The sequence below is a fragment of the Misgurnus anguillicaudatus genome, chromosome 18 (assembly GCF_027580225.2).
Source record: "Misgurnus anguillicaudatus chromosome 18, ASM2758022v2, whole genome shotgun sequence".
NCBI lineage: Eukaryota > Metazoa > Chordata > Actinopteri > Cypriniformes > Cobitidae > Misgurnus > Misgurnus anguillicaudatus.
In genome coordinates, this window is record NC_073354.2 from 6440452 (window position 1) to 6728809 (window position 288358).

Below are 288358 nucleotides of genomic sequence, written 5' to 3' on the forward strand. Positions count from 1 at the left end.
TATTTAAGACGAGTAGTTATACGAGCAAGTTTAGTGGTACAAAATAAAACGTAGCGCTTTTCTAAGCGGATTTAAAAGAGGAACTATATTTTATGGCGTAATAGCACTTTTGGGAGTACTTGGACTCGCCTGAAAAGTCCGCTCCCCTTCTCACTCTCATAATGGGAGAGGGAGGGTGTTACTGCGCAGAGTCGAAGTACTCCCAAAAGTGCTATTGCGCCATGGAATATAGTTCCTCTTTTAAATCCGCTTAGAAAAGCGCTATGTTTTATTTTGTACCACTAAACTTGCTCGTATAACTACTCGTCTTAAATAGGAAAAACGTTGATGTGTTTGGTCACTTCTAACTTTATCTCTAAATGGTACCATTGAATGAATGGGGCTAAGCTAAATGCTATCGTAGCGTCGCAGCGCGCTCCAGCACTTACGTGCACGCACGCAGGTGGTGGAGGGATGATTCAACGATTGTTGGTTGAGGTGATAACATATTTTGGTGTTGAAAATGAGTAGACTATTCCTTTAAGGTTTGTTCGTAAAATCTATTTAAATATACTAATATAACGAAGGCTATTAGTAGTGGTGGGCAGAGCGAGGCTTCGTGAAACACTGAAACAGTTGAATCAATTGTGCCGTATGTTTGTCGATAATTGTCGATAACTATAGGCTATTCGGGTCTATTTAATAAAAAAAAAAATGGAATAGAGATATACCAAATAAATAATAAGAGATTCATAAAATATATCAAGCCATAATATGCCACATTGTTTACATATAAAGATCTTTATTCAAATATATAAATTGTTCTGTGTTGATAAACTCAACCAGCTTCTTTTTTACATGTAATTTCTCCAGCCTTTGAAAATATTCTCACACAAGGGACACTTTTGCTGGCATGCATTTTTTCAAGTGTTACATACATATGAGGAAAAATGACTTTTCAGTAAATTATAGTATTTGATCTAGCCAAAAACGCATCTATGAGGTATTGTCAGATTTGTTTCCTACCCTGTCAGTTTAAGATTCGACGCAGATTCAACAGGTACGCCACCTTTCGAAATACTTGTGAAATGCACGACTTGGTGTTTCGAATCACTTCATCACGTGACATGGGTGTTTCGAATCACATTTCGGAGCAGTGTTTCGAAACATTTACGCTTCGGGATCTCGACACAGTGTCGAAACGTCAGTTTCGCGGGAGCCATCCCTAGCTATTAGTCCCGTATTAATCAAAAAGGTTGTCTGGAAAATCGCCCTCATATTGCATTAAGCCTTGAGTGACGTTTTTGGCATACGCAATGCTCAGAGATTTCCGCTCTGGAGAATCCGCGCGTCATAGATTCGCGCTTCCGGTGAGATGCGAAAGCGAAAGTTGTGAGTGAACGCCGTCTTTGACTGGAAAAACTTCTGAAATCACCTAATTAAATTCCAGGTTAGTTTTCCTTAATGTTGTTTTGATTAACTTTTTAATAATATATGTCAAAGGGCGTCTTTAAAAAGACACGGCTACTTTACGTAAAAAACTATCGCTGTTAGATGTTTACAGACACGGTTGTTCAAACTGTAACGTTATCGTGTTTCTGATGACTCGCGTTATGAATGTTTACATTGTAGCTACACACTTTTTTACATCAGAAACACACTTTGAACTGAATGTTTTTGTTTCATTCAAGCATTCTCTTCACAGACTCTTAATCTTTTGGTGAGCTTTAATACATGAAAGTACGATTTACATTATATATTTAACGTTACGTTCTTTCATTTGGTATTTACTGAAGCACCTCCCAAGCCATGCAGCCCTGATCTCTGACCTGAACGACAGTTTGTTATACAAAATACTAAACATTTTTAGATTGACAATTTAAAGCTTTTGCCACTTTTTGTTAAATCGAGTTAATACCACAGTACTTAAGTAACATCACAGCATGAAGTAGCTGATACCACCCCACTAAGACATGTAGTTTAACTAATAACTTAATGTTTTGTAGTGACACTACTTTTCAACGCTGCTGATGAGAGCCAATGCAGAAACATGGATGCACACATGCACCATACCAGTGGATCTGAAGACTCTGACTGTCCTCTATGAAGAAAGAGATCAAGAACAGACCTACATCCACACAAAGTCATGAGAGGATCCAGACCCGACGGTGCTGCTGCTGAAGATGTAATGTGTGATGTTTGCTGTAAAAAAGCTGTAAAGTCCTGTGTGACATGCAGTAGCTCCTACTGTCAGACTCACATCACTCAACACTACACTGATGCAGCTCTGCAGAAACACACACTGATGGATCTGAACCAACAACCTGATGATGATGTTCTGCAGAGAGTCAAAGACATTCACAAAACCAGCATGAGGAACAAGTATGAAAGTTTACAACAGGGCATTAAAGCCCTCTCGGGCAGTATTTATACACAGCTGTACGTCATAGAGGGAGAGAGTGAAGGAGTGAATGAAGAACATGAGGTGTTACAGATTGACAAGGAACTGAAGACGCAGAAACAATGTCAATTGATCCACTGCAGAGATATATTTAATTTCTTACCTGAATCAGGATGTGAAAAAGGCAGAGAAGAAAAAATCAAATGCGTTCTTACTAAAGGCATTGCTGGAATCGGAAAAACCGTCTCTGTGCAGAGGTTCATTCTGGATTGGGCCGAGGGAACAGCCAATCAGGATGTAGATTTCATGTTTGTGCTTCCTTTTCGAGCGCTGAACTTGATAAAAGATGATCAGTACAGTCTTCACAAACTTTTGATTGACTTTAATCCTGAACTTCAAGATCTGCACCCTAAGATTTATGAGGAGCGTAAAGTTGTGTTCATCTTCGATGGTTTGGATGAAAGCAGAATCGAGCTGAAGTTTTTAGAGTCTGTGGATATTTTTAGTGTTACTCAGACATCATCAGTGGCTGTTTTGATAGCAAACCTCATGAAAGGAAATCTGCTTCCCTCCGCTCATATCTGGATCACCTCCAGACCAGCAGCAGCCAATCAGATTCCTCCTGAATATATAAACCGTGTGACAGAAATCCAGGGATTCAATGATTCTCAGAAGAAGGAATATTTCAAGAAGAGAATCAGTGATGAACATCAAGCCAGCAGAATCATCTCCCACATTAAAACATCAAGAAGCCTCCACATCATGTGTCACATACCGGTCTTCTGTTGGATCTCAGCCACTGTCCTTCAAAAAATCCTGAAAGAAAATGACAAATCAGAAATCCCTAAAACTCTGACTGAAATGTACATACATTTCCTAAACATCCAGCAGTCCAACAGAGAAGTGCTTTTGAAACTATCTGAACTGGCTTTCAAACAGCTGATGAAGGGCAATGTGATGTTTTATGAAGAGGACCTGAGAGATTGTGGCATTGATGCCACTGAGGCAGTGAGATATTCTGGGATTTGCACAGAGATCTTTAAACAGGAATCTGTTTTTTATCAGAGGAAAGTTTACTGCTTCATACATCTGAGCTTTCAGGAGTTTCTCGCAGCTTTTTACGTGTTTCACACCCATGTAATAAACACAACCGAGACACTGAAGATGTTTGATTCACTTTATTTTTTGCTTAAAGGAGCTGTAGAGAAAGCCCTGGATTGTGAGAATGGACACCTGGATCTTTTCCTCAGATTTCTGCTTGGTATTTCCCTTGAGTCCAATCAAAGATTGTTGCAGGGTTTACTGCCACACATGGAGGAAAGCACAAAGATCATCCAGAAAACTACGGCTTACATCAAAAACAAAATCAAAGATGGATATGGTCTCTCAGCTGACAGATCCATCAATCTGTTTCTTTGTCTGTTTGAAATGAATGACCAGACTCTGTACAGAGAGATTCGAGAGTTTCTAAAGTCTGAGAGAAATTCAAGAAATCAAATCTCTGCTGCACATTGCTCGGCCATAGCCTATATACTTCAGATGTCAGAGGAGGTGATGGATGAGCTGGATCTCAAAAAATACAACACTTCTGAAGAAGGTCGAAGAAACCTGTTACCAGCTCTGAGAAACTGCAGGAAAGCACTGTGAGTGTTAAAGACTAATGCTGCGTACACACCAAACATTAAGCATTGCGTTCCTCGCTCTAGATTACTTGCGGGATTTAATCACACCGCCCAATTCACGCTATTCACATAGCCCTGTGTCAATTCACGTTTTTGCATTGACTTTGTATGTAACCTACTCACGCAAATCGCATTTGGTGTAAGCCCTATAATGCTGCGTTCAGACCAGCTGCTGTAGACGCGTCAAGCGCGAATGATATTAATGTTAAGTCAATGTAAAGACGCATTGATGCGCGAATGAGGCGTTTAGTGCAGCGCGGTAGACGCGATTCCGCCTCATTCACGTGTCTAGTTCGCGTGAATGGCACGAATTGAGCATTGCCACAGCAAACGTCCAAGTTGAAAAATGCGAACTTTGGCGGAAAACGCACTGCGTTAACCTATCAGGAGCTTAGTAGTGACGTAATTACAGAAAGCGAGCGGAGTCACAGAAGCCCCTCTCATGACGCGAATTTCTGCGTGAATGTCTCGATGACTAGAATTTCATGCGCGGCTTTAACGCGCGAATGAAGCGAGTAAGCTCAAAATGTTCAAGTGGCAAACTAGATGCGATTTTGACGCCTCAAACGCAGCTGGTATGAACCCACGGTAAGAGCAAAATTATCTCTGCCTTATGCTGCGTACACACCAAACGCTCTACATAACTTGTGGGATTTAACTTGATGTCATGCAAATTTGTCGCTTGTTAAATATTTTCAGGTTGCCCAATTCGTGCCATTCACATCAACCCGCGCAAGTTTGCGTCTATTCGCATTGACTTTGTATGCAAAAAATATGCTGTGTACTGTACCTTTAAATATTTTAAAATAATGTAGATCAGTGGATCTCATTTTATACATTTTGACATTTGGCATTTTATACATTTATCATTTTGAAATTTTATATACAGGTAATACATTTTACGTCAGAAAAAGATTAAACGTCAGAAAAAAGCTACTAACCAACAGCACTACGTTGTATTAATTAATATGTTTTGTTTAATTCCAATTTTAAGTTTTGGAATGTTTTATGTCATAATTTTTTTGGGGGGGCTATGAAGGGATGCACCGTACACAAGTAGGGCCGCACGCTGATAAAGTTTGAGAACTATGAAATCGCATATGACAACTGACAAGTTGCATAAAATGTTTACATTGTCATTAAGAGTGAAAACCAAAAGCTTTGCTTTCTTTCAGACTGGCTAACTGTCATCTTACGGACCAGTCCTGTGAAATTGTGGCTTCAGCTTTACGTTCATCACTGAGAGAACTGGACCTGACTAATAATGACCTGCAGGATTCAGGAGTGAAGATCCTCTGTACTGGACTGAAGAGTCCACAGTGTAAACTGGAGATACTGAGGTACCCAACAACTGAACTATCAAAATATTTCATTGTAAATCTCTTAAAACGTTCAGACATTTTTGACCTCTCAAGACTCCAGACAGACAAATAGTTGCATTTGCGACCTAAAATAATAGTAAAATAAGTAAAGGGACAGTTTTCCTGGGAGCTGGTGCTGTATAAACATTTCTGTATCATGCTGCATGCATTCACAGTTTCTTTCAAAACACCACTCAATACAGATCTTCTGATCTACGGCATCTGCAGAGGAATAAAGTATTTGTTTGTTTGTAGATTGTCTGGCTGTTTAGTGACAGAAGAAGGCTGTTGTTTTTTGGCCTCAGCTCTGAGATCAAACCCATCTCATCTGATCGAGTTGGATCTGAGCTACAATCATCCTGGAGACTCAGGAGTCCAGATGCTGTCTGCTTTACTGAGAGATCCACACTGCAGACTGGACAAACTCAAGTATGTGCACTTGAAATGGTTGAAAATTATAAAATGATTATCGCTGCTACTACTACTAAAAGTACTATAATGATAATTACACAATTGATAATATTAATATTATAGTGTTACAATAATATGCAACTAAACTAAATAAGTGAAAGTCTAATTTACACTCCCTGACAAAAGTCTTGTCGCTTATCTATTTTGTAGAAACACCTGGTATTAACCTGACTTTTAATTAATCAATTGGTGTTAGAAACAGCTCATATGAAAAGCTAAAACCCTCCCAGATGATGTTTAATGCACTGAAATAAATGAGTTTCACTGATAAAAAATGTATAATTTAATCAAGACAGAAAGGTCAAATTTTGACAAGACAAAAGTTTTGTCGCCTATACAGAAATTGAACAAATTTACTGCAAATACAAAAATGTCAGTAAATTAGGTAGTGGTGCTGTGAGATCCAAATTTAATATCTTGTATGACTTCCATGAGCTTGAAGGACTGCATCCATGTGGTTTGGCAAGGATTCATACAATGTATTGATGAAGTCATCAGGAATAGCAAAGAAAGCAGTCTTGCATGCCTCCCAGAATCATCAATATTCTTTGGTTTCGTCTTCCATGCTTCCTCTTTCATCCTACCCCACATATGCTTAATGATGTTTGTGACTGGGCTGGCCATTCCTGGAGCATCTTGATCTTCTTCGCCTTGAGGAACTTTGATGTGGAGATGGAAGTATGTGATGGAGCATCATCCTGCTGCAGAATTTGGTATCTTTTATGGTTGGGAATATAAGAGGTAGCTAAGATTTCTTGGTATTTTAGACTATTGATGTTGCCTTCCACCCTTCAAATCTCTCGCACACCCCCATACTGGATGTAACCAGACCATGATTTTTCTGCCACCAAACTTCACTGTTTTCTGGGTGAATCTCGGATCCATGCAAGCTCCAGTAGGTTTCCTGCAATATTTGCGGTGACTGGTGTAATTCAACAGAAGATTCATCTGAAAAATCAACCTTCTGCTTTTCCAGCGTCCATCCTTTTCGCAGGCTGTGGGCCTTGGCAAATGCCACTCGGTTTTTTAGTTCTCTTTTGTTTAGTGCTGGCTTCTGGGCACTGATTTGACCATGGAGGCCATTTTGAGACAAAATCTGACATATTGTTCTGGTTGACACAGGGACGGGTGACCAGGTCTCGTGGAGCTCTGCTGCAGTGGAAAATGGGCTGACCTTGGATTTTCAAGCCAACAAATGGTCCTCTCGAGCCGTTGTCTTGCAGGGTCTGCCTGACCTGGGCTTGTCAAAAACATCTCCAGTCTCTTCAAACCTTTTTTTTATCCTCTGTAGTTGACTCTGAGATGCATTGAAGGTGTCTGCCACATCAGCAGTGAATCTGGTCTTCAGCCTCTTGATAATCAAAACTTTTAGTCTCAGGCTGAATCTTAGGCATGTTTGCAGAGGTCTAGTTGCAGTTGATGTGAAGGGCTAGTGTATATGCACACCTTTATACACACCTGGGACATAATTGATCCATTATTAGTCCCAGATGAAGCTCATATGACAAGGCGACAACACTTATGTCTTTGCAAAAATTGACTCAATGGGCTTTACCAAGCTGTGAATATTGGAATACTTTTTGACAGTTTCGTTTTGCACTGTGACTGAAACATTATTACAAAAGCGTTGGGATTAAAATGAGACATTTCTTGAAAACGAATCTTAATTAGAAATATATTTTAGCGGCACTTCAGGTAAATTTGTACACAAGCGACAAGATTTTTGTCAGGGAGTGTATACTTCTGTGTCAATTGCACGCTGTAGCCTACGCATAGATGCGAACTGTACGCAACGGTAAAAACAAAGATAGACCAAGTTACAGTAAGGAGCTATATTTAACAACTCAAGCTACAACAACAAAGGTGCTGTCTGTTTACCTCCATCAACGCTGATGTTTCTTTAGTTTTTGAAACTGTAACATGCCTGTGTGTGGACATTGCCTAATGGCGATCTGCACGTGTAATTGTACATCGACGTGACAGTGACACAGAAGTATGAATGAAGACTGGGGCGTATAGAACTATAAATCCAATTTCCTACAATAGTTTTGGTACAATGTGAATGCATACAGTGGTGTTTATTTCCATGTAACCAACTACACAAGGCCTATTAAACATCATTTTGTCTGCATGTTTGTCTTTGTTTAGTTTGGACTTTGGAGGACCCTGTAGAATCACACCAGGATTACAAAAATGTAGGTCTTCCTTACTATCCGTCTGTATATAAAAATCACAGAAGCCAGCAAACATACAGACATCTAGTGATTGTATTAATATTTTACTCTCTGGTTTTGTTTACAGACCCATGTGATCTTTCCCTGGACCCAAACACAGCACACAATCTCCTTGTTCTGTCTGAAGGGAACAAAAAGGTGACCTGTGTTGAAGAGGAGCAGTCGTACCCCGATCATCCCGAGAGATTTTGGCTCTTCGAGCAGGTTCTGTGTAAGGAGAGTCTGTCTGAACGCTGTTATTGGGAAGTGGAGTGGGATGGCTGGAGTCACATATCGGTATCATATAAAGGAATCAGAAGGAACGGCGGCACTTTCTGTAGGTTTGGATTGAATGAGATATCCTGGAATCTTTACTGCTGTGATAGCCTTTACTCCGCCTGGCACAATTATGAGACCACTGATATACCGGCCCTTTCACCACCCTGCAACAAAGTAGGAGTGTATGTGGATTGGCAGGCCGGGACTCTGTCCTTCTACGCCGTCTCTGACACGCACGCACTCACACACTTACACACATTTCACTCCAAATTCACTGAGCCCCTCTATGCTGGATTTGGACTATATGATGGCTCCACGGTGTCTCTGTGTTAATTACCCAATTCTGGGAATGTGTCAGTAAAAAAGTTAACTATAAAACCTTTAACTGTCTGTGTGGAAGAGGATCAGATGTTACGATCTGTGGCAGAGAGTAGATGAAGTTTGACCTATAGCTGCGTTTCAATTACTTTTCAAACTGTGCAAATTGAAAATCACATAAACTCCCATTAACTCCCATTTGTCGCAAAACATTTTTACACTCGGGTAAGGTGATTTTCCAGGCAGTTCGAAAAACGAATACATTGCAAAACTGCAACGAAAAACAGTTTTTTTCCGCATTTACAGGTCACCTGACGTGTGTAGAAGTCACATGATTATTCTTTAAATTAGGGCTGTGTATCAAAAATCTCACTGTACGATACATATTACGATACAGTGAGTTGCTGCAATATGTTGCAATACATTGCGGTACTGTATAGCTAGGTGATATATTGGGATACAGGGTTTCCCGCAGAAAATTTGTTAGTTAAGGTGGTAGGATTGGATAGATGGCAGGGCCTGTGGCCGTGGCAATCAAAGGGTATGCATCATGATAAAAATGAAAATATTTTTATTAAAAACACTTAAATAAAACTTCATTTTGAAGAAACTATGACATAAACCGAACACATACTAGATTATTAATGAATTAAATGTTTTTAAAAGATGCCTCTAACGGGAATATCTGCGTGATGAAGTGAAACTAAAGGGTTAATAAACACAAACTGAAGCAGATGTTGTAGAACGTCTGGCGAACGATGATAGATAGCGCAAAGATTGTAAAAACTGATTATTTCCCACTATTAATTACATTATCTTAAAAGAGTGTAACTACTGTAGCATGTAAATAATGCACATAAATAACGTGAGCGAGAGCGCTCCACAATTATATTGAATCAACAGGCATGTGCAACCTAGCTAGCAGGTTGCTCAAACAACAAAGTCACCAGCTAACTTACTTTAAATTTGCAAGAACTATAGACTAATACAATAACAGGCTTAAATAAAATAAACCCAAAACATAAGTTCATTTACAGTTCTCACAAACACATGTTTTATCAACATGTCGGACGAACCACATCTTTATCTTATTTCAGCCGTGTGGTGCGCGTGCACGCTCGCGGTGTGAAGTGCTATTCTCTGAGATGTTTTATCAACTGGCTAGTTATCCTCCAGACAGTAATGGACCACGTCATTTCAGCCGTGTGGCGATCGTGCTCGCTCTCGTTGTGAAGCGTGTCCGCGCTATTTTCCGAGATGCACTTGACGGCCTTTTGTGAAGCTAATTTTTTTTTGGACGACTTAGTTAAGGCGGTAGGGTTTCCCAGCTTAGGCGGGCCGCCCGAACTGCAAAGTGCTGCGGGAAACCCTGGGATATTTCCTGTTTTTGGAATATAATAGGATGTAATTTTAGGAAAGCTTCTATTAAGAACACACCACCATGTGCAAAAAAGTTGTGGCACGCCCCTATCCTAGTACTTCCTGTCACTGTTTAAGTTCAGAGATAAGAAGAATGCTATGTAAACTTTAAACAAAACATCTGTCATGAATCTTGTATGGTTATTCTTTTTAAAATACTGTTATTGCATTTTTGAGAGGCGATACAGCGTTGCCAAACACAATGTCATGATACTCACTTGTATTAATATTTTCTTACACCCCTACTTTAAATATGACATGGTATGTTTGGTTGGAGGACAAGACAGAAGAGGTGGGTTCAAATTCATGCGGTGTCACAAGAACCTACAAGTGCTGCAGTGCATGACATCAAATTACTGCTTCGTATGCTTTCGAGTGGCTCTCGTGTTATTTTGATGTCATCTGCATGTCGTTCTGCGTTGCACCATATGAAGTCGAACATGCAAGACAACAAAATCACAACACTTTAGTCGCATAACATCGGTTAACGGAAACGCCGTAATTTCTCTATAGTTTTTTTCGACATTTATAAAATAATGCCAAAGTTTTGTGCAAAATAGAAACACAACTTGTGAAAGAGAAATGCTACTCTGAGACTTGAGCTGTATCAGACTCATTTATTTCTCTTTATATAATGTGATAGAAGTGTAGTGTTTGGAAGATGAAAGTTAATCCAGAAAATCTTTAGTATAATGAATCTATCATGTTACGTTTATATAATTAATCCTCAATATCCATTACACAGTTCTCAGATGTCAAACAACTAAAATGTATCTGTGCTAACAATCCAACAACTGTATGCCAACTGAACTACACTTAAAGGGAACATTTCACAATACTTTTTTTAAGATGTCTGGTGTTCCCAGAGTATGTATGTGAAGTTATAGTTCAAAATACCATATAGATAATTTATTATAACACTTTGTAGGTGTGAACAAAAATTCCCCTATTTGGGTGTGTCCTTGAAAATACAATGAGCTGATATCTGCACTGAATGGCAGTGGTGTGCAGTGTTTCCCACAGGATTTTGAGAGACTGTGGTGGTGATGACGTCACCCGCTAATTAGCATATATTTGACGTCATCGTGTCGTGTTTGCGTTTGATCTAGTGTTGGCACCTGAAATATGTTTCACTTCTACTCTTTGATCTGTATCTGTATTTGATCTGTATTATATATCAAATTACATGGAAATCATGAAAATTCTATTTGTGGGGGCCAGTGTTGATTCTGTGGTGGGCCACCACAAATAAATCAATGTATGGGAAACACTGGGTGTGTGCAGATTAAGGGGTGGTATTATCCCCTTCTGACATCACAAGGAGAGACAAATTTCTATTTTTTCACATGCTTGCAGAGAATACCAAAACTAAGTCACTGGGTTAATCTTTTTCACAGTTTCCAGGCTGATTGAAGCACCGGGGACCTAACTGTAGCACATTGAAAAAGTCAGATTTTCATGATATGTCCCATGTAAAGTCAGGTGCACAGATTTTTATTACGTCAAACAGGGAACCAAATCTTGTTGTCCACTTGTGAGAAGTTTGCTTCGTTTTAAATTTTCATTCTACATAAACATACACCTAGCCTGGTCTAGAACGGCATGTTTGAACTTTCAAAGAGAAATCATAAAGAGAAACCAATAAATGACAGGGCTAGCGTGCTTAAAACAACTTCACTACTTCTATGGAGTTATTTTAACTTCAAAACGAATGATCATGCATTACTGCACAGTTTTTAGGAGAAGCATTATCTCGTGGTTTACAGATGGAAGAGTTGGATATTGATGACTACTGTAGTTACTAATACTGCTTACCAACCAAAATGCACAAAATAATTTCTATCATTTCTATTAAATATGAAATCAGGTTATTAAAATGAACCTACAGTAGTTAAATGATGTTTTTATATTGTGTATGCACAACACTGGAATAAGAAGAATTGTAAAGAAACAGTAGTGATATATTGCACAGGTATTTTAGTTGCACTTGAGAAAGCAGCCCTCATAGATGAATATATGGATCATATTCATTGAATTATAACCTCTTGCTTTCGTTCAGTGCCATGTTCACGTTAACAGTTTCCTTCTGGAAAAAGAAAAAGCACTAAACAGTTACAATTGAAACATTTCAAACTGAAATGTTTTGGTTATTTGCAGAAAGCTCATTTTTACATTCATTAAATATATTTATATAAATACATGTTTTATGTGATTTGACAACTTTATTGGGGTTTTCTTTGGTGTGTGCTGTCTTTTGTATGATTTGTAAATGGTTTGTCTTATAGCAGACTAATAATTATGCATTGTGATATACAGATTAGAAAGAACATTAATAACAAATAACTTAAGTGATTACACCTGCCTGAAAGACATTGATCACTGAGATTTTGTTCAAAAACACAGAACAGAGGATAAAATGCAAAATGTAGTGACCGCTCTTTAATTCTTTTAATATAACAGAATGAAGATTATGACAGATGACATAAAACCATCACCAATATATATTTCATGTCTGAATTCATAATGATTATGTTCTGTGAAACTGGGATAAAACGGATAATCATTATTTAATAAATGCAAATTGTGGAGGACAAAACTTCTGATAATTGAGTACTTTTTGCCACATAAACTGTCAAGTGTGTTAAAACTTTTATCTGGTAGTGTATTTGATTTATTACATAATCTACCTGTTTTTTCTCAACTTTAATACAAATAAATGATTTATGATTTACTTAATAGTTTTACATTAAGGGGCGGTTTCCCAGACAGGGCTTAAGGTAGTCTCAGGTTAAAGCCGCATGTTTGAGCAGTCCTAATTAAAAACAGCTTGCACTCACATATCTCATATTTTGTCTAAAGATGCACACCAGTAATATTTTTATAAGGTAAGTTTGTAAAATCTCCTTAAAACGATAATTCACTTTAAAATGAAAATTCTGTCATCATTTACTCATCCTCATGTTGTTCCCAACCTGTATAATTAATGAACACAGAAAAATTTTGAGAAATGATGGTAAACGCACAGCAGTAAGTGATCATTGACTTCCGTAGTAGGAAAAAAATATTTTGGAAGTATTGTGATAAATGACTAAGAAAATATTTTGATAAAGGATGGTAAGCACAAAGTTGACGGTACCCATTAAATTCCATCATATTTTTTTATACTTACTATGGAAGTCTATGGTCACATACTGCCCATCAGTTCTCAAAATATCTTCTTTTGTGTTCATCAGAAAAAGAAATTCATTCAGGTTTAGAACAACATGAGAATGAGTAAATGATGACAGAACTTTCATTTTAAAGTGAACTATCCCTTTAAATGTCCTAATATGACTAAAGCCAAGTGCTGGCTTAATCTAAACCCTGCCTGGGAAACAGCCCCATATGTTTAAATTAAGATGCATTAATATAATGCAAATTGGTTGCCAACGTGTTTTAGGTCCTGTCTTATTGTGCATTACTTAAATGGCAAAACTCTAAGGCCGTGTGTAGATGCTTTTAAATCTGTTCAGTCATCTTCTGGCCATTGGTCTGTATCCCATCTCTCCTTCCAGTTGTTCTGCTGTTAAAGTTCCCAGGATGGGCTGACAGTCTGGGTTAAACACAGAATACGCGCTCAGTTCTCCTGGCTGTCGTGCCTTTGGGCTCCTAAAGCCTTCATAGAGCCAGTAGAAGAGGGATATGAGGAAAAATGGCAGACCAAACTCCAGTTCAATGAAGAGTCCCAGCAACACCAACCACAGCAGCACCTTTAACAGGGTCACATGGGTGAAAAGCCAGTGACTAGAACCAGAGTTCAGCACACCATTTCCACCAGCCTAGGAGAAAAGATGACAAAGAATTAAAAGTAAAAAATACACAGGCAAGTTGCGCCTATGTTTGTTCTGCTGAAGCGCAATATGACCGAAACAATGCTGAAGGATAAAGTGTCTCCTCTCACCTCAGTATGTGGAGTGCTGGTGGTGGGTTTTAGCTCTGGTATAGCAGAAGAAATTCTGGAGGATTCAAGATCTTTCATCTGAAGCTCAGCGTCTTTCACTTTCATCTCAGGCTGAATTTCGGAATCAGCAGGTTTCTTCGCTTCGGTCTGGACTTTCTTTCGGGCTCTGAATTCTGCCAGCTTGCGCTCCATATGTTATGTCAGCAAAGCTTTAATGAGAGCGAAAATATAGTAACTTGCTGAATTAATCGCCACGCATACTCTCTGGTCCATATGTACCAGACTTCCGTATTGATATCACGTGGTCGTGTTAAACTTCACGCCGCGCAGACATATCGACGTATGAGATCAAAGTACCGCGAGAGCGATTTGACAGCACAGCTCTAAACAGATTTCGCGTTAATCTCGCGGTATTTTGACAAGTCTGCGCAGCGTTGTACAGTCGATTACTGAGGCCCGTCGGTTATCGTATGTAGCTAAATTAGCTGGATTTGATTGTTGAGAATTTGGCTTGATCTTGGATTATTTGCTTCTTCAAAGCTCATCCTTGAGTTGTTGTCATAGCAACAAGCCCGTAAGATTCAACCTGCTCGGAAGCAGGCTTATTTCTTGTAAACAAGATTAGATCGCACTTTTTTAAGCGGATGTGATACGGAAAGTCCGTAGCAGTCACTTGTCCTCGAGCGCAACCTGTGGATGCTTAGGAACACTACGTTCAAAGTTTATTTGAATTTTTGCTTTGTAATTTGTATCTTTTATTTCTTTGAAACTGTTTACAATAATGTTACCCGGTCCATTTTCTGCATCAATAAATTCACAGTAGGTTCACGTGAACAAGTTTTTCCCCAAATAATAGGCTTGTTTGACTTCATGCGGCGCCGCAAGAATCGACAGCCGGATGACGTCAAAGTATCGCGAGAGCGAGACGAAATATGAATTCTTGAATCATTCTCGCGGTACTTTGACGTCATCCGGCTGTCGGTTCTTGCGACTCCGCGTATTTTCTACATTTCTAATTTTTTACTACACTTTTCTGTAGTGATGGTCGTTTTCGAAGCACTGCTTCATGAGGCTTCGAAACATTTACGAATCTTTTGTTTCGAATCAGTGGTTCGGAGCGTGTTTCAAACTGGCCCAAGTCACGTGATTTTAGCAAACGAGGCTTCATTACGTCATAACTGTTTCGAAACGTTTCGAAAATCCGATGGTTCACCACTAGGGGGAGTTGATCACATGACCGGTGTCTAATATGTTTCGGTGAACTCGGGTCAGTTTTATTATAAAAGTTCATAAAACATTTATCCTTCTGACTAATAACGCTGCCATTTTGTCTATTTATTGTTTATAGACAGATTTAATGACAAAAATGTGCATAATTAAAAGGGTAGTTAGTTTTAATGATTTGTTTGCCCTAAATAAAACTAAAAACACATAATACACTTTTAACTATGTCTTAATTAAGTTAAATAATATTTTTAACATATTTTAATAAAAATCTTGCTATTATTTTGTAAAAAAAAAAAGTGTAAAATGTTTGGCCATATCTGCTTTACACTATTTTGACCAGCAGGGGTCGCCAGCATGTGTGGTGTTTCGAACTGCTTCGAAAAACTGAATCAATTTACGAAGCAATTGGTTCAATTGATTCGAAGCTTCGAAAAGCTTCGTTTCTCCCATCACTACTTTTCTGTGACTTTCATTTAAAGTGGACTCCTGTAAATATTATTGCAGTCAGAAATAAGTTATAGCATAATGCAATTGAAGTAGGCACTGTCATCGAGAGGATTTCTTGAACATAAATGGCTATCAAAAAGAGTTGCATTTTTGATGTAAAATTAACAAAAATAAATAAATAAAAAATACTTACTGCACATGCTTAATTTTTTTCACATGCTTGGGAACTGCTAAAAGTGTTGGTGTATTATTTGAAATAGCACAAAGGAGAAACACAATCTCATAATAAACTACAAACAAGAATTAAAAGTTCACTTTTCTGCTTTGGCTGTGGGTTTGCTCCACATCTTTACAATCAATCAAAAAAAAAAAAAAAAAAAAAAAACAATCAATCAGTTTATATTAGGGAGCTGCATCGCGCTAAAAAAAAATTAACAAAGAGTTTCAATATTTTTCCTATTCAAAACTTGACTCTTCTGTAGTTACATTGTGTACTATTTTTTAGCGTGATTCTAATGATCTAATCAGATTCAATGGATTGTGCTAAGCTATGCTAAAAGTGTTAGCACCAGACCCAGAGATCAGCTGAATGGATTTCAAAAGGGCAACAAACAAATGTTTAACTCTAGGGGAGCTGGAAAATTAGCATATTTTCAAAAAAAGTGGAATGTCCCTTTACGCATTTGCTATAACACAACTGCCTGTTGTGGAGATGGAGCCTGATGATGACCTCCAGACAGTGCACAAAAAACAAGACAAATATAGTTTTCATAAGATTTATTTGGTTTTCTAAAAAAAAAAGACAGCTATTGGTCATCTTTTGCCTGCAAAAATATAAATACATATTGTGATGCAAGGTCAACAATAGTGTTCTGTGACTATTGTTGTGTATTAGTACTTACTCTCAACTTCCTTTTGAAGCAACTCAATCTCTAGTGTAACCTTTTTCTTCATTAAATCTTGAAGTTCAATTTCTCCAATCATTTTTTTCTTTTTTAGCTCGTAGTACTCAACCTTGTGTTGTAGACTTCTTTTATAGAGGGACTGGACGTCACCCTCTGTCATCTGTGCAGAAGACACTGAACTCTCAATACATCCCTCATACAACTAAAATAAAGAGGAAAAGACAACACTGCCCACCTCTGGATCCGTTCTCTCTGCAGATGTGGATTCCTGCAAATCATACTGTAGTCAGAATAGAAAGTAGCCTACACGAGTACATAAAATTTAGGTTAGAGGTTACTGATGCACTTACAGGTTCTTCCTTCAAGGGACAGTCATCAGAGAGAGTTGCTTCACTGTCCTATACAATGGAAACAAAATGGTATGAATGGATGTCTGAATCATTATATGTGGGTGGAACAAGACCCACCCACTTTTTAAGACCAATGATATTGGACCCACTCACTTTTTCTCTAATTTAGCACATGTTTGTTCAGTTGTCAGAGCGGCGTAAATGAAATCAATTTCACTTGAGGAATGCCCTAATAAATTAACTCAGTTTCGCATTTCCCTACAGGATTGACTTTTCATCAAATCCATTCCACTAATTTAGAGCTCCATATAACTTAAACTCAATTTGTGTTTTCAAAAAGTTTCACTACTTGACGTTCACGTACACATCAACGTTTTTCCTATTTAAGACGAGTAGTTATACGAGCAAGTTTGGTGGTACAAAATAAAACGTAGCGCTTTTCTAAGCGGATTTAAAAGAGGAACTATATTTTATGGCGTAATAGCACTTTTGGGAGTACTTTGACTCGCCTGAAAAGTCCGCTCCCCTTCTCACTCTCATAATGGGAGAGGGAGGGTGTTACTGCGCCGAGTCGAAGTACTCCCAAAAGTGCTATTACGCCATAAAATGTAGCTCCTCTTTTAAATCGGCTTAGAAAAGCGCTACGTTTTTTTTGTACCACCAAACTTGCTCGTATAACTACTCGTCTTAAATAGGAAAAACGTTGATGTGTTTGGTCACTTCTAACTTTATCTCTGATTGGTACCATTGAATAAATAGGGCTAAGCTAAATGCTATCGAAGTAGACTATTCCTTTAAGACAAATGTTTTGTAGAGATTTACTGCGTTTTTATCATCTATTAAGGCAACCCCTAACTGCACAAATTATGCCGGTCTTCCTGGATTTCATAATAAGCATTAAAATTCCAGTCAAAACGGCAGACTCGTATCCCTCGCAATAGGACTACCAATTGCTGTAGTGGCTTACCGGAAATTATACCCATCGAGCTCAAAGATGGCGTCGCCCGCATTTACATCAAGAATAGTGTGGAAAAGTCCATACATACCTTTCTCATGTCTGTGCGTGCTGTAACTCTGTCTGACACAGCCCCCGCTAGCTTAGCTTAGCACAAAGACTGCAAGTGAATATCTCCAGCTAGCATACTGCTCCCAATAAGTGACAAAATAACGTGAACATTTTCCTATTTATGTGTTGTGATTTGTATGGAAACACCGTGGACAAATAACAAGGTCATATGAGACGCAGCCATCTTTTAACTGTATACATACCAGAAACTATATTCTCAGAAGACGAAGCACTGCTACTTGGGTGGAGTGATTTGCACAACTCTGACCGAACTCTCTGCTCCTCACCAGGGGGCTTCTCGTGTGCTGCGAGCAGATCACTCCGCCCATGCGGCAGTGCTTCGTCGTCAGAGAATATAGTTCTCAGTATATATACTGTTAAAAGATGGCTGTGTCTCATATCACCTTGTTATTTGTACACGGTGTGAGAGTATACAAATTACAACACTTAAATAGGAAAATGTTCGTGTTATTTTGTCACTTATTGGGAGCAGTATGCTAGCTGGAGCCATTTACTTCCAGTCTTTGTGCTAAGCTAAGCTAGCGGCGGCTGCGTCAGACAGAGTTACAGCACGCACAGACATGAGAAAGGTATGTATGAACTTATCTAACTCTGGGGGATACGGTGAATAAGCTAAATTCCCAAAATGTGCGAGTGTTCCTTTAAGATTGCATACATTACATAGTACACATTTTACACAGAAACATAGCTCAGTGTAGTTTTTGAAACGCTTTAGCTATGAATTGAACTAAGGTAATCTACGTGTTGTTTATTTAGCAGAAATAAACTACTTTAAAAGGACTTTGTTGTTATTGATTCTTAGCTGAGTTTTTCAGAAGTTACGTGTGTTCCACAAAAGCCATTTGTTTATGTTGTTACTGCCGAAACGTCTATTAAAGTATGAAGATGTGTCATACAGTTCCGGGTGTCCACACACATCGACAATGATTTTGACCTCTATTGTCGTTTTGTATTTCTGCCTCAGCTCGCTACTTCGTAATCACGTCACTACTAGAGCAAGCTCCTGATTGGTTTATACGCCAAGTTCAAGTTAAGTTCAGATTTTTCAACGCAAATCCTGCGTTATGTGCGTCAATTTCCGAAACGCTCAATTTGCGTCACTTGTAAATCAATTGTGCTTAACGCATCATTCGCATCAGGTGTGAACGCACCATTAGACCACCCAGATTTTTTTGTTACTGACACCCATGTATTAAAGTGATGTGTTGTCATCATTAAGGATGTAAAAAGAAATCCACTTACTGCACATGCTTCAGCCACCACTTGCATGGGAACAGGTAAAAGTGTTGGTGTATTGTGTGAAACTGCACAATAGGAAAAAAACACATGTCACTATAATGAAGTACACAGTAAAATATCATGGCAATGCTTTCACATGAAATAGGTTTAGGAGTTCATGTGGATCAATGCAATTCATCACCACTCAAGATTTAACACAGTTAAACAGACATTTGGATTCCACTTAATGTAAGGCAGCAAATAATTATTGTACAGTGTACAAAATAAATTAAAAGCTCATTTACCAGTAATGAAAGTGCTGCTGCTGGTCCCCGGCTGCGTGTCTAAGGAAGAGATGCCCTCCGGGATGCCACTAACAATGGGCCAGTCGACATTCAACCCAAGGGCCAGCTCTTCAGCCGCAGTATAACATGGGGGTGCAGGACCATCACCTGTTTTTATTTGCTCAGCCCTTTTCTTAGTGGCTGTTAACAGTCAAATATTATTTTACAGTCTATTTTTGAAAGAGACTAAACGGTAGTAAAGAAATAAAGATTACCATTTTGTAAAATATTTTTGTATTTTATTTTTACTTGTTCCAATGTTCTAAGGGGTCCTCCTGTGGTGGCTCTAATATCAGAGATGATAAATTTAGGTTACTATGTACATACTTTAATGAGTGATAAAACATGTAATATGGCCCGTACTTACGCATTTAATTTGTCTGCAACTTTTTGCCAGCCCTCTCTCCTGGTTTTTGCAGCTTTTGAGGTGTTCCCTTGCGTTTTAATTAAGGTTTGGAATTCTGCATAGCCTTCCAGTAAAAGTTCTTGCTCTGCTGCAGAGAAAAACTGAGCGCGCTCTTTTGCCATTGTGCTGGTCAGTTATTGTGCTATCGATACATAGCCCCCTTTAAATCAACCCATGAACGCGCAATTATCTCAAGATCACCAAATCCAGACATACTAATCGTCAACAATAATTGCGTTCGATTAACCGAATTAGCCAGATCATATTTAGCGAGATAATATCATCTTGGATATGCATGTTGATCTCAGATGTACAAAGAACGGGATTGTGGCTAGAAGGGATACATTGAATATCGTGAAATCTCGCCGGATGCTCGCTGTTTTTCATTCTAATCCTAACCCTAAACCTAACATCTCGCGAGATTTGGCCGTAGCTGTATCCCCTTTAGCAACAACCCCCCAGTGTTGTGAAAAGTAACAATCATTACGTCATCACTCGTTACTTCCACAACGAAACATAACTTTTACTGTTGTAATGAGATAGTCCAAACATTTAAAGTTATTGGATTGAAAACACGATTTAAAACGAATTATTAACTGCTAAGCCACGCCCATTTTGTTATCTTGATTCACTGCACGCACGGTTTTTGTTCCACACGGACACTTTTACGGATGCACCAGTCGGAAGTGCGTTCACATCACAGGAGAGTCTGCGATTTGGAACTGGAAATAAAAATGTAAGTACTTTTGAAATCATCTGCATATTATTTAGATTATAAGAAATAATGTATTTGCTTTTGATGATGGAGATAACTTAAATACTATTGGCGCGTATAGCGGAAGTAACGTTGCCTGGATAGATCAGCAATAGTTTCCATTCTGCATATCAACAACATATCAATAAATCTATGTATTGAGATTTATACAGTAATCATTATTTATCGCAATCAGACAATAAGAAATTAATGATTTTACGTGTCTATATAATTAAATGAATGTCTAAAGGTTTACCAGCATTTTGTAGTGACACCAGTAACATGAAAGCAGTCGAAATACTTATCTGACTAAGATCAGATTTACCTGTTGACTGTAGTAAAAAACAACAACTGCTAGCAGTAGTTCATGTTGTTGATCATAAGAATATATTCTGTCGTGAGAGTGAAGATAGTCAGCATTGATCATAATTCATCATATAGAAATTGTAAAACATTTACTCTTACAGCATTCGCAGAGATCTGTAGTTAATCTCCACCGTGGCGTAAGCCAGCATGGCCTCTGCCCCAGCACAGCAGCCCACACTCACTGTAGAGCAAGCCAGAGGTGAGAAGAATTCCCTGCGTTACAGTACCACACATCTATGGACTGCAGCACATCTCATCCAGACTGTTCTCTCATATGTTCCAGTTGTTCTGAGTGAGGTGATCCAGGCCTTTTCTGTGCCTGAGAATGCAGCCCGCATGGAGGAAGCCAGAGAGAGCGCCTGCAATGACATGGGCAAGATGCTGCAACTCGTGCTGCCTGTGGCCACCCAAATCCAGCAGGAGGTCATTAAAGCATATGGCTTTAATAATGAAGGAGAGGGTGAGAGTATAAATGCAACCCACTACTGCAAAAAATCATTTAAAGATATAACAGGGTTTAGGTTAATCCACAACTAGGATTTATTTATATTTGGTCATTTAAGAAGTTAAACAAGTCTTGTACAGCCCTACACTACACATGACATAAACAAACAAAGTATGTTGATGGGCGTGCTTTCGGTCTGGTGGTTGATGTGTGTGCGTGCTATTCCAGGAGAGGTGCCCATACAAGGAATTCCACCCTTTATGACATCATACCCAAAAAAACTTTCTGAAACTTATTCAAACTTTGACAGATTCTGTATTTGGCACAGAAAATCTTGTGATACGTCCGACAAGTTTTTTGAAACTGCACCCATGTTAAGCATGAGAATCCAATTCTTTTAACATTGTACATGCATGAATTAGCATTAGACACCCATCTCCTTTAACTTTAAACTGATTGCTTTGTTTTCCCTTGCAGGTGTACTCAAATTCGCTCGGCTAGTGAAGATGTATGAAACTCAGGACCCAGAGATCGCAGCTATGTCAGTAAAACTCAAGAGCATTTTACTGCCTCCTCTCTCTACTCCTCCCATCGGCAGTGGAATTCCAACATCATAGACACGGCACAAACTCCCAGTCAGACTTAAAGAGATAGTTTAGCCAAAAATAAAAATTCTGTCATCATTTACTCACCCTCGTGTTGTTTTAAACCTGAGGTATTCAGTTAACGGTATCCACTGACTTTCATAGTAGGAAATAAATACTATGGAAGTTGATGATGGATACTGTCAACTGTGTGCTTACTATCATTTATTAAAATAGTTTATTTTGTGTTTAACAGAAGAAAGAAACTCATACAGGTTTAAAACGACATTTTTGGGTCAAGTATCTCTTTAAACTGAGGAGGATGTGTTTCAATTCAAAAACACCAGTAGTTATGTGCTACATTCCCATTTGCTTTCAACAAAATGAATAGGATTTAAACAAATCTGTATTTTCTTCATCATATTTATTCATTTTCTTATCTTCTGTTTTTCCAGTGTTGAATGTGCTTATATTTATCAAATGTGACACTAATGTGTGATTTCCATTTGGAGGTCTTGCTTGTTTTAAAGTTGTTGTTTTTTTAATGTGGCATGGTTCCTATGCCCTGAGCAAAACTGACAATTCAAAGTCAAATATTCAGTGTTTGTCCAATAAAATATTTTTTTTTTACTGAAAGTAGAGATTTGCTTTTCATTATGAAACAACCACATTTTTGTTAATACAAGTACTGAATAATAAGCAGTCTCTTTCGTTATTTCACTTTATAGTAACCACAACAGTGGAGTAAATTGTATCACCATCACTTTGTACTTGATCCTAATTTATGATGTTTAAACATTTTAAAAAAATTCAGTAGATTTTCTATTATTATAAAAGCTTTACTGGGTGCACAGCATTAATCCAATTCACGATAAAATAATACAATTAAGATGAATCTTGACATAATTTAATCAGTGTTGGGTTCTGTGCCCAAATGTTTCATTTTGCTGAATATTTTGGCTCAGGCATTATTGTCCGACGGCACGTTAGGGGCAATAAATAATCTGCGGATCTAACCGATTTCTGTTTAAATCATTCTACCTCCAGCAACACGATGGATTGAGTCAAAATTTTATTTTAACAATGCAGCAGTAATTCTTGGAAATAATTTTTTTTGTGATAAAGTAGAGGGAAAAAAACAATATAAAAATGGTTAAAGCTCACATAACACATGCTGTTTCTGCCTATCTCATGTTAATCTTGAGTATGTACACTCTTAGAAAAGAGGTACAAGAAGGTACAGAAGTTGTCACTGGGACCTAAAAGGTGCATATTGCTACTTCAAAGGTACATATCTGTACCAAAATGGTACATATAAGGACCTCTTTAAAAGGTACTGTCCCAGTGACAATTTTTGTACCTTTTTTTCTGAGAGTATATTACATCCTTCATATATCCAAAGAGTCTTTAATTGCGATTAATCTATTGCAGTATAAAGGTTTTTGTTTACATCATATATTTGTGTGAACTGTGAATAATAAATATGCACACATGCAAGTATAATTTTAAGAAAAAAAAAAGAATTATATATTAAGTATTTATATTTATATATCTAATATAAATTATACATAAATATACACATGTAAACGTTTCTTAAATATATACATGCATGTGCGTGTATTTATTTATACAAAGTTATTATACACAGCTCACACATATACTGTAATATGATGTAAACAAAAAACTTTACTCTGCAAAAGATTAATTGCGATTAATCGTTATGCAACCCTAGTTAGAATGCATGAAATAGCTTTAAATCCCTCCCCCCAAAGAGCTTTTAAGAAGAAAATTAATATAAGAGATGCAATGAAACAGAACTCTTTACCTTTAATGTTATCAGTAATGTAATAAATAATTGAAATTTCATGTATATTGTATGTGAATGAAGTTTGTTCTTAACATTTGCAGTTTAGTTGCCAAGAAGCCTGAACAACTAAACTTCACACTATGACAATGACATCAGAACAATTGCATATTTGCACATAAATTCACATATATTTAAATACATCTTAAATTGAACACATGCAAATAACATAATAAATATTGGACACTCATAAAATACATCTTTATAGTTACAGAATTGCTTTTTACGGGTTATGTCATATATTTAAATTTAAACCCTTTAATTGCCTGATATGACATGGTGACATCACACTTATTATGATTTTCATGTCATGGGCATGTCAAAGATTAGTAAAAACATTGGCTTTGATGCATTTTTAGTTTTTGTGCAGCATCAGATTTTATTTTTTCTCCCTCATTTGTTTAGTTACCAAAAATCATTCCATTTGCTGAAACACAGAGAAAGTTGTGGCCAAATTAAGACAAAAAAACCCATAGTGGATGAAATCATCCCCAACAACACATAAGGGTTAATAAAACTCTTTTTGATTCTAGAGAATTGGAAAATATGTAATCATTATTTATCTTAAAATCACCCTGAAATAAGAATTTATTGATTTTATACAATTATATATTTTTTGAAGATGGGTTGCATGCACTGTAAAAATGATGTCAATAAATCATATCAACATGTTTTTAGGTTACTTAATTCAAACTAAGCTGAGCAATTTAAACTCGTCTTTATAAGTTATATTAGGGCTGCGCCGATTATGCTTCTCAATGAATTACGGTGAAATGTCGCTACATCCAAAAGCCAGGGGGCGCGCTCGTGCAGAAATTTAACAGACGAAGAACCATACACAAGCAGCTGTGACACGCAGCTCCACAAAACGTCTTAAGTATATATTTATATATTGCTTCAAACCGTTTCAGGTATGTTCATGATAATAAAGAATATGTATAATGATTATGTTTGACGAGTGTTGCTTTTTTAAATGCATGTTATAAACTACTCTAATAGTGATTTCAGATTGATAAGGACTTATACTGATCAAAAGCCGTAGTACATAAAATAGCTGTGAATAAGATCGGCTGTGTGATTCAAAATAGTTATCGGCCACGTATTATTAGTGTATCTGCATTTATCTTACACCCCTAGAAGTTTTTATAAGTTATCTAGTTACATTTTAAATTAGTAGGTTAAAATGATTTGCCAATTTATTTTGATGATATAATTCAAGCAGAAAGAAAAATGCTTTTAAATAACAATAAAACTTGCCCTTGCCTCAGTCTGTCTACTGGCGCCCCTAGTGGACAAAACGCTTTAAAAGTTGTCAAGTTATGTATTGCAGCGTCGCTTTGTTAGCACGTGCCAAGGTCACTTTCTTTAACGGTGACTTTCGCGGCTTTATTCACATGTAGTGATGAATTACGAGCTGTTATTTGTCTGTACTGCATGTGTGTTATAAAGCGATGGTGTGTCAGATGATGCTCCTGCGGTTGATGTTCCTGCTGATGCTGCAGCGCTGAGCGCATCTCTCTGTACATTAAAAGCATGGACTGCTGATACACACCTGCCCGATCCCGCGTGCGCTTACAAGCATCACATCATTCAGATGATGAAGGACTGAAGCGATGCTGGCAGCCGCTGGAGAATGTCAGCTCTGAAAAAGGTACTGCAGCTGCTGTTCATGATGAACATGATATATACTGTAGTGTTATGATCGATAAAACCCGGCCAGACGCGTTAAACTTACACGATAGAAAGATTCACGTGCGACTCCAGACGTCTCTGCAGATGAATCCTTGCTAGATTATTAACCCACCTGCTGTTGCCAATACTAAAACATTGATGACATCATCATCTGCATCTCTTACGTAGAGCTCAGTTCTCTATGAGGCTGCACCTTCTGTGATGTTTTAGGATCAGGTGCAGAACATAATGTACTGTATGCTGTGTGTTTGAGAAGTTTGGGATTGCAGGGATTAAGTAGTGATGTGATGTGGTTGGCACATGCAGATGGTTGATTAACTGTAACAGTAAAACAGCTGATCTCATCTCTTCATCTCCCTTCATGCACTCACCGATTGTCTTGTTCTGTGTGTGATATTTACTCCATTGTACTATTTCCATCTTCATCTCTCCATCTGCCACAGGTGTTACCATGGATACTGCAGACACATTGCTGCCTTTTCCTTGACAAGAGTTCAGGTAAGAAATGGGATGAGATGTTAAAGGCATTCTCATTCATCTCAAATTCAGGCTTCGAGAGATGATTTGTGGATTGCAGGTTCACACCACCCTGCGAAAAGTCTGTGTTCGTTGTTATCTCCACGCCATTTCCCTCAGTTATTCATTGTAAAGTTAAATTGCGATAATAGTCCTGTGTTTGGTTGTTGGCATCTTTACACAATGAGTGTGTTTGGTTTTGTGATATATGTTCTTCTAGAATAGAGAATCTGTGTTGTTTTGGTTTAGCTGTGCCGGTGATTTGGGGATAATGGATTCGAATTCTAGGGAAAACAAATGTTTATCATGAATTCACTGTATATTGCTTTGGATTAAAGTGTCTGCAGAATGAACTAAATACAGATCATTTAAAAAGTGTTTCGGAGGACCGAGACCTTAACAACAATATTTGAAAATGCATATTCATATTCTGCGCTAGCTGTTTTTTTATTCAGGAGGATCTCTTGACAGAAATGTAATATATTATACACTCACCTAAAGGACTATTAGGAACACCATACTGTGTATGACCCCCTTTCGCCTTCAGAACTGCCTTAATTCTACGTGGCATTGATTCAACAAGGTGCTGAAAGCATTCTTTAGAAATGTTGGCCCATATTGATAGGATAGCATCTTGCAGTTGATGGAGATTTGTGGGATGCACATCCAGAGCATAAAGCTTCCGTTCCACCACATCCCAAAGATGCTCTATTGGGTTGAGATCTGGTGACTGTGGGGGCCATTTTAGTACAGTGAACTCATTGTTATGTTCAAGAAACCAATTTGAAATGATTCGAGCTTTGTGACATGGTGCATTATCCTGCTGGAAGTAGCCATCAGAGGATGAGTACATGGTGGTCATAAAGGGATATACATGGTCAGAAACAATGCTCAGGTTGGCAGTGGCATTTAAACGATGCCTAATTGGCACTAAAGTGTGCCAAGAAAACATCCTCCACACCATTACACCACCACCAACAGCCTGCACAGTGGTAACAAGGCATGATGGATCCATGTTCTCATTCTGTTTACGCCAAATTCTGACTCTACCATCTGAATGTCTCAACAGAAATCAAGACTCATCAGACCAGGCAATTTTTTTGTTTTGGTCCATTTTTGGTTAGCTCGTGCAAATTGTAGCCTCTTTTTCCTATTTGTAGTGGAGATGAGTGGTACCCGGTGGGGTCTTCTGCTGTTGTAGCCCATCCGCCTCAAGGTTGTGCGTGTTGTGGCTTCACATATGCTTTGCTGCATACCTCGGTAGTAACAAGTGCTTATTTCAGCCAAAGTTGTTCTTCTATCAGCTTGAATCAGTCGACCCATTCTCTTCTGACCTCTAGAATCAACAAGGCATTTTCGCCCACAGGACTGCCGCATACTGGATGTTTTTCCCTCTTCACACCATTCTTTGTAAACCCTAGAAATGGTTGTGCGGGAAAATCCCAGCAACTGAGCAGATTGTGAAATACTCTGGCACCAACAACCATGCCACACTCAAAATCTTTCTTTCCCATTCTGACATTCAGTTTGGAGTTCAGGAGATTGTCTTGACCAGAACCACACCCCTAAATGCATTGAAGCAACTGCCATGTGATTGGTTGATTAGATAATTGCATTAATAAGAAATTGAACAGGTGTTTCTAATAATCCTTTAGGTGAGTGTAATAATACTCTGTAATAAAATGCTGGTAAAAATAAGATGACTACAGTGAATAGCCAAACATTTTAAATAGGTTATCCTAACCCATAATTCTGTTGATTTTAAAGTATCACCTCTAATCTCAGTGTTTGATCACGAGAGTGCAGATATGTCACAAAGTCCCTTTTAAAAAGACACATATAGTCGATGGCCTTCTGTACTGTGGTCCACGTATCGGCCCTCTATGTCTCAAATGGCTGTAGTTTACTTCAATATACCAGTGAATATTTTGAGAGAGCCTGCTGCTGTTTCTATGGAGACGAGGGAGGCTGATGTCATTGGAGGTTATCCTGAACACGCTCAGATCTGTTTGTCTGAGCCGGTATCTGATGCCGATTATGTATTCAGCAGTGTAATCCAACAATATTCATTAGCTACATCTCAAAACTGTCTTGATGTCAAAAGTGCTTTCATTTTTAAACAGTTCAGTCATTTCCACTTACAGAGGATGCGGAGAGGAAATCTCTGAATGGTATTCAACCTTTGTCGTCCGTTTAACCGAGCTCAGCGTTTTTCAGAGGTCGCGATAGAGAGCGCATAATAATGACGTTTTGTCTCTGAGGAGATTTCAGATCAACAGCTGCATCAATGACTCATTAAATGACCACGCTTTAATATGGATCAGGTCGAGCAATGCAGAAGAACATAAAGCTACATCATCATTTTGCTCTGATCACTTCAATAGCATCTTTGATGTATGTTTTAATTCATGTCATTTATTTATTTCTGCTGTTTGGATATGGTTTATAACCAAGCCTGTTTTAGTTATGCACAATTTTTGATTGTCCCACAAGATGGCACCATTTTCACCTATAGAGCGTGACGGTGTATTCTGCATGTCAGGGTCCTTGGAGGTTAAAGTGTCATGTGTCAAACCTTTCTCAAGTAGACTTCACCTGCAGAGGGAGACATAGGAAATGTTTTTTCTCAAGGTTTGCATTTCTTACCAATAATGTAAAAAAATCAAATCAATATTTTGTGTAGTCTATATATATTTACTTATGTGGCAAGTAGACGTGTGTTAAACACGCATGCGTGCGCACGCACACACAGTATCTGAGTACTAGACAGAACAGCTTTCACAGCAGATGATAAAGTCTTTGATGGGATTATTAGGGAATCCATGTATTATTCGTTCATTCATTATTCCAATTGAAACCAAAGGTGAAAAACCGAACAAATTACTTGTTTATTCAATATTTGCTTCCATAATGGGAAACGACTTGTTTTTCCAAATGTAGTTTTTATACTCAAATCAAAAAAGGAAAAAACTGATAACAAGCAGAAAGCACTCACATTTCATTTTTTTCTATATATGCCCAATGGTTTGGGATGCCAGTGATGTGACCCTTTCTAGAGGTCTGCATTCCTGTGGCTCCAATAAGATTCTTGCGACACAGTATTCAATAAATAAAAACACGGTAACGGTCGAAACTCTAGTGTAATTTAGACGTGAGCGGGCAATCTGACAATCCGCTTGTTAAAGTGCCAGTCAGGTGCAATTTCTAAGCTTCCTAATATTGTTAGGGAGTCCCCAACAACAAGTTTAAATGCATGCAAGGTCAAAAAACACTGTCATTGTCTCAAAATATAAATATAATATTACCCCATTTCTCAGAGGTCTCCAAACGATTCATGTAAAGCCTCGACGACTCAGTCTGCCTAAACCCCACCTTTCGGTAGCCTACTCTGTTCTGATTGGTCAACTGACAACTGACCATCTCCACACAATCCAACAATAGTGCAACATGTATTGACCTAATCTAACATGACACTAACATTTTTACACTCATTTAAGCATTTATGTAAGCTAATCGGACCATAGCAAATCCGTAAGCAATAGTGCAACATGCGCTAGCCGCTTGCTAATGTGACTCACTGACAATATATTAAGAGTTTGAACACTGACATCAATGCACATCATTCATCATTAGTCCAAGTTATAAAAATGACGACAGACACTAACATTCAGAGTTGTATAGTAAAGTATTTTTACTTTCTACATAAAAGTAAATTTTCAATTATTCGTATTTTATTAGTGTTTATCTTTGTAAAACAAACAAAACATATTATTATAATTTTTACTCCACTACATTTCATAATTTAAAGTTTTTGGTTTATATTTAATATTTAAGTACATTAAACATCTAGTAATTTTTTGTACTTTTACTTAAGTAAAAAATGTTTTTGTACTTTTACTCAAGAAAGTAAAAGTACACAATTTTTATGTAATTATAATTTAATATGCAGTATATAATGCAATATATAATGAATACACAGTTTGATTCTATGCTTTAGAATGTAGTGAACATTTTTTAGTAAAGAAAAGTAAATTTTTTCCGAAGACAAAAACTCTGATAAAGCATAGATGCTTGGAAAATGTAACTAAAATACTTAAGTATTATACACCTCTGCTAACATTTTTACACTCATTTAAGCAGGAATGTAAGCTAACTGTGCCATATCTAAACAGTATTTTAACTGCAACATGCATTGCTAACGTGGTTTACTGATAAGACATTACAGTAAACTTGACATTTTAGAATACTCGAGGGAAAATAAACACGTAATGTAATAATCATAGTAATAATCACAACCACGGTTGTAGTTAGGAGCCGCCAAATAAAGTGGGTACTGAACCATCTTTCATTGCCAACCGTTTAGTAAATCCTTCCCTGAAAAAGTAATTTTAACCACAGATTCTTCATCTTTTGTAGTGAAAACAACACAAACTTGCCTTTATAGCTGAAAACACAGCGCCTTCTCAACATGATGTTTACACACTAACTAGCTGAAGTGTCTGTGGGCAGGTCAGTTTTCGTTTCTCCCGGGCAAGACTGTATAGGCGGGAGATTATTCTGCAAAGGGTTGGTATTACATGGATAAACCGCTGATCTACTGGCTGTCCTTCAACGTGATGCCCAGCCGATGCGTGACCAACGACCACCGGCTGAACCAGTTTAATCCGCTTACCCACTTCGTATCCCTACCGTGTATATATATATATATATATATATATATATATATATATATATATATATATATATATATATATATATATATATATATATATATATATATATATTAATCTCTCCCAAGGGTTTTTGTCCTTCTAGGAGTTTTTCCCGCCGGGTTTTCTCCTAGGGTTTTTTTTTGTCCCCGGGAGAGTCAGCCAACTTTTGCCCAACTTACTGTGCACTTTACTGTATACGTTACATTATTACTACGCTCGCTTGTACGGTTTATCCTTAGCCGCTATATTCTACTTCTTATATTATCTATTGATTTTCTGTGTTCTCATCTACATCTACTCACGTAAAGCTGCTTTGAAACAATTAATAATTGTGAAAAGCGCTATATAAATAAAATTGAATTGAATTGAATAAAGACAGGCAGAAGATTCAAACTATATGATATTTCAGCGATTTAGAGTCGACTCCCTCCTTTAGAAACCAATAACTTTATTAATCGTGCACTTTTTGGTTTAACTATTTTGCACATTGTTTAAATTGATGTGCAGCTACATGATACATTGCAATACAGGTCATTTTCGATTTTGGATCTGTCTGGCACTTTAAGTTATGAAGGAAAGAATACTGTTTCCAAGTCCAAGCCCCACTAATTTCAATAAAGGGTTTTATATAAACAGCTGTTTATGAGCACTGTTTATTCATGCTACACGTTTATGCAAAAATAAACTCACAGTGTACGCTGCCGTCTCCAGGCTTACGGAATCACAGACAGCAATATATTAATAATTCGTAAAAAATCTATGTCCATGAATTCATCCTCTGATCATTTCGAATTTTGTTATGGAGATAAAAAATAGGATCAGTTGTTTTTGGTAGTGCATTATAATGGGAGTGCATAATAGCGGGATTTTCTTGTTATTTCTGTATAGGGGTTATTCGATCTACGTCATCAATGTTCGCGGTGGCCATATTGTTGACATAAAACTGTCAGTCTGTCAATTGACAAGCGAGGCAGCGTGGGTATTATGCATGGTATATCGGTGTAATTTTTTTTTTAAACCGCGCGATGGTGTGTGGTGTAATACACGGATGTTCTAACAACAGCAAAAAGAACCCCGCAATTAGTTTTTATGCAATACCGACTGTCAGAAAACATGAAAGGAAGGAGACAGAGGAGTTGAACCAGCGAAGGAGAGACTCCCAACAGCAAAGTCTGTCCCCATCATTTTACCACAGGTAACGTTAGGGATATATGCCTCACAGCCAAGTCTGTCCCCATAATTTGATCACATATGGTTAGCTGTAAGCAGTGGCTGAAACTGCTCTTTCAAATAAGCTGCCATAAATTGAGACAGTTATTAAATTAGTATTAATAACTATATGAACATAATAATAGGTCTGGCATTGATACTAGGTAGGGAATTAAGGGCTGTTCACTTTATAACTATAAAAAATATAGTTTTGAAAATCGTTTTATATTAAACAGAATAGCGGAGCTCACACCAAAACTATAACAATACAGATACAATGAACGACATCATTGGGATCACTTTCTGAGCGATTTTTCCCACCTGATGAAGGGTAAACCATTGATAGCATTAAAATCTATTTGAACTTCAAGTGCACGAGCACTTAAAATGACAGTGAAGCTCATTGCTGAGGTCTATAACATAAGATTACCTCCAGTTGCTGTGAAAATTGTCTACGTAATGCTTTTCAATCTATTACATTAACTAACTGTTGTGCCAAAAGGTAAGAGATTACACAAACTAGATTCACTGTTTAGAGTAACGCAAAACGCAGCGTGTTGAGGACATCTGCAAAAGTTTTTATTACAAGCAATATTAAAGGCAAGTGATTTGCGCGAGTGCCGTGAGCGAATTAGCATAAACGTATTGTTTGGTGATGTGGACGATGATATAGTAATCGTTATAGTTATAATGTGAACGGCCCTTCAGTGCTTGTATGATGAATGCGGATACTGTATGAACGATATAGTTATAAATATCCGGATAAGTTACGGCTGGCAATAAGGACGGATCTTTACTTAAGGCTATTGGGTCTATTTGATATTGTTCCACAATAATCAAGCTCATCTTCTCTTAATACAGACGAGATTAAGCCATTAGGCTACTGCTCCCCTCGACTCAAATCTACGTGCGGCTAGGGGCAGGACAGATCTCATGTCAACAAGATGGCCGCGGCTAGCGACTTCCGGTGTTTGCGAATAAGCCCTATAGAAATAATTCTTGTAAAGCCTACAGTATATTTGTTTTACCTCTCTCTTTCAGTTAGATGAATTTAAATTTGAGATTCTGGAGACGAGATCCATCGGGTTGGAAAGAAAATTATTCTAGAAAGCGAGTGAACATAGAGTGAATTTTAAGCGGAAGATGGAGTGTGCGGAACCTTGTGGGCCAAACGGGATGCGCAGAGCTCTTACTCGGTGTAGGCTACCGGACATAAGGGCACACAGACCCAGTTTACCAATACAAAATTATAGATTTATAGACATGGCCATGAAACAGTTTTCATGACTATACACTTTCTAAAAATCTCTGGAAACGCGCTGCTTTAATGATCTGCAACACAAAACCTACAAAAAATGTTCAAAAGTGTAAAGCAAACAAGCTAAAAAAGTGTATTTAAAGGTAATTCTACACAAGTGCATTGTTGTCAAATCTGTAATTATTCTTTGAGGAAACAAAGACCTGTATACGGCAGTGCATCTATGCTAAAAAATGAAAATGAAATATAAGTGCTTAGTGTTTTTTTTTTTTTTTTTGGAAAAACAAGTTGCTTTCCGCTTTTTCGTTTTGGTTTTGGATAAACAAGTAATTTTTTCATTTTTTCATTTTTGGTTTCAGTTGGACAAATGAATAAAAGAATAATACACAGATTTCAGGGCATGGTGCTGATCACTACATAATGAAATCCACTGTTAGTTATCTCATCAACTACAAGCGGTGAACACAGACTTGGGAAAGTGAGCCCACAACTAAATACTACATCAACATTTAGCCAACAGGCGGGGTTTATGCAAATGTAAAACATGTCCACATCAAGACTGTAAGACTGATTTATACTTCTGCGTCAGACCTACACCATAGCCTCTAATGGCTTTGTGTCACTTTTCATTTATACTTCTGCGTCGTTGTTTGTGTTGATGTGCAATTACACATGCAGACCACTAGTATGCAGTGTCCTCTAGGGCAGTGGTTCTCAAACTTTTTCAGCGTGCGGCCCCCTTTGTGTATGGTGCATTCCTTCGCGGCCCCTCCAAAGAAAATTTATGACAAAAAACAGTTCTAAAACTTCACATTTTAATTAAACAAAACATTAAATTATACAAAGTAGTGCTGCCTTATTTTTTTTTAGGTTTAATTTCACAGAATTCATGATAATCATGATGTATTTTATAAAATGTCGTAAAACTGGGGCCCCCTGGCACCATCTCGCGGACCCCCTGGGCGCCCCGGACCCCAGTTTGAGAACCACTGCTCTAGGGACATTACTGGTGTAATTGACAGTATCAAAGCAAGAGTCAAAGAAGCAGCAGCTTGTTCTGTATGTTGATAAGCATTAGCACTGATGGCGGCAAATAGACTTTATCAGAAATAGCGACTTTTGTTGCAGCTTGAATTTTTAAAGGGACAGTATAAATTGGGATTTACACACTAAAGGAGAGGTAAAATAATGAAAAGAATAATTGGAATTTTAATACTGTAGTAATCTTTTCTCAAAGGTGACTCTGTCAAAATAATGTCCATGTGGCAGGAATGCACAGTGCTTGCTAGCATCACGTATTCATTTAAGCGGAAACAATGAGCACGGTAGAGCAATGATTTCATGTTGTGATCATACCGAGTACAATATATGTAAAAATTTGGCAGTTTTGTATGTTGTTTCAGAGTCATCTGTTGTCCTCGCAGGGGTTGGCATTATCTCTTTGCAGGTGTTGGGTTGTCTGAAATCTTAGTAAGATGTTGGATCCAAACTAGAGCTGGCATAATCTCTAGGGCATCCCGACGTGGACACAAAAAGCTAATGGAGAATAATTAGCGTAGCTGCTGTTCATAGACATTTAAAGCTAAATATAGAATTGGACTTACATAACTGGAATACAATTTTGTATGTTATGTGAATGCTTCTGAACTGTACCTTATTTATCAAGGATGCAGAAAAACCACTAGCGCAGTACAATAATCCAGTCTAGAAGTCACAAATGCATGAGGTAGCATTTCAGCACTTGAAATGAATAATACAATCCATAAATTGGGGTGTTTCTGAAATGGAAGAAGGCTGTTTTTGTGACATGTGAAACATGTGAAGCTGCTTTCTATTATAAGACCCAGGTCTTAAACTATAACAGTGCATCCTTCCAAATGCATCTTGTTATCTAAGAGCTTCTGTGTACAGGTTTTTGGCCCAGTAAATAATATCTCTGTCTTATCCAAATTTAATAGGAGAAAATTTCTGGTCATCCATTATTATATAGAGGGGCAAGAAAAAGTATGTGAACCCCTAGGAATTAACTGGTTTTCTACTGTGATTTGCCATAAAATGTGATCCTCATCAACAATAGACAAACACAATGTGCATAAGCTGACAACACACAAATAATTCTAGTTTCTTTAAACATTCACATTTAATAGCTTGTTGAACCTCCTTTGGCAGCAATTACTTCAAGCAAGCGCTTTCAGTAGTTCTGAATCAGACCTGCACATCATTAAGAAAGAAATTTTGCCCATTCCCCTTAACAAAACCGCTTCAACTCAAACACATTTGTAGGATGTCTGGTGTGAACCGCTCTCCTGAGGTAATTTCTATGAGGTTAAGGTTAGGACTTTAAAGTCCCCATATTATGAAAAACTCACTTTTCCTGTGTTTTGGGGTGTTATTTTGTGTCTCTGATGCTCCCACATGCATACAAACTCGGAAAAAAATCCATCCATGCTGTTTTGAGTGAGATACAGGTTTTTGAATGTCCTCTGCCTTGAGTCTCAGATTGCGCGAGTTCAAACTCAGCTCCGTTGTTACGTAACTAGCTGTTTCGTCACATTCAGTTTGAATTTTCCTGCCCACCACCCCACTCGCAGGTCTCCACCCACCAGGGAGCTAGAGAGAGCACAGAGAGAGCAGTCACTCCTCTATGCTGTTATCATGTCTCACTGAAATAACAGCGCTATTTGGATATTATGAATTATACTCCCGCCTACTTTTAAAAACATAGTTTTAACGCGTGGTTATTAGAACCCGGAGTAAACTTATATACAGTGTTACGACGCAAATAGTCATCAGATTGTAGGCGATAAGACCTTCATGCGAAATCTGATGTAAACAACAGACTATGTATCTATATTTCACGGATTATACGCATTTGTGGACAAAAATGGTCGTTGGATGTATTTTATTGGACTTTCATGGATCATTCACACATCTGAAATAGACTGGATTCGATTCGCGATCGTTGTATCAACACAAAAGGTAAGAAGTCACGTTATATTTTGCATGTTGTCATCTTCTGTCATAAAATACTACATTTATGATGCTAGAGCATCTGTATCTCAAAACAGAGATCATACATTGATGCTAATCCCGTAAATTATACCTTTTAAATGTATAGTGATGTTAAAATTGTTTGTAAACAGTAGGCTATATAGATATTTTTGCAGGCTAGATAGTTTACAGTGTGGTTTTGAAAGTTAAAAAAATATTTAACGGCTTTATTTTACAATTCTACAAGAACTAAGTAATAGTGCTTTGTCAAACTAAAAAGTTTTTTGCCAAACTAACCGAGACCGGGCCTTACCGCCCCGGCTTTTCTGAAGAGGCTAACCCCCGAGCCTCTTATAACTTTACGGTTCGGACCTCCCGCTAGCTTCTAGCAATTAGCACGCGGTCCACAAGCAGTATACATCCCCCGCCGGGTCTTAATTTCTGTAATTTGCGAAAATAATGCGTTTGAAAATGTTTTATAACGGGAATATGTTAGTATTGTCCAGGGAAAACGAGTTTATTGTTGTGACCTAGATGAGGATTAGATCACATTTTATGGCAAATCACTGTAGAAAACCAGTTCATTTCTAGGGGTTCACATACATTTTCTTGCCACTGTATATTTAACACATTCTGGCAGTTTAGATGATTTATGGGGCGTGCACACCAAAGCTTTTACGCCCGCGGCCGGCGCATGTTTTCAATTGATTCCAATGGAAACTCTGCGTTTTTCAAATAAGCCGGCACTCTGCGTTTTTTCCACGATTGCCGCTGACCGTCGAGAGTTGAAAGAGATTTAACTTTGGGTGAAAAGCTCCGCTCACCACATGTCAGTTCTCACACAGGCGTCCAATCACAATGGAGGAGGGGCGGGACAAGTATCACAACAACCAACCGGCTCACAGCTGAAGTATTACAGCTACAAAGCTCTCAGCTGAAAAAACAGCTGGCATTTGGCGTCCTCCAGGCTTTTTCAGCCACGTTTAAAAGTTTTGATGTTTTCTAATAGGTGTGTAACAATACGCCAATGCCACGGTTCGGTTCATCTGACTGTTTTCATAGCAACGCTAAAGAACACTAGATTAACTTTTAACTTAATAGAAATTATAATAACTTTAACATGTTAATTAACTTATTAATTTCAACTATACTAACTTTAAACAAAACATTAGTACAGTCAGCCTAAGTGAATTAAAATATAATTCCTCTAGTGTAAACTATTAAGAAATTAACGTTTTATTTTTTGTTTTCTAATCTTTGTGTGTTTCCTAATCTTTGTAAGTCGCTTTGGATAAAAGCGTCTGCTAAATGCCTAAATGTAAATGTAAGTGCAGTCTGCTTACTTGAGTAAACCAAAAATGTTAAGTTTTTATAAGTTGTTATTAGTTCAATGTGACTTTAATTTCAATTTAATAAAACGTCAATGAAATAAAAATAGTTTTGTGACATTAAAGTGTAATTTATAGAAGTGCGTAGGTTCTATGGCGTAGGTTGTGTGTAGCCTGACGCGCACCTTGCCAAAATTTTAACAACGCGTCTGTTCTGTGCGGACCACAAGTGCTGTGATTGGTCCACTAGAACCCCTCCCGTCAGCTAATCTGTACGTTGTGATTGGCCTGAATACCTCTGACGTCAGCCGGACATGTGACGCTCCTTACCATGTTTGAAAGATTCGCTCACAATGCAATGCTAACAGGAGTTAACTTACAGGCTGTGAGCGGGTTGGAATTATGATAATGTCGGCCTTGTCTACGTCAACAATCCCAGGAAGTAAACTGTTGCCTACAATCCGTGTATTTGTTGTAGTCCAAGAAAAGAGATTTACATTGGAAATGATAACTCGCATCATTATTTACTTTGGGGGGTTTGTACCTTTTGCGTATTGTTAACATGTACTAATACATTAGTGATGCAACAATACACTTAGTTCACGGTTCAATACAATTTTCGGTTCTCCATGGTTTTCGGTTCGGTTTCGGTTCTGATGTCTTGACCTATTAAAGTGTTTTTTTATTATTCTATGCTTAGGTAACAGGAACAGTGAGATGTTAAGAAGCAAAAATACTGGTTTTAATTGCAGTTCTCTTTTATTTTATCTAAATGCAAAAATCATCTTACACATTTCTAGTGTATTGATACAATAATATAAGATATAATTAAATAAAGATACTGTATATAAAAATGATATCCTATTCAAACTGGGGAACATGTAAATTCATTACATTACATAATTTGGGCATTTTATATACCTGTACTTAGTAAATTAAACTTTTTACTAACCTTACTGCACTACTGTTAAAGGAATAGTCTACTCATTTTCAATATTAAAATATGTTATTACCTTAACTAAGAATTGTTGATACATCCCTCTATCATCTGTGTGCGTGCATGTAAGCGCTGGAGCGCGCTGCGACGCTTCGATAGCATTTAGCTTAGCCCCATTCATTCAATGGTACCATTTAGAGATAAAGTTAGAAGTGACCAAACACATCAACGTTTTTCCTATTTAAGACGAATAGTTATACGAGCAAGTTTGGTGGTACAAAATAAAACGTAGCGCTTTTCTAAGCGGATTTAAAAGAGGAACTATATTTTATGGCGTAATAGCACTTTTGGGAGTACTTGGACTCGCCTGAAAAGTCCGCTCCCCTTTTCACTCTCATAATGGGAGAGGGAGGGTGTTACTGCGCCGAGTCAAAGTACTCCCAAAAGTGCTATTACGCCATAAAATATAGTTCCTCTTTTAAATCCGCTTAGAAAAGCGCTACGTTTTATTTTGTACCACCAAACTTGCTCGTATAAATACTCGTCTTAAATAGGAAATCAAGACAAATACATTATTTGAGCTGTATAATGTTAATAATAATGACATTGAATGCATGAATACGAAGATAATTTAAATGGTATTTGTACTGTTAAATGAATGATGGAAATGGAGAGACAGACTCCGTTATTGCAGCAGGTGCTGGTCATGACATCACTGTTGGTGGGAGGGGTCCCATCTCATGCTTTGCAGGGGGGCCTCACAGATGTGTTCTACGCGACTGGTCTTGGGACATGACCTAGACATACAGAGGAATTTATAATATTACTTCTGCTATAGTAACTAAGTAAATATATTACTAAACTAAATTACAGGTAAAAATTTAGTGGGTATGGGATCTAGTAAACATGTTGGTTTAGATGCAAAGGTCATTTTATTTAGCCTTTTCTGTCCTATAGCTGTAAAACACTGTATTAAAATAAAACTTTGGATTGTTTTGGTTCTTTTCTATGAGTTTGCGGAGATGCCAGACTATTTCAGAGCCTTTTTATTTACATTAGCTCCCACAGAGAGAATGTTGTTTTCGGACTATATATTCTACAATAGCGACATAAAGACAGATAGAGAATAGAAGCAAACATTGGGCTTCCCCTTAAGTAAATAAATGTAGTTGCTTAGTGTGAATCTCAGATCTCAGAAGGGTTCATGTCAGGTGTTTCAAGAGATTCAATTGGCTGGACTAAATGGTTTCAGGGAAGAAGAAACTGTAGAGAATCTCTCAGCTGTTCCTATGGCGACTGGAAGACAGTTTCAGGTGTTTCTGAGGGGGATTCCTGGACCCCCAGAGCTACTATCTTATTTTCCTCCAGGGCTGCTGAATTCATGAGCATCAGAGGACAAACGTTGTCTTTGATCATCTTGAAAACTTTATAATTGTGTGATGTTATCAGTGGTCATCTAATTTTGAAAAAGACTGGATTTATAAACAGACCAACCATGGCTCTATGTGCTGTTTAAGGGCAGGTTTATCTAAAATACATTATTCCACATTACATTAAAGTATACTACAGTTTTAAAAAAGTTCATCAATTTATATTTATTTTATAAATCTATATTTATTTTATATTTAAACAACAGTTTACCGCTTGTACATATATATCTAGCATGCTTGATATATTGTAATTGATATATTCCTCAAATACAACTGCACATCCAAGTATTAGTTTTTTTTAGTGCAAATTGTTAATTATATCAACCCGGTACCTTGTACCATTGTTCACAAATATTGCACAGCATTAGCCAATCAAATTGTAGCTGGTGATTTCAGTCAGCGCAGTATACAGATGGTCAGTAAGGATTCAGTAGACTGTGAGCGTATAGATGCCATAAGGACACTCACAGAATTTATGGTATTTATTGCCGCAATTATTTCTTGTAGGTCTTATATAAACAGTAGTACACTCTAAAAAAAGGGCTGGGTTATTTTTAACCCAGCGTTGGGTCAAAAAGGGAGGACCCCAACTTGTTGGGTTGTAATTTAACCTTTGCTGGACTGTTGTAACCTAAAATGCCAGGTTCTGTATTGTTGGGTCAAATATAAACATTTTCTGGGTTAATTTAACCCAGCAGTGATGGGTTGAAAAATAAACAGCATTTTCGAGAATGTATGTGTAGCCAGTTTGTGTGAATCATGTGATTCCTCCTTTGGGCTAAAAATAAACTGGTCATGTATTAGTGTCTCTCCTTATGTTTCTCTCTTGCCTTTTATCCAGAGGTCGCTCAAGTCCCTATGTCACAGTATTTGTGCATTTATTATTTTTATAAATAGCTCAATATGGTGAGTTTTTTCATTTGGACAAAATCATTAATTTAACTAAACAAGCTTTGTATCCAGGAATATTCATAATGTTTTAAAGGGGTAATATGATGCGATTTCATTTTTTTTTTGTCTTTGGAGTATTAAAAGCTGTTTGTGCAATATAGAAGATCTGTAAAGTCGCAAAGATTAAAGTCTCAAACCCAAAGGCTCATCCACTTCTTAAAGCCCCTAATTCAAACACGCCTCCACATATCTACATCACTGTGTGCGAAGATTTGCATAACACCACCTAAATGTATATGCACAGAAAGAAGGCGTAACTTTTATTCTCACTTTGGAAGTTGATATTCCAAATATGGTAAGGGCCGTTACATTTCCGTCACACGCTTGAGGTATTCGGCCAATCACAATGCACTGGATATCTGGCCAATCAGAGCTTTGTAAAAATTGGCGCGTTTTAGAAAGGCAGAGCAACAATAATGTATGGTATGTGGAAAATAATGTGTTTTTGAACCTTAAACTGCATAAACACATTGCATTATACCAAATATAAAAAATATATATTTTTTCAAAATTATGTTTTTTTTAGCAACGTCATATGACTCCTTTCAGATAAGATAAGGGATGTGTTTCATAGTTTTTAAGTAAATTTGTTACATCTGTTACGTTTTCCTAAGAGCCTCCTTGCTAGCAATGCCATGCTGTCTGTACTGTTTGGATAGCTTTAGATGTTTTACTGAAACTGTGGAACATATAGTTATATTTCGAACAGCAGCTTTATTTTCTCAACATTCACACCTAAATCTCTCTATTAACTTAAATGTAAAGAAAAACAAACACCATTAATTGAATGTGCATCTATTTGATCTGTATTAGGGATGGGCATTCGATTAAGTTTTCTTTGTCGATCGTCGGGAGAATTAACGATCGACTATCGATTAATCATTAATATTTTTATAATAAAATTTGTTATTTAACTTTTATACTTAAAAAATGCAATGAATACAAATATACAGCGTGTTTTTCCTCGATGAGACTTTTATTACAAGATCAACTTGTGGCAGACAGTTAAACTATGTTTCAAACATATGTGCGTGCATGTGCAGTGCTCAAAGCAGCGGAACCTGCAGCTGCGAGCCAGCCTTCTAAAATAGAGACCTCATTATTAGTTCCAAAATAAAAAACAGATTCATGTTTAACATTAAATTAAACAAAAAACATAATACTTAGATCTGAAAGGTTTTGTCAAAATGTAACTCAAAATTATTCAAGCCAGAAGAAAGTGCAAGATATTAGCCTTCCTAACATTAGGCTATAACAAATTAGGCTACTTAAAGCCTCGTGAAAATAACTAACTTTAGTAACTCGCATAAAACTTCTGCACCAGTCTACTGATTTTTTTTTGAGAAATAAAAGCATGTTTTGGGGTCAGACGCGACCGCAACCCATGGTGACCGTCAGTCCAGCCGCCGCCGAAAACAGCCGCTCCGAGGAGACTGACTGGGATGCGCAGGTACCTCAGCGCTAACTTATTCCGCATACAGAGTATGTGTGAAACAGCGTGCGTTTTGTGAGCCCCATTTACCATTCTTTAATTATACTAACATAGTCTTTTAGTTTTTATTTGTTGTAAAACAACAGTAGACATTTACTATGGTCTCCAACTCCACAATATACCATAACCATGGTATTTGTAGTAAAATTGCGGAAATACAAATCGTTTTTAATCTGCAAAAAAAAAAACATTTTCACAATGATAAAATCATGGCTAATTTTCCTAAGGTAGTAATTACAAAATTATATATGTTTGAAAGACGGAGATGCGCACCTGTCAATCTATTACATAACAGAGCAAGGCCAGAGACAAACGTGCTCATAAACGGGAGTAATATGGAATAATGTGTGCATCTTTGAATAACTGTAATTTTAAATATATTTTTGTCATATAAAGTTTTGAGACATGGCCTAATAATGCTTTTTTTCACTTTTATTGCTCATTTAGACTTATTGTGTGGGTAACAGCGTTTTTGACGCATTTACCTCAGAGATTATTTTAGCAATATTGCTTTTTCTGGTAATAATAATACAATTTATATTTCAATCCTGTTTCATTGTCTGTTTATTCATTTCATTATGCTGTTATGTTAATGTGAGGATATTTATTTGCCATATAAAACGTGCCGTTATATGAATACTTTTGTATAATATTCAAATGATATGCGGAATAATGTGTGCATCTTTGAATAACTGTAGGAATACAGTTGCTTATTTTTGTCATAAAGTTTTGAGAAATAATAATATTGTGAGGATTTATTTCCATATGAGACGCTTTTTGTCGTTGAATACTCTCGTTTATTATTTGGAAATCATATACATACATAGTAGGAAATATATAATGTGGAAGGGTAGACTTGCAAAGTTACTCTGCTTATTTTTATTTATGATATATGTGGAGATAAATAAAGCATTGCAAAACTGCTGATTTGATCCATTCAGATCCTGACCACCAGGCTAGAGATTTTAAACATCCTTAATACACACTTACTAGTCTGTCAAATAATATCTAAAATATATTGTTTTGTAAAAAAAAATTATGCTTTGTTCTATTGTTTATGCGGAAAAGTGTTCACAGAAAGTGTCAATCACATGAACGTTTTATATGCAGAATAAGCGGTCAGCAGCACACTGCAACAAGTGCTTGAGGAATTCGCCGCACACATACGCAAACGCACTGCATACGGAGTATTTGTGAAACAGGAGTTAGATAAAAAAAATGCATTTGATTAATTGATAACAAATTACGAAATCGACGAAATTCTTAACAATCAATTATCGATCGTCGATTAATTATGCCCATCCCTAATCTGTATCTTTCTAAAGTAGCATTAGATATTTCTTTTGTTTAAGTAAACGTTTTTGCAGTCTGTCATTTTTACAAAATAAACCCAGACAGGATGATCAGATCCCATTGTGAAATAAAGGGATTTATTCATAACAGGCTGATTGTAATGTTTATTACACAGCTACTTACCCACTAAAATAAATAAATAGACACGAGCAGAGAACAGTGATATAAAATCAATTCAACTGTTACATTGATTATAACAGTAAACTATACTCCATTAAAAAGAAAGTTGCGGCCAGTGACTACTTTTTCGAAGGCGCATGATGCGAAGCTCGTCACAACATGTATGTAGTTCGTCATGTGTGTGGCTCGTCATTTCAAAATATGTGTTTGGCACGTCATGTAAACTTATGTGCATCACGTGTGATGTCAAAATAAGTGCCTGCTGCAGACGCCTCTAAAGGGTTTATGATAAAAGAGGCGCTCGCGTTTGCCAGATCTCATGTGTTATCAGAGTAGTTTAGGGTTAAGTTAGTGTCTTGCGTGTATTTTGTGAACACGATTGTCTCTTTTATCATGAACTCTTTCCACGCATGTGCAGCAGGCTCGTATTTTGACAAGAGGCATGATGCACATGGTTCACATGACGCAACAAACACATATTTTGAAATGACGAGCAACACACATGACACTGTGAACACATATTTAAAATTTGCCCCCCTCGGAAGAGAAGTCACCGGCTCCCACTGTTAAAAAGTAACTTAGATTTGAGATAAATACTATATAATTGTATATGATTAATATTAGTGTATTTGTGTTCATCTGCACTGTAAACATTTTTGTTGTTTTACGGTACATTCACACGGGGCGAAAGCGTTAACGCTTAACGGAAGGCTTGTCTGAACTGTGGCCAAAGGCCAATCACAATGGTTACAACATATGTTCCGGTCTTCCGTAAACGTAATTGGCTGGCTCGCACTAGGTTATTTGCATAAGGCGATCTGATTGACGCACGCGTTGGCGCTTGAAAAGTTGAAAAAATGTCCAACTTCTGCCGCGAGCAACGGCAGTGACGCGACGTTGACGGATCCACAGTTCAGTTCGGCAACGCTTAATGTCACCCATTAAAAGTGAATGAGAAGCGTTATCGCTTTCGCCCCGCGTGAAAATTTACCGTTATTGTAAAAAACTGCAGCAAATGATTGCCGAAAAACTTCCGTACAAAATACATGTAACATTGCAGTTAAAAACTAAAGTCACACACGTGACGTTAAAAAATGCTGTAATAAAATAACATAAAATGTACATAACTGGTAAAAAACTAAACACTGTTTTATGGTGACTTGTATTTTGCACCTACAAAAACCATCATTTTAACGATATTTTACAGTTATTTTATAGCTATCCCTTGAACAGTTTTTTACTGTAGCATTTTTTGAAATTATAAAAATGTTTTTCACTGTAGTTGTTTGCCCGAGTGTTTACTATGTTATGTAAGATAATAAAATTTTTTATCCCAATTCCACATTTTAAATGAATGTAAAAAGTTTGTAGTGGGCTCCTCATCGCCCTCTCTGGGTTTATTTTGTAAACCGTCTGGTTGGATGTTGGCTCTTAGAGATTTGATTGCAGCATTACTTATATGACCAATCAGATTTAAAGCTGCAACCAGAGAGTTTTATTAGCATCTAGTGGTGAGACTGTGAATTTAAACCAGTGGCCCAGTTCAAAGGTCACTCGTCCTGTTCGAAATGCAGAGTAAAGCTATGGTAGCTGGCACAGGACAAACACGTAGTAACATGGCTACTAGTGTTGTACACTCTAAGAAAGGATGTGTTAATTTTAACACATTGTTTTGTGTTAAACTATTTAACACATTATGTGTTATTTTAACACATTGTGTGTCATTTCGTGTAGAATGTGAGCTTAAATAAATGAAATGGGCAACACAAGATGTGTTAAAACAACACAAAGTGTGTTATTCCAAAAATAACACAGAGATGTGTTAAGTTAAGGACAACACACTAGATGTGTTGTCCTTAACTAGACACAAGATGTGTTAATTTAACACATTCGTTTTAAGAGTGTAGTTAAGACAGGCCGAGACCGAGACAAGACCAAGACTTTAAAGAGTCGAGACCAAGTCAAGACCAAAACAGGCCGAGACCAAGTCAAGACCAGGACCAGTGCAAGTTACTGCATTAAAACACTTATGATAAAATGTGGAATATGCATATGATTAGGCACTTCTTGTCTGTGCGCGCGCGTGTGTATGCCATTAGAGAAGTTGATAAAATAATCAAAGGCATTGCAGATATGTGGGAATTTGTCTTTGTCTATAAGCAAATAAAAGTGAACAAACACTAAAGAGCTGAAATCAACTTAAGCATTTATTCTGAACTGTCTTTCCATGCCATCCACTTAACACAATGCAGGTGTTTTTAGTAATAAAATTAGAAAAATTGTCAATGGGAGAAACTTAAACAATGCTTAAACAATGCCAACATCATATCCCAAATCTGAATAAATGGCATAAAAATTACTGATAAAAAATAAATTTGTGATGTGCCATCAGTTGTGGTCTTGACCGGTCTTGAAATAAAATTCCGAGTCCTCTTTGTCTGAGACCGAGATGAGACCGAGTAAAAATACGGTCGATTCCAAGACGAGACCAAGACCTTTAAAAAGTGGTCTTGAGACCGAGATCGGTCTCGAGAACTACAACACTAATGGCTACTGTAGTAACATGACGGCGACTTTCATGTAAGGCAGTGCTTCTCAATTATTTTCTGTCACGCCCCCCTAGGAAGAAGTAAACATTTCGCGCCCCCCCCCAACTTTCTGCCGCGACTGTAAATAGTATTTGTCTATAAAATTACACATCTGCAAAACATTGTATCCTTATTAACATTAAAGAAAACACAAAAAAGAAATATCGATCAACTTACAACAAAGAATAACTTAATTAACATTGTTTTTTAATCTGTAACAGAAAAGACTTAAAATGCATCAATTTGCCTGAAATAAAAAAAATCAATTTCTTATTTAAAGTATAATATTTTTTGACCATTTGATACTGAAAAATTAAATTAAATATAATAAATAAATAATAATAAAACTCAAGCGGCTTATCAGCGTGATTGGGGTGTAATGTCTTTAAGTGACGGTGCAAAAAAAATCACTTCCTGAAAAAGTATTTTCCCCGGGGTCTCGCGCCCCCCCTGGTGTCGCTTCGAGACCCCCCTGGGGGTCCCGCCCCACTTTTTGAGAAGCACTGTAAGGGAACCCGCAGTAAATGGAGATAAAAACGGCTTATCCTAAGGTAATAAATACATATCTTTTTATTATATAAAGTCTTTACACCCACTGAAAACATAGTTATGTATATTATATTGCATTTTCTGCAATAGATCCTCCTAAATTTTACACATTGAACCTTTAAGTATAATTTTTATATAATTATTTTTTTAAATGGTTAATGGTCTATTAAAAGTCACTGTAGATCTGTTCAATAATGTTTTGTTTATGTACAGTATGGAAACTTGAAACCATTACAAGGCTGTCTCAATAATATTAAATAGAAACAAAGGAAAACTGCAGCCTGATAAATTCTGCCGTATAGTTAATGAGAGATGTTTCACCTGTTTATTCGTTCTATATAGTAAAGAAATGAAAATGTCACATCAAGTAAAATCATTATAAGATTTATCATGAACCTTTTTTCTGTCTGTGTTTCTGAACTTTACTTCAGAAGTGTTAATGATGTATTTGTCACAGTGGGAGTGTAAATATGCTAATGATGCTAATGAGTCTGAACCTTATGTTCAGTGTTACCACAGTTTTCACTCTCAGTTCAAGCTTGCGGCTTTTGTTCCTTAAAAATAAACAGCCGATTTTTTTTTGCAGAGTTATTCAACTGTTCACATCGACAGCAACAGTCCACAAAATTATTCAGAGAACATATACAGAAGAATGAACACAGGACATGACAATCAGTTGACAGGCAGTCGATTCTGTGTAGCATTTGGCTGAAGTGGGCTTTCAAAGACCAACACTGCCCTGGGCATAAAGACTTAACTTTGTTAGCTTAACTTACATTCAGTAAACACATAGGTTGTAATTTTTAAGGGTCCCAAAATCCACTTTTACAAGGTGGTTGGACATAAATGTGTTTTTTACCCTACAATGAAAAAATCCACCCTTTCCTTTTTTAATCCCTATTAACCCAATGCAGTCTCTCTTTAGACATGCTGTTTTGATTCTCTTGTTAATGTGACGTCACACTGATAAAGCCCCGCCCACAATGTGCTTATTAGCATGTTGTAGCACTAAAACGGCTAAAGATACTATTGTCTCAGACTGTATTCACAGGAATCAGATCTATTTTTTTTTCAGAAAGCGCTCACTGTCTGTCGGTAAGGGAGTGAGGAGCTGTAGCTCATTTGCATTTAAAGGTACAGACATGAAATCAGCACTTGTTGTTTATGCTCCCACCCAAATAGGCTATAATAAATGATCTGTGGTGTATTATAAGCTGAAACTTCAAAGACACATTCTAGGCACACCTGAGACTTATATTACATCTTGTAAAAATGGGCATAATATTGGCCCTTTAAGGAAGGATTGAAGTATACTTTCAAATGCTTCTGAAATAGGGAATATAATTGTCAGGTAACCAAAGCAAAAGTCAAATTCTACTAGAAATGTTGGTAACACTTTTTATAATGCCCTTGCTTATTATGAATTATAGCTCCCTTAATAATTGTTTATAGGTAATTATTTTATAAATATATTTATAAAGACAGATTTAAATATATTTTAATACCAAGATGTTTTTTTTTCTGTGTATACTTGTTGTCTACTGTTGGTTGTTTATTTGTGTTTCTGTGTTTGTTAATGCAACTTTAAAACTTAAAAAAAAAAAAAAAAAAATATATATATATATATATATATATATATATATATATAAAACGCTGTACCCAATGTTTAGATCTGTTGCAGTATTTATGCAAATTAGCACATCTGTAATTAGATTATGCACCGTTTGTCCGTGTTAACAAACAATTTAAAAAAACCTTGTAATAAATGTTTTGCTTGTCTTGATATAAGTAATCAACTCAGTAATTTTCATTGTGATATCTAAAGGTTAAGGGCCCTATTTTAACGATCTAAGTGCATTGTCTAAAGCGCACAGCGCAACGTCTAAATGGTTGTGTCCGAATCCACTTTTGCTAATTTAACGACGTGAAAAATGGTTTGTGCGCCGAGCGCATGTTTGAAAAGGGTTGGTCCTATTTTTTTAATGAGAAATGGGAGTATTTTGGGCGTAACGTGCAATAAACCAATCAGCTCTCGTCCCCTTTAAATGCCAGTTGTGCTGGCGCTATGTCTAATCTCTATTTAGATGACGGACTTTGTAAACTGAAAAACTAAGCGGAGGAAGAAGATCCCCAGTTTAAGATTAATGTTAAATAATTGTGTTGTTTTTCACTTGTAATGAAATTGATTTTTTTTTATTAAAACCTTTAAAACCTGTTTGCTTTTAGTCATAGAAGTAAAAAAGCAGACTTTTAATTGCTTTAAATGTATGGTTATTCAATATCATCAAAAAATAATTTACAAGTATGTCAGATAAGGTTTGTACTGTAAAAATACTTTATTTGTAACAAACAGGAGATTTACAAACGGCTCTCCGCACGTTTCAGCACTTGGACAGCGTCATGAGTTTTTTTTAAGCATTACTTAAAAAATGTTTCTCGTCTCACCATATCCACAGGTACAAAGTCATCATATACAATAAATCCGTGAGGTAGCATTTAAAAATAACATTTAAAAACAGATGCATTTGTTTAAAGCAAAGCATTTATTTACTTACCAGGCTGCAGGTGAAGCAGCTCTTTGCGCCTTCTAACGTCTCATAATCGGTCCTCATTTATGTCCAAGAAACTCAATAATAATCTTTTACATTCAATCCTTTAATCTTTCATATTTAAAAGCATTTTTGTGCTGCTGCGCATTCATGTATGTGATAAGCAAATTCGCGTTGTCGTCCCGTTTATAGGCGCATATTTCTAACGCGCTCATTAAATAACAAAAAACATATTGCGCCATTGACTTTAGACTTTAGAGCAGGTTTTTGTTGGTCAATGGCGTTGTCTATTTTAGTTGCCTCAAAATAGCAACGTGCCAACAATGCACCTGAACACACCTCGTTTTTAGACCAGAACGCCCATGGGCGCATTATAATTGCACAGGGTGAAAACTAGCAAAAGACACTTGCGTCGTGCATTGCGCTGGAGCCCAAAATGTTTTACCTGGACTATAGGTGTTGTTGTGTCTTTATAAATATTTTATAGAATAGTAATAATTACTAGAGATCGACCGATAGGCTATATCTGTTTCCCGATATTTTCCCCGATATTTAAGCATTTTCCTATTATCGGATATCAGTTTTGTAATATCGGATTGACCGATAAACGCCGCCATCTTTTGGCTGTTTTGACAATTGCTCGCTGGACGCCATTTCGTCACAGCATCTGAGGAGAGGAGCTAACAACCACAACAGCGTGCACAGCAAAATTGACGGCGGAGTGATGCAACTTCATTAAAAGGACTTTAAGTATACTTACCTTGCTTTAATTAATCAACTTATTTAACATAACAGCCTTTAATGCACAGATGAGATGTGTTAAAAATGACTGATATGCAATGTATGCAGCTTGGCTAAGAAATCTCAGAGTCACGCAAAATCTCAGAGATCCTTCAAATCCTGTCCCAATAACAACATAGCTTTACATGAATAAAACAGCCTTGAATGATTGCTTGGTGGAATTAAAAACGCTGAATTAAATTAGTTTTTTTGTTCTTTATGGTTATTAGTAGCCTCGTAAAATCACGCTCATATTGCTGTTGAAGGCCGAAGCCCAGCGACCACATGTCGCTAACAAGGTTAACAAGATTTACCCTAAGTTATAATAACAGTAACCAGATAAACATTATTTTGCTAAAAACATCTACATAAATGTCTGTGGATATTAATCAATTATTTATTACCTCCACAAGGTGTCACAGTTTAATACAGTTAAAGGTGCAGTGTTTAAATTTTAGCGGCATCTAGTGGTGAGGTTGAGAATTGCAACCAATGACTCAGTCCACTGATCACTACTTGTTTTGAAACGCATAGAGAAGCTACTGTAGCCGCCACCGCAAAAACATGTAATTGTCGGACACAACTTAGTAAAAAAGTTTGTCCGTTAAGGGCTTCTGTAGAAACATGGCGGCACAAAATGGCGACTTCCATGTAAGGGGACCCTCTGTGTATGTAGATAAAAAAAGTCTTGTTTAAAGGTAATAAAAACATAAACGTTTATTATAAAGAGGTCTTTATACACCCCTGGTAATATAGTTTTGTATATTATTTTGCATTTCTGTCAAGAGATACTTCTAAAAAGTACACACGGCACCTTTAATATGTGAGTAAAAGCATAAATAAACAGAGCTTAGCCAGCAGCCATTTCATGAACTATAACAACAAAATATTAATTATTCTGACATAAAATACCAGTTAAGAAATTCATTGCCATATAAGCTGTTATTGGGCACCTAAGCAGCAAAATATTTGGTTTCGGTATCGGTTTTAAACAAATCAGTATCGGTCGATCTTTAATAATGACCTATAAACAATTATAAAGGGGGCTATAATTTATTATAAGCATGGGCTTTATGGAAAGTGTTACTGAAATGTCTAAACATGACCAATTTCACCACGTGCAGTTTTGCGATACGTAAAGAAACTAACTCTGTGGATTTTCACTCTGTGATAAGAGTAAATTTATAAAACACTACACTGCAAATACTCGTCCTCATAATACAGTGTTCCCGCGGGGTCTTAAAAAGTCTTAAAAAGTCTGAAATTTAGAAAGTTAAATTTAAGGCCATAAAAAGTCTTAAAAATGGCCAGATTTTCACCCTAGGTCTTAAATTTAATTAACCCAAGTCTTAAATTTCTTACCTCCATTTATTCCCGAAAAGGTTGTCCGAAAAAAAAAAATGGTAAATTAAAATAGAACTAATCAGTGACGGAGGAAGAATGTATTTGATGGGTGGGCCTCTAAAAAGAAAAGTTCTGCACTTTGCGTGTCACTGAATGTCTTTTCAATCCAGTTTTTAATCATTATTTTTTAAAGAGAATACAAATGTAGGCTATTATAATCCACGCAATTCATGCTATAAGCTATATTTCAGGTGTTGTGATCCGACTGTATACTGTAGGTTTGGCGAGAAAAATCTTTTCTGTGTTAATTTAACCAACTAGCCCGTGGCTTACCAGAGCATTTGCAAGGTTCTGAAACAGAGGACCCAGAAGCGAAAAAATCAACACTGCTTTATTGAAAATCAACTTAAACAGTCAGGACGTCGAGTCCCGAGCCACCAACAACGAGTCAACTTTAGTGTTACACAGTTTTCATATGCAGCCTACAAATGCGACCTCTGGAGGCTACAGCCTTCGGATTTAGAAACGGCATTGTTTGCAACACACAACAAACCATGAACAGCCTTTTAATAGTAAATTTCCTTTTCATTTCATTATTGTGTAATTAGAGAGGGGAATAAATGCGATGGCGGTATAGCGCATATTTATGCACATAACGTATGGGTGGAGAAAGTGTAAAACATGTTAACAAGGCAAATATCAGCAGCTGACTACTGATCTTCCCATATTAGTGGATTTTATTTGTCAAAAAATTTTTAATAAAAAATAAAACAAAACAAAGATATAATAAAAATATAATGTTTTGAGAATTTCTGAGATCATTGTGCCGCTTTGGTCTTAAATTTCACTCATAATGGTCTTAAAAAGGTCTTAAAAAGTCTTAAATTTGACTTGGTGAAACCTGCAGGAACCCTGTAATATAAATTCTTATATTGTGACATCAGAACTGCTGTGAGATATGATCTTTTTTAGTGTTATGGTCGACATAAACATTTCTTATTTTTTTGTTTGTTGCTCACTGCGGCAGTAATCGCTACATATTTAAGTGCAGTTTGTCTGTCTGTTTCAATTTTACATCTGCAGTGGCTCATTTTCTTGTTTCGGTACAGTGACTTATTTCCCCATTGGCCCTGATCCGTAATCCGTCCTCCATGATTGGGTTCAAGTGTAGCTGCCACAAAAAATGCTGAGTTCACCAATGCCCGCGGTCAAGAAATGACTAACAAGAGCTGGGGTTCCCAAAAGCCCCCATTCAGTTCAAACACAACCTTGGTAGCACCAATGGTCGAAAAAAAAGCTTTAAATATAAATAAAACATACTTGCATGTGCCTGGAATGCAACTGCAGTTTCTATCAAAAATTGGATCTGATATGATTTTTTAAATTTTTTTATTTAATTTTTTTATTCAGTACCAGACTTAATCTTCAACACTGTTCTTTACTGCATTATGATCATGTCCTCATCCAACCACATCATTGTCATATAATGGGTGATGCAGAGGAGCACTTTGAAAAAATTCTTTAATTCTTCCAAACCCTAATTCATGTCTTAAATGTAATTTTTTTATTTTGTTATGAGGAAAGATGGTATTTAAACAGATTGGAGTGCTGAAGAAATGAGCTACATGCTGTTTAGCTTCCTACTGACAGTCTTGTTAACGTGTGCTTTGATTTGTTGTCTGTCAGCTCTTGAGTGCCAGGTGACATCTCATCTTATCCTGACAGAAGTTCAGTTGGGGAATTTAATGCCTCTTCTCTGATTTGATGTTCTAATCAACATGTCTTTGGGACAAGCAATATTTCTTGTCGAGTGCGTTTTATTTTCAGCGTGTTTGGTAATGTAATGAGCAGGAAGTCTTGAAACACAAATGTTAAATTTGTAAAGCTCACTGTAGTAGAGTATCACACTTTTACAGATTGTGTGTGAAATCGTTCCTGGATTCTGATGTGGTTGAATGTTAGCCGTTGTGTTGCTGGAATCTGCTGCCTTGGGTTAAGGAATAGCTCACCCCGAAATGAAAATTAGCCCCTATTTTATTTACCCTCAAGCCATACTAAGTGTACGTCTATATAACTTTATTATTTTGGCCAAGCACAGTCAGAGTTATATTAAAGGGCACATATTATGCCTATTTTTACTAGTTGTAACATAAGTCTTAGGTGTGCCTAGATTGTGTTTATGAAGTTTCAGCTTAAAATACTCTACAGATTATTTAATATAGCTTGTACAAAATGACACTATTTGGGTTCGAGCAAAAAAGTGTGTACCTTTAAATGCAAATGAGCTACAGCTCCTCACTCCCTTACCAACAGACAGTGAGTGCTTTTGGGTAAAACTAGATCTGATTCCTGTAAAAACAGTTTGAAACAATAGTATCTTTATGTTCATTACTGCTACAATGTGCTAACAAACACATTTTTTGGATAAAATTAACCAGTCAGTCAGTGGCTGTGGGTGGGGCTTTGTTTGTGTGATGTCACATTAACAAGAAAATCAAAACAGTAAGAGACTGCTTTGGTTTAATGGGGATTTACAAAGAAGGATAATGCCCCATGATTAAAGCTCTAAAACATGCATTCCTCCATCAAAAACTAATATACACAGTTATTAAACATGAAGCGATGTTTTTTTTCTAATTTTAATTTGTGATAGAACTATTTTCTTAAAGCTCCACTGTGTAGGATCTACTCCCATCTAGCGGTGAAATTTTATATGACAACCAACTGAATATTACTTTCTAGCCCCCCCATTCGGAACGCGTTTTAACTCGTACGGTGGCCGTGTCACGCCAAGGTTAACATTGCTTCCAGTAGCTACAAAGCAAAAGCAATGAAAAAAATGAACAATTTGCAATGTCCTTTGCCTGTGATCCGTCAAAGCACACAGATTTATGTTTAACATGGAAAAAGTCTGATTTTCATGATATGTCCGCTTTAAATCACATACAAAAAGCAACCATAAACGTAGCTTTGACACTCCTTTTTCATCGACGCGAGGAATATCCCAGGGGCTGTTACACTTGATATTAAAATCGACAGCTTCTCTCCAGATTACTGAGGGGATGGTCTGTGGACGAGTCCCTCTCCTGTCATTTAATCATGAGCGGGAGTAATGATGGGTTTAAATGGAGGCGAACTAATATTATGTCAGAGTCCAATGCTTATGCTTTAAGTAAACATCTTACATGTCCGTGTATATGTAAGAGCTTTCTCTGATATTGGTGAAATAAGACCGCTCAACTCTCACACGCTTGTAAAATGAAACGAAAGACGCGCAGATCAGCGCATTAGTTTGATCAATGAAAGGCTAAAAATAGGGCTGTCACCGTGTGTTTGTGCTAGAGGTCAGAAAAGATTTAAAACATTTATCTCAGTACCTCAGATTACATAAATGGGCGGAGAGACGGCGTGTGGCTGTTAGAACACATTAAACCACATGCGTGTTTACACTAACTGCATAACCATGCTATAGTTAGCCAAAGAACTATAAAACTTCAAGTTTACAACATAGACTGTACATGTAAATGAATATGCTGAATTACCTGTGGAGAAGATACAAAGTAGGCAACTTCGGTGTCCCTTGAGCCCTATCTTGGAAAACTAACATTACTCCAATATTGACTTTGGTCTTGTTGTTTTTCCTGTCACGTTGTCGTTTTAAATCCCCTTTTCGCTTCCTTGGTGACGTGTTTTAATGTCCTCGAGAATAGTTCTTCAACAGGCTTTCAAATCTGCCTCAAATCAAAGCATTAGATCGCGGGATCATCACGGTGTGCAACTGTTGTTGAATCCGAAGGATTCAGTCTACGCACATCGCATTTTCGGCTACATACGTCATCAAGCCTGGTTTATTTAAATTAACTGAGCATTACATTCGCAAGTAATAAGCATATTACATCAATTTACAATTAACTAAGAATAATTGTCAGCTTTATAATTGTTAATATTCTGAAATAAGACTGTCTTAATGACTTATACCGCCTACACATGCAACCTCCGGAGGCTTCAGCTAGCGGCCAGCTTGAGTGTACTCTGAAAGCGCGAAAGGCGGAGCTTGAATTTCAGGAATGTCCCTCGTCGGCGAATGTATTTCAAAGATGGAGGCACAACATGGATTCAGCCAGTCGAGCGACTCGACCGTATGTATTTTAAATAGCAGATTCTACACTTACGAGAATACTTTGATTAGTGGATGGAAGTAATTAAACATGAATGAGCACATACTTTTGAAAGAAAACATGGGTTTTTGCTAAGAATTAACTCAAAAAAGTACACAGTGTAGCTTTAATTATTAAACACCGTTATGATAATGAGAATCCATTGGAAGACATTTTCCTCTAAATTACAGATCTGTTGATATGTGTGTGCTGTGCAATATGATACATTGATGATTTTTCAACAAAAAATCTCACAAAAAATTAAGTAGGGTGGCCTGCAGAAGAAAACGTGTCATTTATGTAAGGAATAATTGACGACAGGCCGTTGAAATATTTGAGGATAATGCACAGCCAAGGTGGCAATGTGGCACGCCGTAAACGGAGTTGTGCATCAGCCATAGACACACACACCAAAAAAATTTTATGTTGTGTGTGTGTGTGTGTGTGTGTGTGTGTGTGTGTGTGTACCTGGTAATTATCACGTTGTGGGGACACAAAGATAGGAATACCAGTGTTTTTTGTGACCTTGTGGGGACATTTTGATGTCCCCATGAGGAAACAAGCTTATAAATCAAACAGAATGATGTTTCTTGAAAATGTGAAGTAGCAGAAAGCTTTGTGTGATGGTTGGGGTTAGGGAATGGGGTAGGTTAGGGGAATAGAATATACAGTTTGTACAGTATAAAATGCATTACGTCTATGGAATGTCCCCACAAAACATGGAAACCAGAATGTGTGTGTGTGTATAAATACATGAAACCGTCTTTATGTATATATTAATGGGACATCTATGTCTGTTGTTGAAACATGTGTGCCTGCGTGTGCTTTTTTTCATTAATACGCGTTGGAGACTGACTTTTTATACAGTAAGCATGATGTGACTGTTAGGGATGTTAGTAAATGTCAGTGAACCTACTAAAAATCTTGTCCAAAATTAGATCTTGTCTGACAGCATTTTTAATAGGTTTATTCTGTGTTCAAAACTGCTTGTCTCTACAGCTTTGTTAAAGCTCACATAACACACGCTGTTTCTGCATTTCTGATGTTAATCTGGAGTACCTATAGAGTTATATTTATGAAGAGTCTTTAGTTTAATCAGATTTATAAAAGAAAGATTAGCTTTACCGAATATTTGCGATAACATATGAAAAAATGAAGAAGGAGGAGTTACTACTGCGGGAGGAGCGAGTACGAGTCATGCAACACTATACAACACTGTTTAACTTATCATTCACTACATGTTAGTGTCATTTATATAATATGCACGCGCCTATTTCCAACATAAGACAGAAGTCTGTCTTACCGCATGCAACTCATGACCCGGTTGGGAAAATCCAGCCCATCAAACATACGCAAAACTCCGCTGCTACCCCGGATAATAAACTATATTCATTGTTTTTATAAGGCTGGATTTCTTGTCCTTACATCCAAAAACACACTTCTTCAGTTGTGCCATATTTGAGTTTTGAAATTAAACAAAGCTGTGTCGCGTGATGTGATGTTTGTAAGTTCTAGCGTCTCCCGCTGATTGACGGGTGGGCGGGGTTTTCCGGAGGAAGTGCCCAAAAAAAGGAGTGATACGTATAGAAAACCCTGAAACGTCAGCAACTTGTGGACCTATTTTTCCAAACACCTCACACTCGTGTATTCTTCTGTTGAGAGCTTGAATAATAGACACTCCAGCCCAGGTGGTGGCGATAATCCACCTCTGCCAATTGCAAGAATAGAAACAAGGTTCCCGGCGTGGAGTAATACCGTACCTCACAGCACATCTAATACAAGTCAATGGAGTTGGCAAAAACTACGATAAAACAGCTGTTGGAATGCGTCTTTTGCAGCGATTTTTGTGTGAGCATATCAGTGAACACCCCTGACCACTCGCTAAGTTTCACGTCTTTGTAAATAAAAGTTTAATGCATTTTAGGAAGGATTGTTCCAGTGCACCTATACACACATTGTAGAGGTGGGAGGTGATACAACAAACACCCAAAAATTCTCGGCCCAGCATCATTTGTCCAAATTTCAGTCAAAACCGTTCTATTTCATCATAAACAATCTGAAAACAAGGCTTTAAGTATAAAATACCGAACTTGTCCTTTAAAGGATGTACAATCCCATATAAAAAGTATCTTAAGGAGCTTCTGCATCCAAACTTTTTGCATTTTTGTGAAATAAATAAATATACGTCTAGTTTGCTATAAGTTTCAATGTTTAGCATTAACAGTTAAAACCATTTAGCTTTAGGTCTGTTGTATAGATATTCTTCTCGTTTTTTTTTGTATAACCCATGTTGTAATGGTTCAGGTTAAACTCAGATTGTGTACACACACACAACATACAATACCATGATATTGGCAGTTTGAGGTTTTCAGTTTGACAGCTTTTGTGCATGTCCAAACCTTCAGATGTATCTTCATGAATCCTCTGACAGCTCTGGTCAGTGCTGGATTTGCTGGAAATGAAAGCTTGAGCGAAATTCATACTTTCATTTATATTTTATAATTCAGTAGTAGCCGGTTATAACAAGTTCAATACCAAAAATCATATGGTGGGACTCTCATTTATCAGTAAATGATGGAGAAACTATAAGAGACATTTATTCTAAATTAAATCTAAATGGCACAATTAATCACAGTATTAAAAAAAATCGATATTTACTCAACCCCATGTCATCTAAAAATGTTGATGTCTTTCTTTGGTCAGTCAAGAAGAAACTAAGTTTTTAAAGAAAATATTCCAGGATTTTTCTCAATTTAATAGACTTTATAATTATTAGACCTCAGCAGTTTACAGTTTCAACGCAGTTTCAAAGGACTCTAAACACTCCCAAACTAGGCACAAGAGTCTTATCTAGCAAAACCAACATCATTTTTGGCAAAGAAAAATAAAAAAATATGTACTCTTAAACCACAAGTTCTCATCTTGTTGCCAGCGCGACTTCACGTAATGCGTAAGCATGTTGAAAGTAAATTATCAGGATTTTTTTCTGAAAGTAATCCTTTAATGTAAGCCATATGACTGAATTTAATGACCAACAAAAGCTCAACAAGTATGCATGTATCACGGCTGTTGTGCAACGTTTTATGTATGAATTCACAGAAATGCTAATGAGAACACATTCACTTGTAAATTGCCTAAATGTTCACCTCCCTCCTGTACACTAACGTGATTCCTAAAGAGACATTATGAGGTTTATAATGTGACCATCTCAGACCGAATCCAATTTAATCTGTGATGAGAACGATACAGGGAATGCTTTGAAACAGTGACATCATCATCATCATCATGAGTGCCATCCGTGAAGGAGGATTTCGATTTATAACAGGATTGATTTTTTCTCCCTTCGATTGGATATCACACTTGGTTGTGATATTTACGGCACGAGCAGAAACGGATGAGAAACGATACAGATGAAACAAGAGGAATACAGATTAGCATTCCTGAGCAAGCGGGTGCCAGTGAGAATCCTGAATCCAATATCCAGTTCCACGTTTTGCTGCCAACTAGCGGAGCGGCAGAAGATGCCGAGATCGCTGCAGAGGAGCTCTAAACGCACAGCTTAACACCAGCGCTGGGGAGATCGGCTCCTCTCCACTCCTCTGCTCTTGGGGAGGCGACGAGAAAGGAGAGAGGGGGGATCGGAAAAACGGGAAAAGGCAGAGAATAGCTGCTTTTTTTCCCAGGCTGGTTGGATCGGGATTATCAGCCTGTCTGTGTGTGATTTCTCTCTCTTATTACTGTCCTCTGGGTTGCTGGGATGGAGAATTATATGTGATGTCTCCTGTACAGAGGTAAGACCGCAGCGCTGAATGACCAGTTGCTTTAGGAAATGAATGAAGATGGATGGGATATGTTGAAGGTGCTGTAATGAAGAAACGTTGTTTTTCGGTTTGACGCTGGCGTCAACCACCGTGGGTCTGTATGTAGTGTGCCTCGTGTAAAAAATTATGACCGTCCCCTGTTTATCTATGTGTGTGTGTGTGTGTGTGTGGATGCTGAATTCAGGTACAGGTGTCTTTAAAATATGATATAACCGAAAGCGCTAACGTCTCCTTCAGTGTGGAAGGCACAGGTTGTCCCTCTCCCTCTATTTCTGAATGATCATGAATGGAGAGGCCAAAAGAGAATCGAACATGAACGTTGCCTAGCAATAATGCAGCCTTCTCCGAGTGGAGAAATGTGATTTTCTGCTTTGCCGCCTGATGGTGAGGCATCCATCACGCGATGACACACACCAGCAGCTACGTCGGGCACATCGAGTTCCTGCGTGTTTGCGTGCAGTGAGTTAGGAAGCAGACGAGGGGAGAGAGATTCCCTTTGGTTCCCTGTCCACGTTTGCTGTGAGACTCTGGATTGAGAGGTCATGTGGTTGAGATTCATTCATTCCATGCTTCCCTCGTAACACCGAGCCAAACGTCTGCAGCTCAATCAAAAGTCTCCAGACTGCAGAGGCGCTGAGCACCTCTCAAACACTCCAGCATGTGTGTGTTAGTGTGAATAAGACTGTGTGTGCTGGTGTGAACGAGATTTGGTGTGCAAAAGTAAATATTTCTGTAAATATCATCTGAGATCTGTTATTGTGTAAGTGAACAGTTGGTGGATTTTTTTTCTCTTTCCTGTGATGTTAGATAGCACGGTCACATGTGTCTTTCTGTATGTGTTACACTGGAGCTTTACTAGCAGACAGACTGATCTCATCTGTTTCTGTACGATGTAGGTACTATGAAATGTCACTGATCAATGAGCTCCAGGAACAGCTATGTTACAACATGTAGTAAACAGTAGATTTATGCAATGATTGATCTCGGTGGCTTAACTGGTGATTGCAGCACAGAGGTCGAGGGTTCAAGTCCTTAGAGTCAAATATACTGAAAAATGTAGATCTTAAATGCACTGTAACTCATGTTGTATAAAGGCATCTGCTATAAATGTGTAAATGTAAATATATTTCTATACAATTAGGCCTACATATTAAAGTTGAAAACTTTAAGAAATAATGGCTTAGCAATAATCTCAAATTCACTTAAAAATTAAATTGAACTGAAAAAATAACTGAGCTAAAATGAAAGATGAAATATAATGAAAAAGCCATACTACTACTACTACTACTACTACTACTACTACTACTACTACTACTACTACTACTAAAAGCATTATTATTACTATTATTGCTACTATGCTATAGTATCTCTTCTTAACTCTTTACATTGTTTATTAAACAGTTGATTCTTGGTTCAGTGAATCAGTAAGCTGGATATGTCTGATTAAAGGGAAGATTTTTGATTCAGTGAATCAGTAAGTTGGACATGTCTGATTAAAGAGAAGATTTTTGATTCACTGAATCAGTAAGTTGGACATGTCTGATTAAACAGTTGATTCTTGGTTCAGTGAATCAGTAAGTTGGACGTGTCTGATTAAACAGGTAATTCTTGGTTCAGTGAATCAGTAAGCTGGACATGTCTGATTAAGGGAGATGATTCTTGGTTCAGTGAATCAGTAAGTTGGACATGTCTGATTAAAGAGAAGATTTTTGATTCAGTGAATCAGTAAGTTGGACATGTCTGATTAAAGAGAAGATTTTTGATTCAGTGAATCAGTAAGTTGTACATGTCTGATTAAGCAGTTCATTCTTGATTCAGTGAATCAGTAACTTGGACGTGTCTGATTAAACTGTTAATTCTTGGTTCAGTGAATCAGTAAGCTGGACATGTCTGATTAAGGGAGATGCTTCTTGGTTCAGTGAATCAGTAAGTTGTACATGTCTGATTAAGCAGTTCATTCTTGATTCAGTGAATCAGTAAGTTGGACATGTCTGATTAAACAGTTAATTATTGGTTCAGTGAATCGGTAAGCTGGACATGTCTGATTAAGGGAGATGATTCTTGGTTCAGTGAATCAGTAAGTTGTACATGTCTGATTAAGCAGTTAATTATTGATTCAGTGAATCAGTAAGTTGGACGTGTCTGATTAAACAGTTAATTCTTGGTTCAGTGAATCAGTAAGTTAAACATGTCTGATTAAAGAGAAGATTCTTTATTCAGTGAATCAGGAACTTGTATGTGTTTGATTAAAGACAAGTTTATTGGTTCAGTGAATCAGTAAGTTGGACATGTCTGATTAAAGAGACGATTCTTGGTTCAGTGAATCAATAAGTTGGACATGTCTGATTAAGGGAGATGATTCTTGGTTCAGTGAATCAGTAATTTGGACATGTCTGATTAAAGAGAAGATTTTTGATTCAGTGAATCAGTAAGTTGGACATGTCTGATTAAAGAGAAGATTTTTGATTCAGTGAATCAGTAAGTTGTACATGTCTGATTAAGCAGTTCATTCTTGATTCAGTGAATCAGTAACTTGGACGTGTCTGATTAAACAGTTAATTCTTGGTTCAGTGAATCAGTAAGCTGGACATGTCTGATTAAGGGAGATGCTTCTTGGTTCAGTGAATCAGTAAGTTGGACATGTCTGATTAAACAGTTGATTCTTGGTTCAGTGAATCAGTAAGTTGTACATGTCTGATTAAGCAGTTCATTCTTGATTCAGTGAATCAGTAAGTTGGACATGTCTGATTAAACAGTTAATTCTTGGTTCAGTGAATCGGTAAGCTGGACATGTCTGATTAAGGGAGATGATTCTTGGTTCAGTGAATCAGTAAGTTGTACATGTCTGATTAAGCAGGTCATTCTTGATTCAGTGAATCAGTAAGTTGGACGTGTCTGATTAAACAGTTAATTCTTGGTTCAGTGAATCAGTAAGTTTAAACATGTCTGATTAAAGAGAAGATTCTTAATTCAGTGAATCAGGAACTTGTATGTGTTTGATTAAAGACAAGTTTATTGGTTCAGTGAATCAGTAAGTTGGACATGTCTGATTAAAGAGACGATTCTTGGTTCAGTGAATCAATAAGTTGGACATGTCTGATTAATCAGTCGATTCTTGATTAAGTGAATCTGTAAGTTTGATGTGTCTGATTAAACAGTCAATTCTTAATTCAGTGAATCAGTAAGTTTGATGTGTCTGATTAAACAGTTGATTCTTGGTTCAGTAAGTTGAACATCAGTAAGTTGAACATCTCTGATTAAAGAGAAGATTCTTAATTCAGTGAATCAGGAACTTGGACGTGTCTGATTAAAGACAAGATTATTGGTTCAGTGAATCAGTAAGTTGGACATGTCTGATTAAACAGTTGATTCTTGGTTCAGTGAATGAGTAAGTTGGACATGTCTGATTAAGGAGAAGATTCTTGGTTCAGTGAATCAGCAAGATGGACGTGTCTGATTAAAGAGTTCATTCTTGGTTCAGTAAATCAGTAAGTTGGACATGTCTGATTAAACAGTCGATTCATTGTTTAGTGAATCAGTAAGTTGGACGTGTCGAATAAACAGTCGATTTTTGGTTCAGTGAATCAGTAAGTTGGACATGTTTGATTAAACAGTCGATTCTTGGTTCAATAAAACAGTAAGTTGGACATGTCTGATTAAACAGTTAATTTTTGGTTCAGTGAATCAGTAAGTTGGACGTGTTAGTATAAAACAGTCGATTCATGGTTTAGTGAATCAGTAAGTTGGACGTGTCGATTAAACAGTCGATTTTTGGTTCATTGAACTGGTAAGTTTGATGTGTCTGATTAAACAGTTGATTATTGGTTCAGTGAATCAGTAAGTTGAACATGTCTGATTAAAGAGAAGATTGTTGATTCAGTGAATCAGGAACTTGGATGTGTCTAATTAAACAGTTGATTCTTGATTCAGTAAATCAGTCAGTTGGACATGTCTGATTAAACAGTCGATTCTTGGTTCAATGAATCAGTAACTTGGACATGTCTGATTAAGGGAGATGATTCTTGGTTCAGTGAATCAGTAAGTTGGACATGTCTGATTAAACAGTTTATTCTTGGTTCAGTGAATCAGTAAGTTGTACATGTCTGATTAAACAGTTGATTCTTGGTTCAGTGAATCAGTAACTTGGACATGTCTGATTAAGCAGTTCATTCTTGATTCAGTGAATCAGTAAGTTGGACGTGTCTGATTAAACAGTTAATTCTTAGTTCAGTGAATCAGTAAGTTTGATGTGTCTGATTAAACAGTTGATTCTTGGTTCAGTAAGTTGAACATCTGTGATTAAAGAGAAGATTCTTAATTCAGTGAATCAGTAAGTTTGATGTGTCTGATTAAACAGTTGATTCTTGGTTCAGTAAGTTGAACATCAGTAAGTTGAACATCTCTGATTAAAGAGAAGATTCTTAATTCAGTGAATCAGGAACTTGGACGTGTCTGATTAAAGACAAGATTATTGGTTCAGTTCATAAGTTTGACGTGTCTGATTAAACAGTTGATTCTTGGTTCAGTGAATCAGTAAGTTGGACATGTCTGATTAAGGAGAAGATTCTTGGTTCAGTGAATCAGCAAGATGGACGTGTCTGATTAAAGAGTTCATTCTTGGTTCAGTAAATCAGTAAGTTGGACATGTCTGATTAAACAGTTAATTTTTGGTTCAGTGAATCAGTAAGTTGGACATGTCTGATTAAACAGTCGATTCTTGGTTCAATAAAACAGTAAGTTGGACATGTCTGATGAAACAGTTAATTTTTGGTTCAGTGAATCAGTAAGTTGGACGTGTCTGATTAAACAGTCGATTCATGGTTTAGTGAATCAGTAAGTTGGACGTGTCGATTAAACAGTCGATTTTTGGTTCATTGAATTGGTAAGTTGGACATGTCTGATTAAACAGTTGATTATTGATTCAGTGAATCAGTAAGTTGAACATGTCTGATTAAAGAGAAGATTGTTGATTCAGTGAATCAGGAACTTGGATGTGTCTAATTAAACAGTTGATTCTTGATTCAGTAAATCAGTCAGTTGGACATGTCTGATTAAACAGTCGATTCTTGGTTCAATGAATCAGTAACTTGGACATGTCTAATTAAACAGTCTATTCTTGGTTCAGTGAATCAGTAAGTTGGACATGTCTGATAAAAACAGTCGGTTCTTGGTTCAGCGAATCAGTAAGTTCGACATGTCTGATTAGAGCGAGGATTCTTGGTTCACTGAATCAGTAAGTTGGACATGTCTGATTAAACAGTCGATTTTTGGTTCAGTGAATCAGTAAGTTGAAGGTGGCTGATTAAAGAGAAGATTCTTGGTTCAGTGAATCAGTAAGGTGGACATGTCTGATTAACCAGTCGATTCTTGATTCAGTGAAACAGTAAGTTTGATGTGTCTGATTAAACAGTTGATTATTGGTTCAGTGAATCAGTAAGTTGAACATGTCTGATTAAAGAGAAGATTCTTGATTCAGTGAATCAGTAAGTTGGACGTGTCTGATTAAGGAAAAGATTCTTAGTTCAGTGAATCAGTAAGTTGGACATGTCTGATTAAAGAGATGATTCTTGATTCAGTGAATCAGTAAGTTGGACGTGTCTGATTAAGGAGAAGATTCTTAGTTCAGTGAATCAGTAAGTTGGACATGTCTGATTAAAGAGACGATTCTTGGTTCAATGAATCAGTAAGTTGGACGTGTCTGAGTAAGGAGAAGATTCTTGGTTAAGTGAATCAGTAAGCTGCACATTTCTGATTAAGGGAGACGATTCTTGGTTCAGTGAATCAGTAAGTTGGAGGAGTCTGATTAACCAGTCGATTCTTGGTTCAGTGTCTTATTAAAGGGAAGATTCTTAATTCAATGAATCAGGAACTTGGACGTGTCTAATTAAAGACAAGATTATTGGTTCATTGAATTAGAAAGTTGGACATGTCTGATTAAAGAGACGATTCTTGGTTCAGTGAATCAGTAAGTTGGACATGTCTGATTAAACAGTCGATTCTTGGTTCAGTGAATCAGTAAGTTGGACGTGTCTGATTAAAGAAAAGATTCTTAATTCAGTGAATCAGTAAGCTGGACATGTCTGATTAAGGGAGACGATTCTTGGTTCAGTGAATCAGTAAGTTGGACATGTCTGATTAAACAGTCGATTCTTGGTTCAATAAAACAGTAAGTTGGACATGTCTGATTAAACAGTTAATTTTTGGTTCAGTGAATCAGTAAGTTGGACGTGTCTGATTAAAGAGAAGATTCTTAGTTCAGTGAATCAGTAAGTTGGATGTGTCTGATTAAGCAGTCGATTCTTGGTCCAGTGAATCAGTAAGTTGGAGGTGTCTGAATAAAGAGAAGATTTTTGGTTCAGTGAATCAGTGAGTTGGACATGTCTGATTAAACAGTCGATTCTTGGTTCGGTGAATCAGTAAGTTGGAGATGTCTGATTAAACAGCTAATTTTTGGTTCAGTGAATCAGTAAGTTGAAGGTGTCCGATTAAACAGTCGATTCTTGGTTCAGTGAATCAGTAAGTTGAACATGTCTGATTAAACAGTCAATATTAGGTTCAGTGAATCAGTAAGTTGGATGTGTCTGATTAAGGAGACGATTCTTGGTTCAGTGAATCAGTAAATTGGACATGTCTGATTAAATAGACGATTCTTGGTTCAGTGAATCAGTAAGTTGGACATGTCTGATTAAATAGATGATTTTTGGTTCAGTGAATCAGTAAGTTGGACATGTCTGATTAAACAGTCGATTCTTGGTTCAATGAATCCGTACAGTGTTTCCCATACATAGGCTATACTTGGGCGGTGCGCCCAGGTAAATTGCAACCCGCCCAGGTAAAAAAATCACTTTACGAATTTCCCTATTTTCTGAACTCGACTGGATGACCCGTGTTTTGGAGAGAGAGAGAGAGCGCGAGCGAGAGAGAGCGCGCGCGAGAGATAGAAAGGTGGGGGCCGGGTGACCGTGAAGATGATGCACGCGTCATAAACTCATCATCCAGCGCGGCAAACTGGATCAACTGCAGCACATACTGAGGTAACTGAGCAGCCAGGGAACTACACTGTGACCAAAATGGTCGCATATGCTTATGTGCATATGTGTTTATAGCATCCAAGTTGGCTTCATTTTGCATGCAAGCACGTTGTATCTCTCCCGTTGAGTGTCCGTTCACGTGCTCTCTGTTTCTAAATGAATTGGGTGCGACGCGAAGCAACCTCAGTGTCACATTTTATCCTTTCATGTTTCTGAACTTGAGCAGAGTTTTACCATTAGAGGTCTTTCTTCACTGAGGACGCGGGACCCGTATGGTTCCGGGTTTATATTTTAAATGGTCAGTCGGGTCCGGGTCGGTCCTAGTTCATTACTTCGGGTCCCAAGTCTGATTAATATTGTGTGTAAAACCCGAGTCGATCGGAGAACGGCCGCTAGCGCAAAGCTCGAGTGCTGTTTCAGCGTGCCTCCGGTTTCTTTGGCGATAACAGCTGGCTCTTGTCACGACCACGCGCCGCTTCATTTTTTCTTTATCCCATTTTTTTATAATCTTACAATTAATAGACCATATCTTTACTAAAATCTAAACAGTTTGCACAGAGATTGTAGCAAAAAGCAGTGCTAATACTGAATAAGCAAAGCTCTAGCTGACTCAGGATATAAAAAACGCAAAGCTGTAATGTAAAGTCTGTCATCGGGACAGCAAGTAGACTTTTAAATCTGAAATAATGAGTGGATTAAGCTTTTTTAATCGGCAAAAGAGAAATAGAAAGCAGAAGCAGTAAAAGTGCCTAACTAATAGAAATTATTAACATTATAACATCAGTCACATTTATAATTTATAGACCTGCACTGTCTATTTATATACTGTACATAGTATTGTATATAATTGAGTTTGATAAAAGGGGTCATCAAACTGCTTCATATATCAGTGCAAAAACATAAAGTGTTTTCGTGGTGCTTTAACAAACAGTGTCAGCTTTGTTTATGGCAAAGAAAGTTTGGGGTGGTTAGATTAATGAAATATAATGTGAAATTAATATTAATGTTTAATAAATCAAAGTATTGTGTTGTGTCACACATTATTAGTTCTTTGTCACATGTATAGTAGACCATTTTTTGTCGGTGGATATAATGATTGCCCTTTTCACGAGCTACCACCACAAGTAAATTTCAGATCTGTGGGAAACACTGCAGTAAGTTGGACATGTCTGATTAACCTGTCGATTCTTGGTTCAGTGAATCAGTATGTTGGACGTGTCTGATTAAAGAAAAGATTCTTGATTCAGTGATTCAGTATGTTGAACGTGTCTGATTAAAGAAAAGATTCTTGATTCAGTGATTCAGGAACTTAGACGTGTCTGATTAAAGAGAAGATTCTTGGTTCATTGAATCAGTAAGTTGGACGTGTCTGATTAAACAGTTCATTCTTTGTTCAGTGAATCAGTAAGTTGGACGTGTCTGATTAAAGAGTCGATTCTTGGTTCAGAGAATCAGTAAGTTGGACATGTCTGATTAAACAGAAGATTCTTGATTAAATTAATCAGTAAGTTGTCGTGGCTGAAAGTGGAGAGGTTTAATGAATCAAGAATTAAGTTTGACATGTCTAAAATCTGTAAGTTGGAAATGTCTAATAGAGAAAGTACTTGGTTCGACTCAATCGGTAAATTGATAACTGCTTAAACTGATTCAGTCCAATTCATGAACAAACTTTGGACCAGATAACCAAGTTCATTTAAAATGTCACTCAAAGGAACAGTTTGTTCGACTCTTGATGTAAAGTCCTTATGCTTGAGAACAAAGATGGTACATCAGCGTTGTGCACTCATGTACTGATGATTATTAGTATTCAGTGCACAGAGGGGGTTTCCTGGATCAGTAGAGATGCTGTATACATTAAAGCTGTGGTGCACTGCAGTGTTTCCCATCACTTCAGCTGTTGGGTGTCAAGACAGCTTTGGCTTTGACTTCTGGTTGGGGATAACAGTCTCTCTCTCTCTCTCTCTCTCTCTCTCTCTCTCTCTCTCTCTCTCTCTCTCTCTCTCACACACACACACACACACACACACACACACACACACACACACAAACCACACAAACATTGTGAACCAATTTCATGTAATATTCCTACAGAAGTGAAGCTTCAGTTATTTTTGAGCTTTTTGGTTTTAAAGAAAATCTCTCACCCCTCCCTTCTCTCTCTCTCTCTCTCTCTCTCTCTCTCTCTCTCTATCTCTATCTCTCTCTCATGCTCTCTTTCTCATCCTCCTCTATCAGTACACAGAAGAGAGTGGGATGGGCCGCTCACCCGCTTGTTTCCATGGAGACCGTGCATGTGCATGCGTGTGTGCTTTTTCATTCGGCACATTCCTGAGAACAGTGCTGTTGGTTTTTGGGGGATTCAGGGAATATCAGGGATTCTGTTTGTGAAAAAAGGTTTGCAGTAGGTCGGTGTGAGTGTGTGTTAGTGCGTGTGCATAAGTGTGTGTGTTAGTGCGTGTTTGTTTGTGTGTGCGTGAGTGTGCTGTGTGTGTGAGTGGGTGGTATCTATAGGAGTGGGTGGTGTTCAGCTCCAATCCACTCTGAATGCTCTGTAATGCTGTGAATATCCACTATAATGAAGTAGATGACGCAAGATGTTGTCTTCTGCAATGAATTGTGTTTGTATTATGATTGAGAAACTGTACAGTATAATCTAGTAGTGCTAATGTCTTTCTCTGTAGTCTCTGTCATCTCAAATAATTAAATAATTATTACAATTAATGCTTACTCAAAACTTAATCATACTTAATATCCCTTTTTCATTCAGATTCAGAATATTTCCCTAAAATTTACAAATGTCGCTGAACCACATAAATGTAGTCATATTTGTATCAATAGTATAATAGTGCTGTTCTCCTGAATTTCTGAACTGTGTCATGGAAACCAAATTTTAATTTTTGTCTGAATAGATTTCCTCTACTTTTAATTTTTGAGATAAACCTATTTATTTCAACTCCTCATAGACCACCCGTTGGTCAAAAATGATTAAGAATTTGACTTTGATGTTTGTAATGTTTTTTAAACCACTTCTCCTAAACTTATCATCACTGATCTTCAGTAATATTTTAATATATGCCACTGGTGGCCTCAACTGCTGAGTTTGGCTATATTTTAGTACTTATATTTGTTTCATATAGTTGTTTCTTAAAAGTGATGTGATACTGAGTGTTCATTGGTGAAGCAGCGGGTCAGTATGATATGAAGTAGAACAGGCCTCTGCTTGTCTGTCATTTGGCCACAGACTGAAGAGTCCTCTTCACTTTCTGTTCACTGGCCAAGAGTCCTGTCGGTTTTCAATAGGCTACATGTCACAGTCACACGGGAAGACAGAAGTCTATCAGGATACGACAGAGAACCGTTAGCAGGACGGCCTGTGAGCAGTCGAATGTCAAGCAGGCAGCAGATGGTCTAGCTTTTCCTCAGACATTTTAAGGACTTTCTTAATGAATGAATTAAACATGTTGTGGAAGTTGTTAATATAATGTTTTTCTAACAAAATTAACACTTTAAAGCGATAGTTAATCCAAAAATGAAAATTAAACCATGATTTATTCACCTTCAAGCCATCCCTAGATACATATGTCCATCATCTTTCACGCGAACACCTTTTCAGTTATTTTAGAAAATGTCCGTGCTCTTCCAAGCTTTATAACAGTTAGAAATGGGGTCCACTTCCTTCAAGCCAAACGTGCCCAGGGGGATAAATAAAGGCCTTGTGTGTGTAATCGATAAGATTTTGTAAGAGAAATATCCATATTTATAATGTTATAACTATAATAACCAGCTTCTGGTAACAACGCAATCTTTGACTCCTCTGCATTTACGAAAGAGTTTTAGCATAGTGAGAGTAAATCCTGGTGTCATTTTCATTTTTGGGTGAGCTATCCCTTTAACACTGGAAAATTAGGTCAATAATGAGTTTTTTTTACTAATAAAAATCTTAGTCATCTTCCACTAAGCTACACATATAAATTTAGTTAATGAATCATAACCCACATGAACAGCTACAGATAAACAGATGAATTTGGGTTAATGCTGTGTTGGAGAAGATACTTTAAAACTGCCAAGCTACTTTGAGTTTAAGACAGTATGTTTCTAACAAAAATCTACTTACTGCGTTTAAATAATGTTCGTCACTTTTAGTTAATTAAAAATCAATACCAATATTTACAGTATATAGTACAAAACAATTACCTATAAGTAACGCATTACAGTGTCACCCCTGGTGACTGTTTTTCCAAGACCCCGAATTCAAAATAAGTGTTCGGAGTTTTGTGTGTTGCTCATGTTTTCAAAATATGTATTTGTTGCGTCATGTGAATAAGCGTGTCACAATTTCGATTTTAAATCGAAATCGATCGAAATTAAGTCACAACCTCGAATTTCGAATAAAAAAATGGGATTGTCGATTCTGCCACGCCCCCATGTCACGTCCGGTCGGCTTGCCAAGGGGAAAAAGCTTTCAGATATTTATATTTTAAACACGAGGGATGTATTGCTACAACTCCTTGAAATGCATATCATAAACAAAATTACTGATCTGACTTTGGGCAGAGCGCAGCTCTCTGCACGTGCGCGAGAGTGGGGCGCCAAGATGCAGCGCATTATATTTTAAACAAAAGGGATAGTTTGCCTCAGCTCACATGAAACGCATAAAACTGAACAAATATGTAATGATTATTACTTTAGTTTACGTTTAGACTTCGGACAGATGCGAGAGCGCGTGCACGTGAGACACAGCTTATGACACGCTGGATTTATTTCAGATGCTCGTCCAAGACGCGCGCATTAAGTCCATGTGCGTGCAAGAAAGAATCCTCTTTCGACAAGCTCTCTCGCGTAAAGTAAAGCCCACAAACCCCCATGCGAGGAAAAGCATACAATGTGCATGATAGTAATAATAATAAATATTAATGGCATAGCATTTTTTGTCTTTCAAAAAAAGTAAAAATCGAGAATTGAATCGAATCGTGACCTTAGAATCGAAAATGTAACCGAATCGAGGATTTGGAGAATCGTGACACCCCTAGATGTGAAACATGTGCATCACGCGTTTTGTCAAAATAAGTGCCTGTTGCACACGCGAAAACCATTTATGATAAAAGAGACGCTCACGTTCACAAATTACACGCAAGACACCCTCGTAACACTAAACTCTGATTACACATGAGATTATGAGAGTATCTGACAAACGTGAGTCTCTCTTTTATCATAAACCCGTTAGACGCCTCTGCAGCAGGCACTTATTTTGACAAGACACGTGATGCACTTAGGTTCACTCGACACGCCAAACACATATTTTAAAATGACAAACCACACACAAGAAGAGCTACATACATGTTGTGACGAACTTCGCACCGAGCCCCCTTGGAAAAGAAGTCATCGGCCGCCACTGCTTATCAGTTCTTATTCTGTGTGTGAAAAAGCATAAATAATCTAATTTTTCAGGCACAAAGGATTATGGGTATTCCTTACAACATTTAATGATAATTTTAAGTTCATTTGACTTGAATGTTTAAGTTTAATGAATTTTATACGCTTAAAAGTTAAATCAACTAAGATTTTTAAGTATATGTACAAAACACTAGGGCTGTCCTCGACTAAGGATTTACATATTCGAATCAGAATTGTCGAATCTTTCCATAGTCGACCGATAGTCGAATCATCTATGTGTGTGTGTGCATGGGTTGGGAGGGGGTCAGACCAGGTACGAATTGATAACTTTTATTTTCTTTCACAAGCAGCACACATAAACAACTTTCTGATAAAGTGACCAAAACTGTCTTTCAAGTGATGAACGAAGACAAAACTGACGATGCATTTATATATTTAAGGTAAAATGTAAGGCAACATTTGTTTAATTATTCATAACATTTTAAAGCCACGATGTACAGAACATCACACAAAAAAACATTTTGATAACTAAACCTAAAAAAATAACAAAGGTGATCCTGCCTTGCAAACCTCGGCTAATTCAGTGTTTTTATTTAATTTGGAGATTAAGCGCGTCAAAGCAGTCACGACCAAAAAAAAAAACGACAAATGAGAAATGACAAATAATTTGTGATTGTTACTGCAAATTATAAAAACTAAGCTTTATATACAATTCATAAAAACACTGAAATTAATGATTTTATAGACACTACGCGTTATTATTTAACACAGAAATACCTGCTTGCTTTCACTTTGATCATCTCCATTCACTTTAGATACAGAAACAACTGATGATATTATTTATTTCAGGAATCTCTTTTCTATCATTTGAAAGTGAAAACCAACCATAATATTAAATCACAAGAAAGACCGTCGTGTCAGGCATAAATAGGTTCAGTGCAGATATTTTCCGTTTCATCACGGAAATTTAAAGAAACGGCTTACCTATTTTGTAGTTTAACTTTTGACAAGATAACCATATGTTTTAAATACATTTTTAAAACTTATACCCGTCGAAAACATCCGTTTTTTAATGTTTAGTTTGATGAACTTCTAAATATGAGACGAAGAGCACCTAGCACGTTCGGCTAAATTGCATGCGCAAGCATGGTCAGCACGCAAAATTGCTAAATCTATACAACGAAAAGCAATCCAAAATGTACAGACTTAAATTAGATCAGAATTTACGTTTATAATAAATACATTTTTTTAAATAAAATAAGGTCAGAAGTAACAAAGTGCAGAACAAATGTGTAAAATGCCTCAAGTGCACGAAAACAAAACACAAGCCAAATATACATCAGATAACCCAGAGTGATTTATAAATAAAATAAAATACAATAAAGAAATATTAAAAGAATGAAAGTATAGCCAGAATTGCCAGCTTTTTCTTTTAAATGTAGAAACAAAGAGGCAATGGTTTATTAACATAGAAACTCTTATGGACGTGTAGCCCGGTCACAGGGGTTGCTGGATTTATTAACGCATTTTAAAAATATTTATTGAAAGCTGATACTTCACAAATTTTTTGCAGAATTATAATAATATGCTGTATATTAATATATTGGGAGAAAGCTGTTATATGTGAAATCAGAGTTGTGCACTGTGCACCCATATACGACCAAAATTAAAGGATCCTCATTTCATAACACATCTGCGACGATTCGACTGTGACATTGGTAGTCGAATCAGGCTTCTCCTATCGATGCATCGAATCTTCGACTATTCGGGGTCACCCCTACAAAACACAAAATATTAAAGGGGATATATTGTGAAAATCTGACTTTTTCCATGTTTAATTGCTATAAATGGGTCCCCAGTGCATGTATTAAACTAGAAAATGTAAAAAACATTCTCTGCAAGCATGTGAAAAATAGGTAATTGAAATTTGGCTCCCCTTGGGATGTCAGAAGGGGATAATACCGCCCCTTAATCTGCACTATCCAACCACAGCACTGCCATTTAGTTCAGAGATCAGCTCATTTGCATTTTAAAGGACACACAAAACTAGACATTTTTGCTCAAACAAAAAATTTGCCTACATTGGTGTATATAGATAAAAAAGTCTCATTCTAAGGTAATAAAAACATAACGGTTAATTTTAAAAAGGTCTTTATACACCCCTGATGATATAGTTTTGCATATTATTTTGCATTTCTGTAAAGAGATCCTTCTAAAAATTACACACTGCACCTTTAAGTGACGTTTACGTCATTGTTTAAGTAAACAAAATGTCTGTTAAATTCCTTAATTTTTGATTTAATCAATTTAAATTTACAATTACCTTTAACTTTCTTGACCAGTGAGAAGTTGCTTTAAATTATAAAAATAGAGTTGAAATAACCAAGTAAGCTAATTTAACTTTATTTTTAGTGTGAACCTCAGCGGGAATGTACACCAAAGTGTTTAACACGGCTAAAACGTCATGCAGATGCCAACTGTGGTTGCTTAAAGCGTTTCTTCAGCTTAGCACTTTGGTTGCTGTGATAGATGAACGTTTGTATTATAGCCAGGGTAACGGCTACCACTGACTGTACAATCACTGTCCTGAAGGAAGCACTGTAACGTTACTGTAATTTTACCACAGGAATGAATGGAGAGAAGGTGATGTTGCAGGTTGACCCATGTTTAGGTGCACATGTACAAAACAAGAACTAGAGCTTGAGTTTGAAGTGTTTTCTTTTGACCTTCTCTAATTGGTTTAGTTTATTTGTTATTCTGCTTTGGAGACAAAAGACAAGAGAACTTATTATCCAAAGATTCCCACACCTTTATAAACTGAGCAGTGTTTTAATTTATATTCATTTCATATTGTAGCACTGAGCTTTGCTTCAGGATTTGTGTGACCTGCAAAGTCTTCAGATCCTGAAGTTTATGTAAGTGATCATTTATTGGAAATGCACACATTAAACATCTCTTCACCATGCTGATATCACTGATGTCCTGAAATATCTCCCTCATCTCTATGACAACTTAAGACTTTGTGCCCATGGGCGTCGTCAGATTCATCCTAGTCTCAGCCTCAGACGTCACGCCCACAAACTGTTGGCTGAACGTCTGATGTTTTTCGTACACTTTTCTGGAAACCCTGTGAGAATGTTAAAGTCGTCTTTGATTGGTTGGAAAAAAACGGATTTCCAGGAGACGCGAGTGTCGCGATTAGTTTCAGTCCCTGGAAAACAAAGCTCTGACGTTCCATTGAGGAAGAGAATCAGTCGTGTTCACGTGGATAATAATGAGCAGTTATCATGATCAGCTAAACATTGGATTCTCAAAAATATGCATAGTTCGCGGCATCGACTCTCTAAAAGACGTCCAAGAGTTTTCTTTAAGGCAGTTAGTGGAGTTTAAAATTTTGGTTCTCCTGAATTGCTTGTATGTGTTAAAAAGTGGAGAGGTATGCTTCAAACAGACGTTTAACAGGATCGTCTCATTGGTGTGGCTGTTGATGAAGTGCTCAACGTTGTCCTATGGTGAGTAATGTTGTTTATTTAGATACTATTTGGTTGCGGCTGGTTATTTCAATAACTGACTTGTTGCCAGCCGGCTCGTTATTGTGGGGAGTCCGAAACGTGACGCTAGATGAAACAAACTGTGATTGGTTGTTTGACATGTCGGTCAAACAGCTCGTGGGCGGGCTTTGTCCAGAAAAAGCAGCGAAAAACACCAGACCTTCAGTATTGAAGGTCTGGCTACGCGAGACTAGATTCATCCTATCAAAAGGCTTTAAAACACTGCGTGCACGAGATTGTACCTTTAATGTAATAAACCTTCATTAGCTCAATGAATAGGTTCTTGTTTGCATGGGTGAATTTTCAACAATGTTTGCTCGGTCAATGAGACACTTAAACTTCATTGTCCTGTGTAAATGCAGTGAAAACAAGACCCTGGAGTTTGATATATCATCACATTTGTGGGTCATTCAGACATTTTTTATGACATCCTGTTTTGAAACACCATACAAAAAGCATCTGCTGTCTGACACCAATATGTTGGTAAAGTTTTCAGATCCCAATTTTCATTAGAGCGAGATGTGGATCTCAACCTTTTTTACTTCAAGGCCCCTACTGGCCACAACAATATTTAAACTAAAGCCGCCCACTTACAATTTCTACCACAAATATATAAAAATAAACAAGCAATACGAAATGTGTTGATTTTGGCTTATTTTGAATAATTTTTAATCATCTGGAGGCCCCCTAGGAAATTTGTTGAGACCCCCTGGTTGAGAAACACTTATATAAAGAACAAACAGACTCCAAAATGATGATTTTATTGTCTAACAGTTTTTATTAAACCATATGTTGGCCATAAAAACAGTTGGAGATCAGAGACATTCAGACTAACACAAATGTGTCAGAGATCAGCCAAGCGTTGCTCTCTCGCTCCTGTATTTTTGAAGGGGATTACTGATAGGTTGTTTATAGATAATAAGTTGTATCTTAAGTAGATATAGTTTTTTTATTATAAACAAATAAACCATTGAAAAAATAAGATATTTTAAGTGTAAAGATGAGCATTTCCCAATTTTGTTTTCCATGTAAAGATGAACCTGTGTTTAGGAAGCTCAGGGTCATTTACGTGTCTTTGACATTAATGCTATTTTTTCTCATGACTGTTTGTTTTGGACTCAAAACATCAAAAGTGATAAGCTAGAATCATGTGCACTTAGCGTTAGAGAGCGGGTGTTAAAGGAATATTCAATTTTCTTAAAAGAAAAATCCAGATAATTTACTCACCACCATGTCATCCAAAATGTTGATGTCTTTCTTTGTTCAGTCCAGAAGAAATTATGTTTTTTGAAGAAAACATTGCAGAATTTTACTAATTTTAATGGACTTTAATAGAACCCAACATTTAATACTTAACTCAACACTTAACACTTAACCCAACACTTAACACTTAACTCAACACTTAACAGTTTTTTTCAACGGAGTTTCAAAGGACTATAAACAATCCCAAACGAGGCATAAGGGTCTTATCTAGGGAAACGATTGTCATTTTTGACAAGAAAAATAAAAAATATATACTTTTAAACCACAACTTTTCGTCAAGGTCCGGTCCAGCGCGATCTAACGTAAATGCGTAGTGACGTAGGGAGGTCACGTGTTACATATATAAAACGCACATTTGCGGACCATTTTAAACAATAAACTGCCACAAAGACATTAATTAGTATCAGTTGACATACAACAACGTAGGAACGGTCCTCTTCTAAGACGCTTGTAAACACTGGGGCGGAGTTTCGCGTTCGTCCTCTGTGAACTCTTGACGTCATGATGTATTGCGGTGACGTAGTGGGGTCAGCTGGCGCATCACGACCGGATCTACACGACGAGAAGTTGTGCTTTAAAAGTGTATATTTGTTATTTTTATTGTCAAAAATGACAATCGTTTCGCTAGATAAGACCCTTATGCCTCGTTTGGGATTGTTTATAGTCCTTTGAAACTCCGTTGAAAAAAACTGTTAAGTGTTGAGTTAAGTATTAAATGTTGGGTTAAAGTCCATTAAAATTAGAAAAATTCTGCAATGTTTCCTTCAAAAAACATAATTTCTTCTCGACTGAACAAAGAAAGACATCAACATTTTGGATGACATGGTGGTAAGTAAATTATCTGGATTTTTCTTTTAAGAAAATGGACTAATCCTTTAAGGAACAGCTATTTTTTTATCGATTCACAAAAACGAACTGTTAGCAATTTGTGAAATTGAGTCAGACTTCCCATCACTACAAAGCTTTTTAATAAATGTACTAAAAGGTAAACTGGACTTCAAAAGCAAAACAAACCACAGAAAATATATTTTGGCACCCTTTTCTACAGTAGCAATACACTAATGTGATCAAGGCACTGTTGATGAAGTTATGTAGAGTGTATTTGAAATGTCATGTTATGTTGTGTTTATTATCATTAGCAAAAAAACACAGTGGCGGTCCGTGCATTTCACACCTAGGCCTTCAGTGGTGTCCTATCTGAATGAATACATCTCGTAAAACCATCATTATGACATCACAGCAATAGAAACACATTACATGTAACAGTTTAATTGCAAAGTAAAATAGAAATTACTACATTTTACTCCTCAAGGAATAACAGTCAAAGTTTACCTAATTAAAAAAGACACTACAAAATGAGATGCAGCAAATATTATACAAGAAACTAGCTTGAAAGCTATTTGAAATTAAGTCAAACACTTTTTTTTCTAAAGAAATTGCATAAATGGTTTTTGAAAAAGCTTACCAAGAACCAAAAGTATAACAAATTACTTTGTTGACAGTCTATTATTCAAAAATAATGCAAAGAGTTTTTCAAAGGTTTACTATTGAAAGTGATATTCACAAAATTTACATTTTACAAATAGCGTTTGCTTACTAAATAAAATGCATTAAACTCACCAAATTAGCCTGTGGATTATTTGTGAACAAAATCTATCTTCCTTTTTTCCTCAAGAAGAGTTCAATCACTCTGTTGTACAACATAAGCCTCTTTCACACAGTAATTCTGGTAAATTACCATGAATTTACCAGAATGAATTTACCAGTAAATAAAAAAATGTGCTGTTCACACATGCAGTGACGTTCCGTCTGTTTACCAGTAAGACATCATTCACACATCAGTATCAAAATACCGGTAAACTCAGAGAGAAAGCGGAAGTTACCTGTGGCGCGCGGCCGGCGAGCTCCGTGTCGTATTTGTAAACAATGGCGGGTTGTGACTTAACATCGTCGGTCTGTATTTTGTTGTTTTCACATCTGTGGCAAACGGTCGCAAAGTTGCTCGTGACCAAACAACATTGCGTTAGGCGACGTCAAACGGAACCTGCGTTTGCACATTAGGCTTCACAGAAGGTGTGCTAAGGACGTCGGCAATTTGGCAAATAAATGGTAAGCTGTTTTAAGCAACTTTGAAGAAATGTGGATGTTAGGTGTGCTCGACTTTTAAGCATCATGTGTGTGGAAACATCCGTAAACAGTGTGGGCCGGGTAAACGCGTCACCTGTATAAAAACGTTTTGATTGGCCTGATCTGTCAGCGCGGTTTGACGTTGTCCGTTCTAAATGCCGGTAATGCTATATTTTTCGTTCACACATAACGCTTACCGTTAAATTACTGGTAATCTTACAACCTGTCTTACTGGTAAATTGGGAGCTCTGATTTACCTGAAAGGTTCTGTTCACACATGACATGTTAACTGCAATTTACCAGTAAATTACCAGTAAAGACTGTATGTGTGAAAGGGACTATAAAGTCCTTTTCTATCGCCATGGAGGCTAATGCTGAAAGTCGAGACTGTTCAGTAGTATTTCTGACATGAGCTTTAATTCGTTTTAGGGAGAATGTCCATTCGACCGAAGCAGATAACACACATGACATTTTTATGCTGAATGAAATCAATGATTTTAACAGGATTTTTCCTTCAAAATCAGTCATGGCATACATTACAGTCAGTTTGTTTTTAGCCGTGACAGATCAAATAGTGTTTCGCTTTAGAACGCTCGCAGGAATTTTTTACGATATGTTTGAAACTGCTGAGGGTCAATCCAATCAAATGACGTGAAAAAGCTGACGTCATTGTACGCCTGCTAGATGCGACGCCAACTTGATATCTGATTGGTTGATGCAATGATTTCATTGCCATTTATCTTAAGCTGAAAGCGCCTGCATTGTTTGTTCTGAAGGCCTAGCAGATTTCTTTGACCCTGGCAACACATGATGTCAGCCGCTGGCTGAAATATGATTGGATAAATGCTCTATCATAAATATACACTACTGGAAGCAGGGCAACCAAGAGAAAAGTTATGAAATATAAAAGTTATGAGATAATGGACTATTATGGGATTCAATAAATACACATTCATGGAAAAGTATATTAAAATATAAATCAGTAATTCAGCAGAGAAGGCTTTGCCGGCCCTGATGCTAATGCAAAAACATTACTTTGATCTCTTATAGTAACCTTTGTAGGTTGCTGGCGCACTTTTACGGTGATCTTAGGTTATGAGACAAAGATCAGAAGTAGAAGCTTCAATTACAGACCAGATTGACTCACAATTATTGTCATTCATCATAGTGCTTGTCATTTGTTTTCTTAGCTTTGTGAAATAGCACTTAGGTCACAACATGGCCTTTATTTCTCTTCAAAAAAGAGAGAATTTGTTTTTTTTTAACAATGGCAGCCAATGGGTTCCTTTCTGAGGAAACACATAACCGATAAAATGTTTATATTCATTTGAACAATATGCTAATATGAGTTAAAGCATCTGCCAAATGCGTACATGTAAATGCAAAAGGTTTACATCAGCATTTGTGTTTTTCATTGAGAGTTGTGTACATTGGTTAGGTACTGTAGTTGCCTAGCCACAAATACGAGACATTGTAACAGTGCTGTCAAGTATCAAACTTTTGTGTCATCATGCAAACACTTAAAAATAAACTGTGTTGTATAGAAATTGTATCTAACTATAATAGATGGTTGTTAGCAGAATATGATAAAATATAAAAAGTCATAGATTTCACAAGGACATTTTATTTAAGGAAAAGTCGTATCAATTTCAGCATTAAATGTCAGGCACGAGAACAAAAAAGTAAAATCCTGTCTCATAATCTAATAATGAGATAAGGAGCATCAAAGTTTAATTTCAATCTTTGACATGATCTTACTTACAAGATATCAAGGTTATATTTTCACAGAATGCTCTATTTACATGATGTTGAATGATTTTAGTGAATCAGAAACTAATTAATTTATTTGTACACTTCACAGTACTAGGGCTGTCAACGAATATTCTAAATTCGAATATATATGCGAATAATTTTAAAAAAAGAATTTAGAATATGAAAATTAATATTCGAATAAAAAAAATTTAAACGCCCGCGGTGGTAGAGGCGTGGCTGTCTGCTTTGTGAGTGGGCGCACTAGTGTGCCTGGTTCAGGGACAGGTCACAGTAGTCACACTGTCTGTCAATGTTGAAAGTTGACGCGTCTTGCATGGAAGAGGGCCGAAATTGCAGCAGATAAAGCGATTTTAGCCCCCAAAAATATAAAAAGCCATGTCTGGAAGTACTTTGGATTTTGGTCGGTAGGAGGTAAAATTGTTGAGCCGCGAGATAAAGCATACTATTCGACCACTAGCAACATGATGTCACATCTCGAAAATGTGCACCCAAATGAGCATGGCATCCTGTACACACTGCATATTAATTTGTTTGTCACTTCAACTTTTAATGCTTAAAGGGAAACTTCACCCATTTGCATTAAGCTTTGTACCGTTAGAACCCCAGTCATGTTTTTGAATGGTCGTGCACCATTCCCTCAGTTTCCCCTGAGAGGGGAGAAATACTGATTTCAGTGAGGCACTTCCTTCTTTCAATGATGTAAAAATCGTCATTTTGCGTCATTGAAAGAAGGAAATCCTGTATCTCTATTGAGTGTGAAAGACTACAGACACTCATTCCTCATTTTTCCAAGGTGGGGGCTATGGGTGGGACCCACTCGCGCTTCAGACCAATTACAGATAAGTGGGTGGGACTTACGAAAATATACGAACACAGACCGAAAAAAAAAACGATCAGCCGCCATCTTTATGCTAAGCTAAGCTAAACAGAAGTTGTGGAGCGAGCCGAATTCATGTTACAATAACAGTGGAAGTTAATCAATATTACATGGAAGAGGGTGATTTTACAAGCGTGATGCTCTAATCCGCTGTACATTGCACCTTTATGAGCCACAATACTGCAAAGCAACGCAGTCTCACACCCATGGCGTCAATATTTGACGACACTTGACCATGCGTCAATATGTTGACGCGGAGGGTACCCCTTTCGCGTCATTTTTTGACGAACTAGGGACTTCAATACTATGAGGTACGCGAAATTCTCTTTCCTATTTTCTTACCATTTTCTACCATTTTCGCGTCAGTTTAGGGTTAGATTTACATAATGACATCCCTACCCAAACCTATCCCTAACCCCAATGTCAGGTGACAACTGTTTAATTTCGCGAACCTAATAGTAATGAAGTCCCTAGTTCGTCAAAAAGTGACGCGAAAGGGGTACCCTCCGCGTCAACATATTGACGCATGGTCAAGTGTCGTCAAATACTGACGCCATGGGTGTGAGACTGTGTTGTGCAAAGAGCTGAGGCAGATGTAGGAACAGAAGCCCGAGGAGAAGCCGGAGCCTGGGCGTCGGCTGGGTAGAGGAGCCCGGTGAAGACGCAGCAACCATCGGCCTCTGCTGCGTAGAGATGCTTGGACAGACTACTGCCTGTATTCTCACTGTGTGCTTGCTTTATTACATTTCTGCATCAGATAAGGATATGGGCGTTTGTTTGGTGAAGGTTTCTATGCAAGAGAGGAACTTTGCGCGCGTTTGGAACGTTTATTTCACGGGCATGTTTCGGTTTACGAGCAGACGCGCTGCGGAGTATATAAGCTTGGACTGACTCGCGCCGTTTGCTTTCGGTTTAACATTTCTGGATCAGATAAGCATATGAACGTTTGTTTTGTGAATGTTTCTGGTCGCGTGCTTATTTCAAAGACGTGTTTCGGTTTACGAGCACAATCTCCAAGAGCTGAGGCAGCGCGTATGTGGAGATATTATGCAGGGGACGCGTTTGTGTGGAGGAGGATGGAGGGATAAACGGACGTCTGACTAAAGTGAGTGTTTATATTTTCTTTGTTATACTAAGGTGGCATTTATGTACACAATAGCATATCTGAGCGGTGTTTTATATGTCTATATTGTGAGAGCAGTGAGGCCAATAATAACACAAATGTAATTACAGTAAACAAGAGACAAAAAGAAAATTGGTAAAACTAAATAAACATTTAAAATGCATACACTTTTTTTTAAGTACTTGGAAAGACATTTGTACTGCGGATCTGAAACTGCACGTTACTGTTTGAATAAGACTTTGCTACACACCAGGCCAGAGTGTTATTGTGTGTAACACAATGTAACATCACGTTTAAAAGTAAATCATGATTGGTGTCAGTCAGACACAGTGGTGGTGGCAATTTTCTTTGTTTTACTAACGTGGCATTTATGTACATAATAGCATGTCTGAGCCGTGTTCCGATTAATGGGAGTGGCTTGCAGAGCTGTGCATTGTGGTGCATAGTGGCAGTTGTAGTTTTTCATACAAATGTGCTCTAAAGTCACATTTTGTCTTTTCTCTGTCTAATAGGCACAAAATTCTACATTTATGTTACATTTTGACTACAAATATGACTCACTTTCCATAAAGATTAATGTTCCTATCGGTGAAATGGCCCTTTAAAGGCGGAGTCCGCGATGGTTGGAATACGCGTTGGAAAAGGAGCCGGGCCGACTACCAAAAAACACTTATAGCCAATCAAAAAAAATCAAATGACGGGTTGCGTATGTGTGGGGCGGGTGTATCAAGAGAAGGTCCAGATTCTATTGGGGTAGGGGCGTGTTTGTTTAGGTGATTTCAAATATCAACATTGGCTTTCAAACATCATGGACTCCGCCTTTAATCCTGTTCTGTACACACACACTTCAGTAATTTACGGGACTGACAATCACATTCTACAACCGCATTAACTCCCGCAAAATGCAGGTAGTGACAACCACGTTTACAGAAACTTTGCATAGTGTGTAGCCTACATAACCAAACTGAACAACTAGTAGTTAATAAAGTGTTTAAATGTGCATCATGGACATGACAGGTCTCTCTTCTGAAAAAAATTATTCCTAGAAGGGTAAAAAGTCTTCTGTATGTGCGGTGTAGAAAATGACAGACGTACCAGCGTTTGCTGCCCATTGTTGCCAGATCTTGCATTAAAAAAACAGCGAACAAGAAAATTCCAATAATAAATCGAAATAAATCCAAACGCTTTACCTCAAAGATCAAAATATTGGGACCAGCACCTTCACATTTTAACAACATCAAAAACTTGATCGCTTCATGAGCCAAAAGCCACATAAACTGTTAAGCGCGCGCAGCCTCACAAATGCATACAACACACAACGCCACGACGGAGGTTAATTGCAAAACATAATGCTGTGAAATGATTTTGATCAAAGCTGTGAGTGATAAGCACGCGAGACGGCATAACGTTGCTATGGTTATCTCCGTGTCAATCATCACATTTAAATGCGGTTGTCACTCCTGAAAGTTTGCAGTGTGTACGAGATCACAATGTGTGGAACTCCAGCTAAACAGTCACGTCTTAACACTTACTTTGCATCGCCCTCCACAAGCTCTTTGTCTGCAACATGACAAGAGGTCATAACGGAGAAATTAATTTCGTTCATTGGTAAGGACATGAGACCGATCAGTGTCGTGGATGGAGCAGGCTTCATGGAGTTCTGTCAAGCAATGTAACCGAGGTACCATATCTCTTTGATGTCTCTTGGTTTACTTGTTTTTGTGTATGTAATATACGTTGTCAAATATGTTTAAACTTAAATAGACTACCTATACAAGTCTATTTAATACAAAATGTCTCTTTGTATTAATTTGTCCTGTTATTGACGTAATGCCTGTCATTGAAAAAATGAGCAACCAGAAATTCGAATAGTTCGAATATTCGTGTTTTTTTTTAGGGAGAATATTCAAACGTCATTTTTGAGCAATTTTGACAGCCCTACACAGTACACATTATACAGATGTTTAAGCAGTGGCCGTCAGCTGAAAAAAGCCTGGCGTTTTCAGTCGCATTTAAAAACTTTGGTGTGCACACGCCCTTAGAAGGTTTTGCAGTGAAAAACTTAATGTTAAATACCACTGAAATGATCAAAAGTGACATTTGTGAAAATAAAGCATTTCAATTACTGACTACTAACCTATACATTACTCAACCTAAACACAAAAGCCTGATAAAAAAAAAGCTAATTTACAAAAAATTGTCAGACACACTTAGTGGCTCTTGCATTTGATCTCTTCATATCTTGACGCTACCTAATTCAATAACATTTGGACAGGGTGTCCATAAGCGATCACTCCTTTGTACATTTTTACTTTCAGTGATTATCTCTCTGGTTTTAAGATTAAACAGAGGTTATCATGTATCTGGTAGAGGACACACAGCACATCTGTGAAAGGTAAACTGAATGTGTGATAGTGTGGTAACTGGGGATATCCCCATCTGCTGTCTGTATGTGTATGTGTGGAGCAGACAGGCATGACATCGCGCGTCTTCAGTGTTTCCCAGCAGCTGGGTTTCTGACTGGACAAACACATCATCTTCATCTAGCCAGGGCAAACAGTGTTAAGCTGTGTTGTATCAGCTTTCCTTAAAGATGACTTACTTTAGTATTGAAATGCATTCATTTTCTGATACACATGCAAATATGATGTTTACTATACATAGCCTATTGGACTTATGTACCACTGCCTACATTTCTGCATAACCTGAAATATGTTTCTCCTGGTGGACATCGCTGCATCTTTCGGTTGGATTGTCCATGAGAGGCACTGGAGGCGCTCGTTTTTCTCTGTTTTTATGACCTCTGATGTTTTTCTTTACTATCAGGATTGATTGTGTACGGCCGAGGCCTGTTAAGAACCTGTTTACAGTATGTATAGTGGTAAAGGGACAATAATGAATGATCAAAATCCATCTGTATGTTTCATGCTACGTTTACACCAACCGCGTTTCAGGCGCCAAAATCACGTCTTCCGCGCCTAGTTTGCAGCTTGAACAGTTTGAATGCATTTGCGCGTCTATAGCGAAGTAGACGCGTGGAAAAAGCAAGCATTTGATGCGCGTCAGAGGCAAAATCTGCTTCTTGTGGGAGGGGCAAGTGCTATGCGGTTGTCTGTTTGCAAGATGACTGATGTTGATTGTGCATTTATCAACAGAGTTACCGGTTTGTATTTGGTAACCTTGCTATAGGGGGAATATAAACGGCGCGGGTCAATAAACGTCAAGTGACTCAAAAGTGAAATGTGTATTTACAACTTACCAGGTTGCCCAATATCCTCACTGACACTCTTCCAAGTGAGGTCCTTTTTATTCCTGTGTCCTCTATAGAAATAAGAACTTGTGTTGTATAGCTCCGGGTGACTGCTCATAGACAAGATCAAGCATTCCTCCATGTTGAATGAGTGACTTCGGGTGGGGCTGCCGCCACAGCAGCAAGCAGGCTCCTGATTGGTTAATGCAGCGTCCGCGCCAAACGCCTCATTCGCGCCGCGAGACCTCCAGACGTGCGTAAACGTGTCTTCACATTGACTTAACATTGAAATCACTAGTGCTTCACGCCTCTACTGCGGCTGGTGTAAACGCAGCATTAGGCAGCTGTGTTTTATTTATATTAAACATCAAGGACGCCGTAAGTCGCTTACCATGCGTTTGCATGCATAGGACTATTAATAAGTATCATACGACAAAAATATACTTAACAAAGACAAGCAGGTTTTAATTTGTGTACGTGCTTTGTAACTTCTAAAAATCCCACATCAAAACAGAGAAAAACCAAACGCCTCTAGTGGACATTTCATAGAAAGATGCAGCAATATATACCTGGAGCAACATATTTTAAGTTATGCAGAAATGTAGGCAGAGGTATGTATGCCAGGAGAGCCTGGGATGTACAAGTCAGTGTCTTGATACCTTACCATGATTCACAGACTCACGCTACTCTGACCACCAGCGACTAGGGGTAGTAGAGCGACGTGATCTCATTAATTTCAGTGGAAACATGGTGACTTTGAATGAAGGTGACTGTTGGTGATAGTGACTGTTGTTGACGACAGGAAGTGGGCATGTCAAGCGATGTGACAAAGTTGAGAAAAGTTCAACTTTATGCAAATGATGAGCAACCTTTGAGACACAAATTTTGAGGTATCATTCATAATGAAAAGTTGCATGCCTAAGTCATCCATCTCTGGTCAGGACCTGCAGTTGATACGACCAATTTGTTTATGACAACCGGACATAGAAATGCCTCCTTACTGTGTGTTTACACCAGACGCAGAAGAGCACTTTGAGTTTCTTGTCATTTGAGACATTCACGCGTAAATTTGCGTCATGGGAGGGGCTTATGAGCTCAAAGTGAGTAAAATTAGCAGATTGTTCAACCTCCTCACTCAGTTTCTTCCAAACAAGATCCTTTTCATTCCTGTAAAAGTATGAAGATGTCTCATCTAGCGATGATGATTGTCCTCCATTGTTGTTTTGTTTTTTCAACTTCGATTATCCGTCAATGCTCATCCACGCCACACCATTCATGCCTACCGCGCCACAGGATGCCTATTCGCATCTTTGCATTTACTTAACATGTAAATCACTCGCGCTTGCCGCCTCTTACGCGTCTGGTGTGAACGCACTATAACTCTTGTGGCTTGAATGGGAAGTAATCTTATAATGATGATTTATACATTAATATGAGCTGCCGTGTAACATCAGCTACAGTAAAGTAAGTTTTTGTAAGTTTTGTTTTCTATTGCCATATTCATGAGTTTACGTGTACATGAAATCAAAATATAGTCATTTGTATTAATTTAAGCATATTTGGTATATAAAGTATACCCCCCTTTAACTGGGAAAGAAACCATGGTGATGTGAAACTTGTGGGATAGAAGTGAGAGACAACTTAATATACCAGCTTCCTCTCGCACTGATTATCTGAGCGTGCACCTCACAAATTTTGTTAAAAACATCATGTCAAACATAGATGGCGATAGATAGGCAAAAGTTATTGATTGCAGCTTTAAGAATCACTATTACTGTTGACATTTAAGTGCGATTTATACTTTTGCGTAGGAAATACGCTGTAGCCTTCATTTATACTTTTGCGTTGTCAATGTTAATTTACTCATGTAGTACGCTAATAGGCAGGTGTATATGGGCATGCAACTTGTGTAACATACTTGTTGTGTAATTTGTTGCAGAAGCATCAGCAGTGATTGCAGTAAATAAACAGCAACCTTTGTTGTAACCTGAGTTTTTAAAGGTGCAGTGTGTAAATTTTAGTGGCATCTAGTGGTGAGGTTGTGAGTTGCAACCAACGGCTCAATCCACTGCTCACCCCTTGCTTTTGAAACACATATAGAAGCTACTGTAGCCACCACCGGACAAACATGTCTTCAACGGAGACAACATAGTAAAAAAAGTTTGTCCGTTAAGGGCTTCTGTAGAAACATAGAGACGGAGCGCAGCGCGTCATAACCTGAAAACCACGCCCACCGGGGGGGGGGGGGGAGCAATCCAACCGTCTCCATTGACTTTGTATTGCGAGAGGACGCCTCCTTGTCATTTCTGGCTTATAACAAAAAAACTGAATAATGCCTAAAAGCTGCTGTGTGACAATATGTACAGCTAACAAGCCAAAGAACCCAGAAATAAGTTTTTATAGGCTGTCGAGCTGTAAAACCCAGTCTTTAAGGAGAATAAAGTGGATCGCCGACTACGTTTCCCCCTAGTGGACGCAGTTCTACTAATAGAAGTACTATGAAAAGTTGACTGTATCCATTTTTGTGTATTTAAACGCTCGTTTTTTGAAGTCGAAAGCTTATAAAAACTTATATATATATTTTTTTTTTTTGGTTGTTATATGTACACCTTATCACACAGCAGCTTTTAGGTATTAATCTGTTTTTAAGTTTAATCTGTAAATAAGTTTTTATAAGCTGTCGACTTCAAAAAACGAGCGTTTAAAGACACAAAAATGGATACAGGCAACTTTTTTTAGTACTTCTATTAGTAAAACTGCGTCCAATAGGGGGAAACGTAGTCGGTGATCCACTTTATTCTCCTTAAAGACTGAGTTTTACGGCTCGACAGCTTATAAAAACTTATTTCTGGGTTCGTTGGACATATTGTCACACAACATCTTTTAGGCATTATTCAGTTTTTTGTTATAAGCCAGAAATGACAAGGAGGCGGCTTCTCGCAATACAAAGTCAATGGAGACAGTTGGATTGCGTTCCCCCCCGGTGGGCGTGGTTTTCAAATTTGCATAACTGCGCTCTGTCTCTATGGCAGCCAAAAATGGCGACTTCCATGTAAGGGGACCCTCTGTGTATTTAGATAAAACGTCTCATTCTAAGTTATTAAACACGTAACGGTTCATTATGAAAGGTCTTTATACACCCCTGATAATATAGTTTTAAATAATATTTTGCATTTCTGTCAAAAGATCCTTCTAAAAATTACACACTGCACCTTTAAGTATCGCTCCTCAGCTTGGAAAATGCGAGACTTGAGAAAAAATGAGATTTTTTTTAACCTGATGGGAGGGGTTCTAGCAGACCAATTACTGCGCTTGTGGTCCGTGTAGACTGGATGGACACGTTGTTATATTTTTTGAGGGGTGTATATATGCAGAGCCACACACAGCCTATGGCGTATAGGTCCTACGCAGAAGTATAAATCACCCTTTACACTCAATGTCAAACTTAGGCATGTAACTTTTCATTACGAATGTGAATGATACCTCAAAATTTGTGTCTCAAAGCACCGTTGCATCTTGGCAAGCCCTACAATCATCATGTAGTGTTTCAGAGGTAACTACAGTACAGGCAAAGACAGCTTACATTTGATCTAGTTAGAAGCTATGAAAGTCTGTTATTTCTTTTAATATTGGTACTTATGTAATTGCACCTAAGACACCACTTTGCTATTAAATAAAGTTTCATTTAAAAATGAGTTCTGTTCATTAAGTTTTTTTCGCTTTCAGTGTATAGACATAATACAGCATAGATAGTTTATGACACCCGAGTACTTAATTTCAATGAGAGACCCTCTGGTACTTTAGCGTTGTAGAAGACCTATTGTGAATCAAAGCTACAATGCCACTGACATACAGTAGCAGATCATGTGTGTTGCTTAGCAACCAGTTACAGCTCTTACAGGAAGGATCCCCATGTCCATAAAAAGACACAGTGCGAGCACGTCCTTGATCTCTGTCTGTGGGTGTTTACATACAGCATGTATTCTGTATCCTGATCAATGCTCTCCTCATCCTCTCACACAGAGCTGCTTTATAACATTCATGCCCTTGTGTAGGCAGTGCAGAATCTGTGCCCCCGATGAGACCGATTTCACTTCACAGAAGCAGACATGGTCAGGAATACACCTTCATCACCCCATCTCCATCTGAGGCATCTCTTATTGTTTTACAATAAGCACTGCTTGTGGGCTGGCACACACCGGAACGCATTACAGGCACTTTTGTATTTAAAGCTGAAGCGTACCTTCAAACTTTATCTTGAAAACTCAGAGTCAAAAGTTGTGTTTGACGTGCAATGCTTGACTGATCAGTGCATGATTTCGATATGAAGTCAAGAGCAAGTTGAAATCTTACTGAGCATTTTGTGGTACACACACACACAGTTGTTTGGCAAATGGTTCATTTATGCCCCTTGAAGAATACATTAGTTTTGGCACAATCCGTTTGTACTTTATACGACAATGGGTGTCTGGACTAGGGTTGCCAACCGCCGGACGTCCCGTATTTTGAGCCTAATTTATTCGTCCCGTACGGGATGTCCTGTTTTTGACTGCTATGCTGATCAAACCAGTGACTGATACAACAGGCTTGTTTGACTTCATGTGGCGCAATAAGAACCAAGCGCAAATAACATTTCAATCCAGCGAGAATTCTGCTTTCGAAATGCTCTCGCGGTACTTTGATTTCATCCACCTGTCAGTTCTTGTGGCGCCACAAGCAGCAGTCCTGATCACGACACTTGAGAATGATCTCCAAAACCCTTCTTCCAATCAAAGACCCCTTCAAGCACAATCAGTATACGTTAAAGAGGGTCAAATAATACGATTTCATGTTTGCTTTTTAGATAGTGGGTTATTTAGCTGAAAGAGATCGCTCATCCAGACCTGCCTAAAACGCCTCAATCTGAAAAGCCCAAAGGCATTTCCAACGTTGCTAGGACATTCTCATGCTTGATCCGCAATAATAATTTGAGTAGAAAAAATGCTGTTCGAATGTTTGTTTGTTTTTAATGTGCAGGGGTTAAGGCTACTGCTCATTTAATGCTTTTTCACTTCACATGTACTGTAGACTGTCACTTCAGGCTTTAATGTAAAATATACATGAAAATTCATTTGTATGTATTTTTGATTGTTTTGATGATTCAGATCCCAGACTAATTTAAGTATTTAGAGTTTTAAAGGAACAGTATGTAGGAAATGTATATCAATTAATCATAAAATGATATGTCACTAGACATTAAGAAATCATTTTCATTTCAAATACTTATATCAATCAAAACAGTGGGCCACTTTTTAAGATATTAAATAAATCTTTGATGTCCCCAGAGTACATATGTGAAGCTTTAGCTCAAAATACCATATAGGTAATTTATTGTGGCATGTTAAAATAGGCACTTTATGGGTCTGAGCAAAAATGCACCGTTTTTGTGTGTATCCCTTTAAATCCAAATGAGCTGCTCAGGTGGGCGGAGTCTCAAGCGCTCGCGAATCGTCGCGATGTAGACAAGGCATTGCATTCTCTCACGAAAGAAGTAAGCGATGTTCAGCATTATATATTTGAACAAGTTTAAAAAGTCAATCATCTGTTTTATGCATACTAAATACGTGTTCATCAGCAGATGGGGAACATTGTGGAATAAAAATAAAGACTTTAAGGTCTCATAGTGTTTTAAACGGGCACAATGATTTTCAGCATGTTACAATAAAATACACTTCCACAAACACTCAGAAGTTTACTTTTTGACCAAACCACACGATAACATTTAAATGATCTGTAATAAAACAACACGTTTAATGCTTAAACTTTAGAGAAACAGATCAAATGACATGTTTAAGTTTAGTGTGTACACATATTGAAAACATTTGCGTTTCTGTCAGTCTCTCACTCTCTATCTTGTAACTCCTCGTATTCATTTGAAACTTGAGAGAAACATTAAAGGTATTGTGGAGTATTTTCTGTTTCCGGGTGGATCATCAAGACTATTGGTCCTCCTAGTTGTCAATCAGTAGTGTTGTGCAATTGCATTTTTTTTAAAAAGTGGAGAAGGCGGTTCTTTTCTAAAATTCGAGAAAATCCTCCGCTATACCTTTAAACAACATATTTATGCTTATTGTGTATGATAGTGAATACACGTTGTTCTCTCAGTCTGTCTCGTGCTGTGCATCAATCCTCATGTTTATTCATATAAACTTCAGAGAAACATATAAAACAACATACTTGAAAGCGAACCGTCGCATTGCTCTCTCTCTCTCTCTCTCTCTCTCTCTCTCTCTCTCTCTCTCTCGTTCGTTCAGAATGTTAATTCAATCTTTAGAAAGATTATTAAAACTACAAGTTATAAGATTGTAGTCTACTGTTTGTGTTTGAGGGAATACAAACGCGTCGTGCTGTCAGTCATTCTTTCTCTCTGTCTATCGCACTTGTGAGGCCGCGTTATGGTTGGATAGCGCAGTTGAAGGGGCGGTATCATTATAATAAGATCCCCTTAATACGTCATGGGGGGAGCGAAATTCGAATTACCTATTTATTCACATGCTTGCAGAGAGAGCCTTACCAAAACAAAGTTACAGGGTTGCTATTTTTCATGTTTTCTGGGTTGGTAGAAGCACTGAGGCCCCGATTATAGCACTTAAACATGGAAAAAGTCTGATTTTCATGGAAAGTCCCCTTTAAAGTGGAGTTGCAGCCCTCAACTGATGTTTATGTTGTCATGTTGTGTATTGGCTAGGGATGGGCATAATTAATTGACGATCGATAATTGATTGTTAAGAATTTTGTCGATCATGTTAATTTGTTATCAATTAATCTAATGCATTTTTTTTATCTAACTCCTGTTTCACAAATACTTCGTATGCAGTGCGTTTGCGTATGTGTGCGGACGAGCAGTGTGCTCCTGACCGCTTATTCTGCATATAAATTGTTCACGTGATTGACACTTTCTGTGAACACTTTTCCGCATAAACAATAGAACAAAGCATCATTTTTCTTTCACAAAACAATATATTTTAGATATTATTTGACAGACTAGTAAATGTGGATTAAGGATGTTTAAAATCTCTAGCCTGGTGGTCAGGATCTGAATGGATCAAATCAGCAGTTTTGCAATGGTTTATTTATTTCCACATATATCATAAATAAAAATAAGCAGAGTAATGCGTTTGGCACCACAATGCGGGGTTAACACCACAAATGTGGTGCTAACCCTGCTCCGGAGCAGGGTTTCATAACCCTGGGTAAAAAGCGGTGCTAACACCGCTTTCAAATTACAGGTGTGAAACGCTCCTTAACCCAGGGTTAAAAGCGGGGTTTAGAATGAAGATAACCCAGGGTTAAGCGCAGTGTGAAAACCCCTAAAGACTTGTAAATGTTTAATGTTCATTTAACTTTAAACAAAATGTTGCCATTAAAAAACATAAATTTAAATCTACGGTAAGTTACCGGCAACCCAGCTGCAATTTCTACGGAATGTTTTTTACAGTGTAGGGCACATATAAACAAAATGATCTCCACAGTATTCTTTTTCTAGTAAAAACATTTGTTTATGTCTGAATAGTATGTATAGATTACAGTCAGATTAACCTACTTAAGTCTGTGTCATTAATGTTGATCAAACAACCCATGACAAAGAGACAAATAGCTCTAAAAATAATAATATATTTAATTTATTGTGTTATGATTAATTTAATTTGATTTCTGTACCTAATGCTAATTTCAGACCTTATTAATGTACAACTTTGTTCTTTTTTATAAACGTTTGCAATTTCTTTATTGTTTATTAGATTTTTCCCACCCGCTTTTTGCTGATCCGAAAAATAATCTGATCTGTGCCTCAAAAACTGTAATGTGATCCGAACTGTGAGTTTTTTGATCCGTCACACACCCCTAGTTAGTACACAGTGATAGCCATGAATGCAATTGTACTAATAATTGGCATAATAATTTCTTTCGGTGTTTCGGTTTTTCGGTTTCGGCCAAGAATTTTCATTTCGGTGCATCCCTAAATATAAAATTAGAATTTTTGAGCACATAAAAAACGAATATTTGAATATTTGTTTATTTAAATTAGGTTAATAAAATTTTTGAAGTTTTATGTATTCAAACTTGTATATGTATTATTATAGTATTATTTATTACTTTGAATAACTGTGGGAATACAGTTGCTTATTTTTGTCATAAAGTTTTGAGAAATAATAATATTGAGGATTTATTTCCATATGAGACGCTTTTTGTCGTTGAATACTCTCGTTTATTATATGGAATCATATACATAATAGGAAATATATAATGTGGAAGGGTAGACTAATAACAGAGAGTTTATGTTGTTTTTTTTTTAAACGCGTCTCTGCACTATTAAGGGCACTTAAACGTGCGCGCGCACACACAGAGAAGGAGGGTGAATCTCAAACAGCGCAACCACATAAAAATGTTACGTTGTGTTTCATTGCTTTATTCGCCAAATGTATGTTAATGGATTACAGTATGAGACACATTTGCGCGACTCTCTCTAAAGTTTACACATCAAGACATGTTTAATCTTTGCAGACGCATGCAAACAGCTCGACCGTGAGTGAAACCTGCTTGAGCACAAAGGGGAGGGGTGGGTGACGACTGATCACCGTGAGTGAAACCCAAGCGCTAGCGCACAGATGGTGGGGCACGGTTGACATTCATTTTCGGTTGACATTTTCGGCTGGATTTTTTATTTCGGCCCGAAACCGATAATGCCATTTTCGGCCGAAACTTTCGTTGACCGAAATTTCGGTGCACCCCTAATTATATTACTGAAAAATGCCTATCCCTGGTATATGACATGCAACACTTCACAACATCCCAACAACTAGGGATGTCCCGATCTGTTTTTTTTGCCCTCGAGTCCCACAGTGTTAAAAAACAATGAGAATATATGAAGAGTTTGGTTCCAAAACGCGATAAACGGCATTTTTGAAAAAAATGAGTTACTGCCAAAATCAGTATTATATCAGGTCAGTATTTATAAGTAAATATTAAATTTTCGCAAACTCCAATATCCGCCATGTTATTCTGTCATCTTTTCTCCCTTTTTTCCCAAAATGCGAAAAACGCCACTCCTCCTTTTTTACAGAACGCAATAAATCCATTCCAGAAATTACAGCCCACCAGTCACGCAATGTAAACAAACATGGGGGCGCCCTGAGTACACGAAGTCCTAGTTTTCCTCATCTACTTTGTACTTCATGATCAACAAACAAAACAAAGAGCATAGCATACGAGATGTAATGGCGTAGTGACGAACGTGGAAGCGCAGAGAGCAAAACAAAACGCAAGTCCGGAAACCGCGGATTTTAAAGAAAAAACTAAATGATATTGAGGATATTATGTTTGTAAAGTTTTAAATATTGATATTTTTTTTACAAAATTGAATTGATTGCCCTCAGAAGGCCTTAATTAGCCATCTAAAGCCGTTTGGATTACTTGTGTAAAAGATGCATGTTTAAATTAGACGCACCCTTTAATACCATTATAAAGCTAGGAACAGACAGCACATTTTCTAGATAAATCTGATTGTGTTTGTCTGAAAAAAATAATCATGCCTTAACTAAAGTCATAACTTACTCAAGTTATTTTAGCTTGTAACACAGCGATATTTTAAATACACATGCATATGTGGTATATATTTCTTTATTATTATTAATTTATTATTCATTTTTGCAATTTTTTCTATCATATGTTTGCTTTTCCACAGGGGAGTTTATATAATTTTTTAGTAACACAGCGCTTCCTTGATATACAGGATAAATCATAATACAAGTGAATGGAATGCATGCAACAAATGCAACCAATGTTTCACGATTCACACAAGCACATGCCCAGGGCAAAGAGCATTTTTTGTCAATCTCTTCCCTCAGTCTATTAAGTAACTAGTAGTTTGGTTTCTTTAAATAAATATTTGCACGAGTTATTGATTTTATCAAGCTCATTGAAACGGCGATATATTACATGGTTACTGATAAGATCAGAATGCTATCTGCTGTTTCTCTGCAGCTCTTTAAGCTTGCTGAATTGTACCTCGGTAAACATTTGGCTCCTGTGGCTCTATGATTAAAAGCTTCTCTAATTAGATCAAACTGATAGCCCACTGGCTTCATTCCAACGCAACAAACCCCTGAGAAATCTCTTGCATATATCATACACAAGCCAGTGTTGGTGGAGATGCACACGCTGCGATTCCGCTCGGCCTTTAGAGACTCGGCGCTGTCGTACTGTTCAATTCGACCCGTGTATGATGAGTCTGATCAATTAAAAACGAGTTGTGTGTTATTGTAGATGCTGCTCAGCTCCTGGGGCGTCTTACTAATCGAGATAAATCACTATCTGACTCGCTCCGATCAATATGTGCTTGCACAACAACATGCTCATCTACTCACCACAATCACGACTGACTTCGTGCTGTGCACGTCTGCGGGTCGCTGCTGATATTTTTTGTGTTTTTTGACCCCCAGGGGAGAACTTTTGAGAAATAAACGTTATTTGATTTGAGCTGTGAGACGTCAGCACTGATATTTATAAGCAACATGCAAACGACATCTCTCTGACTCTAACTGCTTAAAGGACAGTATGAAAAACACTTTAATAACTTAGCTTCATGTAGTACAGACAAGAACAAATTCCAGTAAAAAAGACAGTGCTTGTACAGCGTTAAAGGTGACCTATTATGCAAAATCCACTTTTACAAGGTGTTTGGACATAAATGTGTGTTGGCAGTGTGTGAAAACAACCACCCTACAATGAAAAAATCCACCCACTCGTTTTTAATCTTCATTAAATCAAAGCATCTCATTAGACATGCCGTTTTGATTCTCTTATCAATGTGACATCACATTAATAAAGCCCCGCCCACTTACAGTCCTGCATTACCATATTGTCCACCTTAAGCGAGTTGTACTCTGTCCACTAGATACTATCGTCTCAGACTGTATTAATCAGATCTATTTTAACTGAAATCGCTCATATAAGGGATAAGGGAGTGAGGTGCTGTAGCTCATTTGCATTTAAAGGTACAGATATTAAAACAGGGCATTTTGCTCCCACCCAATTAGGGTTATTTTGGACATGCTATGATAAATGAATTGTGGTAGCCTGGGTGCCTGCCGATCTTAGCCCTGCCGACAACATTTTGAGAACGGGAAGATCGGTCTGGGGTTTCTCCGTTGAGGAGCTACTATGCTAGACCCAAAGCTGGTCCAACCAATCAAATTGTCAGGGCGGGCTTTATACGATGATGGACAGATGATCAACAGTAACATAATCAAAGAGCGCGTTTGTTGAATCTGTTTAAACGAAATGGCTGCCGCTGTAGAATTCAGATGTGTGGATTCTGACATTGAGTCTGTTTTAAAAGATATCGACAGAGCATTGATTTTAAAAGAGGAACAGAAAACGCGAGCAAGGCATTTTTTGATGTTTTTGCCGTCCTTCCTACGGGATTCTGCAAAAGTTGGTCGCAACTGAAATTGGTATCTCGGCGATGAAACTCGCCGTGCATGATGAGATGGATATAATTAGCGGTCGTTGCCAGCTTCTTTTCGGAAGCCTGGAATCATGGTTGCTGAATAAGTGGAGGGACATGCTAGGCTCCAATATTTTCAAGCTAACGTAATGGGTATCGTCGTGGATGAAGTTCACTTAACGTACAAATGTTAAGAGATAGTCTTACTGTATGACTTAGTAAATACTTAATGTTGTGATATAAATGAAATGTTGTAAACAAAGTAGGTGTTGATGTACGTTCGCTAACTCAGACTTAGTATAATCACAATGTAATTGTCATTGTAGCGAAATAACAAGCAGTTCGGTCAGGCTGCAAAAGACGTCATTTCAACATACGTTACACACTCCGTTGTAGAGGTCTACACGGAAGACTCGAGACCCGAAGACCCGACCCGAGACCCGTACGGGTTCGGGTCTATATTTTAAATGATCAGCCGGGTCCGGGTCGGGTCTCAATCTATTACTTCGGGTCCCGGGTCTGTTTAACATTGTGGGTAATACCCGAGGTCGATCGGACTTCGGGAAAACACACTCGCATTTAAATAAAATATTTCAAAAACAGCAACAAAAACTTAGATGAAATGTCGCATACATTTTTTCTATGACGCTAAAATTGCGTTAAAAAGTTTATATTTGGTTGCTCCAACCAGGCAGCTAACGTGCATGCGCTCTTGTAATGTTTCTCTGGCTACCAGTCAGAAGCTTCTGCAGTGAGACGCAATGACTTTCCCTTTGACAATTGGCTCTTTTATTTAGAAGGCGGGACCTATTCCGCTGTACCGCGCATTTTGCACTGACTTCTCTAATTTTTATAATAATATTATAAATTGACCATCTTGCTGTTATATCTAAAGTTTTCGCGATCTGCTCAAAAAGCACAGAGATGATAGCAAAGAAGTAAAGCTAACGAAAGCAGCCATGGCACTGAACGAGCAATCGTTATTATAATGCAAATGGGCAAACATTATTAAGCAAGTTGACCCGATACACAACAAATGTAAAACTGCGTTATTAATCACCATGACTGTAAAGTCGACTTTTAAAGCTAGAATAAGCATTAAACATTTCAATCGTCAAGAGAGGAATAACATGATGGAACTTTCTTGGAAATAAGGATTGTGCATCACACAGTCAGGTACAAGGAGGGAGAAGACTAACTTCTATGGGTAAGACAAAAAGTTTCATTTTCGCTACTTGTTTATTGACTTATTAATAACATTTAGCTAAAGAATATTTGCCGGTCGGGTCTGTGTCTTCCCGGACGGGTTCGGGTCCAGATTTTAACTCATTCACCGCCATTGACGAGTTATCTCGTCAATTATGAGTTAATATTTAACTAATAAATATGCCTTTCTGGACGAATTTCAAAGTGACAGTGTCATACCGCTTTTATTCACTGGATGGTGCCAAACCGAATTTATCAAAAACGGAAGTTAAAAAGATTTAATGATTTATTTTAACTGCCTTTATGTTTGATAGTCATTCTGAGTCTGATCTCTAACATAAATTCCTTTACAAAAACGCATTTTTTTAAGCTTTTTGCTCAAAATGTTGTATTTTTGAAGAGAAATATCCATATTTCAGTGGTTAAATTAAGTGGAAAAAGTAAATATATATTGAAACGTTTTTTCCCCATTTTGTTTGTTTGTTTATTTGTTTATTGTTTGTTTGAAAGCAGAGGGTGTGTTCTTTAATTTGATATAATTTGTATGTTTATATATTTATAGAAGATAATTTTTCCTGCAAGGAATTTTGTGAAACTTTTGTTAAAATCACAAAAATGCCGGTGGGCAACTTTTCTCAAAAAGGCTGGCGGGAATGAGTTAAATAATAGACGGGTCCGCGTCGGATCCGGGTCCAGCTTTTAAATAATAGACTGGTCCGGGTCGGTTCCAGGTCCAGCTTTCAAAACAACAGACGGGTCCGGGTCGGTTCAGTGTAGCACATTTACGGGTCTGATCGGGCTCGGGTAGGAATTTTTGGACCCGTGTAGACCTCTACTCCGTTGCTCTGATTGGTCATAGGTCTATCCAATTGAGTGGAGAGGCATTTTTTTCGGTTGAGACACGCCTCATAATTATAGCTCAATGGAGCGGTATCAGACTCAAATTCTGACTAGAATTGAGTATGACAACGTCAGGCTAGAATTGTGGGGTATTTTGAGCTGAAACTTCACAGACACATTCTGAGCACACCTGAGACTTATATTACATCTTGTATAAAAGGCCATAATAGGCGCTCTTTAAGATTAAACAGAACAGTAACTACAGTAGTTTAACAAATACATTTATTTTAGTTTGCATGACAGTGAAGCGTCTGTTAATAATCAACTACTAGCTGCAATTAGAGATGTAAACGGTTAATCGATTATCGGTTAATTGACGGCGAGAATTTATTCGATTAAATTAAATTAATTGTCGTGTAATTGAACAATGAAAGATTCCCGACACAAACCTGAGGCGGCAAAAAAAGAAACCAAACATGAGGCGGTCAAAACGGAGTGGCATGTGGGATCATTTCAAATTAATAAATGATGACAAAGACACCCAATGTAAACGATGAAGTACAACAGCTCTAGTTCGCTAAGATACCACCTTCATAACTTGCATGCAGCCGTACGTGTTAGCTGCTGTGGTGGGAAGGCGAGTATGTGATCACAGGAAAGCAGAGGGCATTACGGGATGGGTCAGAAATAATTCTCTAAATGAATTTAAGTTTTGTTTGCTGCTTTAAAACGAATTTCGTTTCATATAGTTTGTCTCTTAATTATAATCGATGTTTTGTTGATAGGTTTTGTAAAAATGTAATAAGAACTTTAAAAGCTTCACCGTGCGTCTCACGCGCGTGAGGGAACACACAAGCACAGAGAACAGCGACAGGTAAAGGAAAAGATCAATTTTGATCAATGAACTATTACAAACATAGCATGAAATGGCTGAAGAGGAACTAGCATTACAGCAAGAAGCATTTATGTAGGCTAAAGCTATACATCACCTCTTATGTTTTAGTTTAGTTAGGATAAGTTTATTATGCAGCACTTTTCACATCCGAATCCCACTTAAGAAAAATATAAACAAATAAATTACGTAAAATGTGCATTGTATATATTTAATATACATATATTTAATATAATATATATTGTGTTTTGTTTTGTTGTTATTTATACAATGTGAGGTGGGGGATCCGCGCAAATAAAACAATCTTTTGTCTTTTAAAACAATCTATTCTATTGATTAATGAAGCAATGTGGCAGGAAATATTGCGAAGCTCAGATATTGTCATATAAGGAACAAGATGTGCCGACGCTTTTGTCATAAAGTGTCGTCGTGTGTCTGCACTTCCCTTTGGTTTCTGACTGGAGCGCGTGACAGAAGAGAAGCGCATACGAGCATCGGTAGCTGTCACCGGTGCTGTTAATAGCCTAATTTTTATGAGCTGCCAAACTTACACTTTTGAGATGTTATAATAAACGCATCTTTGAATAGTGCCACCACGCTCGCTGTGTCTGTTTCTGATGATTTAGCCACACATTTAATTGTAAAAAACCTCCTCAAATGAAGTTGACTGAGATTTAAAACGGAGTTTAAAGTAATGGAGCAACAGGATTAAAGATAATCTAGTTTTACTGTACAATTTAAACCTGGATCAAAATGACAGTTTAAATGTAACCCTGATTATTTTTAAATAATTGTTTGGTGCAACCACTGATCTATATAAATGACTGGATTGCGCATGACGTCAAAACTGTGAAGCCACCGCCCCGCCATGTTGGTATACCCAAACATTCAATTAAATCAATGGACGCGATCAGAATTTAATGATAAAACATCACTTTACTAGTCTTCGTTTTTATATCTGAAGTTACCCTGTACATTATTACAACACAAACGTCCTATAAGCATGTACATAGTTATTTACTGAAAGTTGTACATTTTAATCAGTTATTATACATTCATCTTCATTACAGTATCAGATCAGCAGACAGACCGCAACATATTTAGTATTAATGACGTACGTGCTCATTCTGAAATCTAAATAAATAATCATACTTTGTACCGTATGTGTATGCAATCATTTGCTGGTGTTGTAATTATGTTATCTAAACTTACAAGTTACCTAAACTTATTTAGAGAAATAACACTGACCGTGTAGCTGAATGTAAAAAAAAACTTTATTTATACCCGTGTCATTAACAGAACGCAGCAGACACACTCACCTTAACGGTTTTTATATAAATCCATTTTCCTGCCTGATTAAAACATAAACATTGCAAATAACATCAGAATTAACAATTAACTTACGTACACATATCCTAAAATTAATCTTGCGTGACTGATACGCTGTAAAGCGGGTAAATTTAAAACATGATTTTGAATGGAAGTCAATGACGCTCTCTGCAGGTTGGGTATACCAAGATGGCGGCTCGAACTCTGCGCTGGCTTCACCTCACACTGTTACGTTAAGCGTTCTATGCGCAATCCAGTCATTTATATAGATCAGTGGGTGCAACAGAATTATTAAATCTAAGCCTTGATTTAAACCAGATTTAGGCCTAATCCTTCTTGGTGGAACCCACCCTTAATGTTTTACATGCAAAGGGTCAGCCAGTGCACAATTATTTTTTATGTATTTTAATTTTCTGTGGATAATTTATTAATCTTTATTAATGAAACCTGCTTGAGCACGAAGGGGAGGGGTGGGTGACGACTGATCACCGTGAGTGAAACCCAAGCGCTAGTGCATGGATGGGAGGGGCACGGACGGTTGACATTCATTTTCGGTTGACATTGTCGGCTGGATTTTTTATTTCGGCACGAAACCGATAATGCCATTTTCGGCCGAAATTTTCAGCGACCGAAATTTCGGTGCACCCCTACAATATTTATTTATGTTATATTATAATCTGGACGAGATGCTGTTGCTTTTTTCTGATGAGGTTGCAAGGCGTTCCAAATGAGTCATCAAAGTGAAGTCAGTGAAGTCGGATATCCCGTCCTCAAGCCGCCTTTACTGGACAAACGACGGCCATTAAACCGGAAGTCATTCATTTCCTATGGAGAGTCGCAAAGGGGCTGCGTGAAGTGCCGACCATCTGCGGATGCGTAAATATCGGATCCGTTAAAAAATTTGAACTTGTGCGACTAAACCGCATGCGATGTTTCATTGTATTCCAATCACAAAATGTGTGTGAGGTAAAAATGATAAAAATGGTTATTTAAAAAATGATTAAATAACCATGGTAAATATATTAGAATGAAGCCTCTTGCGCTGGAATGAGCTTCCCTCCCATATACGATTAAACTGAAACTTCGTTACGACTGCCACTAGGGGGAGAACTCCGACTGTCATTTCCGTATGTCGTGTGCAGTGGAAAGGCGGCTTCAGGGGGTAGGGAGCAGTGATCAATGTGTAGGGACCCTGTCAACACACCCCATGAAACGAGGGACCCAGGGAACATCTTGATGCAATAGGGCAGGGTCATAGTCAAAGAACTACAAAACAACATGGATGCCACTATAACAGGATGTGGCGTTAATATAATACAAAATACAGCATTTACAATACAAGACATCTCAAAGAGGCATTACACCATTAACATTGCCATACTCTCAATAATATGATCATTCATCAACATGAGACTTGGGAAATATGTGCCCAATATGCACACCTCACACTTTTCTTCATCTCCCTCCACTGGTTACAGTTGCTGCACACATCGAATTCAAGTCATTGCTGCTTGCATACAAAACAGCCACTTGCTTTGCACCGACACACCTGCAGTCTCTCTTACACATCTACACCCCATACAGACCTGAGGTCAGTGAATGAACGACGCCTTGCGGTACCTTCAAATAAGGGCACATAATCACTCACCGCTCATTCACCCTCTCTATTCCCGCTGGAGAAATCCAGGCCCCGGATGAAGGATACAACATTTAAACTATATCTGCCAGTACTTGACAGGAACTTGTTAAATGCTCCGCCCTATAAAATCCTTCTCATCCTTTATCTCTAAACTGACATTGTCGCTTAAGAAATGTTGAAATTTTATGTACTATTTCTCATCTCTTTTGTAAGTCGCATTGGATAAAGCGTCTGCTAAATGTATAAATGTAAACGAATGTAAATATGGTCTCATGCAATTATTCACAGCACAAATCTCCATGCTGCAAGTGCCACAGTGTGGGTCTCCTGAATAAAAAAACTGAATTTGCTCCAAAAAACCACACACTGTCAGATGCCACTGTGGCGGTACTCATCAAAAAGTACTGTACACATGTGTACCTAAAGATTATATATTAATAACTCAAAGTTACATATTGGTATATGTATACTTTTCAAAGGGTACAGTCTCGGTGACAGCTTTTGTACTTTTTTTAAAGAATGAGAAACATGTGATCTTTGACATCAACAATAAGCATTTTGTTAAACTTATTTATTCTGTTTAGGGATGCACGATATATCGGGTGACATATCGTTATCGGCCAATAACTGTTTTATTTTATATTATCGGTTATCGGTCTGATAGCAAAATTATGCCGATAAATGGAAGCTGATAAATGATGGATTATTTTGGTTTGTTGAACCACTTCACTTGCTCATTGCTGGCCATGTGGAGTTTTGATTGGTGCTTTCTGTGACATAGCACGAAGATGACACGTGTTGCGGGCTTAAGAAGAGTATGCTAGTCTAGCGCAAAGACAAGATGTCTGCGGTCTGCGAGTTTTTCATTGTGAAAATAATATGAATATTTATCGGTCTATAGATATCGGTTATCGCCCCCCAAATACAAAGAGTTATCGGCATCGGCCAAAATTTCCATATCGGTGCATCCCTAATTCTGTCCTAAATAAACAGGATTATTTGACTGTAGTTATTTATTGGCATTGAGTATTTTTATCTGCTGTGTGGGAAAAACAAACCAGATCGTCTGACATCAACCATTTTTGTATAAAAAATGTATTATTGCATCTTTATAATTCTTTCTCAAAAATGGTAACTATAATGGTAATTATATTCTTATAGAGATACAGTTGTGTAACCTTTAGGAGGATCTCTTGACAGAAATGCAATTTAATGTAAATAACTACATTATCAGTTAAGAACTGTATTGTTTTTATTACCTTAAAATGAGCCGTTTTTATCAACATAGACCACAGGTCTCTTTACATGGAAGTCACCGTCATGTTTTTACAGTAAACCGATAAACTGCTCTAGAGAGCGCGTTTCATCCATGCATTGTCAAACATGTTTAAGATGGCATGTTTGTACTTTGGCGCCTACCATATGCGTTTTGAAATTGAGGGGTGAGCTGTACTTTGGGAATCTCACTGCTAGATGCCGCTAAAAATTACCCAAACACCCTTTAAAGCAGTGGCGGCTGGTGACTTCTTTTTTTGAAGCTCACGATGCGAAGTTCGTCACAACATGTATGTAGCTTGTCATGTTTGTGGTTCGTCATTTCAAAATATGTGTTTTGCGCTTTGAGAGATCGTGTGTGCATCACGTGTCATGCCAAAATAAGTGTCTGCTGCCTTGAACTGGAACTTGAACTTGAAAGGAGACGACGCGTGTGCCAGATACTCGCACAATCTCATGTGTAATCAGAGTTTACTGTTAAGTGCCTTGCATGTATTTTGGGAACGTGAGTGTCTCTTTTATCATAAACGGTTTTGACGCGTCTCCAGCAGGCACTTATTTTGACAAAACACGTGATGCACACAGGATCTCTCAACACGCATGACACATATTTTGAAAAAGGGAACCACACACATGACAATCCGAACACTTATTTTGAATTAGCGCATCCTCGGAAGAGCAGTCACGAAACGCCACTGCTTTAAAGTGAAATGATCTGTAAGTAAAGGGTCGGGTATACCTTTTTTCCGTGTCCGGCTCGCATGCGTCCACACAACTTTCCAAGTATACTCACCACGGCTAAACGTGGACGCCCGTGTTCGACACGTACGCAATACAATTTTTTTTTTAATTCAGATTATTACTCTACCAGGCTGTCAGGGCACCACTTTTACACAACATTTACAGTAGGGGAGAGCGGGGCACAGCCACAATGCTTTTTGGTTTTGGCTCAATCATTCAAAAAAATATTTGAGTTTGATTAATTCTAATTTTACACAAGCAACACACACATCTCTGCTACAAATGAACATTTGAAGTTTGTTTCTAGTACTTACCATTCTTGAACAATTAAACCAAACATGACAGAAGTGCAAAGGTTACAACACGAACACTTGCTAAAAATTAAGTTTGCAGGCAAATATTTCAATACTATTTGTCTATATACTTGAAGTGGATCCGCGGACCCTCCTGATGACGAAAATGACGTCATGCGGACGGCCGAGTATACCTTCGGCTTAACTGTACACACGCCTCAGGTCTTAAATGCTGTTTTGTACTGGACCCCTGATTTATTAACTTGTAGATCATCTTCAACTACTCAAACGATCTTCTTTCTTTAAGGAATAGTCTACTCATTTTCAATATTAAAATATGTTATTACCTTAACTAAGAATTGTTGATACATCCCTCTATCATCTGTGTGCGTGCACGTAAGCGCTGGAGCGCGCTGCGATGCTTCGATAGCATTTAGCTTAGCCCCATTCATTCAATGGTACCATTTAGAGATAAAGTTAGAAGTGACCAAACACATCAACGTTTTTCCTATTTAAGACGAGTAGTTATACGAGCAAGTTTGGTGGTACAAAATAAAACGTAGCGCTTTTCTAAGCGGATTTAAAAGAGGAGCTACATTTTATGGCGTAATAGCACTTTTGGGAGTACTTCGACTCGGCGCAGTAACACCCTCCCTCTCCCATTATGAGAGTGAGAAGGGGAGCGGACTTTTCAGGCGAGTCCAAGTACTCCCAAAAGTGCTATTACGCCATAAAATATAGTTCCACTATTAAATCCGCTTAGAAAAGCGCTACGTTTTATTTTGTACCACCAAACTTGCTCGTATAACTACTCGTCTTAAATAGGAAAAACGTTGATGTGTTTGGTCACTTCTAACTTTATCTCTAAATGGTACAATTGAATGAATGGGGCTAAGCTAAATGCTATCGAAGTGTCGCAGTGCGCTCCAGCGCTTACGTGCACGCACACAGATGATAGAGGGATGAATCAACAATTCTTAGTTAAGGTAATAACATATTTTAATATTGAAAATGAGTAGACTATTCCTTTAAATTTCAAAGGGTGTTTTTTGTATTCACTTTGAATTGTCATCACGCAGCTGTGTTTTCATTTGGAAGGCCGTTTCAGACTGAGGCCGTTTGTAAAATCTGTTCGAGTTTCATCAGAAACACAGATATGGATTAAGTTCCTTACAGGGACAGTGATGTGGATTATTCTGATGGTGTTTGACATTGTGAGGACATGAAGGATCACTTTATTTGATTCATGCTGATTGTTACAATGCCGTGCAATCAGTCATATACAAAACTGAACAAGCTGTTTGCAAAAAACATCCAAGAGCAATGAATCACGGTTCGGTTCAGAAATAATCCACCAGTCAGTATAGCATCACAGTGTATGACTTCATCAGACAAAACATCACTTAACAAACTGCATAAAAGGGCTTGATGAGTACATATTCATAGAATACGGTGGGACACGCCCCCATTAAAAAAAATTAAGATAAAAATAAAGATAATTCTGCCCCCCCCCATTTTTTTAACTCACCGCCACCATTCCCGCTCATGTTCTTTGGTTTTTTACTTAGATTTAAATGAACTAACATTAAGCCAATCACAGGTGAGTGTTATTAGACGAATCATCTTTCAAAACGCACAAGCGGGAACAGCATGCTCGAACAGCTGCAGCTGTGTGACAGAGCTCATGTCACTAATAATAACACTATACATACATCCGGATATGTGTTAGAAACCAGCTGGTATATTGTCAATAATGCTAATAGTAGGTGGCAGTGGTGCACTGTGCGAAAAAAAAATCTATTTTATATATAAACTGACAATCATGTCCCCTGTCCCCCTCACTTTTAAGATCTCGTCTACTCCCCTGGATAAGTATATGACTGTGAGATCAAAATAAGTATCTGTATTGAACTCTAGTTTATCGACTCTATATGTGTCCACTTAGATACAACAAAACTGCTTCAAAAAGGTGTATGAATAGATTCTTTAGCAGCACCACACAATAATGCTTTACTGGAGGAGAGACTCCGTAACCACGGTTACATGCCCACTTTATCATCATCATCCTTCAGTGATATTCTGAATCCTGTGATCTCACTGCAGATTAAATGTGTCCTGTATTAGCGTGCGAGTGTGTTCACAAGGTCGTTCGGTTCGCTTTAATATGACTCACAGTTGCAGCTGTGTGTAGCCTACTGTATAAAGTATATAATCTAAGTTTGTTAAAGGAATTAAGGCGTATACTGTAGCCTTATTTTCACAAATGTCCCTTTAGTCATTTCACTGGTCCTTAAAGGTGCAGTGTGTAATTTTTTAGAAGGATCTCTTGACAGAAATGCAAAATAATATACAAAACTATATTATCAGGGGTGTATAAAGACCTTTTTATAATTAACCGTTATGTGTTTATTACCTTAGAATAAGATGTTTTTATCTATATACACCGAGAATCCCCCTACGTGGAAGTCACCATTTTGTGCCACCATGTTTCTACAGAAACCCTTAATGGACAAACTTTGTTTACTTAGTTGTCTCCATCGATGACATGTTTTTCCGGTGGCGGCTACCATAGCTTCTCTGTGCGTTTCAAAAGCGAGGGGTAAGCAGTGGACTGAGCCATTGGTTGCAATTTTCAACCTCACCACTAGAAGCCGCTAAAATTTACACACTGCACCTTTAACACATTTGGAAAAAAATAAGCAAATTTTGTCTATGTGCATTAGAGCCCGACCGATAAAAGATTTTGAAGGCCGATACAAATGTTTGTTGGTTTTAAAATCCGATATTCCGATATATCGGCCGATTTTTTTCCTTTTTTTATTTCAGAAACGCGCAACAAAACATTAAAAGATTTCCCTAACATTAGTTATTTGTAGTTATTTATGAGTTTTAACTAAAATAATATGATAAAAAATGCATTTTAAAAAGAAACTTGTTTCTTTTATTGTCACAACAGAACAGAGGAACATCAAAATATATTAAAGTTCTGATAAATAAAATGTATAAAAATACAAACTTAAGATATGAAACGGAAAGCCCTTTGAACAAAAACACAAAAACAACAACAAACAAATCAAAGTTACCAGTTTTAAAAGACTTGATTCATAAATAAAACTTTGAATAGGACTGGAGACAAATTCTGTTAAGTTCTGATAAATAACAACAACAGCAAAATATAAATTGCTGATCACTTGACTCAGGCAGTGGCTAGACGCCTAAATCTGGACCCCACCAGCAGCTACTGGTTCAGAGCACTCTGTCAAAAACACCAACAGTGAGGAATTTTTTTTAATATTCATTTATCGGCTATTATGAATGCAGATACCGATAGTTTGGAAAACGCCTAATATCGCCAGATAATATCGGCCTGCCGATATATCGGTCGGGCTCTAATGTGCATGCAAGCTTTTTGGCAAAAACCTCCACTTCAACAAAAAAACCCACTTCTTTGGACAAGCAAAAGTAAACAGTTGCAAAATGACTTGAGATGCAACTAGAAACATTGCAAATGATGAAAGTCATAAAAGATTAAAAAAAAATGTGATCCATTTGATGTATACCATAATTTCATATCTTGTGCGCTTGTCCATTACTTGAACAACCCTGTTTTGACATCCCTCAGAAATGTAAAGTCATTTACTTAGTCTCCTAAACTTTCAAAACCATGAAGTTAGCAAATTGTCTTCACTGCTCTTCAGCACACTATGAAAGCTCTGAGATCTCATCTGTCAGAAGTGCAGCAGACTATTTGGGATATTTGGGACAGTCAGTGTAAAAGATCCATTACTGTCCATTTTTCTGTGTTAGGACCGGCCGGCAGTCTCATTTGAACTGGAGTGTGTGAGTTGTTGGTCTCTGGTGGAAAGCATTCAGGTGTTTCAGACTGTCGTGATCTCTCAGGTGAAACGGGACATGACAGAACATTTTAATGAACTGCATGAAGCTCCTCTCAGATCCCAGCGGTGGATTCTTATTTTCCAGCTGTACGTGTCAGTTGATAAGAAAATGTCATATTTATATCATCTACTGTCACTACAGAAGACAACAGCCCTGAGGGAGACAGAACAGAGAGTCTTATAATACATTCTGGGCCATCAGTGTTCAGGTCTTATTTTTCACATGGAGTGTAACCCATTCCATGATGTCACAGGAACCATAACACATTAAATGCTCAATGCAAAGATGGAGGGCAGATGTGGCCTAATGGTCAGAGAATTGGGCTTGTAACCCAAAGGTCAACTGTTCAATTCTCACAGCTGGCAGAAATTGACTAAGGAGCCTTTGAGTGAGGCATCTTTCCCCAAAAGTTGCTTCCCCTGTGCTGCGTGTGTTCACTAAATGCAGAGGTCACTTCATTACCATACATTCGACAGAACGTCACTTTTACATTTGTGCATTATGGATTGTTGTTTTTTTTAGTAACTTTTATTTTGTGACTTTTATCACTTCCTGTTGTAGTCCTGTTCATGTTCTTTAGTAGTTATTTCACTGTTGCATCACCCTTATTGTTAATTTGAATTTGTTTGTGTATAAATACCCTTTTCTTCCAGTTGTTCTGTGTAGGTTATTGAATGTGAATCTGTGAAACTTGCATACCGTTGTTCATCCAATTCTTCTTTCGTGTACTTAGAGGACTTTGCTGAAAAATCATTGTGATGTTTAATGGATTTTGCCAACAAACTAGTATTTATCAATGGTTTCAGGTCAGGGTTAAACAGATTTAAAGCAAAAGTATTTGGTGCATGTATAATACGTGCCGAGAGCATTTAGTCATTATCATGATCTCTTTTTTGAAGGAGGTGCCGTTTAGTGGCTTTTGCATCGGAACTCTTCAATTGTTCGTATTAGGATTTATGAAAATAGTTTACTGTACATTGAACCGCAATTGGATTCTCGCTTTTGTTTCAAACATTACAAAATATTAGGGATGCACCGAATCCAGGATTCGGATTCGGCCGAATACTGAACTTTTTGATGGGGTTCGGTTTCCACCGAACCAAACCCTAGGCTTGCGCTACGCTGATCGACGTCAAGAACCAAGCAGTACACAACATTGCCGCTGTTAAAACATTTGCATCTAAAACATTTGCTTCTAAAACGGCAACTAAAGAAACTAAACAGCCTACTATCCATGTTTATTGAGTAAATGTTTAATAAAATTAATTTCAGTTAAGTCACCAAACATATTCTGATTTAAAAAAAGAAAAACACTTTTCTTTCAATTGTTGCACTTTTATTGAAAGGTTTTGGTTTGGCTTACGGTAATTGTCAAAATAGTTTTTCCCACTTGTCATCCCGGCATAATGTTGCCTATTCTTTTTTACAGTTAAAATAAAATAAAATGAATAATACACTGCAGTGGACGTTGTTTACTTCATTAATGTGTTTTACTGGGTTAATGGAATAAGGATGCGAGTAGGATTCGGTATTCGGTTTCGGCCGAATCCTAAACAGTGGATTCGGTATTTGGCTGAACACAAAAATTCGGTACATCCCTACAAAATATTAAAATGCATGATAAATTGTTATTTGTCACAAAGAAAACTGAAAAGAAGCTATTTCATTCAGTGTTAACGTATAGTAGGAGAGAACCGGGGCAAAAGTAACGCGGGACAAAAGTAACAAAGCGATTTTCTCCGAGCCCTGATAACATTTGCATCTCAAACTATGAAAGCATCTTTATCACACAAACCCTTAACAGAGCTGACAAATATTGCGTTACTCAACGTTTTCTGTGTGTAGATCCAGAAAGGTGTTTTTACCATTAAAAGTAAATTCCTAAAGCAGCCATTTTGTTCTTATAATGCGTTGTGTTTCAGGTTTCATGTGTCAAAGTACTGATCAATCTACAGGTTATTTAGTGCTGTAACACATCCTGAAGTTTGACTTCTCTGAGTTTTTCAAAATAAAAGTAAATCGGGTTTAAATGTGAGGAGATCATGTCGGGTCGAAAGTAACACTTGTTAGCTGCTAATATTGTTGTATATGTTGAAAATGTATATTATTCTTATGTGATTTAATTTCATTTTCATAGTGTTCAAACGGTTGAAAAAATGTTTTCTCAACAATTTAAGTTTGTACTGTTGGTTGCTTTTGAAACAATTGATAAAACTGAAATTTTAAATGAAAATGTAATTTCATTATTTTTTACAAAGATAAATTACAAAATATGTTTGCAGTTACATATAAATAAGGTCATAGTCATGTATATTTACTAAAAACACGTGTAAAGGGCTCGTTATAGTCGTGTGTAAGTCCTACGGCGTAGGTTCCGCGTCGGTTTTCATTTATACTTTTGCGTCTTCGTCCGCGTTGATGTGCAAACACGCGCGCAGGCCGCTGGTAGGCAGTAACCACGCGTGTAACCACAGTAGCAGCGCGAACGCCAAAGAAGAAGAAGCTTTGCAAGTTAACCCGCAAACGAAGAAGAAACAGCAACTTGTTGTGTATAATTTGAGAAGACTAGCAATGATGGAAGTAAATAAACAGCGACTTTTGATGCAGTTTGAGTTAAATCACTCCTCAACTTGTCTCATCTTTGTTTTCACCGTCACAAATGGAAATATCTATGACGCAGTTTTTTTTACCTGACGGGAGGGGTTCTGGTGGACCAATCACGGCGCTTGCGGTCCGCATAGATCTGACGCGCTGTTAAAATTTTTGCGAGGTGCGCATCAAGCTACACAGAGCTACACACAGGCTACGGATAGAACCTACGCATGACTATAAATCGCAAATCGAACTTTGTTTTGTTGTGTTGCTTTTGATCCACCTGTGTGTTACTTTCGTCCCTGCAGTTGGGGTGGAAAGTAACAATTCACTATTTATGTTTAAAGTGAAATTATACTAAAGTCATTTTACATTTTTACAAAATTTGACCTTGTATTGATAGACCCCACTTGACTACAACAAAAATATATCTATGTCTATAACATTATCTTTTAAAATTACGTTTTTTTGAAAAATTTTACTTGCGCCTCTGCTCTCCCCTACTATAGTGCAAAAAACATTGTATATAGTGTCTTGTGATCAATCCAAAGGCAACCAGAAAAAACAGACAAACTTTTCCATATGTTTAAATGTGGGAAAAATGACCTCAGCAGAAACCAAAAACACCATCGCCCCACTATAAAAAAGCAAATCTGGGGCACCATTGACTTCCATAGAAGGAAAAATAATACTATTGAGCGAAATGGTGCCCTAGATCTGTTTCCTCAAAATGACATGTATTCATGTATAAACAGAGGGTGAGTAAATGATAACAGAATTTTCATTTTTGGGTGAACTATCCCTTTAAGCATTGCTGGAAATAGGTTTTAACTGCAAGACAAAAATGAAGAAGCCCACCTTAGGCATGCTTTAAACTTCATTTCATCATTTAGCATTTAGGCATTGTTATCTAAGGACTTACAAAAATGTGGAAAACAATGAAGTGATTCATCCTGAGGAGGTAAACACATGAGAAGTACAGAGAAGTGAAGTTTAAAAAAAGGAAAGAAGAAATCTTATAAGTATAGGGGAGATTTCATGTTCACACATGTAGAGATAGTAGATATTTGATGACGCAGAGCTAGTGAAACTAAAACCCTCTTTCAGAAAAGCATAAGATCGGTATTAAAGGCCCATATTATGCAAAATTCACTTTACAAGGTGATTTGTGTTTTTCACCTTAAAATAAAAAATCATCCACTCCTCATTTTTTAATCCTTATAAACCAAAGCAGTCTCATTAGACATGCTGTTTTGATTCTTTTGTTAATGTGATGTCACACTGACAAAGCCCTGCCCACAGCCACTGAAAGACTGGTTAATTTAACCCCAAACGTGTTTGTTAGCACATTGTAGTGCAAATGCAGCCACAGATACTATTGTCTCAGACTATATTCACAGAAATCAGATCTATTTTTATCCGAAAGTGCTTACTGTCTGTCGGTAAGGGAGTGAGGGGCTGTAGCTCATTTGCATTTAAAGGTACACACATAAAAAACAGCGCTTTTGGTTCCTGCCCAAAGAGGGACATTGTGGACATGCTATAATATATGATCTGTGGGATATTTTGAGCTGAAATTTCACAGACACGATCTAGGCACACTTGAGACTTGTATTACATCTTGTTAAAATGGGCATACTATTGGCCCTTTACAGGTCAAAGGGGGCGTGTTGAGGAAACCTTTTGGAAATCAGTCATTACTGTAATATTCTGTTTAGTCATGCTAGTGAGTCCGAGAGTATATACATTAGCATTTAAATCTGTTTTTTATATTTATATAAAGACTTTAAAAGGAAAGATGACTTCTAATGGTTTGAAATGAACATTAGGCTATCATAATCATCACCAGATTGACATACCATTAATGTCGGCCAATTAAACATGCAAAGCAATATTCATTGTCTGGAATGGACATTATAGAGATAAACATACTAGGGTTTGATTGTCGTGCGGAATTCTCAATCGTGTGCTAAACTATTGCTTCAGGCTCCCTCTAGGATGCCCTTGAAGACAAGTGGAATACCAGTTTGAAAGAAAAAAAGAAGTTTTATTGTTCCCATAGAAACAATATCCTTTAAATACTCTCAGTATTATTAGTCTGATGGACTGACAGAAGCCTGCAAGAAAACACATAAACATGCCATTCGTCTTAATGTTTCACTTTTATTTACACAACCCGTGCTCATTATTTTTGTTTACTTGTGTAGAAAAAGATCAAATATTCACAGGGGAATCTGGCCAACTGGCAACCCTCACAGCTGCGGCAACTTTTAGGACAAGCCCCTGATGATGTCATCCATGCAGTCGTATGAACTGTACTTATATCAAATAAAAATGTATTTAGTTATGCATCAGCCTTATTACTTTTAACTTTATAGCTCTATGTAGTAGTTTCCATGGTGTGAAAAAGTGTTGGCCCCCCTCCAGATTTCTTATGTTATTGCACATTTGTCACACTTTAATGTTTCAGAACACTAAACAAATTTAAATATATGTCAAAGAAAACACAAGTGAACATAACATAAAGTTTTAAATTAAGGTTTTTATTATGAAGGGAAAACAAAATCCAAAACTAAATGGCCCTGTGTGAAAAAAATGCTTGCCCCCTAAAACTAATAACCGATTGGGCCAGCATTACCAGCAACAACTGCAATCAAGCATTTGTGATAACTTGCTTATAGTCTATGGAGGAATTTTGGTCCACTCATCTTTGCAAAATTGTTGTAATTCGGCCACATTGGAGGGTTTTCGAGCATGAACCGCCTTTTTAAGGTTTAAGGTAGGAATGAGGTCAGGACTTTGATTAAGCCACTCCAAAGTCTTCATTTTGTTTTTCTTCAGCCATTCAGAGGTGGACTTGCTGGTGTGTTTTGGATCATTGTCCTGCTGCATAACGCAAGTTCGCTTCAGGCTTGAGGCCCCAAACAGATGTCTGAGCGTTGTCCTTCAGGATTTTTTGGTAGACAGCAGAATTTCATTTATCACAGCAAGTCTTCCAGGTCCTGAAGCAGCAAAACAGCCCCAGACCATCATACTACCACCAACATATTTTACTGTTGGTATGATGTTTTTTTTCTGAAATGCTGTTACTTTTACGCCAGACCTAATGTGACACACACCTTTCAAAAAGTTAATATAGTCTCGTCAGTCCACAGAGTGTTGGGGATCATCAAGTTTTCTGGCAAAACTTAGATGAGCCTTTATGTTCTTTTTGATCAGCAGTGGTTTTCGTCTTGGAACACTGCCATGCAGGCAGTCGTCGCTGCGCTCTTGGGATAATTTTGGTCGGCGGGTCACTCCTGGGAATTCTCAGCTGTTCCATGTTTTCGCCATTTGTGGATAATGGCTCTTCCAGTGGTTCGCTGAAGTCCCAAAGCTGTAGAAATGGCTTTATAACCTTTTCCAGACTGATAGATCTCAATGACTTTCTTATTTGTTTCTGAATGTCTTTGGATCTCGGCATGATGGCTAGCTTTTGAGGATATTTGAGGTCGTATTTAAGTGATTTCTTGATTGTGAACAGGTGAGGCCTGGGTGTGGCCAGAGAATCTGAACTCAGTAGTGATAAACCAGTTAAGTTATGTTTTAAAGGCGGGGTGCATGATCTCTGTTAGAAATGTTTCTGAAACCACGCCCACATTTAATAATGCTGTTGAAAGCAGAGAATCCTGCATATTTTTCCAAAAATTTGACACTGCAAAAAATTTATTTTTTGTGATGTTTTCAATACAAATATCTAAAAATATTAAATCAAGATGCATTTTCTTGATGAGCAAAATTATCTAAGAAAATAACTCTAGTTTTTAGACAAAACAAATACATTTAAGTGAATTTGTGCTTAAAACAAGCAAAAAAACAAAACAAACAAACAATGGGGTAATGCAAATGGGGTAAGAGAAAGTTTTCTTGGATTTTTCTAGAATTAAGTTTTTAAGAATACCCCACTGGCAGATTTTTTGCTTGTTTTAAGCAAAAATTCACTTAAATTGTATATTTTTGTCTAAAAACTAGACAAATGTTCCTTGTTCATCTTGCTCATCTAGAAAATGCATCAAGATTTGAGAACGGAAGAAAATCGTTTTGTATTTTATTTACTTAGCATTTTTCCTAATAAGTATAGCTGGGTGGTTAAAGGGATAGTTAGGCCAAAAATGATATTAAACCCATGATTTACTCACCCCGAAGCCGTCCGAGATGCATATGTCCATCATTTTTCAGACGTACACATTTTCAGTTATTTTTGAAAATGTCTTATATCTTTCAGCTGCTAAACAGTAAAGTTACGGGTTCCATGTCCTTCAAGTCAAAAAAATGTGCATATGTTCCTTCCCCAAAGAAATCCAAACGGCTCCAGGATGATATATAAAGGTCTTCTGAGGGTAATCCGCGCGGTGTTGTTGTAGAAATATCCATATGTAAAACTTTATAAACGAAAATAACTAGCTTCTGGTAGCGCCACCGTCATTAAAAATCCCAGGATGTCTTTCAAAAAGAGTAAGGGTGTACCCCGGCATCCTGGCCAAACTTGCTCGTTGGCCTACTAATCATCCCTCATACTAATTGGCTATATCAGTCTGTCTCCTTTCCACTAATAAGCTGGTGTGTGATTGGCGTTCTGGCGCAATATGGCTGCCGTCCCATCATCCAGGTGGATGCTGCACATTGGTGGTGGTTGAGGAGATTCCCCATTCATATGTAAAGCGCTTTGAGGTCTGCAGAAAAATTAATTATTACATATGCGGACGCGACTAAGATGGCGGCGCTACCGAAGGTAGTTATTTCCATTTATAAAGTTTTAAATGTGGATATTTCTACAACAAAACGGCCGGATTACCCTCATTGTGGAGGTTTATCATTGTGGAGCCATTTGGATTTATTTTGTGAAGGATGGATGCACATTTTTTGGACTTTAAGGAAGTGGACCCCGTAACTTTACATTTGATTAACTGAAAGATCTAAAACATTTTCTAAAATAACTGAAAATGTGTTCGTATGAAAATTAAGGACATGTGCATATCGGACGGCTTAGGGGTGAGGAAATCGTGGGTTTAATATCATTTTTGGCCGAACTAACCCTTAAATAAAACTACTTTTTCTGTGGTGTGAATAAAAAGGCAAGTTTAAAAGAAATCAAACAAAATGTTAGCACGCTTTGAATTTTATGATTTTTCATTCCAACCTTTTGCCTTCCTTGTATCTCTTTTCTGAACTAAGGAGCTGTGTATTAAGCGATGTTGTTTATTGAGTGATGTGTTTTCATGTGAATGTACTACAGTAGCAGGGCCTGATGGTTTCAGCCATCATAGCGCCATCGCAATGTGTGTGTCGGATCAACAGTAAGTGTTGAGTGGGAGACTGGATCAAAGGTGCGCTCTTGCCCTGGCACCCGGCATCGGCTTTAACATTATATAATATTTTTCTGCGACCGAAACTTAATTCTTTCTCACTTTCGGACAAAACGAGCCCTTTTCTCTTTTGTTCAAAAGTCTGAGGCGAGTTTTCAGTATCTGCAGTATTTACTTGTTAAGCTGTTTGCCAATTAACAGGGTAGACATCAAGTGTTTGCAATAACAGCAGATGTACAGTGTAGAGATTCAGAGGAAACTCACTTACCCCTCACCACGGTGATATTTTTAGCGTGTTGGTGGAGAGATGTCTGTAACGCTGATCTTTTGTTTCATTAAAGATTTGATGTGTTGGAGGAGGCAACATTTAATAATGCTGTGTTATGCAATTGACACTAGAGAAGGTTAAAAAGCAGCATTGCTTTAAGAAACCATGACACGTTTTTTGTCTTTAAGGTGCTTGTATTTTAGTTTATTTTGTTATGCAGCACCTCCTGAGTTCTGTAACCTTTAAAAAAATGAAATATGCTTCTTGTGATTTAACATTTATACTTATATAAATCAACTTACAGTGCATTCAACCTATACAGTACATTTTCTTCATACATCTTTTTATACTTAGTGTTGTTGTACTCAAGACCGGTCTCAAGACAATTTTTGATGGTCTTGTATCGGTCTGAACTGTTTATGGTCCTGGTCTTGTCTTGGTCTCAGACTTAGTGGTCTCTAGATTTGATTTCAAGATCGGTCAAGACCACAACTGCGGGAGTTACACTAAATTGCTGGTGCATTGTCTGATGTATGTGTTTTAACATCATTAATGTGATTGGATGTAAAACTTCGGCTTTAAAAGCAATCATTGACTTATTATTTCTTATTTGATGTTTTTACTTATTTGACCGACTTGTTGTGCCGATACACTGTAAAAATGATTTTCAAGAAAAAAAAATCTTAGTATTTTTGTCTTGTTTTCAGTAAAAATATCTAACAATTCTTAAATTAAGATGCTTTTTCTCGATGAGCAAAATGACCCATGAATATAAGTTTTTAGACCTAAAATATCAAATTTAAGTGATTTTGTGCATAAAACAAGCAAAAAATCTGCCAATGGGGTAAGCAAATTTTTCTTGAAATTTCCTTGAATTTAGTGTTTAAGAAAAAATTTCAAGATTTTTTTGCTTACCCCATTGGCAGATTTTTTTTGCTTGTTTTTAGGGAAGCACCGATATGAAAATTTTGGCCGATACCGATAACCGATTCCTCATTATATTTGGGGGCCGATAACCGATATATAGATAGGCCGATAAATATTCATATTATTTTCACAATGAAAAACTCCCAGACCGCGTACATCTTGTCTTTGCGCTAGACTAGCATACTCTTCTTAAGACCCGCAACACGTGTCATCTTCGTGCTATGTCACAGAAACCACCAATCAAAACTTCACATGGCCAGCAATGAGCAAGTGAAGTGGTTCAACAAACCAAAATAATCCATCATTTATCGGCTTTCATTTATCGGCCTAATTTTGCTATCAGACCGATAACCGATTATATTAAAAATAAGCAGTTATCGGCCGATAACGATATGTCGGCCGATATATCGTGCATCCCTACTTGTTTCATGCACAAAATCACTTCAATTGGATATTTTTGGTCTAAAAACTAGACTTATTTTCTTGGGTCGTTTTGCTCATTAAACATCTTCATTTAAGAATTTTTAGATACATTTTACTGAAAACAAGACAAAAATATTTTCAAGAAGAATTTTTTTTCTTGAAAATCATTTTTTGCAGTGTAAGAGTGGAATGGGGGAGTGTCCAAAAATAAATCTGTCAACAAATTCATACAAAAACCCATCTAAAATTATCCCAACCATTTTTTGATGGTCTTGTCTCAGTCTCGGTTTAGGTGGTCTTGACTACAACACGTGTATACACGACTTTTAAAATATCTGCTCTGTTCCAGCTCAGGCACTTCACCAATAGCCAGCTAATAACTTCATTTAAACAATGGAAATAAATAAGAAAAGGATTTAAACATAAAAGCTAAAGTTAACTATTGCGCAATGGGAGATTTGCGTTTGCTGGAAAGCCTGAACTGTTATTACAGACTTCTTTTAATGTAGAGACAATTCAACTACAACACATGCAGAATTGAATAAAGAATTATGAGACCTTGGTTATGTAGAGATTTAACAAACAACCCATTTAGACCATTAGATGATCCAATCTATGCAACATATTTTTTTATTACTGAAAAATATCCCCCATTTCCGGAGTAGTGACCCTGAATGTGTCATTATGTGTTTGTCAGTCGAGATGCTACACATGGGACTACACACTTGTCTTTCTTTGACTCGTTTCGTTGCCACGGCAACCACATGTTCTTTATCATTTCCCATAGCAATGTGTTACAAAAATAGAAAAGTAGAAAGTGGGAATGTAAGGAACAGTGCATATTTTAGCCCGACTGAGTTAATTTGTGGTGGACTGTGATAGGCAGCTTTGGGTTTGAGAGACTCACGGTTCACGGTTAGATCCATAGATTTTGCATTCATTCGTTTGGCAGATACTTTTATCCAAAGCAACTTATTGTGCATTCAAACTACAGTTCATTAATTCGAGTTTCCCTGTGAATCAAACCCATGACCTTAGAGTTGCTAACCAGATGAGCAACGTCGGTACCATATCTATTCATTCTAAAGTTACCGGACCTAAGTTGGTATGGATGTCACACCTACTGTAAGTGACTGGACATCATGTTTAAAATATGTAGATTTATAAACTGCAATATTACAAGAAAACCTCTCATCTGCAGGCTGCGAACAAGAGTCCGGCTGTACATTTCTGTCAAAAAACACAAAAATCTGGTTATCATGGTCAAAGTTCTCGGCAATGGTTACCATGACAACTCTGTGTTATATCTTATTCTCTTTGATATACTGCTGCAATGGATTACGATCCCTGGGCATTATGTAAGAGGAGATTTTCCTGCTTTCATTTCACATAAATTTGCATTAACTTGTCTATTACTCACATTAGCAAATATTCTTTATAATCCAAAGCTTGGTTGCTAACTAAATTTATAATATGATTTGTGCTCTGTCAATTCATAGTTTAAAAGATCTTAGATTCAACCTTTTTATGCTCACATAGCACGTTATATTAAATCCCATGAGAATTATACAAGTGTTACATCAGAAACATTAAAGAAAGATCCTTTTCTTTCACCATTAGTTTAACTGGCAATATTAAGACCAAAGGAATAGAGATTACATTTAGCTTTTGTAGTAGATCTTTTGGGTCACATTGGTTTACTTTTAATTTTGATATATAAAGTGGCAGTGTAATAATAACCATGCTGAAAGCTTGATACAGTATGATGGAATTGTAAGAAGGTTTCCGTCACTCTGCAGGCATACAGTGCAGTATATACAGTATGAAGATACTGTAGATCTATCTTGCCTTTGCTTTATATCTCTTGCTGTGGGTTTAAGGTGGAATTTTTAATGGAATTAAATATTTGCAATTCAAAGGCCAAACCTTAAACCCTTGGGCAAAACCAATGAAAACTTTAGCAGACCTGACCTGATCTTTGTGTTTCCCATACACTGAAAAAAATGATTCATTCAATTTAATAAATTTTTTTAAGGTAAGTGGTTGCAATCAATTTATTTAAGCTACATTTAAACAAAAAAGATTAGTAACGTAAAATCAAATATAAAACTTTTGTTTAAATGTAGCCTAAACAAACTGATTGCAACCACCCACCCCAAAAACATTCATTAAATTCAATGAATCATTTTTTTCAGTGTAGGCGTGTGTCTGTTTGCTGTGGTTTTAACACTTAAACCATTTTTTTCTACTTAAATTCCTCGTTCTTTGGTGTTTGAACAGTGAAGACTGACTCTGATTTTATAATAAAAGCTTGAATCAGTTACACAAACTGATCCACCAACATGTGACAGTTTATCCTTGGACTCCATTAACTCGTTCCCCGCCAGCGTTTAAAAAAAGTTGCCAGTCAGCGGCAGTATTTTTTATGATTTTAACAAACATTTAATGCCTTCCAGTAAATGTTCTTCTTTAAATATATAAACATACAATATATCAAATGAAAGAACAGAACCCTCTGCTTTCAAACAAAAAAACTATATTTGTTCTGTTTCTATCACCTCTCAAATATGGGAAGATTTCTTAAAAAATACCACATTTTGCAGCTAAGATAATTGAATTTTTGTGAAGGACTTTTGATAGAGATACTTACTGTTTGGCCTTAGAGGTTGCTTCCAGGTTTTATAAGTTGGGTAAGAGCGCCATCTGCTGAATAATAGAAAAAATATGGATTGGCGGAAAAACTTGTCACTTGGAAGCATTTTCTCTTATTTGAGGAGTTAACTTGTCAATGGCAGGGAAATAGTTAAAGGGATACCTTACTTTTTTTGAAAATATGCTCATTTTCCAGCTCCCCTATAGTCAAACATTTGATTTTTATCATTCTGGAATCCATCGCTACCACTTTTAGCATAGCTTAGCATAATCCATTGAATCTGATTAGACCATTAGCATCACGCTAAAAAATAACCAAAAAGTCAAGTTTTAATTTTTTTTTTTAATTTGACACGTTTTACTTATTTTTTAGCGCAATGTTAATGGTCTAATCAGATTCAATGGATTGTGCTAAGCTATGCTAAAAGTGGTACCGCCAAACCAGGAGATCAGCTGAATGGATTCCAAAAAGGTAATAATTAAATGTTTAACTGTAGGGGAGCATATTTTCCAAAAAAGTAGAGTGTCCCTTTAAAGCATCAGCAGTCATTGGATAATCATGTGTTGGAATGATGTAAAACATGAAATCTAGATAAACTGCTAAATGTCAAACTGCAGCAAATTCTGATTATTGGTCACTGCTTATCGAAGTTGACTTGATTGTAAATTCAACATTCATTAATCTTAATAAACCCTAATCTAAAACCTCTTTTTTACTTCCACAGACCAGCAGTACTCCCCCTGGTCGCCATCCCGAGATTTCAATGAGGATAGTAGCCTCGCTCCACCCAGGAACATGAAGTGCTTATCAGGTGGACGTGCACCGCACCAGATTCCCACGCTGCCCCCGTGTGGGCTGGCGGAGTGCGAGAATCTCCATGACCTGCACGGCATGCACGTGTCCGACCTGCGTCACTCCTACCTGCTCAGCCCTACGGAGACCTGCGTCATGGACTTCCATCATCGCCTTTCCCCACGCAGCTCCATCCACTCTGACTGCATGATCATGTCACCTGTGGCGCTAACCTCCACTGCCCCCGCCGACCACGTCTCCAGCAGCACGTTTCCCAGAATGCACTACAGCTCACAGTACTACGACCCGGCCGCACGGGAAGACTGCGCAGCCATCACCGCCTCAGCCACATCCGCCGCCGCAACGTCCGGTCCTCACCACGGCAGCAGCAAAAGCAACCGCATCCCCGCCAACCTGCTGGACCAGTTTGAGAAACAGCTTCCGCTCCACCGCGACGGCTTTCACACGCTGCAGTACCAACGTGCGTCGGCCACCGGAGGCGGCGGCGAGCAGCGCAGCGAGAGTCCAGGTCGCATCCGCCACCTGGTGCACTCGGTCCAAAAACTCTTCACCAAGTCCCACTCGCTGGAGGGTTCGTCCAAGATGAACGGCACCAAAGGCGACGGCGGAGGCAGCGGAAGTCATCACCATCACCACGGCAACCATCACTCATCCAAGCACGGCAGCAAGCGCAGCAAAAGCAAAGAGCGCAGGCACCGGTCAGGTACGGGTGGCTGGTGGAGCTCCGACGACAACCTGGACAGTGATAGCACGTACCGCACGGCCGGCGCCTTAAGCCGCCACCACCACGAGCACGTCGCTCACAGCTTCCCGGAATCCATGCACAGTCACTTTGGAGACCACTCCCTCAAAACCTCCAAAAGCAACAATGACGTCAAGTGCTCGGCCTGCGAGGGTCTGTCCATGGCACCCGAGGGAAAATTCATGAAGAGAAGTTCCTGGTCCACGCTCACTGTCAGCCAGGCCAAAGAGGCCTATCGAAAGTCCTCCCTTAATTTGGAAAAACCCATGATTCATCAGGACCTTAAACCATCATTCCGGTCTTCACACTACCTACAGGTGAGTCACGGGTCACTTTTACTAATCTACATCCATAGTTGAGAGAATTAGTCCTGGGATTGGCCTGCACCACTACACTCATTATCTTAAGAGCGTATGTCCCCCTTCCTTCTTTTACATAATGGTATGATCCTAGTCTGTCCTCTCATGTGATTGGCCACATGGTGTATGCACACCAGTATTGTTTTTTGTAAAGTATGTTTGTAAAAACTACTTAAATGTCCTAATATAACTAAGACCTTGTCCTTGATTAATCCCTGTCTGGGAAACTGACCCAAACAATTGCAAGTATATGCAGTCTAATGTTTTTTAAATTATTTACAAGTCATTAAGTACCATTATATATTAGTGTTATTGCGGTATGTCAGGTGTTGATCACATAGCGTTCTCAACATGTTCCCGAACAATCGACCTTGGTCTTTCTATTCCACTCATTTTACAGTAACACTCAAATGGTAGGTTTTTTTTCACTTTTTCCACCAACTCAACCACCCACAACATCTGGCCTTGGCTTATTTGCCACACCAGACACTAGTTCATGGGTTCACTTTGAGATCAACAACCCCTAGTGGCAGCCTTTAGAGTTTTGAAAAGTTTCCAAAGCCTCATTTGATGAAATCACGTGACTTGCCCAATGGCACGCTCCGAACCTCTGAATAAAAGCAAGGTTCTGAAGCTTCATGAAGCAATGTTTTGAAAGTGACCATCACTAAAGAAGATGATTTATCTTTTAAAGGTTTTCATGACATTTTAAACTAGCAGTTGTATAATGGGCAAGATGAAAAAATAGTTTAAAAATGTTAATGTTTATTTCGAACATATAGGCCTATAAATCGGTTTTAGAGTAAATTCTGACATTAGAGATATTAACACTCCATGAGAGGCTAAATAATTGACAAATAATCCAAAATGCAAAGTATTTAATAAATATTGATTAAAAACATGGTAATTAGTTACTTATCCGAGTGTCCTAATAAAATTTAGCAGTTCCAGTAACAGGTACCTCGTCCACATTAACAGTGAAAATGCTGTGCAGTATGACAGTTATTGCTGATAAAGTTATGACATGGATCACATGTTTTTCATGATGATTGTGAATAGTTACGGAGTGGATCACATGACTTTTATGCCAATTTTGAATAGTTATTGCATTCCGATTGTGAATAGTTACGACCTGGATTACAGGATTTTTATGCCGATTGTGAATAGTTATTTATAGATAGTAAATAGTTATTTCATGTCTATTGTGCGTACTTGTGGCCTTGATTTACGTAATTTTCTTGCAGATTGTGAATAGTTACGGCGTGGATTACGGGATTTTCATGCCAATTGTAAAGTGTTACGGCGTGGATAACAGGATTTTCATGGCGATTGTGAATAGTTACGGCTTGGATCACAGGATTTTAATGCCGATTGTGAATACCGTATTTTCCGGACAATAAGTCGCACCTTTTTTCATAGTTTGGTTGGTCCTGCGACTTATAGTCAGGTGTGACTTATATGTCAACATTTATTCATACTGACTAACATGAACCAAAGGAAAACATTATTGTCTACAGCCACGAGAGGGCGCTATATGCTGCTCCTGTAGCCTACCCCTGAAAAAAAACTGTTAACTGAAACATTAACTTAAAGCCAACGGAGAAAGACTTGCCCCCAAACAAAATGCCCTCAAAAGAATAATAATTTTCTAAATTAATGTGACTTATAGTCCAGTGCTACTTATATAAAATTTTTTCTCTTCATGATGCATTTTTTGACTGATGCGACTTATACTCCGGAGTAGGGGTGTCACGATTCTCCAAATCCTCGATTCGATTACATTTTCGATTCTGATGCCACGATTCAATTCGATTCTCGATTTTTAAATTATTTTTTTTTTAAAGAAAAAAATTATATGCCTTTTTTATTTTTATTATTATTGTTTCACATTAACATGCACATTGCGTGCTTTTCCTCGCATGGGGGGTTGTGGGCTTTACTTTACGCGAGAGAGCTTGTAGAGAGAGAATTCCTTCTTGCACGCAGATAGACTTAATGCGCGCGTCTTGGACTCCTATTATCTGAAATAAAACCGGTGCGTCATGAGCAGCTGCGCTTCTCTCTGTCTCACGTGCAGGCTCTCTCGCATCTGTCCAAAGTCTAAACATAAACTAAAGTAATAATCCTTACGTATTTGTTCAGTTTTATGCGTTTCATGCGAGCTGAGGCAAACTATACCTTTTGTTTAAAATATAACCCGCTGCATCTTTGCGGCTCTCTCGTGCACCTGCAAAGCTGTGCTCTGTCCGAAGGCAGATCACTAGGTAGTAATCCGGTTTATGATATGCATTTCAAGGAGTTGTAACAATACATCCCTCGTGTTTAAAATATAAATCGCGTTCCGCTGGATGGATGTTTTTAAAGGCACTTCTGAGAGTTTATTTTCCCCCGCTTGGCAAGCCGACCGGACGTGACATGGGGGCGTGGCAGCATCGACGATCCCATTTTTTAATTCAAAGTTCGAGGTTGTGACTTAATTTCGATCGATTTCGATTTAAAATCGAAATCGTGACACCCTTACTCCGGAGCGACTTAGTCTGGAAAATATGGTAGTTACGGCGTGGATCACATGATTTTCATGACGATTGTGAGTAGCTATGGCCTGGATTACGTAATTTTCATGCCGATTGTGAATAGTTATGGGCGTGGATCACAGGATTTTTATCCCAATTGTGAATAGATATTTATAGATAGTGAATAGTTATTTCATGCCGATTGTGAATAGTTGCGGCATGGATCACGTGATTTTCATGACGATTGTGAGTAGCTATGGCCTGGATTACGTAATTTTCATAATGATTGTGAATAGTTATTTATAGATAGTGAATAGTTATTTCATGCCGATTGTGAATAGTTGCGGCATGGATCACGTGATTTTCATTTTGATTGTGAGTAGCTATGGCCTGGATTACGTAATTTTCATAATGATTGTGAATAGTTATTTATAGATAATGAATAGTTATTTCATGCCGATTGTGAATAGTTCTGGCATGGATCACATGATTTTTATTTAGTTTGTGAGTACATATGGCCTGGATTACGTCAGTTTCTGACATTTTACTGACATTGTCCTCCTTAAAGGTTAATTATTGCAATAAGTGCCAGTAGTTTCATTGTACCTGTACTACTTTACAAATTCTACAGTATGGTCATGAACTAAAATGAATTAGGCCTGCCCTTTTAACCTTAATAGAGACTGTGAGCTTTTCAGAGAGATGACAGGCAGAGTAAGTGACATTAAACCAAATACGATCACTAATGAACCATTCAGGAAAACATGATGAGCTATGCGTTGGTCTCACATGTAGATGCATCTTACTGACTGTAGTTTGCCGAGTTCACAGTGTAAACCTGTGACGGTTAGGCTTGTACTCTCTGGGGATATTACTCTAGTTATTGGGAAAGACAAATGAGCTGCCCAGAGGAGAGATCCAAACTTTCAGATGTTTCTTTTAAAATTCCTCTTTTCTATTCCACAGCCCCTTGGGAGAAATATAAACATATACAAATGAGTCAACTTGTGACTTATGGAGCTATAAAATAATTATTAGCATAGGTCAGAATATTTAGTCTTGGAGGAATTGGATGTCTTTTGTTTGAGCTCATGAAGTCATCTCTGACATTTGATGGCAGACTGTGGTGTCTTGGCAAATCTTAAAGGTACATTCCACTTTTTTTTAAAACATATGCTCATTTTCCAGCTCCCCTAGAGTTAACCAATTGATTTTTACCGTTTTGGAATCCATTCAGCTGATCTCCGAGTCTGGCGCTATCACTTTTAGCATAGCTTAGCATAATACATTGAATCTGATTAGACCATTAGCATCGCGCTAAAAAAATAACCAAAGAGTTTCAATATTTTTCCTATTTAAAACTCGACTCTTCTGTAGTTACATCGTGTACTAAGACCGACGGAAAATTAAAAGTTGTGATTTTCTAAGCAGATATAGCTAAGAATACTCTCATTCTGGCGTAATAATCAAGGACTTTGCTGCTGTAACATGGCTGCAGGAGGCGTAGTGATATTACACAGCACCCTGAAATAGTCCCCTTAGTAACGTTCAATGGCAGAGGACTATTTTCGGGCAGTGCGTAATATCACTGTGCCAGCTGCAGCCATGTTACAGCAGCAAAGTCCTTGATTATTCCAGGTTATTTTTTAGCGCGATGCTTATGGTCTAATCAGATTCAATGGATTATGCTAAGCTATGCTACAAGTGATAGCGCCGGACCCGGAGATCAGCTGAATGGATTCCACATACATTCAAATTCACATACATAAACAAAAATATTAAAAATGTCCTCTTTAAGTGCTACCAACTTATCAGCAGGCCACATTTCAAAGGTCTTTGGCTATAAAGATCCCTGATTAATCAATTTGCTTGGTATCAGATAAGTTAAAGTTGTGTTTGGGATAATTGAATAACACTTCTTCATTTACATCCCAGTCGAAAGCCCTGAAGACATTTCTCTCTCCCAACAAAATGTCTTGGTGAAATAATGAACTCTGCAATAATACCAAACAATGTCACATCGAGGGGAAACATCCAAAAGTATTCTGCAGTTATCATTTCAACATCTGTTGCTTTCATCTCATTCTGAGCTCTCAAAATCCCTGCTCTTGAGTGGACTTATATTTTACCATCCCTCTCTTACTCTCAGTGCTTGAATGCATTCAGTTACATGAGTGTATTGTCTGTAGTGCCTCCGTGTGTTAAGATAGAGCAACACAACCCACTGCTATCACTTCTGAAGGAAGCAAAGAAATCGAATGAAAGATGTCTAATGAAATGTGTTTTGGTTTTAAGTTACTTTCGCAGCTGTGTTGATGAAGTGTGCCATTTTTTCCTTGCACAATATGCAGAGACAGATATAAAAAGGCCAATGTGAAGTTTTTTCTCAAAAAGCATAAACCCTTGCTCAATCTTGTCTGACTCTGGTGTGTTTGAAACAAGCTGTTTGACCAATGGCTTATTGGAGAAAGTTTGGAAAACATGTTATATGACTAGGAAAGCTAAAAACCTTAGTGATATTAAAATATTAAACAATACGTTATATGACTATATACAACATTTTCAATTCAAGCTTATTTCTATAATGCTTTTCACGATTGCAGCTTTACAAAACTTTTAAAATGTATAGAATACATATTTCAGTGGTTTTTTTTACAAAATATGTATGTTAGTGATACTACATAAAAAATGAATTAAAACAAAATGATTAACGCAATATTGCTCGAGTAGGAGTGTGACATTAGGCCAGATGTATGAAGCCACAGGTGGAGTACAGGATATGCACTGCAAAAAATTACTTTCTTTCTTAGTATGTTTGTCTTGTTTTCAGTAAAAATATCTTAAATTAGGATGTATTTTCTTAATGAGCAAAATGACCTAAGAAAATATGTCTAGTTTTTAGACACAAAATATAAACTTTAAGTAAATGAGTGCTTAAAACAAGCAAAAAACCCGCCAATGGAATAAGAAAATGTCTCTTGAAACAAGTTTACTTTTTTCATAAACACTTAATTCAAGAAAACTTGAAAAATTTTTTTGCTTGTTTTAAGCACAAATTTCGCTTAAATTTTATATTTCTTGTCAAGAAAATACATCTTAATTTAAGAATTTTTAGATATTTTTACTGAAAACAAGACAAAAATACTAAGTAAGAAGGTCATTTTTTGCAGTGTGAAGTCATATCACATGTGTTTATACAACAGTTCGCAAGTGTGTAAATAAAAAAATAAAAAGGGATAGTTCACTTTAAAATGAAAATTCTGTCATCATTTACTCGTCCTCATGTTGTTCTGAACCTGTATGAATTTCTTTCTTCTGATGAACACAGAAGAAGATATTTTGAGAAATGAAGGTAAAAACACAGCAGATAGTGACCATTGACTTCCATAGTAGGAATAAAAAATATGATGGAATTTAATATGTACTGTCAACTGTGTGCTTACCATCATTTATCAAAATATTTTCTAAGTCATGAGGACGAGTAAATGATGACTGAACTATCCCTTTAAACGCCTCTTTTGTGCTGAACTATTTACTTTGCCACAAATTCGAAGCCCAGGATGACAGGAAACCTGTTAACAAGTTAGAGCATGCACTTAAAGTGCAAACATAAAGTGATGTGTACTTGAGATTTTTGTACGGTTGGAAAGTTGTACAGTATGTGTTGCAAACGCAGCCGGTGTGAAAGCACAATGGCATGCTCACACGTGCAGTATGAAACTGCTGTAATAAAGAAGTGGGTAATCTCAGAATATTAATATACCCTTTACTACGTACACCACTGCTTATAACACTATATATTCATCAGGATACATGTTAAAAACTAAAAAGTTGTGATAGCGTTTATAGTCTGTACTAATAGGGCAATAAGTGCACTATTAGGGTGCAGACGCCCTTTAAACAGAGACGTTAAATTAACATGCTGTCACCCATACAGCTGAAGCAATATACGAGTGCGGTGTTGGTGATCGATTACTAATGACTTGAATTTATATGTTGTATGAATTTATATGTTCTTATTTGTCACAGCACTTATGCGCTTGTCTTAAGCACAATGTGTTTAAAAAAAGCGGGTTTGACCGTCCGCTCTGGTGTCTGCTTTCTCAGTCACAAATATGTGACCGTACGGCTCAAGAGGTTAAACAAGCCTCCGTTATTATTCTAAAACGACCAGTGACAGAATGATTCAAATGGTGAGGCGTTTTCCCTGATGATACTGATGGCTGGAAAAGCCTCTCAGACAATTAGATTAAGAACCATAAAGAACTGTTGTATAAAGGCGTCATTCTCAAACACAAACTTTGTTGTTGGTTATGTTATGCTCATCCAGATATTTGAGACCTACTGAAAGAAACTTTGGTGCTCTTCTTATGACATTGTCTTTGATTTTATCACAAGTGGTTTAAAATCCAGTCAAGGCACAAAGACCTTGCCTTAACTTGTCACTGAACACTTCAGCTGAATGGGTCCTCCTGAGCAGAACGGTGAGCGTACGGCTTACCATGGGTTCACACTAGCCGCGTTTGAGGTGTCAAATTCACATTTTGAGTTTACTCGCTTCATTCGTGCATGAAAGCCGCGCGTGAAATTCTAGTCATTGAGACATTCAGGCGGAAATTCGTATCATTGGGAGGGGCTTCTGCGACTCCGCTTGCTTTCTGTAATCACGTCACTACTAGAGCAAGCTCCAGATTATTTAACGCGGCCCGCCAAAGTTCCAATTTTTCAACTCACGTGTTTCCCGCGGCAACGCTCATTTGGCGCCATTCGCATGAACTAGATGCGCGAATAAGGTGGAATCGCATCTATGGCGCCGCACTAAACACTTCATTCGCGCCGCGAGACCTCCAGACGCGTCAACGCGTATTCACATTGACCTAACATTGAAATCACTCGCGCTTGACGCCTCTACCACGGCTGGTCTGAACGCAGCATTAGACTGAAGGGGGTCACACACCGGACGAAAAGCGTGTCGCGCCATGAATAAAAAAAATCAGATTTATAAAAGAAAGATTAGCTTTACCGAATCTTTCCGATAACGTATGAAAAAATGAAGAAGGAGGAGTTACTACCATGGGAGGAGCGAGTACGAGCCATGCAACACTATAAAACACTTATAACTTATGATTCACTACATGTTTGCGTCATTTATTTAATATGCACGCGCCTATTTCCATTATAACACAAGGTCTTACTTACTGCATGCAACTCATGACCCGGTCGATTTTTCAAAGAAAATCCAGCGCATCAAACACACACACAAAACTCCGCTGCTACCCCAGATAATAAACTATATCCATTGTTTTCATAAGGCTGACTTTCTTTTCCTTACATCCAAAAACACACTTCTTCTTTCATGCCATTGTTAAGTTTTGAAATTAAACAAAGCTGTTGCGTGATGTGATGTTTGTAAGTTCTAGCGTCTCCCGCTGATTGACGGGTGGGCGGGGTTTTCCGGGGGAGGTGCCCATATAAAGAAGTGATATGTATAGAAACCCCTGAAACGTCAGCTGGAGCTGTAATCGAAAAAAACTTTCCGAAACTTGTATGAACCCTGGCAAAGTGCATTCGGCACAGAAATACTCTGTAACACACCTAACTGCTCTTTTGACACTTTGCCTACATTTAGCACAAGGAAACAACTATATAACTGTGTTAATAAGTCAGAATGCATAAAATACCATTGAACCACCCCTTTAACATAGGCTGCTAACGCATATTTTGCATCTTGAAGTAGACGCGATCTGACTAAGCTTGCACTATTTAATGTGGATGTCCCGTGTGCGATACCTGCAAGTAGTCCTACACGCGGCGCATCGCTTCTCCTTTCCACGGTTTCACTGACTGTGTTTTAGGCTTTAACAAAAACATTAATTGCTTTGCTCTCAATACTGCATGTGTGACAGAGCGTCGTCTTATGTAACAAAGACATGAACAATTTGACACTTTTCCTTCTGTATTGATCATTCATCTACAACTTGTGCAAGAATTAAACAGCCTCAAGAGACTAAATTTAGATTAGATTAATTTGTGTTAACTGTGTCTGCTAAACGAATAAATGTAACCGAGTGAACGAGAGTCATATCTGTAAAGACATCTTATTTGGAGAGGGTAAAAATAGTTTTTTAGATGATGAAAAGGTTGTAAAGGATTGCTCCTCTTTTCTAAAAGCAAAATCCTGATAATTTACTCACCCCAAGTCATCCAAGATGTTTATGTCTTACTTTATTCATTCGAAAATAAGTTTTTTGAGGAAAACATTCCAGGATTTTTCTCCATGTAGTGGACTTTAGGGGACCTCAACATTTTACAGTTTCAGTGCAGCTTCAAAGGGCTTTAATCCAGGGTTTCTCAACATTTAGCAAATTACGGCCAACCAATGACTGTTTAAAACATTCTGAGGACCATCTTTCTAAACATGATAGTATCAACCAGTGTTGGTCAAGTTACTTGGAAGCAGTGATGGGAGTATCGCGTTACAAAGTAATTCTACTACTTTTAGCAGTAACGAGCATGTAACGAAGTATTTTTTTAAATCAAGTAACGCAATTACAATTACTGAAATTTAAATGAGTTTGTTACTCGCGTTACTCTATTTTGTAAAAAAAAATAACACTTGCAGACAAGACATTTCTGATCTAACGTCACAGGACCATGGTGGGCAGCACAATGAATCTTTAAACTTCATCATGGCTGACAGTGCATATAGAATGAACATGAAATCTAAACGGGACAACATTCCTTTATTTAAAAATTGTGCGCAAGTCATAATTCATCCGGTCTCATGTTTGTAAATGATCTTTGCCAAGCAATCCCAGTATGACATAAACTTGCATTTGTAGTCCACAAAAGTAATAAATCTGAGGAATGTTCATATATTCTTATGTTTACATCGGCTTGGAAGAGAACGATCCACGATTGTTGTTTCCAGAAAAATATTCACACTGCTGTACAACTGTTAAAACTCCATATATGTGTGCGCATTTAGTTTCAGTTTTGGTTTCACTCGCTCTGTATCCGACAAAACAATCCACTCGGGTGTCCGTCTGACAAAATCATCCGCGTACTCTGTTTTCTGATTAAATATCTTTCTTTAATCCTGTGTATCATTTCAATCCAACATAAAAAATATACAAACAATATATGACCAAAGAGCGCACTACCCGTCCCGTCGCAAGCTTCACAAGCTGTGTCCCAATTTAAGGGCTGCGCCCTGCTAAGCATGCGACCTGAGCACTCGGTCTTTCAAGGTGTCAGACTCAGAAGTCCGCGAAAAGATATATATATATATCTATATATATAGATTATAGATTAAAGACTATAGATATATAGTCTGTTGTTTACATCAGATTTCGCATGAATGTCTTGTAATAGAATATAATATACAATCTGAGGACACTGTATGAGATGGAGCCGCAGCGGTCATGTCAGCTGGGGGTTCAAGGTTTTTTTTTCAGTAAGTTTCACATTCCTGTGTCGGCTTGTTAGGTGTTTGCTCAGATTTGAGGTGGAATTTTTCGCTGTAGATAAAAGTTTTATTCACACGCAGAGTGTTTACAGCGGACGCTGATGTTTTTGTCACCTTTAACCAGGTTAAACTCAAAGTAATGTCAGTACTTCCAAGCATTAAACACTGCATAGTCTTGTTCTCTCTCGCGCTCCATGTTGTCTCTTCATGTTCAACACTACACTGACTGATGGCGCGGCGCTCATATGTCATTGTCACTCGACTCACGTCACAACACGAGACACTCTCACGAAACAAAATCAAGGTTAAATAACGCAGTAACGCAGCCTGCTTACGGGGAAGTAACAGTAATCTAATTACTGTTTTTGCAATTGTAATCCCTACTTTACACGTTACTTGAAAAAAGTAATCGGAATACAGTAACGCATTACTTCTAACGCGTTACTGCCCATCACTGGTATCAACGCAGCCTAACAGAAAAACAATGCATTGTGACATGGCTTTAGCTTCACTAAAGTCTCTTTAGGTACACCTGGTGGTACCCCTGTAGATGAATGAGGAATGTCATTGCTTCCAATGGAAAAAACAAACCACATAGGTGTCATTTTGAGAAGAAAATTTTTTTTTAAAGTGGAAGATATAAAAAGGTGGACTTAGACTTTAGACTTTATTAGTACTCAAGGATAGTACCACATTTAACATCTTTAAAGGTAAAATTTACAGACGCAGAAAACATTAAGAGGCACTGTTGAAGACTGTTTTCAGTTTATCTAAATGTACTAGTTATAGGTTAAATGATATTTTTTTGTTTCATTCTATCAACTACCAAACATTTCCGCCAAATTCCTAATAATTTTTTTTATTTTTATTTGCTAAATTCAAATAGGATAAAAAAATTAAAATACAAAAAAGATTCAGAGTTTGAATAGGCTTACTGCAATGAAAACAAGTTCAAATTAATTTTTAACAACACATTGCTAATGTTTTAATATTTATTGTTTGAACAATTTAAAAGTGAATATTTGATGAAATAACCCTGATTTTTAAAAACATTATTCACGTTGTCCTTTCATTGTACATTGCTGCTGTGTCGGGGGGACTTTATTCTGAGGTTCGCTGTCTGAAGTCAACAGACACTGGATTGAAATCTTAACAATAGGCTACATGTAGACATAATTATTAACTGAAGTGGTATATTCATTTTTTCAGCGGCTGTATTGAAATGATTTCTACTTCTACACATGCAGTGAATTAAAATGCGTCTTTATTTGACGCATAAGCCAAACTGAAAGTATCTTGCACGTCAAAAAATGATGCGAAAGGAGAAACCTCGAGCTTCAGAAAGTGTTGCAAAATGCACGTCAAAAAGTGGCGCTACAGTAGGGGAAAGTTTGTGCTTTTAAAACTGACACAGGGGTGAGGATTTTGCTTCCTTTCAGGGTATCACAGTGGAGCACAGCGAACAGCTATTGTAGATGCCACCGCATTATTAATATGGCACAACACGGACGTGCTGTTTGCGACCCCATTCACGTTACTGCATCTGAATGAACGGTCTATCTGATGTGACGCGATTGCTGATGCGATATTCAAACATGAATGGGCTTTTAGATCATGCATCTTGAATGAGCGTTTTTAAATCATATGAATTCATAAGAAAAATCTGATGCGAATATAACAAGATTTATAAAAATAATTTTTCCGTAGGCTACCACTGCCTACGCGGCCCACCAGATGCCGCTAGAGGGACCACCGGTGTGCCGCGCCCCACTTGTTGAGAATCACTGCTCTAAACGATCCCAACCGCGGCATAAGGGTCATGTAGCAAAACGATCTTCATTTTCACAAAAAGTACTTTTAAACCACAACTTCTCATCCTGCACTAGCAGTGTTACGCGCCATTGGACCTATAGCGTATTATGTAATCATGTCGAAAGGTCACACTTTACGTATGTGAACGCACACTTGCGGACCATTTCAAACAATAAACTGAAACAAAAACATTAGTTAGTATCATTCCACATACAACAACGTCAGAACAGTCCCTTTTTTATAACACTTGAGCGCTAGTTTTGCATACTTCACGGGTGACCTTTTGATAACGTAATACGTAAGGTCACGCTGTCGCGTCACACGGCTATTGCAAGAAAAGCAGTTGTGGTTAAAAAGTAGTTTCTTTTTTTGCCGAAAATGACAATCGACTCTTATGAGTCGTCTGGGTTTAGAGTCCTTTAAAACTGCACTAAAACTGCAATTTTTATCTCCATTGAAACTGTAAACCGTTGCCGTCCAATAAAAAGTCCACTATACGGAGCAAAATTCTGGAATGTTTTCATCAAAAAACTGCATTTCTTCTCAACTGAACAATAAAAGACATAAACATCTTGGATGACATGGGGCTGAGTAAATGATCAGGATTTTTATGAAAGTGGCGTAATCCTTTAAGAACCTTTGACTGAATGGGTTTTGTGAGAAATGGTTCTTCTATAGCATTTCTATAAAAAAACTTCCGTAGCACCTTCATTTTTGAATGTATTGCTCAGATGGTAAAACATTGTTTTAGCAATGCAAAGTGGATTTGATTTCCATTGAACACATAAAATAAAACCACCAAACGCCAGGCCCGGATTAAGAATTCAGAGGCCCCTGGGCATAACGTCTTGTAGGTCCCCCCACGCACACAATCAAATTATATAAATAATATGTTTCTTTTTGTTAAAAAACACTTCTACTTTTACAGGATTTACACTGATACATTACAGCTTATGATCACAACCTGTAGGACAATATTAATACATGTACATATTTTTGTTGCACTGTCGAAAAGTCTGTGAATTTTGGAAAAAGCATCATAACCAAATTCGAGTTTATTTTGGCTAGAAGTGGGTTACTCATAGGTGGACTATATCGAGTCTATACAACCTAGACGGTGAAATTATGACTATTGCTTGCTGGGCTGTGTTTTAACATAAATATTTATTTGGATAGACATTTGCATAAATACATGATATGTAAAAAGACTAGGCTGGTGCAAAATACCATACAGTAGTTGTAATTTTACTCTATTATCATCCAGTCACAGGGTTAGAGTAGCTAAACTGTGCTCCACCCAATCCGACACTGAAACATGGCATTGAACCGTCTGATGCCTTGTTTCTAGATAATTTAGTAAATTAGAAGTGGCACACATTACACACATCTGTATCCCTCTATGAATAGATGTTGATAATTGTTTTCATCTTAAATTGCTGTGGTTGCCTCGGGTACTATATAAGCAAGCATTATATTTCACATCTCTTATTGTAGCTGCATTGTTTTATATGCATGATGTTAATTCATGTGTGGTTGCTATGGATGCATCCTACATAAAATTGCCAACGCTATCCCTTGAAAATAAATCTGGAGGTGTTAATGAATTCACTGTTCACATGTAAGGCAGGTTAAGAGGTCTTGACATTTCCTTGACCCAGCGTTTCCAACGCAACTTTACTGACAATATGAATGTTTATGCACAGTCATTTTTATTTCATCTGAACTTTGATTTTAAGGGCACATATTATGCAGATTTAATATAAGTCTCAGGTGTGCCTAGATTGTGTCTGTGAAGTTTCTGTGAAAATACCCCACAGATCATTTATTATATCATATACATGTAATGTATATGTTTTGTTCTTTATTGGTAAATCAATTATTTTTACAGTATGAATCGCTGAAGTACTTATAAGAGCAATACTATCATGTATTCTGTATAATATCATTTATTAAATATTTCATCATTTCCTGTTTTCAATTTCTTCCTTATATTTATAGCCTACGTGTTTGTACTAAAACTATTATGTTTACATACAAATTAATTTGTATAGGCCTGTTTATATATTATTAACACTTTAAATCGTGTGTGTGTGTGTTATGTTTATATATTTATTAGTAAACATCATAATTTAGAACAAACAGGAAGAAACATAGGCTAAGATATAAGGTAAAAAGAAGTAATGGAAAACGAAAAAAATATGAAAACTTTAATAAATGGTAATATTATTAATATTATGAACTAATTCAAATCTTTAATCTTTCTAAATAAATTATAAACGTAACGTGATAAAAACGCTATAAGAAACACATAGAGGAATCAGACTTCGACAGAACTCCGGATATCTTCTCTAATTATTTTCTATTCAAATTATTAAAAGATTTTCAGATGATTTCATCACTCCAGGTTGAGGTCTTATTGCAACCATAAACACATACGTTTATCTTCAAATGGTGTTTTCGATGACGATATACTATAAAAATGCAGGTCATCTATTTTGGCATTCATATTCTGACACTCAACAGCACAACAAGACATTTTCTAGTGTGTTATATTGTTCGTTTCACTCGTGTCTCATTCATTTCCACTGTTTTTCTGCCACCACATTGCGCGTGTGACGTAGCTGTGACGTCGACTCGCAAAAGGTCTATAGCAGTGTTCTTCACTCCCAATCCTGGAGAGCCGGTGTCCTGCAGAGTTTAGCTCCAACCTTAATCAAACACACCTACCTGTGATCTTCTAGTGTTCATGAAGACATTGATTAGCTTGCTCAGGTGTGTTTGATTAAGGTTGGAGCTAAACTCTGCAGGACACCGGCTCTCCAGGGCTGGGAGTGAAGAACACTGGTCTATAGGATGTTGGGTCCAAAAAATACGTTGTGACGTAAGCAGGTTCAAGCTCACCACGCCCCTGTTACGATCTCACCACACACTTGGTTCGAGCGTAGTTCATCCCCTCTATCTCCGTTGGGGTCTGCCTACTTTTCTTGCATTTTTCAAATATTGCCAGTGGGAGGAGTGAGGCTCTGACCAGGGGTTTAGTTATGCTTTAAATGCAAATGAGCTACAGCCCCTCACTCCCTTACCAATAGACACTAAGGGCTTTCTGTTACATCTGAATACTAGTGCTGCACGATTTATGGTAAAATGTGAATCATGGTTTTTCTCCATGGGAAATGAGATCACGATTCTCTCAAACGAGTCTCTCTTTTTTACATTTATTGCACTCAAGTAAAAAAAAATTGCTACACAGGACTTTCAGTTATAATATAGGGCTGGGTAAAAATATCGATTCATCAATGCATTGCAATTATTTGTTTCTCAATTCAATATCGATTCATCAAATCCTATGAATCGATTCAGCCCCCCCGGCAAGTGGCGTCGCTGTGGGCAACACTCTAGTGAGAGCGTTCAGCGTTGTACACGACGCGCTTTATCAAAACAGAAAGATCAAAGATGGCAAACAGCAGCACTTCTTTCAAGCCTTCACCATCAACGTGATCAAACATTAGTAATACTACACACATTATTTAAAAATATACTCAGATACTTAATTGCTTGTGTATTTACTTATTATTGAATCGATATCGAAGCAAGTAAATCAATATTGAATTGAATTGAATCGAAGCCTCAAGAATCGAAATTGAATCGAATTGTGAAATTCCTAACAATACCCAGCCCTATTATAATAACGTGTCTTAAAAGCTTTTTCCTTATTTTATATGCCTTAAGATGAGAAACTTAAAATGTGTTAGTTGTTAAACATAAACAATAGAATGCTGACATTAATAAATAAACATTATTTAAATTAATAGCATCTGTGCTTTTTGTAAACTGGCCAACATTAAAACTTTAAAAACACTAAACCTTTAAAGAGGACATATTGTCCGACTCAGGAATTTTACATTTCCTTTGGTGTGTAAGTGTGTTTTAGTACATGTTAACAATATGCAGTGTTGGGAAAGTTCACTTTCTGCATGAACTAGTTCAAAGTTCAGCTCACAAATTTTAAAATTAACTAGTTCGGTTTATAGTTCATATTTCAAAATTTTGAACTAGTTCACTGTTCCAAAAATGAACTAATTTATAGTTCTTTTTTCCCATATTATTCTTTTTATAGTCCATATAGAACCACAGACAGCAGTTATTTTATCAGTTTTAACACTGAAGCTAAATGCGTCATCTTCATATCCAACTTTAAATCCTCATCCAACCAGGGTTTACATAAGCATTGACTGTCTTTTAATTTTTGTATTTGCTTGCACATACCTTGAAAGGCTAGCCAGGTGCTTCAAGGGGGTCGCACACCGGGCGAGAAGCGCTGCGAGGCGTCGCATGTATGACAACTCGCAGGTATCAAACACCGCACGTGCACGTTAAATAGCGTGAGCTTAGTCAGAGTCTATGTTAATTGTTAACGATTTGCGACAAATATATGATGTTATTTAATGTTAAACAACTGCTTTGTTGCCTACATGCTGCTTTCACCTTCATGCTGTGTTTTGTTTTGATGACGCATGCAGCGATGAAACACTGGTGGCTGGTGTTGCCAGATTGGGTGTTTTTTCCGCTACACATTAAGGCCTGTTAACAGTGTGTTTTAGCCGTGTTTTCGCCTGGAAAACTCTGAAATCTGGCACCCTATTGAACGACGTTAAACTGAGAGAGCGTGCCGTTCACAAACACCAAAATGAGCGAGTTCACAATAATGTTCATCAGGCAGTAATAGAGTAACTTTCGTTCAATGAACTCGTTTAGGCACAACACTGACGATATGTAAAAGGTACAAACCTCAAAGTAAACGATGACGCGAGTTATCGTCTCCAATGTAAATCTTTTTTCTTGTACTACAACAAATACACGGATTGTAGGCAACAGTTTACTTACTGGGATTGTTGATGTAGTGAAGACCGAAATTATCATAATTCCTCCCGCTTTGACTCACAGCCTGTAAGTTAACTCCTACTAGCATTGCATTATTAGCGAATCTTTCAAACATGATAAGGAGCGTCACATTTCCCGCTTATGTCAGAGGTATTCAGGCCAATCACAACGTACAGATTAGCTGGCCAATCAGTGAAACACGAGTTTTGTACAAAATCATTGTGTTTGAGGAAGACAGTATATCTGGAACTACAAAAATGTACGGTATGTGGAAAATGATGTGTTTTTAACCATAAACTACGCAAACACATTGTATTATACAAAATACACCAAATAACTTTTTTTAGCAATGACATAGTTACACTTTAAAACACTAAATGATGATACAGAGGCTATTTCTCGATCCAAAGGCTGCAGCCTCCAGAGGTCGCATTTCTAATATTAACAATTATAAAGTTGTAATATTGTATTGTATAAATTGTTGTAATATGTTTATGACTTGCGAATGTCATAAACATTCGCAAGTCATAAACATATTACAACAATTTATGATTAACTAAGTATAATAGTCAACTTTATAATTGTTAATATTAGAAATGCGACCTCCGGAGGCTGCAGCCTTCCGATTGAGAAACGGTCAGAAGTATTTACTTTTTTCGGAACCAATATTGTTACATCGCCCCTCTCTCCGTTGCCAACAGGATTCTCCCAATTAATTCTCACTTTTGTGTGAAAATTGTCGCTCCAAATCCACCAAGTAAACCGACTGTGTTTAGATCTGCCGCCTTGTTATACGTCACACGAGTTACAGCGTAACGCTTCAAATGAGGAAGAGTGAGAGGAGAGAAACGATTGGGTCTGATTGGTGAATGAATAAGGTTTGGTTTTTACACTGCGTGAGTGTAAACAAGTTTGACTGATATAGCATTTTGGATTGTTGTAACGTACTGTAAATACGTGAACACGTGAACGCAGCATCGGAATACAGGGAAATACTGTATATGCAAGTGAACCGCCATCATTTAGAAAGAAGATCGCATTTATGTATGAATCGAGATTGTGATTCTTTTTTCTATTAATCGTGCAGTGAATACAGTCTGAGACAATACTATGTTTAGCCGCATTAGTGCTACAGCATGATAACAAACACATTTAGAAAAGATTTTGGGTCAAATTAACCAGTCAGTCAGTGGCTGTGGGCAGGGCTTAATTAATGTGATGTAACATTAACAAGAGAATCAAAACAGCATGTCTAATGAGACGGATTTGGTTTAATAGACATAATAAAAAAGGAGAGGGTGGATTTTTTTATTGTTGTAGGGTGGTTGTGTTCACACACTGCCGACACACATTTATGTCCAAACACCTTGTAAAAGTGGATTTTGCAAAATATGTGCTCTTCAAATTTTGATACTAAACTTTAACTGTTAGAGGCAAGACTAGGACAATGAAAAAACATCTTTTTATTGGGTTAATTCGAGGTGTATGCTACCCAATGTTGAGTTGTGGTGCTGCTTATGCAAGATGATGTTAGAATTTAGCATGCAGTTTGGATTTTACCTCTCCTGATCCCTGTTACCATTCATTCTGTCATCGTCTTCTCTTCTCTTTACTGTCTAATTAAAATTATGTGTAGTTATAGTGATGCACGCCACGGGTCATCTAATAACGCGTAAAGAAATTGTCACTTTATTTGCGTGGGCGGGTTGGGGCGCGTCATTAAAAACAAATAAAAAAGGAAACATGTATGTTGCGTGCAATGCCCTATAGCCTATATAAAATATTTAGAAATACATATTTTCATATTTGATTAGGTTCTTTGATACTGTAAGGTTATAGCCTGACGTTGTCATACTCAATTCTAGTCAGAATTTGAGTCTGATACCGCTCCATTGAGCTAAAATTATGAGGCGTGTCTCAACCGAAAAATGCCTCTCCAATCAATTGGATAGACCTACGACCAATCAGAGCAACGGAGTGTGTGACGTATGTTGAAATGTCGTCTTTTGCAGCCTGACCGATTTGCTAGTAATTTCGCTACAATAATACTAACATCATTGTGATTATACTAAGTCTGAGTTAGCTAACGTACATCAACACCTACTATGTTTACAACATTTCATTTATATTACAACATTAAGTATTTACTAAGTCATAGAGTAAGACTATCTCTTACCATTTGTACGTTAGGTGAACTTCATCCACGACGATAGCTACCCATTAGGTTGGCTTGAAAAATATCGGAGCCTAGCATGTCCCTCCACTTATTCACCAGCCACGATTCCAGGCTTCCGAAAAGACGCTGACAACGACTCTAATTATATCCATCTCGTCGTGCACGTCGAGTTGCATCGCCGTGATACCCATTTCAGTTGCTTCTTTAACTTTGTCCTCCATAAGTGCGACCAACTTTTGCCGAATCCCGTAGGAATGACAGCGAAAACATAAACAAATGCCTTGCTCGCGTTTCTCTGTTCCTCTTTTTAAATCAATGCTCTGTCGATATCTTTTAGAACAGACTCAATGTCAGATTCCACACATCTTAATTCTCCACGGCAGCCATTTCGTTGTAAACAGATTCAACACTCGCGCTCTTTGGTGACGTGGTTGATACGTTACTGTTGATCATCTGTCCATCATCGTATAAAGCCCGCCCTGACAATTTGATTCGTCGGCCAGTTTTGGGACTCGCATAGTAGCTCCTCAACGGAAAAACGCCAGACCGATCTTCCCGTTTTTCAAAATGTGGTGGGCGGGGCTAAGATCGGCTGGCACCCAGGCTAGTAAGGTTACAATACGTAGGCCTAACTTGTGTGATGTCCCCAAACCTGTAGCCTCATGTCGCGAAAGTGGCAAGCAGCTCCCGTCGCTAGCCACAACAACAAAACAAACCGAGAAATAAAAGTCAAGCTTGAAGACGAGGTGCAGGGAAATTAAGGTCGGAAATTTACATTATTAAGAAAAGCACCCCCACACTGGCCCAAACAGAGTGAAATTGTCTTATGTTGTATACAGGGTCTGGTGCAAGGAGTTTTAATGAGCAGTAATCAGTCACATGACATTTGCAGCTCATTTCATTCTCAGTAGCAACATCTGGGGCTGTGTGCCAGCTGAGACTTTCTTCTTACTGACCGGATTCCTCAAATCTTTATATTCAACTTTATCACTTACCGAACACATATTTGCTAGTACTGTATACATTAGTCAAAGTAATACCACGGGTCTGTTGAATGCTGCATTCTGATTGGCTGAGAAGTGTTCTATGGGTGTTGATTATTTTTCTGTAAACCGCACACCTAACTTTTCAAATGTCTTAAAAATAGGCACCAGAGCAATGTTTGTGGTAACCGTGGTATAAGCGGAATAATTGACTCCGGTCCTTTGAATTATTTGAAAATAATGCACACCTGCGGTGTAACGGCACTCCGCTTCGCGCCGTGCCGCATTACCACCTTGGTGTGCATTATTTTCTTATAATTCAATGGCCCGTCGTCAATTATTCCTTACACTGTAGTTTGATAGGATTTAATTATTTTCATGTTAAAATAATTCCTCATTTGTGCATAACAAAAGACTTGAGCCTCCCTGGACTTTACCTAAATTAAGTACTGAAGCTTAGTCATCTAAGATGGAGTTAAATATGGACACTTTCAAGTTAATTTAACACAACATTTGGGTTTGTCTCTTTTTTAAGGCTATGGGTTGAAAATAACCTCGCATTCCAGTGGACATAAAGAACTGAATCAAATTCTCAAGTTCAACAAAGCCTAACTAGTGGAATGCTTCTGCTAGTTACCCTCAGTTGAACTTGTCATAAGAAGTACGCTTCTTCATCCTGAATCAGTAAATCCTCACTCATTCCGGTCTTGCTGGAAGGTTAGGTGGGTTTGACAAACGCCGCTTTGTGATGTTTGATCAAAGATGTGATATTCTCTCATCCGTGTGTGAGAACCGACTTTGATGGTGTGGGTTTGTACATCTGCAGGTGCCTCAGGATGAATGGGGGGGTTATCCCGGGATCGACAAGGAAGAGGAGATCCCGTGCCGCCGGATGCGTAGCAGCAGTTACGTCAAAGCCATGGGAGATGATGATAGCGGTGAGTCTGATGCCAGCCCTAAAACATCCCCTCAGAAGACCGTCCGGTCTGATGCCCTTGTCCTCAAATCAGCCATGCAGAGGCCACATATAGACACCCAAAGGTGAGTATCTTACACTCATTATTATTATTCTTAAAAGCATGTTTCTTCTTTATCCAATGTTTTCAAGAGCAGTGGTTTTCGGGTGTAGATGCTGTGGGGCTAGGGGAGCTTTTTATGTGGGTGCTAATGAAAATATTAGCGTGTAAAGTTGTCTTACAGTAGGTGACATTCAGTGCAGTCAGGATAGCTCATTAGAAAGAGGTCTGAACTGTCTTTTGAATTTAATAGGCATGTGATCGACTGTATAGTGATTATGTATGAGGTTACATCTTCACGTTAGCTAATTGATACCGTACTTTGATATTTTGATTTTTGTATCGTTCGACTGGCCGTCTGTTCAGAGTGTTTCTGCTCACGGCCTGAGATGCTGGGACAAGGGGATTTGGCGAATTGATCGATGAATTTTTGTTTTGTTCAAACCCAGGAACTGTTTGTGGTTGTAATAGATTGCTTTGGGCTCTCTGGGTGATGTGGACTGCTGAATATGAAATGAGTTGTGTAAAGGCAACGAGGTTGTTTGGCTGTTGGATTGGATTCTGGACATTTCTTTTGTTTTTCCACATCATCTTTCATAGACGTTTTCCAGGCAAGCTCAATGTTGTTCAAATGGCTTTATTTTCATTATACTCATACATTTTATAAACAAAATTATTTTCACTATGTTACTGAAATGTTTCATTTAAGGTACAGACTATACAGGCTTTACAAACAGATTTACAAACAGCTTGCAACAAGACACAGTTGTTTTTGTGACTGACCTTATTGCATTTGCATTTGTAACTCACAAAAACGGTTTGGCAAGATGAGAAATTAAAAAAACTTATGTTATGTTCATTTTAAGCAATAAAAAATTACATTTGCACCATTTTTATGGAAGTTAAGACTGAATGGACCTGAAAATGTCAAATTGTATTACCGTCATTGCGCCAAAAAATTAGAAATATTAAATATTTTATCCACTTTGATGGCATGTAAGCATAATCATCAAAAAAACATTTAAAAATATAATTTTATTAGTTATTTCTAAATGTAAATTTTAATGCGTTTTTGTAATATTTGTTCTGACATATGCTGAAAACAGCTCTGTTTTCTAAATAATTTTTGACAAATGATGTAAAAATGTATGTAAAAAAATCATATTACACTAAACTAGATGATTATATTTTATTCCACATTTTAATGAATATATTTATAAAAAAGAGAATGAATGCAAGTAATCTGCAAATTTAATTTGAAATTTTACCCTTTTACATTTAATTAAACCATACGGACAAAATAATTAACCTCACGTCTAGGGCTGTCACGGTTAAGAAATCTGGCTGACGGTTAATTGTCTTATAAATTGTGAAGATTAAGACAATTAATTGCCTGTTTTAGGGCTTCGATGTTTAATTCTCATTGATTTTTTTTTTTTGTTAGTTCATGAAATAATTTTCACACATTGTTGTGATTATTTTAAATATTTTGCAAGGTTTACCTGGCAGTAAATATTAATACACATATTTAAAAGTTATTTAATAAATATATCTTTCAAAAACTGAAGAAAAAAATCCCTAACTTTGGAATTTCTGTTTTGGAAATGTATGTTTTACCTGACAATTAATACTGCTTATCAAAGTTTTGCAGCATTTCTTTAAATCCTTTTTTTCCATTGTATTTAATGGCTTTCCAATGTATCTTGTTACACTGTCAGTCAAGGAGCGCCATTAGATATGGTCTCGTTTATACAGGTGCTGCAACTCCCCCTTGTGTTTTTAGAGAGATACAATCATTGGGGTGATCTGAAATCATCGCGATGAGGTCAAACAATTGTGATGAGACGATTATTTATCATTGTGACAGCCCTAGACACATCATTGACCCATAAAACCTGTCAATTGGCTAACTCTAAAAACCTTAAAAAATACGGTAAATTTTTTTTTAATAGATTTAATGAAACATTACATTTAATTTTACAGTACAATAAAGTACTTGTTTTATAAAATAAAGTCAAATGTACAGGTTTTGAAAGTTAAATACCATATATTTTTTGTAAAAATCTATTACATTCAAAAGGACTATACGTGTATTTTTACAGTAAAATATTGTTAAAATAATGGATTCTGTAAGTTAAAAATACAAATCACCATAAAATCTACTTTGAGAAACTGTAAAAGGACGTTCCCACAATTCCGTGAATGCCTCTTCACATTTGATGATATTTCATTTAAATAATTATATTTCTTACCAGTTACATACATTAGGGGGATGTTTTGTGTAAATAATACTACACTGTAAAAACTTTTACTATGATCTACTGAATTTTTGGGTGAAATATTTTAAAACTTAAAAATGTTCAGTAAATTTGAAAGCTGTAAATGTAGTATATTTCAATAATTAAATATATTTCCTATCACAAAGAAAATTGAGTAGATGCAATAAAAAAATCCTAAAGAAAAGCAATAGTCATTATTAGTCAAGTCCACTAAAAAATACAGTAGATATCATCAAAGATCTTAAGCAATGCAATAGTGAAGTCTACAAAAAAATGTAAATATTAAAAATAATGAGTAAAAATTTAAAATGTTACTTTTGTAAATTGTAAATTTTGTGAATATTATTTAACTAAAACAAATTAGTTAATGTAAAGTTAATTTATTACATACTGAACCATTGTACACATGTTATTTCATATAAGACATGACATTAAGTCTACATTCAACCTGACACTCTGAAAATAACAAACAGTGTACATGTTACAAATACAATGAGCTGAATAAACTCTGAGAGGTGGATCAGCAGCATCCTGCACACATTGTAAAGATAACCTTATTTAAATTTACATGTTTCAAATTTTGCATTGACCTATACTTATCGTGTGCAGTCAGTGGAGAGTCATGATGAGTCTTTAGCGAGAGAGGTGGTGAGTGCAGAGAGGGAGTGAAACGCGTCTAAAGGGGGTCGCACACCGCGCGAGAATGGTCGCGTTGTGCCATGCATTTAAAAACTAAACACATTATTTTCTATGAATGTACAAACAATGGTGGCAACTGGAGGCGCCTGTCCGCCCTGACTAGAGGTGGGCAAAGTACGGCCTGCGGGCTACATGCTGCCCTCCTAGCACTTTCATCCGGCCCACGAGGCAGTTTTTAAATGTTACGTATCATTTTTAATTAGGATTTCGATACAAAATGATTAATTTTATGCAATACAAAAATTCTAATAGATGGCAGGAGCATATAGACCTGTCACTGTGTCATTTTTTGATGGGGAATTTATCAAAGAGGGTTTTGTGGACTCTGTAGCCTTAATATGCCCCGAGAAAAAAGTTGCCCCTCTCCAGGTGAAGCGTAACGAGAAGGGTGGAGGAAATTGCGGTTAATCTGGAGCTTCAGTTGCAAAACAGAGCGGACGATTTTGACTTTTTCTCTTTGGATGAGAGCTGTGATGTCCACAACACAGCCCAGTTACTCATCTTTGTGCGTGGAATCAGCAATGGCAGCAATGCAGTCAATAAAAGGGACCACGACGGGGAGCGATTTGTTCACGAAGATAAATGCATGCTTTGACAAGCTGGGACTAAAATGGGACCAACTTGCAGGTGTTACAACGTATGGTTGTCCAAATCTGATATGGAAAAATGTTGGACTCTTAAAACGGATGCAGGATAATGTGCTTGAAATAAACCTTGATCAGAAATTTGTGTTTTTACATTGTATTATACATCAGGAGGTGTTGTGTAAGACAGTGTTTAAAATAATCATGTAATTGATGTTCTTACTAAAATAATTAACTTCATCAGGGCAAGAGCTTTGAATTATGGACAGTTTGTTGCACTTTTGGAGGACCATTAGACTGAACATTGTGACATATGCTACCACACAGCTGTCAGATGGCTCAGCCTGGGCAACGTGCTTAAAAGAGTACGGCACCTGAGAGCAGAGATTCAAGAATTCTGTGAGATGAAAGGAAATAACATCTCTGAGCTCTCACATGCAGACTTGTGTTTGCTGTTGATGTGACTGCACTAATGAATGAACTAAATAGCAAACTGCAGTGCAAGGGATGAAATGTACAGCTTGGTGAAGGCTTTCATGACAAAGCTGCAGTTTCTTTCAAGCCAAATAGAAAAAACATTCTCACGCACATGCCAACACGAAAGGAAACCACACCATCAGCTGATCACCTCCGCAGATATTCATCCATGCTAGGAGTACTCCGTACTGAGTTAAGGCAGTTTCAAGACTTCAAATCAGTCCCCTTTACCTGCAATGTGGATAATACACCCAGCGATGTTCAGCTTGAACTCATTGACCTGCAGTCTCTGATACACTACTGGCAGAACAGTTTCAATCAGTATCACTTCAGGAGTTTTACTCTTTGTCTCAAATAGGAGAACTTAAGGAGGCATGCTCAGAAGATTACTTCTCTTTGGATATGCCTACATATGTGAACAAACATAAAAAATATTTTTTTTGGCATTTCCAATATTTTTACTGCTTTGTTTGACCTCCATATTTTCTGTCATATTTTATTAATATTGAGCAGAATTTAGCTTATTGGTGCTGCCCTCTACAAGAGTCCCATTTTCTCATGCGGCCCCTTGGGAAAATGAATTGCCCCCGCTGCTCAAATCCCTGTTGCACCATAGAGAGCCACTCTCATAGCTTAACATTAAATAACATATTTGTCCCAAATCGTTAACGATTAACATAATCTAATGCATATTTTGCATCTGGAACCTATTGAATGCAAATGTCTGGTGTGGTGTGAGATAGAGGTCTTCACGGGTCCACTTAGATCCGGAAACCCGAGGTCCGACCCGAGACCCGATCGGGTTCGGGTCTAAAAGTTTCACATGTGCCTCGGACACGGGTCGGGTACAATAATAGCGGCATCGGGTCTCGGGTAATTTAAAAATGAATGTGTTTTTTCTGAACGGACCCGAGAAGACCCGAACTCTCTCGCCTGTTTGCGTCAATGTCCTTTTCAAACCTCTCATCTGTTTGCCAAGAGCGCTTGCGACATTGTGTGGTTGTCGGAAGGTTCATTTTCGTTGAGACAAACATGTCAGTCAATTATAAATGTACATTTTAGCGGTTACGATGGTGTCGTCGTCGGATAACAAAGTAAAACGAATGGAGCAGCTCGCCAAATTGGTTGCAAGGCCACCGGAGTTTCTTTCTGTCTGACTGCTGCGCGTGGGTCTGCAGAATGCACAAATGTCAGTGCCGTTTACTTTCGGTTCCAGTCGGGTTAAAAAAAATTTTTCACTAGTTTGGGTCGGACTCGGGTCTAATTTTCTCGGGTTTGTCTCGGGTCGGGTCTTTCTTTAAAAAATTTTTATTTATGCACGTGGGGTTCGGGTATGAAGTGATTCGGGTCATTTCGGGTCGGGTACATTTCTTTGGACCCGAGAAGACCTCTAGTGTGAGATACCTGCCAGTTGTGCCCCCTTTTTAAAAAAAGAAAATAGAGCTTAGGCATATAGATCATCAATATAAATGTCATCATTATAAATGTATATAAGCGTGTGAGCTCTGTAAAGCTCTGTTGTGTTATTCCGCTTTCATTTTAAAAGGTCAAATAAGTCTGAATGGAGTGAAGTCGCCTGTCACCCCACTGCAGAATAACACCAAAAATATGAAGTTAATCATAGTTAAAGTTAGGTGTGGAACATACTCAGTTTTTTAAGTTGATGTTAAATAAATAAGAATTATAGTTTTTAAAACTTAAGAGGATATATTGATTAAAATGTACAAGAAATATTAAGAATATCCATTAGAAATAATCTGTTAGTTAAATACTTATTTTATTTGATGTATACACCTTAATAATATATGTACATTTTATTATACAAAAAATATCTGTTACATTTTTAGTCATTTATTTTGGTTTGTCCAACTCAAAAAATCAAGTAAATTTGAGATTTTATTAAGTTACTGTACTAATTTATTTTAGGGATATTTACAAAGCCTGCATGTGTAGACGGTTTCAGCAGTAACAACATAAACAAGAGTGGCTTTCTTGGTCAACACGTAACTTCCGGTAAACTCAGCTAAGACTAAATAACAACAAAGTCCTCACGTGCGTGAGATGAAATTGTCTATTAGCAACGATCTATGGAAAGGCCACTTGTGATAAACTGATTCAGCACAAAGCAGATTTATAATTACAGACAAATATATAATTTAATTAAATACATGGTTAAAAACATCAAAGTTTACAAACTTTACCCTGAAAGTAAAAAATATACAAAATTTAGCTGTAATGAAAAAGAAAATGGCATCGTATTTTCCTGTATTTTTACAGAGGTTTTTCTGTAATAACAACAGATGTAGATAAGATTATCATAGATCACAGGGATATTCCTTCAAGCAACCCCTCACCTTACAAATGTACACCAAGACACGTATTAAACTAATTAATAGCTAAAACAGTTTATTAACATGTTGTCTTTTCAGAGTGCCTTATAAAGTCAGATAATCTGCATCTGACAAACTATTAAACTATACATTAAGGACACTTAAAGATGTGTAATCTCAGTTTAAAGAATCTAAAATAGTAATAGGCATGTATCTGTGTTGTGTTTGGTCTAAAAGAGTGTGTCCGAATCCACTTTTGCTAATTTACCAATGAGAAAAATGGTTTGTGCGCCTAGCACACAGTCTGAAAGAGTTGTTCCTATTTTTGTAATGAGTAATGCGTGTGTTTTGGGATTAACGTGCAATAAACCAATAAGAGTCATTTGTGCTTTCAGTCATGAAAGAAAACTTAGCAGGCTTTTGCTGTAAATGTATGGATAGCCTACATGATCAGTGTAATCTCAAAGAATAATTTTCAAATATGCAAGAAAAGGTTTGTACTCTAAAAATATCTTATTTGTAACAAACAGGAAATACAGAATTTTCAAACGTGTGGAGAGGTTTCAGCACTCGCACAGCGCCGTGAGTGTTTTGAAATTCATTATTAAAAAGGTTCCCATCTCGGCATATCCACAGGTATAAAGTCATCATATACAATATATCCGTGGGGTAGCATTTTAAAAAAATAGATGCAATATCTTCATTTATGTCCAAGAGACTCAATAACAATCTTTTACATTTGAATCCTTTAATTTTTTTATTTTAAAACTTTTGTGTGCGCTCCGTGTGTAATAAGCAAACGTGCGTTGTTGTCCCGTTTACAGAGGACTCGCTCTTTAAATAACAATAATAATATTGCGCCATGGACTTTAGACTTTTATACCAGGATTTAGTTGGTCGATGGCATAGTCTATTTTAGTTGCCTCAGAATAGCAACGCGCCAACAATGCACCTGAACACACCTCGTTTTCAGACCTGCCCCCTCCATGGGCGCACAAATGGGCGCAAATGCATTTGCTATTTAAACAACGTGCCGCTGGACGTGAAAATGATAACTGCGCCAGGCTTAAACTAGCAAAAAACACTTTTGTCGCAAGTGTTTTTACATAATAATGGTCAATTTTCAATGGTCATCTGTTTTTAAATGAGTGTTTAAATTCTAGATGGGTCCTTGTCACCGTTGTCCCTCTGATATGATAGACAGGAGCTGTTAAAAAGCTTGTGCTGTTTAGTTTAACACATGACAGTGCATTCAGATTGTGACTTGAAAAGGGCATCTGTTTTGGTGCAAGGTGATATAGCTGAGAAAAGAAAACCGCCCAGATCAGAAGGTGCTTACTCGAGAGACATCAACAAATTCTGCATTTCCTAAAATAGTTCCTCTGTGTCTCACCATGTCTGTAAATCTTGCACATTCAGAAAGCTGTAAGCTGTGGAATGATGACACAGTGAAATACATCATTCAGTTTACTTAAATGATAAATACTTTACAAATTGTAACAAGCATTTTCTTACCAACATTTAACATATTAATTGCTAATTTTCTCATCTGTTTATGTGTCATCTTTTACTCACCATTTCACAGCAAATTATTTTAAATGTCTGAATGAATTATTTAAAATTTATTATTTTAAAACCTTTTCAGTTTATTGTTAAAAAGGTTATTTTAAGTTTTTTGAGAAGCTGCGTTGACATTTACACTATTAAGTTTAATATCTTGAACACCTTGCCATTTGTGCATTTATTTCATTTGAAATTTGACAGCAGTAACAGCGATTCTTTAATAATAATAGTATATTATTATAACATTGCATTCTGGATAAAGTGAAATGTATTCATTATTGAAGCTTTATTGAAGTAAAATATCACCCACAAGGGAACAATAATGTTGCTTTTAAACCTCATTAATTAGTAACCAGGGCATTCATGTCTATTATTACAGATAATGTAGAGTTAAATCACAGTTTTGGTTTTACTCAAGCTCTAGAATATTTTTCCCCTCCGGTCATTTCAGTTATGAACTCTCATTAATTCTCCAGCTGTATGATATCTCTGATTAGCTTGTGTTAAGTACAATAAGCGACTGCTCTCCAACAGATTTTCATGAGATGACTATTCAAGTAAATGGGCCATTTAAAAGACAAATTCATTCATTCATTTAGCCTAAGGATATTCACAAATTAGTACAGTAAGCTAGTATACCACTACCGATTTCGATGTCACAGTGAAAAAATATATTTTAAACACAAAATAAAAAAATTAAGGTGCCCATCTTATGACTGCTTTTCCACAAGTTAAATAGGTGTATGAGTTCCATAAAGCATGTTTCAAAAGTTGTTTGCTCGAAATAGCTTGTAGGAAAAGATTGTTACCCATCTCTAGTAGCCTCTGTTTCAGGGCATTTCAGATTGTGCCGTTTTGAGCTAGTCATTACATATTTATGAGCTGCTGCTCCTTTGATCACGCCCCACTACTAACGTCATGTGCGCGTGCATAGTGATATCGTGAGCAGTACAGACCATACTATTTTATATATTATTATTATTATTAACGGTTTATGTTGCCAACAGGCAAATCATGCAGAAAAGTATCACTAATAAGTAGTTACACTACAGGAGAAGAAACTCATGACACACAAAGATTCCAGAGTAAATTGTGAGCAGTTTCAACAATACACTCGTTTTCCCTGGACAATGCTAACATATTCCCGTTATAAAACATTTTCAAACGCATTATTTTCGCAAATTACAGAAATTAAGACCCAGCGGGGATGTTTACTGCTTGTGGACCGCGTGCTAATTGCTAGAAGCTAGCGGGAGGTCCGAACCGTAAAGTTATAAGAGGCTCGGGGGTTAGCCTCGTCAGAAAAGCCGGGGCGGTAAGGCCCGGTCTCGGTTAGTTTGGCAAAAAACTTTTAGTTTGGCAAAGCACTATTACTTAGCTCTTGTAGAATTGTAAAATAAAGCCGTTAAATATTTTTTTTACTTTCGAAACCACGCTGTAAACTATCTTGCCTGCAAAAATATCTATATAGCCTGCTGTTTACAACCAATTTTAACATCACTAAGTTATACATTTAAAAGGTATAATTTACGGGATTAGCATCAATGTATGATCTCTGTTTTGAGATACAGATGCTCTAGCATCATAAATTTAGTATTTTATGACAGAAGATGACAACATGCAAAATATAACGTGACTTCTTACCTTTTGTGTTGATACAACGATCGCGAATCGAATCCAGTCTGTTTCAGATGTGTGAATGATCCATGAAAGTCCAATAAAATACATCCAATGACCATTTTTGTCCACAAATGTGTATAATCCGTGAAATATAGATACATAGTCTGTTGTTTACATCAGATTTCGCATGAAGGTCTTATCGCCTACAATCTGATGACTGTTTGCGTCGTAACACACTGTATATAAGATTACTCCGGGTTCCAATAACCACGCGTTAAAACTTTGTTTTTAAAAGTAGGCGGGAGTATAATTCATAATATCCAAATAGCGCTGTTATTTCAGTGAGACATGATAACAGCATAGAGGGTATCAGAGAAGTGACTGACTGCTCTGTGCTCTCTCTAGCTCCTGGTGGGTGGAGACCACTGATCTATATAAATGACTGGATTGCGCATGACGTCACACTTGTGAAGCCACCGCGCCGCCATGTTGGTATACCCAAACGTTCTATTAAATCAATGGACGTTGTCAGATTTTAATGATAAAACATCACTTTACTCGTCTTCGTTTTTATATGTGAAGTTACCCTGTACATTATTACAACACAAACGTCCAAAGCATGTACATAGTTATTTACTGAAAGTATTACATTTTGCGTTTTAAACAGTTATTATACATTCATCTTCATTACAGTATTAGATCAGCAGACAGACCGCAGCATATTTAGTATTAATGACAATAAACGTGCTCATTCTGAATTCTAAATAAATAGTCATGCTTTGTACCGTATGTGCATGCAATAATTTGCTAGTTTTGTAATTATGTTATCTAAACTTACAAGTTACCTTAACTTATTTAGAGAAATAACGCTGACCGTCACCGTGTAGCTGAATGTCAAAAAAAACTTTATTTATACCCGTGTCATGAACAGAACGCAGCAGACACACTCACCTTAACGGTTTTTTGTAAATCCATTATCCTGCCCGATTAAAACATAAACATTGCAAATAACACCAGAATTAACAAATAATTAACGTACACATATCCTAAAAATTAACCTTGTGTAACTGATACGCTGTAAAGGGGGTACATTTTGATCATGATTTTGAATGGATGTCAATGACGCACTCGGCCGGTTGGGTATACCAAGATGGCGGCTCGAACTCTGCGCTGGCTTCACCTCACGCAGTTACGTCAAGCGTTCTATGCGCAATCCAGTCATTTATAGATCAGTGGTGGAGACCTGGGAGTGGGGTGGTGGGCGGGAAAATTCAAACTCAATGTGACAAAACAGCTAGTTACGTAACAACGGAGCTGAGTTTGAACTCGCGCAATCTGAGACTCAAGGCAGAGGACATTCAGAAACCTTTATTTCACTCAAAACAGCATGGATGGATTTTTTCAAGTTTGTATGCGTGTGGGAGCATCAGAGACACAAAATAACACCCCAAAACCCAGAAAAAGTGAGTTTTTTCATAATATGGGGACTTTAATTTGACTATAATAAGAACATAGAAAGTTAAAACAAAGGAATGCATTTGAATTTTTTAGTTATGAAGGCTTAAATCAAAAAACAAGATTTTTGAAAAAGGTAAAAAATTGAGTGATCTCGTTTTGGAACCAAACTTTTCAAATATTTCTTAGTTAAGCGATTTGGTTGCTATGTTACTTCTACTTTGTTTATCAGTCGTTGAACGATGCGCCAGTTGGTTGTTGTGATGTTTGTCCTGCCAATTCTCTACTGTGTTTGAAAAGTGACATTGCCGAGTTGAGCGTTTCACCCCAAAGTTAAAAAATTTTCAACTCTGAGTTCTTAAAAACTCAAAAAACTTAATCTTGTAAATAAGTAATTTACCATTGTAATTTTTTTGCCCTTCCAGGCCACGGTTCAAAACCCACCAGCTGCTCAGCGGAGCCAAAACCTACCAGCTGCTGGCGTTTTTGAAAAGCGCAGTGCTTCCATTGGAAACAATTGAAAGGGCTGCCCGCAGGCATAAATTATGGGACATTCATGTATACACCAAACGCGAGTATAACAATTTACATGAGTAGATAACATGCAAAGTCAATGCAAAGATGCGAATAGACACAAACTTGCATGGAACGATGCGAATGATGTGAATTAACACGCAATATTCGCCTCAAACGCGTCTTTGCTCAAGTTGAAAATATTCAACTCAAGCGAAAAATTTGCATAACACGAAGTTAAACCCCGCAAGTAATCTTGAGCGAGTAACAGAATGCATCGCATTTGGGTCTTCCGCACAAGTTGAAAAAATTAAACTCGAACTCTGACCCAATGTTAAATCCAGCGAGTATTGAGCGAGGAACGCGTTGCGAATACATGCTACAAGCGAACTACACGACGATCTCTCGTCAACAAGCTTCCTACAACTCTTTCAAACTTTATTAAAACATTTAAAAACATGTTTCCTGATAATGTTCCATGTTGCATTGTTTTTGAGATATTCATGTGATGACCTTTAAAGTCCCTGACAAAGTCTGTAGTCCCATGTAGCAACTTGTTAGCAACCGCCCTTTTTAAGACAGGTCAAAGCTTTAACTCATTCCCCGCCAGCTTTTTTTGGAAAGTTGCCCATCAGCATTTTTTGTGATTTTCACAAAAGTTTTAAGAAAATGCCTTCCAGGAAAATTTTCTTTTAAAAATGTATAAACATACAAATATATCAAATGAAAGAGCAGACCTCTGCTTTCAATCAAACAATAAACAAACAAAAAAAAAACAGGAAAAAGTTTCATCCTAACTATATTTTCATCCTATCTATATGGGTATTTTTCTTTAAAAAATCTGAAGTAATTTCCTTTTTTATGAAAGAATTTAATTTTGTTAGAGATCAGATTAAGAATGATCATCAAAACATACATGGAGTGTAAAATTAATTTAAAAAATTAGCTTCAGTTTTTTATATATTGGGTAAGTTTTTTATATATTGTGGTAATACAGTTTAATTCAGTTAAATTTTATTTATATAGCGCTTTTCACAATTGTTTATTGTTTCAAAGCAGCTTTACATTAATAGATGTAGGAAAAGCATAGAAAAGCGAGCGCAGTAATAATGTAACGTATACAGTAAAGTATTAAGTTAAGCCACAGGTGGCGGACTCTCCAGGGGCTGAAAAACCCCCCTAGGAGAAAACCTCTCCTGGGTAGTCCAAGGGGAAAACTCCTAGGATGAGAAAACCCCCTGAGAGAGAAACATATATATTTATATATATAAATACTATCAGGGTATGTGAACGGGTAAGCGTATTAAAGTAGTTCCGCGGGTAGTCATTGGTCAGGCATCGGCTGGGCATCACGTCGAAGGACAGCCAGTAGATCAGTGGTGTGATGACTTTCACAGCAGCAGGAACTGGGTCTGTTTGTATCATTGTCCTCGGGGTGGAGGACGAGACAGGGAGAGAGAAACAGAATCCTATTAGCGTAGGGGCCGTTCACATGTAATGCAAGTGTCACACAGTATTGTGGTTTAAATCAGCTCGGTTCCAGACAGGCTAACTATTGCGGCATAAGTATATTATGAGTTATGAGAATGCTTTGTTCTAGACAAACTAACTATTGCGGGATAGTACATTTACTTGACATTTTATGTGAATGCTTTGTTAAAGAAGAATGTCTTAAGTTTAGATTTAAATTGATCGACTGTGTCTGATACTCGAATATTATTAACATAAAAACTCATCAGAAACACGTTTTTTCATGCAAATGTTTTCTCTTAATTTACGAGATAACTTGTCACTGGTGGGAAAAGAGTTAAAAAGTCATGGATGGGGGTATTATTGATGTGTTTTATGTTGTGAAGTAAAACGTGAAAACATCTTGGGCTTGTGTTAACCCAAGATCTTATTTAAGGAGTTTAACCAATGGAATCGAAAGCGCGAAAATGCTAACTTGCCTCCGGGTTTTGCCTACAAAAATACGGCATCCCCCCGGTGGTCTAGCCGCGTTGAAAAACAGCAGCCACATCCCTCAGATACTATAGAAATATGATACCTGCATTTTGACAACCTTCATTCATTGACTGAAGAGCAGGCGGAGGGATGCTTTAAATTCCCTGACAAGATGTTTTATACAAAAATAGACGTGAACAAAGTTTCAGATGGTGTGTGCTGATCGAAGATGTGGTAGGTGCGTGTGTTTGTGTCATTCTGTCTGCGTTTTTTGAAGATGTAAAAGAAATTTAAGGATAATGTGACGATAACTGTTGTGAGAATTGCTGAGCTCATTATACGTTCATGCGACATATCAACTGCGGCTGAATGAATTAACGTCGGAAGGTTTGCTGTCTATCATTTGAGATGTTGGCACTCATTAAAAGGTTTCAAAGGCACCATTAAGTTACTTTTCTGTGTGTATGTTTGTCCGATGTTTCCTTTTGTTGCTGTTCGTGGTTCTAAACTGTGTGAAACTGATGTGTAATCGGGTGATTCTCACGAAAACTTGGTTTTAAAAATGTCCAGCATGAAAATGTAAAAATTGCTTAAATGTACTTTTTTCCCACCAGACATTGAAAAACAAAGTCTGGAGTAAATGGGAACATTAATTTAAAAACTTTTACTTATCATTTAACACTTTTTGTAACATAATTTTAAAAATTAGTCCTAACAAATCTCATTACCGCAACAGTCAGAAAACATCAACACTGACATATTTTCAAAATGACATGACAAACCTGAAAGAACATAATTTGGAGATTCTGCACATGCATTTAAAATCAAAGTATTATGCTTCTATTAATTAAATTAACATTTAATAAGCATCTGTTGCGGTAATGATAATCAAAATGTCGTGTAAGCATTCTGACAAGACAATATTTCAAATTAACTGTAAAAAAGGATCTTACCTGGTAGCCATCTTGAAGTAACTGGTCCATGTGCTTGGTCACTCAAAATAAAACTTTATTAAAATTTTGTATGTGTGCTTAAACTGTTCTCAAAAAGTGTTGCGGAGGATGAGAACATCAGGCATGGACACATAATTTTCCTAATTTTTCTTCATTGTTATTATACATGAATATTCAGTAAATATTTTTTCTGTCATCTAAAGTAGTCTAGCAAAACATTTTTATTTTTTTTCTTAATATTTTTGTGTTATTTTGATTAAATTACAACATAACGCATGTTCAAACACAGCCGGACACATTGCGGTAATGAGAATTTCAGCAGAAAATGAGATAAAATTTACAATTATAAATTCTTATGTTGAAATCACACATTGTGCAAGGTAGAACACAGTATTGTGTTAATTCTGATGCTTTTTAATGTTACTATATTACACATTTTAAAGCTAAAATCATTAGTGCCGTGGTGTTTCAATGGTTTCATGAGAATCACCCAATCACATAACAATTTCTGTGGTGACCTGTTTCTCAGGAAAGTTACGGTTGGCTAGGCAACCACACTATGTGAACCCTGACGAAAATGAACCATGGTTTTACTGCAGTAAATATGTGTAGTTAAACTGTGATGGTACAAATAGTAATCATGGTTACTGCAGTTCAATAAAACCATGGTTAATTTTTCTAAAGCTAATAAACATCTCAAACGACCCGAACATAATCCAGCTGCAGTTTGAACATCCCAGGGAAGGCACAGAATGCTTGCAACGTCTTCATGAAATCTTTTTTTATAGTTTATTTGACTTTATTGTTAACCTTTCATTGCATGGTTATTCCAAAGGTTTAAATCTGAGTAGGTTGCACTGTGGCTACATTAGTCTTTGGTTGTTCTCTTTATTTAGTTCGGGCTACCACTTGCAAACAGCGAGAGATATGCGCCCTCACCCCAGCGTTTCTCTGGACCCAGCAACCAACCCTCCACAGTTTCGCTCCAGAAACCAGAGCTACATGCGTGCAGTCAGTACCTTCAGTCAGGCGAGCTGCGTCAGCCAGGTGAGTCCAACCACACGCAACACAGACACATGGAGACGATGTCTTTAGCTTACTATTTATACCGGCTTTGTGTGATGCTTATGTAAGAGTAGACTTTTTTAGACTTTGTATTTGTGGTCTGTTATTGATTTTGGTATTTCTCTGGTGTACTTGTTAAAAGGATTTTTAAAGGAAAGTTTCCAGCTAAAACAAGTTGGTTTTGGATGGTTTGTAACTGGTCGAGGGCTTACTGGTTTTTACTAGCTGGTTGAGGTTGACATGGACCACTTTGGCTGAGCTGGTGGAGTATTTGAGCTGGCTACTGTAAAAACAATAGCTTGACCACCATGTTGGTAGGATTATATTTTTGTTACTGCATGATGTTTTATTATGGATGCTAGAAAAGATACAAATATAAGATTTTGATTTGTTTTGCTATATTCAGAGAGGGCTACTATCAAGCCTTTGTTGTGTTTTGAGCTGGTTTTGGTTTGTTGTAGTTGTAGAATAAAACTGGGATGTTTGGTAAAGGTTTTAGGACATGCTTACTAATGTTATAAATGCTTTTAATTAAGGGTGCTCCGATCAGGATTTTTAGGGCCAATCACTGGAAGCCGCATCGACCGATACCGATCACAGGATCTATTTTAAATCATATAAATTAATTATGTGGCATAATTTTTATTAAAAAACAAAAACAAATTATCGTTAAATATTAAAGATTAAAAAATAAAACTATCATGAACTGACAGTTTATTAGCGGGCAACATGCGCAACAACTTAAAAAATAGCAGTCTATGCTTGGTTATTGGGGACAGTTTATCAAATAAAGCTTTTGTCACTTCTCAGTGCAAGAAATTACACTATCAAAAATATATCTGCACACCAATTGCATAATGCATTTTAAATTATAATTTTTTTAAAGGGGACATTTTACAAGACTTTTTTAAGATGTCACATAAATCTTTAGTGTTCCCAGAGTACATATGTGAAGTTTTAGATTAGTTTAAAAATACCCCACAGATAATTTATTATAAATTGTCACTAGGTTTGAGCAAAAATGTGCCTTTAAAATGCAAATGAGTTGATCTCTGCACCAAATGGCAGTGCTGTGGTTGGATAGCGCAGATTAAGGGGCGGTATTATCCCCTTCTGACATCACAAAGGGACCCAAAGGGATTTTTTCACATGCTTGCGGAGAATGGTTTTCCCAAACTAAGTTACTGGGTTTTTCACATTTTCTAGGTTGATAGAAGCACTGGGGACCCAATTATAGCACTTAAACATGAAAAAGTCAGATTGTCATGATATGCCCCCTTTAAAAAAATATTTCAATTATAATAAAAGGAATGTAATTTTAATGCATAAAGTAGGCTATACTACTAATATAGCAAAGCAGCATCAGATGTGTCTTTAAACTGAGGTGGCTCAGAGGAGTCAGATGTTATAAATATAAAACAAGCACTCAATACAGCAAGATTAAAACAAAAATAGTGGATTATTGCCCTTCATTTTGTAATCAACAGAATACCATATTTTTCAGACTATACGTTACAGTTTTTTTCATAGTTTGGCTGGTCCTGCGACAATTAATAATTTTGACATATATGAACCAAGAAACAACATTTGCGTCTACAGCCGAGAGAGTCCGCTATATGCTGCTCGTGTATTTATGTAATTCAATGGATTCAGTGATGTTGAATGACGAGCCTGCGAACTTGATGATCATTGGCTTGTCGTGCTAATTTAGCCTATTCAGCCTTCCAGATATGTTCAGTATGCTATTGTGTATCGTGTAAATAATGGTTTGTATTATGTTAACGTACAGACATCTATTCAGCCTGCTGTTCTGTGTGCTATTGTTTAGGTATATAACTTGCCTTTCCAGATTAAATGTCTGTTCTTCGGCTTGTATTTTGTGAAATAATTATCTAAATAAATCCGACGTATAGTCCACTGCGACTTATATATGTTTTTTCCTCTTCATGAAGCATTTTTGATTGACGCGACTTATAGTCTGGAAAATACGGTAATAGAGTAAGTTTTTAAGGGCATATTCTTTAACACAGATAAAACAAGCTGAGAAGTGTTTTTTAAGTTTTAAGATATGGGAAATTAAGTCTAGCGTAGCATGTTAAACAAAATGGTTATTTAAACTGGGAATAAACTGTATAGATGGTTTCATCGGACAAGCGTGCGTTGTCGCGGTTACGCGTCTGGCCTGCACTTCTGGTCACTGTTTGTTTAATGGTGTGGCTAGTGGCTAAACTGAACTGAAAATAAAAAAAATTTTTGGTTTCCTAAAGACGATTAATTATTTACACAGTAACGTTAGCTGAGTGTAGTTTTTAAAATGCTTTACCTATGATTTGAAAGCCTTTTTTTTTTTACTTGTGAAACCGTCTATACAGAAAGCAATCAAAGAACAACCACTTAAACTGTTAATGACTTAAGTTTAATGTCGCAAAACTTGCATGCATCTTACTTTTCTTCATAAATAAACTTGAACACTGAAATGTTTAGTGGACCGCACCGGTGATTCTTTAAAACGCCTTTGGCCATTACATTCCTATGCTCAACGATTGGTTCAAATGCTGAATGTTGCAAAAATACCAACAACAACTGTGTATTAAGAAATATTTGATACAAATATTAATGTGTAATGCTGTAATCGATATGTTTAGTTAATTTTTTTACTATTAATTGAAATCACAACGATCGTACAGTAATTGGTCAGGTTTGAAAGTTGGGTGGCAATTTTGTTGATTTTTCCAAGCCTGCTTGCCACTAGCTTTAAAAACTGCTCATATTCCTTTATACTGATCTTTAAATATCTGGTGAAGTTGTGAAGTGTTTAATGTGCTTTTTGCTGTGTGATTTTCTTATGCACAAATGTTGCACATTGCAGAACTGTCCTGCAGACCAGTGAATGTAGTCAAGTCAGCAGGTGTGTTCAACTTCATGCTGCGCAGAACGACAGGGGTATGACAAAATCATAGCGAGAGGCATATAAGAGCAGATTGCTTCGTATGCTTATGAATCACTCTTGCAAAACTTTGCTGTCGGTTTTCACAATGCTGCATGACTTTGAAGACATCTAGCTTAACAGTGAGTCTGCCTTTATAAAGACCACCGATCAAACCGCTTTAACTGTTTATTGGCCAATAATGATCAATCGGAACACCCTTACCTTCAATGAGCCTGTAGCTACTGTTGAAAGTTGTTTGATTTGCTATAAATGATTTTATAATTTTATTTTTATTGATTAAGTAGCAGTAAATGACAGGCTCACTGAAATAACCTACCTCTGCCTACATTTCTGCCTATAACCTGAAATATGTTTCTGCTGGTACATTTCGCTGCATATTTTGGTTGGAGTGTCCACTTGTTTTTGTTTGTGGTTGATGTGGGTTCATTCAAGGTTGCAAAACACACAATACTGAAAATTTTTGGTTCATCAGTTCATGCTTGGGCTATTGTGGCGGATAAACGTCTGACAATATTACTGTCAGGATTGATTGTGTTTGGCGAGGTATGACAAGAACTTGTTGTTTGCAAAAGCCATAGTGGCTTACAAAAGGGACAGTAATGAATAGGGGTGTACCAATATTCAAGTCGAAAACCCTCGCTATGTTCTTCAATACTCTAATGGTGTACCAAAAGCCATGCAGGGCAGAAGCATTGAGCTTTATTTGCCGATTTTATGCATGATCCGCTGGACCAGTAACTGGCCGGTCAGTCTTACTACATTTCGATATGGAGCCGGTCTTTTGTTTCCAGATAATCATTATAATAAGATTCCCTTAATACGTCATGGGGGGAGCAACATCCGAATGACCTATTTATTCACATGCTTGCAGAGAGAGCCTTACCTAAACAAAGTTACAGGGTTGCTATTTTTCATGTTTTCTGGGTTGGTAGAAGCACTGGGGACCCGATTATAGCACTTAAAGGCACGCCGCGGAACTTTTTGGCCACTAGGGGGGCTAGACATGTATTTTTCACGCCTAGCGCCCCTAGAGGCCACAAGCGCCGCAGCACTGTCACTAAGGAAAAGAACTGGCCAACCTTAAAACTAAACTAAAAACTAAACCTTTAAAACGATCAACATTTTGAGGCATCAGGGAGAAACGCAGTCATGTTACAACTTTCTGATGAGGAACTCGTGGCAGAAGCCATTTCTCAATCTGAAGGTTGCAGCCTCCGGATATCGTATTTCTAAGCTGCATACGTCATCAAGACTGTCTTGTTTCAGAATATTAACAATTATAAAGTTGACTATTATAATTAGTTAATCGTAAATTGTTGCAGTATGCTTATGACTTGCAAATGTAATGCTCAGTTTACCTTAATAAACCAGACTTGTTGACGTATGCAGCCTGCATATTTGACCTCCGGAGGCTGCAGCCTTCCAATTGAGAAATGACCAGAAGTATTTCCTTTCCTTTTTCAAAACAAATATTGTTGCATCCTCTCTCTCTCTCTCTCCCTCGCCACCAGGATTTTCCACAATGGCGCTCGTATTTCCTCTCTTTTGTGTGAAAACTGTCTCTCCAATTTCAAGTAAACTGATTTGTTAAGGTCTGCCGCTTTGTAATACGTCACGCGAGTTACAGCGGAACGCAGCAAATGAGGAAGAGAGACGAGAGAAACGCTCGGATCTGATTGGTGACTGAATAGGGTTTGGTCTTACACTGTGTGAGTTTGAGCAAGTTTGACTGCTATTGCATCCTGGATTGTAATGTAAATACAGACAGTAAAAGAAAGGTAGAAACGTGAACATGTGAATGCAGCATCTCAATACTGGGTACTATATGCAAGATAATCGCTGTCATTTATAAAGAAGATTGCATTTATGTATGAATCAAGATCGTGAGTTATAAAAAAATTGCCTTAAAGGGGAATCGAACCCGTGTTGCCCGTGTCACAGATCCGTGACACTAACACGGTGCCACAGAGTCACATAATAGAAGTTGGCTGAAAACGCCTGGACACACCGAATGCCAGCTGTTTTTCAGCTGAGTGCCAGCTTTCTTCAGCTAAGCTCTTTGGTAGCTCTGATACGTCAGCTGTGAGACGGTTGGTTGCTGTGATACTTGTCCCGCCCCACCTACACTGTGATTGGACGGCCGCAACATAAACAAGCGGTCCGCACATAACTTCCGGTAAACTCCGCTAAGAATAAATAACAACAAATTTATTTAAACTTTTTTTATTTATATAACAACCAAAAAAAAAAAAAAACACATAGATTACCTAAACATTTGTTATTTTCGACGAGGCATTTGTTCAAGAGATCAGTTTAGCAACTAGTCAGACCATTAAAAAAACGAAACCGGAAGTAAGGTTCGGATCCAGACGTGTATCACGTGCGTCCGATGAAACCGTCTATATTTTTTTCTCTGCTTATAAACCCTTAAATATGAGTATTTTTCTTTAAAAAAAAAAAGCTGAAATAATTGCAACAATTTTTAGGAAGGAATTTTGTTAGAGATCAAATTCAGAACGATTATCAAAACATACACAGAGTTTAAAATTAGTAAATAACGTTTTGGCTTCAGTTTTTTTCATAAATTGGGCCATCTAGTGGATAATCGCAGATTGCAGATTAACTCTTTCACCGCCAGCATTTTTTAAAAAAGTTGCCAGCCAGCGCCAGCATTTTTCATGATTTTCACCAAAGTTTAATGCCTTCCAGAAAATGTTCTTCTTCAGATATATAAACATACAATACTTCCGGGTTTAAAAAGTTGCGGAAGGGCGCCACCTAGTGGATAATAGCGGTATTGCGGAAAGACGGAAATACTCGTCATTGGCGGGGAAGCGTTTTCTCTTGATTGACGAGATATCTCGTCAATGGCGGTGGAAGAGTTAACATAAAAATTAGGAAAAATTTTTATGCAAATGTTTTCTCTTAATTGACAATATAACTCATCAATGGCGGGGAAAGAGTTAAAATAACATGTGTAATTGCATTGTTGTACCCAAGTCAACCTTAATCAAACATTCAAAATTTATGGTAAAGTAAATAGAAAAAAGCAATGTTTACTTTTAGGTTCCTCAAGTAAGCACCATGCCATGAACCCTGTCCTCACAGCAAGGAAAACCGAACTGTGGTGCCAAACCCGAACCGTGAAATTGGTGTATTGCTACATCTGTTTGTTTTAGTCGGCTGTGTTTATTAAAATTGAACTGCAAGTAGCTTCATAACTTTTAATGAACTGCCTCTAGTGGACATTCTGTGGAAAGATGCAGCGATATGTACCAGGAGAAATGTATTTCAGGCTATGCAGAAATGTATGCAGAAGTACGTACAGTATGGCAAGTAGGCCTGGGTTGAAATGAACAGTCTGTTTTACACTGCTTTATATCTTTGACTTGAGTAATTATGTTGAATCAGTAAAGTTAGCATTCTTTCTCTCGCTTTTCTTTCTTTCCTGCTGTCTGCTACTGTTGACTGTTTGTGTCATTCTTCCCTCAGAACGTTCGAGCATCTGCTTTTCTTCTTGATATTTCATTTCCCCTATTATGAGTTGGTCTGTCAGTCTGAAATGTTTTCTCTTATCTATTCTGTTGCTTTTTGACACAATTCTACTGAGCCGTTCAAGGTCGGAAATTGCCAGTGGTATTTTCCTCCTGCTAACACTCCTTCATATTTACTGTGCAAAGGAGAAGAATCAAAGTGAGAAAGAGAAAGGAAGAGGAAAAATTAAGGACTGCTATTCCTGTTTTTGTCTCTCAGGTGAGTGAGACTGAGGTCAATGGCCAGTTTGAGTCAGTTTGCGAGTCCGTTTTTAGCGAAGTAGAATCCCAGGCCGTGGAGGCCTTGGACCTGCCCGGCTCTTTCCGCACTCGAAGCCACAGTTACCTGCGTGCAATTCAGGCTGGGTATTCCCAAGATGATGACTGCTTGCCTTCAATGACATCCTCCACTGTTACATCAACTCTCAGATCCACAACAGGTAACCGTATGCCTCAAATCCCACATGAGAGAAAGAGAGAGCGAGAGAGAGAGAGAGAGAGAGAGAGAGAAAAGGCTTAGCACACATGCCCGTCATACATTCAGCACATGCCGAACTACATACTCTGGCATACCTACATATGTACAGTGGGTTTCCCTATCGCTTGACAGATGACTGAATTGAATGTCGTTGCCGTCGGCTCCTGTCTGTTCTGTCTGTTTGCTTCTTTTGCGTCTGTGCTCCCCGAGTGTCGAAAGACGGTTGCCTGCAGTTCCCTTTGCACGAGTCATGCGCCATTTTCGGGGCTTCTGATCCGTCGGGTCTAGTGGTAACCGAAGGGTTCGAGGGACTTTAGGCAGCTCAGTATGTGATGTCAAACACATGCACACATCTGATGACAAATCTCAGCATGTCTTTATCTAGCCGAGCATGTGCCAGGTGCACTGAACAGACTAAATTGAATAGACCTTTTAATAATCTGTCATTTTTAAGAATGTGTGTTTTCTCTTTTGTATCGCAAATGGATTAGCAGATTCAGGTACATCAGTGTTGTAAACTCTAATCGCCGACGCAACTGTTGAACTATATAAACAAATGTACCTTGATGTGATATTATGTGTTGCATAAAACACATTACCAAGTAGTGTGCATTTCGAACTTAGGAACTGCTTCAAGAGTAAGACAAGTAGAATATAAAATAAAATGATTATTATCATAAAACTATAATAAAGTTAGAGGAATACTCATCTTTCCTAAAAAAATCCAGTAATTTACTCACCCCCACGTCATCCAAGATCTTTATGTCTTTTTTGTTCAGTCAAGAAGAAATTAATTTTTTGAAGAAAACATTCCAGGATTTTTCTCCATATATTGGACTTTAGTGGACCTCAACAGTTTACAGTTTCTATGCAGCTTCAAAGCCTCTAAACGATCCCAACCGAGACATCGTCATTTTTGCCAAAAAAGTACTTTTAAACCACAACTTTTTGTCTCGCATTAGCCGTGTGATGCGCCAGCGTGACCTTACTTATTACGTCATCACGTCGAAAGGTAGGTATGACGTATCTAAAACTACCAAAACAGTATTTACAAGTGTAGAGAAAGAGGAGCGTTTTGATGTTTGTGAAATGATACTAATTAACTCATTCCTCGCCAGCCTTTTTTTTAAAGTTGCCCGCCAGCATTTTTTTTGTAATTTTCACAAAAGTTTCACAAAATGCCTTCCAGGAAAATGTTCTTTTTAAACATATATAAACATACAAATATACATATAAACATATAAATGAAAGAACAGACATCTGCTTTCAAACAATAAATGAAGAGTTTCGTTGCAAAATGAGATAAATCCATTTTTTAACATTTTTGTCAAAACATGTTTATTATTATGTTATCATGTTATTATTTTGTTTTATGGTGCTACTTAGCTGTATTTTTTAAGTTATGAAGGTTTAAATCAAAACAAACCAACTGCAGTTGCATTGAATTTAATTGGAATGCACAACCAAAAAACGCGATTTCCGAACAAATTAAAAAAACGGTGGTTATCTCGTTTTGCAACGAAACTCTTCAATTAAACAAACAAAACTGCGAAAAAATGCTTCATCATATCTTTATTTTTTTTCTCTGTTTATAAACTCATAAATATGGGTATTTTTCTTCAAAAATACAAATTTCTTAGCAAAAAGCTGAAATAATAGCATTTTTGTGAAGGAATTTTTTAGAGATCAGATTCAGATTGATTATCAAAACATAAACGTAAATTAATAAACAATGTTTTGCTTCAGTTTTTTATAAATTGGCTAAGATTATCCAACTAATGGATGATCAGGGTATTACAGATAACCATTAAAACTTATCAGCCACATGTTTTTTTCATGCAAATGTTTTTTCTTAATTGACGAGATAGCTCGTCAATGGCGGGGAATGAGTTAATGTCTTTGTGTCAGTTTATTATTTAAATAGGTCCGCAAGTGTACGTTTCACATATGTAACCTGTGACCTTTTGATGTGATAACGGTGGCAAGGTCACACTGGCACATCACACAGCTGGCGCAAGACGAGAAGTTGTGGTTTAAAAATAAATTTTTTTGGTAACAATACAAAAAATTGTATTGAAACATTACAATAATGTTCATTAGTTAACATTAGTTAACTACATTAGTTAACATGAACTAATTATGAACTGCACTTATACAGCATATATTAATCTTTGTTAATGTTAATTTCAACAATTACTAATACTTTATTAAAATCTTGTTAACGTTAGTTAATACACTGTGAACAAACAATTAAAAGCTTTATTTCTATTAACTAACATTAACAAAGATTAATAAATACTGTAACAAATGTATTGCTCATGGTTTGTTCATGTTAGTTAATACATTAACTAATGTTAACTAATGAACCTTTTTGTAAAGTGTTGCCCTTTTTTTTTGCTAAAATGACGGTGGTTTCGCTAGATAAGACTCTTATCCCTCAGTTGGGATCATTGATGCGGCTTTCACATAGGACGCAGTATGCGCTATGAAACACATTCATTTAAATGGCTTGCGCCATGCGAGGGCGCTTTTTTGTTGCGTTGAGCAAAGCGCAAGCACAGTGGAGCGCTCACGCCATGGTCAAAGTTCAAAATTGTTTAACTTTTGCGCCGCGCTCTGTGACGATTACCCGCGCGGCCAATAGAAACGGGGCATCCAAACAAGCAAAATGGATGAAAAGCTTATACTCGGTATTCCCGGAGCTTTAAAATACAAGTTTACGCTCCTACAGAGACATCGGAAGGAAAGCCGTGTAATGGAAACACGTAGCAATTCAAGTTGGCATGTCAGGTGTGTTTTAAGTCAAGTAGCTTGTTGTAGGTAGGCAGCTTAAAGTCATGTGAAATGGAGACGGGCAATTTCTCGGTCTTCCTCATCCACTATTTAACCCAAATATAAACACTGTAGTAATTATTTGCAAATTGCTTGGCTGCGCTGAACGAGCGCAGCGCACACAGCGTCCTATGTGAAAGCCGCATTAGAGGCTTTGAAACTGCATTGTAACTGTAAACTGTTGAGGTCCACTAAAGTTCACTATATGAAGAAAAATCCTCAAAAAATGTATTTCTTCTTGACTGAACAAAGAAAGACATAAACATGTTAGATGACATGAGGGTAAGTAAACTATCAGAGTTGTTTTTTATAAAAGTAAAATATTCCTTTACTTTCATTTACATATTTAGTAAGTTTGGAACATTTTTTACATACATTACTACTTAAAATATGCATTTCAATTTTAGAGTCTAAAAAGCTTTTTTTTTTAAACACCGCATATATTAATATTTTCACACCTTATCTATAGTATAAACGTGCTAATTTGTATGTGTTAACAAAATTGTCTTGTATGATGCATTTTTCCTCTAGCGAAAGTGAAATTCCCGTTATCCTAATCTAGTTTTAACATTAATCCCAGCTAATGAGTAATTGTGTCAACGGAAATGACCTGACAGAGCAGGTTTGGAGGTTTTGTGCAGCACATACACATCTTACAGTGTTTCCTGGCCGGCCGCTTCTACGCTCCATCCCAACACCCCTGCTGTGTTTGGTGTACACATGGACTAAAGCTATGAACCCTATTGAAATGCCACAGTTTGATGTCAAAGGACACAAAAACACCTTTTGTGTTTAAAATGTTAAATCATTTGTTTTGTATTTGTTTTGATCACACCAGGCAAATTTTGCCTGCTTGATTTTTTGTTGTGTGGGTTTCTTTTGTGTTTGTCATTGAAACTGGAGTTTGATTTGATTGGACCTTCATATTGTCAGAAACTCACACTGACTTGACACCGAAGAAAGGAAAGCTCTCCAATCCCACCGTCTCACTCTGCTGAAGTGCTTTTACCCCACATGGCTCTGAATGCAATCCCTGTCAGCTCAAGTCAACCGCTGTAGGACAAAGCTATTGATCTCAAATGGATTTCATCCATTCTGATTCACTCTGGAGGACTTCCCGTTTCAGCAGTCCCATAATTCAGAGACTCTTTCTTCCCGTAAAGACTTATAAGAAAGTTCAAATCTGCTGTTTGCTCTCCAAAAGCATTGAATACCCCGTAGACTCACCCCGTCTAAATTCGGCCGCACCTAAAACCATTGGGCGATGTTGAGCGATCGGTGAAGAGGGAGGGTCGGTGGGTGGGAAGGCGAGCCGTCACAGGAAAAAAGGAGATCCGGGGGAAAAGAGCTGGAGGGACGTCACAGGTATTATAACGTCAACACGCATACATCTATCTATGGATATGTGTGTTTTTGCACTGCCTTCTCAAATCAATCAGGACACAACACTAAAGGTCAGATTAGGGAATAGTTATCCAGTTTCTGAAATATCAGTGCTTTTCCCAAAAAAAAAAAAAAAAAGAAGAAGGGTAAAATTTTCATTATTTGTACTAGCACCTAAGTGTTCTCCCTAAATTTTAATTGAATCTTTCTGCTTTAGAAGTCATTTAAAGAATGTTTTGGGTTCAATACAAGTCAGTACCTATTATACAGACACTTATTTGGACTCCTCATGAGTAATGAATTAATACTCATATCTCATTGATTCGGAACATATCATGTAAACAATACTTTTCCCAATTTATAGTGCCCCCCAAAATGTTTTAACTTTAGTGAGGCCCCCACTATATATACTGTGTTAGGTAAATAGCAAGTATGATATAATAAAGGCAACATATTGTTTTAATACTTGAATCATTGGCTTTACTTAAAGGAACAGTATGTAGGATTGTGGCCAAAACTGGTACCGCAATCACACAACTGTTGGCCAATACACAACAACATAAACATCAGTTGAGGGCTGCAAGTCCACTTTTTAAATGACAATATCCTTGCCGGACCACTGTTGTCAGTGATATAAGTATTTGATATGAAAATGATTTCTTAATGTCTAGTGACATATTAGGGCCATTTTATGATTAATTAATATAAATTTCTTACATACCTTTAAAGTGATGCTGGATGCATACGCCTTAAGAAATACATTTTCAGTATATATTTGTTTGTTCTGGAGCATCTTTAACAATAAATCTTGTTTCATAGCAGTTTATAAAGAACGCTGCCTGACAAACCCTTCTTAGGGAGATCATAGTGAGAAAAACACACTGGAAAGATATCAAACACATTTTCTGGTGTATGTATGTTGCAAAAAATAAGATTAATAAATAAATGTCTTTTGTTCTGAAATATTCTGGGGACACCTAGACCCCATTAAAACCCCTTCTATATGCTACAGCTAAGTATTCACTGATGCTTTATTAAGTATTGAACCTGGAACACTCTCCAAATGGGAAAAGCAATTATGATTTTGTGACATTTATGTAATAGGTTTTCAAAAATGGTCACTCTTCTCATTTTTACACCAACCTTTGCCTCCTTAGGGGACAGATTTGAGTCTGTGGTTTGAAGTAAGAGCTGGTGTGGAAAGTTTCAGCTGTGATAGACAGTGGGATTGCAGCCTCTGCCTGGTGCAGCCCTCGCAAAGACTTTATTGGATTATGTCTCCACCCCTAATCTCCACATGGTCCAATCAGCTCAATAGATGGCCTCTTTACATATTCAATAGGGTTCATAACTCCTTGTCTGAATGACTGAGTGACATTCTTTTATTGCCTTTTCATCTTTTTTGTTGCACTAAAACAAAAAAGCGCTGAGACGGAAACCCTTTAAATTAACGCTTGGTGATTTAAAAGATAGTAAGTTTACTGGCATGCTGCGAAGAGATCAAAAGGCAGAACAGAATAGATCTTCATTGACGTGAGCGAGAAGGCAGTGTAAACACACATCTCAAATCTCAATGTATGTGAGTAAAACACTGTAGCTTTGTTTACACCTTTAGTTGTATTCAGAAGGAAATTATTCATTATTTCATGAACACTAAAAACGATGTCACAAGAGAACAAACCTCTAATATGTGCTTATTTTCCTTGATTTTGCAATTATCATGTTTGTCACGCAAAACGTTGACATTATTGCGTCACGCACAGAAAGCGTATACATGGCGGATGTTTTCTTAAAGGTGCCGTAGAATGTAAAACTGTATTTATCTCGGCATAGTTGAATAATAAGAGTTCTGTACATGTTAATGACATATCGTGAACCTCAAACACGATTGTTTCCTCTTTGTTATGTAAACGCATGCAAAAGACCGCTGGAAAACAGACCAATCTCAATATAACAACAACAGTGACGTTACAGTCGAGATGTACGCCCCCAACATTAAATTATACATTAAATTAAGTACAATGATAAAACATAGTTGTGACTGCTGTTGAGTTAGCGCTGTATGCTAGTTAATGCTATATGCTAGTGTTTAAGCTGAAATTCTACTATTGACGTTACAGTTGCGTTTTGCAGGTCCATACTGAAAAAAACACAAACTCACCACTCAGGGGTGCGTTTCCCAAACAATGACGTAACTCGTTGCTGAACGACCATAGTACGATGCATCGTTGGAGAAACGAACTACCTTGTCATGACTGTTTCCCGAAAGCATAGTATGTTTGTCGCACATTCGTCATTTGAACCATGTTGGTTTAACAACATAGTTGATGATGTCACGTAGGAAGTGAAGTACTAATTAATCTGTGCAAATTGATTTAATGTCAGATTATTGCTGTAAATAACATATTGCATCGGAAGACTGATTTTGTTATCGTGATTTAGTTATCTGTTGTTTATTTTCAAGATATTTAATTCACGAGTAAGTTCCCTCTTACGTCACTCCTCCCAGGGGATTCCCCAGGGTCTTAAAGCTCGTAAACTGAGCACATGCGCAGTTTTCAAATGCAGCGCTTTCATTCTGTTTGCAAATTTAAATAAATTTTTTATATATTTAGAATGATGGATATAGACTGTACTACATGTTTTTTGCTTAATTTGTTCAAAATCATGATCAACGTAAGTCGACATATAATAATAACAAGGAACGATGCTTCTAACGACAGGTGAAGAGCTGTTGTTCCAATGTCACAAGTTAGCGATGCAGTTTGCGAATGTTTGTTTGAACGATGGTTTCGGGAAACACCAAATCGTTGAACGATGACAGTAACGATGGAACTTACAATGTTCGTTGGCTAACGATGCTTTTGGGAAACGCACCCCAGAAACGTCCATTAACAATCTCCAAACAATGAATTAGTCCTCAAAATCTATATCTTCGTCTGATACAGACTCAAACATAAGATCTGTTTACACACACACAGAACTACTGAAGGAGCTGCTCTCAGAAACAGCCAATCAGAGCAGAGCTCAACATTATTATTCATGACCCTTTCAAATAAGGTAATAATAGATAATTTCTTTCATTCAAAACTATCTCTGGATTATTTTTGCACTTAATAAAGCCACATACCATCTATGTAGATATCAGAGAACAATTTAACTGATTATTTCAATGCATTCTTTGGCACCTTTAATGAAAGGATAGCACCAATAACCAGATTTTTATTAATTATGCCTTCAATATTGCAATATTTTGATTCCGGGGAAGTGTTACCTTCGCATCCACAAGAGAAACCACACCCCAGGATTTAGCCCAATTATTCAAATTTATGCGGTTACATGATACTTTTATTTCTAATAAGTAGGTTCCATGTAAACACAGCTGGTGATACTGAAGACCGAAGTACTGAAAGATTACTAGTAGTACATGCTTTCCTACTAGTTTGCCTACAATAGAATAGATTTGCCAAACTGCAGTTAATTTGCAAAAAGACAGTAAAATAAATTTGCTGCCCCACTACTATTTCCCCTCCCACTTATTATTAATATCGAATTGAAAACTAATTTGTCTTCCTTCGTACTTGATGACATTTCCTAAAGTTACCCTCAGGAATTATTCAATAGCTATTTGGAAACTTTGTCTGCAGGGTCTTTACTCACATACTGCTGACATATAGATACACTGTATGAAACACATTCGCATAACCAAGTGTTGACATTAGAGGTTTTCCAAAATTCATCCCTTTGAATTCTCCATATCTATATATTCAAATTTGTCTTTCAGAGGGGTATGATGCAATGGAGGGCACCTCATTGCTAAATGAGGATATGATTGAGGAAGATGATGACGCCAGCTCTTCGGCATATCAAGAAATTGAGCGCTTCGAGAGAGAAAACGCTGCGCGTAGTCAACATAGCACCAGTTCCACAGTTACGGCAATCTCCGTTCCTCCTACCTCCACGCACGCTTACCGAGTCCCATGTCCGCCACCCTCCCAGCCCCCGCCGGACCCTCCCGCCCCACAGGCCATTCAGGCTTTTAAAGAATCTGCAAACATGGTGGCCGCCTTCAACATGCAGTGGAAGGAGGAGATCTCCGCCATGCGCTACGAGCTGGCTGAGCTGCGCAGGGACGTCTGTGGAGAGCTCAAGACCTTCAACAGCAACTTCTTTAACTTCACCCAGTGCTATAACATGTGGACCATGTGCCGAGAACCAGCCGCCGGCACCAGTTCCACCCAGTCCGGCGATCGGGTATCCGTTGGCGTCCAGACCGGCGCTAACGGTCTGGTGAGACAAAACACTGCGGACGCCTCGGTAATGTGTCAGCCTGAACCGGCTGCCTTCAGCATTTTCGATCTGATGGAGCCCCCCTGCATCGAGATTACCGAAGGAACTCCCGAAGGAACCACGTCCACCAACAGCCCGACGAGTCCCGCCAGTCCCGATAGACCCACAGGCCCACCGTTATCCACGGTGATGGGAAAGTCCAAATTAGACACTGGCAGGAAAAAGAAGAACTGCGGTCGAGCGGATGGTCAAAGAAGCGCTAGCCTTGAACTATGGTGCCGAAAGTACACTAGTGGACCAATGTCATACCTGTCGCTGTCATTCTGATCATACTCATCACCCCGGACCAAGCGTTTACCACACCTTCTCAATGAACCCCATGTATCCTGCAGCCAGAGAACATAGGGGAGCTAAGTGTTTGTCCCTTTCCTCTGGGCAAAGATAATAGCTTGGCTCAAAACAGCCGATGTGAGCTGTTTTGACATAACAGGGATAGTGTAGCCATTCTAGATTAAACCATTTGCTGTGCCAGATCATCATCAAATGTGTTTACATCAATGTATAATTGATTCATGAATGTCTTGTAAGCAATGTCGCTATTCATCTGAATGTCACTGTGTTTTGTTTATGGGTAAAGCAAAGTTCTTGTGTGACAGTGATAAGAAAGATCTCCCCAATTCATCTGACCACAAGTTATAAATACTATGGAAGGATAAAACATCACTGTTTGGCTAATTCATTCGTTTTTTAACATTGGCCATGTTTACACGACAGCTTTTACATACAAAATTGGAAAATGTTTTATGCGTTTTGGCTGTTCAATTAGGTCCTGAAAATGTTAAACGTGCACATTTTTTAGAAAATCGCCAAAAACCTGTGAAAATGTTGACATCATGCGCTTGAATATTCTGCGTTCAGTCTACAGGCATGCACAAATACTTGACAACCATATCAACAATGGTGGCCTACAGGACTGTGTTTGTGCGAATCAAGATTCTTTTAACGCTAAGTTTACAAAATGTTGGCGCTTAATAGTCCTTGTAGTAATAAATAAACCTCCACCATTGTCTTTCCGAACAAAAAAGTTGGTCGCTTTGTCAAAAAATGCATATAGTATGTGCCCATGGGCGTTTCTTTACAAAGTAACGTCGCCAACTACTGTTTTTAGTCATTTTTTCGGATCTGCGTGGATTGCTTTGACAACGTGGTGTGTACACAATTTTTTTTTAAAGCGCAAAGGATAAACATATCTGTTTTTCGCATAATTGTTGTCGTGTAAATATACCAATAGACCAAGTAAACAACAACATTAAAGTATATTTCAATCCGGCAAATTCCCATTCTTTCTGTTTACTTTTAAGTTACAGTGGGGTCCAAAAGTCTAATGGTGCGTTCACACCAGCCGCGGTAGAGGGAGCAAAACGCGCATTTGTGCATAGTTGGACGCTTGAACATTTGAGTTTACTCGCTTCATTCATGTGTGAAAGCCGTGCGTGAAATTCTAGTCATTCACATGTAAATTCACGTCATGGGAGGGGCTTCTGCGACTCCGCTGAGACTCCACTCGCTTCCTGTAATCACGTCACTACTACAGCAAGGTCCTGATTGGTTAACGCGGCGCGGCAATCCGTCGAAGTTCAGATTTTTCAACTTGCGCATTTCCCGTGACAATGCTCAATTTGCGCTTACCGCATGTACCGTGCCGCAGGTTGCCTAATTGCCTCTTTGCATTGACTTAACATGTAAATCACTCGCGCTTGCCGCGTCTACCGCGTCTGGTGTGAACCCTGCATAAGACCATAATACAATTTTGTGACCTGCAGTATGAATACTGTGTTTGAGTTTTTGCATAGGTCACTAACCATATAAGCATTAACTCCATTGCACATATAGGCAGATTTTTTTGCTTTTGAAACGCACACGAGTTTGTTTGAAGCATTCTCATATCAGGCTAACGCAACATGAAATAACAGGTTCTGATTTTGAGCGCATGCTGTCATTTAACCAGAAATACTCAAATTCAGCTCTCTGATTTTTAGACCCCACTATTTTTCATAGCTATAATGATGTTGAATAGATGTCACACACTGCTTTTGCTTTTCATGCATTTAATTTAAAGCATTTTCATGCTTTTATTAGTGCTAGATGACAAACATGGCCAGGAGAGTCGCATATACATGCATCATTAAATCATTAAATAATAATGACATTTTAATTTTCACACACAACCCATGCCGTACCCTTAAAGGAAACAAAATCATACCAGAACAGTAGATCTTTAGCCACCAATTGATTTAAAGGGTGTAATTGCTAACTAGTATATAATCGGTGGACTATTTACAAGTAGTGCTGAGTGGTACTGTACAACTTCCATTTATTATTTATAAATATTTATATTATGTCACTATATGTAAATGAAATAATAAGTCACACATTATAATAGAAAACATATCAATTGCTCACCCTTTTACATTCAAAATGCTATCAGTCCAAAAACCACACAACGTGATCATTTTCATTAGTAAAATAATGAAATGCTGATAAAGACTGTAATCAAAACTCACCTCTGTCTTAATCATTTGGTTAAAAAATTATCTAACTCCCTTAAATATGATGTCAGAAAGATCGAGACATTACTGTACTTTTAAAGAGGAAAAACAACACAGTGTAAGGGGGACAGAAAATGCAAAAACAAATTACATAGGGAAAGAATGTTTCATTTCAGTTACACAACGAATGTTGTTTAAATATTGCACATAAATTTAATGACGCATGAAGACATACCTGACAAAACAATGAAAAATCAAACAATTAAAATATGTATTTGTATTACAGACTCAAAAATACACAAGGACACAAAAATGGCATCATTTTCTGCAGATTTACTGTATTACCACACGTTTGAAGTAAAATGTCAATTCAAGTAAAAAGTCAATTAAACCTAATATTTTATATAGTACTATACTAGTTTTGATTTGTGATAAGTTAACATAAATTTTTTAAACAAGTTTAAATTCTTTAACTTAATTTGTTGCAGTAAAGTGAAGTAACATAAAAATATATGTTGATTTGATATTAATTTTTACAGTGCACAACAATCGCCTCTAAAATATTGAGCACACACATTTAGTATGCTTAATTCCGGAGTATAGTGTGTTTTTATGTGTACGCGAATGCACGCGCACAGTCGAACGCACAACCTTGCAAAGCATAGTTCATTTGACTCAAGTGTGCTAACGTTCGATGAATGCACATTTTGCCAAATTGCAATACCTCTCGTAAACAAAATGCTACGTACACCTGTACGCAAGGTTTTTAAAAATGTGCCTGCGTTCTGATGATGAAAATTGCGTCACGTGCAATGCACGCGCACTCTCGTATACGCGCTAAAAATGGACAATACTTCAGCCTTAAGTGTAATATAAAACGACTTGCCTTTATAAGAAACAGCTCTCATACAAAGACAACTAAAACAGAATTATTGTTGTAATCAGGGCTGGAAATAGCAGAAATAGGAGACTCTAGTTTGGGGGGGGGGGGTAATTTGTTAGAGTGTGAAAATTGAGATATTTAGTTAATGGTATATTTAAATAAGAGGTAAAGTCTAAAATAAAACTGATCAGTCATACTGTGAGGTGTCATGTGACAAGCTTGAAGATGCATTACAAAATATTATTTCCATAAAATAACCTCATAATAGGGAGTTGTTTTTAAAAGCTGTTAAGTTGTATTATACCACAGGGCTGTTGAATACTTTATTTTGATTGGTTGAGAAACCGCACACCTAACCTTTAAAATGTCTTAAAAATAAGCACCCAAGCATTATTTTTAGTAACTGTGGTATAAGTGGAATTATTGACCATAATTGGTCCTTTGAATTATTCAAAAATAATGCACACCCACGGTGTAACAGCATATAATTCAAAGGCCCATCGTCAATTATTCCTTACTTTATATATATATATATATATATATATATATATATATATATATATATATATATATATATATATATATATATATATATATATATATATATATATATCTTAAACAAATCAATTTCAAGATTAGTAAAGTAAAAAAAAAACTTTTGTTTAAATGTAGCTTAAATAAATTGATTGAGTGTACTTACTGGATTTCATTCGACTCACAATCACAAGTATAAACTCTGTTTGTTACACCAGCATCAGTTGTAATTACGCGTTTGAGAGGGAAATAGTGCAAGAATATTGAGAGAAATAACAATAAGTCCCAATTAAAACTATGGACTTATTTTCTATCATTCGATTGACTGTTATCTAGTAGTGAATATTAAATCAGGTATTGCGGTGTCATTACGTGAATCACCTTGTTAGGTGCTTTTCAGATACTTTGGCTTTAATTCTGAATTATATTCGATTTATATGTTATGTTAAATAATATACTACAAGTTATGTTTTATGATTACACAGACACATTTCTTGTAGACTCTGTATATATAATTTTTATATTAAAGACGCTTTTAAAAGACGCTTGTCCATCGCCATGCCAAACCGTTCTCGTTGTGTTCGTGACTGAGCCGGTACGGTTATGGGTTAATTTTCCACTGTTGATCCGATAGTAGCATTAGACAACCGTGCTGAGAATACAGAGCCAAAAATGGTTTGTAGTTGGGCCAAACCATGGCTCAGGTGGAAACGTAACTGTAACCGTTCCTTCCCGTACGGTTCGGCCTCATAGTGAAAAAGTGCTAAAAATGTATGATCCAGTGCTTCTTTCCATACTAATTTATAATATATGCATCTGTGAACACAATTATATAAAATAACTATATAGTGTCTACTCAGTAAAATTTAATTTCCTAAGGCATATCGTGTTTTATTTTTCTATAAAAGTTATAAAAAAAGATTATCGCTCAGCACTACTTTAGTTTTGTACGTTCTAACTTTGCTTGAACTCATGAGAATATAAAACATACATACATAAACTCCTCCTCCATCATTTATTTATCTTTTGATTTTTTCTTTTTTATTATTCTCCTTTAAACATTTTTCATTACCCAATTACATTTTCAGGATTAGCTGAACGAGTCTCTTCTTCGGGACACACGCAGCATTTTGGGACCAGTTTTATAAAATGTTCATGCTCAAAAGGGGTATTGAATTGAATTATTAACCATAACACATTTATTTATGTTGCAAGGCGATTCCTCACAGGACATTCAATCTCCATGTGCCACTATAATAAAATAACACTGTGAGATTTTCATTTATCCTAAATATAATAGGTATTAGGTTCAAATATAATTGGAGAAACATATGCTAATACAATATATATTTTATGTACTAAGTTTAAGTAGTTTATTTTAAAACAAAACTGTATGAAACTATTTTCTTTACGAGAAAAACATCTTATCATGCCAAAGTTGAAGGCAATGTTTGTCTGTTAAACAATTTATGGATATTTGAAGTCACTGCCGTAAGGGGAAAACACAACCAGAACTACATTAAAAGTAACAAGATTGATCAAATCGATGCTGTTTTATAGCATTTTTGTCCCGGTACCACTGTTTTTGAGTATGTGACAACATTCATTCTACATCGAAATATATTTATTTTAATTTAACATATTGCAAAATGATTAGCATATTGCCCTTGAATTGTTAAAAAAGCTTTCATTAAATAAGAAAAGGCAATGAAAGAAATGCATACTTCATTTTATAGACATGCTTTTTCATCTGCTGTCAAGTGACATTTTCTGTATCATTTCACATTACAGTCTTAACATCCATCACATGCTTTTGGTTGTTCTATATCAGCTTATTATTTATTTAAAAAATCTCTTTTATTTGTATTAATCCACAACATTCATAAAAACAACGGTCCAGCTGTCAAGAGTTTTTATGCTTTTTTTTGTTATTTGTAAGACATGCTGGTAGTTGTTTTTATTTTTTAACTACTGAGCCCAGCCAGATATTTGGCTTTAAATACTGTATATTGTCCGATGTTTTTGCTTTGTCTCCTACAAAGTGGTCTGGTTTGAATGTACTGATGCCGTCATCACTAGTGATGTCATTCTTAAACATTTTTCATCCCCACTGAATCTTGCTTATGTTTGTCCTGTTGCATATGACAAAGATTGATTCATCATAGTGGCTTATAGCTTATTTCTAACCGTTTACAAAAAGTTGGTTTAAATCAAAGATTATTCAATCGGAGATGAATAATTGCATATACACTACTGGTTAAAAGTTTGGGGTTATTTTTTTATTGCTTCCACCATTTAAAATAAACCTTAGCATCTTTAGGCAGTCAGCCTTTGGCTACAATTGTAAAAATGTGTGGCTATGAGGTCTCAACCTGAGATGCTTTTTAAGGAGTTCCCATCTAATCGGGGCTCTTATTGGCTTCCAAAAAAGAAAGCCATCCATTTCAATCAAGTTACTTTAAGCTTTTGACCGATAGTGTATACATTTTTGATCTTTAAACAAAGACTACATCATACTGTAAATCTCCACAGTGTGTATCTGATATGATACATGTGATGCTTTACCTGATGATGGGTTTTAGCCACAAAAACACTTTAATTAAAGGGACTGGATAAAGCATTTGACCTGCATCATGTGTGTATGATGCATTATTTATCTTGGTGTTTCGAAGGACCTAAGAACTGTTCAACATAGACATATTATTAAATGGTTATTACTGCACTAAGCAGGTTGTTCATTTCTATTGACAAGAGCTTCTACTTTCTTGTAACACAATATTTAATATGTTTATTTTTTTGAAACAGATATAACAGGCCTATAGACGTGCAATATAAAGATGAATAGCTCCAGATATAATCTCCCATGTTTTTGATTTGCTAAAAGAGAGAGAGAGATGTGTTCAGGGAATGAAACAATGTTTGTTTAAAGGTGCTGATGATGTGCAGCGTTTATCATTCATTCTATGCAAGTCCTGTGTTTTTCGTGTACGGCATGTGTTCATTTCATTCTTCGGTGGCACTTAAAGGGCCACCATGAAGACTTTTTCTTACACACCTTGCATGAATCTCAGGCATTTATTGTAACGTTTTGCCTCTTTTATTGCTGTTAAAAATGATGATATTACTATTTGCATTTGTTACGCTAATTCATATTGTTTACGAGTAGCAGCTGCATTTTTTTTTACCATTGTTAATTCCATAAAATATTTGAGAAAAATGTATTAAAGAAAACGGTAACATGTCCTCTGTAGTTGTACAATCTAGATGCAAAGGTTTAAAAACGCCTAAAAGGTACAAAAAATGTAGCTTGCTCTGAACTTAATGCCAAAACTACCATGAAATCCTTTGCCCTCTCTTTATCAGATGTTTTATTTATTCAAGTTTCATTGTTATTTAAAGGAGCGGAATTTTACCAATAGTAAAAACGGCTGTCAAGATCATATTATTTTATTTTTATGAAACTGCCTGAAACTTTGTTGCTCATTAATGGTCCCAAATCTGTTTTATGTGCTTCAAACTGTGATTTTGATGTGTTTTTAATTGAGTTTTCTTATTTTGTTTGTATTGTTCAATGTATACATGCCTTATGTTTTATTTTCAGAGATACATATAAAAGACTGTATTGCTAAACAGATATGAAACAGATTGTGAAGGTGTTTTTATCATTTGACATCAAAACTTTATGTGGGGTTATAGCAACGGCACAGTGTTAAAAAAAAAGTTTTCAAGGTTAATTTCTTGTGAAAGTAAATCTTACAATATAATAAATCTGGTTCATTTGGTTTAAGCTCTGTGATGTACACCACATGCAGGTCGCTGGCCAATATGTTGTTCTGCGTAGTAAATGCTAAATTCACAAGGTTTGTGTTTGTATGGATACAGTACATGCAATTTCTATACGTTTTAATAGACAAAATAAAACATCTAATTTTAATGTATTGCAGGGATCTTAAACATAAATGTGTACACATTTAGAAAGGTAATGTTTACTGATTTTTAATTTTATATAATTTTAGATTTATTTTTATACCACAATTTAAGCATTTTGGACCTGGTGTCTATTCCTCTTGGCCTTTTCTAGTGGCTTACGAGTGAAGATAATAAATCACCGTAGAGATCTTTTTTGAAGATAATAAATCAGAGGCGATCTCTTAGGGTCCCCTTCGTAGCAAAAGCCCTGTAACTGCGTAACATTAAATATGGATTTGTGATTGAGAATTGAACTCGTTCACCTGCAGAGTTACCCTTAAAAACATTTTGTCGTCATCCCTTTTCTTAAAGGTTTGTGTGTCTCCAAAGTTTGTTGCAGAAGCCAAGAAGTGTTTCAGTATAGTTGTAGTGTGGTTATTGCGGCTTCAGCAGACTTTTAGACAAACAGCGTGTCAGTACTCCGACCGACCCTTTGCTAGGTACAGTACAGTATAGTGACTTTGCTGACTTTGTCATGCTGCGTTCACACCAGCCGCAGTAGAGGCATCAAGCGCAAGTGATTTCAATGTTAAGTAAATGTGAAGACGCGCGTCTGGAGGTCTCGCGGTGCAAATGAGGCGTTTAGCGCTGCGTGGATGACACGATTCTGCCTCATTCGCGCATCTAGTTTGCGCGAATGGTGTGAATTGAGCGTCTGGCCCGGTACGCGTGAATGGTGCTTTTTGTGGATTTTGCGTTTTACGCACATTTGTTGCTGACACCCGAGTTGAAAAGTTTAAACTTTGGCGGATTTTCGCGCCGAGTTAACCAATCAGAAGCCGGCTTGCTGCTGTGGGCGCAGCCCCGCCCGGAGTCACTCATTCAACATGAAGGAACGCTTGATATTGTCCGTAAGCAGTCACTCGGAGCTATACGACACAAGTTCTTAATTCTATAGAGACGGGAATAAAAAGGACCTCGCTTGGAAGAGTGTCAGTGAGGACACGTGACGTTTATCGATCCGCGGCATTCCTGTCGTATTTTCCCCCTATAGTAATGTGACCAAATACAAACCGGAAACTCTCTTGATGAATGCACGATCAACATCAGCCATCTTGCAAACAGACAACCTTGCCCCTCCCACAAGAAGCAGATTTCCCCTCTGATGCACGTCAAATGCTTGCTTTTTCCGCGCGTCTATTTCGGTCTAGACGAGCGGATGCATTCAAAATATTAAAGCGGCAAACTAGACGCGGTAGACGCGATTTTGACGCCTCAAACGCAGCTGGTGTGAACCCACGGTCAGACTTTTTCTGCCACTGAGTAAGTCTATTGGATTTAATTAATTATCTGAAGAAGTAATAAATAACATCATTACACTTTTTTAAAAACTATTTTAAGTTTTGACTTGTGATAAGTTGCGATAACTTTTAAAATCAAGTTGATATTGTTTTACTTTTTTGTATGTTAAAGTAACATAAAAAATGAGCTGGTTTGAAAGAATGCTGCATATTTTTTATGGTATAAAGCTTATTTCGATTAACAATGCATTATTTGTTGTAATAACCAAAAAAAGCTTCATTACCAAAAATTGTATCTGAGTCATAGACTCCAGTAAAGTTCAGCCCCCAATATTACTCAAGGATTAAACATATTATGTCCCCTCTGCATGTTCAAACCAAATCAACACTCTTGCATTGGACATTTGATTTGCTAACAAGAATGTAACTGTACAAAACTGACACTTGAACGCAGTTCCCTGAAATGACACTATGGGAACATGCCAGCAGCGTACGCTCACGTGAAATCTTTGTACAACTATAGACCTTTTACAAGTAGACATCACAGTTACGTGGCAGAAAAAACCATGGAAAATAATGAAACAAGCAAGATAACCCACTTGGAAATGGCTTGTTGTGCTGGTGAGCCGACGCTTCAGGATGCGCTAGTTTATCTGTTTCTACCCAGAAATGTTGTGGAACTAGTAATCTGTTTGAAAATACTGTGGTAAAATTAGTTTGACTGCCTCCTGCCATGTTGTTGCATCAGGGCATCGAACTTGGACCCAATTGTAATCAATTTGCAAACCCTGTCGTCTATGATGCTTCAGGACACGCTAGTTTATCTGTTTCTACCCAGAAATGTTGTAGAACTAGTAATCTAATTCAAAACACTGTGGTTAAATTAGTTCAACCATCTCCTGCCATGTAGTTTCTTCAGGGCATCGAACTCACACACCTTACACCCCAAGCTAACCTTTGTTTGCATTAGTGCAGTTTTTCCATGAATCTGCTTAGCATGACACAATGTTGTTACAAATGATACAGAGAGATGATATAATTCATTTTGATTCTCATCCTCTAAGATTCAGAGGGATTTTATCCGCCAAACTGGACCCCGCACAAGCGTGGGTGTTAGAGTAAGAGGTGTTATCTCTGCTGGAGAAAGCGGCCATACAGATGTTCCCCCCTCCAAGAGAGTCAGTCCGGGTTCTACAGCCGGTACTTCATATTTTCTAAGAAAAGTGGTGGGCTGAGGTTCATTTTAAAACTCAGACATCTTAACTGTTCTCTGAGGAAATTCAGTTTCATATGCTGACTGCTAGTATTATTGTGGCCAGTACCATATTTTAGGACAGGTTTGTCCCAATAGTCCTAAGGACACTTGGTCTGCTGCAGATGCTGCAGTGGTGGGTCAAAAGCAAAGGGTTTTCCCTGAGGGGCAACCCATTTCGAATAATCAGAGTAATGTGCAGGTGCCTTCATTCCCTGAAAATATGGAAAAATGTCAGGTTCCTGAACAAGGTCCTGACACTAGGGGCATAATGTCGCAGGGTAATCATTTCAATAGATCCGTCCCTCACAGGCTGCAAAGCGGTTGTGGAAGGCCGTTCAACCAGGGGACTGTGGAGAGTGCAACATCTTTATAGGCACATATCATAGGCATAGGCAGATATCTAGATATGTTAGCTGTACTTTAAGCATTTCACTACTTCCTCCCAGTCCTCAGAGACCGTTATGCTCTGGTGAGAACAGACAATACGACAGTGGTCTTGTATATAAATCATAAGGGTGGCCTGAGGTCGTGCCCTTTGTGCAGACTGGCACATCAGATTCCTCTCTGGACCCAGGAGAAGTTTCTGTCACTCAGAGCGACTTGTATCCCTGGTGTCCAGAATGTGGGAGCAGACATCCTTTCGAGACAGAAGTTGAAGCAGATTTGGGAGAGATACGGTCGAGCGGAAGTAGACCTGTTCGTATCCCGAGAGACAACCCAGTTATGGTTTTCTCTGTCTCATCCAGCCCTGTTGGGCTTGGACGCTATGGTACAGAAGGGATCGATTTAATTCTGGTAGCCCTATTTTGGCCAGCCAGAGTGTGGTTTGGATCTGAGGGCCCGTCTAGGGAGATTCCCCTAAGGAGGGATCTTCTAACTGTGGAAACGAAATGTGGAAACTATAGGTTTGGCCCCTGAAGGGCATGAACTTATAGACCAGTGTATCTTTACTGAGGTTGTAGAGACCATTTTGAACTCTAAAGCCCGTGATAAACTGCACAATTATTGGCTGTCCCAGACGAAAGATTGCCATCGCGAAACAATTTCTGTAATCGAGGCTCTTCATCGGTGGTCCTATGTGCTACAGTGAGAGAGGTTCATAGATGGCCGTTTTCCCGGCCTTGCGTCCAAAGATAGCCTACGATAGTTTTCTGACAGTGTCAGAAATTTCGGCATGATCACCGCACAGTGTGTTTGCTGCTACGACCTGCGTACTGGTATTTGTTTACCACGAGCGCATGCTGGTGACGTTACGCTAACGTGTGACGCAGCCGCCGAAGCTTCCGTGTCATCATCGTACAGTCTACACGCCTGTCGTACCAGAGTTTAAACAATTCATATTGCACAGTGTGATAGGCTAATGATCTTATAGGAGGCAAAAATCCTGCAGTGTATTCCAGGCTTAAAGCTCCATCCACCAGGAAACTTTATACTTTAAAATGGAGGGTTTTCACTCTTTGGGGATGTGATAGACATATAGATCCTGTTAACTGCTCATTGACTTCAGTTGTGGAGTTTCTTCAAGACTTGGTCTTGCACCCTCTACTTTAAAGGTTTATGTTGCAGCTATTTCAGCCTCTCATGTACCTTTATCTGATGGCTCCTTAGGGAAGCACCCTTTGGTTTTACATTACCTGTGTGGCGCTTTGAGCATGAGGCCTCCGTCTACGTCCAGAGTTCCGACTTGGGACTGGGCAGTAGTTTTAAAACCTTTTCCGTCAGCGTCAGACAAACATGTATCCCTTAAGCAAAAGCTGACGTTTTGATAACTGAGGAGGCGATTTAGAGATGCTCTTTATATCCCCATCTAGTTTTGATATATTTGAAATATTAAAGCTATTCTTCACTCGAGACCGGGTTATGTTCCTCCTCCTCATGAGTCGGCGGACCATGAAAGACTTCACCTGCTATGTCCAGTTAGTGCTTTGCAGGGATATATTAATAGGTCGTCTTCGTGGAGAAATCAGATCAGTTATTTTGGCTCTGCTAATAAAGGATGTCAATCCATTCGTAAATAGAGGCTATTGAACCTTATGAGGTGCGCGGTGTATGCCTTCACCTCTGCTAGTTAGGGCACATTCAACAAGGAGTATGGCTTCATCTCAGGCCTTCTTGTTAAGGGTATCAATAGAAGATGTGTGTGATGCGGTTCCCAGGTTCGTATGTCCTGAATTGGTGCATGGTTCACTTTCACTATAGGACAGACACATTACATTATGGTGTAGTGGGCATTATTGTTCCCATAGTTCCCATTTCATGAAGCAACATTGAAGTTCCCTCAAAAGGGCCATAACTCTATGTGCCTGTAGTGCTTGCTCCACGTTTCGAAGCTAACATGCTATGTTTACACTTCCCTTTTTTTACCTTCCAGACGTCATCACTCCACACCTTTATAAGGGCTTCATATAGTTGTACAAAGATTTTACGAGAGCGTAAGCTGCTGGCGTGTTCCCATAGTGTAATTTCATGACGCAGCATCTCGTTCCCCTTCTAAGGAAACCATGGTTAAATACTTAACCGATACGTTTTTCTTCTTAATTTGACTTGTTTGCTATTAACACAGTTAGTTTAGTTATGAGAGCCACACTGTAAAAAAATGCAGCATGAAGTTTAGGTTTTTGACTTAAAAACATAACTTATGTTGACATAACTTATAAACAATATGTTGAAATTGTTTAAGCTAATTTTTTAAGTTAAAGTAACATAAAAATATATAGTAAGTGTTACAAATTTGCTTTATTTTTTTGATAATATTTTTTTGTAAGCCGAAAATTCTAGACACTGTATTAGATGAGAACGTGAATGACTCCTGATGGACACTGACACGCATTTAAGATCTCACACGGTCCTGAACTGACATCATTGTCGTTATTAGAATATGATCAAATTGATGGTGGGTTATTCACGCTGTTCATCGACAATTAAATGACATGAATATGTTTTTGATCACTGAAAATGAAAAATCCACATAGAAATCAGCTTTATAATTCAGATTAATCTAGTGAGATGAGCTATGATAACACTGTGGAAAATATAGCAATGAAAGCATGGTGTGATTGTGTCTGCACAATTTTCACAGGCTTGTTTTATATAATAATTGGTTTACATACTTAAACAATCCAAAAGCAGCGATAACATTGTTATATTGTGTCACTGCTATGATTTTGATTTTAAACACAAACATTACCTGCACGCATTTCTTTGAACTTCTCCAAGTCTGTTTGTTTGTTTGCCTTTTTTGCATAAAAACATGAATACACAGATATATTGGCATCAAAGAGTGCATGGCACAATGCATGGGTCAGGGACAGTTGTTTATCTTTCATACTGCAGAATTTTTTGACACGTTTCTTTTCTTTTTCTGTTAATTTATTTTCAGTTTTCTATTACTAAGCTATCACCTTTTTTCATTTTAGGGGCCCGTAGCTTAGCTGGGGGGCGTAGAATGTACGGTAGGTCTGACAGGGCTCTTCTGTAACACCTGTTGTGCTTCATTTCATGGCATTGTTTTGTCCAGTTTCATAAATCTAGTTTAGCTAAAACTTTTATATTGCTATCACCTAAGAGCCTTGCTGGAATAACTGCAAAAGAATAAAAAACACCAAAAGGACTTTTTTGCAAACAAAATGTTTATATTTTTGTGTCTGAAAAAAAAACAGACTGCATGGTCACCATTTATGGCACATATTACATAATTACTGTATATATTTTGGTCTGTTTTCTTTAACATCAGTACTATTATTGTTATTACAGATTTTTCTTTGAGCATTTGTTTTACCACATTTTTTATTTTTTATGAGAACTGAAAGAATAAGAACACATTTTGCCAATACGAAACAAGCAATCTGTTCAAACTATTGGGCGGTGAATTTTGGCAGTTTAGCAAACTTTATATATAAAATGCACTTTCCACAAATACAGTACACATTAGTCTTTATAGCATTATAGAGACGGACTTTACATTTTAGTTCATTAAAAGTGCAGAAGCTAGTTTATAAACATTGCTGTGTCCTGACCACTCTTGCAATCCTGTTTAAAATTCCTCCCTTTATAAAACACTCATTTTGCAGCATGATGGAAACACAAAATAATTGCCCTATTCTCCAATCTATTTAAATATTGTAGTGTTGAGTAATTTCATCAAGTTCCACCGTTATTGTAGGAAAAATTTAAATTTTGGTAAAAATCAATAGACCAACATTTGGTGTCAAAGTAGCTTGCCTTTATTAAATAATTATAATCATTTTAAATAATTACTAAATTTACGCTATATTTGCGACTCTTACTTGCAACCCTGTTAGCATTTGTTTGTAAATTTGATGTTGAAATTTATATAATGTTAAAGGGGCCATGTCACAAGACTTTTTTAAGATGTCAAATAAATCTTTGGTGTCCACAGAGCACATATGTGAAGTTTTAGCTCAAAATACCATATAGATAATTTATTATAGCATATTAAAATTGCCACTTTGTAGGTGTGTGCCGTTTTGGTTGTGTCCTTTAAAATGCAAATGAGCTGATTAAATGCAAACACTGATAACAATGAGCGTGGTTTGTTGAAATTAAAACTCAATTGTGCTGTCAATTATTTTCTCTCTTTCTCTCTGCACTAAATGGCAGTGCTGTGGTTGGATAGTGCAGATTAAGGGGTGGTATTATTATAATTAATAAGAGCTCCTTATGACATCATAAGGAGAGACAAATTTCAACGACCTATTTTTTTACATGTTTGCAGAGAATGGTTTACCAAAACTAAGTTACTGGGTTGATCTTTTTCACATTTTCTAGGTTGATAGAAGCACTGGGGACCCAATTATAGCACTTAAACATGGAAAAAGTCAGATTTTCATGCCATGGCCTCTTTAAAACAAACCACAGGGGTTTTAAAATATTTTTAACAATTCAGAGATTTTTTTAACTTTGTTGGCAGGGTTGCAAAAATTGAAAACTTCAAAACAGCTGGAATATAAAAAAAATATAAATGAAGAGTTTGGTTCCAAATTGCGATTTAAAAAAATAAGTTAACGCAAAAATCAGTATTATATCTGGTCTGTATTAAAAAGTCAATTCTCCATTTTACACATATCCGTCGTGTTATTCTGTCATCTTTTCTCCCTTTTTTCCAAACGGCAGTCCTCCTTCTCTGCAGAATGCAATACATCCGTTTAACCAATCACAGTGCACCATTCCACACATTGTAAACAACAATGGTGGCACTTTGAATACACGCAGAATCCTAGTTTTCCTCATCTACTTTGTACCTCATGATCAACAAACAACCAAAAACAAAATAACATTTTAATTAACACTTTTATTGATAAACCTGTGGGGGTTTTCTGTGGCGGGGAAGAAACGCAAGCCATCAAAATCGAAAAAATTAACATGAGAGCCACTCGAGCGAAGGAAAAATGTTGGCTGTTGCTTGTCCTCCCGACAGCATCAAGCTTTTGTCATGCTAACACAATGACCCCAGAGGATTTTTTTACTCAAAGTCAACAAAAATCAAGCAGGACCAAAACATTTTACAGCTGATCGCTGTCAAAAAAGTGTTTTGGTTAATGCCATTAATGTTTAATCATTGTATACCACTAGTCAACTAAATGAATATAACATGGCAAAAAAGAATGCACATTTATATATTGATTCAAAAAATTTATAGCATTTTGAAAAAAAACTTGTGGATTTATTTCATTTTGCGGAAAAAATAATCAGTCTTTATAATAAATCTTTGAAAATCAAATTATGGATTTGAATTTTTGATGTTATTATAACCTAAAGATGATATGTGAAAGTTTGTAATGGAAAATAGTGATTTTCATCTTGTCACTTTCTTGATATAGAAAATTTTTACTGAAATTAGTCAAAATGGATTTATTGCATTTTGGAACTAAACTCTTCAAATTAGGGTGATGATCACTATTCCCTGACTAAAATAAATAAACATCTTTAAGATAGTTGCTGGCCCTATTTTGTACCCTGTTTGTGGAAAATGCAAGAATAAAAAAATGTAAAACTGTGATGATGGGATCGTAATAGATCTAATTTTCCAATGAAGTGGAAGCATCTTTGTAACAATTAGTTAGTGAACTGTACTAATATGAATAATGCAGTCATGGATAAGGAGAAAGGAGAGTAAGATCTGGGATGTCATGTGTGGAATGGTTTTAATTGATACATGTATTATACACTATGATGACATCCACGCTGCATTCATGGGGGCATTGCCACTGTATGTATGTATGTATGTTGAGATTGTAGCTGTAACTTCACATCACCACCAACAGTCGACACAAACACGTCTTCCACCTCCATGTTGAAAGGAGAGAAAGAGGAACAGACTCTGGGTTCTGATGGACTGGACACGACAGAGTTCTTCTTGGCCCTCTCCTCATACACCTGCAGTAATCAATCAACAATTCATTCCATCCATCCATCCATCCATCCATCTATACATACATACATAAATACATACAGTACATTCATTCATGTTGACAAAACACATAATAAAAATACTTGACTGAGAGAAATACAACAAAATTTTGCAAATATGGCTTTGTGTCAGACCTATGTAGACGCATTTTAAGAGATAATACAGTAGATAGCTTCGTTATAAACATGCTCTTAATAGCTGTTAAAAAAATGAAACAGCACTATGTTATCTAAGAAGCCTTATTTTGGCCAAATTTTAAGGAAGTGGTGCACATACACTACTTGCATTATTATAAGACCAGTCAAAAATCCACTCAAGATAAGTCAATCTTAAATATGCAACTTTTGTTGGAAATACTTTGTGTTTGCTGTGTTTAGCTAAAATAAGTTTTTAGCTCAAAACTCTTCTTAGTTCCAAGCACCTGTCCAAATACTAACACTTGGTCTTGTCCTTAATGCCCTTAACGCGCACAAAATACACATAAAGTGGAAGTTAAAGACTGCAGAAAGGGTTATTTTTGACCCATGTTGGGTAAATTTTGGACAGAGCACACCACTGGGTTAAGATTGACCAAATGCTGGGTTGTTTTAACCCAACTGCTGGGTTATTATGACCAATGGTTGCATAACAACAACCCAACATTGGGTCACTTTTAACCCAACTGCTCTTTATTAAACAGTTGTGAACTGACACAGAACAATACTTCTATTGTCTATTTAATCTTTGTTCATGTTAATTTCAACATTTACTAATATTTTTTCAATCAAAAGTTTTAACATAAATTAATGAAATATTGTATTGTATTGTATTGGCATTTATTAACATTATTTAAAAAGATTAATAAATGCTGAAAAACTATTAAGCATTGTTAGTTTATAGTAGCTAATGTTTTTTCTTATGTTAACAAATATAATCTTATTGTAGTGTTACCAGTTGCATCAAAACTGTTTTTACAATTATTTTGATTAATTTATTTGTAAGTTTACTACTTACTACAGCTGTGAGATTAACTTACTGTTTACAGTAACAATGGGAACCCATGCCGCTACCTGGACCAACTTTGCACAAGTTTGCACACTGAGTCCGAATTTTCATACTTTAAAAAAAAAACACCTCACGTTCTATTAATCCTGGCTTCAAAACTTTCGTACGTCATAAAGATTCGGATCAGGTTACATTTTCTGCCATTGCATCCTTGGCAAGCATTTTAAGAGGTGTTTTGACAATTTAGAATCACTGTACAAGTGAATGCCATATATTAGAATAGCGTCTGACAAGTTGATTTACTTGCAGCACAAATGGTGGAATACAAAGAGACGGAATATAAATACAGATTGTTGCAGATGATCGTGGAACAGCTTGGAAAACAGGATGGTAGGTACTGATTTCAAAACAAAGGGTGTACAAAATATTATACAGTATTGTGCTGAAGTTACCCAAGCTTGTTGCTCATGTCATTCATTCATTCGTAGTGAATACACTCTTTAAAATAAAGGAGCTTGAAAGGTTCTTCACAGCGATGGCATAGAAGAACCTTTTTTGGTTCCTCAAAGAACCATTTAGTTAAAGGTTCATTAAAGAACCATATAGACACACTGAAAGCCCTAATGCTGTTTGTACTCAAAAAGTCAAGCAATCATAAAATTTGGCTTTTTGGATCCATAACTTAACTATTTTTTGTTCATTTAACTTATTAACTTACAAAAAACATAAACATTCAGGTGCAATTAACTTAGATTGATCAGTTCAAACTGCTGTGAGGAATACCCACAAGCCCTTGCGCCTATAACATTTGAATGATTTAATTTTGGTCAAAGAATAACAACTGATGGGACATATGAACAGTTGTTAATAAAATTTCTTCACTGTAAGATGAGTTGTTATAACTGAAAGAAGTCAACTGCATTATATAAGTTGTAGCAACTCATCCCTTGTTAAGATAAATAATAGTAAGTTGACATTACTTTTTTAGATTTGAAAGGTTTTTTTTATATTTTAGAGTTTTGTAGCATTATTGATGTTTTTTTGTTGTAAATTATAGTTTTTTTTAAACTTAAATGACAGTCTTTATGAACACCAATTAAACTTAATGAGAGAAACTTAAAGGATTAGTCCATTTTCTTAAAAGAAAAATCCAGATAATTTACTCACCACCATGTCGTCCAGAATGTTGGTGTCTTTCTTTGTTCAGTCGAGAAGAAATTGTGTTTTTTGGGGAAAACATTGCAGGGTTTTTCTAATTTTGATGGACTTTGGTAGAGCCCAACATTTGATGCTTGACTCGACACGTGACAGTTTTTTTCAACGGAGTTTCAAAGGACTATAAACAATCCCAAACGAGGCATAAGGGTCTTATCTACCGAAACGATTGTCATTTTTGACAAGAAAAATAAAAAATATGTACTTTTAAACCACAACTTTTCGTCTTGGTCCGGTCCAGCGCGACCTAACGTAAATGCGTAGTGACGTAGGGAGGTCACGTGTTACATATATAAAACTCACATTTGCGGACCATTGTAAACAATAAACTTACACAAAGACATTAATTAGTATCAGTTGACATACAACAACGTAGGAACGGTCCTCTTTCAAGACGCTTGTAAACACTAGGGCGGAGTTTCGCGTTCGTCCTCTGTGACCTCTTGACGTGATGAAGTATTGCGTGAGGTCAGCTGGCGTATCACGACCGGATCTACATGACGAGAAGTTGTGCTTCAAAAGTGTATATTTGTTATTTTTATTGTCAAAAATGACAATCGTTTTGCTAGATAAGACCCTTATGCCTCGTTTGGGATTGTTTATAGTCCTTTGAAACTCCGTTGAAAAAAACTATTAAAGGCGGAGTCCACGATGTTTGAAAAACGCTTTGGAAAAGGAGACGGGCCGACTACCAAAACACACTCATAGCCAATCAGCAGTAAGGTGCAGTAGACACTAACCGACATCCTTGCCGGGTTGCGTATGTGTGGGGCGGGTCTATCAACAGAAGGTCCAGATTCTATTGGGGTAGGGGCGTGTTTGTTTAGGTGATTTCAAATATCAACATTGGCTTTCAAACATCGTGGACTCCGCCTTTAAGTGTTGAGTTAAGTATTAAATGTTGGGCTCTATTAAAGTCCATTAAAATTAGAAAAATCCTGCAATGTTTTCCTCAAAAAACATAATTTCTTCTCAACTGAACAAAGGAAGACATCAACATTTTGGATGACATGGTGGTGAGTAAATTATCTGGATTTTTCTTTTAAGAAAATGGACTAATCCTTTAAATAAGTGCACTGTAGAAAAGGTTGGTGAACTTAATTTAAGTTCAGTCTATGTGGCCACAAAATTACACTGTCAAGAAAGAAAGGTACAAAGCTGTCACTGGGGCAGTACCCTTTAAAAAAGGTCCTAATATGTACCATTTAGGTACAAACATGTATCTTTGAACTACCAATATGTACCTTTGAAGTACTTATATGATTCTTTGGGTACAAATGTGTACCTTTTTGAAAGGGTACTGTCCCAGTGACAACTTTTGTACCTTTATTTCTGAGAGTGTAGGTGAACTTAAATATATACATTTTTGGGAGACCCATTACTTAATTGAATTGAGGGAACGAGTCAACTTATTAAGGTTTTCAGTGCAGAAAAGGTTCTTCTATGGAAGGGGTGGGCATTCCTGGTCCTGAAGGGCCACTGTTCTGCAAAGTTTAGCTCCAACCCTAATCAAACCCTAATCAAACCCTTTGATTTGGAGCTAAACTTTTCAGGACAGTGGCCCTCCAGGACCAGGAATGCCCACCCCTGTTCTATGGCATTGTGAAGCACATTTATTTTTTTAGAGTGTAGTGCAAGCTCCATTTATATTGTTTTGCTCATTTTTTCATAAGAGATTAATTAATACGCATTTTTGGACTCAGTGAGCAAGGTTTCGGTGCGTGACGAATTGTAAGGAGAACGAAAACGAAAAATGCATACGAAAATGTTGGTGTTCAGTGTGCAAAGATCTAAGTGTGTCCAGTTAATGAGTTCTACACACACTTGCGGTCTTCATGCAAACTTAGTAACTTATGCAGGAAATACGTGTTTAAGTGCAAGACATAGTTATTTGGACTGGTGTTGCCGCCTACATTGTAAAAATTCCCTTCTGCACTTACATTTTCAATTTGAACTCCTCACTAGTTTAAATCAAATTTAAATGACTAAACATAAGTTAATAAAGAAGGAAAACGTATTTGGCACACTTTTGGTAAAACTTGGTACTATCAACTTAATAAATGGTTCCTACCAATTGCTGCTATAATTCTACAGTAAGAAAAATTGAATTTTGAAATTTTTGGTCAGTAGTAAAAAGTTCATTCCTAATTTTACGCAAAATCCGATATCCGCCGTGTTATTCTGTCATCTTTTCTCCCTTTGTTTCCAAACCGCGACATACTCTCTGCAGAATGCAGTAAATCCGCTCAACAAATAACAGCGCACCACTGTTGATACTTTGTGATTAACAAACAAACAAAATAATATTTTGTTGACATTGATAAACCTGTGGTGGTTTTCTGTGGCGTTGAAGAAACATAAGCCATCAAAATCGAAAAATTTACGCGAGAGGCACTCGGGCAAAGGAAAAATGTTGGCTGTTGCTTGTTCTCACACAGCGTCAAGCTTTTCTCAGGCTAACACATTGACCCCAGGGGATCTTATGAAAAACGTTCCATTATTTTACTCGAAGTCAACGAAAATCGAGCAGGACCAAAACATTTTACAGCTGATCGCTGTCAATAAAGTTTAGCGACGGCGTCCCAAGTATGACAGCAATGACAGTGTTCTTAATATGACAAAGTAAGTGTTTTGATTAATGCCATTAATGTTAATTTTTTTATTTAGTGTATAGGCTACTGCTAGTCAACTAAATAAATATAACATGGTAAAGATAAATGAACATTTATATATTGATTCTATAGATTTATAGAATTTTGAAAAAAAACAACTTAGTTTTAATCAGTTTTTATAATAAATCGTTGAAAATCAAATTAAGGATTTGTTATAATAATCTAAAATGCTATGTGGAAGTTTGTAACAGAAAATAATAGTTTTCATCTTCTCACTTTCTTGGTATAGAAAACGAATTATTACCGAAATTAGTCAAAATGGATTTATTGCGTTTTGGAACCAAACTCTTCATATAGAGATATTTCTATTAACACTAACACTGTAAAATATATCACCTTCTACTTTTCCAACTTTCATACCATTGAAATCCCTCATGCATGTCACAAACATAACACTTTACACACTGTAAGAGCCCATACGCACACGATCAAGACGACTAAGACGAAACATTCAGGATCGAGCGATGTTCTTACAGGAATCTTCAATGAATGCCAATGAACTGCCACTGGTGAATTTTAAATGCTTTTCCAGTTATGAAGGAACTGAAAATAAAATTTGATTCTGATGATTGTGAAATTTACCTATTCATTTACTAGCACTGATCTTTATTAGTTTGTATGTTTTCATCCATTGCTTGAATGCTCATAAATGAATGCCACATTTTTGTTGCTACAGTACATATTTTATTTAAGCAATCTTCAAATGTAATCATGAAAATGTCATGCCTGTTGTGTTACTTCTCTAGTTTAAGTTGTTATTTATATTTACTTGTTTTGTGAAAAGTTGATTCTCGCCCTTTTTTGATTATTCATTCATTCATTCATGCATTTTTTTTATTTGTTGTTTTGAAGATTAGCAAACAATGCTTGTTTTAAAAAAATTATTGTTTTTATTCTTTCTTTTATTTTTCTTAATAATTGCTTTGTTTTAAAATACCATACTTTTAATTTATCTCAGATGTATTTAAAATGAAAGTTTGAACTGTTCTGAAGTGTATTGTATATTTACTAATGATTATGTTCTGAATGGTGTTCTTACAGTCTGAATCTTACAGGCTCTTTCTAATAAACCTTAACTCAAATGAATGATGCAGATTATATTAAGCATTTTGGATCCTTTAGTTGTCAGATAAGACAAATAGAAATTGGAAAAGAAATCATGGTCTCTATGAGAGATACAGTACTGATGAGAAAATCATTCAGAATAAGTGTTTAATGTCATGAAACAAATGCTCTTCTGGTCAAATATTGATTAATGTACTGACCTTTTGTCATTTTAAATACATGATGTGCCGTTTTAAATGTATGTACTGTATATATATATATGTGTTCATTTGAAATAATCTGATCTAGCTGCATGATGTGATTTCAATTTGCTTAACAATAACTTAAATTAAATGTCCTGTGAAAAAAATAGAAATTGTAAATTTGCATATAGTTCAGTGTTTAAGATGCCTTACTTTTGTCATAGTCTCGTCTTGTGTTTCCCCAGTCCGAGTCTCTTATTTTGAAGTTATGTTTTTGTTTGCCTTGTTTGTAGTTCTCTGTAGTTTTTTTGTTCATTATTTCTTGTCTGATTGTCTTCCCAGGTGTGTCTTGTTATCTTGTTAACCCATGTGGTCAGTCATGCGGTAACGTCCACATGCAGTTACTTTATTCATAAACACGAAACAAGATAAACAAAACAGAAGCAAGATAATTCAAGAATGGTGACAAAATACTAATGCATAGAAAGAACCAACAATGACTGACCAAAAGACAATTGAAACACAAGGGCAATATATACACGCGGGTTAACAAGATAACAAGACAATCAGACATGAACCAATAAACAAAAGAACTACAGAAAACTACAAACATGGCGAACAAAGACATCACTTCAAAATAAGAGACTCGGACTGGGGAAACACAAGACAGGACAACTTTATTTAAATCGAAATGTGGTTGAATATGAACTATTGGGAGCAAAGACTGCTCCTTTTTATAAACATTTGGCTAATGTTTATTAACTGTTCGTTTCAGGGATCCAGTTTCGTCTCCCTACTGCCTGTGGTGTGGACCGAACAGAAACCCAAACACCAGGTAAAGCCTTTCACTTTGTCATACTGTATTATATTGTCACACTTGAAGGTCTCATGCCCCATTAGACTGGTTTATTTAAATATTTGTCTCAAAAACAAATCTTACTATAATCTTACACTATAACGCTGGATTACCTCTCCCCATACGCCAAAAAAAAAAATACTGTTTATATTTACTGAAATGTATTTTGAAATATGTTTACAAAAATATTATACAAATATATAGTATATTTTTAAAAATAAATATATTTTTAAGCATTTACTATATAGTCATGTCGGATTGGAAGAAAAACTTTGTATGTTTACAGGTTTGTTTAGATAAAAATTAAATATATTTTCACATTCAAAAATATATTTAATTAAACTTTACTTTTATCAATTCAGCCTATATTTAAAACATATTTTAGCCAAAAAAATATTTTTTGCCATATGGGTCATATCCTCAAACCAAATTAAGCCGGTTGCAAACTACAAGATAATCGCCTGAATTTGGGACGATTTTCATGCTTACGACCAGTGGCGGCTCGTTACTCCTCAACCGAGGGGTGCTAATTCAAAATAAGTGTTCGGAGTGTCATGTGTGTGGTTCCCTTTTCCAAAATATGTGTCCTGCGTGTCGAGAGATCCTGTGTGCATCACGTGTTTTGTCAAAATAAGTGCCAGTTGCACACGTGTCAAAACCGTTTATGATAAAAGAGACGCTCACGTTCATAAAATACACTCAAGACACTCCCTTAACAGTAAACTTAAAGAGATAACCCAAAAAATATAGTCATTATTTACTCACTCTCATATTGTTTCAAACCTGTATGACTTTCTTTCTTCTGTTCAATGCAAAACAAGATATTTTGATAAATGATGATAAGCACACAGTTGACAGCATTTGTTTATCATAAAATTGATGTCAATGGTTAGCATCAATTGTGTGCTTAACATCATTTATCAAAAAGAAACTCATAAAGGTTTTGAATAATATGAGGGTGAGTACATGATGAAAAAACCCTTTAAGAAATATTCAATGTAATGTTGATGAAGGTTTAGGTCATTATCAGATTATCCGCTCTTGAATAACTAAACTACTGTTTTATTGTCTCTTGTCATGCACTGCATGCACAGAATAGTTGTTTTAATGAAATCTGAGCATCTGTTTTACAACGCGTTAAAGCTGGCATTAAAATGAACGCTTCTTAACACATACAACTCAGTTTACAACCTTATGTGCTTTAACACGAGTGAAGGCAGAACACTCGGCACATTAAAACAGCCATATTCTCAGATGTGTTAATTAGTGTGTAATTAGTTTAGGATACTAATAGCAGGACACCTCATAGCAGGCCAATTTTTTTAATGTATCAGGATACAGCCTCTGGCTGCCCTAAGTTAACACTAGTGTATTTTCTTAATGTGCATGTTTGTAATGCAGAACACACACGCACCTTATAATAACTTAAATGAGAGGTCATATCCATTAGTTATGTAGATGTGGATAAAGTGTAAGCACACATGTGCTCATGGCAGATACAGTTGGCCTGTTTTACATTAGCTCTACTTTCCTCACTATTGTGTTTAATGATAACATTAAACGTGTTTTTACATTACGATAAAGCATTAAATAAATTGACTAAAACTAATTGCTATAGAGCACATTTTATAGTCAAGTGTTTCATGGCAGATGAGTGTTTCATTTCAGGTGCAAATTACTTTAGTCTGCTGCCTCCACCAAAACAGATCACTTAGATCCATGCAAATTCTGCTCGAGACTAATTTAGGCAGTTACGTGATTTAAATAATTCCCTGTGAAACTCTACTGAAATTGGTGTTGAAACAAAGCAGACAAATTTGTGTGCAAATAAATGTGCACCATCAACAGGTAAAATGAATTTGTTGTAAATTCTGCCCTTTAAACAATAATATTGAAAAAGCTCTGTGTTAAGGGAATGTGGTTTCTGGTTTTCTACTATTGATTTCTGATAATACATGTCATATTTGTGTGGTGTCTTGCACTGCCATTTTAAGAAATAGAAAGCTGTTTCTAAGAAACCTGATCAATCATCTGGTACACAGGTCTGCGTATCTCTGGCAGAAGAATGGGCAATGCTACATGCTGTTACAGGCTAACAAGTTGTTGCTTTGACAAAAATGACCAATAAAAGCAATACACCACAGAAAAGAATGAAACCTTTAGCCGTTTGCAGTAAATCCGTATTTGTGTCTGTGGAGAATCTATACTGCATCTGTATTTAGATAGACTTGAGGTAACAGTCCAGTAGAAACCAAACCCTTGTGTAATTTAATTTACTCAACACTATAGACTGCCAACTTTAACATTTTCTTTAGGAAAATAAGCTAAAACTAAAGGTTGTTTGAATATGAAATTAGGTAGATGTCCTTTTTTAAAGTCCTTTTTGATCAGAAACTTCAACTGTCCCTGCTTGCCAATATTCTGCACACATACAGTCATGCAGTCTGATTGACAAGGATGTGGTGTTATATCTCAGAAGGTTTTCATTTCTTCTTATATTAGTAGTAGTAGTAGTAGTAGAAGAAGTAGTAGTAGTAGAAGAAGTAGTAGTAGTAGTAGTAGTAGTAGTAGTAGTAATATGTTAGTAGTTGTAGTATGTTAGAAGTAGTAGTGGCAGTAGTACAGTAGTAGTAGTAGTAGTAGTAGTAGTAAATATTGTTGTAGTTGTAGTACAGTAATGTAGAAGTAGTAGTAGTATGTAGGTAGTGGAGGTAGTAGTAGTAGTAGTAGTAGTAGTAGTAGTAGTAGTAGTAGTAGTAGTAGTAGTAGTAGTAGTAGTAGTAGTAGTAGAATGTTAGAAGTAGTAGTGGTAGTAGTACAGTAGTAGTAGTAGTAGTAGTACAGTAATACTTACATAGTCGTTTTATAACAGTAGTAGTAGTAGTAGTAGTAGTAGTAGTAGTAGTAGAGTAGTAGTAGTAGCAGCAGCAGCAGTAGTAGTAGTAGAACAGTAATACTTACATAGTTTGTAAGTAGTAGTAGTAGTAGTAGTAGTATGGTGGTATTAGTAGTAGTGGTAGTGGTAGTAGTGCTAGTAGTGGTAGTAGTAGTAGTAGTAGTAGTAGTAGTAGGACAGTAGTAGTAGTAGTAGTAGTGGTAGTAGTCGTAGTATGATAGTAGTAGTAGTAGTAGTAGTGGTGGTGGCCGTAGTAGAAGTAGCAGTAGTAGTATGTTAGTAGTAGTTGTAGATGTAGTATGTTAGAAGTAATAGTGGTGGTAGTAGTACTAGGAGTAGTAGTAGTAGTAGTAGTAGTAGTAGTAGTATGTTAGTAGTAGTAGTATGTTAGTAGTAGAAGAAGTAGTAGTAGTAGTAGTGTGTTAGTAGTAGTAGAAGTAGTAGTAGTAGTAGTTGTTGTTGTAGTTGTAGTACAGTAGTGTAGAAGTAGTAGTAGTAGTAGTATGTTAGTAGTGGAAGTAGTAGTAGTAGTAGTAGTAGTAGTAGTAGTAGTGGTATATTAGTTGTACTAGTTGTTGTTGTTGTTGTTGTTGTTGTTGTTGTAGTACAGTAGTGTAGTAGTAGTAGTAGTAGTAGTAGTAGTAGTAGTAGTAGTACAGTAGTAGTAGTAGTAGTAGTAGTAGTAGTAGTAGTAGTAGTAGTAGTAGTAGTAGTAGTAGTAGTAGTAGTAGAAATAGTATGTTAGTAGTAGTAGTAGTAGTAGTAGTAGTAGTAGTAGTAGTACAATTGTAGTAGTAGTAGTAGTAATGGTAATAGTAGAAGTAGTATGTCAGAAGTAGTAGTGGCAGTAGTAGTAGAGTAGTAGTAGTAGCAGCAGCAGCAGTAGTAGTAGTAGAACAGTAATACTTACATAGTTTGTAAGTAGTAGTAGTAGTAGTAGTAGTAGTAGTAGTAGTATGGTGGTGGTGGTAGTAGTAGTAGTAGTAATAGTATGATAGTAGTAGTTGTAGTAGTATGTTAGAAGTAATAGTGGTGGTAGTAGTACTAGGAGTAGTAGTAGTATGTTAGTAGTAATAGTAGTATGTTAGTAGTAGTGGGGGTAGTAGTGGTAGTTGTTTCAGCTTATGGTTGGGTAAAATATGGACAAACCCATCTGATGGTTTCAAGTAACTAGGAAATGTTCATGCTTTACCCAACCAAGTTTTTAACCAACCCACAACCCAGCATTTTTAGAATGTAGATAATGATATTTCTTGACCATGTTTTAGTGTTTATCAGACCCTTTCTTAAACAATAATGCATTAATTACCCAACTGTGGCCAGCAGCTATATCACCCTGTAGCCCAAGACTGGTTGCCCACTGACGCTAAGTAAGCTTGAACCTGGTCAGTACTTAGATGGGAGACCTATTGGTAAAACCAGGTTGCTGCTGGTAGAGGTGTTAGTGAGACCAGCAGGGGGTGCTCACCCTGTGGTCTGTGTGGGTCCTAACACCCCAGTATAGTGATGGGGACACTATACTGTCAAAAAGCACCGTCCTTTCCGATGAGACGTCAAACCGAGGTCCTGACTCCCTGTGGTCATTAAAAATCCCAGGATGTCTTTTGAAAAAGAGTAGGTGTGTGTGCCCTGGCATCCTGCCCAAAATTCCCTAGTGCTACTAATCATCCCCTCAAATAATGATTGGCTATATCACTCTGTCTCCTCTCCACTAATAAGATGGTGTGTGGTGGGCGTGCTGGCGCAATATGGTCCAGGTGGATGCTGCACATTGGTGGTGGTTGAGAAGAATCCCTCGTTCATATGTAAAGCGCTTTGAGTGCTGCAGAAAAGCGCTATGTAAATGTAACAAATTAAAAAATAAAATAATAAGCTCTTTAAGAAAAAGAAACTGAATTATTTTACTCACATTGCGAAACTCAAGTGATGGACGTGTCTGCAAAGATGAGTCATGGTCTGTTGATCTGTTAAGATTTAGTTAAATGAAGTGTTCAACATGAGTTACAGCAGAGAGTATCGATACAACAGGTCATGAATAGATTATTGTGTTCCCTGCTTATACAATCCCAACTTTCTATTTTTAGAGGCGTTTTACTCTTTAGTATGAATCACACCACTCTCTCTCTCTCTCCTACATCTCTTTCTCTCTCACACTTTCTTCTCTTCAGCCTGTGACTCATTCAGTAGTTTTATAACAGGGTGCTATTTATAGCCCAATCATTTGATTGGCACATTCATATGTGAATGACTGTTTCCACTCACAGTTAAATACAATAAGGTGATATTTTGCCATTTACTGGCAATACAGGAATCCTGCAGGTGTTACAGAATCACGCAGACCTGTAATTCATTTAGGTGAAGTGTGTAATTGTCAGAAGTCAGACGTACAACAAGTCCTCCTCAAACTCACACCATTTGTTGCAATACTTGTGAAACAACCATCTATAGGAGTGGTTCAACATTCACTACACTATGGCACATCACCTTCGGTTAATATACACAGAAATGAACAAGAGAGTCCCACTTTACTTCTAATTTACTTTCTCACTATATGCTTTCTCACTTGAAACATTAAGCCAGCTGGAAATCTTCTCACATTGAAGTTATTATTAAAATGAAAATCTGTGCGAAATATGTAATCTCTCTGTCTCTGCACCTGTCACATCTCCTCCTTCATTTTCTCTCAAATATAACTTCGATTGTTCCTCTGTTTCCATTCTAGCGGCAGTGACATATACACCTGGTTACAAAAAGACTCCTCCGCCTGTACCTCCACGCTCCACCACAAAGCCGCTGATTTCCGTAACGGCACAGAGCAGCACAGAATCGACCCAGGACGCTTACCACGAAGGCCGACTGTCGCGTGCAGGGCTTTGGGCACCGGACAGCCTCGGCCGGGGTATTTACCACTCCACCGACAGTCTGGACAGCGCCAAGGCGGTGACCCTAGCGATGGAGAGCGCCGGGGCCAAGCGACTCACATCTGCGGGGAGCTACAGCTCGGTACAGAACTGTGATAAAGCCATCTTGGTGTCCAAAGCCGAGGAATACCTCAAGACTCCCCGCTCGTCCATCGGGATACAGGTCGGATTGCTTTTGATGGTTATTTGCTACCGTATGTAATATATAAACACATAACCGTACAAACGAAGCTATCTTTGTGGCCCTTTACTTGAACTTAATTATAATCATCATCACTTTGCAATAGCTATATAAATAGATAAACAAACATGCATAAGGACGATTAGGGGCTTTGTTTTTCACCCACCTAACCTCAGTCGGTTATGGTTTTTTTTTTGTGAAACCAACTGCTTCGTGTCTCGCCTGGAGTCCAAAAATATCCAGGCAGTGATTTAGTCATCCATAAAGTGCACACAAAGACTCCTCATATAGCCAGATTCGGGGGCTGTAAGGATGAGATTGCAGATTGACCCTGAACAACAAAGATTAATGATGCTGCTTCTCTCCGAGGACCTGACCAACAGCCAGATGCGGCACACAGCTGTCCATGTGATGGAAATATTACACCTATAAAGCTTTAGAGATCATTACCATTCAGCATCACATCTGCTGATTCTGAATATCTTAAAGGCTTATTTAGCTACATCTGGAATTCAAATTAATAATAATTCAGCACTATCAGAAATGAATCTTTTTTGTTGAGGCTAAATACTCACCTCCTGGAATTGATTTTGAAATACTTTGAATTGCGACTGCTAATAGGATTTTTCTCTCCCCTCTCTTGCTTTCCTACATCTGCTCTGTGATTGGCTGGCGCAGTTCGCTCTTGTCACAGCATCATTCATTACGAGATGATTTAGTGATATTATTAAACATGAATATATTTGAGATCTCATTACTAAGCCAACTGGAACCAGAATTCGGCTGTGATCTAGGGTTTGTGACAGACCTTGAAAATTACAGCCTGAATGTAGCAAGGGTACGGCTTTATTCGTACATTTGTATGCTAAGGAGATGATAAAATCACAGATGAGCAGGTTTATCCAGGAGAGCTGTCCTGTAGTAAGAGTTATTAAAATTCATTTGGTTAAGAAAGTTTTTCTACAGTCATAATGGAAAGGATGTACACTAACCTAAAGGATTATTAGGAACACCATACTAATTCTGTGTTTGACCCCCTTTCGCCTTAATTTTACGTGCCATTGATTCAACAAGGTGCTGAAAGCATTCTTTAAAAATGTTGGCCCATATTGATAGGATAGCATCTTGAGTTGATGGAGATTTGTGGGATCCACATCTAGTGCATGAAGCTCCCGTTCCACCACATCCCAAAGATGCTCTATTGGGTTGAGATCTGGTGACTGTGGGGGTCATTTTAGTACAGTGAACTCATTGTCATGTCCAAGAAACCAATTTGAAATGATTTGAGCTTTGTGACATGGTGCATTATCCTGCTGGAAGTTGCCATCAGAGGATGAGTACATGGTGGCCACAAAGGGATGGACATGGTCAGAAACAATGCTCAGGTAGGCCGTGGCATTTAAACGACGCCCAATTGGCACTAAGAGGCCTAAAGTGTGCCAAGAAAACATCCCCCACACCATTACACCACCACTACCAGCCTGCACAGTGGTAACAAGGCATAATTGATCCATGTTCTCATTCTGTTTACGCCAAATTCTGACTCTACCATCTGAATGTCTCAACAGAAATCAATACTCATCAGATCAGGCAACATTTTCTGAGTCTTTAACTGTCCAATTTTGGTGAGCTTGTGCAAATTGTAGCCTCTTTTTGCTATTTGTAGTGGAGATGAGTGGTACCTGGTGGGGTCTTCTGCTGTTGTAGCCCATCCGCCTCAAGGTTGTGCGTGTTGTGGATTCACAAATGCTTTGCTGCATACCTCGGTTGTAACGAGTGGTTATTTCAGTCAAAGTTGTTCTTCTATCAGCTTGAATCAGTCGGCTCATTCTCCTCTGACCTCTAGCATCAACAAGGCATTTTTACCCACAGGACTGACGCATACTGGATGTTTTTTCCTTTTCACACCATTCTTTGTAAACCGTAGAAATGGTTGTGCATGAAAATCCCAGTAACTGAGCAGATTGTGAAATACTCAGACCGGCCCGTCTGGCACCAACAACCATGCCACGCTCAAAATTGCTTAAATCACCTTTCTTTCCCATTCTGACACTCAGTTTGGAGTTCAGGAGATTGTCTTGATCAGGACCACACCCCTAAATGCATTGAAGCAACTGCCATGTGATTGGTTGATTAGATAATTGCATAAATGAGAAATTGAACAGGTGTTCCTAATAATCCTTTAGGTGAGTGTATATAATATACAGCAGGGCTATTCAAATTTTACCCTGGAGGTCCGGAGCATCGCAGAGTTTAGCTCCAACCTTGATCAAACACACCTGAGCAAGCTAATCAAGGTCTACATGATCACTAGACAATCACAGGTGGTTAAGTTTGTTTAGGGTTGGAGCTAAACTATGCAGTGCTCCGACCCTCCAGGGTAAGATTTGAATAGCCCTGATATACAGTGTATAAACATGCACTTTTATTTTGTATGCGATTAATCACGATAAATCTTTGCCCAGCACTAAGTTTTTTCTATCACTCTTATGTCATTGGCTGGGAGTCAATTGCGGTTTATACCAATGTACAGTATAGTGAAAAGTTGTAAAATTTAATTCTCCAAAAGTCTATTAAAGGATCAAATTTGCCCTGACTTTTATCTAGAGGTTGGATTTTAACGATACCTATAACTAAGTGGGTCCCTGCTTGCTGATAACCGATTAATCAACCGATAGTTTTTCAAATGGATACTGGATAAAAAAAACAAACATAACACTTAAAGTGAAACAGTGCTTTTGTTTGAGGCACTAATAATATTATTGTCCTGTCAGCATTGACGACAAACTTGTGTTCTTGCTGTTGTTTCTCCGCTAATGCAGCATTTAGTCAGCAAATTAATCACTTCATGAAGCAATGTGATGCTGATGATTTAAACATCCATCTGATCCAATTGTCCCAATTCCTGGAGTTGCTCTGCTTACCTATCATATTCTATGATACCTATCCTTTGCATTTTATGTTTTCTGTTACACACAGATGATTCTGTGAATGCAAAATGAAAAATAACTTGACTATATTGTGAAAATGCATATTAAAGTGAATCTTTGCAATAAGAAAGCAAGTCCTAAGGACATCATACTTGTACAGTGTTTAGGTACTTTAACATCCACTGGTCAATCGTTAACTTAAAGGTGAAACTGTTCATATCTTTGTCTTTGTATCACAGTTAAAGCAGTGTATATAATGCCAGGTATGTGCATGCAGCTGTATTTCAAACGATACTCAATCTGTACTCCTTTTAATCTCTGCTTCAGGTGGAAGCGGCCACAGACTCTGAAACGGACAGTAAAGGTCTACCGCAGTATCAGTCCGTGGGCATCCAGGTGGAGGATGAGAAGCGGTACGTTTACTAATTTAAAGGACATTTGATCTACAGAAGGACCAGTTTCAGCCTTCGACAGTACAGGCCGCAGTTTATTTGCTTACCGCCTACAGCATAGGAATCTAATCTTTGTATAATTTATATATGTATATTTTTAATATATAACTGTAGTTTAGAATGTATAAGTAGTTCAGAAAAGTACATAAAGTTGATAAAAATGTAAATACAGAAACATAGTTAAAGGCACAATATGTAATTTTTGCCACTAGAGGTCACTAAACAACAACAACCGTGTAGCTTGATGACGCTGTAAAAGATTATAATGTAAGAAGCGACAATTCAATTCAATTTTTTTATATAGCGCTTTTCACAATTTGGTAATTGTTTCAAAGCAGCTTTACATTAATAGAAGCAGTGAAAAGCACAGAAAATCGACAGATAGCACAACATAATACACGATAGCATAAGCAGCTAAATTTGATGCATGATGAATGGAAGTCAAGGGCCATGCACAAACATGTCATTAAAACAACACTTAACGTTCATTTTCAAAACTGTGCTACTCACCGAGTGGTTCATGGTGTTTGTTGATTATTAAAAACAAGTAAAATACAATCTCTGTCGTGATTTAGTTGCCATTTTGTAAAATTCCATTGACTTCTCGCTGATATATCACTCCGCCAACGGAAAAGGGGTCTGTTTACATGTGGTTGTAGTTTTTTCGCTTGGTTTCTCTCAGAAAAAATGTTTCCCATATTTGATGGCTCAGTGACCAGCCTTAGGTTTGAAGTTGAGCTCGATTGTGATTGTCTATACGCTAGACACAGAGTTCCATTCAGTGTCCTTGTACGGCAAAGTGGTTGTCGCCATCAAGTGGTCGGGAGTGTGCTGACACTTCAGACTCAAATATAGAGCAGAAGTATATACGCGGTTGTGAGGTACCGGAAAAAATAGTATAGCAAATATCACGGATTGAAATCATACATTGCGCCGATATATTTGTTTTTAATCATCAACGGACACCACGAACCACCCGGTGAGTAGCACAGTTTTGAAAATGAACGTTAAGTGTTGTTTTAATGACATGTTTGTGCATGGCCATTAACTTCCATTCTGAAGCAGTCAAGAGACGCTTCTAAACGAGTCAAAAAGTCAAGACACGACCCATTGTCAAAATGTCAGTGTCCATCACTGTAGTTCATCCAAAACAACCAGAAATGAGACTCAAAGTGTTAAATACCGGAATTATCATTTAATGTCACCTGTCGATCAGTCAAACACACCTGTAGGTTCTATGGCAGCAAAAGCAAAAATTGAGGATAACACGGACTCTTTCCTCTACAGCAATTTTTTAAAAAGTTGCCAGCCAGCGGCAGCATTTTTTATGATTTTCACAAAAGTTCAATGCCTTCCAGAAAATGTTCTTCTTTAAATATTGAAGCATACAATATATCAAATAAAAGAACAGACCTTCTGCTTTCAAACAACAAAAAAATTCCTATCTTCATTTGCTCTCTTTTTATCACCTCTCAAATTTGAGTATTTTTTTCAAAAATATCAAATTTTGAGCAAAAAGCTAAGATAATTGCATTTTTATAAAGGACTTTTGTTAAATAGCGGAAATATAGCCATAAAAACTCGTCATTGGTTTTTCTCTTAATTGATAAGATAACGTCAATAGCGGGGAAAGAGTTAAAGTCCCCCTGTAGTCAATAATTTTGTCAGTTAAAAGTCATCTTTGAGTATCATTTAACATATGTAAAAGTTTTTTCTGTGAAAGTAATTTCTTTGTGCTTTAAAGGTGCAGTGTGTAAATTTTAGCGGCATCTAGTGGTGAGGTCACGAATTGCAACCAATGGATAGTCCACTGCTCACCCCTCGCTTTTAAAACACATAGAGAAGCTACGGTAGCCGCCACCAAACAAACATGTCATCGTCGGAGACGACTTAGTAAAAAAGTTTGTCCGTTAAGGGCTTCTGTAGAAAAATGGCGGCACAAAATGGCGACTTCCATGTAAGGGGACCCTCGGTGTATGTAAATAAAAAGGTCTTGTTCTAAGTTAATAAACACATAGCGGTTCATTATGAAAGGTCTTTATACACCTTTGATAATATAGTTTTGTATATCATTTTGCATTTCTGTCAAGAGATCCTTCTAAAAATTACACACTGCACCTTTAAAACAGCTTGAATGTAACTCTACACCCTTGCCTCGTTAGTATATGAGGGTCTATGAATATGCAAATTAGTCCCAATCTCTACTCAATCACACAGCTCGGACCATAAATATGAATATACGAATAAGTCCCCACCTCCACTCTTTTACACCGCCTCCTACCATAGATATATATGTAAATAGATGCTACATTCGTCTGTTTCAGACACATAACTGCTAAATCCAGTTACACACAATGCATACATTAACTGCGCATTTCACATTTGAAAAAATATGCGATAATGTAAGTATGTATGCCAACAAAAAACCCTAAGCTAATGATTTTTAGATATTTTAATGCAAAAATCTTAAAAATATTATGCCTTGAAATTAAATGAGCCAAAAGCATGATGTTGCATTTGGAAATACAAGCAAAGGAGATTTATGGGCGCAAATACATGCGACTCTTTCTTTACGTGTGCTCTTTCAGACTGGGGCGCTTTAAACGGTCCAACAGTGTGACGACGGCAGTTCAGGCCGATTTGGAGTTGGAGGGGTTTCCAGCGACGGAAGACCAGAGTCTGCAGTTCGGAGGATTCCAGCGGCACTCCGAACCAAGTACGCCGACACAGTACAACGTGGTTCGGACCGTACGGACACAAGGTCTCTTTAGCTATCGTGAGGACTACCGGCCCTCCAGCGGGCCGTCCAGCCCGCAGCCCGAACCCTGGCTGGTGGAACCCGCACACGAATCGGCCGAATCCGGTCGCGTGTCGCCACTCCGACGTGACGGCAGCTGGTTTATGCAGCTTCTCCACAGTGAAACCAAACGTTTGGAGGGCTGGTGTAAAGATATGGAGCGTGAAGCAGAGGAACATGACCTGTCAGAGGAGAGTAAGTGTACAGGACATTAGAGAAATATCCTCACTCGTATACTTTGTAGACACACACACTTGATATGCAGTCAGTAAATTTGACTTGTATTTCATCTTATAGTTCTCGGGAAGATCCGGAGTGCTGTGGGCAGTGCTCACCTCCTCATGTCCCAGAAATTCCAGCAGTTTTACTGGTTGTGTCAGCAAAATCTGGTACGTGACGTTTCTACAGTTCCCGTGAGATATACATTAATGCTTCCTCTGTAATATAAACACAGCAGTGTGAACCAGTTCTGTCAAAACAGATTCATTGAACCTCATTGACAGGTCATACCTCAATGAGTGTTTGTGAGAATGTTTATCTTGCATTTACTTCATAACATGCCGAAGCTTTACTCTATTTTACAGCTTCAGTGTGTGTTGGTGTAAGAGAAACAGACATTTAGTTGAAGGGCACATTAAATGGTTTGTTAAGTGGTCAGTGATTGTTTGTGTGTGTCTGTCTCTGGAGATTGTAGAATGATGAATGCTGTGAAACATTCAAAGAGACAAACTGAGACTGGCTTGTTCTCTCCTCATGAACGTTCAAAGAGTTAACACATCGTCTCAGTACTTCAACAGAGAAGACTAGGAGATGGTACAATTAATAATTGATATGATATATTGAAATAGCCATTACTCTGCTATTTATATGACATGAAGAGGCAGTTTCTCAGACAGGGTTTAAATTAATCCAGAACTAGGCCTTAGTTAAATTAAGACATTTAAGCAGTTTTTACAAACATACATTACACATTTTTTATGGGGTTTTCAGATGTTTAATTTCTGAGCACTGTGAAGGCTGGTTTTTGAAAAGCAAGTGATATACTTGATAATATGATTTTGCACATTGTTAAAACAACAACATTACTGCTGCATGTTTTGGCATTTTTTCAAGGCCTTGGTAGCATATTGCAGTGGTTTGTATTATAGACTGTAAAAAAAGATGGACGACGCCCGTTCGCTCTCTTCCATTGGTGAAAAGTGAAGCCGCCAGTGTCCCGATACGGCGCTGACATCTTGGGTCTTGAGTCTGCGCAGTAGTGATTTCAGGATCAGTCCTGCGCTGTAGTGAGCAGGAAGTTAAGCCGGGAAATTAAGGCCCCGCTATCGCAGAATGCGCATATCACAGCTGTCAATCATGACGTGACACCATCGTTTTTATAGCATTAACTAACACTTGAATTTACATCAGCGTGATAAAAGCTACAGTAAATGACAGAAATCAGCTTCGGAAAAAAATTTATTAAAGTGTAATAATTAAATTATTTAGTTGGTCTCAAGTCCCATTGAATAACATGGGGGAGGCGGGGTTTATGACCAGTCACTGGGGGGCAATCGAGACGTTTTGGCTTCACTTTTCAGGGCTTGTACGGCACGCTTGGTTTGCATTTGTTACGCATCAATGAGATGCACAGTGTTCCTTTAAATGTTTTGATTTATTTATATTTATTTGCTTCTTTATTTATATAGCCTCAAACACGTTTAGTTCCTAATTTTTATGTCAACCTCATGCATGCAAAAGACCGCTGGAAACAGGCCAATCTCACAATAACACCGATGTCACAGTCGAGATGTATGCCCCCAACATGAAATTACACATTAAATTAATTACAATGTTGTTAAAGCGTAACTAAACCCCTGGTCAGCGCCTGACTCCACCCACTGGCAATATTTGAAAAATGCAAGAAAAGTGGGCAGATCCCAACGGAGATAGAGGGGATGAACTAAGCTCGTACCAAGTGTGTGATGAGATCGTAACAAGGGCGTGGTGAGCTTGAACCTGCCTACGTCATGAGTTCTTTTTTGGACCCAACATCCAATAGAAAAATTCAACTGCAGTAGCCACCGTTCAACCTGAAGAGGGCAGCACTCAGACGTTTTTACATCATATATTATAGTATTGAAACACTTTATATCCAAACTTACTAAAATTAATGAACAGCACTAATAAAGCATCATTCTTACAGATCATTAACTAAAAAAAGTTGGTTTAGGTTTTAGTTACTCTTTAAAATGTTTACTAATGTGAGCTACTGGCTACTGGAGTCTCAAAGCAGAGCAGAGCTCAACATTATTATTCGTGACCCTTTCAAAGAGGGCAAACATAGATCATTTCCATTCAGGGTTGTAAATGGACATGTAAAAACGTTTCTGGATAGTTTTTGCACTTAATAAAGTTACATACCTTCTATGTAAATTTTTAAAGAACAATTTAACATTATTTCAATGCATTCTTTGCAGTGGCGGATGCAGAACGTGACATATGGGTGGGCATGGATTAAGTCCGGGTGGGCCTGAATCTATGGGTGTCACTTTTGAATAAGAAACTATAACAAGTCTATAAAATTTGTCAAAACTTCAGAACACTAATTTAAACAGCATACACACACACCCGAACTGCACGTCACATTTTTGACATTATTGATACTTTAAATTGTAATGCAACGTGACATTTATTAAGCATTTTTGGTAAAAAAATTATTGGGCTCTCATAGCCTACAAAAAAGAACCTGCACACAGTGACAGGAAATATAAATGAACCCAAAAAAACCTTATAATTTTTTTAAATAACCTATTAAAGTGTTTAAATAAATACGGCTACTAAATGCTTAAAATGAAGCTTCTAACATCATATTCTCTTCATGCAAATCACTAAAAATATATTTTCGTTCTCACATATTTAAGTTAACTTACTAAATAAAGAAAGAAAAAGGGATTTGCTAGAATAATGTTAGACTCTGGGGTTAAACGAAATGACAAATAAATAAACATTTAATATACTTTTTGATGAGCACAAGAGCAAGCCTACTCGTAAAGAGCGGAGCCGAGGAGCGCGCATATCAGACGTGAACGAAAGGAATAATGGATTTAATGCTTTCACTTCATTTCCTGACAGTTTCACTTGTTAGTAGTGAGGATAGTAATGGCTAACAAGATGACGCCGAATTACATACAACATAATTACCTAACTAAATCTGAGAGAATGCAAACACATTACAATATTTTTTCCTCCGCCCGACGGCCAAGGCGCATCATTTTTTTTAGCCCGACAGGAATTCGCCATAGCCCGTAATGGACGTCGGGCAAGCGATTTTGCGAGGTTTGTTTTGTAGAAAGACTTTCTTTAAAGTGAATTTCGTTTTGTATAAATTGTATCTTAATATTAATCAATGTTTGATCAAACAATTGCCTCGATTTAATAAATAAGAAGCAAACCAAGAATGTCTGTGGTGTGGATTGAAGTGAACCCACTATATTTCCGCAGCCTACGTCTTTCTGCTATAATGCATTTCTTAAATTAATGTCTCAATTACACAGTAGGCTTATAGGTTGTTATGATAGGGTATTTGTTGCTTAAAAGCAATAGGCTATATTGTATAAAGTGTAGCAATAAACGTGGCGTGACTTATAGTGCTGCTATATCAAACAACATCACTATGATCAGATGTTTTCTTAATATTTTTTACCCCGCTGTCATATTTGTTGTGTGTTTATGTTATTGAGAGGAAAGCGCGCAGCACATATTTATAACGTGTTGTTATTCAAAATACGTTTTCTACTTGCAAAAAAAGTTCTCAAAGTGATCATGGCTGAAAGCTGCTCGGGAATATTTCATTATAACGCAACATTCAACTGCTTTAATAGTTTTTAAATAGTTATCAGGCTTAATTTTACTGTTTTTAACATAACATGCAATGGATAAATTACACCACATAAAGTAGTATACATGTCTAACTATACAGAGTAGTATTTTTTACATTTCTGATTGGGCGGGCCAGCTGTCAATCTGGCCCGCCCATAGCTCCGCGCCTGATTCTTTGGTACCTTTTAAGTGAAAATTATGTCTGACCCACTCCATTTCTCACATCATATTGTCTTTCAATCCATTACAACGCACTATATATGACATTTAAAATTACAGTCTGTCTTTTTAAATTAAAACAAATCATAAACAACATTACAACAATATTCAAACCCAACAATACCCAAACATAAATATAAAACAGATGTTGTCTATATCCATGTTAAAAACAATCTGATATCGAGTTTATAATAGTCGGTGTTTACTATTTTGAGCAAATCCTCCATTGCAAATATTAACTTTCAAAATGATGTGCTGTCACATTAAAGCTACCGATTTATTTACACAAGACTTTGTCTACGTTCGTCTACACTCCAGCGCTACCCCAGGGTTTCAAACTAAAACAGGGTCTTCAGTGTATACCAATGACTCAAAGTAATGCGTTTTAAAACGTAAACCCATTAATGTTAACAGGGCCCTGAATTAGCCTTGTATGGGAAAATGTGCAAAATATATGCTTTGCCTACATGTGATGTTTGTCTGTCCTCATGTCTCAATTTAAGACTCTTAAATGGTAACAAGATTGCTCACAGTAGGCGGGTCTATTTACAAATTAGCCAATTACTCAAAGATATGAACTTAGCCATGACATGGCATAAAATTTAGCCAGTCAGCATCTTCAAATCGAATATGAGAAGGAAAGTCTGGGATGACATTTCCCAGAAAGTTTTGACTAATTGCTTGTACTAGATGGAATAAAGTTCTCTGTTTACCATGCCTACAGTAATTTTCTTTTCTTTTTGAACATGGAATGTGGAGATCCTTGCGAATAATATTTATCTTACCACCACGGTTTTACAACAAGTAAACCTATTTTTGCTACAGAAACCAGTTTAACAATGGTATTTGCAGTAAAACTGTGTTTAGGCTATATAAATCATAATCGAATCAAAGTAAATCGAATCGAAAAACTACTATAATAAAACCATGGTTAATTTTCGCATATATGTGTCGGATTTAAAGCATTTCAATATCTGCTGCGAATAGTAATACAGCTTACATGAAAAAACATTGGGACAAATTCTTATATAAAGAATTTCAAAAGAACAAATAATAAAAGATTATTATAAAATATGTTTTATATTAATAATATTGTGTTTTTGTTAAATAACCCATCTCCTCCTGCAATTTCTTGGCCTTAAAAAATGAATGAAAGAAAAATACTCAATGGTGAATGTGGACTACAGTGACCTCTAGTGATTGATTTAGCAACATTATTTGACTGTTTGTGTTGTTTTCATGCACTGTGATGTTTAATGAGTAATTGATTATTATTATTATTGTGTATTTTGATGGTTTTCTGGTTTTGTGCAGGACCCCAGCGCTATGCCCCGGCCCACGGCTCAGGACCTGGCTGGTTTCTGGGATCTCCTGCAGCTCTCCATTGATGATGTCACTGCCAAGTTTGATGAGCTGCAGCAAATCAAGAGCAATGATTGGAGGATAGTGGAGAGTCCGGAGAAGAAGGTCAGTGCAGCGTCACAGAATCAAAATCATTTTCTTAAAGGGCCAATTTGAAGAAAATTTTAACGTAGTTTATTTATATAACAAGCAAAAAAAAACAACAACAACACATAGATTACCTAGGAAACCCAAACATTTGTTATTTTCAACGAGACATTGGTTCAAGAGATCAGTTTGGCAACTAGTCAGACCATTTAACTCTTTCGCCGCCAGCATTTTTTTAAAAAAGTTGCCAGTCAGCGCCAGCGTTTTTCATGATTTTCACAAAAGTTTAATGCCTTCCAGAAAATGTTCTTCTTCAAATATATAAACATACAATATACCAAATGAAAGTACAGACCCTCTGGTTTCAAACCAAAAAACCCGTTTCATCCTACCTTCAGTAGTTCTTTTGTAATCAGCTTTTGAATATGGGTAGGTTTCTGCAAAAACACCACATTTTGAGCAAAAAGCAGAGATAATTCCATTTTTGTGACGGACTTTTCATAGAGATCCCATTCAGAGCGATCTTTAAAACAGACACGGACATGCAGCCACTTGTCGTAGGACAATACTTCCGGGTTTAAAAAGTTGCGGAAGGTGGATAATAGCGGTATTGCAGAAAGCCGGAAATACTCATCATTGGCAGGGAAGCGTTTTCTCTTGATTGACATGATAACTCGTCAATGGCGGCGAAAGAGTTAAAAAAAAAACGAAACCGGAAGTAAAGTTCGGATCTATAGACGGTTTCATAGGACACGTCTGGATCCGAACTTTCGTTTTTTAAAATGGTCTGACTAGTTGCCAAACTGATTTCTTGAATAAATACCTCATCGAAAATAACAAATGTTTGGGTTCCCTTTCAGTCGGTCACTACGACGTCACGTCGTGACCGACGAATTGGGAGCTCGCTTAGAGAGACCAATCTGCTTCGAATACTACTAAAACGCCAATGAACTTGGCATTGAGATATTTGCATAATGCTGGCGCCGCCCCGCCAGGTGCGTATATAAGGCGCACGTGCAAATAGGGAAATCAGCTTTTTATCGCTTCGAAAGCCGGCAGTATCTGCTACTGAGAAGCTACTTCACTCTGTTGGGATCGATTGCGGAAGTTGGTTGGACTGGCAGTACCACAGCGGACGCTTCGCAGTATTCCACAGGCTCTGCATCTTTTTTGTTTTGAGTTTAGTGTGTGCGTTGCCTTCCCTGTGCGCATCATCAACTGAGCATCTGAGTGAATTTCCCTAAAAGAGTGATACGAGAGAGCTTTGTGCCTTGTTAAAGGCAGCCACTCTCTCGTATATCCGGAGATTAGCGTCCTTTTCAGGATGGCTTTTCGTCCGTGCGATCTTGGATGCGGGAAGTATATGGGTCCGAAGGACGGTCACGAGCGTTGTCTTTCGTGCTTGGGCATCGAGCACGCTGAGGCAGCGTTCGCTGGGGGTAAGTGTTCTCACTGCGAGAACATGTCCCTTGTGGATTTGCGGAGACGGTTGTCTTTCCTCCGGGAAAAACGCAACCCACGTCCGACGAGCTCTGATCGCCGCCACGGTGCGGCTGTGAAGCTCTCGAAGGATGATCTCCGCATCACATGTCTGTTGGATCTGTCGTGCCTCCCTCCGGGTCCACGGAGACCGCAGCATCCGAGGGTGGGCCCTCTACCTCTGAGGATCTGGATGTCCTCCCCCCTTCCGGACGGGTCGTGACGCCGGATTTCGATCCAGAGATGGTGGCCGTGCTCTCTCGAGCGGCGGAGACCGTCGGGTTGGAGTGGGTTCACCCCCCACAGCCCGAACCGTCCCGCCTGGATGATTGGTTCTTTGGAGCTGCCCGGGTTTCACAACCCTCTCCGCCGGTACCTTTCTTCCCCGAGGTGCACGAGGAGCTGACCAGGACCTGGAGGTCGCCGTATTCTACCCGTTTACGGCCGTTTCAGCCCTCCCCCCTCACCTCCCTCACCGATGGAGCCGCTAAGGGCTATACGGGAATCCCCCCCGTGGAGCGTGCGGTTGTGATGCAATTGTGTCCGGCCACCGCTTCCACCTGGAAGGATCGCCCAGCCCTCCCCTCCCGTGCTTGCAGACAGTCTTCCGGTTTAACGGGGGCTGCCTATCATGCATGTGGAGAGGCGGCTTCAGCCCTGCACGCTATGGCGTTGCTGCAGGTCCACCAGGCCAAGGCCTTGAGAGATCTGCACGAGGGAGGACACGACTCGCCTGTGCTTTCGGAGCTCCGGGCCGCTACGGATCTGGCCCTCCGTGCTACGAAGGTCACGGCACAGGCGATCGGTCGTGCGATGTCCACGATGGTGGTCCAGGAACGCCATCTGTGGCTCTGTCTGGCTGACATGACGGATGCAGAAAAGAACAAGTTCTTGGATGCGCCCGTATCCCAGGCAGGCCTGTTCGGCGAGTCGGTGGAGTCGTTTGCCCAGCAGTTCTCCGCCGCCCAGAAGCAGACGGAAGCGATCGCTCAGATCATGCCCCGGCGCAAGCGACCTGCATCTCGCCCCCCAGCGCCGGCGGCCCCGTCTGCTCCTCGCCGAGGGCGCCCTCCGGCGGCTGCCTCCGCCCCCCCCGCTAGAACGTCTTCTAGACCACGGAGAGGGAACAGCCGTCGGCAGCCCGCCCCGCCCGCACCACCCGCTTCCCGTGGCAAACGGAGATCGAAGCGGCCCTGAGACGGGCGACCTGGAGTTGGATGGGATCACTCTACGGGAGACGGTGACGGCACCGCTCCTTCCACCGGTAGAGGGCCGGGTGGAAAATCTTTTGTTTCGTTTTGTTTCTGTTCCGCCGGCTTCTCAGCCGGCACCCACAAAACCACAAAAAGAGTGCATTCCTATTCCTTCTCCAGGTCTCCAGAGGATCGAGAGAGATGTGAGCGGGCAGTCAGATGCTCTTCCTCCCTCTCCTCTGTCGCCAGTGGGTGTTCTGAGGAGTTCGAGCTCTCCCCTTCGGAGACCGGACCACCAGCAACCCCTTCGGAGTCTGCGTCCTCAGCTGAGGAGACCGGACGACCGTTTACCTCAGCGGGCTCAGGTCAGTGTCACACACACACATACTGTAGATGCTTATGCTGTCACGGCAGACGCACCGGCAGTCCCGCCTGTCCCGCCTCGCTGCCCCGCCGCGGGTACACCGGTAGTGCCGTTAATTCCTCTCGTACGGTCCCTGGGGGCTTGGCTTCAGCTTCCTAGTCCGTCTCGTTGGGTTTTACGCACGATCCGCCTCGGTTACGAAATTCAATTCAATCGGCACACTCCCAAATTTGCGGGCATACGTTTCACCACGGTGAAAGCGTCCGTTGCACATGTACTGCGTGCAGAGGTCGAAGTCCTGCTGGCGAAGGACGCGATCGAGCCGATCCCTCTTACCGAGATGAGATCGGGTTTCTACAGCCCGTATTTCATAGTACCCAAGAAAGGCGGCGGGTTACGACCGATTTTGGATTTGCGTGTCCTGAACAAATCTCTTCAGAAGAGGTCTTTCAGGATGATTACACCAAAACAAATTTTCAGTGCAATACGCCCCCAAGATTGGTTTGCAGCGATAGACCTGAAAGACGCGTACTTTCATGTGTCCATTCTCCCTCGTCACAGACCGTTTCTCCGGTTTGCGTTCGAGGGGCGGGCATACCAATACAAAGTACTACCGTTCGGGCTGTCTCTCTCTCCCCGTGTGTTCACGAAAGTGGTAGAGGCGGCGTTAAAGCCCCTCAGAGAGAGCGGTGTTCGCATTCTGGCGTACCTCGACGATTGGCTTATAATAGCGCATTCTCGGCGGACGCTGTGCGAACACAGAGATCTAACACTTCAACATCTCGCCCGTTTGGGTCTTCGGGTCAACTGGGAAAAGAGCAAACTCTGCCCCACGCAGAGGATCTCTTTTCTCGGTATAGAACTGGACTCGATCGATTTATCGGCGCGTTTAACAGAAGAGCGCGTCCAATCAATTCTGACTTGCCTCGGTTCATTCCGAGGGAAGAATGCGGTCCCTCTGAAACAATTTCAGAGACTCCTGGGGCGTATGGCAGCAGCTGCGGCCGTGACACCGCTCGGGCTGCTCCATATGAGACCGCTTCAGCGTTGGCTTCACGATCGAGTCCCGAGGAGAGCGTGGCGCGCTGGCATCCATCGTGTAACCATTACACCTGCGTGTCGCCTAACATTCCCCCCGTGGTCAGACCCCGCGTTTCTCAGGGCCGGCGTGTCCATGAGACAGGTCTCCCGGCATGCTGTTGTGCACACAGATGCCTCCGACACGGGCTGGGGAGCCACGTACGACGAGCTCACGGCTTCGGGGGTGTGGACAGCACCCCAGTTGCATTGGCATATCAATTGCCGCGAGTTATGGGCAGTATATCTGGGACTCGTACGCTTCGCTCAGGAGCTGCGAGGGAAGGATGTACTAGTGCGCTCAGACAACACTGCGACCGTAGCGTATATCAACCGTCAAGGCGGTTTGCGCTCTCGTCACCTGTCGCATCTCGCTCGTCATCTCCTCCTTTGGAGTCAGAAGCATCTGAGGTCCCTTCGTGCCATTTACATACCGGGCTCGCTCAATACAGCGGCAGACGCGCTTTCCCGAGCAGCGCGCCCCGGCGAATGGCGACTCCACCCCCAGACGGTCCAGCTGATTTGGAGGAAATTCGGTCGAGCGCAGATAGACCTATTTGCGTCACCGAACAATACCCATTGTCGCCTGTTTTATTCACTAACCGAGGGCAGCCTCGGCGTGGATGCGTTGGCACACAGCTGGCCGCGGGGCATGCGCAAATATGCGTTCCCCCCAGTGAGTTTAATAGCACAGATACTGTGCAAAGTCAGGCAGGACGAGGAGAGCCTTTTAATGATCGCCCCATATTGGACGACCAGGAATTGGTTTCCGGAACTAATGCTCCTCGCGACAGCCCCTCCCTGGCGGATTCCCCTGAGGAAGGACCTTCTTTCTCAGGGAGGGGGCACATTATGGCACCCGCGCCCCGACCTGTGGAATCTCCACGTTTGGTCGTTGAGCGCGCGCAAGGTTTAAGTGATTTGCCCCAGGCGGTATCTAACACTATTGACGCGGCACGAGCTCCGTCTACGAGATGGGCTTACGCGTTAAAATGGAACCTTTTCGTCACCTGGTGCTCTTCGCAACGCGAGGACCCCAGAGAATGCCCTATTAACATTGTGCTTTTATATCTTCAACAAAGGTTAGATGGTAGGCTGTCACCGTCCACTATTAAAGTTGATATCGCCGCTATATCTGCGCATCACTCACTTATTAACGGCAGATCAGTGGGCCAGCATGATTTGGTTATTAGATTCCTGAGAGGCGCTCGCAGGCTAAACCCCTCGCGCCCTCCTTCTATTCCTCCCTGGGACCTGTCCATGGTGCTGAAAGCGCTACAGAGTCCTCCGTTCGAGCCTTTGCAGTCCGCGAGTCTGAAGCTTCTATCCATGAAGGCTCTGACCCTACTAGCATTGGCCTCGGTGAAGAGAATAGGGGATTTACATGCATTCTCTGTTGACGATTCGTGCCTTCAGTTTGGTCCTTCTGTCTCGAGCGTGACCTTGAGACCCAGACCAGGCTACGTGCCCAAAGTTCCCACTACTCCCTTTAGAGATCAAGTGGTGAGCTTGCAAGCATTGCCTTTGGAGCAGGCAAACCCAACCGAGGCTTTGTTGTGCCCCGTACGCGCACTGCGATTCTACGTGGACCGCACGCAAAGCTTCAGGACCTCAGACCAGCTCTTTGTCTGTTATGGTGGCCAGCAGAAAGGGAAAGCTGTCACTAAGCAGAGGATGTCTCATTGGATAGTTGATACTATCGCCCTGGCTTACAATTTGCAGGGCATTCCTTGCCCCTTTAATTTGAGAGCGCACTCCACTCGGAGTGTTGCCTCATCTTGGGCATTAGCTCGTGGTTCCTCGCTAACAGACATCTGTAGAGCTGCTGGTTGGGCGACACCTAATACGTTCATTAGATTCTACAATGTTCGTATCGAGCCTGTATCCTCTCGTGTTCTGTCCTCACCAGGGAGGACACGGAGAGCAGACTTGCAAGTCGGCTTGCAGCCTCCGACTGAGGCTCCAAATTGAGTTTCAGTATGGAAGGCTAACAGAGCAAAAATGCGTAATGGTTTGATTTGCTCTCTCCACTGCCTTGACAGCCTTTGTTGCGGAGCATTGGCTGTCAGCCTTTCACTAGTTGTATTCTCACGAACCTACGTGTTTGGCCAGGGCCCCACATTGTGTCCCAACGGGTTCCTTTGTGAGTATTATTCCGTGGGGTTAATCCTACCAGCCCACGTTTCCCTTAGCAGAGCACTGCTTTGCTTACACAGCCACGGCTGTCATTTTTACCTCAACTACGGTTGACTTTCGTCCACCATTAGCCCTTAATGGGGCGGTGGCTTCCGCAGCGTCCCTATACCGCTCAGTTAGGGCGCTTCCCAGTCGCTGGCACTACTGCAAGGTTATTATAGTTTTGCATTTTTCATTAGTTTTTATTTTTATTTCGTTTTGACTTTTTGTTTTCAAATTCAGTTTAGTTTTAATTAGTTTTTGAAGTGGGTTTGCTAGTTTAGTTTAGTTTTTATTTTTTGAAAATGCTTAGTTTTAGTTTAGTTTTTATTAGTTTTAGTGTTAGTTTTAGTCTTTTTCATAATTTGGGTTATTTGTCAGGGGCAAGATTCAAAAAGGTCAGAAAAAGAATTGTGTAATATTAACTCAACAAAAACATCATACAATTTTAGAAAATATTAATTCAAAAATAAAACCAGTACATAAAATGTACATTTGGGCACAAATATGTAAACAGTCTCAAGTTCAACACTCCACAGTAAGTGCAAAATGTGATGTGTGCCAGTAAAAAAGTTAAAGAGCCAACAGACTAAAGAAGACATACATGAACCGCATGTATTCAACCCATTTTTGAGCCACAACAAGACATTTCTGTCAGATTGTCAGAGAGCGCAGTCTGAGACAAGACCATGACAAATAACCAGAGGTGAAAAGAAGTAATCTAAAGAAATAAATACTCAAGTAGCGAGTTAGTAGTTACTCTTGAGAAAAAAAATACACACATACATGCACACACAGTATACAGTGCACACCATAAGTATCAGGACAGTAAAGACAAAAGTTTGCTGTGGAGACCAGAAATTGGTAAGATGAATATCAGTGTGTCAGAAGTACAGAAGTCACATTTGATCAACCTTTGATTATGTTTCAACTAGGGCTGTCAATAGATTAAAAAAATTAATCTAGATTAATCGCATGATTTCATGAGTTAACTGCGATTAATCGCATATTAATCACACATTTTTATCCATTCTAAATTTACCCTAATTTAACACTTTTCAGGTTTTTAATATTCTAATCATATATACATATATAGATGCTTTATGCAAATGTATGTTAACAACAGCCTGTTTACATTTTAACAGAATCACCAGCCATTGTTTTGTATATGAATTTTCCTTTCAGAAGATTTTTCTTTCTCCATTTTTGTTTGCTGCTGCATCATTTGTGACCTGTGCTGGCAAATTGAGTCGGAATTAGCAAATTTAAAAAAAAAATAGTTGTTCATATTTTGACATTCTCTATTAAAACATAGAACAATGCATGATTTGTTGAAATATAACAAAATATGACAGAACTACAACTGTTTGAAGTTGAAAGAGTCAAATTACCACAAACATTTCCACATCCATACATTATATTACCACATCAATACCTTAAAATCACTGGTAAAACTAATAGATTTAGCACACACAAAGCAAAAACATAATCAATGTATGTTCAACTTTTTTCCTTTTGTTTGATTGACATTGAGACAGACTGCTTAAAATCTAAGTGATCTAATATAATGTTACACATCAGATAGTTTTACCCAACAGTTAACCAAACATTTACTTAAAACATAACAGATTATAGAGCCTACCTGCGTGAATTCTTATCAAAACAGATATTTGTAAAACTGTAATTTTGTGTAGATGTCTATATATCCGGGTCGCGCACTCGCGCGTCTGTGTGCACGCGCTTCAGATATCAGTCAGTCAGCGTGAGGGGATCGCTTTTGAGTCTTGTCGCTCTTAATAACTCTTTAACATTAATCAGGTACCGAACTTTATCTCTCTTAATGACTCTTTTAACATCAAGCAAGTCCTGCAGTCTATTTTCTAAGTCATGCATAAAAGCGAAACCAAAATGAATTGAGACGCATTTTTGTATTAGATTAAGCATTAGGAGGACGGTAACGTTACACCTCTCAGACGTATAAATAAAGATCATATCAGATGTCCAACGAGCATTTAGAACATTGGATTTGGTAGACGATTTGCTTAATGTTCTTATTTCTATGAAAACCTTTTACTCATTTAGAGAGAGTCACATTTGTCTGCGTCTCTGTTCATTCAACTATGGGCTGGACCAAGGGTCAAACAGAAATTGCGCGTTGCGTTAATCTCCGTTAATAAAATTAGTGGCGTTAAAGCAACACTATGTAGTTTTTTTACTTTTAAATTATGTCTCTAAAATTATTTCAGTGATAGAACAACTTTTAACTGGACAAATTGTACTGTTGCTGCAACCTGAGCAGCCTCCTAGCTGCTACAAGCACACTCTGAAAGTGGCGATGGAGGGTAGGAAACACAGCCCCGTCCCTCCTCCTGCCTGCAGAAGAGTGTCTGAGACCAGGCACTGTTGCACTTTTCAACCACATGGGGGAGCTGCAAGTCATTTTTACATGGAAACTACATTGTGTTGCTTTAAAATGAATTTGCGTTAACGCGTTATTAACGCGTTAATTTTGACAGCCCTAGTTTCAACACATACATGCTTTAACAACAAAGAAAAACAGCCTTTAATGCTGACTTGTATGTTGTACCCAAATGCAAAACTCAAAAGAAATGGATCAAACTGATACTACACGTGTGAACAATTAATGCATTAGGACACAGTTCACTTGAACACTTCTGAGTTAATGGTCTCAACGTGGCCACATTAGATAGTATTAAAATACAAACGTGTTGTGTTATTAAGTTGGAATAGTGTGCATGTTAAAACAGGTGACATTTCTGTACTTTTGTCTGTTTATCTTTTAATGTTTAGACACTTCTTGACTCCACAGCAAACTGAGGATTTTTGCCTGTTTGTCTGAAAACTTAATGTTGATGTATACAGCTTATAGCTGAAATATCAGACAAGTAAACCGACAGTGTTTTGCATTCAGTTATGCATATTAAAGTTCACTCAGAAGATCTCCTAAGATGGTCATCGACAGTTTACACTTACATGAAATACAAACTGATTTTAGAAAATAACTCATGTTTTCTTATGTTGTGAATCTCATGTCACGTGTGTGTGTTGTGAGAAGCACTTACAGTACAGTAGACAGCGAATCAGATGTCAATCATCGATGGACTTTCTTCATTCAGTCACGTGTTCACAGTGCTTCTGGAGTATCCTTAAATGTTTCTGACGACGAACAGGTCGCGCGTATATAATGGCGGGTACACGTGTGAAGTTTAGCTTTTAGTTAAAAGATTAGTAAATTCATATTCACGTAATACAACACTCTTTATGTTCTGCGTGTTTAGACACAAGCAAAACCGCATCAAACGATTCAGTTGTTGCAGCGATCTAAACAATTCATTTAAACTGATTCGCGAACCAATTCAAAACGTTTGGCCCGTTTGCTTTGTAAAGAATCGACTCAAAAGACTCATTTATTTGCAACACCTTGTAAGGAATCAACTTAAACGAGTCATTAATTCGCGAATGTGTGTATGTGACACTGCGTGAATGAGAGACGCATGGAAAGGAATTTGAAGCGTTATTTGCTCTATAAAAGACAAAGACGAAAACTAAGGACATTTAATCTATATTTTTATCTTATTTTAGTTAGTTTTGCCAGACACACATTACAGTTTTAGTTAGTTATCGTTTTTTTGTGATGACTCGTTTTTATTTTTATTTCAGTTAACGACAATGTTTTTTCCCATCTAGTTTTCGTTTTTTCGTTAGTTTTCGTTAACGATTATAACCTTGCACTACTGTGGGGTTAAAGGAACATCTAGTGCCCGGCCTTCTGCCTTGAAACCTAATTCTCCTATCCTTAAGTGGAACCGGAGGGCTTTAAGCAGACACTGGAAGAGGTCAGCCCCTAGTGGCGTTTTAGTAGGGTTTCCCAATTCGTCGGTCACGACGTGACGTCGTAGTGACCGACTGAAAGGGAACGTCTCGGTTACGGATGTAACCCTCGTTCCCTGAAGGAGGGAACGGAGACGTCACGTCCCGTCGCCACAGGTGCTGCCACCTGCTGTTTAGGCCGGTCACCTTCCGGCTTTCTCAGCGAACAGAAGCTGATTTCCCTATTTGCACGTGCGCCTTATATACGCACCTGGCGGGGCGGCGCCAGCATTATGCAAATATCTCAATGCCAAGTTCATTGGCGTTTTAGTAGTATTCGAAGCAGATTGGTCTCTCTAAGCGAGCTCCCAATTCGTCGGTCACGACGTGACGTCTCCGTTCCCTCCTTCAGGGAACGAGGGTTACATCCGTAACCGAGACGTTTCCTAGGTAATCTATGTGTTGTTGTTTTTTTTTTGCTTGTTATATAAATAAACTACGTTTAAAGATTAAACATTTTCACAACTAAATGTCTTCTTTAGGCATCATCAGTGTTTAGTGTGACCTCACTTGGCACTAAACACATCTTGAGTGTTTTTGAGCAGAATAAAGTAAAAAGATTTTTTTTAACAAAAAATTAGGATTTAATTTCATTTAGGTTTAAGAGATCCTGTAGTTTCCTGCTATTGCTCAAGTGGAAGGGGAGTTTACCCTAAAAACTTGACACATCAGTTTACATTTATATACAGTTTTTATACTATATACACATTTCCTGTATTTTCTGGATGTATTATATGAAAGAGAAATCTAATTCTTGCATGGTGACCTGTGCAAAAAGACTTTTGCACAGAACTGTACATCTGAAATGGTAGGGGGAGAGTAATTTAATGAGACATATCTAATCAGTGAAAAATATCTAAGCAACCTTTAAACAAGATAACGTAAATAAGCAAAGTAAAATATATATTTAATATAACTGTATATACCTGAATATAAGACAACCCCCATTTTCCAGACTTATTTTTTGGGAAAAAATGAGATTTTTTGGAAAAAATCTGGTTTTCACAGAAAATAATTTTATTTGAAAATTTTAGTGATACTTCACTGGAAAAAACATTTTAACACCATTCTTTAAATATTTGGATTAATTTGTCACAAAATAAAGTGCACTCTGTCAATGAATGAGTTCAGAAATGAATGAATGAATGAATGACAAAAACCTTTCCACAAAAATGCAATAATTATGTAGGCCCATGTATGTAACTGTGGTACTGTAACATCTGCTTTAAATCAAACACATCTAACCTATCGTGTTGCCGCTCTCTACAGTTTCCCCCATGGTTTTGTTTATATTGCGAATATAAGACGACCCCCCCCATTTTTGTCTATTTTTAGTACAAAAACCTTGTCTTATATTCGGGTATATACGGTAATAAAAATAATAAATGATTTGAGTGAACTGCCAGTATAAATCAACCAACGAATGTTTAAACTTCTGACTCTTTTTGTAGGAAAGAAAATGGCCGCCTCCTGTGTCAAAGAGACCTCCTAAAGGTCGTGGGATGATGCGCGAGCGCTCATTGGACCTGCAGGACCGTCAGAGGCAGGAGGCTCGCCGCAGGCTCATGGCTGCGAAACGGGCTGCATCTTTCCGTCAGAGCTCGGTTACGGAGCGGGCCGACAGCATAGAGATCTACATCCCAGAAGCCCAAACCCGCTTATGAAAAACACACATGCACTCGTCCGACTACGCCTTCCCTTGCACCAATGCGCGTCACCAACAGGGTACATCCATTTTGCTCCATGTCAGCCCTCCACCCGTGATGCACTTCCTCTGCCGTGAGCTGAGAATAGTGGTGAATTCAATGCAAGACCTGCAGCTACTTTAGCCCAACTCCTGTTTTACTTTATTTTAGTATGTTCAGAGGCGGTAACAAAGCATAGGTTGTGGGACAGACACAGTTAGGAAAAACTTTCAAAATGATTCTTGAGCATTGGCACAACATGAATGTCACAGCATTGGCAGTTTATCTATGGGATGATTCTCTCAAACCGAGAACGCCAGAAAATGACTCCAAACTTGGGTTATGGATCGAGTTTAGGAAAAGCAACGATTCTCTCTTCTCAAAATGTACGAAGCAGTTGTACTTCAATTCTATTCGTATTTCCAACGGAAATGTTGATCTGGACCGTCGTGATATTGTTGCGAGGTTGTGCTTTTAGACGGAAATGTAATTTTAGCTTCAGCGCTTGACACAGGTCGAGTCATGCTCTAATTTGCACTTTCGAATAGATTCTCCGTTAAAATCCTACGACTTTAGATGAAAAATTCATTGAGCCCAGAAAAGCCTTGACATCATTCAGTCATACAGTAAAAGCTTGACTTTCATTGACCGACATACACTAAAACAAGTATTTACAACATCAATCTTCCTCAGCGTTCGCCACTCAAGGTAGTCTGTGACATATAAAGGTGCATAAGAAACTTTAATAATATTACTGTATGTAATGGTGCTGCTTTATACTCTAAAATGTAGATGCCCCTTCCTCACCTTTCTGCACAGCACTACGAACCACCTGTGGACTTTTTAAAGGGAGGTTTAACATGGTGTATTGATGCATTATTGCTAGGGGTTTAGAAAAGAAACACATTTGTTTTAATTTGGATATTTGTTTTTATTTGTATATCACACTTTTTCAGTCCAGCATTTGCACAAAATGCTTTCACCTTTGAGACCCTGGTGTAAGATGGACAGAGCCGATGAATTATTGAATACCGCACTTATGTGAAAAAACTTAATATTTTCTAATTTGGCATTGTGCTTTGTTACCTTTAATGTGTGGACTACGGAAAGATTCGCTTATTAGCTTCACTTGTAAATAGGACCGTTGCATTTATTTATCACTTTACTGGCACAATATTGAATTTTACCAGTTCGCATCTGTGAATAATAATGATTCAGATGTCTGATCAATCCCTGGTTCCAAGCCTAACATCCCAGGCTACATTGCTAGGAGTGCTATTTACTCTCTAGCATAACTGCTGCTGCTTACTGTACGTTGATAAGGCTTAGCAGACTTAGCAAATTAATCCCGAGCTTGTTAGCTATTTTCTTTACCTGCCAGCCTTACAGCATTTTAAGCAAAAAGCGTTGTGAATGTACTGCCCTGCTCTTGCAAAAAAAAAAAAGAAGGAAAGGAACTGTCAACAAATAATTTCAACAAAAGTCAATTCAATCCAAAGCGTTGTCTGGATAGCAGATGTATAGCTTACAGTTAAATAAAAGGGAAAGTTCACCCAAAAAAAAAAAAAAATTGTCATCATTTACTCACCCTTATGTCATTCAAACACTGTTTCCCTATAAAATAATGTATCTTGTGTGCTATCTTCCAAAGTCTAAAGGGGCTTGTACACCAAAGCGCTTAAACGTGAAAATGCCAACCAGACGCCGAGTGTAGGCGCTTGTCAGCTTTTTTCAGCTGAGCGCTTTGGCTGTTATGGTACTTTTGCTTTGTTTATCGTTGAGCGCTGTGCCATTGTGTGATATTTGTCCCACCCCTCCTCTACTGTGATTGGATGGCCGAGTGAAAAGTGACATTGACAAGCTGAGAGTTTACCCAATTTTTAACTCTCGGCACTCAGCGAGGAAAAGTGTGGAAAATGGCGCTGAACCCGCCAGCTGCTGGCGTTTTTGAAAAGCGTGACGCTTTCATTAAAAACATACGACGACTGCCGGCTGAACGGCTTGGTGTGCACGCCCCCTAATGCTGCGTTTACACCAGCCACGATAGAGGCGGAAAGCACAGGTGATTTACAAGTCAATGCAAAGACGCGATTAGGCATCCTGTGGCGGAATTGAGGGTTGCCGCGGGAAACACGCGAGTTCAAAAATCTGAACTTCGGCAGATTTCCGCGCCGTGTTAACCAATCAGGACCTTGCTGTAGTAGTGACGTGATTACAGGAAGCGAGCAGAGTGACGGAGTCTCAGCGGAGTCGCAGAGCCCCTGCGTAAATTTCTCGAATGACTAGAATTTCACATGCGGTTTTCACGCAAGAATAAAGCAAGTGAAAAGTGAAGAAGCGTTCAACTACTCGCGAATAGCGCATTTTTACCGCATTTACCGTGGCTGGTGTAAACGCACTGCAAGGGCTAGATTTACTAACAGCTTGCGCAAGTGCAAACGCCTCTTCTGCAGTTTCAAAACTCCTGTTGGGATTTGCGAAAGACGTGCAGTGAAAATGCTTTGAAAAGGCATATACGTAGTTATTTTTGTGACTGACCTTATTGCATATGCATTTGTAGGAGTTTCCAATTCTGACGCAAAATTTATTGGAGGTGAGTAAATGAATTACGAAACGTGATTTACTAAGGTTTGCACTTTTCAGTTTACTGGTAGTCTATTTGCGGCACTATTTAACACCAAAAAGCATCTCTTAAATTGCGTTGGTCATTATTGAAATTTCAGCTTGCGTCAATGCTATTTTGGAATGGCGCTCTTACACTAATTTGCCCCATTTGGTAAATCTGGCCCTGCGTGGTTTTTAAGTCTAACTGTGGGTTTACACCAAACGCGAAGCGTGCAATCGCATCGCGTTGCTCACTCTAGATTACTCACGGGATTTAACTTTGTGTCATGCGAATTTTTCGCTCAAGTTGAATATTTTCAACGTGGGCAAAGACGTGTTTAAGGCGAATAGCGCGTGTTTTCAATGCAAACGCGCTTGCCATATCGCGTCATTCGCATCGCCCTACGTGAGGACGTGTCTGATCGCGTCTTTGCATTGACTTTGTATGTAACCTACTCGCGCAAATCGTTGAACTCGCATCTGGTGTAAACCCACAGTTAGTCTATACAATATCCGTTGTGTTAGGAACAAGCTAACAATTTACTTATTAACTGAAATTCTTCAACATCCACAACTCGATTAAATTAAAATCATTTATTTGCTTGTATTCAGCTACAAATCAGCACACGCCATAGCAGATGGCGAAGAACAATATTTGAGAGCTTGAATTATTATTTAAAAATGTTTGTGTGTGTGATGTAGCCACGTTTAAAAAAACTTAAAAATGTAACATTTTGAAGCTTGACAGCCAGGTGGCGCTCTACATTTTCATTGTATAGAAAACTGCAATTAAGCTGGCATGCATTTAACGTCGTTTTTTTTTTATTTGTTTCTTTGTTTTCATTTAATGCCTAGTTTGTTTCAAAGTTTTGAATGATATGAGGGTGAGTAGATAAAATCTCAGTTTACCGATCGATCTCTGTCCGTTTCTCAAACGAAAGGCTGCATCCTCCAGAGGTCGCATATGCAGGTTGCATACGTCATCAAGCCTGGTTTATTCAGTTAACTGGGCATTACATTCGCAAGTCATAAGCATATTACAACCATTTACGATTAACTAAGTAAAATAGTAAACTTGTTAATATTCTGAAATAACGTCTTTATGGTGTATTTATCCTACAAATGCGACCTCCGAAGGATTCGAGAAACGGCCTGTCCTCACCTGTGGTCAGGAGCTTTTGTAAGTGGACTAAAATTAGCTTTTTCGCAGATTGCCTGGGCTAAGGGTGTAAAGCTCGTACATCCAGAAGAAGCTTGGAATTTGAAAGGAGTCAGATGATCAGCATCTGGTCAGAATGCCTTCTTAATGCGTTTTTGTGAAGGTGCCAGATAAGAAGGACAATGTTGATAAGTAGTGTAGTGTAACAGTTTAGTGGCTCAGTATTGCTGTTGTGATTATACAGAATCTTAAAAGAAACATTTATTTTTTCGGTATGTACCACGCATACAGAGAATCAAAAAGAGCTTTCCAATTGGTCCAGTACATAGTTCAAGAGCGAGATGGAAAGGTTTTGATGTTCTTTGCAGACATCAGTGTGTACATTCTCCTACTGTAACTGCTGCTAAATACATACAAGTACAGTTGTCATCTTGCACATTTTATATAAATAGCTAATAGATGAAATAATATATTACAGCCCTCACGACAGGTGTCGTTCTCCTTGATGTGTTGGGTACCTGAACCATTTCGACTTTTGAAAATGATTCCTATTTAAAGGCATGTAGTGTACCAAGATTCTTCATCCCCGTGTTTTTCCAAATCTGTGACTTTTTTTCCTCTGCAGAACACAAAATGGGAAAATTTTAAGAATATCCTGGCCCTTTTTTAATTAAATAAGTAAATATGGACTGGGGCTGTCACTTCCCAAAAGCATCATAAAAGTATCATGAAGGTGGACCATCATATATTTGCAATGTTATACAGTGAGTCTTACAGCAGCTTTGTGTGAGAAATAGACTGAAGTTGAATCATTTGGATCATTAAATTAGGAGTCTAACGTATCCATAATGAAGGTCTGGATTTGTTAAGGTCAGATTTTGTGTGTTTTACATTTGCTAAGTGTGATCGGATTTAAGTCCTATTTGGGCTGACAGTGTGATCAGGGTCTGGTTTAATAGTCTCAGCCTTGGAACCATGGGCCGAATCTCTGATGCATACGGCACACTTATGGGGCGTCAATACACTTTTGATTCCATTGACTTGATTTCATAGGCATGCAAATGCATCAGACCATAAAGCAAGCTTGCAAGCTTCTGACCTGCGAATGTGACCAGTAGAAAACCAGTCCGTCGTGGCGTGACCTTTCTCTCTACTGAAAAGCAAAGATGGACGAAGATGGTGTGCAACCAGTAAATCATTTAACAACTAAATATTTATTTTAGATTACACTAATTGCTTCAAGCTAAACTTTTGGACGTATTTTAAAGACTTTATGCCGTGAACCTTGCTTACTAAGTTCGGCATTTATTCGATCTGAGTATTGTCACTGATGTAACCATGACAGGTTTCTTAGGGGCGGTTCACATTTCGCGTCTAAATCTGCGCAGAAAACGCGACCGTCTGTTGGTTCTTGTCACATGACCTGTGGTGCGCTTGTGACATTCTAGAAAGTTTAAATGTTTTTAACGCGGTGCGGATGCTCCTGGAAAAACCACGTTGCCTCCATTATGACCATGCATACAGCACGCCTACATTTCAAAAAATGAACTTGAGCGTGCAAAAGATGCGGAATGTGAATCGCCCTTTTCACGAGCACAGACGTCTCCCGGAAATCATGTATAAATTCAACCAATCAGAGGGTGACTTTGAATCTGCTAAAGTGTTTCCAGTTAAAGTGGCGGTCATGCTAGACTTTGAGCGTGCAAATATTTTTCATACGTTGCTGCGAATATGGGCAGGGAGTGCATCGTCCATCTTTGCTTTTCAGTGGAGAGAGGGGTCGCGCCATGGCGGACTGGTTTTCTGTTGGTCGCGTTCGCGGGTCGGAGGCTTGCAGGCTTGCGTTTGCGGTCTGACGCATTTGCATGCATGTGAGTGGAACTCAATGGAACCAAAGGTGTGGGTGTGACCGCCCCATGGGTGTGCCGTGTGCGTCGGACGTTCGGTCCATGGTCCCGAGGCTGAGACTGTTCGATTGGACCTTGTTCGCGCTGTCGGTCCAGGTGGGATTTTCAGATTTGAATTCGATCATATTTAGCAAGTGTGAATGGCAAGAAAACACATAAAATCAGATTTTTACCAGTCCATTTCAAGCTACATTCATATGAAGTTTATGTTCTTAGATTAGCTAAAGTGTAAGCACGTCAGACGTGGTTGCATCAGATGCAAGGTTGTTGTGTTGTTGTGCAGCAGAAAGGAGTAAAAGCACGTATGCTAGCACCCTATGTTTCTGCTTCTTTAGACGCAGTAGTGCAGAACCGCAGCTATACATTTACATAATGTAAGACAACATTTAAGCGTTTAAATTCATGCAGCACTGCGCAGACATAGAGTCAAATGACATCAAAGTAATGTGAGATTGATTCGAAAGCACTTCGCTTTGCACAGCGGCGCCCAGCACATTTATTTCAAGCACTTCCATGCCAAATGTCATTGCTACAGAAACCAATGCAGCTATTCTGGAAAATGGATAAACGCTATAGACGTTTCAGCAGTAGCAACATAAACAAAAGGCTTTCGTTGAACAAACGTAACTTCTAGTAAACTCCGCAAACAATCAATAACAGTCAATAAGAGTCCTTTTGGAGTAGTTTAATTCTGATCACAAGCAAAATAAGATTACCTTCAAATCATAGCTAAAACGTATCAAAAACTACACTGAGCTAAAGTTACTGTGTGAAATGTGTACAATATAATTAGGGATGTAACGATTCAATCACGATTCAATCACGGTCCTCATTAAAAATGCCTGTCTGAAATCGATTCTGAATCGCAAGTCTGCGATTCTTTGTTTTATGCACAGCTTGTGGCTGTATTACGGCATTTGGTCAGTAGGAAGTCCTTATCAATCTAAAATCATTATGAGTCAGAGTCGTTTATAACGTGCATTTAAAAAAGCAACACTCGTTAAACAAAATCATTCAAAATATTCTTTATTATCATGAAAATACCTGAAACAATCTGAAGAACAGCGTATAAATATTCATGTGTAGACATTTCCTGGAATAGCGTTTGTAATGCTACTTCTTGTGTGGCACAAAGGGAGTTTCTGCACGGGAGCGCCCTCTGGCGTTCGGATGTGCCAAGATTTCACCGTAATTCATTCAAATTCATTCATTGAGAAAACGCGCATTTGCACGATGAATCGTTACACCCCTAAATATAATGTATGCAGTCTTAACTACAGATCGGCTGCCAAACCTCTCTTCACAAAGCGATGATCCATGTTCGCCGTCTCCCCTTGTCGTTAGGAAACCAAAACATTTGTTATTTTTGATGAGATATTTGTTCCAGAGTTCAGTTTAGACACTAGCCAGATCATTAAACAAACAGAGACCGGAAGTTAAGTTACGTCCTGATGCGTAACCGCGACAACACGCATGTCCTATGAAACTGTCTATAGGACACAAATCGGATCTAAACAGTTGTGATACACAGTGTGGATAGTCAGTCATTTAAATCGGATATGCACTAAATTCAGATTTAAACTGACAGTGTGAAGACTCTGCAGTCTTGGTTCAGTTTTTTTCATCGACACATTTAGGGGCTAATCACACCGAACGCGTTTTAAACGCTTGGAAACGCAAAGCGCGATGCACTGCCTTTTTTTTAAAAACACGGCTTTTTATATTGCTAGGCAACCACCGAGTCAACTGTCCTGTCAATCAAATATTGAAACATGAGTGCTTTTTTGCTGTGCACTGTCATATTAGCAGAAACTTTAAAAAGAGGGGGCTTGCTTAGACCTTGTTCGAGGGTGAGAGGGGCACAAACACACAGGCGAGAGTGAGCGAGTGGAGTCCAGTGGCCGGTTGCATAAACATAGCCGTGACGTTAAGCCTGTGTCTTAAGTATGATTCTGACTAACTAGCAATGAGTTAGGGCTAATCAGTCTTATTATTTGGATTTAAATTAGACCAATCTACCTTTCTATGTAACATACTTAAAACAGTTATGATCAGTCTTGAAGAAAAAAATTCATGACTAACTTTTAAAGCTAGTCTTAAAGTTTTATGCAACCGGGGCCTGGTCTTCAAAGCAACTGTAAACTTCCCTCACCACAATGAAGGCCCGCCTCTCCCCTCATTCGATTGGACAATGAAAAGACGCGAATGACGTCACCGCGTGTTGCGACCGGCGGCAAAAACCACAAGGTGTTCGGCGCGCATAAACAGTGCGCATACGCTCCCTGCCCATAGAATATCAGCCGCCTGCAACTGCCATAAATGCGTTTGGTGTGATTTGCCCCTTATGCTACGTACACACCAAAAGCGGGGCATCGCGTTACTCGCTCTAGAGCAGAATTTAACTTTGTGTCGTGCAAATTTTTCGCTCGAGTTAATTATTTTCAACTTGGGCGAAGATGCGTTTGAGGTGAATAGCGCGTGTTTTCGCAGCAAACGCACCGCCCATATCACGTCATTCACATCGCCCCACGCGAGGACTTATTGGGTCTTTGCATTGACTTTGTATCTACTCACGCAAATCGTTGAACTCGCGTCTGGTGTGAACCCACAGTTAGGCTGCATTTACACTGCATGTTTGAAGTGATTCAGTACCATTTTTCCTCTTATTTGGCACGGATCGGATATGACCAATGACCCGGTAAGCAGGAACAAACGAGATTCCGAAATTCTCATTCATATGTGGAAATAAATCAGATGTGAATTAAATACATGCATTCACGTCCGCAATCTAAGCAAACAAATCGAATATTTAAGCTGTTCTGGGTCAGTATGTCTCTCTTAAATTGTTTTGCCAAGTGTTTTGAGTCACTTTAAAAAAATTATGTAAGCGGGCCGTCATCAAATTGCATATAGTCAACAAATCGGAATTGAGCATCTGCAGTTTAAATCCAACCTAAGACGCAATGAGGCTGTCAATTTATTAATAAAACACGATTGGAATAATTTGGAATATAACCAATTCAGCACAGGTTATACATGTTTCTTGAAACCTTTATGGTGCTTTTTCGTTGTTTTGACAGCCCACATCTTTGTTCAGTAAGTAAATAGTGACAGACTTTATTAAGTAAACTGTCCCTTAATGAATACATTAACTGGGTCACTTTTCTCATACGCAAACTTCCAGCCCTGTTTTAAGATATTGTCATGGATTATTGTGTACAGGTAGTTCTGAAAAGTTGTGGCATAGATGTATCGCTGCTTGTGTAATTGTAAATAATTCGAGACATTTCAGAAATGGAGTGCCATCATTTGACACATGCCATGTGTCTGTCGTGTTTTTTATTTGAGTAGAGATCTAGCAGATTTCAGTGATTTATAAAAGGTGGAAACATCCATAGGTGCCTTATAATCAGTGTTGGAGATTTAAAAGGATTTGCATGACATTTGAGGACTGGCGAAACCCTGCTGTATTTTTTATGTGATGATTTGGGCCATTCCATGCATTGTAAATCATTTAAGAGCCCAGAGGTGTTATAATGATGCATGATCTGTGGATCATTTACCAGCAGATGATATTTGAATGATGTTGTATGGATTTTCGTGTAGGGTGATATTTTCATTACTTGCAAATTTAGGTTCTGTGTTTGAGCAGGACTGTGTGATAGTGATGTGTTCAGTATAAATATTGGGAAATTATTGATTCGGCAATGCGTATGGAGGTCGGGCTGTAGCTAAGGATTCTCGTTTATTTAACTGTACAGTATAATGCTCTGCCCTACTTCAAAAATAAAAAATAAAAAATCAGGAAATTGTTGTGGGCCTTACAGGAATCCTTCCCAGCTTTCACCTTGATAGCTACAGCCATATGTGGAGGTCTAAAGGTTAATTCACATTGCCCGCCCGACAAACTCATTCACCATGTTGGTTTTGTTGGATGAGATTGGTACCCCTGATGGTGATTGTTGCCATTAGCCAAATATCAAAATTACCCCATGATTTACTCACCCTCAAGCAATCCGAGATACACATGTCCATCATCTTTTGTACGAGCACATTTGGGGTTGTTTTGGTGAAGGTTCTTGCTTTTCCAGGCTTATAGCGGGAGAAAGGATGGATCAGCTTCTGACTTTGGGGCCCCAAGGGGTGCATCCATCCTTCCAACCTGATCTAGCGAATTTCTGTGTTGTGGTCACTGAATATTTTGCTCATTTGTTCGTGTCGTTGTCGCGGATTTTTGCATTTTTCCGTGTCCGTGCCACGGACTTTCTTTTCTGTGTCAGTTTCATGTGTTGGCTACTCAATTGTTTTTCTTATTATTGTCGTGTGGGGTTAGAACGACTTTCTGTAACATAAAATGACATCCTAACCCAACTCTAACCCTAACGTCATGCAACAATTGTTTAAAAATCTGGAAAAAAATAGTGCAAACCAACAGTTTAGTGACATCCTAACCCAAACCCCAAATCTAACCCCAAACCCACACGACAATGGTTTAAAAATTGGAAAAAAAGTTGAATAACTAATACGTGAAACTGATACGGAAAAGAAAGTCTGTTGTTCGAGCACGGAGGGGTGCGGAGATCCGTGACGGTGACACGGATGAATGAGCGAAGTGTTCCGTTACTGTACCACGGAGCTTTGTGAGATCATGTTAATCCTTCACAAAAGTAATCCACATGGCTTACTATGCTAAAACTCTTGCGTGAATCTCGTGAATCCAAAATTGGCCCCGTTTCCAAAGCTAGTTATTTATTAAGTTTAAAATCTGGAATTATTTACAAGATCGCATCGATTACCTGCTGAAGATCTTTATTAATCCCTTCGAGCCGTGTGGGTTATCTCTGTGAGGGATAGATGTACTTTTTTGGGCTTCAGAGTCGGAGGTTGTTCCTTGATCCCCGTTTTCCCGTTGTGGGCTTGGAGGGGCAGGGACATTTACTAAGGCTGCGTCCGAAAACTCTAAATTGCTGCCTTCTGAGGCAGCTTTCCATGGCAGCAAGGCATCAAGGCATGTCCGAATTCAATGTTTGGTTTACTTCCTGTCTCCTGAGATACCTATGCGTGGACGTACATTAAGAATGTGATTGGTCGAGTCCGGTTGAGTTTGAAAAAATAAAATGGCGGCCAAGGACGCGACTGGACCACCAATTTAGTGTAAATAAAGGTATATTTTCACTTTTTACACCTTTTAATTGCATTTCTAGCGAGAAATTAGTATTGTAGTTTTCAAATATGTGATTAGTTATCACAAAGGCGCTCTCTGATTAAATTTCAAACACGCTGCCTTAGAAGTGTGTCCGAAAGTCTTTCTCTGAGCTACCTTAATGCCTCATGAGGCAGCGAGGCAACGAGTCACTGCCTTGAGTTTTCGGACGCAGCATAAAGTGACCACAAATGTGTTCGTCTAAAAGATGATGGACGTATGTACATGTGTTTGAGGCGAATAGCGCATGTTTTCGCGACAATCACGCCACCAAATTTGCATCATTCGCATCGCCCTGTGCGAGTTCCCTTTTATTCGTGTCTATGCATTGACTTTGTATGTAATCAAAACGTTGAATTCGCGAACGTTGAATTGGTGTGTACGCGCCATTGCACACCACTCATCCGGGTTCTGCGAGTCATTTGGGGTGGTGATTGCACAGTGGATAAGACACACGCCTTTGGTGTGAGAGACACAGGTTCGAATCCACTGTGACACACCATTGTGTCCCTGAGGAAGACACTTAACCCCTAGTTGCTCCAGAGGTGTGCGACCTCTGACATATATTGCAATTGGATAAAAGCGTCAGCTAAATGAAAGGAAATTAATTTTAAGTGGCCAATCTAACTGTTGCCAACTGGTGTCCAATAACTTACTTTAGTGGCATGTCCGAAAGAAAATATGCATCTAGTCAACTGTAATCCCAAAATATACCCTTCATCCAACTTGTCTCGTAAAAAATAGGCTAAATGTAGATTATTCCTGATATATACTCCTTGTCTCTCATAGCGTATCAAGCAGGGTTAGATTCTTTCACTTGCCATCTTAAAAGGCACAACCACACAAAGATCTTGTTTGTTAGGGGATCGTGACTTGAAAGCTTCCCACCATTATACAACGTTAAAGTCTGTTGCCGTTTGTCGGGCAGCACAAACTAGCCTAAATAAAGTGTTAGATGCAAGTAACGTTAGTTTTGATTTATATCCGTTACGACAGTCTCAAGAGGGCTTGTTCATCTCTACAAAATGATAATACGTTGTAAGACACTCTTTGCCAGTGTCTGGCTCACACACTTTACCGGACTTGCCAGAAGGTGCAATAGTGTATAAATACATGGCAGGGGCAAGGTGTTATTACCTCTTGATGTGTGGTATCAATGGCAGGACACTAACATTGAGTCTCTCTGTGGTCAGTTTGAGGCAAAGAGAGCGATCTGTCCTGCTTTTTTACTATGCAGCAGCTCAAGTCTGACTTTTTGAATTCCCGAAGAAACACTTATTCACATAAACTATTACAGAATGATTTACCCATTCATTAAGTAATCCTTTCGGCAACAAGTGCTCCCACCCTGCTGAAAAGTCAAGCATGATCTTGGAGGCTGGTTTGGTACTATTAGCTATGCTCATTCCTGGCTAAAAGATCGGTCAACCTTGATGGTTTACAGATGAAGCTGGTTGATGAAGTCATGCTTTATCAATTGTAAGTCACTTTGGACAAAAGCATCTGCTAAATGAACAAATTTATGGTTACGCTAGTTAAACCAGCAATGCGAGTCTTTTAAACAGGGTTGCTACTTGATCGCAAATAAACAGTAAAACAATTTCTTTACTCACCACATGCCCTGACAGTATTTCACTTTGAAAACAAAACATTTTTGTGAAATAATATAAAATCTCACTTTAAGTTCTCGGTTTAAGTTGACTGCACTGCAGGGAAGCCCTTTAATAGGTTTCGCTAGTTTCCGATTCTCATCTTCGAGGGTCAGATCCTCCACGATGCAACGACGGCTATTGTTCTATGAACAATGCTGATCTCTTTACTCAAACTGAAAATGTGAAACAATGTGTTTAAAATACAGAAACGAGACATTTGAGAGGTTAAAACTGGTGCTTAATTTGTCAAAGAGTTGTGTTGGGTTCATAAAGGCACGGGCTGGTTTAACCAGGACAATCAATACATGTATACATACACAAGAACATTATGGTCAGTAGTGTATCCGCTTTCTAAACAGTACCATTTTTCTTTTGCTTATAATTATAAAATAACCACAAAAATCATTTAACCAATTGTTCCTTACCCCTTCTTCATTTGATATTTTTCATCCTATTCCAGGCTTCTCTGCACAGAAAACATGAGTAGTAGTATTGTAGGCAGCTTAGTGAGGTTTCGGCTGTATAGACGTTCAGTACAGACTAATGTTTCGCTGCCTGTTCAGCAATAACCTGAAGGATTTCATTAAACAATCATGGAAAATCTTTGCTTTGCTGGTAAACTGTTTGTGAAAATATTGATCGCTTATTCGAACAGATGCTTTGAATACTTCAAAGTCTTGGAAAGTGCAGTGGATCTCTCCGAGATTCCAGGCAGTTTTCCAATAAGTTTTCCTCTCAAAGGTTTACCTCCGAAAAGAAAGAAAAAAATTGTAGTTTGGTCTCATGATTTATTTGTTAAGGGGAGGGATTTTTTTTCACAGACATCTAAAGTTACATGGTTTGAATATGCGAGACCTCTCATAAAGTATGAAATAGGCTATAACAATGAGGTTTTTTAAATAAAGGTTTGGCTTCAAACTTGTTTTGAATCACTAAATATATCAATAATGAAGATGAATCTAATGCCAAATATACATTATTTATATATATATATATATAAAAAATACATATATTGATAAATGAATAAATGAATATATGCCTAATTTGAATCTTTTGCTCTAACCCATGTTTTAATTTAAACTTTGTCGAGATTATTTTATAAAGATATGACAGCATGCAGGATCGTAAAAAAATTGAATGTATGATTTGATGTTTCATTGCTGTTAGTTGTTTTGCCAAAATTTATAAATAGTTTGGTATTTGTACGATTCATTTGCCTTTTTATTTATTATTTATTAAGTCATATTCATATCTCTATAAATATAACTGTTGGTTTTTTTGGGGGGGCAGATGAGGATTATATGAAAGGTTCCTCCCTCTGCTGTCTTAGTTTTGCTTCAGTATTTTGCCTATTTTCAGATTTGATCAATCTGCCTCTTTGAATAATTGAATATTAAGTATGATCAATTGTTGTATATAGAACTCCTATTAAACTTTTCTGAAGAAAGCAAAAGTATTTTGTCATTTTGTCACAAGTTGCCTGGATTTCTTTGTTTTGAAACAATCACCATTTGACAATAAAATGTATTTGTCAAAAAAGTAAATCAAGTAATAGATGAAATCTGGTAATGGCAAAATCCAGATTTGAGTTTCTACCATTACCAATTCATTGAGTCCATTGTGTTTATTCTATTTAAAGGCAGGTTGCATGATCTCTGAATGATCTCTCCTGACATTTGAAATCACCTAAACAAACACGCCTACCCCAATAGAATCTGGACCTTCTTTTGATAGACCCCCCTTCCTGCTGATTGGTTACAAGTGCGTTTTGGTACTCGGCCTGACTCCCTTTTCCAAAGCATTTTTTAAAAATCATGCACACCGCCTTTAAAGGTACAATATGTAGGAATTTTCACCACTAGAGGTCATTATTTCACAATAACAAAGGCAAAGCCAGTGGAACAATGAGAGTTGTTGTTTTCATCATCCAGAGTGGAATTCGCTAGTCATGTTCATGGATGAGATACTGAATTCATGATTTATTATCTCTATGTTTGATCATATTATTTTATACCATCGTAATAAAACGACAGCTGGTTGTTAGTCTATTTTCTTTAAAAAAAAATTAAAGATAATTTACTCACCACCATGTCATCCAAAAAGTTGATATGTTTCTTTGTTCAGTTGATAAGAAACTGTTTTTGAGGAAAACATTCCAGGATTTTTCTCATTTTATGGACTTTTAATGAACCCCAATACTTTGCAATTTTAAACCGCATTAAAAGAACTCTAAACGTCAGTTTATTGTTTAAAATGGTCCGCAAATGTGCGTTTCATATATGTAAGACGTGACCTTTCGACGTCATTACACAATTACGTGAGGTCGCGCTGGGGCGTCGCGTCACACAGCTGGAGGAAGAAGAGAAGTTGTGGTTTAAAAACACTTTTTTTATTTTTCTTGCCAATAATGACAATCGTTTCACTAGATAAGACCCTTATGCTTCATTTGGGATCGTTTATGGAGTCCTTTTAAACTCCGTTAAAAGTGCAATTTTAAACTGCATTAAGGCTGTTACGTGTTGGGGTCCATTAAAGTCCATTAAAATGAGAAAAATCCTGGAATGTTTTCCTCAAAAAACATAATTTCTTCTCGACTGAACAAAGAAAGACATTAACAGTTTGGATGACACGGTGATGAAAAATATATCTGGAATATATCCTTTAATATTTCATGTCCGATTTGACACAAACTTCCTTTAGAGATCTGATTGCAGGTTTTTATTTAGAGGTGTTTAGCTTATTATAAATTACACATTTACTGTGTATGTTGTAACATGTTTGGCATTTATAGGAATAAAATTACCTTAACATTTTTAGATAATCTTAATAATGAGATAAAACATGTTTACAACCTCAAAGCCCTTTTTAACCCAGTATATCATAACTAACATTTTGAAGCCACTGGGAAAGGGTGTAAGTCACTTCTTAGCATTTTTTTTCCCAAAATACTTGGAAAAGTTGTCCATGATTGCGCTGATGGGTACAGAAACAACAAGTAAACCACAGAGGATGCAAAAGGTAGCTACGATTCTCCCGGCCAAAGTCTGTGGATATACATCCCCGTAGCCCACTGTTGTCAGGGAAACAATGGCCCACCAACAGCAATTAGAAAAGGAGGACATTGTGGATGAAGCGTCATCTTTCTCGATGTAGTAAATCAAAGTTGAGAAGAACGGTATTCCAACAGCAATGAAAAGAAGAAGACGACACACCTCATGGTGGGAATCTTTTAAGGTTTCACCAAAAGCTCTCACACCTTCTGAATGTCTCGCAAGTTTCAGGACCCTGAAAGCCCTCATCACCTGAAGAATCTGAACCACCTCTTCGACGTTGACCAGACTTGCCCTGTCTTTCTCATTCAATCCTTCAAAGGCCAGAATCACATAGAAGGGCAAGAAAGAAGCGAGGTCGATGATATTCAAAGGATTTCTCAAAAACTTCCAAGGACGAGGAGCAGCGAACATTCGCAGGGCAAACTCCACCGTGAAGAAAATAATACAGGTAATCTCCAAGCAGGCCAGTACAGAAAAATCTGTATAAGTTATGTGTCTGTATTCGGGCATGCTGTGGACAAACATGGCCACGATGGAGGTCAAAATAATCACGATCGACAACACCGCTAAGCCTTTTGCACATCTGGAGTAACCGGGATCTTCGAGGGTCTGCCACATAAACTTGCGCGTATCCGAGCACCACGTGCCCTCAAATGTCAGGTCACTGCTGGCGGCCGAGATCTCTTCAGGCGACGAATCGCAAACATTCTCCAGGTTCTTCTCCTTCTTATATTTTCGCTCAAACAACCAATCGAAACAGCAGGCTTCCAGATCCTTGACGCAAAGACCCCAGTATTCCATCTCCTGAATGAAGCAAAACACACAGAGCTCCTCTAAAGCGTGAAAGTGTCCAGTGCGGTAGAAATTGAGGACACAGTAAAAGACTTGTGGGCTCCTGTCGAAGTAATATTCCTGCTCGGTGGGGTTGTAGTCGTCGCAGAGCTCCAGGATGGCTGAGATGCTACAGCACTGCAGTAACTGAGCCACACGTGTGTTTGGGAACCGGAGCAGAATGCAACGCTCCACCTTGTGCCGGATGCCTCCAACATTGATGTTAACCAGATCTTCTTCGTTGCTCTCATGGTGAAAAACCTGTCCATACACCATGGCGGAGGTATTGTTTCAATCACTTCAGGAAACTTGATAAAGGCAGTCTTGCATTTTCTAAACAAATGAAAATAATGTATGTATGATAACAGATATATCAACGACACTCAACAACAATAAATCATGACTACGCAAATCATATTAGACATAACATGTACACTGTTAAAAATTTCTTTAGAAATTACAGTATAACTGGCAGCTGTTTGCCTTACTGTAAATTAAAATGTATGTTATTTACTGGCAAGAGGTTGTTCAAAGTTAAATGTTAACAAATCTTTGTCTTTACAAATAAAACTATAAAATAACAGCCCCATGCAAAGCATTCTGGGAATCAAAATCTAAAGACAAAAACAGGCTGCGTCCGAAAGCTCTGAAATGCTTCCCTCTGAGGCAGCATTCCAAGGCAGGACGGCATCAAGGCATGTCCGGGTGCAACGTTTGGTTTACTTCATGAGAAACCTACATGTCCTGTCCCACAAGTTATGCGTTGGCGTGCACGGAGAATGTGATTGGTCGAGCTCGGAAAAATAAAATGGCAGCCAAGGAAGCAGCTGGAGCACAAATTTAGTGTAAATAAAGTTATATTTACACTTTTTAATTGCATTTCTAGTGAGAAATGATTGTAGTAGTTGGGATTAGTTATCATAAAGGCGCTCTCAGTTTATTTTTCAAACAGAATTCCATGAAGTGTGTCCAAAAGCGTTTCTCTAGCAGCCTTCATGCCTCCGAAGTCATTGCCTCATGAGGCAGAGAGGCAAAAAAGTCAGCTGCCGAAGCTTTCGGACGCAGCCACAGAAAAAGGTTGATGAGGATTTCTGGTTCCCAGAATGCTTTGCATGCTTTGCATTATTTTATAGTTTTATTCTGTAAAGATAAAGACTTGTTAATGTTTAATGTTCATTTAACTTTGAACTGTTGCCAGTAAATAAATTTAAATCTACAGTAAGTTACTGGCAAACAGCTCCATAAATACAGCAATTTTTTACAGAAAATTCTAGATTTTGTGACTGTAGGGGAAACCATACCAAAATCTAAGTTACAATCCATCCAATTGCATAAATGTTTATTTTCTCCGCCAATGGTTTTGTTTGCTGGTGGTATCACACATGGCATCAAAGTTCTCCAAAGAAAATCTTGAATAATACATTTTTATATGCGCACATTAATTAAACTATATTATAAGACAAGTGGACTTCTCCTCATTTTTAGGGGCAAGATGTCACATTTTTGTCAGGTTAGTTATGCTTTAAATTTCATACTGATAAATATATTTTACATTTAGGCATTTTAGCCACACCTTTGTCATATTTTTGAATATTTAACATGTTTTGTTTCAGTATTATGTCGTCCTAGAAATTTTGCTGACAAACATTAAATAGTCTTTAGTAAAGTCCATTTGGAATAAACATATGTTTTACAGATGGTTAATGAAACATTTTAATTATGGCATTAAAGAAAGAAAAAATATATATTTTATAAACAAACCTAGCCTAAGAAAATTTTATTTTAGTAAAAAGCCAATTTCAGTGCTTTTACAATTACAGTGCATTCATTCAAGTTTGCCATTCAAGTCAAAGCCTTGGTTTGTGACAAATATTCCCATTGTCTCCCTCAAATCATACCGTTATAGTCACAAAAAAGAGACTTTAGACAAAACTGGGAAAAACACCATTAAGTAAAAATCACTTACCCGTGCACTTAACTAAAAAAGCACTTTATCATCACCAGTAGATGAAAAGTTTTTGGGAAACTATACTACAAATCCAACTGTTCGTCAAAGATCGGTTTTTCAAAATTCGCAAAAAGCAAAAACAAACAAATACGAGGCGCGTGTCCATCACGTTGGCAACCTAGCCCCATATATGGTAAAGGCAACTCCAGCGGAAACAGCTAGACGGTCAGTCTCGTTAGTTGTTGTTCGCTACGTCAGAATTATTTCGGTAAATGTGTTTCCATGTCCCATTATTCGCATTTTCTCGTATAAATAACAAACCACTGACACTTTTTTGGGAATTACGTTTTTTTTTAATCGAAATTTGGCGTTTCCATCACTCTTTTTTGATGCGATAATGCGCATAAAATCATGCTGTGGAAACAAGGCTTGTGAAACGTAAAGAGTCGTCTGGAGCTCGGAGCCGCAGGTGAGGCTCGTGCACTGTTTGGGTTCCTCACCTGTGCGCAATAATTAACAATCAGAGCGCAGCGGGGACGCGCGGGTGATTAACGAGCTGGAGCGTGATATCTCTCAATCTGTTACCACACAGACGATGTTTTCTATTGCACCTTTTCACAAATATCTACAAACAATGGTGTGCTTTGAAATATGGTAGGTGTTCATCTACGCAAAATGTGTGTTTTAACTAAACACAGAATTTGTTTTTGAGTTTCTTTATGATGTTTATAGGGTTTTATGGCTTGTTATTGTACCTGCCACGATCATTCACGGAGACAATTCAGCAGGTAAGCCAAACTACAACCACTTAAACAGTTCTGTGTTGATTTTCATTTACCTAATGGACCCACTTCCTTGTTTTCAGATGAAATAAATGCTGAATGTCTTGGAAGTAGAGTACAGTTCACCATCCACGGTTCATCGAGTGCAGTGACACCTTTAGAGGTTTATGCAGTCAGTAAGTTGTAATTGTTAGCATGCCAGTAACTTATTAAACCTCAGAATTAATTTGGGTCTCCTCTTGGTGTTTCAGATGACACACAGATTGTACTCATAACACCTTACCTGGCAGCTCAGTGTGGCTACACTCAGAAATCTGATCCGTGGGGTAATACAATAGTCTCAGCCTCCCTACAAAGCTGTTTTGCGAAGAAAGAGGTACATGTCCTAGCTCTCATCTCTAAAGATTGATGTGGAATTAAATGGAAGGTGCTTAATTCTATCTAATGTTTTATTCATAGGATGGCATGGCATTTACAGTGGCCATGCAGTTTAAGCTGTATGATTTTCCAACGTCATCTGAGAAAGTCCACGAAGTGACCAAGTCCTGCAGTCATAAAATGACCTCGCGTGAAATTATGTGTGAAACAAATTTCATGGAGGCAAGCAGTTTTGTTTTTCTCTTAACTTTCCAATATAACAAATACAGATGTGAAGAGAGACTTTCTGAGTCTTGAAGTTAAAATGATTCTTGCCCTGTCTATCAAGGGCTCCTGATGTGCCAATGGATGCATGCATTTTTGCTAGCTCTCTTTGCTGCATGTTTATTTAGGTATCTGTGAGGAAAGCACTACCAGATAAGACAGCTGCTTTAAAACATTTGGTAAGTGTGATTTTTGTGTATGATTGCAAAAATAGTAAATCCACTATTATTCAGATTGGGTAGGGGAGAGCTGGGTTAGTTGTCATACTTTTCACACTGTCTAACATTTACTAAGCACCATACATCACAATGGTATAAATCTCATACTAAATGAAAGAAGGAAGTCTTGGGCACATATGTTGTATTCATTAAATTTTCATATTTTATCTCATTACGGAGTTGTAGACTGTTGAATATAGAATGCTTACTTGTGACAATTTGCCCCAACGGCAGGTAAGTTGTCACCCTGGATCAGTGGTTCTCAAACTGGGGTCCGCGAGATGGTGCCAGGGGGGCCCCAGTTTTATGACATTTTATAAAATACATTAATTCGTCATGAATTCTGTGAAATTAAACCTGAAAAAAATAAGGCAGCACTACTTTGTATAATTTAATGTTTTGTTTAATTAAAATGTGAAGTTTTAGAAATGTTTTTTGTCATAAATTTTCTTTGGGGGGGCCGTGAAGGAATGCACCATACACAAAGGGGGCCGCACGCTGAAAAGGTTTGAGAACCACTGCCCTAGATTATCTAAAGAACAACACAACTACTTAATTGTGATTGATTTTACTTTTGCGCTTAACCCTGGGTTATCTTTGTTTTAAGCCCTGCTTTTTACTCTAGGTTAAGAATAGTTTCACACTTGTAATTTAACTCTTTCACCGCCATTGACGAGATATCTCGTCAATTAAGAGAAAACGCTTCCCCGCCAATGACGAGATTTTCCGTCTTTCTGCAATACCGGGTGGACAGATAATTACTCAACATGTTTAATCTGAGTGATTTTATGAGTGATTTTATAAGTTATTTACGCCTGCCGGCTGTGTAAAAACATTACTTTGTTCCGCTATTTGGAAGTCAATGGAAGGTCTGTTTTTTTCCCCAAAAAGGGGCAGTGTCGAAATTTACAGTCAAGTTCCCGGATGTGCCGGTAGTCCGTATAAAAAATTCAAATAGGTTAAAACTGCACATCTAAGTAGTTATCTTTATGGGGATTTTTTTAACTTTGTTTAAAATTTGAGATTTTAGTAATATGTATTTTAACTCTTTCCCCGCCAGCATTTTTTTAAAAAGTTGCCAGCCAGCGGCAGCGTTTTTCATGATATTCACAAAAGTTGAATGCCTTCCAGAAAATGTTCTTCTTCAAATATATAAACAATACAATATACCAAATAAAAGAACAGACCCTCTGCTTTCAAACAAAAAAAGTTTCATCCTACCTTCAGTAGTTCTTTTGTAATCAGCTTTTGAATATGGGTAGGTTTCTGCAAAAACACCACATTTTGAGCAAAAAGCAGAGATAATTCCATTTTTGTGACGGACTTTTCATAGAGATCCCATTCAGGGCAATCTTTAAAACAGACACGGACATGTAGCAGCTTGCCATAGGGCATTACTTCCGGGTTTAAAAAGTTGCGAAAGAAAATACTCGTCATCGCCGGGAAGCGTTTTTTCTTGATTGAGATCTCGTCAATGGCGGCGAAAGAGTTAAGTGTTTTAACAGACTCATGTAACAACACCAGTCAAAAATAACTGTTATCCTATATGACACAATTCAGTTTAAATCTTAATCGGCCAGTATTTTTGGCTACCTATTGAAATCTGTAACCGTTGCCTTCAACTGCCAAATATGTAAATTCATGCTAAATTAACATATTTACATAAAATCCACATTATATGTTATTTAGCGTTATGCCATATGACACCGGATTTCACTACATTGTGTGCTAGTGAGGAAAAGGGTAAGTTAAACACATTTCATGAAAGACATGCATACATTTCACCATTGTTTGGTGGTCCTTCAGGGTCTTCCTGATTGTGTAACATGCTGTCTTACATCGTGTCAAAATTCACAATAAAATTACTCCAGTTTGCTTGTTATCCCGGATGGCATTGGCTGACAGCCAATTTTGGGACAGAATGCTCCAGAGTATAACAATCAACTGGATGTCATATTCTTTGTAATATTAAAATATATTGTTGTCAGGACTCATACAGTAATGCCTGTGGCAGAGATGTTAGGGTTTATTAATTTTTCTTCTTCAGTTTGTTTGGCTTTTTTGTATGTCACACTATGTTTAGACATCAAAATTGCACTTCACGTCAGTGGGCCAAATGCTAAAATTGTCTCTCTAACAGCCCACAGTTGATTCTAACTTGGAACTCTGGAAGATCATACTGTACACCCCTGAAGAGAAGGCTTTTTATGAGGAGGATCTACTAAAGATGGGTTACAGTGTTAACAGTTCTCCATCAAGACTGGTGATGCGAAGCCCGTACAACATGGCCGAAAGCTTTGTAGAACGTGTATGAATTCATTTGAGTGCCATTAATAATTTCTCACTTTTTTTGTCTGTGTTTGATTGATGTGTCTTCTTTTCAGCTCGCAGACGTTGACATGATCGTGTTCAAATCGGCGGTCTTGTACCGAGACCGATGGATGATGGCTATAGTGGAGGCATCAGCTGCTTGTCCAACAAGTGAGGCTTTTTAATACACAAACTACAATGACCAAAGAACTAAGACTTTCTGTTTACACAAGGTTGGTTTCTCTCAAATATTGTACACAAATCTGTCTAAATCGGTGTTAGTGAACACTTCTTGTTTGCTGAGATAATCCATTCGCCTCATAGGTGTGGCATATCAAGATGGTGATTGCGCAGGTGTGCCTTAGGCTGGCCACAATAAAAGGCTGAGTGCTGAGAGAGAAAACTGCACATTTTACAATGTCACAGATGTCACAAGTTTTGAGGTAGCGTGCTCTTGGCATGCTAACTGCAGGAATGTCCACCAGGGCTGTTGCCTGTGAATTGAATGTTCATTTCTCTATCATAAGCCGTTTCCATAGGCATTTGAGAATTTGCCCAAACATCCAACTGGCCTCACAACTGCAAACCATGTGTAACCACACCAGCCCAGAACCTCCACATCAGCATTTTCACCTCCAAGATCGTCTTAGACCAGGCATTTGGACAGCTGCTGCAACATTCGGTTTGCATAACCCAAAAATTTCTGAACAAACTGTTTCAGGGAAGCTCATCTGCATGCTTGTCGTCCACATTGGTGTCTCAACCTGACTTAAGTTTGTGGTCGTAACCAACTTGAGTGGGCAAAAACTCACATTAAAGGCGTCTGGCACTTCAAGGATTAATCAATTAAAATGCCTGTGAAGTGCTTCAGGTGAATTTGCATGTGGTCTTAAAGAACCATAAAAAAACTGTGTTGTCTTTGTGTCCACAGATGGAGCCACTGTCGTCGGTCAGATGATTTTTTGGCACGTTCCTCGGCAGATCCCCCATCTGATGTCTTCTGATTTTGAGATATTGGAGGTTCATCTGGGAGTTAATGGCAGAAGACTCACACCCGTTGAAATGGCCAGCCATAACTACACCATGTCTTTTACAGAGTCCCATATAGTCATTGTGATTCCCATTGGTTCTCCTGATGGATACTACAAGGTTGGGTTTCTTCCTCTTTTATTTACGTTAAAAAGTAAAAGGAACCAATGACAAGTCCTCATTTCATTACAGAGTCATGTTCACATGGAGCACTACCATATCAGTTACACCATAGAGCCCATGCTGGAAATGCTGTGGAAGGAGCTACTGGATAGGACCACATATCAGGTTTTGTTCCCCATCACCACCCCTCTGACACCCTGGCAGCCCCAAATCACTGACAGTAAGTGTTCAATTTGGGCAAAATTAGAGAATTATTGAATTCCAAGTGAATTATTTATGTGATCAGATACTCTGGCAAAGCAGAAGATGTTTGATGTCCTGCTGGGTTACTTTCTGCCTGATGTGGAGTTGTTGAATATCACTGTGGGCTCTCAGGTGCTCAGCATCTCTGAGCTCATCAGTAGAGGTTTTGGCCTACAGGAGCACCACTTCCCTAATGGCACCAAAGGGTTTTCTTTCAGGGTGTCCTTCTCTGATCCCAACGTCCAGAAAATGGTGCGTTCGAGTTTTTTCCTTGCTTGCTGGTTTGGATGCGTCCATTGTAGACTGAAGTATGAAGAATCATCAAACTAAGATTAAATAAGATAGCAAAGTAATAGATTTATTTTCTATGCCAGACATGTTTATGCTTAATTACAGTCACAAAATTCCCCTTTAAGTTATTTTAACGCATGATGTTTTCAGTTAGTCTACTAAACCTCTCTGAATTTACCCTGCTTCCCATTCAAAAGTAAATATAACAATAGGCTTGTTTGAGATGTGGCTCGCCTCAACCGAAATTTAGACATTAGAAATTTAGAGCATGCGGCTGCAGTAAGAGGAAGAATAAAAATGGGCTTATAAGATGGACTTATCACCAATCTCGCAATCCAGTCGACCACAAACATCAGCAGAGGCAGAGATCGTGGTTGCATATTTTTTCGTAGATGAAATGGATAAAACTGAAATATCAATAAATACATTTATATGAAGGTGTTTATAATGAGAGTCAACTAAGTTGAATGTACAAACTGTTCATTACTGGAGAACGCAACTTATGGTGCTTTTCCATTGGAGAGTACCCCACGATTTGGTTTAGTTTGGGTCGGGTCCGCTTTTCCACTGGGTGCAGTACGTAGTACCAGATACTTTTTTTAGTACCACCTCGGCTGGGGTTCCAAGCGACCTGAGCTGATACCAAAACGTGACGCAAAAACATTGTAGATCACTGATTGGTCTGAGAGAATCGTCACTACCAGCGTCATCGCTATAATGTAAAAGATTAGCTTTACCTTCATGCTAGCTTGCGCTGTCTCGAGCAAACCTGTTGTCATATGTGCTTCGCTGTAAGTTCCTAAACTCCATTTTTAGCGTTGGAAAAACATCCACAGGTTGAGAATCAGGAACATCATACGTTTTTCCAGACCTGCAGTTTGTGTCGGCACATTCGCAATGCACATGGCCGCTTAAATGCAACTTAAATGAGGCTCAGCGGAGCGTGTCGACCGACGCTACGGGTGTTTGTACAGAAACTGTTATGCGAGACGGAGGTAGTGATAATTGCGATGTGCAAACATCTATTTATGGTGGACAATTTTAAGTTTGTGGCAGACTGAGAGATAAATTAATGGATGGGAATGTACAACAACGCTCTCACTTGTATGATGTCATAGCAGTAAGCAGCGCGAATATAACGACGCTCCTATAATCCCGCCAACTCCAAAGTGTTACTAAACTCGATGGAAAAGCTAACCAACCCAAAGTGAGGTGAGCTGACCTGACCCAAACCAAACCGTGGGGTACTATGCAGTGGAATAGCACCATTAGTAAATGTTGGAATGTATAAATCTAAGTCTAGTGGTAATGCTAATTATTTTCTTTTTTGTGAAATATAAACCGCTTGCAGTACAAATAATTTATCACTAATACAAATGTTTAAAGGAGTTCATTAAAAATATAAATATCACAAGTCAATAACCAGTAAAAAAATATAAAAACTACTATAAGAAGTGGAGTTTTTAGAATTAAGAAGTCATCAGCTGACATCCCCAGGCCAATGAGCATTAAGCTGTGTCGTCAGCAAGTCTTTTCTCTTCGTGCATTGGAGAGCAACTGCACCCGACTGCAGAATCCGTCATCGCAAGTTTTTTGGCACAATGTCAGCACGGTGGTCTGATGTAACTCGGGCACTTTTCTAATCTGCATGTATCATTGGTGATTGATTCTGCGCAGAATTTGCTCATCTCAAACAAGCCTAATTTTATGGTTATCGCCTTTCACTGCGCTATTTAACGGCTCCAGAGCAAAGTCGCTTGTCACACCTCACTTTCTAACGTGATTGATCTGTGATGCAGAATCTTCGCTATGATGTCACAAGCTACACACTTCCCCTCATCTTTGGATTTGTCATCTTGCCTGAACATGCATCTTTCTTACACTCTGCAGTACTAGAAGCTTCATTACGTGATCTGGGTAAGACATTTACCCTTAGTTTCACAGACAAGGCTAAAGGCTAATCGTAGACTAAAACATATGTTTGAGCTGTCTCAATAACTTGTAAAGACAGAACCTAAAATGTGCCAGGGCTATTGATTTGTCTTAAGATACAAACCAGAGTAACCTCTTTTTCTTAGAATGTTTAAACATCTTTTATCAACATGCCTAATTTAACTAAGATCTAGTCCTGGCTGAAGCTAAGCTTTGTCTGTGAAACCAGGTATTATACATCTGTCAAGAAGCCTTGAATATTGGACACACCTGGGCTGCACAGATCTGCTTCTAAAGATTTACTTTAACCTCCTAAGACCAGAGATTTGGTTTGTCTATTTTTCACATTTCTTCCAGCTATTTGGGGGTTAGGAAGAACCAATAAATATAATAACCAAATATTTTTCTTAGTACATGAAGCAGTGTATGTATGTGTTCAACAGGTTCCAGTTACACAGAGTTAAGTATTATGGTGCAAAACAACAAAAAAATGTGATGTCCATGTATGTGAACATACAGGTCTTAAGAGGTTAAATTACAACATGATCATAAAAATCACAATGTTTGGATTCCACTTTGGGAAATCTGCAGATAGTTTTCCAGCAGCAGAAATGAGTAATCTTGTAATATCTAAGTTGGTTTTAATGTGCCTATTTTGCTTTTTCAGTCCTTCCTGGAGCAGGGGGAAGTTGCGGAAATGAGAGTTTTAACATTTATGTGAAGTATGGCAACACTCCAGAGTCCCAGCTGAAGATCATACTGGGGGAAAGAGAGCTGAACAACGACAATTTACAGCAGTATAACCATCATCGGAATGACACGCATTTTACCATTGATGTTCCATTAATGTCTCCAGACGTGATATTTGAGGTACTCTTCAAATGTCCTTAACCAGGACTAAGCAACCTGTTTAAAATCGATGACCTATATGGCAAGGGTTGTTTTTATTTACTGATTTGTTTTTTGTCTCTCTTCCCTTCTACAAGTCTGTTAAGTTGGCAGGAGTCAGGGGAAGACTTGATCTTAAAATCAAAGATTCAGTAAATGACTGGGATCTCAAAGATTTGTCCCTGGCCTGCCCTTTCTATGTCCCGTTGTTAGGTTGGTGCTCATATTGCCTTGCTCCCTTTTAGAGTTTGACTTGTTGCTTCACCGTTGCAAATATCTTGTTGTTTTTGGGTCCAGAGTGTTTATCTAACGGAACAATGACTGTAATTCTTCCCAAACTGGAATCCGTACCGAATCTGAATCCTGGTGAACTCTCTCTGAGAGACCCGGCCTGCAAACCCATCTACACTGAAGATCACTTTGCTTATTTTCACTTTGCTCTCAACACTTGTGGGACTTCAAGAACGGTAGAGTAAGGATACTACTGTGTGTGCATGACTGCTGTTATGTTCACATTACTTTGCTGACATTTTGCTCATGCAGTTTGTTGAAGATACAATGAAGTATGAGAATGAAGTGACATGGAAGGAAGAACCTCTACAGACGATCTCTGAATCACTCAGTGAACCTTACAAGCAATACAGGTCAGGAGCTTAAGTTTGTAGATGTTGGATTTACTGCTCAATCCAGGCTAGGCTTTATTATCTGTGATAATGTTGTATAACCCTATCAATTCAGTCCTAAGTCACTTACAAAGTGCAATCATGGCAAAGTATTGGCTGTGACAAGCAAAGTTTACTGCTTCAGAATTTGTAGATTATTTTGATTTGACAACATGTTCTCTATGGGATTCAGATCCTGGAAGTTGCCTTTGCATGGATACAAAGTTTCAATGTAATGATCTTTGAGCCACTTCATTATCACTTTTGGCTTAGGACATGCTGTGCCGTCATGCTGGAAAATGTCCAGATCATCATCAAATGCAGGGAGATGTTCCTCTTGCAGGACTTTGCCATGAATAAAAACTGATATGAAAGTGTTTTTGGGTAGATTTATGAGAGGGTCTACTTCCTTGGTTGAAAAGCATCCCGGACATGGATGGTCTAAGGATGGTTCACTGTTGGCATGTCACAGTACTCATGGTAGTGTTCACCTTCTCCGGACAGTCGATTTTTCAGATGTCTCAAACCTTATCAGAGAAAATAACTTAGCAGCCATGTTCTGCTGTCCAATCATTGTACTTTCTGCAGAGTTTCAGTCTGTCTTTGATGTTTCTCTTGTAGAGAAGTAGCTTCTTAACTGCCCTTCTTGAGATCCTGAGACCAGGGCATTGTCTAAAAGTATTTGCCTCACTGTGTGTGCAGATGCACTCATATGCACTCATATGCACTCATATGCACCTGCTGCCAATACTAAAAATGCTCATCTTACCGGAGGTAAAATGGTTGAGTGAGAAGGACACGATCCTGGTGCTTACTTGGACACTCTAGGACATCCTAAAGGCTGTTTCACACGGTACTTTGCAACCGCGAGTGTTTAGATCTTTTTCAATAGGAGACGTGCGGCAAGCGTCAAAACAGGGGCGGTTATAGAGGTGAAGCGGAGTTGGTCCACATGCCTTGCTCGTGCACCCAAAATCCTGTCCATTCTCTGAACATGGCACTTCATGGCAGGTGTCGTTGAAGATAAACACATTTGCACTAAATGCTGCACAAAACAGTGTGAAACAGCCTTTACTGCAGTCAAACCTCTCTCCTCCTTGAAGGTCCTGATCTGGTAGATGATTCTTTCAGAATCTTTGTTGCAATTTTCTTGCATGTGATGCAATTTTAATGCAAAGCGATGATAGCTGCGTGTTTGTATTTGTTTGGAGGTAACCATTGCTAACAAGTACATAATGATTGGAAGCACTTCATGATTGGATAGCAGTCAGTCTACTCTTATCAAATCAGTATGATGGTGATTTCACTTGACTAGTACCTATTCCAACTTTAACACGTGCTTCTGATATGATTAGTAAAAAGATGTGAGGTTATCATTTAGTAGCATGGCCAAACCAACCCCCACCCCTCCATGTGAAATTAGATTTTTGTGAGATGTTAGTTTCTTGGCCAGTTAAGCTTTTTGCAATTATCTAAAATGCATCTGAGCTAGTAAAAATTGTGAACGAACGTCACAAACTTAAGCAGCAAACTTTGCAAAACACACAATGTACGTCACTGACAATACTTGGCCATGAATGTACACTGGGCCAGTCAGGTAAAATTACAATACTCACCATTTAAAAAAGTACAGACACCGGAGGGCAATACTGTATGTGGGTGTCAGCATCCACTAGTATGCTGTTTGTTATAGAACTTTTGTGGCGAGTAAAAAGCGGTAACACTGACCGAGACTTCAATTCTGAACAGGTTCACAGTGTCTTGCATTTATAAGGCAAATTCCACACAGAGCGTGATGTTTCATTCTGTTTCACACTTGAAAGAGCCAGAGGCAGATGTTGGGACGGGTGAACTCACGGTTCAACTGAGACTCTCTCAGGGTATGTAAAATGTGAGAATTGCTATTGTCCACCTAAGCATTTAAGTTAATTTCAGAGCTGTGAGTTATCTTGGAAGGAATTGTGTAACACAAGATGCAATGGATCATGGTAGCGATGAAGAAACAAACTTGTACGTTTAAGAATAATTACGACATTGATTTATATAGTTGACTTCACTTAAGTTTAACATTTTAATTTTTTTCTAAGTTGTGCTTATTTAACATGGGCCAAAACTTATAGTAGGTATAATTTACTTGCATAATCAGGTTGTTTTAACTTCATGCTGCATTTTTTGTCTTCAGTCGAAATAAATTTTTTTTTGAGGAAAACATTCTAGGATTTTTCTCCATCTAGTGGACCTCAATGGTTTGCAGTTTACAATTGCAGTTCAAAGGGCTCTAAACAATCCCAAATGAGGTGTAAGGGTCTTCTCTAGCAAAAAGATCATCATTTTGGCCAAAAGAATAAAAATGTGTACTTTCAAACCGTAATTTCTCGTTTTGTACTAGCCGTGATGCGCCAACCAGACCTTGCAGATTAAAAAATCACATCGAAAGGTCACGTGTGAAAGCAGTGGTGTGCACGGGGGAGTCCGGGGAGGCTGAAGCCCCTGCCCCTTTAGCCCCTCTCCAGTAATAGTAAATAATTATTAAAAATGTTATAATAAATAATGCTACTAATACTATACTATAATATAATATAATAAAACATTATATAAATATTGCTTGGCACAGGCATTTCGTGGGGGTGGAGCGTTAGGCGGTAAGCTAATACAGAAAATGAAGAATTTCATTGCAAAATGAGATAAACATGTTTATTATTATGTTATCATGTTATTATTTTGTTTTATGGTGCTACTTAGCTGTATTTTTTAAGTTATGAAGGTTTAAATCAAAACAAACCAACTGCAGTTGCATTGAAATTAATTGGAATGTACAACCAAAAAACGAGATTTCTGAACAATTAAAAAAAACGGTGGTTATCTCGTTTTGCAACGAAACTCTTCAAATATACACTTATCCTACATGCTGCTACTGGAAAGGTTGCGGCAACATGCAAGTTATGCTTAACTAATTGGTAAAACACTATTCCATCCACATTCTGAAAGGCCCTTCCTTGTGTTATTAGTTAGATATCATTTCACCAAATTAATTTCTATTAAGACCATGTCCAACTCTAAATTGTAAGAAATGTTATATCTTTATTTCATGGTAATGCTTTACATTAAGGTTTAAATTAACTAATAAATGCTGTATGAGTTCAGTTCATTATTAGGTTTTTAATGGAATATTCAATTTTCTTAAAAGAAAAATCCAGATAATTTACTCACCACAATGTCATCCAAAATGTTGATGTCTTTCTTTGTTCAGTCGAGAAGAAATTATGTTTTTTGAGGAAAACATTGCAGGATTTTTCTCATTTTAATGGACTTTAATGGACCCCAACACTCAACCCAACACACAACAGTTTTTTTTCAACTGAGTTTCAAAGGACTATAAACAATCCCAAATGAGGCATAAGGGTCTTATCTAGCAAAACGGTTGTCATTTTTGACAATAAAAATAACAAATATACACTTTTAAAGCACAACTTCTCGTCTAGATACGGTCCAGCGTGACCTAACGTAAATGCGTAGTGACGTAGGGAGGTCACGTGTTACATGTATGAAACGCACAGTTGCGGACCATTGTAAACAATAAACTGACACCACAAAGACATTAATTAGTATCAGTTGACATACAACAACGTTGGAACGGTCCTCTTTCTCCAGACTTGTAAACACTGGGGCGGAGTTTTGCGTTCGTCCTTTGTGACCTCTTGAGGTCATGACGTATTGCGGTGACGTAGTGGGGTCAGCTGGCGCATCACGACCGGATCTAGACGAGAAGTTGTCCTTTAAAAGTGTATATTTGTCGGTTTTGTTGTCAAGAATGACGGTCGTTTTGCTGGATAGGACCCTTAAGGCCAATTTATGCTTTTGCGTCGGGGTTGCGCCGTAGGGTACGCCAGACGCTACACACATAGGCAACGCCGTCATGAGCATTTATACTTCTGCGTTTGTGTTGCTCTGCAGTTACACCACCGAATTGCGTAGGAGGAAACAAAATACATTCACGTCGACCAATCACAGATCTTGCGGTCCGCGTCGTTTCGACGTGTTACATTTTTGAGGAGGTGCTGTAAGTTTTACACTGTTTTGTGAGGTAGTCTTTCTCAGTACATGCACCTTAACAGAATAGACCCCTTCACAGTTCACGTCACAGGCGGTTCCCACTGCGCATGTCGGGGTCAGAAAAGTCATTACAGCAGATTGAGTTGCGTATTATTTGGTATCGTCAAAAATGCTTACTTACGTCGTGGGCTTTGAAAATCGCAACAGGTCTTCCGTTAAGTTTTCGCGAAAAAAATACAACATCTGCAGCGCAAGCAATTAATGTGCAGTTTGGAACAATGCAAAGATCAAAGAGGCTTGTGTTTGTAGTGCTCACTTCATTTGAGGTAAGTCATCATTTTTCAGCCCTGTTAGATTAAACTATAAAGCCTAAAGGGTATGAACAGTTTGACCCCATGCTGCGCGCGCACCCGATAGTCATTCAATGTTTACGAACACTTCCAAGATCCATAAAAGTCTTTTGATTGACACAAAGCATTGTTGTTTTTTGGGTTAATTAATATTAAATGCAAAGATCATCCCAACTGATACAGTTTCAGCATTAAGGAAGTCCTTAACATCGCTTACACTATAAAAAAGAGATTTGTTGGTTGAAAGATTTTAAGTTGTGAATGTGGGAAATGTTGACATTAGTTTTTTTCTAATAACTTGACTTTAAATCCTTAAGATATGGTGTATAGACTCTTCTATCATGATGAGGATTATCCAGTTCTGAAGTATCTGAAACAGCCTCTTTATTTTGAGGTTGGCATGGATCACTCCAGTGATGCCAGGGTTGCTGTAGTCTTGGAAAACTGTTGGGCAACACTTACCAAAGACAGACACTCCAGACCTCGATGGGATTTAATAGTTGATGGGTACGTTTTGAAAGTGCTGTGTACTGTTTCTGGAACATTTCGACAAGGTTTCTGATCATTTTCTCTCTCTTATTAGCTGTCCGAGTTCTAAAGACCCCGAACAAACCAAGCTTCTTCCTGTAATGGCGGATGACAGAGTGCATATCCCTGATCACTTCAAGAGATTTGAGGTTGAAACCTTTAATTTCAAGGATGATGGGAGTTTGGATGGTGATGAGGATGTCAACATGGCAAGACGGGTAATGTAAAAACATACTATTATGCAACAGTAAACATTACTTTCCAAAACTATTTATAGATTTTTTACTAAGTTTAAATTCTTTAATTATGAAAAATCTCTTTTTTAAAAGACAATGGAAATATGTTATTTTGAATGTAAAAACAGCATAAGTCCCTACTGAAAAATCCAGCTAATACCAGCATAAGCTGGTGAGCTGGTTTTAGCTGGTCTCCAGCTTGGTTTTAGCTGGTTTTGCTGGTGTAGCAAGCTGGTCTAGTTGTGTTTTGGTCACTTTTTAAGCTGGTCCAGCTGGCCCACCTGCATGACCAGCTTTGTCAGGCTGGGAGGACCAGCGTAAACCACCTTAAACCAGCTTATGCTGGTCTTAGCTGGATTTTTCAGCAGGGGTGGAACCGTTAAAACAATTACCACTGCAAAAATAGCTTTTAAATGTGTCAAATGTCTTTTTTAGCATCTTAATGTAGTATATACGTTTAATATGCATAAACACAAGACTGGTTATGTGGTCCAGGGTCACATTTTATGTCACACGGGTATATTTACAGCAATAGCCAAATATACATTTGTATGGATCAAAATGATTGATTTTTTTTTCATTTATCAAAAATCATTAGAACACTAAAGATCATGTAGTTTTATGTTTATAAATGTTTCAGTTATTCAAACCTGTGGTGTTACACGTCCATATACCCTGGACTAAAAACCAATCTTAAGTAGCACGGGTATATTTGTAGCAAAAGGCCAAAATGCATTGTATGGGTCAAAATTATCGTTTTATGCCAAAAATCATTGGGATATTAAGTGAAGATCAATGAAGATATTTTGTACATTTCCTACTATAAATATATCAAAACTGTCAGTGGATGCAGTTGCTAAGCACTTTATTTGGACTTTAAAGAATTTTTTTGCACCCTCAGATTCTAGATTTTCAAATAGTTGCATCTCGACCAAATATTGTCTTATCCTAACAAACATCAATGGAAAGCTTATTAACTTTCAGATGCTATATAAATCTCAATTTCAAAAATTGACCCTTATAATTGGTTTTGTGATCCAGGGCTTGGATGTTTTAGCATTAAAAACAATTGACCAGTCTTTGAATTGAGGTGGACTGGGCTTGTCCCGGACCTCCTATAAGCATTGAGGGACCCCTTATAAAGCACAAAAATATAAATTAAGGGGTCCCCTGGTTTTAATTAATGGGCTACATGAATTTAAAATTCTCATGCTGCACTACCACAAAGCGATAGCATCCATTAGTTTATTTCGAACTTAAAGATAATCTAAAAGATTTCTGTCTGAAATTAATGTAAACTCTCAAGTGTGTCTCGTGCCGTTTTCTGAATGAATTGTCTTTGCATTTTGACCTTGTTGACGTTAAGAATCTTTAGTTATTATCTTTTAGTAATTTTTGTAGTTGGCGTCTTTTAAAAAAATATTCTCAAACTATTATTTTACACTAATTTGAGGGGTAAAATGGTTAGGGTTTAAGTTAAGAGTGTTTTGGTTTAATTAAAATGTTGATCCAAGACCAACTAAAAATGTTGATCCAGGAACACATTTCACTTTGTGTTTGACCCTACAGTATAATGATGGGGACCCCCAATATCTTTGACATAATTCAAACACCAGTGTTGGGGAAAGTTACGTTTAAAAGTAATGAATTACAATATTAAGTTACTCCCCCAAACTGTTACTTATCATCGAAAGTAATGCTTGCATTACTCTTAAATTGCTTTTACTTTTAAATTACTTTTTCTTACTTGGCTGAGGCTTGATTTCTTTTAGGCCTTGCAAGTGTTTTTATGACTGAAGTTCTGCATTCAGAAATTGCATTTTCCATTGCAAAAATGTCGAGCTCTGGTCTGCCATCTTGTTTCTGACTGAAATGGTTCCCACTCAGGCGCTCGTGCGTAAAATCTACATTAATACGTTCAGTTTAATGCAGTACATTTGTTTTTTACATCAAATTAATTAAACTGAAACGTAACTTGCATTACTTTTTTTGAAAAAGTAACTCTCATATGTACATTTATAAAGTAATGCATTACTTTACTTGTTACTTCAGAAAAGTAATATTATATAATGCACGTTTGTTGTAATGCGTTACCCCAACACTGTCGAACACAGTCATTAACTATTAGATCCTAAATTAAATCCTTCTGTTTGTGCAGATGCAGCGCAAGGTGCTATGAATTGTTTTTATTGTGCATGGAATTTTTAAGCCATACCTTGCAAGACAACACTACTTTTATGTACACACAAGATCCTTTTGCATAGTAGTGAGAAACGCCATCTTTAAACAATGAGATAATATAATTTAATGTTTAAAACTTTGTATACTTATAGTTCAGTTTGCTCGTAGGTATTTGTCCATTGTGACGTCATCCTTTGTCATGTTGAGAATGCTGCTGAAGGACGATGTTTCCAACAGTGCGCAACTCCTCGAAATCCGAATCAAGCGAGTCACTTCAGTCGAGGTAACCGATCTATATTTTTACTGTAAGTTGTCTTTGTTAACGGTGTAGTTACTTTTATGTGACTGGTGACTCTCTCTTCGATAGTTCGCAGAAGATCAGACTTTACAAAAGAAGAACTGCAGCATGTCTCTACAGGCCCTATTCTTCTGATGGGATGATGTCATGTGATGACATTCATCTCTGATGTTGAGTCGCATGTTTAAGTTAATTTTGAATGCCCAAGGTTTTTAACTCTTTGAAATCTGTTAGATCATAAATGCATAAATTCAAATCCTATTGTAGATGTTGTGGTTGTCCACTAGATGGCATTCAGTTTACAACGTTAGGTTAAAAATCCCAATGCATTGACTGCAAGAGTTTTTCTGTTCTCGGGTGGAAAGTTCAGGTGCTTTAAAGGAAGTTCAACATATTGAATTGGTGAGATGTAAAAAGTTTGTAACCTGCAGTAATAAAATTACTCAAAAGAAAACTGATGGTTATTTGATGCATATAAATAAATGCAAATAATGAGACATTCTCTGTTTGATTTAAAGAAAATTTTAGGTTTATAAGAAAACTTAATTGAATAAGAATCCTGTGGGTGTGCTGTGCTGCGTACACATGTTTTGGCAAATGTCAAGACTGTAGACAGGCAATATTTCCTCAGGATTTCCATTCTGTAAAAGCTGCTGCCAAACATCACATTCACGCAGCCAAGCTGCGGTTGGTCTTTAAAAGTCATAGTGTCATTTAAACTCCCCTCTTAATAAACACTTTAATTATCAGATCATCACATCTTTCACTTTAAGAATGGTTTTTAACATTGTTACTGTTTTATGCTGAAGCGTGTGGAGCAACAGCTGCTCGGCATGAGGAAATGTGAGACGTGATGTTTAAAGATAAATATTACTGAACAGAATACTGTGTTCCTGTGCCGCAAATGAGCATTGTGTTAGGAGTGCAAAAGGTCATGGGTTCACACATACGGATTAAATGTATAGCTTGCATTATACTGTAATTCACTTTGGATAAAAGCATCATGCTTTGTAATATAATTTACAATCAGTTTAATAGGAAGCTACAAGACTTTATTTAATCGTATGAAGGTCTATACGGTGTTTGCTTCTGCTGTTAAAATAGCCGAAGACAAAGGATTCCAGCATTTTATTAAGGGGGTCATATGACATTGCTAAAAAGTCAATACGTGACTATTTCACGTATGGACCAACGTGAAAATGTCACGTTTTGCCGGGTTTGAACGTGAGCATGTCACGTTTTCTGTTTGTCACTTTCACGTTTTGTTTACTCCAGTTTTTTGTCCTATTTTCAAACCATTTTCGCTTCGGTTTAGGGTTAGATTTGGTGCTTGTGTTATATGTCACTTTAAGTATTTGTCACTTTAAGTATTGGTTTATAAAAAAAAAGATACAAGACTTATTCTTTTATATTTTCTAAACTTTAACCAATTGTCGCCTGACGTTGGGGTTAAAGTTTGTTTAGGTAAGGATGTCATTTTATGTAAATCTAACCCTAAACCGAAGTGACAATGGTAAGAAATTAGGACAAAAAAAGTTGAGTAACCAAAACGTGAAAGTGACACAAACAGAAAACGTGACATGCTCACGTTCAAACCCGGCAAAACATGACATTTTCACGTTGGTCCATACGTGAAATAGTCACGTATTTGCGTGATATTGGGTTGAGTCATGACATTGCATTATGCAAAAAACACAAAATATTGCAATGTGTTGATGTGGTTCATGGTTCAAAAAACACATTGGGGTGATTTCCTGGACAGGGTTTATCATTCTCCCATACTAAAAGCATGTTTTTTTACAGCCCGGCGCAGTTATAATTTTTACGCCTCGCACTGTTTGAATAGCAAATGCATTTTCTCCCATTTCTGCGCCCATGTTTATGCTGGGCTGAAAACGAGGTGTTTGGGTGCATTGTTGGCACGTTTCTATTTTGAGGCAGCCAAATAGACTACATTTTTTTGTTATGAGCGTGTGTGCAATATGCGTCGAACGGGACAACAGCGTACATACAGTTCACTTAATACACACACAGACGAGCAGCACACAAGCACTTTTAAATATGAAAAATTTAGGGATTAAAATGTAAAAGAGGGTAAGTGTGTCTCTTTAGACATAAATAAGGATAGATTACAGGACTTTAGAAGGCGTGAAGAGCTGCTTCACCTGTAGCCTGGTAAGATGATTTTTTTTGCTTTCAGACCAAATATTGCACTTATTTTTTAATACTAACACACACATTTATTGTGCATGATGACTTTGAATATGGGGAGATGAAAATGTACATATTAATATTTTTCAAAACGCTCATGGCGCTGTCCCAGTGCTGAAACATTTCGGCTGTGCACACGTTTGTAAATTTGTTAAGACAAATTTCGAAATGAGAATTTCTACACAATTGGATTTTTGTTGTCATAATTTAATAAGCACATATAATGTACACTCTCAAAAAAAATTCAACCCAGCATTGGGTCATGTTTATTAAAGATGATTAAACGTGTCAGAGCCGATGGTGTAGTGAGCAGTGGTACTTTCACACTTTTGGCGACCCGAGTTCGATTCACGATTCATTTAACTAAGACCCGTTCTGGCTTCAGCTAAGCCTTGTCTGTGAAACCAGGCCATAGTTCCCGATCCTCACAGTATCACCTTTTAATTTTGCAGGTTTATTTTCTTGTCAATAGTTTTTAATCTGTTTTCACATTTCTTACTGTGGCATGCAGGTGGGCAAGAAAATATTATGTGGCCATAAATTATGATTTTGTTCCTATGAATTATTTATGTGTTCCCTCATTTTACAAATTAATAAATTACGAAATCGTTTTTGTTACGTTTCCTCTCCAACGCCCTAAATGGGGAGAGTAATAAAACACTGTCCATGGATATTTTAATAGAGTCTCTGACACTTTTAGAGACATTGGCCAACCATTTTTGCCAAGAATATATTTCAGAGAACCCTTGGCTGATCTTTTGCAACTTGATATGGATGAGGACTGTTGCATTAACATGTTAAAGCTACACTGGCCATAAACAAACAAGTGGCCTTGGTCAAAAACTAAAGAAGCTGTTTGGTCAACATACGATTAATGTGGGCATGGATTGTAATGAAACATGTTTATCCATAAAATACATCTAATGGAAAAAATAAACATCACAGTAGGCATTTCAATCAATTAAATGTTTTCTTTGATTATAAGGTTGGGAAAAAATTATGCCGAAAATCATTGGGATATTTAGTAAAGATCATGGGCCTCATTTATAAAAGGTTTATATGCACAGATTTGATTGTAAAGTGTGCGTACACAAAAATCCATGGCGAATTCCATATATATAAAAACTTTGACGTGGAAAAATGCTTAGAGCCATGTCAGGGTCTGAGCAGACATACACACTTTTGCTTGTCCGATTGCTGCATGTTTTGGAAATATAAACAATTTTTGCTGCTCGAAAAGGGTTTAAACTTTATATATCAAAATGTTATTTTTGTAAGTGGGTATTGTTGCTAAGGACTTCATATGGACAACTTAAATGCGATTTTCTCAATATTTTGATTTTTTTTTTGCAATAATTTTCAAATAGCTGTTTCTCAGCCAAATATTGTCCAATCCTTTATTGATGATGTAAAAAATTATCATAGCTGGCGACTGCATTACAGTTCCATATCATGTTTAACTGAACTAACAGATTTATTTAATTTCAAAAAATATATGTGTGGTAGCAAAAGAAATGAATTGTAAAGAATGAATAAAATAATTAAAAAGAGAAATAAATAAATAAACACTGACTGCCTGCTTCAGTTTTGTTTTTGCTTCATTCCTGATATAAAACTAGAATGAATGAACACGTAAATATTGAAGCAAAAAGTCGGGTGTGCATTATTTTAGAATAATTCAATGGCCAGTCATCAATTATTCCTTACTTATACCACGGGCCTGTTGAAGGCTTTATTCTGATTGCTTGAGAAATGTTTCATGGGTGTTGATTATTTTTCGATAAATGCACACCTAACCTGTCAAATGTCTTAAAATAATAACCAGAGCAATGTCTGTGGAAACCATGGTATAAGTGGAATAACTGACTCTGGTCCTTTGAACGATTTGAAAATATTGCACAATATTGTCCTTGAGTGTGCATTATTTTACAATAATTCAATGGACAGTCGTCAAGTATTCTTATTTTTATTCACATATTATTTCTGATTATTTTTCTGTAAAGCTGCTTTGCCTTAAAGCAGTGCTTCTCAAATAGTGGGGCGGGACCCCCAGGGGGGGCTCGAAGCGACACCAGGGGGGGCGCGTGAGACCCCGAGGAAAATACTTTTTCAGGAAGTGATTTTTTTTGCACCGTCACTTAAAGACATTACACCCCAAACACGCTGATAAGCCGCTTGCGATTTTATTATTATTTATTTATTATATTTAATTAAATTTTTCAGTATTAAATGGTCAAAAAATATAATGTAAAGAAGGATTGATTTATTTTATTTCAGGCAAATTGATGCATTTTAAATCTTTTCTGTTACAAAATAAAAAAAAATGTTACTAAAGTTATTCTTTGTTGTTAATAAGGATATAATGTTTTGCAGATGTGTAATTTAATAGACAAATTATACTATTTACAGTCGCGGCGGAGAGTTGGGGGGGCGCGAAATGTTTACTTCTTCCTAGGGGGGGGCGTGACAGAAAATAATTGAGAAGCACTGCCTTAAAGGATTAGTCCATTTTCTTAAAAGAAAAATCCAGATAATTTACTCACCACCATGTCATCCAAAATGTTGATGTCTTTCTTTGTTCAGTCGAGAAGAAATTATGTTTTATGAGGAAAACATTGCAGGATTTTTCTAATTTTAATGGACTTTAATAGAGCCCAACATTTAAAACTTAACTCAACACGTAACTGTTTTTTTCAACGGAGTTTTAAAGGACTATACAAATATACACTTTTAAACCACAACTTTGCGTCTAGATTCGGTCGTGACCCCATGCAATACATCATGACGTCAAGAGGTCACAGAGGACGAACGCCAAACTCCGCCCTAGTGTTTACAAATGTGTTGAAAGAGGACCGTTCCGACGTTGTTGTATGTGGAATGATCAATTAATGTCTTTGTGTCAGTTTATTGTTTACAATGGTCCGCAAATGTGCGTTTTATATATGTAACACGTGACCTCCCTACGTCACTACGCATTTACGTTAGGTCGCGCTGGACCGGACCTAGACGAAAAGTTGTGGTTTAAAGGGGTGGTTTAATGGTATTTCAAGCTTTCTGACTTATTAACACAGTTATAGAGTTGTTTCCTCATGCTAAACGTAGGCAAAGTGTCAAAACAGCAGTTGGGCTTGTTTCAGAGTATTTCTGTGCCGAATGCACTTCACCAGGGTTCGTACAAGTTTCGTCAAATTTTTTTCGATTACGGTTCTAGCTGACGTTTCAGGGGTTTTCAATACGTATCACTTCTTTATATGGGCTTCCGCCGGAAAACTTCCCCTGGAAAACCCCGCCCAGCCGTCAGTCAGCGGGAGACGCTAGAGCTTGCTAACAGCTTATCATGCCACTCAGCTTTGTTTAATTTCAAAAGTCAACAATGGCACAACAAGAAGTGTGTTTTTGGATGTAAGGAGAAGACATCCAGCCTCATGGAAACAATGGATATAGTTTATTATCCGGATTAGCAGCGGAGTTTTGCGTGTGTGTTTGATGCGGTGGATTTTCAGAACCGGGTCATGACGAGTTACACGTGGTAAGTAAGACTTCTGTCTTATGTTGGAAATAGTCGCGTGCATATTATATAAATGACACAAACATGTAGTGAATCATCAGTTAAAACAGTGTTGTATAGTGTTGCATGACTCGTACTCGCTCCTCCCGTGTTATAACTCCTCCTTCTTCATTTTTTCGTACGTTATCAGAAAGATTCGGTAAAGCTAATCTTTCTTTTATAAATCTGATTAAACTAAAGACTCTTCAGAGATATAAAGGATGTCATACTACTCTATAGGTACTCCAGATTAATATCAGAAATGCAGAAACAGCGTGTGTTACGTGAGCTTTAAAAGTACATATTTGTTATTTTTCTTGTCAAAAATGACAATCGTTTCGCTAGATAAGACCCTTATGCCTCATTTGGGATTGTTTATAGTCCTTTGAAACTCCGTTGAAAAAAACTGTTACGTGTTTTGAGTTAAGTGTTAATTGTTGGTGTCTATTAAAGTCCATTAAAATGAGAAAAATCCTGCAATGTTTTCCTCAAAAAACATAATTTCTTCTGGACTGAACAAAGAAAGACATCAACATTTTGGATAACATGGTGGTGAGTAAATTATCTGGATTTTTCTTTTAAGAAAATGGAATATTCCTTTAAGGCACACTGTGGAAAGAGACATAGAAATAAAATAGAACTGAATTGGTAACCTACTTAGTTTGAAATGCTGCATAGTTGTATATGTTTCAAATCTAAAACCATTAGATGTTTTTCAAAATCCTTAAATTTACTGGGTTTTTTTCAGGTTTAATGTATTATTTTCATTATATTCATTATTTTCATCTAAATAAGTGGAGTAACCATAAACAACATCTATAATCACCTGAAGAGGATACATTTAATTAAATGAACTAATAGTTAAGGCCAAATAATCCACAGTATTGTTTTTTGCACAATTAATATCTGTACCAAACTGAAGTGAAGAAGACTTCATCAGTGTCTGTATGGGCTCAGTTTGATAACACTCTGCTTCTTATCACAAACAAAAATACTTTCACTCTTATTCTTCAGATGGGGCTGTTTCTTGCTTAAAGGCGGAGTGAACAATGTTTGAAAGCCAATGTTGACATTTGAAATCACCTAAACAAACACGCCCCTACCCCAATAGAATCTGGACCTTCTTTTGATAGACCCACCCCACAGATAAGCAACCCAGGCAACAATGTCGGTTAGTAGACACGCCCCTTAGTGCTGATTGGCTACAAGTGTGTTTTGGTAGTCGGCCGACTCCCTAAAGTGTTTTTCAAACATTGTGCACTCTGCCTTTGATACTGTATCATCAGTTTTTCTATAATACAATATTATATCCTAAATAAAATGCTTTGAAAAGTGAAAGTAATGACCTTTAAATCAGTTTTAGCTTTAAAACCACAGCACTATTGTTTCTTTTATTGCATTAAGCTACATTATAAATATTTTCATGTCCGCTCATTTTCCTTCCTTCACAACCTTTTAGATTAAAAAACACCTAACTCTTTGTTTCTCTTTGTGTCTGTTAAATTCCTAAATGTAAATGTTTTCACAAATAAGTACTCCCGAAGTCTTCACATTTAACCCCATAACATTCACAAACACAGAGAAAAGAGGAATATTGTGCCTAAATGAAAGTTAAACGATAAAGCCATAATCACAAAGTATATACAGTATTGTTCAAAATAATAGCAGTACAATGTGACTAACCAGAATAATCAAGGTTTTTAGTATATTTTTTTATTGCTACGTGGCAAACAAGTTACCAGTAGGTTCAGTAGATTCTCAGAAAACAAACAAGACCCAGCATTCATGATATGCACGCTCTTAAGGCTGTGCAATTGGGCAATTAGTTGAATTAGTTGAAAGGGGTGTGTTAAAAAAATAGCAGTGTGGCATTCAATCACTGAGGTCATCAATTTTGTGAAGAAACAGGTGTGAATCAGGTGGCCCCTATTTAAGGATGAAGCCAACACTTGTTGAACATGCATTTGAAAGCTGAGGAAAATGGGTCGTTCAAGACATTGTTCAGAAGACCAGCGTACTTTGATTAAAAAGTTGATTGGAGAGGGGAAAACCTATAAAGAGGTGCAAAAAATGATAGGCTGTTCAGCTAAAATGATCTCCAATGCCTTAAAATGGAGAGCAAAACCAGAGAGACGTGGAAGAAAAAGGAAGACAACCATCAAAATGGATAGAAGAATAACCAGAATGGCAAAGGCTCAGCCAATGATCACCTCCAGGATGATCAAAGACAGTCTGGAGTTACCTGTAAGTACTGTGACAGTTAGAAGACATCTGTGTGAAGCTAATCTATTTTCAAGAATCCCCCGCAAAGTCCCTCTGTTAAAAAAAGGCATGTGCAGAAGAGGTTACAATTTACCAAAGAACACATCAACTGGCCTAAAGAGAAATGGAGGAACATTTTGTGGACTGATGAGAGTAAAATTGTTCTTTTTGGGTCCAAGGACCACAGGCAGTTTGTGAGACGACCCCCAAACTCTGAATTCAAGCCACAGTACACAGTGAAGACAGTGAAGCATGGAGCATGATATGGGCATGTTTCTCCTACTATGGTGTTGGGCCTATTTATCGCATACCAGGGATCATGGATCAGTTTGCATATGTTAAAATACTTGAAGAGGTCATGTTGCCCTATGCTGAAGAGGACATGCCCTTGAAATGGTTGTTTCAACAAGACAATGACCCAAAACACACTAGTAAACCGGCAAAGTCTTGGTTCCAAACCAACAAAATTAATGTTATGGAGTGGCCAGCCCAATCTCCAGACCTTAATCCAATTGAGAACTTGTGGGGTGATATCGAAAATGCTGTAAAACCAAGAAATGTGAATGAATTGTGGAATGTTGTTAAAGAATCATGGAGTGGAATAACAGCTGAGAGGTGCCACAAGTTGGTTGACTCCATGCCACACAGATGTCAAGCACTTTTAAAAAACTGTGGTCATACAACTAAATATTAGTTTAGTGAGTCACAGGAGTGCTAAATCCCAGACAAAATGTTTTTTGTACAAAATAGTTTTGAGTTTGTACAGTCAAAGGTAGACACTGCTATTTTTTTGAACACACCCCTTTCAACTAATTGCCCAATTGCACAGCCTTAAGAGCGTGCATATCATGAATGCTGGGTCTTGTTTGTTTTCTGAGAATCTACTGAACCTACTGGTAACTTATTCTGGTTAGTCACATTGTACTGCTATTATTTTGAACAATACTGTATCAATAACATCAACATATAAATAATGTAAATATGCAAAGTATATTTAAAACATACATTACGTTCTTTGTGCACATATTTACATACTCTTAGTTCATTTCAAATACAACTTTTCTTTATTGGGAGACAATGCCATCAAAAACCAACACATATTTTGTAGGCCGCCTTTTTCACACAGTTACATGAAAATCAGCCCAGCTGAGTGTAAAACATCCCCAACTGGCAAACCAACCCAATATCACGCAAATACGTAACTATTTCACGTATGGACCAACGTGAAAATGTCACGTTTTGCCGCGTTTGAACATGAGCATGTCACGTTTTCTGTTTGTGTCACTGTCACGTATTGGTTACTCAACTTTTTTGTCCTAATTTCTTACCATTGTCGCTTCGGTTTAGGGTTAGATTTACATAAAATGACATCCTTACCTAAACAAACTCTAACCCCTTGGTCAGGCGACAATTGGTTAAAGTTTAGAAAATATAAAAGAATAAGTCTTGTATCTTTTTTTTTTATAAACCAATACTTAAAGTGATAAATACTTAAAGTGACATATAACGCAAGCACCAAATCTAACCCTAAACCGAAGCGACAATGGTTTGAAAATAGGACAAAAAAGTTGAGTAACCAATACGTGACAGTGACACAAACAGAAAAGCGTGACATGCTCACGTTCAAACGCGGCAAAACCTGACATTTTCACGTTGGTCCATACGTGAAATAGTCATGGATTTGCGTGATATAGGGTTGGGCAAACTATATCGCATGGTTTAATTTGACTTTTACATGTAAAACTTGATCATGTAAAACTTGTAGGTCAGGGTTTATCCTAGTCCCAGATTAAAATGCATGTTTAAACCGCCTTCATTTAATAACATCTTGCACTGACATATCTTAACATGTATCAGTGTCATTGTTTTGTCTCAAGATGCACACCAGTATTGGTTTTTATAATGTTTGTAAACACTACTTAAATGTCCTAATATAACTTAAAGCCTAGTCCTGAATTAATCTGAAAACCTGTCCAGGAAACTGACCCGTATGCATAAGCAGTGCAAAAGTCATGGGTTTAACTCCCAGGGAACACATATGGATGAAATTGGATAAGAGTAAATGTAAAATGTTTAATATAATGATCTGTCATCTGATTAATCTGTTTAGTAATTGAAAGCCGTTGATTTACCAATGACCTTATATAATATTTTTTGTGGAATTCAAGTACATTTCGAGTAGAAGATTACACCCACAATTAAACAAATCTCTAGGGATCTTTGATATGTGCTTCATATGTGCCGTGACAGTAGAATTCACATAAAAACGCTCTTGAGTCTTAACAGATGCCTTTCTGTATCCAGCTGTAATCTGACACAGACATTTTTCAGGTTTCGCAACTCTTGGATGTTCTCTTCATCCACTTAAATCTTTTTGCTGTCACGATGTTTTACAAGTAGTCTGGCATATTCTTTATAGAAAAGGTCACATGCTGGTCAAAAAGGTGTCTACATTACTAAAAGTTAATGTTTTCTGTCCATAATGCTTTTGTTAATTCATTTTTAGGCTAGCCACACACAATTTTAGGCCCGATTTGCACCCCTTAGCGATTGGGGATGTGGCCGTATATTCAAGGCTTGTCACAGCTAAATTTACAGCGGAAAGTATGTGAACCTTTTGGAATTTCATAGTTTTCTGAATAAATTTGTCATAAAATGTGATCTGATCTTCAAACTTTTGGAGTTTGCTCTGCACAAGAACAACACGCTTATGTGAGCCATGCCTCGCCAAAAGAGCTTTCAGAGAAGCTACATAAAGCTGGAAAGGGTTACAAATATATTTGAAAGACTTTAGAAATCAGTCTACAGACAAATAGAAAAGCTTTGGAAGTGTGGCTACTCGGCACCCAGTCAAAATGACATCAAGAGCACAACAAAGACTTCTTAGTGAGGTAAAGAAACAACCCTGAATGACAACCAAAGATTTGAAGGCATCATTTGAACATTGGACAAAAGCGTCTTCTAAATGCCTAAATGTAAATGTGTAACTTGCTAAAATCTCTGTCTATGAGTCTACAATACGGGAAACCCTGAACAAGCAGGGCATCCACGGCAGGACACCATGAAGGAAGCCACTGCTTACTAAAAAGAACATCGCTGCATGCCTGAAGTTTGCAAAAGAGCACATTCACACTCCACAGAGGTATTGGCAAAATGTTTTGTAGACTGATGAAACTAAGATTGAAATATTTGGCACTGACCGATAAGCAAGCACAGACCGGAAGTTAACTTCGGGCCAGGCGCGTAACCGCGGCAACAATTGTTACTGTCTTTATACAGTTGCGATCAAAAGTTTATATACGCCTTGCAAAATCTGGAAAATGTTGAAAATTCAGGTTTATTTTTAATTTAGTCCTGCTCTAAACATGTTATTTCACATGAGAAATGTTTACAGAAAGTTCCCAACACAGATTAATAGAATTTCTAAAAATAACCCATTTCGAAAGTTTACACACAACTGATTCTCAATAGTGCACAATGTTACATAGACATTTAATGACAGTTTTAATGTTTTGTGATCTTTGTTTTTTTTTTTGTTAGTCCTGAAGCCATTCAACGGTTCACTGATCTTCAAAAAAATCCCCCAGGTCCTGCAGAATTTTTGCTTTTCATCATCTTCTGCATATTTGAACCCTGTGTTCACCGTTGACTGTATGATGTTTAGATTCAATCGAGAGACTTATGCACATTCATTATAATGAAAAACAAAAATGAAAATATATTCCATTATTAGATAAAGGTCCTTGTCCTCCTCTTGTTCTCCTCGTCCTCTCCTTTCTCCTCCTCGTCCGTCTCCTGTCTTCCTCATGCGTCTCCTGTTCTCCTTGTCCTCCTCGTCCATCTCCTGTCCTTCTCATCTGTCTCCTGTTCTCATCGTCCATCTCCTGTCCTCCTTGTGCTCCTTGTCCTCCTCCTGTCCTCCTCATCCATCTTCTGTCCTCTTCGTCCTCCTCCTGTCCTTCTTGTCTGTTTCCTGTCCTACTTGTCCATATTCTGTCCTCATCATCAGTATACTGTCCTTCTTGTCTGTCTCCTGTCCTCCTTGATAATTTCCTGTCCTCCTCGTCCATTTCTTGTCCTCATCGTCCGTATCCTGTCCTCCTCATCCTCGTCCTCTCCTTCTTGTCTGTCTTCTGTCCTTCTCATCCATATCCTGTACTCATCATACTCCTCTTCTCTGTGTCCTGTCCTAAATGTCCGTCTCCTGTCCTCCTTGTCCGTCTCCTGTTCTCCTCTTGTTCTCCTCGTCCTACCATTGTCCTCTTTGTCCATCTCCTGTCCTCCTCGTCCATCTCCTGTTTTCATCATCCATCTAGTGTCCTCCTCATTTGTCTCTCGTCCTCCTTGTCCTCCTCCTGTCCTCCTCATCCATCGTCTTGTATCTTCTTGTCTATGCCCTTTCCTAAATGTCTGTCTTCTGTCCTCCTCATCTGTCTCCTGTCCTTCTCTTTTTCTCCTCTTGTTCTTCTCGTCCTACCATTGTCCTCCATGTCCGTCTCCTGTTTTCATCGTCCTTTTCCTGTCCTCCTCGTTCATCTCCTCGTCCTCCTCCTGTCCTTCTTGTTCGTCTCTTGTCCTCGTCGTCTATTTCCTGTCCTTCGTGTCTGTCTCCTGTCCTCCTCGTCCGTTTCATGTCCCCATCGTCTGTTTGCTGTCCTTCTTGTCTGTGTCCTGTCCTCCTCGTCCATTTCCTGTCCCCATCGTCTGTTTCCTGTCGTTCTTGAATGTCTCCTGTCCTCCTCATCCGTTTCATGTCCCCATCGTCCATATCCTGTCCTTCTTGTCTGTCTCCTTTCCTCCTCGTCAGTCTCCTGTCCTTAACGTTTCTATCCTTTCCTCCTCATCTGTCTCCGGTCCTCCTCATCCATATCCTGTTCTCCTCATCCTCTTCTTGTCTGTGTCCTGTCCTAATTGTCTGTCTCCTGTCCTCCTCTTGTTCTCCTTGTTCTACCATTGTCCTCCTCGTCCTCCTCTTGACATCTTCGCCTTCCTCTTGTCCTCCTCGTCTATGTCCTCTGTTCCACCGAGTTCATCTTAAGGAAAGTGTTACTTATCATATCAGTGACTGTCAAGAGTGTGTTTGTGTGGCATCCAGCAAACTGGAAGTCTTCATCTGTTTGCCATATCTTTCATTCAAATCTACTTATGTGTTTGTTTAATAAACTCACTTGTTATTTTTAGCTACATCTGCCCCATCTGGTCTGTGTTACCATGACAACTATTCAGTCCTATTGTAAACAAAAAGCACTTCAAATATGTTTTGGTTCTGAAAAACAAACAAAAATTGGGGGCTTTATTTTACAACACAAAGTTAGGTAAACAATGATAAAAAATTTGGATGAACTAACTCTTTAATAGAATTAAAAAAAAACTCTTTAAAGGAATGTTTTTACTTTTCTGTCCTTTTTTATTTACAACATTTTTAATCAGCAGTTGTTGCCTTCCTGTTTTCTTTTTTTCAGTCGAGCAGGTTGGAGCCAAAATCATTTCGGTTCTTCAAAGACATGCTGATAATGTCAGATTGATTAAAGTGCAGGAGGAAAGGGTGGACTGAGTCTCTTCAATTAACTTCAGTTTGGAAAAGCCAACACTGCAGACACCGTAGGGCTGTTTTAAAAACACGCTCCGTTTCATGTAACTGGTTGTTCTTGAAAGCACCATTTAAAAAAAAGTAATTTTAATGCAATTTTCGTTCAAACATTGAGTGATCTGAACCCTGCGTGAATTCTTAGTAAATGGAATGGAACAATTTGAGCTTAAAGTTTTTCATGCTGTCTGTAAACTGAACCTTCTGATTCTGTTATCTGTGTAATTGAGGAAAAAGAATGCAGAGATATTATCTAACGTTTGACTATCTAAGAACAACTTTCATTTGAATGTGGCTGCTACTATGTGCTTTATATGTGTTGCCAAGTTCTTAGCGTGAGAAAGAAATGCAAATGATCAAAAATTCATGTAATAATAACAAACCTGCATAGTTTTACGACCCTGTGGCCTACACACACAATAACTCAACAATCTTTCCATAAAAGGAAGTTCAGAAGATAAACTAGGAAATGGGCATGAACTTAATTAGCAGCGAAAGAGTTTTTTCCCCCTTGTCTGTCTTACGGTCAAAGTTTAACTTCAGACACTGTACATTGATTTTACATTGACTATATTACATTTTGGGATTTACTATTGGGGTCATTCTACAGAAAAGGTGGAAGTTGGGTGATGGAAATCTGCTTAAATGAACTTCTTTCAACATACCCAAAACTTCTTTAATAGCATTCATTAACTTGTCAAATCTATGAATCTGCAAAGTGGGGAGCTTCATCTATTTTTAACTTTTTAATACATTTTAATAAAGAATCCATGAGTCATTTATTTGTCATTAGTGTGATTTAAACAACATTAATGTTGATACTAAATATTTTTTTTCATTACAGCTTGCGTATTTAGTTAAAGGTTGAGTAGAGGAATGATAACAGCAAGAAAAATAATTGATTATTAATATTTGTTTAATTAAATTCTTCATCTTTACCCAGCATTGTATGAAATTACAATTAATGTCTTACATCCCATATCAACAACAAAATATTACTAGAAAGTACAAGAAAATACATTCATAACACCAAAACTTGGTTTAACACCATTGACAAAATTAGAATATAATAATAGATAATGAATATGATAAAACTTACAAACTTTCATAAAATTTTCCATCTTGTTTTGTTTTTATGTTTTTATGTTGGTCAGTTAAAGGAATAGTGCTAGGAAGTACTCATTAGAGAAGTAACACCAATTACGGTAACACCAATTACGGTAACACCAATGACAATTTACAGAAAAAAACTAATATTTTAACAAAATGGCTGCTATTAACCATGTGCCATTTCATTCGAGATGTAACAATCACATACTTATTCAGTATAATGTATTTTTATGTAAAGATCTTAACACTCCCAGCTATAAAAAAGAGTAACACTAATGATATCCAAAAAATCTTATCTGAAAATTCTTAGATATATCATGATATTTTAGACAAATAAGGTAAGACATCTCACAAACCTTTTGCCTTCCTCCACTGCACTTCTTTCACTGACCTCTTGACCTATGAAAAACTTCAAAGAGCTGATGCATTGTTTCAAAATAAAGGTGCTTTGGGTAGGGTAACACCAATGACATAAATTTGGGGGACAGATATTTATTTGATATTATTCATATTAATAGTGTATTTTTACCATTTCAGTGTTGCAGTAAATTCATACAGGGCTAAAGGTAAATGTACATTTTATTTGTTTTATAAAAAACATGGTTTTAAATAATAAGTACACAGTTCAACTTCCATGTATGATCAAAGGGACAGGGCACTTTTCAGGACCAGACATTTAAAAAAAAGTTTAAAAAAGGGAAAAAAATTAAATAAATAAACTCTTTCATCATTTTAAGGACAGTCTATATTTATTAAATATATATCATTATGGGAATATTGGGTCAAATTAAATGATTAAGGGGTCTGCAAAAGCAAGGGACAAGCATTTCCGCCTTTTTTGTAGAATAACCCACCGTGCTTCTTCTTTCAATCACTATGGCTCTTCATCTTAAATATATATGACCAAGCAAGTATTGCATACATTATCCTACAAAATGTGTGTGTTACTAATTAGCCACATAAATATACATTAAACATGAAATATTAATTACATTAAATATACATTAAATTAATTATTAATTATTTGTTTTAAACAGAGAGAGAGAGAAAGATCTCAGACAAACAGTATTTGAAGAGATTCAGGTCTCGCCTCTTTTATGTGAAGTCATTCACTTGAATCGCAGAGTGAGTTTTCCAAACAGCACAGCTTGTATCAGCTGGGATCCATTACATACTGACAACATGAACTGTGATTGATGGCTTCACGTGTCCTTCAGATGGCTCTTCCTGTCAAAGTGGGCGGATCTCGGACAGCTGCAATACACATCAGATCTGTCGCTGCAATCAAAGTTTGGCTACGCATGCAGGACTCGTTAATCACAAAATGAAATGCATTCCTGAATGTGTGCATAACTGCATGCATAGTTTTTTCTGTCATATTAAACAATACTGCATTTGTGCATTGTGGGTGGACAATGCAAATGTTATGTCCAATCAGTATTGTCCAAAGAAATTGAGCCGAAATGAATTTGGGTAGCACTGTTGCCTCACAGCAAGAAGGTCCACGGTTTGAACCATGGCTAGGTCGAATTTGCATGTTCTCCCTGTGTCAGCTTGGGTTAACTCCGGGTACTCCAGTTTCCTCCCACAGGCCAAAAACATGCAAGTTAAAGGTGCAGTGTGTAAATTTTAGCAGCATCTAGTGGCAAGGTTGGAGATTGCAACCAACGGCTTAGTCCACTGCTCACCTTTCGCTTTTGAAACACAAAGAGAAGCTACGGTAGCTGCCACCGGAAAAACATGTCATCATCGGAGACAACTTAGTAAAAAAAGTTTGTCCGTTAAGGGCTTCCGTAGAAACATGGGGGCACAAAATGGTGACTTCCATATAAGGGGACCCTCGGTGTGTGTGAATAAAAACGTCTCATTCTAAGGTAATAAAAACATAACGCTTCATTATGAAAGGTCTTTATACACCACTTATATTATAGTTTTGTATATTACATTGCATTTCTATCAAAAGATCTTTCTAAAAATTACACACTGCACCTTTAAAGAGATAGTTCACCCAAACAGTATAATTCTGTTATCATTAATCTCATTCACACAGCACTTTGGTCCCCATAAAATTGGCAGACAGGCTTTTGTGTGAACGCAAACACGTCCCATAAATGTTCTGGAATCACTCCCAGAAAAAAGACATAACATTGGAGTAAGATAACCTGAAATGAGTGTGAATGAGACGCAGAAACAATTCTGTAAGGGGCGTACCGTAGTGAGGACGTGTCTGTCATGGCAACATGGTTCAGCTCTTTAAAGCTCACATAACACATGCTGTTTCTGCATATCTGATGTTAATCTGAAGTACCTATAGAGTTATATTTCTGAAGAGTCTTTAGTTTAATCAGATTTATAAAAGAAAGATTAGCTTTACCGATTCTTTCCGATAAAGTATGAAAAAATGAAGAATGAGGAGTTACTACAGCGGGTGGAGCGAGTACGAGTCATGCAACACTTTATACAACACTGTTTAACTTATGATTCACTACATGTTCGTGTAATTTATATAATATGCACGCGCCTATTTCCAACATAAGACAGAAGTCTTACTTACCGCATGCAACTCATGACCCGGTTGGGACTTTTCAATGAAATCCAAACACACATGCAAAACTTCGCGGCTACCCCGGATAATAAACTATATCCATTGTTTTCATAAGGCTGGATTTCTTCTCCTTAGATCCAAAAACAGACTTCTTCTTTCATGTCATTGTTGAGTTTTGAAATTAAACAAAGCTGTGTCGCGTGATGTGAGGTTTGTAAGTTCTAGTGTCTCCCGCTGATTGATGGGTGGGCTGGGTTTTCGTGAGGAAGTGCCCATAAAAACAAGTGATACGTATAAAAACCTCTGAAACGTCAGCTGGACCCGTAATCGAAAAAAACTTTCCGAAACTTGTACGAACCCTGACGAAATGCATTCGGCACAGCAATAGATATATCGTTCAACTCTTTAAAACGGGGGTTTAAATGCACATTAATATTCACGATTAGAAATGTCTGCAAACTGGACTGAAACAGAGATCAGGGACCTCGTCACTATTCGTACTGACCCCCCATTCAGACAGCCAGCGACCAGCAGTATCAGAGCGACGCGATCTCATTAATTTCAATGGAAACCGGGCGACTTCCGGCGGTACGAGCGAAAGTGACCGTTGGCGACCGTATGGGCGTGTCCAGCGACGCGAGAAAGTTAAGAAAAGTTTAACTTTATGCAAATGTCGAGCAAATTTCTGGAGCGACTACCAATGAGAACGAAGCAGTGGAGTTCACGTCATCCTTCTCTCGTCAGTTATTGGCGTAGATGGTACTCATTTGTGTATGACAAGCAGATTTAGAAACGCCTCATTGAAAGAGACGGCCGACACACAGCGATAACATCGCTGGCTGTCTGAATGCGGCGTGAAGCTAAAGGGGGTCGCACACCGGCCGCGCAGCTCAGCGCAGTGCCGCTATAAAAAACTCAAACACATTGCTTTCTATGAGTATACGCACACCGGCGCTGACAGGCGCCGCCCAGCTACGACTCAGGAAGTTGCCCAAATCCCTGTCGCACCACAGAACGCCACTCACATAGTTTAATATGAAATAACATCATATTTGTCCCAAATCATTAACAAATAACATTGGCTGCTAACGTATATTTTGCATTTTGAAGTAGAAGCTATCTGACGAAGCTCACGCTATTTAATGTGCACTTCCGGTTTACGATACCTCCGCGTTGTCCTAGACGCGACTCGGCTCGACGCTGAGCTGCGTGGCCGGTGTGCGACCCCCTTAAGATCATTCACCAGCATATAGTACAGCATATAGTTCACCTTTATAGTCTAATCATAAACAAAAATGCACACGCATGGCTTCTGGAGAACAAAATAACAGATAATAAACAAACTTCAGACGCTGCGGAGAACTTGTCTTTAACGTGTCTTTACAGAATCTTCACGATATCTGTGTGAGCGCATGTACAGATTCAGGAAAATCATTAACAAATGTTAACAAATAGGCCTACAACTTCATTGTAAAGTGTTACTAAGACAACATTACATTGGAACAAATTTGGAAAGTCAACCCATTCCCTTCCTCAGATAAGTGTTGCGTGTGACCGAAGCAGACAGCTCTCTGTTCACCATCAATAACATGCCTGTTTCACATACCAAAGAACCCCGACAAACCCGGCGCTGTCAGGCAGTCATACGTGACCTCTACTGCCGTGAGTTATTTCATAACAGATACTCAATCACACTACAGTACACTCACACATAGACCAACAGCCATACACATATGCAGATGTAAATTGTGCTGGTGTTTTAATGCACTTGCATGTTCAACTAGAGTCAGGGCGTCTGTGGGGTTTTACGATACAGTCATCTGTGATATACTGTAGTCTGCTCAAGAGTACCGGAGAGACCGGGTCATACCTATTAAAGAATTTTATCTCAGTCTCTGAGAGGTTTTAGCAGCGGTATGCGATTTGATCCATGATGTTATGTTTGGAATATGTTTTTGGCCATTTTTGCCTTTATTAAATAGACAGGAGAAGACATGAAAGTACAAGGTGAAGAGAGGAGTACAGGAACGGCAAAGGCCTGGATTCGAGCTCGGGTCGCAGAAAGTGCGTCCGCACCATATGCCCACTACTCATGGGCTCCGACATGTTTGGGTTTTAATATAATAACTGACAACTCAAGGCAAATCTGATTTTCTGTCAGTCATCTGATTTTCCATTGTATTTCTTCATAAACATTACACAATCCCAAGCTAATGTATGTGAGCCTGGCGCAAAACAAACAAGATGCCGAATTGTTTCTGATTACCAACGCACTGATTAGTTGCCTGTCTGGGTTTCCCTCCTGCTTCCCTTATCAGACAGCGCACATTTTCCCACAGGTCCTTACCAGAGGAAATAAGGGTGTGGTGGGTTTTGGGAAGGGGCACTAGATGCATCTGGAGTCCTCTGACAGACCTGCTGTCCACACTCACTGATGTTTCTATAAAGACACCAAATAAAGCTCGCTGTCAAATCGTCCAAGTTTTATTAATGCACTGTAATGTTAGTCATTTTAATTTACTATTATTTATCTTGACTACAGATGAGTTTTTATAACTAAATAAGTCAATTTCATTTTATAAGTTGTAGCAACTCATGTCTTGTCAAGATAAATAATAATCGCCGAATCTGAGGTAGCTATTGCCTTATTTTCCCCTTGGTGACGTATATCCAAATGAAACGGCTTTTGAAATGAAAAAAATTGTAGGCTTGGACTTTAATTCGCCCATCGAGAACTGATTGGGTCATTTAATGTTGGGTCATGTTACTATTTGCTAATCACTTCCACCTTTTCCCGGACTTTGCCCACCTGCCATACCATATGAGCGGAAATAAAGAGAGATCGTTTTAAGTAGGAGATTTATGTTTTTGATTAAAGATTATGAAAAAGTCATTAGTAACAAATACCACAATATTCCAAATTGTAGTATTTCAAATATTCCCAAAAAAAATTATTTATTTTTTTAGATGCAAATTAGACAATTGTTGATATACAGAAAAGTAAATAGAGCTCTTAAATAAATGAGGACTGTGGAGCTTGATATTAAAAAGAAGTTTAAATTGAGCTTTCTGGGTTTACATCTTGTTTTGTTACACATTTGCAAATTTAATAAAGTCCTGCTCATGGGATATCATTGTTGTTCTTTATTATAACCATACGTTTTTTGCACGATTAACTATGTAGGAATTTATATGAATTAGCCAACTCATAAAATATGTACGAATTCTCCTGAGATCAGACTGAAATTTCCTAATTTAAATATTTCAAAATGTATTTATAATTAATAATATGTGTCGCTAAGGACTTCATTTTGAAAACTATAGAGGTGATTTTTTATTATTTGGATTTTTTGCACCCTCAGATTCCAGATTTTCCAAATATTTTCTTATCTTAACAAACCATACACGGAAAGCTTATTTATTCAGCTGTCAGGTGATGCATAAATCTCAATTTAAAAAAAAGTATCCTTATGAGTGGTTTTGTTTTCCAGGGTCACAAATAATAATCACTTTTGTTTAAAGCATATACTGCAGAAATTATGTCAAATCAACATGTTACTTTAATTTAACAAAATACGTTAAACAATTTCAACTTGCTTTTATAAGTTATGTCAACTTATCACGAGGTAAAACTTAAAATAGTAGATTAAATTGACTTGCAAAACTAAGATGTTTTAACTTCATGATGCATTTTTTTACAGTGTACCACCTTTTTGCTAACAATTAAAAAAATATAATTTTATGAAATCGCTTCAATATGTTGCAGATGTATTTCTGAAACTCGGTTTCAAATCTTGGACTGTAAAAAATACTTTGCTGCCTTAAATTTATTTGTTAAATAAACTCAGAATTACAAGTCATGTCAACAGAATGAGTTGTCACAACTTATAAAATAGAGTTGAGAAAAGTCAACTTAATTTTTTTTAAGTTATAACAACTCACGTGTATAACAACTCATCTCTAGACTTGTAAATCCGAGTTGATTCAACAAAAAATTTTAAGGCAGCAAAGTATTTTTTACAGTGTGCATAAGATTTTTGGATGTTTAAAATCAATATTGTCTTGACTGGGGTCTTCAACATTCCAGAAGCATCTTAAAGACCCCATTTGAAAAACCTTTTCATGTTGTTACCTATTCACTTCATATTGTTGATGTGCATGTGTCGATGCTGTCGAGAAGCTGTGGACTGCATGCAGTGATGAATTTCTGGACATCTGCTGTCTTAAGAGCATGTCGGTAGAGATTCACTTACACGCAAACGCATGAGCTGGAGAATGAAGTTGTTTTTGTCATGCAATGATTTAAATGTAATATACACATTGTACAGTTCTGGACTGTATGAGTTTATTCTGAGAGTGATGAATGGAAAATATTTAGGATGAAGAATCTTCCCTTCAATGGTTTTCACAGTAATTGCTGTGACCCTAAACATGCTATCTTAATCTAAGGCAGGGGTTTTCAAACTGTGGGTCAGGACAAAGTGGGATAAAGTGGGTTGCACTTTTCTGTTGTGGTGAATGACACAAAAATCAGGGTGACATTCATCTCTTATTGAAATATAAAATACAGAATTCGCCAAGCGCAGATGAATCTGATGTCCCTGCATCAGAGCAGATCTGTCATTATACAACATTATACAAAGTACTTCCTAAAACATCTGCATCCGAAAAAGACCCAACCTAAACCCATAGTTATCTGTTTTCACCCATCCACCTGGTGGATGTGCCGCCAAGCCTCTGGAAAACATTAAAGTGAAGTGATATATCTGCCATGTTTGTTCTGACTAAATGAAAAAAAAAATGTTTCAACAGATGCCTTACCAGTTCAGATGAAGGTCCACTACTCCACTACTTCATGCCTTCAGATGTTGAAAAGCCCGGCTGATATTAATTATTGTTTTGATTCCCTATAGATGTAAGAACGCAATAAATTGACACATTGACAAAACGTTCCCCAAAAGGATGATCTTTTGAAACTTTACAGATTTTAAGCAACTGTTTTCTAGCTACACACTCCGATCGGGAGCACATGCAATGAAGCCGCCGGCTCCTCTTCTTTGTTTATGGACGTGACGATATCAAAATTACTTTTTCCAGGAAAAACCGACCAGACAACTAAAATTATAAATCATTATTATAGCTTACCAAAGTAAATTGGGGCAAGGTAAGGAGACAGTTTTGAACATAGATTTTTTTCTACATATTCAATGCTAATTTTCTTTTCTTTTTTAATTGACGGATTGACACTTTAATGACAACCATTGCCAATGATTTTGATATGATATACTATAAATTATTTTGATATTTGAATTAAACTTACATTTCATAAAATATTTCCCAGAAAAACATTTCAAGGAAAATAAAAACGAATCAATAATTAAAGAGGTCAAATGTGTATTTGTCTCATATTCCGTTTGTCAATTAAGAGAAAACATTTGCATAAAAAACATGTTTTTACTAATTTTAAACTCTGTTTTGATAATTGTTCTGAATCTGATCTCTAAAAAAATTCCTTCACAAAAATGCAATTACTTATATATATATATATATGAAATATATATATATATATATATATATATATATATATATATAAATAAAAATACTCATATTTAAGAGTTTATAGCAGAGAAAAAAATATAGATAGGGTGAAACTTTTTTCCCACACTGTAACAAGTGTTTCTGTGCCTTAGAAGATTTAACAAAGATAAAACGAGTAAACTGTTATAAAAAAAATTAATTCTTGTTTTTTTTAATCAAAATTTGAGTTAAAATAACATAAAAAGATGAATAATTTGAGTAATTTTAAATGAACATTTTATTGAGTAAATTCAGCTTCATTTTATCATGTATAATCATCTTAAATTTGTAAGAAGGAAATTAACTTGTGTTGAAACTACATGAATGATTTATAACATAGCTAACTAGGCAGTAGACTTGTAGTTCCCAGCATGCTTTGCATGGGACTGCATTTGGACAGTGAAATTTAAATTTAAACGCTATTTTATGTGTTTTTAACTAAAAAGACTTTTTAGTGTTTAATGTCCATCTATCTTCGAGATTTAGAAGAGTTTTTGTTTCATCTTTGAGTTTTGTAGTTACCATTGTTCAGAAGACTGGTGCTTGTGCATACTTAAGTATGTCGCGCTTCACAGCTGCCCAAAACTAAACTGGGTGGGCGCGTTGATTGAATAAACAATTCATTCCCTCATCTCACAGAAAGATAAAGTCTAAATCAATGTTTATGGAAACAACTACAAACCATAAAAAGTTACCTGTACCAAGAAAAGTAAATTAAACTGAGTAATACTAGAACTATTAGTTAACTCAACTTAATTTTGTTGCATTTGTATTAAGTAATATTACAGTGTTTATTATACTTAAAAAAGGCTACACGTTGACTCAACTTAAAACATCAAATGCAGCCACTTGCCTCAATTTTTATAAGTTAGATTTTTTACAGTGCATTTTGTTTGTTTATTGTTTGTTTGAAAGCAGAGGGTCTGTTCTTTCATTTGATATATTTGTATGTTTATATATTTTTTTAGAAGAAAATATTCCTGAAAGGCATTTTGGGAAACTTTTGTGAAAATCACAAAAATGCTAGCGGGCAACTTTTCAAAAAATGGTTGGCAGTGAATGAATTAAAAATATGTTGGTGGGTCCCGGATAGATTATACCTATTTGAGTGGGTCGCAAAATGAAAAGCTTGGAAATTGCTGATTTAAGAGACAATTTAACCAAAATGAATTATTCTGTTATGTAATTTAACTTCATTATGTACAACCTGATCTCACAGGCATTCATATTTTATTTACAAGTTGACTAA

General features: G+C 37.8%; 8 protein-coding genes and 1 pseudogene across 9 annotated transcripts; 6 read left to right on the forward strand and 3 right to left on the reverse strand.

Moving 5' to 3' along the window:
• The first annotated feature begins 1254 nt into the window (after nt 1–1254).
• LOC141348982 (NLR family CARD domain-containing protein 3-like) lies at nt 1255–12770 on the forward strand. Its single transcript, XM_055186894.2, has 6 exons — nt 1255–1429; nt 1986–4023; nt 5238–5402; nt 5679–5852; nt 8043–8089; nt 8196–12770. Exons 2-6 carry the CDS (start codon nt 2126–2128, stop codon nt 8717–8719), a joined length of 2808 nt encoding a protein of 935 aa, XP_055042869.2. The 5' UTR covers nt 1255–1429; nt 1986–2125; the 3' UTR covers nt 8720–12770.
• A 354-nt stretch (nt 12771–13124) lies between these two features.
• On the reverse strand, nt 13125–14453 carry saysd1 (SAYSVFN motif domain containing 1). The gene is made up of 2 exons (XM_055186897.2): nt 14064–14453; nt 13125–13941 (listed from the first exon to the last, which is right to left on the reverse strand). Exons 1-2 carry the CDS (start codon nt 14253–14255, stop codon nt 13636–13638), a joined length of 498 nt encoding a protein of 165 aa, XP_055042872.1. The 5' UTR covers nt 14256–14453; the 3' UTR covers nt 13125–13635.
• Nucleotides 14454–16499: 2046 nt separating this feature from the next.
• LOC129429909 (uncharacterized) lies at nt 16500–20492 on the reverse strand. The gene is made up of 8 exons (XM_055186896.2): nt 20009–20492; nt 19857–19927; nt 19603–19782; nt 19322–19383; nt 16993–17040; nt 16878–16910; nt 16640–16802; nt 16500–16561 (listed from the first exon to the last, which is right to left on the reverse strand). Exons 1-8 carry the CDS (start codon nt 20167–20169, stop codon nt 16551–16553), a joined length of 729 nt encoding a protein of 242 aa, XP_055042871.2. The 5' UTR covers nt 20170–20492; the 3' UTR covers nt 16500–16550.
• A 157-nt stretch (nt 20493–20649) lies between these two features.
• On the forward strand, nt 20650–22895 carry grcc10 (gene rich cluster, C10 gene). The gene is made up of 4 exons (XM_055186898.2): nt 20650–20783; nt 21269–21366; nt 21451–21627; nt 22090–22895. The coding sequence occupies exons 2-4, from the start codon at nt 21315–21317 to the stop codon at nt 22227–22229; spliced, it is 369 nt and encodes a 122-aa protein (XP_055042873.1). The 5' UTR covers nt 20650–20783; nt 21269–21314; the 3' UTR covers nt 22230–22895.
• Nucleotides 22896–25305: 2410 nt separating this feature from the next.
• On the forward strand, nt 25306–179675 carry LOC141348983 (discs, large (Drosophila) homolog-associated protein 2b). The gene is made up of 7 exons (XM_055185430.2): nt 25306–25711; nt 26196–26250; nt 122756–123903; nt 144605–144819; nt 160108–160258; nt 166980–167199; nt 175237–179675. Exons 1-7 carry the CDS (start codon nt 25694–25696, stop codon nt 176067–176069), a joined length of 2640 nt encoding a protein of 879 aa, XP_055041405.2. The 5' UTR covers nt 25306–25693; the 3' UTR covers nt 176070–179675.
• On the forward strand, nt 148126–149191 carry LOC141350307 (general transcription factor II-I repeat domain-containing protein 2B-like; annotated as a pseudogene).
• Nucleotides 179676–193538: 13863 nt separating the features above from the next.
• dlgap2b (discs, large (Drosophila) homolog-associated protein 2b) lies at nt 193539–235107 on the forward strand. Its single transcript, XM_073855683.1, has 8 exons — nt 193539–193977; nt 199497–199556; nt 205196–205557; nt 208833–208918; nt 211546–211949; nt 212052–212143; nt 217149–217301; nt 228914–235107. The coding sequence occupies exons 1-8, from the start codon at nt 193902–193904 to the stop codon at nt 229124–229126; spliced, it is 1446 nt and encodes a 481-aa protein (XP_073711784.1). The 5' UTR covers nt 193539–193901; the 3' UTR covers nt 229127–235107.
• A 9268-nt stretch (nt 235108–244375) lies between these two features.
• On the reverse strand, nt 244376–248364 carry kcns3b (potassium voltage-gated channel, delayed-rectifier, subfamily S, member 3b). Of its 2 annotated transcripts, none has more exons than XM_055186383.2 (2): nt 248343–248364; nt 244376–245889 (listed from the first exon to the last, which is right to left on the reverse strand). In XM_055186383.2, exon 2 carries the CDS (start codon nt 245830–245832, stop codon nt 244591–244593), a length of 1242 nt encoding a protein of 413 aa, XP_055042358.2. In that variant the 5' UTR covers nt 245833–245889; nt 248343–248364; the 3' UTR covers nt 244376–244590. The 2 variants fall into 2 exon arrangements, with proteins under 2 accessions (XP_055042358.2, XP_055042357.2); XM_055186382.2 differs by lacking the exon at nt 248343–248364 and adding an exon at nt 247523–247721.
• zpax2 (zona pellucida protein AX 2) lies at nt 247957–264767 on the forward strand. The gene is made up of 21 exons (XM_055186381.2): nt 247957–248158; nt 248237–248292; nt 248370–248462; nt 248538–248662; nt 248746–248886; nt 249057–249107; nt 251287–251454; nt 251531–251627; nt 252388–252605; nt 252678–252828; nt 252895–253103; nt 254942–255059; nt 255742–255944; nt 256061–256175; nt 256260–256429; nt 256506–256606; nt 258374–258504; nt 261345–261534; nt 261611–261773; nt 264141–264255; nt 264340–264767. Exons 1-21 carry the CDS (start codon nt 248100–248102, stop codon nt 264411–264413), a joined length of 2748 nt encoding a protein of 915 aa, XP_055042356.2. The 5' UTR covers nt 247957–248099; the 3' UTR covers nt 264414–264767.
• The last annotated feature ends 23591 nt before the right edge of the window (nt 264768–288358 follow it).

Coding starts and splice junctions, on each gene's coding strand:
- LOC141348982 (XM_055186894.2), top strand. CDS start 2,126: ATGAGAGGATCCAGACCCGACGGTGCTGCTGCTGAAGATGTAATGTGT. Junction 5,403..5,678: donor TGTAAACTGGAGATACTGAG/GTACCCAACAAC, acceptor GTTTGTTTGTAG/ATTGTCTGGCTGTTTAGTGA. Junction 8,090..8,195: donor CACACCAGGATTACAAAAAT/GTAGGTCTTCCT, acceptor TTTTGTTTACAG/ACCCATGTGATCTTTCCCTG.
- saysd1 (XM_055186897.2), bottom strand. CDS start 14,255: ATGGAGCGCAAGCTGGCAGAATTCAGAGCCCGAAAGAAAGTCCAGACC. Junction 13,942..14,063: donor CCAGCACTCCACATACTGAG/GTGAGAGGAGAC, acceptor CTTTTCTCCTAG/GCTGGTGGAAATGGTGTGCT.
- LOC129429909 (XM_055186896.2), bottom strand. CDS start 20,169: ATGGCAAAAGAGCGCGCTCAGTTTTTCTCTGCAGCAGAGCAAGAACTT. Junction 19,928..20,008: donor GTTGCAGACAAATTAAATGC/GTAAGTACGGGC, acceptor CTCTGATATTAG/AGCCACCACAGGAGGACCCC. Junction 16,911..16,992: donor GTCCCTTGAAGGAAGAACCT/GTAAGTGCATCA, acceptor TATGATTTGCAG/GAATCCACATCTGCAGAGAG.
- grcc10 (XM_055186898.2), top strand. CDS start 21,315: ATGGCCTCTGCCCCAGCACAGCAGCCCACACTCACTGTAGAGCAAGCC. Junction 21,367..21,450: donor CACTGTAGAGCAAGCCAGAG/GTGAGAAGAATT, acceptor CATATGTTCCAG/TTGTTCTGAGTGAGGTGATC. Junction 21,628..22,089: donor CTTTAATAATGAAGGAGAGG/GTGAGAGTATAA, acceptor TTTCCCTTGCAG/GTGTACTCAAATTCGCTCGG.
- LOC141348983 (XM_055185430.2), top strand. Junction 123,904..144,604: donor GGTCTTCACACTACCTACAG/GTGAGTCACGGG, acceptor GTACATCTGCAG/GTGCCTCAGGATGAATGGGG. Junction 144,820..160,107: donor CCACATATAGACACCCAAAG/GTGAGTATCTTA, acceptor CTCTTTATTTAG/TTCGGGCTACCACTTGCAAA.
- dlgap2b (XM_073855683.1), top strand. CDS start 193,902: ATGGTGGAATACAAAGAGACGGAATATAAATACAGATTGTTGCAGATG. Junction 205,558..208,832: donor GCTCGTCCATCGGGATACAG/GTCGGATTGCTT, acceptor TCTCTGCTTCAG/GTGGAAGCGGCCACAGACTC. Junction 212,144..217,148: donor GGTTGTGTCAGCAAAATCTG/GTACGTGACGTT, acceptor GGTTTTGTGCAG/GACCCCAGCGCTATGCCCCG.
- kcns3b (XM_055186383.2), bottom strand. CDS start 245,832: ATGGTGTATGGACAGGTTTTTCACCATGAGAGCAACGAAGAAGATCTG.
- zpax2 (XM_055186381.2), top strand. CDS start 248,100: ATGTTTTCTATTGCACCTTTTCACAAATATCTACAAACAATGGTGTGC. Junction 248,159..248,236: donor ATGGTGTGCTTTGAAATATG/GTAGGTGTTCAT, acceptor TGATGTTTATAG/GGTTTTATGGCTTGTTATTG. Junction 248,463..248,537: donor TTTAGAGGTTTATGCAGTCA/GTAAGTTGTAAT, acceptor TTGGTGTTTCAG/ATGACACACAGATTGTACTC.